Source organism: Dermacentor andersoni, chromosome 2 (assembly GCF_023375885.2).
Source record: "Dermacentor andersoni chromosome 2, qqDerAnde1_hic_scaffold, whole genome shotgun sequence".
Classification (NCBI taxonomy): Eukaryota; Metazoa; Arthropoda; class Arachnida; order Ixodida; family Ixodidae; genus Dermacentor; species Dermacentor andersoni.
Genome location: NC_092815.1, coordinates 57,237,864 through 57,493,152, shown reverse-complemented (window position 1 = coordinate 57,493,152; position 255,289 = coordinate 57,237,864). Strand labels below are relative to the sequence as shown.

General features: G+C 47.8%; 3 protein-coding genes, 1 long non-coding RNA gene and 1 pseudogene across 7 annotated transcripts in view; 3 read left to right on the top strand and 2 right to left on the bottom strand.

The window, feature by feature from the left end:
- Positions 1–13,911: 13,911 nt before the first annotated feature.
- Positions 13,912–161,361, bottom strand: LOC126542258 (uncharacterized). 3 transcript variants are annotated; one of them, XM_050189245.2, is made up of 3 exons: positions 161,194–161,361; positions 93,722–93,831; positions 13,912–18,191 (listed from the first exon to the last, which is right to left on the bottom strand). In XM_050189245.2, the coding sequence occupies exons 2-3, from the start codon at positions 93,795–93,797 to the stop codon at positions 15,898–15,900; spliced, it is 2,370 nt and encodes a 789-aa protein (XP_050045202.2). In that variant the 5' UTR covers positions 93,798–93,831; positions 161,194–161,361; the 3' UTR covers positions 13,912–15,897. The 3 variants fall into 3 exon arrangements, with proteins under 3 accessions (XP_050045202.2, XP_050045203.2, XP_050045205.2); XM_050189246.3 differs by lacking the exon at positions 161,194–161,361 and adding an exon at positions 131,102–132,049; XM_050189248.3 differs by lacking the exons at positions 93,722–93,831; positions 161,194–161,361 and adding an exon at positions 54,885–55,087.
- Positions 161,362–166,626: 5,265 nt separating this feature from the next.
- LOC140215925 (uncharacterized) lies at positions 166,627–179,424 on the top strand. The gene is made up of 2 exons (XR_011892515.1): positions 166,627–166,781; positions 176,706–179,424. It is a non-coding gene; the product is annotated as an uncharacterized lncRNA (long non-coding RNA).
- Positions 179,425–180,954: 1,530 nt separating this feature from the next.
- LOC129387783 (uncharacterized) lies at positions 180,955–188,839 on the top strand (annotated as a pseudogene).
- A 19,116-nt stretch (positions 188,840–207,955) lies between these two features.
- Positions 207,956–210,112, top strand: LOC126542260 (uncharacterized). Its single transcript, XM_050189249.3, has one exon. It carries the CDS (start codon positions 208,016–208,018, stop codon positions 209,963–209,965), a length of 1,950 nt encoding a protein of 649 aa, XP_050045206.2. The 5' UTR covers positions 207,956–208,015; the 3' UTR covers positions 209,966–210,112.
- Positions 210,113–234,121: 24,009 nt separating this feature from the next.
- bbg (PDZ domain-containing protein big bang) overlaps positions 234,122–255,289 on the bottom strand; it is a 345,047-nt gene continuing 323,879 nt past the window's right edge. For both annotated transcript variants that reach the window (XM_050189250.3, XM_050189251.3), the window contains exons 5-9: positions 253,664–253,765; positions 241,444–244,091; positions 238,598–238,913; positions 237,507–237,614; positions 234,122–235,997 (exon numbers count right to left, since the gene is read on the bottom strand). In XM_050189250.3, coding sequence (XP_050045207.1) covers positions 235,837–235,997; positions 237,507–237,614; positions 238,598–238,913; positions 241,444–244,091; positions 253,664–253,765 — 3,335 coding nt within the window. In that variant the 3' untranslated portion in view covers positions 234,122–235,836. The remainder of the gene's footprint in view (positions 235,998–237,506; positions 237,615–238,597; positions 238,914–241,443; positions 244,092–253,663; positions 253,766–255,289) is intronic.

Here is a 255,289-nt window from a genome sequence, read left to right as displayed (position 1 = left end):
CTCAAAAAGGCAGAATATATCTCTTTCATCTTTGCACTGCCGGTCAAAATGCATGACAGCTGCGCGTTGCAGCGACTGCTATGCGTTTTTAGGTTCTGAAATCGCTAAATGTAATCTACATACGCAGCTTCTTTTTCTTTAAATGTTTTCTCCCTTGCTGCTCTAACAAGGAGCGATTTTTTTTTTTTTTTTTTTGCAGCGTTCATCTGAGGAACCACCTTAATAAGTTAGCGCCGTGCCATGTGTAATCGGCGCCACTCCTTTCTGCAAAGGGTCCTTCAGAGTAACAAAAAGGGGTTTGCTGCAAAGGACTTTACTTTTGCCCGTGTGTCAAGGGTACACAAGGCTAGGAAACGCTATTAGTAGACACGAGAGCAGTTGCGGACAAACTGGACAAATTTAAATACAAGGTACACTGCGGTGCCTTTCTGAAATTTCTGAAAAATGAGCGCCGTGCAAATTGCTCAAGCGGACAACTGACGTACAGGGCACGCAGACTCAAACCCGCGATAAATCACCGCAGCTTGTAGAAGGCACTACGGAAGCATCCGCCTATAAAAGCGACACTTCGGTAGCCGCCGCGGTAGCTTAGTGGCTGTGGCGTTTCTTGAGGTCGCGGGTTCGAATCCGACCACGGAAGCCACACTTCAACGGGGGCGAAATGCAAGTAACGCTCGTGTACTCGTATATTTAGGTGCGCGCTAAGGAATCCCAGGCGGTCAAAATTAAAACGGAGTTCCCCACTGCCGCGTGCGTGCTTCTTAATTAGCTTGCGGGCTTGTCACGTAAAGCCCCATAATTTCAATAAAGCTTTAAAATTTCTGTCGCGATGCGTTGCGGCGTGTGAAGCAATGACAGTACTAACTTCTCGCAGGTTATAAAATATGGCGCACACCAACGCCTCACGCAAACACGTCTCGCTGTATGTTCTGTGTAGTATGCGTATAGACAAACACAAGTGGTGCACGCAAGAAACATTTAATATCAATTCACCACTCTAGTATTGCACTAAACGCTGATGAACTTACACATTCGCCGTGAACATCACCGCCAAGTATTGTCAATCAACACAAACATCAGAGAAAGCTTCACTTACATCGAATCCCACAGTGCGTGGGATCCGCATAATTTTATTAGCACAAAGACTTGAAAAGGCTCGGTAGCATTAAAACTAAGTGCTTTACGATAAGCAGTGCGCTATTGCCAATTATGTAAAGCACAGCTGTCGTTCTGTCATGCGGCCGCCTCACAGGCTGCAGACAATGGGTATTGGCCTCGAGCTCCACCACTGAAAAAACTGGCGCCACCGTCGGCGTGACGTGCTATTAGGGATCACGTGGACATAGCGGCCACGTCGGCTGCTTCGGGAGCGCCGAAGCGAGCTGAAAACGAGAGTTTAAATTCCCTCGTACGCTGCGGTCCTCATTTGGTGGCGAGATTTTCCCGCTTCGAGTGTCTCCTTTACAGCGCTTGAAAGCACTACATTAGGTAGTGGCTGCCTTCGAAGGCGCGCAACATGGTAGGCTACTGCTCGGTGCCGCAGTGCCGGACGTACGCAACGGAGCCCGGTGTCAGCCTTACTCACACGTAGCCGCAGGACAAGAAGCTGCGTGAAGCTTGGCTCGCGAAACATAAAACCGGCAAACAGTGATCGGCTACAACTCGGGTGTGCAGCAAGCACTGACGCGAGGAAGATTTCTGCTGCGACGCCGGGTCTGCCATGTTCCGAAAACGCGCACTGAGACGCTCGCCCGAGTCGGCTGCCCGACTGATGTCATGACGGTTTGGTCTATGAACTTGTCGATGCTATAGATACTGGCAAGTTCACTGGAGTGGAAAGGGAGCGGTAAGAAGCACATTAAAAAAAAAGCATGGCATATTGTCATGTTTGTGTTATGAATTAATACACTGGATTACAAAAAAGAAGCAGCCGGAAATCGCACGCTGAGAACACCGATAAACATACAGTGCGACGCAACTCGAGAAATAATATGGAAACGTCCAAGAATTTAGAAGAAAAAAAAAAGATTGAATCGTCGCGATGGCACATCACAGTCCCCGTAGGCGTCGAAGTCTCTACAATGAACTTATTTTTGAACAGCTCTGATAGCGCCCACGCAACAATTGTTGCTCGTATACTGTCAAATGCTCATATTCTGCGGCCTAAAGCTCATGGCACGGTGCGAAAACGCGCACGCTGCGAAAGCGAAACTGCGCGGACAAGCATGCAGACGTGCAGTCGGTCGCTGCATTGAAGCTTCATTCTATTACGCTCCATTTAGTTATACAAACACTATAAGAACATATTTCACATAGTTTGCTCTCAGCGTTTACCTACCTTTCACCCAAAAAGCCGGTTCGGGAGACTCCATCGCGGCGACCGCGTGCAGTGGCGTTCACTGTGCGTATTCGGTAAAGAGATAGCGTCTGTAAACGATTCTGTGCTTTCAGTTTGCCCAAGATTATTACTTAGACAGTAAAAAACTTCTCTCGTTTCGAAAGTACTTACAGAAATGTCCGGGAGAGCTCGCACGTGGTGTTTTCAGTGAGCGCTGACAGCAAAACCTATGAGGAGCGCGCCGCGTGATCTCTCATACTACGCCAGCGAGGCGCTTCCGATAGATGGCGACTCCGTAACTCCTCGCCGCCAATAATTTTCTGAAAACACCAATGCGATTTCCCCTTGTCATTGCCACCAAAACGTACCATTGCAATTACCGCGTTTCCGCAGTTCGCGACTAACCCCGACAATGAGGATAGCTACACTCTTAGGCAAAGTTACACCCTTTGGCTTGCCCCTTCTGCCACACAACAATAATCGTTATCGGCCTTGATGCGTTTCCTTTCTTTAACGCTGCGAGCCCGGAACTTTCCAGTAACGAACGGCACGCGCGTTATCAGAAGGGGCACTCCAAAGGGTGTAAACTGTTCTATGCTGATAACGCGCGTGCCGTTCGTTACTGGAAAGTACCGGGCTCGCAGCGTTAAAGAAAGGAAACGCATCAAGGCAGATAACGATTATTGTTGTGTGGCAGAAGGGGCAAGCCAAAGGGTGTAACTTTGCCTAAGAGTGTAATGAGGACGGCAGATAACCGATGGTCATTAAGGGTTACGGACTGGATTCCAAGGGAAGGGAAGCGTAGCAGGGGGCGGCAGAAAGTTGGGTGGGCGGATGAGATTAAGAAGTTTGCAGGTACAACATGGCCGCAATTAGTAACGTGACCGCGTTAGTTGGAGAAGTATGGGAGAGGCCTTTGCCCTGCAGTGGGCGTAACCAGGCTGATGATGATGATAGTAACTCTAGGTGCAACTAGTGTTCCTGTATATGCTCCCGCAGGGAGCAGAGTTGCGCATACCTTTTCCGGCGCCGCTCGCACCGCTATTGGCCGAGCGCGAAAAATGACGTCAAATGATCCGCGCCGCTGCGAAGCCAACTTTACGGGCGCATCGCCGACTCATGCGAACTCGTCGTTTCCGTCAGTACCATCGCCATTGCAATCAGTGGACCGTCGATCGTGCGTTCAGAGGAGCAGCTAGAAGCTCTTGCATCTTGAATCTCTTTCTATTTGCAGATTTGCTGCTACTAAATAGTAAGCACTACTAAATAGTAAGTACTACTAAATAGTAATAGTAAATAAAAGTAAGCTTTGCTTAAAATGTGCACATGTCAACATTTGAAATGCGCTTAAATCTGTGTCTGCACCGCATGTATCGAAAACGTGCAGCTGTCGTGAACGATGGTTAGTGATAAATGGCGCTCTGTTAACGGTCACTGACATAACTGCAGGCACGATAGCTCTCTTGGCGACGGTCATTAATCGGCTGGTTTCGGCAGCCAAAATGCGCTAAGTGTCCACCTTACGTGTGTGAAGTTTTAAACACTCTTTAAAACATTTCTTGCTGTCTGGCCATGATAAGACAACTTCATATGCATGCTGAAAATCATTGCACCGCTGTTTGTGGCAACGTACTGCGCGTTTGCGAGCGAACTTTGGAGCTGTTCGAGCCACGGGAGTATATTATTTTGGGGAATCGAAGGCGGTCCCACCCCATATTTGTACGTTCGTGTGTGTGTTTGTATATGCGTGTTTACATAGGTACATACAAAGTTTCGGTTGGTTGGAAGCCCACCCCCTCCGGCTGCATGAATGACTCGTTCGAGCGTAGCCTGTATTAACAAGTGCCCTTTGCTAAGCGCCTGCGAACAATTAGCGCTTGTAGCTCGCGACCACCAGAGAAAAAGGCGGAACACCGCGCGGCATTTGGCTCCTGCGCGCGCGAGTAGTGGCTTCGCTGCAGAGCTGGATCACGGCGGCGGAACTGTGCGCAACTCTGCTCCCTGCGGGAGCATATACAGGAACACTAGGTGCAACAAAACGGTGGCGCCATCTCTCACCGCTACGACGAAACACAGTTCGCGAAGACGGATATGGCGCAACCGTTTCGTTGAAGAGCAATCAACATTTTTTGAGCAGTGTCGACGGCAGACGACAACGCCACCTAGCCATTTCCTTGGATTGGCGTTGCTTCAGGCAGCATATGCCAGCACATTTGCTCTCTTCGCTCTGCATCAACGCTCGGACGCATCAAATCGGTTTTATAGATATTTCAGAACTCGATCAACGTATCCTATATGTGCGAGCGTCTTGTGGCTGAACTTCATGCTTCTGTGACAATGTGTGACAATCTTGTATGCCTTCATCAGGAGCTTTGGCTACTCCGACGGCGAAAAAATTGAACAGAGCGCTCTAGCTTGCACCGCCTGAGAAAGCGCATGGCTGATCGACAATCTTGTAGGGCCTTCCGAACTAGCAAGAAACACTAAAGCAGTGATCTGGATCAAACTATATGCATATCTGTAAGCACGCGCTAATAGAGATTTGAATATGCAATCGTATTTGGGACTACTTTAATTCATTGTTCCTATGGCACTCAGTGGCCGCAGCTTCTGCAATAATTTACTTAGGTTCACAAATCAAAGAGGTTTTTTTTTTGTAATGCAGGAAGATTTGCTTTCAGGATACGAGAAATAGTGGTGTGCTTGCAATGTAAAGTGTAGTAAAGGTTATGACGTTACTAAGAAAACTGGGAGGCCTGATCGTAAGTACCTATTTCAGGTTGGTATATCCGTAGTGACCTTACAATAGCAAGTTGAAGATAGTGTTGACTCAAGCTTCAGTGAAACGAGCTCCCCGAACTGTCGTTCCTAAGTGATACTTTGCTAACTTTATACTTGATATTGATACGGAACAGCCGCCACAGTGTGACTGCACTGAGAAGGAAGAAGACGATGTTATAGCATCGCCATTTTGGCCTCCGTTAGCTCCCCTGTAAATAAATTGCAAATAGCATTGGGCATCAGCTATACGTAACATTAATTTGGTGGAGGTCTGGAATTTTCTGGAAGGCACCGTCTACAACCTGTTATACAGCTTATTTTATACGCACTGTGCTGGAACAGTGAGTGAGCAAGGGAAGCCTCAGACAGTGTTGCTAACAAGTGAGAAAGTCACTAAATTTAGCCAATCTTTAGTCCCCTTAATAACTTTGCCTATTTGAAATCTTAGCGACATTTTTTAGTGACTTGTTTTAGGGACGTAAACAGCCAGCAAGTTGCCCTAGCAAAATTTCTCAAGGGACTTTGGCTAAGTTCAATGTCTCATTCCCATTTATTCCGAAGGGGATAAATGGGGACGATAAAATATGTGCCTTCAATTGCCGCTACTATTTATTAGTATTAGAGCATATTACTGAGTCATATGTGCACATCGAAACTGATTTTGAAGGTAGATAACAATCTTGAGGTGTGTTGTCGCTTTAGAAAATTGGGGTTGCCGTTCCTTTTCCCATTCCTACCGTTGACTAGCACCGCAGCAGATGTCCTTTAGAAAACATAAAAAGTAGGACGCCTAGGAACAGTTATATAAGATACAAAAATCAGTTTCGCCCGAATGGAGAAGCATAGATTGCGACAGCGAATTAGTGGACAGCTATACGAAGTGAGGATAGTAGTTTTATCGGCCGCATAAACTTGTAAACATAGGCATACTAACTCAATTAACAAGCATGGTGTCACGCGCGCACAAGCAAACATGAACACATCTCACTCGACGACCGCGGAAGCTCGCTGTCGAAACGCTGCAGTGAGGAAACGCGGCAGCAGCAGCGAGCAAACCGACCTTCGTGCAGCCGCTAGCAGCAACGAGAAGACGCGAAACACAGAGCAGCGCGGTCTCTGTACTCGTCACAGATGGGTTTCAAGATATAGCGGCCTGGCCGGGCGCGCGCGGTCGCCCGAAGTAGAACGCCCCCCCCCCCCTTTCCCTACACTCCCCCCGAAGCATTGCGCGCGACGGAAGGCGGCGCGCTTCCTCCCTCCTTTCCTCCGTTGTGTGCGCGAGATTGAGCTGCGATCGCCTGCTCGCCCTTGCCCGCTTTCACTCGTACACATATAGCATGCGGCGCGCGGCGCTATTATAGCCCTTGAACTGTATGTAGAACCTCACAGAAATGCGCCTGGGGTGTCCATAAAATTGCTATCGCAATAAAAAGACTAAATTGCCAGCAGGTGACCATCACGAAGTGCCGACATATCGCTAAAGATGGAGCCTTTCGAGCGGCGACCTGGGGAGTTGGTAAAAAGAAAAAATACCAGTACTGGCCTCATACCGAAGCTTCTTCAGTTTTCTGACGAAACCAAGTCCCCTTGCCGAAACCTAGGCTCGATAGGGACTGAGGCTTATCGCATTTCAACTCCATTTTCCAGTGACTTGGTCTTGTTTGGACTTTTTCCTGTGAAGAGCCGATACAAGCTGTTGTCATGCTAAAGAAGATGACTAATAATGTGATCGCCATTTGTGGTGTAGCATGCAGCGAGCGTATTAAAGACGTACAAATTATACCAGCGGAAACGCAGTACTTCTTCAAAACTTGAGAAGAGCTGGAGCAAAGCCAAACTCTGAAATTTGTGAAAGCGTTCTCCAATACTCTTAAATGCAGATATACAAGATGAAAATACGGACAAAATTAGCCCGGCTCCTGCCCGTGTTAGCATACGCCCGCATCAGCCCAATACTAGTTCGAATGCTGGTAGACGTCCAGGCCAATAAAAAAAAAACACAAATCATAATCAACACAAAGAAGCGTTCCTTCTTATTCTATTGGCATATATTACGTTACTCTGCTTGTCTGTTGTCTGCTTCCCACACTCAATCCATGACCTATATATCCCGCCTTCACCCACTTTTCATTTCCAATAGAATTAACGAATGAATGAAGGAAGGAAGGAAAAAATCGAGAAATAAAGAAATGCTTTTAAAACACTGTTATGAGTTAGAGAAGTATCGTTGTAACACCATTTGTACTATTCAATGACGTTCAGCTAAGTTAATGTCCGGCAAATTTTTATGATGAATTATTCCCCGAGATTTCTTCTTGCATGGTCAGGGGCCGCCAATATTTTTTATCTAAGGCAAATATGCAGCTACGGGCAGCTATACTATTGTACACTACAGTTTACAAGTATAGATCACTTGCAAATATTTCTACAACTGCTAGACTAGTTTTCTTCATATTGTTTTTCAAGCCATTTGAATTTACCTGTACTGGTCCGAAGTCATTTCAATGCGTTATTTTGCGGTAACGGTATCTAGCAGCGGCGCCGTCTGTGGGAGTGGAGTCATACTAGCCGATTCGCGTAACGAGCCTCATCAACTACGCTCTGCCGACTATAGAGCCGAAGAACATCTCTAAAATTGACAACCCGAAGGGCGTAAACACATGCGCATGCAATGTACAGCGAAGAAAAATGGAAGCCAGACAACCTATATAACCTTCCCCATATAAGCTTCCTCGCGAATGTAACGCGTGCCGCTTTCACGAGGCGGTGCGTTTGTCTGTTTCCTATTTTTCTTCGCTGTACACTCCATGTAGATGCGTTTGCGCCCTTCGGGCTGTCATTAAGCTACACCAACTCGCCCAGCAGCAAGTTCTGCTAGATATCTGTCAAAGGCTACCGCCGGCAGCATGTCATAGCACTGACTAAAGGACGATAACATCAGCAAACACAAACGTCATTACCAGATTAATATAGACGCGGCCTGTATTAGTTCTCTGGATACATTGAAACGCAGTGGGTCGGCCTGACCTTTTTCGTTTTGTCGCGTAACTCGGTCAGCTTTCTGCAAGTGCTGATTGAGGCACTTTATAAGTGTTGTAATCGTACCGCTGGCACGAGTTGTTGGGGTCTCGGTGCTGACGCCCGTTATTGCCAATGGGTCGCAAGCCCCAAGGGTAGCGTTGGCCTGGCGGCCTGGGGCACTGGAAGCATCCGAAGGTCCCGGCAAAGCATGAGAAGACTGGTAACAGAACAACTTGTTTATTCTAACATAGCAAAAGAGCGGCCGGTCAGGTCGACCGAAGTGGAGAGACGGGAGAGCACGTAACTCAACAGTACAAATCGGAGCCTCTCCCCTGGCGTCCGGGGGCAGCTGCTCTTATACTCTCGGCGTCGCGGTCCAAAAGGGAAGGAGGGAAGGTCACGGGATGAAGGTCACGGGACGGCGCAGCAGGGGCCCACGACGGCGCGAGCGGTTGAGCCGAGAGACCTCCAGGCCCCTCATTCGGGGAACTCCGCTCCCCGGCTGCCGCGCTTTGACAAGCGAGGGCACACACACACACACGCACACACGAAGACACGTGGCACAGAAACACGCCTGGACACGCTTGGCGGGTAGGCGTTGCGGCGTCGTCGGACGGGCCAAAATGTCCGCCGCTTTGAACAAAGCCCCGGCGTCCGTTGCATCCGCGCCGGCATTACCGCGCGTTGTAGGCGAAACGTAACAGACCGCCCCGCCGGGGGAAGGAGATCCCGATGGTCAGGGGACTGCATCCGCTGTCCGGAGGGATGTCGCTCGATGATGCTCATAACCGAAGTTGGGCGTCCTTGGGCGTTTCTTGAGCGCAGCGCACAGAGAAGGCCTCGTTCTCACGTTCAGGTGCACACAGGACACTGCAAAGTGACTTCGGGAGAGTTGACATTTTTGTTCTCGTTTCCGGCAAGCGTTAGAACCACGCCAAAAGTCAACCGCTCAGTCAGCAAGCACGGCACAACCCTCACTAAGCCCTGCCAGGCTCTTTCCCCTTTTTTACTGCTGCCTAGTTCCTTACAGTAGTTTAGCAGCACTCAGAACGCGTCCACAAATCGGAAAAATTGCACTAAAAAGCACATCATCACTTTGAAACACTACACAAAAGCAATAAGTAAAAAAAAATCCTGCCTCAGGAAAAAAAACATCAGTAACAAGCAATTTTGAGGCTGATTCCCACGTTAGGGGCTTCGACTTAAGCCATCGGCGTTACCGTTGAGACTCCCCTTTTTGTATCGCACCTCAAAGGAATATTGTTGCAAAGCGAGGCTCCAGCGCAGGAGGCGGCCATTTTTGGGAGAGATGGTCTGCAGCCATTGGAGAGGGCAGTGATCCGTTTCAATGATAAACCTCGAGCCGGCTAGGTAACATGACAATTTCTGAACGGCCCACACGATACACGCACACTCTTTCTCGGTGGCGCTATACGCCTGCTCACGACTGGTCAGCTTACGACTAGCATACAGGACGGGGTGTTCTACTTCTCCATTTTCCCGTTGGCACAGTACAACGCCCATGCCTCGCTCACTTTCATCACACTGAACAACGAACCCTTTTGTGTAGTCGGGCGATCGTAGCACAGGCTGGCTTGTTAGGGCGCTCTTTAGGGCGCTAAAAGCTCTTTCCTTCGTCTCATCCCAGACGACTGTTTGCGGCTCTGTCTTTCTTAGAGCATCCGTCAAGGGAGCCGCGATATCAGAGTACCTGGGGATGTACCTCTGATAGTAGCCGGCGACACCTAAGAACGACCGAATATCGGTCTTCGTGCGCGGTTGCGGGAAGTCTCGCACAGCGGCCACTTTTATTTCAGAGGGGCGGCGACGACCCCGACCAATCACGTGCCCGAGGTAGACAACCTCGGCCTGTGCTAACTGGCACTTGGGAGCCTTGACTGTCAAGCCCGCATCGCGCAGGCGGGTTAGCACTGCCCGCAAGTGCGCCATATGCTCAGGCCAGGATGCGGAGAATATCGCTACGTCGTCTAGATATGGTAAAGCGAATTCTTGCTGACCCCGCAACACTTTATCCATGAGGCTTGAAAAGCAGTATGGCGCGTTCTTCAAACCAAAACTCAAAACTTTAGGACGGAATGTCCCCATTGGTGAAATGAACGCCGCATACCTACTAGCCTCTTCTGTAAGTGGAACCTGCCAATAACCCCTGACAAGATCTAGGGTGGAAATAAACTGAGCGCTACTCACTCTCTCAAGGCGCTCCTCGATGTTAGGGATCGGATAAATTTGATCCTTAGTGATGGAATTAAGCCTGCGGTAGTCGACGCAAGGACGAGGTTCCTTGCCCGGTACCTCAACTAAAATCAAAGGGGAGGTATAATCACTCTCACCCGCTTCAATAACACCGAGCTGTAGCATTTTCTTTACCTCAGCCTCCATAATATCGCTCTGGCGGGGTGACACCCGGTACGCCTTGGATCGTACTGGCTCTGGGGAGGTAAGTTCTATGTCATGAGTAAGGACAGAAGTCCTACCAGGCCTCTCAGAGAACAGACCTTGAAACTCTTGTAAGAGCTGGTGTAGTTCGGTTTTCTGCTCAGGCGACAGCGATGCTTTACTTATTAAGTCACTAATGACTTGATCGGTGTCTTTCCTGTTCGTCACTGAGCCTAGTCCCGGAAGCTCGACCGGAAGCTCTTCTAACTTTCCCGCATCGGGAATTTCCTCTCCAGTATCTGGTGCCTTTAACGCTACAGGCTCAATTTTATCCCGTTCGGGCGTGCTCTGAATACTAGCTTGCTGCGCCTCTGACCCTTTTTCATTGTTCAACAACGTCGGCCCCGCAACTACCGCCTTTGCAGCGAGCTCCCGAACCTTCGATCTGGTTAAGGCCTGAACGCTAGCCTCACCAAACAAAAGCCCCTTCTCGCGCAGGAGGTGATCGGACCTGTTCGAAAATAAGTACGGGTACTGGGGGGGCAGCATAGATGACACTGCGGCCTCCGTCTCAAGTGCTCCGAAAGGTCCTTCAATAAGCACTTTTGCTACCGGCAGACACACGCTATGAGCTTCCACTGCTTGCTTGATCCATGCGCACTCGCCCGTGAACATATCGGGTTCTACGTAAGAGGGGTGAACTACATCCATTGTAGCTGCGGAATCGCGAAGCACTCGGCACTCTTTCCCGTTCACGAGGAGGTCTCGCATGTAAGGCTCGAGAAGCTTGATGTTCTCGTCAGTGCTGCCTAATGAAAAAAACACGACTTTTGGTTTTGTTTCTGGGCACTGCGCCGAAAAGTGACCCGGCTTCTGGCACGTATAACACAGGCGCGCTTGCCTCGCCTCGAACCGCTTTCTGCGTTCGGCTTCGGCTGCCGCCGTCTCCTTACGTTCGGTCGGACACTGCGCCGAAAAGTGACCCGGCTTCTGGCACGTATAACAAACGCGCGCTTGCCTCATCTCGAACCGCTTTCTGCGTTCGGCTTCGGTTGCCGCCGTCTCCGTACGTTCGGTCGGACTGCTTTCACTCGCATCCGAACTACGTGTGTCCCCCTTTGCTCTCATGGGCGTGAACTTTGGCCTCTCAAACTTGGAGCCAAATTCACCCTTTTGACCGTCCTTAGCTCCGCGAGCCCGACGCGTCACAAACTCCTCGGCTAACTCAGCGGCTCTAGCCACCGTACTAACGTCTGGCCTATCCAAGACCCAGTACCTCACGTTCTCAGGTAACCGACTATAAAACTGTTCTAGCCCGAAACACTGCAGAACTTTCTCGTGGTCACCAAACGCTTTCTCTTCTTTGAGCCACTCCTGCATGTTTGACATAAGCCTGTACGCAAACTCTGTATATGACTCACTTCTGCCTTTCTCATTTTCCCGAAACTTCCGACGGAACGCCTCCGCTGACAGCCGGTACTTTTTTAGCAGACTCGATTTCACTTTGTCGAAATCCTCTGCCTCCTCTCTCTCCAAGCGAGCGACTACGTCGGCCGCCTCGCCGGGTAGCAAAGTGAGCAAGCGCTGTGGCCACGTTTCCCGAGAGAACCCCTGCTTCTCGCACGTTCGCTCAAAGTTAACCAGGAACAAACCAATGTCCTCTCCAAGCTTAAACGGCCGCATCAGGTCAGTCATTTTGAACAATACTCGTTCTCCTGCACCGTGTGCCTGACTTCCATTACGAGCGCGTTCCATCTCTAACTCGAGACGCTTCATTTCCAAAGCGTGTTGACGGTCGCGCTCTCTTTCTTTCTCTTGTTGCTCTCGTTCTATCTGTTCTTTTCGTTCACGCTCATCTTTCTCTTTTTGCTCTTTAAGTTCGCGCTCCTGTTTCTCTTTTTGCTCTTTAAGTTCGCGCTCCTGTCTTTTTGCCGTCTCCCTCTCCTCAATGGTCTCAAGGCATTCCGACAGCTCGTCATCCTCAGCTTCTAACTCAAGAATAGCCCTTAGCAGTTCTGGTTTTCTGAGTTTGTCTGAGACATCCAGACCCAACTCTCTTGCAAGCTCCAGCAATTTCGGTTTGCGCAACGACTTCAAATCCATGGCTGCTCTGAATGCTGCTTTCTCTACTGCCTACTATTGTCTTGCCGCAAACTAACCCGGTAGCAACGACAACCACAATTACCAGCTCTGTTTCTAACACTAACAAAAGCCTGGCAAAACTCAGAAGAAGAAAGTCCCGCACTCACCAAACCTTGCAGCCAAGACTTCAGCGCAGTCGTTCCGCTGCAGGCAACCAGTCATCACACAGGGCTCGTTGCGCTGCTCCCGGATGGTCGTTGTGCTGCTCAGCATACAGTCAACCGCATCTCTTCGCTGCTGGCCTCCGTTGTCGCGATCTCACCGCTGGCAACCAGATGTTGTAATCGTACCGCTGGCACGAGTTGTTGGGGTCTCGGTGCTGACGCCCGTTATTGCCAATGGGTCGCAAGCCCCAAGGGTAGCGTTGGCCTGGCGGCCTGGGGCACTGGAAGCATCCGAAGGTCCCGGCAAAGCATGAGAAGACTGGTAACAGAACAACTTGTTTATTCTAACATAGCAAAAGAGCGGCCGGTCAGGTCGACCGAAGTGGAGAGACGGGAGAGCACGTAACTCAACAGTACAAATCGGAGCCTCTCCCCTGGCGTCCGGGGGCAGCTGCTCTTATACTCTCGGCGTCGCGGTCCAAAAGGGAAGGAGGGAAGGTCACGGGATGAAGGTCACGGGACGGCGCAGCAGGGGCCCACGACGGCGCGAGCGGTTGAGCCGAGAGACCTCCAGGCCCCTCATTCGGGGAACTCCGCTCCCCGGCTGCCGCGCTTTGACAAGCGAGGGCACACACACACACACGCACACACGAAGACACGTGGCACAGAAACACGCCTGGACACGCTTGGCGGGTAGGCGTTGCGGCGTCGTCGGACGGGCCAAAATGTCCGCCGCTTTGAACAAAGCCCCGGCGTCCGTTGCATCCGCGCCGGCATTACCGCGCGTTGTAGGCGAAACGTAACATAAGTTAACTGTAGGTTTCCGCATTCGTATTCACATATACATTTTTAGTGAAGACCTGCTCGGTTTTTCATGATTTACCCTAGAAAAGGCTCGAGGGAGCCGTGTTTTCCGACAGGCTTGACTTCAGGGAATTACCTATATATTGAAGTAAGTTATACAGAGAAACCAGGTGTACTGTAAATTAAAGTAACGATAGATAATGCCACAGGGTTGCCTGCTGAACAAAAAACGAAAGCGCCATCTCCTTAAGCACCGCGAATAACAGAAAAAAAGAAAGCAAGAAACTTCGCACTTGCAGAGTAAGATAATAGCAAAGCACTGAAAAGATGTTGCGAAAGAAACTTTATTGGAACACTAATATGAGAAGAAAAGATACTTCAGCTGCGCTAGTAAATTAGCCTTTTACAATACAAAAGAAAAAAAGCCGCTCTTATTGCACGAAGACACTTGGCAAGTGAGAAAACATGCTAAAACTAGAAACGGGTGGCGACACCGCCTTGAAATTCTCGCACCACCTCAGCCGCGAGATCATGGATTCTTATTATGCCGTTTGCCCAGGCCTAGGTAAACATTTATCGGCAGAGAGAGAGAGAGAGAGAGAGAGAGAGAGCGAGAGAGGACTACATTATATTCTAAAAGGCTGAACATATATGAAGTTTCAATAACATTTGCTGAACCACCAGCAGCCGAAATGCGCAAAATTCCTTAGCAGTTCGTGTCGTCACACTGACGTAGTAGAGCCTTGGGGGTTTCGACGCGAAATTCTAAAATAAAAGCTTTACGTCATTTTATCTTCCGATAATCAACGCGTTACCGCGAAATTAACGATTATAGAGTTTTGAAAGAAAATTTTTTTCTATCTAAACAGATTGCGTGTTTCTCTTTCGTGTCCCTTTAAATGTAGGGCTCATAATTCGTGCTTTCGAAACGCAGCGGGATAAGTTCAATAAACTTAATTTCCGCTTTCATTCCAGCTTGCAGGGCCGCCGACTCACCTTTTTCGCAGCTATACATAGAGATGCAAAGCTTCAGCTGTAGCCTCCTGCAAGTCCGTAGTTTATTCAGAGATATCACCTTAGATAGTTTTCTGTTTTATCTTTATGCGGATGCTATTGCGCTTTCCAGTCAATAAGTTTATAATGAGATCAACTCAGGAAGATGTCCAAATCATTTCAGGAGTAGCTCCGCTCCACTGACACGCAAAGCATACGAATGTGTAAGGTAAGATAATGACATTCGTACGCTGAAACACGGCGTTAGCCTGTTAGTGTGCTACAGGCACAAGAAGTTGCACATGAGTCAACAGCACTAATTTTCATTGGCACTCAGTACATACACATTTGCAGACACAAGCACACACAGTCGCTAACACGCCAAGAGTTAGGAACTAGCGTCGTACAAAGATATACCATCATGCATGACATATATCTCACACCAGCTCATAAAAAACAACTATATGTATATACAAAATATATTCCCACACCTTCCGACAACACTATCACTGGGTATCTTATATCTTTACAGAGATCTAATATAACATGTTCGCTTTTTCTGTTATCGTAATACTCTTTGTTAAGTCTTTATTTCTCTACATGCTTTGGTATGATAGCTCCTTAAGTTCCTACAATCGTGTATCGTAGAAACGCGTATAAATCATAGTATAAAAGTAGAAAAACATGAGACACTATTGCACCGACAAAAACTAAGTGTCCTCTGGCCGATCCTGCAAAAATTAGATGCGAGCTGTACAAATGACGAGCAGAGCCTCGCTCTGCTAGACTCTGTTGTTCCAACGAAAATATTTCTCGGCGAACACAACGAACGTTTGCTTAATATATGGCAGTAATCATTGACAAAAGGGGAAAATAAGAAAACCAACGCGGAAAGAACGTAATACTTCGCCGCAAACTTTAGAATTCAGTTCTGTAGACAGAAGTCACAAGCGTTATTGACCATCGTCGCTGCAACGCCGCACAACATTCACTCCGGCCGCCGATAGCACAGAAAAGCTCGTAAGTAATGCCAGGCGACGCTTGACCAGTCACAGCATCGAACGGCACAGGTCGGATCACCACCATGTCAGTGCAATGGCGCAACACGCAGCAGATCAGTACACAAGCTCATTAGGCACAAGTGGAGGCGCACGCATACACACGAACACACACACACACACACACGACCTTCCACTACACTACAGGGCAGCTCCAGGTGTGCGAGGGCGTTAAGTGGGACCAGCCGTTGTAGTATATAAGACGGCATGCGCAGTTTCCCTTTGGGTTGGTTACTCGAGTTAGACGCCGGGTGAGAAATCATGCCGGGATGCGAACTCCTGTCCTGAGTCGCCGCTCACCTGGTGTCGGTACCGGAGGAGGGGTCAGGGAAGCGAGCAAAGCGTCCAGCTGACAGTCTTCCATTGGGACAATCTTTTTACGCTGCCTGGCGGCGCTCCAGTCTGGACCGTTCGCGGCGTGGTGATTGGTTCCGGGAGCAGAGCTAGGCGCATGTGTCACGCCTTCGTCAAGGCGCTTCCATCGCTGGGACTCCTTCTGCAGCGCTTCCATTATGCTCGTCATGCTTTGGGACTTATCGTGCTGCTTATCAGAAGTCGAGGCCGCCTTGGAGCCGACGCTGACCGACAGCGCGCGCGTCGAGCGCCGTGCCGCTAGTGATACGGCGGGGTCTTTCCTCAAGTTCCTGAAGGCCATGTCGTCTCGCACCAAGTCCGGATGAACCTTTGGCCTCGTGAGAGGCCGTGGCGCGTCGGGAGGCCTTGCCCTAATGTAGTCACACGCTGTGCCTTGAGTGGGAAGCAACGGGATACCGAAAGGCGGTTGAGGCGGTGGAACGCGAAGCGCATCGGCCTGAGTATAGTTTCGATAGCACATGTCGTCCTTCTCAATATCGGGCTCGCCAGAGAGGGACACGTCCATAAAAGCAGGGTGAACATGAAGCGACGGCGTGAATGCTGCGGAACAAAGCATGTAGCTCACGTCCTTACGCGGTGGCGGTGTATGCGCTCCGTTCCTCGCTGGCGGCTGCGGCTGGGCTAGGCGGCGGTTAGCGAGGTCGTCAGCCACCTTGTCAGGAATTGCCGAGCGCCTAATGGACGGGGCTCGTTGTCGCAAACTCGATATGAAGGACATGTCGTCACTGCAGCTTCTCTTTAGTGGATAAGCCACCTCTGGTAAAACGGTGTCTGCGCCCGGGCGGTTGAGCTGAAACTTGGTCGGCAGATCTCGTCGCTCGGCGCGATACAGCAGGTCCTCGTCCTCGTTCAAGCGCAGGCTGTTGTAGATCTCTTCAAGTTCGTTCAGCGCAGTCTCGAGGTTCGCCGAGGAGCGCCTGTCTCTCTCGCGCTGAATGACGTCGTCCAGACGACGCCTTGCAGCTTCGAGGCTGCTGGTGTTTCCTGTCACGGGACGCTGCCGGGGCACAGGTGGGGGAACATCTCTCGTCTTTTCGACGACCATGGAGAGAGGTCGGGGTCGCCGGGGAGGCGTGTCCGACCTCGGCGTCAAGTCGAGAACCTCCGCAGAAATGGACGCTCGTCGATGTCCGGGCGCCAGGCCAAAGAATCTCATGTCGGTCCTCTGAGGATCGCTCATATAAGCCCCAGCCGAGTCAGGTCTGGGAGGGGCTTGATCGGTGTAAGAGTACGCTGGCCCACGAACTCGCGCTTTGATACCATGAGCGGGAGTCAGGTCCGCGTAGCTGTAGAAGCTACTATCTTTCCGCTCTGAACCAATTCCGCTGTCTTCCAGGCGCCATTGCTCAAAAGAAGCCGAATGCCTCCTGGGCTTTGCTGCTTGCAAGGAAGATTCTCTCGTGAGTGCCCTGGAAGGGGTTCGCCTCGGTGGCGGCGTAGGAGCGCGGCCGAGGCTTGGACTAGACGCAACTGACTGGGAACTCACTCCCGAGTCCTGAGGAGAAGGTTGTACTGGCGCAGCTGGTCCCTGGAACGTGGTGGTCACCGTAAGCGGTGTGACGGCCCCCGCCCTGCGAACCATGCTGTTGGGCTCCTGGTAAGCCTTGCTCTCTTGCCAAGCGGGAACCAGCGGACGCGGAGGTAAAGAGCTTTCGCGCGACCTCCTTCTGGGCCTGGTTACCTTGCCGTTCTCTCGACAAGTGACGTCTTCGTCTTCATCGGAAGACGAGCCGCCGCCGTACTGGCTTCGCTTGGCTTCGACCCTCGCTTTCACGGCGTCCAGGCGTTCACGACGAGTGAGGCTCTCTGTGGAGCCTTTGACACAGCTGACAGTCAAGCCGGAGCAGGCCGCCGCAGCGTCGAGTCTCGCAGGGCTGTTGCGATAAGATCTGGTAGCTTCGACGCCAGCGCTGTGAGGACGGTGGAACTCGAGCGACGAGCAGGATGTGTCCGAGCTGATGGAACTCTCGTCTACTGAACTGTCCCTGCGCTTGCGCCCGTCGGCTTTTCCATTCTCCTGGGATTCCTCCCGTCTCAAAGCCGCGAACAGAGATCTCGGGTCTATGGGTTGTCGGTTGGGCAGGCTCCTCGACTTCGCCTGCACAACTGACCGCGACATGGGTGTACAGCGGGACCCGTCGGCTGGCCCACCCTGCCGGCCGGCAACGCATCCTGCCCCTACGTGGAAAGGCACAAAGAGAGAGAGAGAGGCAATCAGCGAAAAGTAAACAGGAGTGTAAGGCGCTGTTAAGAAAGGTATACCCGTCTCCTCACTCGCGGGGTCGCTTTTGCACTCAGCCGCTCGTTTTCCAAAAGGTTCACTGACCGAACAGGTTCAACAGAAAGCGTACAAAAGCAACTATACACGGCCGTGCGCAAGCACCCTGCTATGGTTTTTACGTATTTTTGATCGCAAGCTCATATTCTTCACATTTTTACACTATTGCGATAGGCGCAGGCTGAAACCCATTTTGCTAGTTTGTATAACCTGTGACACATATCCAGACGAAGTAATGCTGCAGCTATAACAGCACTGCACGAAATTCCAATATGCTGCGTTTGATAGTTACCAGATAGATATGCGTCTTCTTTATACGTTCACTTTATGTGTTTTAGTCTCAGCGCAGAGCAAACCGTGCAATAGACATTGCTTTTTCATAATACAGACGTTGCAATACAAGCGTGCCCTCAAGCGTACTAATGAAATGTCACCAGCTACGAACTAAACGGCGAACAAAAGTAATAACAATAATTACGCAAGAAATCGTTCTATATGCCAGTATTTTTCAGATCTCTCTAAAGATGTTTCAGCACGCGAGTGTATTTAAAGCATAGGCGCCCACTGCGTGAATCGCCACCGGCCAGCACTTTCGCCTCTTTTAACAAGGCTCGTTTACCTTTCGTTTTGCCTGTCACGACAATGTGAGAGGAGAATAAATAAACACAAGTGCTCACTCCAGCCCTATACGAACGTAATAAGTTTAAAAGAATGAAAAATGCTCGCATGTGTTATTACTTATTACGCACTTGGTATGCATCGCTATACATACATACATACATATATATATATATATATATATATATATATATATATATATATATATATATATATATATATATATATATATATATATATATATATATATATTGCACTCTACAGGCAGCAACCGCAACTGCGTTACAATATCGTTTAAGCGTCGGTTACATCATGTCCAGTAAAGTTTCCTATTGCAGGACATTTTTCTTCGTATTCATACGCTTCTCCTCCCCCTACTTCTTCGTATAGCCCACTATTTCATCTCAATATTAATAAAGTGATACCGAAATACTGCAGTTAGTGCCCCATCATCCAACACCGAACACCCTGCGCCCGTAACAAATTTCCTGCACAACATAGAACTGCTTCTATGAGCACCGTCACAGTCTGAGAAGGCGTTACATAGATTTACACAGTGTAAGGATCGACGGTGTAAGGATCGACGGCCAATATCTCAGCAACCTTCGGTTTGCCGATGACATTGTTCTATTCAGCAACAATGCGGACGAGTTACAACAAATGATTGAAGACCTTAACAGAGAGAGTGTAAGAGTGGGGTTGAAGATTAATATGCAGAAGACAAATATAATGATGAATACCCGGGCAAGGGAACAAGAGTTCAAGATCGCCAGTCAGCCTCTAGAGTCTGTGAAAGAGTACGTTTACCGAGGTCAATTAATCACAGGGAACCCTGATCATGAGAAGGAAATTCATAGAAGAATAAAAATGGGTTGGATCGCATACGGCAGACATTGTCAGCTCCTGACTGGAAGCTTACCATTATAATTGAAAAGGAAAGTATACAATCAGTGCATTTTACCAGTGCTGACATATGGGGCCGAGACTTGGAGACTGACAAAGAAGTTTGAGGACAAGTTAAGGACCGCGCCAAGAGCGATGGAACGAAGATTCCTAGGCATAATGTTAAGAGACAGAAAGATAGCGGTTTGTATCAGAGAGCAAACGGCATTAGAGGATATTCTAAGTGACATCAAGAGAAAAAAAAATGGAGCTGGGCAGGTCATGTAATACGTCGGTTAGATAACCGTTGGAACATTTGGGTTACAGAATGGGTAACCCAAACTCGAGGACGGCAGAAGACTAGGTGGAGCGATGAAATTAGGAAATTTGCGGGCGCTAGTTGGAATCGGTTGACGCAGGACAGGGGTAATCGGAGATCGCAGGGAGAGGCCTTCGTTCTGCAGTAGACATAAAACAGGCTGATGATGATGGTGATGATGATGACGACACAGTGTGCACGTCCCACCACTACATTCTATATCACACAGTGCACAGTCACAACTTGTCACACAGTCCGGTGTCTCATAACGCAGCAGCGCCTTCACAGCGCTTCGCGCTGACGTCCGTGTGGGTTGGCTTCGAAGAATTTAGTTTTTTACGTTATTTTCTTCTTCTTTCTCTCATCTTTCGATAACCAGAGATGCCCTCTGGATAACCTCTCTGTTCTTTCCTTGCCTTCATCTCTCTCTTTTTTTCTCTCTGTCTCTCCCTCTACGCCGGAACGCTACAAAGCTTCAGCCCTTCATACGGGAATCCACGCCTCTATGCATTGTGACGCTTCCTAAGGCGCGGCGGAGGCCACGACAATAGCCCGAAGCGATAAGCAACCTTGAGCTTGAACGAGACCCACAATAACTACACAAGGCCTGCCACAGAGACCACCACTGTCAAGGGTTTCCCCCACCGGCCGACGCTATGCGCACACGCAAATCCCGATGACGCCGCCGACAAGCAGCCCAGCCGGGGAGTGAAGAAAGCCCATCCGCCGCAAGCAGGAACGGCTTTTGTGCCCGACGGTCACCCCATCTCACAAGACAAGTTTCCGAGCAAACGCCTTCAGAAGAAGAAGAAAAGAGAAGCAGGAAGAGTAAACTGTTTTCCCCGAAGGTATACGTGTTCAACCTTTCGCAAACTTCACCTGGAACTGACACTCTCGTTATGCTTTCATTTGGATCTCCGATTCTTGGGTACAGCCACAATGATGTTTCTGCCACCGTCCGGGATTTCATTATTTGATTCCAAGCAACCGACCAGCTAAATTTTCTTACTTTCATTGTATTTCACCACAGTCTTCAACTCGTGTTAAACGATTAATTCTCTTTAAATGCAACATAAAACGTATCATTTGTCGCAAATTTGTAGCGGAAATAAAATTTTTATGGTAATTTAGAAAAACAATCAACGGAAAGAACGCCATTCTCGACAGGTTAGGCAGCGCAGAAATCTGAGCTGACGCATTTTCTTTTTCATAGCGGTAGGTGTTACAGCTATGTTCAGCTCCCGACGGCGCCCGCCAGTGTTAAAAACTGTCGTGGCATGGTCATGACAATTATGACAAAAATATAATCAATTAAACACCAGCTATCCAAGTAAAGATGATGGCACTGCGTTCCTCCACAGAAATGCAGCTGGTTCAGCGGACCAAAAATAGCATCGAGAGATTACTTCAAAAACTTCAAGTTCCACAGGAGGGCTTCCAACACGAAACCAACCAATTATCACGGCATTACTTCTTAGCGCGATGCAGTATACATCGCCCATCGAGACGAAAAGTAATAGCGTCTATATTTTCAACGCGACAGCATAGGAATTGTTTTTCATCATACGCCAGCTTTCGTCTCGATAGCGCGAAACGCAACTGCGACTGCAAACAAGCGCGTCAGCGCGTCGCCAAACCGAACAACGCATAACAAAAAGTATACGAGACGAATGCGAAGGGAGGCGGACCACGTTGTGCCTAACGCGACACCACTTGTTATCGAGCAGCGTACACGGCTCGTTTCTCCGAATGGTGCACGCACTAAAATGTGAGAGCAGGGGGCAGGGGGCTGCGAAGAACGTTCTCGCACCATGCCTCGCTCAACCCTTAACAGCACGAGTTTACGACATGCACTTCCGCAAATAATAAGAACAGCAGCGGGACCGGCAGCAGCCGGCGTTTACAAACAGCCACGCGCACTATACACGGTGTCGGTGGCCGCCCGCGCGCCCGCGCCAGACGCTGGGAGCCGGGCGCGGGAATAAATAACCGGCGCGTTATTTCGGCCCCGTCGTCCGGCCCGGGGAGAACGCATTGCACGGCCGCGCGGGTCGTGATCGGGCGCCAGGTGCGCCCTCCGTCCGATCGTTACGCCCGTTACGCGTACGCCCGCCTCGGCTTGCCGGATCATTCACGCTGTGGAACAACAACAATCGGTCGCAGCCACCGCCGCGGGGCGAAGGACCCCGCGGCTTACGGCAGAGCTTCGACGCAGAACCGCCGAACACAACTCGGCGGCGTTGAAAGGACGCGAACGGTGCCTCGTACGCGGGTGAGGTGAAACCTTTTCCTTGCATTTTCCCGAGCGAACTGCGTGTACCCCGTTTGGAACAATACAACGTGACGTTCGTCTTCTTGTAATTTTTTTGTTAGGCGCAATAACAAAGCGACAAGAACATATAGAAGACGGGGCAAGCGATTATCCTGTCTTTGTTCTTCCTTTCTTAATTTTCCTGTTCTGTGGCGAAGAAAAAAAATAGGAACGTCGATGTCATTGACTGATCTGATACTGACCTCATGGAATGAGCGCAGCGAGGCATGAGGTATACGCCGTATAGTAGTGGGCTCCGGGTTTATTGTTTTCCCGCCTGGGTTTTCGGTTTCCCAAACATCCACCCAAACCTAAGCATACGGATGTTGTTGAATTCAGCTCCCATCAAAATGCGGCCGCCGCGGCCGACAAACGAACGTTCGACGAAAGCTTGAGGCATACATTGCATTAACACAATATTAAAGCTGCCATTGAGGCATTGACTGGTTCGTACCATAACTTGGGGCAAACAGTGAGCGACAAGCTTTCATTTAATTTAATCCATTTGTTCGGCACAGTGACTGATCCTTAAGAACAACTAAACGCAAAGGGCCAATTTGCACCTTTAATATTTTCTGTCCCGTACTTTTCTTTATTTGTTCATAAAATGTTTCTCATAATCTCGTTCCATTGCGTATGAAGTAAACATTGTTACCGACGATTCGGAGAAATTCATTTTAATTTCTGGGGTCTTGCGTGCCGAAACTACTACACGATTATGAGGCACGCCGTAGTGGGAGTCTCCGGACTAATCTTGAATACGTCGGGTTCGTTAACGTGCACCCAATGCACGGTACGTACACGGGCATTTCTGAATTTCGGCCCCATCGAAATGCTGCCGCCGCGCCCGGGGTTCCATCCCGCTCCCTCGGGCTTAGCAGCGCAACGCCAAAGCCATAACTAAGAGGCCGCGTAGGGCGAGCATAAAAGGAAAAAAAATGTATCCTTATGCTATAGGTATTGCAAATACACAGCTGAAGATGTGGTGGTCAATATGATTAAGAACATTACGAAAAGGCACAAAAAAAACGCGCAATTTCATTGTGACTAAGTCCGCCAGCAAGCAGTGCTCTGCAGCGCAACCACTGTCATAACCTCGTCACAGTACTGCTGCGCCTGTTGGTCAATTAAGCGCGTTCTGCGTGCAAATTTTGACAACTTCTTTAGTTGTCACTCTCTGTCACGTCCGACCTTCTTTGTGTACGGGGAGCGGATTCCTTGTCAAATCCTTTGCCTAGGCTCTTCGTTTGCGCCCCTCCGCACGTTTGTTGTGTTAAATAAAATTTAACTTGATTTGAAGCAGCGACCTCACGTCTGACTAGATTTGAAGTAGCCATCGCGAAACGCTCTCAGAATCTGAAGCGCTCTAAATGCGCGCGCACACACGCACACACACACACACACACACACACACACACGCACACACAGGGCGTGTCTGTAGATATGTTGCGTCAGCGGTTCCGACTTGCAGCATACAACCGCCGCACGCGCGGCGCCTTCACACGCCGACGCCACTCAACTCGACGCTGGCTCTCCGAAAAAGCCGACGCGTGCTCGCTTGAATGAAGACCTGGAGGCGTGCCGCACGCGCGGCGGCTCTGCCCTCAGACGCAATTTTGTAGTGTTTGTAATAAGGCGTAAGGAGAGGCGCCCAGGCAAAGTGACGCCGGCGCTAGCATTCTTTCTTTCCGTTCCCATATACCCGTCATCGCCTCTTCAGAATGCCGCAACAGTTGCGCGCAACTTCATCTTGCTGACAACTCGCTCGCGTATACAGCAAGCTGGCTAGCTAATTACACGAAGCGCACGAAAAACAGGGTCATATACTCACGTCCGCATCATTACGTCACCGTTCGAACAAACTCGTCCGTTTACATAATCGACGTCGCTTGCGCGCGCGCTGTTTGCAGTGCCTCAGAGCGCACACCCCCACACGGCCCTCGGAGAACGAGACAAACAAAGAAAAATGAAAAAAAAAAAAAGAAATGAAGAGAAAGAAACGGTGGGGAGGAGGGAATGGCGGCAACGCTGTAGCAAAGAGTCGAGCCAATGCTCACCCACAGGCGAAGGCCAAAGAAATATTTCGCCAACCGACCCAGCGTCGTGACCTGGCGATGAAATTCCGAGGACTGTACTGAAGTTTACCGCTTAGAGCCTGCTGCTATTCGAACAGATCTCGCGTAAGGAATAGTAAAAAGATGGTATAGAAGCCTGAAACGTTCTCCCATTTCCAGTAAATATAAAAACGAACCCCCTCCCCTCCACCCTGCCTCCCGGCATTTGTGCCCCCCCTCCCAGTAAGGAACGCCTCTAGCATGCATGGTTTGAGAACTTTTCTACTCCCCATGTTTTACAGTGCCGTCTTTTTGTTTGTTTGTCGGCTGGTTTGATCTATGTTGAAGAGCAGTCGGCGCCACTTTAGGGCACCAACCTGTCTTTCAATTCACATACGTATAAAAAATGTATAGTCTATAGGTGCGGTGGGCAGGTTCACCAGAATAGCTTCCAAGTTGCTACTCCACGCTGGTAGGCGAAAAACCGGGGGGGGGCTAAATGAGTAGAAAAGGTGTTAGCCGCACTCGTAAACCTTTCCCAACAAGTCGACTATTTTCCTTTCGTATGCCGATAATCCATCGACACAGTAGCACGATAGGTGTAGGGCGTTCGCGTTTGTTGCAGATGGTCGACGACCGAGGCCGTTGCTACGAAGTCATACTGCACTCAAGTCCACTCCGTCCTCACCTTTCGTTCGATTTTTGGAGCCGGCAATATACGGATGAGTACAGCATTTTCTCCAGCACGCCATCGTTATACGCGCCCACTGGCATCAGCATTGGCGCCGACGTCTGTGGTGCAAACGTGCACGAGAGAATTGAGCTTTCAACCTTTCCTCCCCCTTCGCTGACAGCTCGAGCGGCGGCGACAGATGCGGGCTGTAGCGAAAGGAAGATAAACGGAGCCGCAGCTGTGGAGGTCAAGTAAACGGCCGACCTATAGCGAAGGACCCGCCAGAAGATTCAAACGAAAAAAAAAAATCTTTCCTGGAAGCGCTAGTTGTAAAGCAACGAACAGGCGTACTAGTCAAACGGACTGCAGCCTGTTGGTCGACGTGTTTCGAAATAAACCGGAGACAAATAAGAAATACGCAAAGCTTCCTCTGACGGTCTAACGGGAAGTGCCACTTTCCGTCAAGTAGCCTCTGAAGCGATGTCGGTGAAACGCAGAAAGCCACGTGTGAATGCTTGCCGAGAGCATTCGTATGGGGTACGTGATATGCGATTAAAACGTGACCTGCATTTCCCAATTTTCCCGACGTCTATAAAGCGCGGGCGTGATGCAAATGTGCGCGACGGAATGGCAGCTAGTTATTTCTGAATGCCTCTTACGCCACCAAGCCGGTTTCATCAAAAACGCGTTAAACCCGGATTTCTCCTCATCAAACCGTACTCCAGAAAACGTTATCGTCAACCGGCGAATTCCAAATGAAGCGGCGATCCTCGTTATAAGGATGTTGGCCTATACGATGCAGGCGCTCTTGGAAGTGCATTCGTTGAAGACACCCCATTTCCACTGCAACGTCGTGATCGTACGATCAATTTTAGGCCGCAGCAAAACTATACCGCCAAGACCAGATTCTGTGATAAGCTGGACAACTCTGGAGCTTTACTACTAGAATAAATCACTTAGGTGGCCTTATGTATTTCGCGCACTTCTGAACAGAAAGGGTCAGGAGAAAGCTACTAAATAATGCCAAGAAACTATAGCGTGGTGAAGTTTTCTCAGATCCGTGCTCTAGGTGAGACGATACGATGGCATGAAATGACTGCTGGAAAAGCGAGAATAAATTGAAGTATGGAAAACTGTCTCGCTGCTATACAATTTCTTTTCGTACTTTATTTTTTACTTGAAATGTGTAACTTAGTCCGTATTGTGCGTTTTCCCTTTCTGTTCTCTTTTATGCCCCTCCCACCTGTAATGTATTTATATCACGAGGAAACTGCAAATAAATAAATAAATGAATGAATAATAAGTATGGCTCATCATTACGTACATCACATGGTCCCTCCGTCGTTCCTCGACGTCCGCTTAACGTTATCCCATCTAAGTACGTTCAAATGACCGGTCGCTACAGCGCGCACACGGAAACGCCGATGAAGGCGCGAGACGTGCCCGATAAGGAGTGCGCGGAGAGTTGAGATCACGGGCATGCAGAAAACGCACACAGCGAGCTCGACGAGAGAGAGAGAGAGAGAGAAAGAAAACAAAGAAGAAGAAAGACGACAAGAACGAAGAAATGAACGCGCAGATGCGGGAAGCATCGTGGGAAGGCACGGACGGTGCGGACTTTCCTCCGCGGATGATATCGCCTTTCGACCCCATCGCTGATTCCGGCAGCATTACGGCAGCAGACTCGGCGGCGCGCTCTAGTGGCGAACAGGCGAGTGCGCACGTGAACTTTGCGCAAGTATCACACCCTGCGGCTTTAATTATGGATACTGTTTCCACAAGCAAGATGTTCAACCACTGCTTCATCGAAGGCACCAATTCTAAGCCTTCCAATATATTTTTCTGGAAACAGTGTCGAACAAAGCCAAATTCACAAATCAAGCAATGCAACGGGGTATACCGGAAACTTACGTGACCAAAGCCACATTTTCTGCCAAAATTAAAGTCCCCTGCTTTTTTGTAATGAAATGTTCCAGCGGATGGGGGCTGAAAGGGCGGGGAAACGGTATTGCGGACTCGATCGTACGTCCTTGGCCTGCTAGCGTCGGCAGGTTACCATTTTACTATCTTACAGTGTGTGTGCGTGTGTGTGTGTGTGTGTGTGTGTGTGTGTGTGTGTGTGTGTGTGTGTGTGTGTGTGTGTGTGTGTGTGTGTGTGTGTGTGTGTGTGTGAGAGAGAGAGAGAGAGAGTAACGGCGCATATCGTAACTGACACACTCACGCACTTAAAGAGCCGCGCAGTGTCGCGCGATCGAGGCCGTTCATTACACGACTCGGGTCATGCTTGAAGTGTTCGCGTTGCGCAGGGCGGCCTTTTTTAAGCTTCGTCACGGCAACTCCTGACAGTGACCCGTTTAGAAGAGCACCCAGCGGGAGTGCAGGGGATACAGTCATGAGGAGACGCACCCGCATCGCCCCCCGCCTCCCCCCCCCCCCCCCCCCCCCCTGTACGGTCCCATAGCGGAAACTAAGCCATTGCGGACCGGTCCTTCGCGGTTATATGAAAACGGATTCGAAATCGGCACGGCCGCCTCTGCGAAGCGTCGTCTTGCGACCCGGCCGGCGTCTCCTCTCGCCCGGCGCCGGGTTGAGCGCGCGCTTCACGCTAAGATGCTTTATTCGCAGCAGTTGCCGCCTCCAGGCATGCAACGTCCGTGTCGCGCGCGCGCGTCGCTTCGGTGGGGAGCGGCAGTGAAATGTATTACCCGTCGCGGCCGCCGACGACGACGACGGTGTAGTTGCGACACGACGCGGCTGCGTGCATAATACGAAGGTTGGTGCGCGCCACTGCAGTCACAAAGCCGGGTCGGTCGGTCGCTCGCCAAGCTCGGTCGCCTTTCAGTGGCGCGTGCTCATTTTTTTGCGAAATAAAACACTGATGAAGCTGCATTACTAGTGCGCACGTGGTTTTGGCCCGTTGAAAGACGCATAGAGACAAGAGACGACCGGTGGCACTGGCTGAAGACGACGCCGAAGTCAGGTTCGAAGACGCAATCATATCGAGGCACCTGTTTGACAGGGCAGGCTTCGGGAACACCTCTACCACATATTGCTAGTGGAAGATGACACACAGCCTCGTCAGCATGATGAAGCCACGCAATTTTAGCGAGCGCTATTATGGAAAAGTTTAACGGACGCACGGGCAGTCTACTCGTGTACGAACGGCACAGTCGATAAAAGGCCGTGGACGCTTCGTGTACCAACGTTTCGGGCGCCACCGGACGGTCAAGACTCACTGGGCAAGACTGTTTAATACGAGTGAAAAAGGCGACAACAAAGATAGCTGTTCTCTTTCTTCCAAGATCTGGACTTTTCTTCAAACTCCTCAGGCCGCCACTACGACTGCTACACGTGAATAGCGCGAACAAGTCAGCCACAGTGCCCACAGACAGTTAAGCTTACCTTCATGTTTCCCCTTCACCCTTTTCCCTCACCCTTCTCCTTCAGCCTTCCACACTTATTTCCATCGCTTTAGAGCTTCCCTTCTGAGTGCGATATCATTCGTGATGCCCGAAGCCGCGCGAGCCCAAGGTAGTGGCATCCACGGCCAAGCCCTTTATCCTTACGTTTATATCCACATCTGCTTCTTTTTTGTTTGTGCGCGTAAACAAAAACCCGTTCAAAGACCCCATTCAGTGATAGCTGGAAGAGCGCAACAGACCACCATCGGACACACAATTGATCCATAAAACGCGCGCTTGCTTTCACTGCTCGAGCGTATATAGCATACTGCGGGCGTAATAGCGGGAGCAACACACGATTATGCGCATCGCCGAGGCATGCAGACGGCTGTCGCCAAACCGAAAGAGTGAGACAGGAGGCAGGCAGGCAGACACGGCTAAAAGCGGCGCCGTGGGGACAACGAGAGTGGCGCTGGTCGTGAAGCGACACAATTGCCGGAAGAGGCGCAGCGCAACCGGGCCAAGGTTTCGCTTCTAATAAAAAAAAAAAAAAGAAAGAAAGAAAAGGAGAGCAACGGGAGACGCGGCCGCGCTTTTCAGAACGAGAGACCCCCAGCGCGTCGTGCCTCTCTTCCGGCCTGCACGCGGGGGATCAGGGGGGATGCACGCGTCCGCATAATGCGCCCTGACACACAGCGTACACACTATTCGGCGAGCACCGCTCGTGTCGTATGAGGCGGCCACCGCCGTGGTTTATACACAATGGCCGCCCGTCGGACGTGGGCGCACGATTCGGGCGATCCCACTCACTCCGTCTGTGCTGCGATGAACAGCTCAAGGACGTTCCTCATCTGGCTTTTCTTTCCTTTTTTTTTTTTTTCTACGCGATATGATGCGTAGTGAAATAAAGCGCGAGGACAATGCAGTTCCGTTCTCTTTTGGAAGATAGCCTCTTCTTCGCATAACAGGCACTGCAATTCTTCCGCCGTCTTTATAGCAGCGGTTGTTCTACATCTCGGGTAGTGGAATGAGTCAGTGCGACTCGAGAATAAAAAATCCCAACGGTAAAAATAGAAAACGGTAGGTTCGCCCGAAAGTGACGCATTTTGTTCTGCATTCGCTTCGGTTTTGGTTCGACACTCTATGTACTATTCCTTCATAGTGCAAAGCTCCTAGAGTATTAAAAAAAATTATGGTCGGCTCTTCTTTTCTTGTGTGCGATCTTTGCTTGTGCGCGGAGTTTACAGATATACCACCCACAGGCTAAATGCACTCGGTGCTGCAACTTCTCCGGAAACTAAAATGGGCTGGCATGCATTGTAAAACGGCGCAATAGTTTGCATGGGATGTTTAATAAGTGCACTATACAATTATGACAAGGCTTCGATCAGAAATTTTTGATCCGGCTTAATAAGCTTCCAGAGATTACACAATCAGATGAGCGTTTATACGGCTAATTACGTTAGTTTCTACGTACGACATCCAAGGAGCAAAATCTATACCATCTCGCACTAAGTTGTTCAAGCCTACGCTTCCCTTTGGATATCCGCAGGTGTATGCACACCTGCATACCACATACTGTTCCGGCGATACGCAGGAGAAAACAAAAAGAAAGAAAGAAAGTTAATACGCTCTAATAGAGCTAGATGTCGACAACCGATGTCCTTGAGGTGGGTTGATTCGTGTACGATAGACGGCACCCCGTCAATGCAGAAAGCTTCGCGCCACCAAACGTGCGCTCCGCGTTCCTGCGGGGACGACATTCGAGGCACCGGCTGAGCTCAGCGGCGTACCGTTCGGAACTCGCCGTCTTCGCTGCAACGCACGCTTTCGTGCGTTACATCTGCAGCTGCACGGCTTTCCTGCGCGGCGCTGCAGCCGGCGGGGCGAGCGCATCTCGCCGTACCGCGGAGGATCCCAAGCGCGCAGCCGCGTGACGCGCCGCGGACGCCGGCCCTGGCGATCTGCATATCGCTCGACTCGATCGCTCGAAACCCGCTAACCTCGTCTGTGTGCACGACGGAATTACCGCTCGCAGAGTGGCCGCACGCACACAGAGCGGAGCACGTGCGCGCAGCGCAAGTGACCAAACCTGTCTGGTCTTCGCGTTACGCGAACAAACGCCACGCACGCGTATTCTTTCTCGACTCGGCGCCGGCGAGCGTTCACTTTCTCTCCACCGACTGCAGCAACGAGAGACGCGGCGTGTCAGCAGAGGTCGCCCTTCCTGAGCCTTCCCCCGCGTAGAAAAAAAAAAAAAAAAAAGAAAGGGTCCTAATCGCAGGTTTATATTAATCGCCCATACAGATAAAGCCTTTGTTCCGGGATATGGCACAGCCCGGAAGACAATGTTATTGCGCGTGCCTAATGACTCGCCATACGTGTGCGGCGGCTGTTGTAGCGCCAGAAAGAACGAGCGCGCGGTATATTGATGGCACGCCGCTTTGGTTAACCTCGCCGGGATTTTTCTTTCGTCCCGCTAACCCCGTGTGCGTGTGTGTCAGCACCCCGAGTACGAAGGGCGGCTGAACTGCCGTTGTTTAGAGCTCGTGAGTCGCTTCACCACGCGACCGTATCTCTGCGCTCGGGAACCCGGAAGAAGACCGGAGCAGATCCTTGCGTCGTCCTTCAGGGCGGCTGTTATTAATGATGCACTCACGGACGGTCCATCTCTGGTCGCCACACAGGGAAGCCCTTGGGCCAAAGGAAGCGCTACAATAATTCGCGAGCTTAATGTGCCCCAGGAAAATAAAGAAATATATATATATCATCTCCGTTTCTTTTGTTTTCTTCGGAAGCTCAGCAAAATGAAATAAGTAAGAAAGAACGAATATTACTTCCGCAAAGGCATGGCAGCGCCAACAGGAAGTGGGTGACAAGTGGAGGCAACTACGGAGTTGCGCTACTGGGTACGAGGTCGTGAGTTCGACTCTCGGCCGCGACGACGGCGTTAGGTGGGAAGGTAACCAACCTGCAAGGCTTCAGGCGATAGTAGGAAATGGTGACACGTGGTATAGCTTGTCTTCAGCGGCCTCAGTCTGCACTCTCTGCAGTGGCGTCAGAGACGGGGCAGATAAGTGGAGCATCTCCACTTCCCGTGTAACATCCATCAGCGCCCTCTACCGACGCTGCGTTCGCAAGGTGTGGAGAGTAAAATTTTATCTACCGGAATTTCTGAATACGTTAAACAAACCCAGGTGGTACAATTTAATCCACGTGTTTCTGAAGCTTGGATGTATAAGCTGGCCGACGCGTGTTGATGTAAAAAAAAGAAGAAATAAAGAGAAAGGAAGGAAGAAAACGTCGGGCGCCGTTTCAGTAGGCTCACAACCCTTTTTCCAGCTCTATCAAAACAGACGAAGCCACCCTATTCTGGAGTTCCCGTACATGCTCCCGCACTATACACTCTATACTCCACCGGATCCCCTAACAGCAGCTCACCAAGAAGCGAAGGCAAGCCTGCATGTAGATATAGGCCACCTGTATTAAAGCCCGAACAACGACAATCCTCATAACTGCGTGCGGGGGGCACAGCCGGTGCCCGCACAAGAGGAAACACCGGCGGCCGCGGTGAGTTGGGCGTATATTTACGCGCGACTTCCCTCCGCGGTGGTGCGCAATAGAAGCCGACCAGGCGAAGGCGGCGCGCGCAGTTCACGATTACGAAAGGCTGTTTTCGCGTGATCCACATGGCTCAGCGATAAAAAGGAAACCCAGAGTAGGAGGTCTCTTGAGCAACAGGGGAGAGACAAAGAAAGCTATACGTACGAGCGAAGAAAAAAAGAAAAGAAATGAAATGGACGAAGCGCCGGGCGGAGAGCTCGAGAGGAAAGCTAAATAAGGCTGGCTCGACGGCCCAAGGCACACTCGGCGTCCGCTGGCCTCCGCAAGCCGTGTGCGTGAGCCGCTCGGATTCTTGCGTAATATAGCCGTCCTACGTTTTCCTAATCCAATACGTGTGTGCGCGCCGGAGCCAACATTTTACTGCACCGAGACAGGATACTCGACCGGGCGCTCGGAGCCGCTTGACAGCAAACCGGTCTTTATTCTTTAGTCACTCCATCATAAAAAGAAATATTTAAAAATGGAGGAAGCAACCTGGAAAAGAAAGTAGAGGAAATTAAAGTAAGTATGAAGGACTTCAATGAAGTGAAAGTCACTTCTTTATCATTACTGCTATCTTCTCTCTATCACTCGCTATATTAGTTCTTGACGCCGCAATTAAAGACACACACGCGCGCGCGAGAGAGAGACAGAACGTGTAATTATTATGAATTACTGTTACCAACGTAAGGACTGACGTTGGGCTTACTGGTCTTCCATAAAGGTTGCGGAGAACCATAGAGCTGAGTGAAGACGCACACCACTACAGGGAACGAACACGAGCGCTGCTGTGAACAAACGTTACGGCGAACGTGCTAAGTAAAAAAAAAAAAAAAAAAAAAAAAACACTAATACCGAAGCACACCCTAAACACGGGGCAGCGGTACATATAGTATGCAGCCGTTACGGCGATACTCCAGCCACGATTGCTGAAATCCGACATCAAGCGTAAAACGAGCTGTCTACGGTAGAGAAATAAAAAAAGCCGGAAGATTTAGCGCGGTCACGAAACGCATTGCGCGCTAGACCTCCCCGCGGCCAGCACGCGCGCTCTTTCAGTGCGCCGTTACGAGCAAGCTGTCCGGGCTTGTGCGAATGAATGGACTTCTTTCCTCGGCAATTCGGCCGCCGCTCGATTGTCCATTGCTGGCCGGACAGAAAATGAAGCTGTTCAAACTGCGGCGAACAGGAAACGCGTTCGGAAGGAATCAAAGGAGAAGGCTGCATTATGGAGCAGAACGAGACACTGATTGAACGCTGCGACGGTTTATTGCTATAAGCCACGTTTGTGAATAAGGCAGACCGCCGAGAATGGCGCCTCGTTTCGTGCAGTCGAAACAAACGGCAGTAGTAAACTGTTATTGCTCTTTCTCGTTAAGAGCGCTGTCTGAATTTGGTTGAGTTTTTTCCCACATAGAAAAGAAAAGAAATAAGAAACATTACGGCAAGGGCAGCAGCAGCAGCGCCTGCACAGCGTTTCACGTCCCGTATTTAATAATTAATTGGGTTTCACGCGCCGAAGCTACAGTTGGGCTACGCTGCTGGAGCAGGGGCTCGGTATTAATTTTGACCAAGTGTAATTTCCAAATTTTCACGAGAACAGGGAGATTTAGAATTGAACAACTCAAAGTTCGCGGCAGCTATAGCCCCTTTGCATAAAGTATGAAGTGCTTGGGTTCTGTCAGTCTATCCATCTGTCGGGTCTCTTTTTTTTTAATCTCAATCTATGTGCGTGCGAGGTAAAGACCTAGCGGTCGCTGTTGTTTCTGCGTACAAAAGAACCTCAGCGTTGATGTGGCTTCTGCGCCTGTACATCCTTAAGACTCCCTGGGTACCTACGTTAAGCCGCTTGCGCCTGTTATTTTCAAAACTCCCCATCTTCCCTCTCGCGTTTCATACCAGCGTGATAGCATGCATGCATACCTGAAAGAAAAGGTTCATACTGCCGCATGCAGCTTCTGCACTCCCCTCGCGTTCGTCACATGACACCCGGTTGGTGGCCTATCCCCCATAGTGGGTTTGTGCCATTGTACAAGGAATAATAGTAATAATAATCATCAAAAGAGTCCGCGCATCCGCGCGACGCTGCACATCTCCTTTTTCACAAAAGCGGGAGCGGGTGCGTCATGCGCGGGAAACGGCGAGATTCTCTCACCGCCAGGTCGGGAGGGAGGAGCACAAGTACACGTGTGGGGCCCCATCTCCCTCGTTCAGTCAGAACGGCACAGCCAACGCAGCTAGCGGGTAGCTTTTCTCCTTTCTTTTCTCTTGCTTTTCTTTTCTTTCTTTTTTCCAGCAACACCAGCGGCTCCTGCGGCAACGCCAAGGGCCCACCGGGATTAAACGGTTCTCGACGGTGCGTCGGCACCAACCCGGATATTTGCCGTGTCCGACGACGACCGACTGTGCTTCCCTTCCGCTTGCGGAGCTGTACGAGCGTGACCCCGCGGTGTGGTGTCGGTTCTGCTGAAAACCGCGCTCGTATAATACGTAACGGATGGGAAGCTCGGCGGGTAAAGACGAAGCGAGGAAAGAAGCCGCGCCGGTAGGAAACGGCGCAAGCTTGCGCAACGCGCCCGTATACGCTGGCGCGCAATAGGAAAATGGGACGTGCCCGCCGCTCCGCACGTGGCCACGGCCGCGGGAACAACTGCTTCCATCACTCGCACTTCGAGGAAGAAAGAAAGAAAGAAAGAAAGAAAGAAAGAAAGAAAGAAAGAAAGAAAGAAATCTATTATCTCAATTTCTTTCTTCCTTCTTATTCAGTGAAGACCTGCAATGAGTATAGGCGGCGGGGGGCAGTAGAAGGAGCGAGATTCTTCCTATCACCCACTGCGCTGTGTTCTCTTTTTCGTACAGAGCAGACTCGGGAATCACCTCGCGACCTGCGACGACACTAGCACACACTATTTCGCTCCTTGACAAGCTAGCTGCAGCAAGGGTATGTCCAGCCCAGACCACACGCTGAAAGAACAAGGTCATGCAACTAGCTCGGCTGAATACATCACTGAAACAGCATGCGCGCGACCGTCCTGTTGAAGCTGCCGATTTTAGTGCCGTTATCTATAGGGCTCTTCAACGTGACCCAGTGGACAAAGGGCCGATTTACAGCCCGCTTATCGGGGAACAATCTGCTGTGCGCGACTGTGGTACACCTCGACGGCAGATGGTAAAACCATCGTCTCCGCCAGCTGAGCGTGTACCAGCCGGAGACCTCGAGAGGCGCTGTCTGTAACTATAGGCGCCTACTGAACAGGTAAGCAGAATTAACAAAAATTAAAGCTTCGTCATTTGTTAGGCAAAAACACTTGCCAAGACAGTAATTACGTTCGGTTCAATAAAAACAAAGAAAAGGTTACACGTCCAAACCCATATATATATATATATATATATATATCGTTCATCATGATTAATTTTCAATGGGGTTGACATCCGGGCCATTTGGTACATCGCTGAAGGAAAAACCCAGTCACAAAAGACAAGAAGAGAGGTTCACAACAGAACGAGACTGGAGTCGTGGCGTGAACCTCTCTTCTTGTCTTTTGTCTTTTGTCACTGGTTTTCTTCCTTCAATCATTTCCAAATATTTTTATCAGTGCACGGAAAGAAAAACATCACAGAAAAGCACACAGCGCTGTCCGTGTGGGCTTCTCTGTCCTATTTGTCATTGCTTGCACTGAAAAGATGATTTGAAGAACCCCTTGAAACGCTCAATGTTACCATTCGGCGCGTCCACCCATGTGCAAAAGTAACAGACTGCTCCTACAAAAACTTCGTTGTTTAAAAAGTGGGGAGGGGGACGTTGCACCACGGTTTCCCTTAGCGCCAGGCACGCAACAGAAATCTTGCAACAAGGCCCAGCGACTGATGTTGTTGAACACGAAAAAGCTTCGAAACCTGTTGACAAAAGAGCGTACCTGCTAGTGCCGCAGGAGGTGGCCACACCATACCTTGGAAAAGTTCATGGTGCGCTGCGGACAACCAAGGCATTTTGGTGCTCTTTAGGGCCAAATCGCTCATAAAGATTTTGTATATAGCCTCTTATAGTATCTGCGCATGTTTTTATCCATAGTGAGCTTACGTTCATGGAGCATATATCGCAACCCCTCTCAGTCATTTTGCTTCCGGAGTAGCCTCTTAGGCCTGACGCCACACAATCTCTCGCGCTTCAACTGAAGTCGGCAGACGACATGAAAAACCTGCAAGTGCGGTTTCTCTTCACACCTCGCTTGATCCAACCAAGATTGCGAATCTAGGGCTAGAGTAGCAATTAAAGTTTCAACATTTGTACTAGTGAGATTCCTGACAACCCCCCCCCCCCCCCTCCTCCCATTTAGGCTATCAAAACGCGTGTCTCGAACTCGGCTATCTTGGTTAGGGCAAGCGAGATGTGTGGTAAAGTCGGCTTACAAAATTTTGCATATCGGATGCTGCTAAAGAAAGAAAAAAAAAAGATTTTTAAATAATTTATTGTGGACACTCAAAAGCAATGACGCGGAAAAATAATCTCCGAACATTGGCCGATGAAGATCCTATCGATAGGGGGCGCAAGCAATGAGCTCATCGTAGCTGAACGTGCTCGAGGCTTCATCAGGTCAGCCGACCGGACCTTGGCCGCACGCTCACGTCGCCGCCACGCTGTCCAGTCGACTGCCGCGGGGAGGAAAAATAAAAATAATAATAGAAGGACAAAAAAAAAAACGGCGTGCTTTTCCGCCCGCCCGACGCAGTCAGCGGCGCGCATTGGGCCCGATAAGGGAAGGCAGTTCAGATGCCGTAAACGACTGTGCTACTTTATGGACAAATGCTATGCCCCACCGGCTGTTCGCCAATCTGCTGTATACAGGCTGCTAGCATGCTGGCCCTCCGGCATACTGCTATAAATTTGCTCCAGGGTAATCGTCTGCGCGACTAAAATGTGAACTACTAACGGTCAAGGCAAGCTACTAACGGTCAAGCCGTTTATCGAAGTAGCGAGCGGGCACGTGAGTTAGTAGCAGTCTCGTCAAGTTGCTAACGCAGTAGATTTTTTTCTCCCACCGTAGCATTAATTATTCCGCCGATTCTGTAAGGGAAATGCTGAATAAGGAAACCTGCATGTTGATCTGTTTGAAGTGAGTGCGTCGAGAGAAATGGCAGAAACGGGAACATAAATGTTTGCAATGAATCAAGGAACAAGGACGGCTCCTAAGTAGCACGTCAAACGTCAAGCCATGTGGCTTTGAATTTAAACATTAAATTTCCACAAGTTGAGGCTATCTTATCAGGCAGGCTTCTGCTGTACTGGCGTGAAGTTGGTGACCTCCAAGCAAAAGGAAGCTCGAGATGTCCGAGTGGCTAGCGAGAGAAAAAGAGGTCCAGTGCTCCACGCTGAAGTATAGGCATACGAGGAAAAGGCATACGAGGCATACGAGGCATATAGGCATACGAGGAAAAAAAAAAGAGAGAGAGAGAGAGATAAAAGTCGGTTTACGCAAAGTGCTGCGCGCTAGTCTTGGGCTATCTAAAAGCCTACTGCTGGGACACTCGCTCATATTCGACCCACGGTATATCTTTCGCAATGCGTTAAACGCTATCAGGTGAAGTGTGGGCGTAAGTGCGTCGGAACAGAACTAAACTGATTAGAGCATTAATTTCACCGCACCTGCTCCTGCGTGGATATCGTCTGTATCTCCATCTAAAACGAGGACAGGACGTGCCAGTCGTAGAAGGCGCGCACATTGAGACCTAATGCACAACCTTGAGCAGCGGCGTGGACTTATCGGGTACTTTTATACAGCTGTCGCTTTAATGTTTCCGTGACCCCGGTACCAGCGCACAACTGTGAGCCGTTCTTGGTTTGCGCGATGTAATGGCTCGGGTTTTCTCGGAAAGCGTGTGTCTAGCTTGACTTGAAGAGCAGAACATAAAAGTAAGGCGTAAATGTCACATAATTCGGAATGTAGATCACCGGTGAGAAGTTCGCATCTACGCCATTCGCCCATACATTAGACATGTCAGTTCGAAATTTAGGGCTTAGAATGACTGACGCATAAGTAACCCATCCGAATGTCTGTTAGCACACAGAACGTGAAAGAACCATACAGCCGTGTTCCCTCGAGTATATTCTGGCCCAGGATATGCAAGAGGAGCAATCAAAGCAAAAGCGACATTGTGTTTCGTCTTTTTTTTTTAATTTACCACTTCATATTATGAAGATAGCAGGATACTCATAGCCAAATAAGATAAAGTTATTCCCACACGTATGTGTGCCTTCCCTGAACTGGACGTTCTATGTTCACATATATGCACCATTTTGATGCAAGCAACGAAGACTGCAATATTCACAGAGTCATGTTTGATCATGTTTGAGAAGTCCTGCCACCACCTGCGCTACACGTAAGTGTCGTCGCGCACTTCATACAAAATCCAAATTAAGGGATTTCAACAAAGCAGATGGCCGAGTTTCGAGCGGAAGCGGAGTATACGGGCGCACGCAGCGTGAATTAACGACGCCAACAGGGCCGGTGTTTACAGTGCGTTCTGTAATCTCATAAGCCGTCCACGTGAATCCAGATCGCCGGATAAACGGCGTCTTTCACCCCCAGCCCAATACATGTGACGCAGAGTCTTGGCAGCCAAGCAAGCCGGACCGAAAATATGAACCGCGCGCAGCTTCCTGACTCGCCACAACCTTTCCTTGTCCTGCCGCTGCAGCGCTAATGAAGAGAGAGAAGCCTACGCGGAGCGCGCGACACAGTTCTCAACGAATATAAAACCTACGCGGTCGCCTCGCTTATCACAGCACGTAAGCTTCGCATTGTATGCAAACGTAGACATAAACGTAGACAAAAAGAAATAAACAAATAAAGAGCAAAAAAAAGAAAAAAGAAAACGAAGCGCTGCTCCACATCTCAAACGTTTCTCACGGGCAGGTTTGACAGCAGCCTCCGAAAAGGCTACGTTGCCGCGTCGTTGGACCAGCGTCAATTTCGTCGTTTTCCCTGTTCTCTCCTTCGCACTCTTTCCCTCGATATACAATGACCGCGACGCGTTCACACTACCGCATACGTGTCATACGTTGACCGGGCGCGGCGAGCGGACTGTAATTTGAAGTCTTTGTTACTGGGCACGCCCCTTCTAATCACCGTCGACACGAATAGGGCAACGAAAAGGCGTGCCGCTGTGCGAACGATAATAATCGCCGTGACACACCGTTCAGCGCGCGAACTCGCCTCCCCTCCACTCACCTACCCCACACGGCCCCCCTGCACACACACACACACACACACACACACACACACACACACACACACACACACACACACACACACACACACACACACACACACACACACACACACACACACACACACACACACACACACACACACACACACACACACACACACACACACACACCTTATTCCATCGGTCGCGCTCTGCTATAAATTGGCAGTGGCCTAGTTCGCACGTGGAGACGTCAGCGCCATATACGATTACCTTACAAACCGATGTTACACAGATCATAAACAAATGGCGAACGAAGAAGCCAAGAGAGATAATGCCCACGATTTAGGTGGGTGAACGTCCAATAACGTACACCCGCTATGGCTGTACGATTCTTTCTACCAGATATGCACGCTTCTTCAAATCGGCGAATTACGTCGGCTGATTTTCGTTCAGTATTATCACTACTACAATCCATTCGCTCGTATATATTGCAGCCTCCCCTGCGGCATCGCTTCTGTGCATCTTTTAACTGCATGTGCGTTGACGCATTTCGCAAGAATGATCGTGGGCACTCCCTCGCTCCACCCGCAGTTCTCGTCGCTGTCTGTTTGCTCGATAAGGCTGTTACGTCAAACGCGCGGACACGCACGGAGAAAGATGTTGCCTCGGGAGAGCGAAAGAACCTCGAAGGTGATGTCGCTGTCTTCAGAATAATGAAATAAGATGCACGCAGGAGACCAAAGAAATCCATACGAACAAGATTTTCCCTTTTCTCTCCATTTCTTTTGCAGGCGACTAACAGTTGTATGTAAATTAATGACCAGCTGCAAATGTCAGTGTGAGGAACAAATGTCAGCGGAGGGAAGGCTGACAGCTCCACAAATGAACAAGGACTACAATACTTCTACTTGTTCTACAACGCTTTCACCTCCCATCGGTGTGCAGTTATCTAAAAAAAAAAAAGAAGGAAAGCTTGTATAGTAAAATGCAGAACACATGTACCAAAGCAATAGCCGGATGAAGCCTGAAGTCACGTAGTGCAAGCATCGTCAGTCTTAAGGCGAACATTGCAAGCTAGATTGAGAATTCGAGTTCTGCCAATTCCTAGGAATTTCGCGCCCTCCACAGAAGTCAAATCTATGCTTCAACGTTGAGTATTTTTCGTGGTATCCATAATGTGTCAAAAATCCAAGTTAGAAAAGACGCCTGGAGCGCTCAAAAGGCTCGCTAAGTCACAGTACAAACGGCGTTCGACAGCAGCCGCTAAATGTGAGAGGCCATGAGTACAAGCATGAGCCCGTGGGTCTGCAGCAGCTGTACGTGTCGGACTCACGTCCACACACGCGTTCACACTAACTGATAGGTTATGACATATATAATTGCTCCAGCAGAAGCCAAATTATGCTTCCTTTGCTCTGCAAACCATGATCGATGATTTTCGACAGAAGCGTGGACACATGGAAGTCCATGGCTTCTTGGTGCGACTTGTCAAGAAAAAGCAAGCGTATGTATACATGCGCAACCAGCGACAGCTTGTACGGAGCACAGATAACCAGAAATGTTGAGGTGAGTTAAGCCTGAAGTTCGCACTTCCGGCTGTGGCCTGTGCAGTCCCTTTCTTTTCGGATCGGAACGGCCGACAACGTAGCATGTGCTGATTGTGGCTGCGAGGAGACCCTTGAACACTCTCAGTGTGACGGTTCTCGTTACAGTGTACAGATACGATAACTCGCGAGTGCGCTAGCTCGTGTTGATCGGACAGTCACCGGAATAAACTACTTTGCCATCGCACCAGAAGACGACAAAGGCACTGCTGCCCGGGGCTTTATGCTGCCTTTTCTCAGCGACAAAAGGCCTGCAAGAACTGTTTCAGCCTTAATCGGTGTTCATTGTGCTGCACGTGATACAATGCTGTAGTAATGCATCGGTAGTCGCTGTCTCTCTCTCGTTACACACACACACACACACACACACACACACACACACACACACACATATATATATATATATATATATATATATATATATATATATATATATATATATATATATATATGCCGGGTTTTCTGTTACAGCTGCTTAACCTCTCTGCCCGTCACCTTTCCTTTGTCTTTAACAGTTTTTTACTTGATTGGCAATGTCTTCAGCTGCCGTGAATGGCTACCGCACTCCGCACTGGCGCACACGCACGAGCGGCGGCGTCAGTTGGACCTTGAGTTTACGCGGCAATGACGCTAAATATGGCATGGCTAACTGTTTCAGCATCACCTAGCTAATGGTGCACCAGCAGTTCTTTGTCACTATGACGTAATTCAGTGTACGAATTAGACACTCAAATAAACGACGCTGACAAGTTTGTCGAGAGGAAAACAAGAGTTTGAAACCGGAGACGGAAGCCTGCTAATTTTGCACACGGAGGAGTCTGTGGTTTCCACGAAGAACAAAAGAAATGGTGAAAGCGCCGACCATACATGATAGGTTAGACATTTCCACGCACTCGCAAGACCGAGCGTGTAACTTTTGTTTCTCTTGCTCGGCTCTTTGTGTTTCGTATAAACGTTTTGTGGCCGACACTACTACAGTGAAAGTAACCACGAGAGGCGCCCGTCTAGTTTCAAATAACAGAAGGTCACTTACTACACCACATCGGCGTACGGTGCACGATCAGCCAGCCTGAATCGATGTTCGCAATGATGAAAACAGCACTCGGGGTCTAGCATGTAGCGAAGCTTCCACGTCAGCCGTGCTGCAGCATCCAGACGTTCGTGTCCCGACTGGCACATGTAGCGGGGCTGTCTATCGCCTGTCTCCTCCGGGCCTTCCCTATCGTATTTGTCTTTTTTTTATCTTTTAAGAGTGATCATAACAGGCCGGGCCAATGTCCTGCCACGACAGTGCGCAACCGATAATTAACGCGGAACTCGTCCTCACAGATGCCACTGATATCATCGAACGAAACAATGTAACGTTGAGCGGGACAGCGCTCCTCAGTTTAGTGCGGCTTGCTGCGTTGCTGATACTAAAGTCCTATTTAAAAACGTTTTGTTGGTTATTTCTTTTTCTTTCGTTATTTTTTTACCAAGAGTTCTCGACATGAGCTATTTAAAGCCATGTTAGTGGAGGTTGCGGAAGCTGATAAAAAAAATCAGTTTTGTCTTGCAATTTCTGTACGAACTATTAAGAAAAAAAGCAATTTGGTAACGCTACGACGTTCTGAAAAACTAACATATTGTATCAGGCTGCGTGAAAGGACGCTGGTGTGACAGACCTTTCTCTGTATTCTACACCTCGTAGCTTAATGCCGGACGCAACAATATGAGTCGTATTTTCCGTTACGAGGTTGACAGTTCTGAAGATTAACTAATTAAGGTTACATGAAAAGCTTAGTTTCTTTAGGGCTTGCAATCCCGTCACTGCCGTGCCTAGTTAACTGCCGCGTGTAGTCATCGGTCTGCTCCTGGGAGAACGACATATTAGCAAGATCAATGGCTACGATACAAATTCACGTGGTCGCGGTATCGATCCAAGGCCGCGACGACCGCATTCCAATGGGAGCTGAATCCAGAAACGCTCGTGTACCGAGCATTGGCTGCACGTTCAGGAACCCCAGGTGGCCAAAATTAATTCGGAGTCCTCAGATAAGGCGTGCCTCATAATAAGACTGTGGTTTCGGCATGTAAAACGCCAGAATTTCCATCCTTTCTTTATTTCATTTTAGAATGCAAGACTTGCCCCCAGTACGCCTGTACTGGGGGCAAGTCAGACAGTACAGACAGTACAGACAGATAGGGAGAAAGAAATGCAAGCAAAAGCAGAGTTCAACCGGACGTACGTAAAGTTTGCTATCCTGCAAGGTGAAGGAGATCAAGGGATGGAAAGAGACAAAGAAGAGAGAGAACATAAACTGTCCGCATACGCAGTGTAGCACATCCCGACTAACACTTCAACTAAACAATCAGAAACGCACGGTTGCGCAATGTAGTACGGGCACTGTGCACACCACGACTATATTCGGCTCTATCTGGTGCAAGAAAAGTACGGGATTGTGCCAAGTGCGGCAGGTGTTGTGCGCTACGCTTGCGACCCTTGAGGTTAGTGGACCGGTCCCTCAATTTATCAAAGTTCTCATGAAATAAGCGACTTCGTTCGAATTACAATGTCATTTTCGGCTGCCGAGGCGTTCTTTGCAAACGGCGCACTACCCATATCGTAGTACATATAAGGGCATTTACATATAAGATCTTTTAGGCCCGCAATGGCTATCCGGGCAATGCTCAGTTGTTGTGGGAATGCTCGAAAAGCCGCCCAGTTATAAAGCGCAGCCTGGCCTACTTCCCGAAAAAGAACGATCGACAACCCTAGAGGAGTGACTCAGCAAAGAAATAATAATAAATAAGATTAAAATAACACACACACACACACACACACACACACACACACACACACAAGCGTGCTCGAGCTCATCGCAACGGTACACCTGGCACCTGCCTGAATGAAGATACAAGCGCAGACAAGGGTACTTCCAAACAAAGTTCATTCTCTCTCTCTCTCTGCCGACCGCCCGACAACGTGAAGTTGCTCGCGCACATAGTAACGTCGATGCAAGTGAGCTGCAAAGAGCAACAGGGGACAGGGTTAAAAGGGCAGAGATTACTCGCTGCCTATCAATGGGCAGCAGCTTGTCTCCGTCTCTTCGTGCTGCAGGTATAGGGTTTGTCCATCTGAGCCCCTTTTCTGAGGGCTTGTGCCTGCAACGCTAAGCGCATCCTGCCGGCTCCGATAAGGCATGAGAAGTAGAACGAGAGATAGTGACCGATAAGGAATGTCGACGAGATTACAGACCCATGGGATAGGCGGCACGGTACTCGGCAAGGAAGAGCGGGTTTAGTGAGACAGAAATGGAACAGACGGCCTATCAGCAAATGAGGGTTGTCGCGCAGCCTTTCTTTTTCCCCCTCACTCTATTTTGCTGTCGGTTCCAGATAGATAGTAGGCTATAAGAAAACCGCTCAATGAGAACCCGAAACAATATAGATTACTTCAGACCAACCTGCACGATGACACGAGCGCTTAGACAGTACAAAAAAGTAAAGAAAAAAAAACAAAACAAGAAAAGGAGGGCGTGATAGTACAAAAACGTTGTCAGCGTTGGAAGCAAGAAGCACTGCCAAAATTTCCGAGGTACTGTTTAACTGTGGTTAACCTCCCTGCCTTTCTCTCATTTGCATCTCTCTCTTCCTCTCCCCCAGGTACTGAAGGGCTAGTTGGTTATCATAATTCAGAGCAAGGCACTCAAAGAATACGAATAGAATCAAAAATAAGTACACACACTGGGTGTTTCGCGTCATCCCTTGTTTTGTGTGCGTCCTTGCTTCTTCAAGTACGCGGCTTTAGCTATATAGGATAAATGTTAGTCGCATGCGTCCCTGTACCACCTTCAAACAGTGGTGCCCCTTTTGAGCGCTACAAGAGGCTGGCAATAAACATTCGCCCAAGAGGTGCTGTCTGGCTGCTTCTAACAAACGGCTTCCTGTTTGCGCCCATGGCGCTGCGTGGCACGCGTTGGAAAAGCCACGATGGCCGTAAACGCATGATTGCGCTAATCGTTATTCGAGGCAGCAGTGTTAGCTATTTGCAGAAGGGGTAAGGCACATTGCGTCGAGGACACAGCATCGCGCGATGAACGACATGTACCGTCAAAAAGAGAAGAAGAAGAAGAAGAAGAAGAAGAAGAAGAAGAAAACAGAAAACGTGGATGGCCAATGTTCGAGTACGTGCCACGTCTGAGGCTTGTCGTCATCACGTATGAACACGCAAGACTGCGCATATGGTCGCCAAACGCCTGGAGCATCGTATACGCATATATGAGAACGAAAGCGCAGAGGCTTCGTTCAGCCGGGTTGGTGCGTCTACGTCACAGCGTTAAATAGAAGAGCGCATATGGGACGTACGGTGGCAGAACCGGTATACGGAGTAATGGATTAGACTAGAATATCTTGAGATGCAGATGACAGACACGCTCGGTTGCCAAAGTGGCCCACGTTTACTGAAAAGAACAAAACCTCCGTGAAAGTTAAATTTGAATAAGCGATTAAACGTTTCTTTTCTTAACGTTGCAAATAAACACAAAGAAAAGAAGAAGGAAGGAAGGAAAGAAGGGGAAAAAAAAAGAAAGGCATAGGATGCTTATAGCTCCTCTTAACAATCGCGGTTGTCGTTTCTGCCAGAGATCATGCCAGGCCCTAGATTTTTACTCATGCACGTGCGCCACTCGTATATATCGTAACGACGACGCCGATTCATTGTCTTGTCATGCGACTAGATCCCTTAGCTTCCAGGTCAGATTCTACACAACAAAGCATTCTTACTGTTTACACTGCTTCGACGAACCCTTGTTTTCTCACTCGGATCGCTTAGCGTTGCACATGCCGAAAAAAAAAAAACGGAAATAAACGGACGAGGACCTCACAGCCAGACTGGCATAAGCAGAACGAGCGACCGTTTCTACACCGAAATACCGGCTGTGTATATACAGAAGGAAATGGCGCGATGCGCCGGGGGGATGAGCGCCGAAAAAAAGAAATGTCAGCAATTTGTCACTTTCCCGTATCCGGTGGGGTTTGTTTCGGAAAACAATGAGCAGTTTATCCTCGTCCAAGAGCAGACGAATACAGAGGGACCGCATCCATATACACGGGGCGGGGCAGAAAGCGGCCCCAAACATCGACCCCTTTTGCCGCGTATACTTACACCGACGACACCGACCCGAAAACTGTAAAGCCACGCAGAACACGCCGAATGCGCCCTCCCCTTATCCCACTCCCCCATGAACATTCTTTGTCTTTCGCTTTACCACACGAATTTATATGCTGCGTCATATTTCGGTTCTGCTTCGCGCATGTGGGGTGCTGTTTTTCAGTCGACCGAAAGGTTGCGAGACCTTTCTATTATATATAGCTGCAGAGACGCGGCCTTTTCGTGGTATTTTTGTTTCCTTTGTTCGGATTCCATTCTTGCTGCTCCTGTTTGTCTTCGCCTCTCTTTTCCTTTTTTGGCCACCTCGCGACACGTAGCGCTAAGGCCCGGGGTCTCGAAGACTGAGTACATTCGCGTTGGCTTCTATAAGGACCGTCGCGCTTGAAGAAAGAACGCACAGAGAGCCGCAGGGAGCTGGGACGTCAGGACGGTCGGTGCAATGAAGCCGAAAATACGACCTTGCAAAGTTGATCCCTCGGCAAGGCTACTTGGGGGGGCCGACGAAACAAGCCTTCTTTCAAGAACGCGCGGTAAACGAGGCACAAGAGAAGCGCTCTTCTTCGCCGAGTCTTTCCGCTTTCGGAGAAAACGGCACTTTCTACGCCTGCCAAGCGAAGACGCTCAGAAATCGCGGAGCGCTGGGGGAACGAACTCTGGCAAACTTTAGCGGAAGCTTTCTAGGCGTACGCAGACTGCACAGGTGCAGTGCCTTTTTGGAACTCGCCAGGAGCGCTAGATGGGGTTAACCGGGGTCCTTATAGAGAGGTTGGAAGCACAATGGCTCCGACTGCTGCGTGCGAGGTGAGGACCCCGCACAAATTATACCGTGTGTGCAAGACACGCAGCGGAAGCGTAAAGTTCCATACATCTGGGAGAACTGGACCGCTTCACCGCAAGAGGTACGCCCTACACTATGGTCCCTGGTGGCCATAATGTAGAGCGAAACACGTAAGTGGGGCTTCAGACAAATCAACGAAGCATCATGACCTGCGGGACCCACCTGGACTCTAACAGCGACGATCGGACTAAAATGCGTTAACAAATGTCTCTCTCTCTCTCTCTCTCTTGTAATCTTTGCATGTATGGATGGACTCACGGAAAGCTAATGAGGGGAATGAGAAAATGTGTAAAGGTTTATGCTGTCACGATCCGCTTAAACAACCAGAACAAAAAAATTACGTTCTCTATCCTCTCCCCCTTCCCTCTTTCTTTTTTTTTTTTGTATAATACGCATCTATTAACAACGTGCAAGTACGCTACACTGCAGTTTCACAGAACTACACATCCGTTCTAAGCTTCAGAGTGCATTAATTTCGCCTTTAGCGGACAGAACTGCCGAGGTGTGCTTCTACGGAAAAATAGGCTGGCGTTACGTCGCGACCGCACCGCTTAAACTAGATTAAAACTGCAGCGTGACATATCGTTTATTCTGTTTCTTGTCGTTTTTTTAATGCTCATTAGCCCGTCTAAAGCGTTCGTTTCCCATTAATTACCATCCAACACATCTATTTTGTTTTATTAATTGTTTCTGATCCATCTCTTCCTGCAGAAATCCTATTGCTTCGCAAGACATATGTGACACAGATAACAAAAGCTGAGACCACCTTGAGAAATCAGAATGCAAGCAACGCGAATCACTACATCCTTTGTGTGGACTTTGCGCTGCAGATCGTTGGTTATCTCTCGAAAGTGAGAGGGGGAGGAAAAGGAGGAGGAGTGATAAAATAAAGGAAGAGGGTTTGACTAGGCTGAGCCCTACTGGCTGCCCTGCGCTGGGAAAAGGGAGAAATGAGACCAAAAGATGAGTACAAGGAGAGAAGAAAAGTTCACAGTATTAAGCCACACGCATACAGAACCTGTTCAGTGAGTCAACAAGCGGTGATACAGGCTGGTAGATCTCAAGAAACGCAACAGCGCTTTCGTGGCTTTCTATATCGCCGACGTGGTGGAATCGTAGTTCTTCAAATTTAGAAAAAAAGTCCGCACGTTGCCGCATGCTGAGATTAAGCGCCTGAGCTCCAGCTTACGAGCTCGCCACCTAAAAACAACAAAAAAGAAAAGAACGCTCGGGTACTTAGATTTAAGTGCACGTTAAAGGAACGATTAATCCGCTATCCCCCACTACGGCGTACCTCATAATCAGAACGTGGTTTTTGAGACGTAAATCGCCATATTGCATTCAGTTCTGCCACCTGTAATGCGCGCGAAATGCCTTAGGCATGTCAATGATTAAAATATTTGAACGATTCCGGGCCATTCGATTCTCACGCAATTGTTCTAATGAAAACGTTTAGAACTCCGCAAACTCTTGCAAATAGTGACAAAAAGATCTGCTTTGTGAATATTATTTTTTGTCTATTTCCATTTCTTCACCCGTTGAGTTGCCCAGAATATAAACCAAAATTGGGAACCTAAAGGGTTAAGGGTATGGTCTACTCTCGCTCGAACACCACATTCCCGAACTCCGCGTCTGCCAATTAGCGAACGTGATGGCAGCCACTATATTTCGGCGCTGGGCTTCGCGCGCAGCTGTTCAGGGCTAGAGACGCATGTTGAGCCATCGTGGCAGTAACACGTACACTCAAGTCACACAGTCAACGGCATTTAACCGTTTAACCTTGAACCCAGCAGCCGCGCCTTTCAAGTAAGTCTCCCTTTTGATTGTATACAGCGTGCTCCATGTATACGCTAGTGTGTGTTCTATATGCTAGCATTTCTGCCAGTCAGCCGGCGCTGACTTTCGCGTCCGACGCGACGATTGCGGTCTCAGCAGGATGTCCCACATCCGCTGGCATTGTAGAGGCAGTCGTGCTCTGGATAACGCGGACTATGAAGGTCAGCGAGCATCAACGTGCACGTCATTGACAGCGTATATAGAGGTAAAGGCATGGTCGTCCCAGCAGCTAGTTTCGGGCTCATTTCGCTAAAGCCGCACATGTGATGTTTTTTTTTTTTGATATCCCACTGAGTCAGTTTTGTATTACCGCCGGTTACATACACGTTTTCTTTTTTTTTTATTCTTCTTCTAGCTGTTGACATTCAAGGTGCGTCCATCCTTCCAAAATCTTCAGTTTACGCCGTTTAAATGTACACTGCCTCTAAAACTGCCAGTAACAACAATTGACTTTTGGAACACACACTTTACTAATGGCTAGTCAAAGTATGTAACACTTAACACCAGTAACAGGTTGTAGCATAAGAACGTGCGTTGATTGTGAGCCAGATTCGGCTGTAGCACATGATCGCCATTTGCAGATACATTGGCGGTGGGCTGTCAGGGCGGACGCGCCGTAAGTATTATGGGGTTTTAGATTAGGGGACCCAAGAGACTTGCGTTCTGCGTACGCAAACCGCTTGGGTTCCAGCAAAACGAGGGGTGTGCGAATATTAGAAACTTCCGAATAACCAATCGAATAGTGCGCTATTCGATTCGGTCTTCCAATCGGATAGTCACTATTCTTAAATGCGAATGTAGTTAGAATATTTCAGAAAGTCAACTGCGCCCGAATAAAGACAATATTGGAGAAAAACCACGAGAAGTTTTCACCCGCGCGTGCGTAGTATAAACATAAGACACATGCGTAATGGAGCAGGCTACGTCACTTAGGTCGTCGTACTTTACAGGCAGTTCAGTCATCATTAGGTGTCGAGGAAACCACAGTACACCTACTGTGCTACTACTGCCCATCTTATGAAAATGAAAGGCAAGACCTCTGCACAGCTCTCAATCAGCTAGATGGAAAGCCGTTCACCTTGAACAAGATCTTGGGATCATGGCCTCGCATATCACAGCTACAAAAGGCCACAAAAGCACTGCTGCGATATTTGAAAGCGACCGGATTGAGTCAGCGTCTGTGATCCGGACTGAGTGACTGGCTGATATCTCCAGTGGACTTTCTCCCTGTCTTTTTTTTTAATCTTTCCGTCCCCCTTTCCCTTTCCCCAGTGTAGGGTAGCCAACCGGGCTCACTCCTAGTTAACCTCCCTACCTCTCATTTATCATTTTCTCTCTCTCTCTCTGAAGAGCCCTGTGCAGGCGAAGGAGGAGGAGTAGATCTTAATGAGGAGAAAGGAGGAGAGGTCGGCCTGGAGAGCGTGTCTCTAGCCTGCTACTCCTCACTGGGGAAAGGGGAAGTGGGAAATACAGGGAAAGGTAGGTGGCGAGTGATTATGTTATGGTACAATGAGATACTATATACACGTTGTCCAATATGCGGGTGCGCACTGAATACGCATACACGTAAGAGTAATCTTCTCCATACAAAGAGTAATCTTGTCACAAAAAGTTATTGCGCAAACACATTTCGCACTGACAGCACGTCTCACAGTTTCTAGAGGCGATCGTCTAAACCAGACTCACTTAAAAAGTTCAAAAGTGATCTTATAGCACGTTGGGCACAGTCAACGCTCCTCCACGCGCCCAAAAGCTTTTCTTCTGAAAAGAGGGGGGGGGTCCAAGCAGTCATCAGTAGATTTGAGTGTTCTTCGTTCGGGCCGTGTGCAGGCAAAGAAACTACTTGCTCGGCCCTAATGCTCTATTTGTGCTTTTAATAAACGTCTTTTCATAGCATACTATGTATATTATGTACGTACAGAAACTAGCCAAATTTAATAATACTGGGAAGTGTACATCTTATTATATTGACTGTGATAACGGCTGTTCATTGTTCGAAAACTATTCGATTCGTATTCGATTAGGTCTGAAAAAAAAACTCGCTATTCGTACACCCTTAAGCAAAACGAAAGCATACTTTGGGCTCTTGGGTACGCAAGCCACTTGCGTCCCCTAATCTCTTTTTTGAAGGTCACAGCCTCTGCATTGAAATAGCGTAAGTACGCGCAAAAAGCTGGAAGTCCTGTCATGGTACATACGTGTAGTCGGGTGCTTAGTTCTTGTACAATAAAAGTAAGCTAGCGCGAAGTATGCGAACTACACTTGTATGGAACGCACAATTACTGTACCAGCACACCGGCAGTAGTTGAAAAAAAAAAAAAAAAGGTGAAACGGCTTGCATTCTTCAGTATGTTTTTGTCAAGAATTACATCGGCCACTTTCTGTAGGAAATAGGCGAAGAACCAAAAGGTGCAAGCCAGTTTCGGCTGAATGATAATTAATTTTTCCTAATATTACAAATTAGGCGCGGTATGCGCAATATTCAGGGCGTGCGTCAACCGGAGAAATTAACGCAGTGCTTCTCAGATTGGTCACTGAGATCCCCCCAAAATAATAATAAATAACTGAAACCGCAGCAAGCATGTCACTTTCATTGCGTTCCGTGTATACGTGCGTCACGCTTTTTTGACTCCCCAGCCAATGAACCGTGTCGCCTGCTGTCAAGTGCGGATGTATGAGATATTTACACCCCCGCACCGGAATACATACGTGACCGCCGCTTTCATTTTCCTGCTATATATATATGTCTTTATGTAACCCCGCGGGTTCTCGTAGGCCAGTGTCGCGCACGGGAGCGTATACGTAGAATACCGTGAATACCGCCAAGCAAACATGCTGAACGAGGTAGCTGATCTCCAAGCGCACTGCATTCTTTAACACAACGACACTGCGACTGCCTCTACACTGAAGTTGAGAAACGGCAAAAATTTTCAGCCAAATGTCATTCTCACGAAGCGAGGAAGGGAGTGAGCGCTTGAAAGTCCAGTAAACTTGCTTTTTCGGTAACACCAATAAATAAAGCACAGAAGTTGCGTAGAAGCGACTCGACGGAAGTCACTGTCCTGCGCTGGGGCAAAAAATTAAAAGCACTCAGAGAGAAGGAAATTTATTACAATGATAACATGAAGTTGCTTCAATAACTTGCTCAATAAGAAGGAAATAACGCCACTGACAGCGCCTCGGTTGCTTGACCACTCCAGCTCTCTATGGATAGCAGGGGGCATTGGTACTTCTTTCGGTGCAATATGTGTGATGCGGGAGTGCATGAGATGCGGTGTATGTCAAGACAGAGACTCTGCGCAAGCAAAACAGGACTATACTCTATTTTGTAGATATTGCTCGCGCACTTTCTTTGTTTCCTTTTTTTTTCTTTTGAATCATTCATAGCATTCCATATGGCCTCGATTTGGGCCTGAATTTATTTAATCCTTTTTTTACGACAGATTAGCCAATGTGTGCGTTAAATAGCGTTAAAATGTGTGGTAAACAGATTTTCATAATAGCCATGCATAGTTCCACGCTAGACAACACCCCTCCTGCTGCGATATGAACGCTACTCGTACGCCAGCGGCACCACGTTGACTAAAGGCAACACAGAATCAAAGTCAAAACCAAGATGAGAACACAAACACACAATGTGATCACCAGCAAGTGCTGAGAGAGGCGAACTTTTCCACCCCACAATACGATGCTCATCAGACGCTGGAATGACGAGTAGACAGACACGGGCACCGTTACAGAAGTAGAACGTCCGGCAGGCATATGGAAAGAGAGAGATAGAGGTGCTGGAGGACTTCAATAAAAAGTACAACTGTCAGCCTTTCCATAAGCCTCGTATGCTGTTCATCGTAACGATGAAACGCGAGCGATGTAGTGGCACGTGTACCGAAGACAACACATACGCAATAAAAGCTATTCACGAAGTTTCACTGAGGTCGCAGGGTCATCGAGGTAGTAGAGCTGAAGTTTCTTTATAACGAATTCAAGCGTCCTTCATTCGTTTGCCGAAGGACCAAGGGCAAACAGTTAGTGCAATGACTAGGAACGCTTGTCGGTCTCACAGCAAGGCCAGAAAACTAGCGGTGACTTTAACATTACGAATTGTTATTGTTCTTGTTTGTTTTTTCGATGCGCTTGACAAGCACGAAGGGTGGAAGGGGAAGTGGAGGTTGGTGAAGGTTTCAATTAGAAACGGGGCGTCTTCTTTCGTCATGGAAGAAAACACGCGATCCCCCGGGGCGGCCGACGTGCGTAGGGGTATAAAAGCAACCTCGGCTGCACGCTAACAATGGCGGAGGGCATCGACGGAGGAAAGTCAAAGGCACACACACGCGCGCACGACAACGCGATCAGTCAGTGTCTCATCGTGTCGGTGGCAGCTAGCTATGCGATGCGACAACAGGACTTTTTTCTTTTTTTCACGAACAAAACGACCTTCACTGAATCATACAACCTGGGCAGGAAAGAGAGAGAGAGAGAGAGTTCCAGACTGTGCGGTACGTGTACACGTGCGTCATTTCGGGAAATTTAAAAGGGGAGAGAGTTTGGAGAACAGCTGCGTTAGAATCGTAAGGTCGGCGGTATACACACTTCATACCGTTTGCCACTGAAACGGCATGAGGCAAACCAACTTCCATATGCTTCTTGAATCACGCTGTTTTCAGCGAAATGTTGCCGACAGTCTTTTAACTAAGGCTCGGTTCTGCGTGCAATTGTTCTAATTGTAGACCACCTTTCTGTAGCTTACTTCCGATTATGTCCAAAATTAAAATTCTCTCCCTCTGAATTTATTCCAGGCATCGTGAGATGAAAACCAGCTAGAATCATTAGGAACAAACTGCCAAAATCATCTCTTTCTCTCTTGAACCTTTGAGTTCTGAGACAGCCGGCCTTAATACAAATGGCCGGTCTATCACGGTGCAATCTGTCGCCTCCATTTGTATACGCGTGCTTTTTTTTGCACAGCGGATATCTCAGTCAGAGCGAGCCCACGATGGGAATCTCGGCATTTTCCCGCAGCACAACGCAGCAAAACAAGCAAGCGCGCTGACCGATATTACGCGAGCGGAATAATAGAGATCACGCGCGGGAAGGGGGCGTGCCCAGTTTCGTGCGCGCGGAGCCATTGTACGTAAAATTAAAACGAACGCGGCACGAGTTGTTCATTACGGGGCATACGTAATGGGCGGGAGCAATTTCCCTAACTTTCTTTGTCCGACAAGACGCGGCGGAGACCAGCTGCACGAAAAGAAAACCGCTGCGCTACTGTTCCATTGTTACGCAACGGCGCCACCCAGCGATACCGTCAGCGAGCTGAGCTTGTCCGAGTCAAGGCCAGAGTCGACGAGAACATAAACGGTGGGCGGGCACATACTAATACATATTGAGTGCGTATAATTTTTCGAGCAGCGGGGAAACAGGCAACGTATAGGTGACTCTTAATAACGGCTTTTACTTGCGCTCTGAAACTACCCGGCTTCACCATAGCAGGATTTCAGAGGTGCCCATCAAAAACGAAACCTCGTAGTTTCCGAAACGCTGCAAGCAGCGAAATTGACAAAGGAAACTCGGCTCTGAGAAAGCTGTGAGCAGAATTCCATTTACACGTGGCTGTCGTACGATTTTCTGTTTCCTTTGGGAACTTGTTTCAGTAACGAAACCTAATGGTAGTTTCGGAGCGCCGTCCATGGCTTCGCTGTCTCTCAGCAGTGGACGTCGATGTGCGTAAATAAGCTCTTGCGCACTCTAAGTGACGCTCATTGTTGCATGCTCCGGATAACCGATTCTTTCAAGTAAATTTCCGCGTATGCAGAAGTAATCATGTCACAAGTATCGTGCAGCATAGCGGAAATGACAACCGATATCTATCTGGCGCGGCACGTGTATAGCAGGCTCAACAATTAGATCGCTGGAGGTACTAGTTCAAACAACCAAAAAGTAGTGCACGGAAACCTGCCAACTAGTAGAGATCGTCCGTTAATTGTTACGATTACATAATGGTGTACAATGGGCTGGAAATAAGGGACTAGAAGCTACGAAAAAAAAAAAAAACGACGAAGCAGTAGAAACATGCCGCCGTCGCAAGCTCACCCGAGAGGCAGGCATGGCGAGCGCGTATTCAGCAGGTGCTAGGAGAAGCAGGCGACCGGCGCACGGCGTGCGACCGCAGGGAAGAGCATATATCCAGGGCCGGCTGACGCGCACGTACTCGCACCGCTGCGCTTCTTTCTACGCCGCGGGGCTGGTCGTGGCGCGAAACCGCCGCCGCGCGAAACTGCGCGCGATCGCAGCGCCAGAACGGAACGCGCGCAAACTACGCGCGAGCGGAAAGAATGCTCCCCGGCTCCGCCGCCGCATCCGCGGTTTCAATGGGGATTTATATGCCTGATCGCAGGTAGCGTTGAACTCGAAGGAACGACAAACTCGCGCATTGAGTGCGCACTTACTTCGCGGCGTCACGTACGCGTTTCGGCCGCGTCTCGTGTCCTAATGACGAAATGAGAGAACAACGAAATTACACTTGCTCTCCGAGTCGGCGACGTCTCCGTTCAGCTGGACTAGATTAGAGTTTCAATTTGCCGGGGTGTCGTGGTCATACAGTGATGTGCCATTGGCCATTTCCTTATATAAGGTCCGTGAAGTAACGGTACTGCAAGGGCAATACTCGCAGTTGCCGATGTTAACGTGCAGAGAACAAGTGTTTTAATGCCAGTTTGCCCTGTTCACGTGGAGCTAAAGATGTTCTTTTTTTTTTCATAGCTCTAATAAAAATTCACTTTTCTCACCTTCTGTCTTTTCAGACGTCAGCTCTACACTTCATTTTTTCACTCGCATCATTTATGTCTAGTTATCGAGAAACAGCAAACATATCCCTATTTGCAGTGCTTTCATCATGTACTGGCTGCTGAGTTTTTAGCAGACTGTACGTATACTGTATTTCTTGTCAAGTTCTACATGAGATAAAGAAAAAAAATATAACAGTAACGATGGCGCAGTTTGCTTCCAGCAGCTGTGTGAGCTAGCTTACCCGCGAGTGAAGTTCAGTGACCAGTCCTCTCCACGTGCATAAACTTAACGAGCACGATCACAGGTACATTCTACATTACAGATGGCGTAAAATACACTGATCCACGTTCCTAGAAGGCCTTCGTACTGCAACGCATTCTCCACTATGAAAATAAGCGGACTATCATCAAATGCTGTAAGTCATGCACTGGAGACACACATTCGCTACGAAACCGGAAAATACAAACGCGATACCAGCGCAGCAGGGCGTCCTTATTTTCGAGTGATTAACGGCGACAACAAAAGACAGTAACGCACGCGAAAGAAGCAAATGTGTGCTCTATACCATCGCTTATGCGTATAATCAAACCTCGTGGTTAACCACTATCACATTAGTTACGAACACATGGCACGAACAACTGGCAAGTGGCTGCAACAGGAACCGTAGATGCTCTGACCTGCATACACACGAGGCCAGGCCACCAGAGAAGGGGCTCAAATGTCTCCCAAACTAACTCCGTGTGTGACCGCGTAATGACTCACGCGGAGAGTCTGTATCGGATGCTCATGCATTTTGCAATACGCAGCCTGGCGAGCCCGCACAGGGAGCTCGTATATTTTTTTTTCTTCTCCTGCTCGGCAGCCAATGATATCTGGCGCTTATGAGCTTGCCGACTGGCGACGGCCCGTCTTATAAGTGCTCGCCAGCGAACACGGCAATCGCATTGTACGCTGACGGTCGTATATGCACGGCGTGCCAGACGCGGCGCGTGCCGGTCGGGAGTCAGTGTGCGGGCGCCGTGATATGTATGCGTGGATTAACGTCTCAATGCTCCCCGAGTGCATTACTGGCTGTGCCATTGCTGTTGCGAGAGCGTAGTTCGGCCTGCACGTCTGAGCCCTCTGAATTGCCTAATGTTAAGGCGGCACCAGGATTTATCGTGTCAGTGTTTTGCGCTCATTACTGGCCCTCCTCTTTGCCTTACTTCAACGTGAAGGAGCTTATGGTGGGTATTTGAAGGGTCGAACTTATATGCTATTAAGGTCGAGTGAATGAACGGAAAACGCATCGAAGATGCAAGCGGAAATGCAAGCGTTCCATTTTCATCGCGATCGTCATAAGCCAATAATGATAGTAAAGATAAGAAAATTGCATCATAAAAAAGGGGGGAGGGGAGGCATAAACGCGTGAAGGCGCTAAAAATAGATCGATTCGCTATTCGCTTTGCTGTTACCACTCATCGTTGCCATGAAATTTGTGGGTGATCACTGATTAGTATACAAAGCGAGGTGCACACTATTTTACGAGAGCGTTTGAGTGCCGCCATCTTGGGCTGCCAATGCCGTTGTTTTGCTGTCTGTATAACAACAAAATATACGGTACTACAGCCGATTCCTATACGTGTGAAAATGATTGTACTGATATGTTAGGTGTTTAATGACCATGTTAATTTGATGCCACTGAGCCCGAAACTGAGAAAGTGAGATAACGGCACCTGTTAATAGAAAATAGTATCGTCATTCACCAAGATCCCCTTTGAACTTTCTCTAATGGCAAACTTCGTTTTACGCACTGCTTCACATGCAAATGCCATGCTTGCTTTTCGCGTCACCATAGACACATCGGGTCAGTAAAAGATAGCATAATATATATACGTATATCAAGGAAAGAAGCGAGTTAATGAAGGTACAAACAAAACAAAACACATGCTTCTGAAAAGTAAGCGCATCAAGTTTTCCAGTCAGACACGTACAAAAACGGATGAGAAATGTCGGAAAGCGTACGAACCGCGCTAGCGGATTTGTACGCCTGCGTGTGCATGTACGCCTGTCCGCCGTCCTCAATCTCAAGGCTCTATAAGCGATGACAAAAGAAAAGAAAGACATAAACAAACAAACAAAAAAGAAACATTTCGGCACAGACAGCGACGCGACCGCGTTTCCAGGACGGACGCTACTATACAGTACATAGGCGCGGAACAAAAAGGCGAGCCCCGTTCCAAACACCGTTCCAAACTGACCGAAAACACCATTTTCCATCGAACGTATCGGCGGCGCCAGCCGCACGCCTGGCACGCCGCCGCCTGGTCGGCCAGCTAGCTTCAGGTGTAGTGGTACATAAGCAGCGCCAGCAAAGGCCGCCGAACACTTCTTATTGTGAAAACGGAACGCGTGCACTGAAGAAAGAAAGAAGGAAAGGGAACACGCAGACATACCTCCTAAAGGCAATAGAGCAGGGTAATACGCAATGCGTAGTACCCATATAGAGGACACGCACGGCTGCTCGAAAACTTTTGTTTCTTTTTTTCTGCTGTAGTCTTCTTTCGGTTCGAACAGGGGAGACCGCGCACCGAGGCGTCTTATGTACGCCGCACGGGGACCAACCAGCTTGGGCCGCGTTACTACTCCGATCGTATTTCCTTTTCTGTGTCACCCGCGTTTATTTCCTTTTTTTTGTCTTTGTGACCGTGCCAGCAGGCGTCCTTGCGGCATGTGCATTTAAGGTTACCTCCCCAACGCGCCCGCTCTTGCGCGTCCGCTCACTGCAGGCGGCCGATGACTTCTTTTCCGTCGGTGCGCGGGGCTTTCCTGTTCTTCCGTTCGGCACGGCAGGCCGCGCTTTGAGTCCTGTAGCTCTCAGTGCCTTTGCAGGCTTTTCGCGAACGACACAGTTTATTTATTTTCTTCTTTCTTGAGTTCCAGCCAGAAGATCGCTACTAGGGCAGCGCATTCTCATTCGACATGGCGAATGATCTCAACTGATCAGTGCAGCATACTAAAAGACTAAAATTATTTGTGCCGCATTGAATTATTGCACATAAAACGGCAGCAGGATACAAGCAAGCAAGCGAGCGAGCGAGCGAGCTAGAGAGAGAGAGAGAGAGGGAGAGGAGGACAGCAAAGGCAGGGAGGTCAACCAGAGGAGCACCCAGTTTGCTACCCTACACTGGGGGTGGGGAAAATAGGAATAGAAAGGGGGAGAAAGGGAGAGAGTAAGCACTGAGTGCGGTGTGGGAGGATGCACAGGGACACTATAAACGATCTCTTAAGCCGGTGCACTTCAAGTATTGTACTAGTGCACGAATCGCTCTTCGTGCACTAGCGAAGATTTGCGACAATAATACATCCGTGCCCAAAATTCAACTGTCTCCAAACTTTCAATGGTGGTTGTGTTTGACGGACTCAAAGCTTCGCTGTTGGCTATGATGGACGTTGTCGTGGAGGGCCACAGGCTGATTTTGACCACTCGAGATTCCTAAATCTGAACTTAAATCAAAGTGCACAAGTTTTTTTTTTTTTTATTTGCGACAGCTATCGAAATACGCACGCCATGGCCGGTATTCGATCCCACGACCTCGTTTTCAGAAGCGGAACGCCACAGCGTGTACAGAGCCGTCAAGGAGACTGAAAGCCTCCTTGATTAAAGTACATAGTCGTCAGGGGGACAAATGAAGGTGCTCCTTTATTCCTTCTCGCGTCCTGTCGTCAAGCGCTACGGCCGCCATCTGTACGGGGCGAGAAGCACATTAAATAACCGGTAGCTTGCTCAATTCGCACTTCATGCTCAGAAGCGAAGCTGTCTCCAACCGCAAACAAGCACAGGAAGACACACAGGAACGCACCGATACCGCGTTCTAGATAGCTGTAACGGGGGCTGTATGCTAGCGCGGCCGTTCACTCCTGACGTAACATCACAGACCTTTCTACTGTACTGCAGTACGCGATGGAAGAAAATGCGGGCGATGAGGATCACAGACATCTTCACGTAATTTATCACGAGGCAGCCTGTCAAGACTCTGGTTAGCAGCATATGAGATATAAGCCTTCCATAAACCCGAGCAAGGTCGGTGACCTTTCGAAATTGCATTGTAAGGACCCAGGATGGCGAACGTACTGACGCGAGAAGCTTCTCGCGCGTTCTCTTTGCTTAAACAGCAGCGGTACATTAGGCAGCAAGTCACGATACATAAGTGTGTCAGTGAAACAGGTTCACGAGTTGTATACTGGCTGCCCGCTTGGAATATATGAAATGCTACGCGTGCTTTCGTCAAAGGGCCATTACTAATGCTACGAGGGGTCCCAATTGAAAACTTAGCAAAATATTACATTGTGTTAGAAATTATAGCACCCATTCCTTGCTACACTTCAGTCAAGCATCGATCTATGCTATGTTCTCACTATCCTTGGCTAAAGAAGAACAACAAAATGGCTATCATCGTTTAGCCCACGTAACTTGGGCGCGGCCACGTAGCGTCGTTTCTGTTTTATCAAACATCATAAGCAGGTAGAAAGAAAGAGCGCAACTACAAACGAGCAAGTAGGCCGCGCACACCTCAGAGGGCGAAGGTTGCGGCGGTGACGGGACAACGCTGTGCCACCGTGTCCCACGGTGACACGGCACCACGCGCTACCCGCTGCATCATTCAGCGAGGAGAGGAAAAAAGAAACACCACGTGCTACATCACGTGTTGCCTGCACTCTTAAGCGTTCGGAGGAGCCACCGAGCATCAAAGACGCCCCCGCATCTCACTCACCCTGATGACAACTGGAAGGGGGGCGTAGCCCGGCTTCTTTGCTAGGCTTCTTTCTCGCTGTACGACGAAGCTCATGAACACGCTGTATGCACATTTGTATGCACATCTGTATGCACATCACGGGCCCTGCGGTGTGTAAACAGTAGACGAAGAAGCGTAGCTACGACGGTCACACCCTCCGAGACTCTGGGCTTGGTACTTGTTGGAAAAATGCGTTCCCTCTGGAGTGTGGCAGGTCAGGTCGGACGAGCGCGTGTCACTGAGGGAGGTCGACTGTGTCAGCTCGAGGATTTTCGGGTATGTACCAACCCGTACCGTTATATTTCGCGTTATGTACACGTGGATGTTATCGAAGTGCTTCCTCAACCTTGCACAGTAACTATTGGCTCTGTTTGTCACGGAAAAAAAGTTCGGACTTCCTTGTTACGTACCGCGAAATTCGTTGCGCTGTGAAGGACACGTGACGTTAAAGGCAGAAAACAAAAAAGAATCAAAAGTAAAAGGCGAAACCTTTCTTTCTTCCTTCCTTTCTTTCTATCTTTCCTTCTTTAGCAATATCAGTGGATTAACTCCAGCATCTTTGTTTAACTGTTCACTTGCTCGGAAAAAGACAAATAATAATTTTGAAGTAGAAGGCGCAGAAGCCGCTGCTGCCTTGTCTAAATATCTTACACAGTAATATATCGCAGAATTTCAGCTACAGCGTGCAATGAATGCCCCAGATCGACTCCGTGCCCCATACTAAGTTTGGTTTCAGGTGGGAAGTAACACTTTTTCTTCCCAGTATTAAAATTATTCGATATATTATTGCCCTCATAACTCACATAGATATTGGTGTGTTAGCCAGACCGTCATCTCGGCTGTGACCGGCCTGCAAAGCTGTAGGACAACGTTTCGAGGAAATGGCATGCGGAGGATGAGTGTCGTTAGCTAAATTCTGCAAATTCTGCGGCAATTCCTGCGCCCGAGCGCCTGTCCGGTCATGTCCTCTCCACGTTTCTGTCCCATCCGTGTTCAGCGCTTTCACTGTGAACCCGCTGATGCGCAGTGGCGATAATGGACGCATTGTTTCGTGGCATGCCACACTGTTTTTCCTTCGGCACTCGTGACTTCCACAATCACCTCGCGCACGGTGTTTACAGAATACCGCTTGATTGGATTTTACGCTTTGCTCGACTGCCGTGAATGTGACTCATAAAATGTGACGCACGAACAGTCCGCGTCGATCGACTCGTCCTGCAGATTGGGAACCCATCTCTTCAATAATATACGCAAAAAGAACGCGATCAGCAAGACTTAACACAAATATTTTCCGACTTCTGGTCATTTCGCATCTCATTTGCCGGGCAGCTACGCATGTACGTGCAGTGTTCGGAGGGGTCATGTATCGTTGCCGCCAAACTCTCTTCGGGAAGAGTGTTCGTCTCAAGCACTTCACCCCGGCATTAATTGTTCGGCTTAGAGAACATAAAATGTACATAGCCGCAAGACAGTTGCATAACAATACTATCTTTAAGTTTGTACAAAAGCGGAATCTCCAGATACATCACGCAGAACACAGTTGAAACGGAACAAAAATGAAAAGGTAGAACTGCGCTTCTATATATTGAGGAGCCGAGGGTAGTACGAAAACGGCATGCATCGGCCTACGCGAGCCTTCAAGACGTCACAAAAACAAGAGGGGTAAAAAAAAAGGGGGTCACGAAGTACACGGATGCACGCGCGTATAGCGTGCGCTTAATGTGCCTTGCAAATCACCTTACGGGTGTCGGCGAACGCACTCGGGTCGTGGCAACGCAGTCACAGGCGAACCACGCCCCGCTAGCAGCGTCCTTTTCCCCCAAGGACGGCAGCGTCACGGTCAGGCTGATAAAGCCGTACGGTTTCCAGCATTGCTATTCAACTATTCTTGGCTTCCTCGTACGCAACAACGGCATCACGCGCAGGCCATGGGCTCATCTTAACTAGCAGTTAGTGACGTCGCAGATGGATGGAACATTTCTGCTGGAGGACTCGAAAAGCGGTTTTGCAAACACTGCCAGGCTTGCAGACATGTACAGTTTTCGTGGTTTTTGGAGAATTACTCATCTGCAGAGTTCTGGAATTTTTTTTTCCTTACAATTTTCGTTGTTTTTGGAGAATTACTCATCTGCAGAGTTCTGGAATTTTTTTTTCCTTGTGTGTGCGTTGCGTGCATGCGTCAGGATGACTTTTTTTTAGTATTTGACAGAAGTTCATATTTAGGTACCATATTTTCACTGATTACCTTTCGCGTGGTTCTTTTTGCGTGTGCACATTATTTATGAGCCTTTGACGTGTTCCCACGGAAATGCTTGTTTTTGCCTCATAGATAGTCCCTCTATCCTCCACCAGAAAGGCCTGATGGCGTATTTCAACCGGCACAGCATAGAGAGAGAGAGAGAGAGAGAGTGAGAGAGAAAACGCTCTTTATGGAATATATAGAGTGTTTAGCCAGCGTGTTTTCGCCTACATGCTACTCTGCAGGGAATTGAACGAAGGAGAATAAAGGCCCTAGAAGAAGGTGGGCAGAAGAAAAAATTGAGAAAAAAAAAACGCAGGTTGTGTGATGTTATAAGCAGTAGGGTAAGTATCCGATACGACGAATGTAGACGGTAAATGCGAAAGAAAATAAACTCAGTCTTGATAAGACGACGTGCGCGAGTCATAGTTTAGAGAGCAAACCAATTGACTCAATATATAAAAAGCAAGTTTAGGGCTTTGCGCTGTTTTGATGGACAAGGCCAGAACCCAGCATCCGTGTCACTGTAGAGGGACCACGGTCGAGCTTTTCCATGTTGATTCTATATAGATGCCGTAAGTCTCTGTAAACTGAGCTCTCGAGCAAGATGTGATCTAGAGATTCCACCATGCCACTGTTGTCACAACACGGATTTGTTGGTCTCGCTATTGCAAAAAAAAAAAAAAAAAAAGGATTGTTCGTGTAGGCAACGTTCAGTCGAAGCCCGTTATAGAGGGTCTCCAGATGCCGTGGTAGACATTGTGGTAGCCTTGATCGGAGTTCTGGGTCGATGCTCAACAAACGAAAAATCGTGAGCCATTCCATTCTGTGAAAGTGGCTGACCAGCGAAGCTGTTTAGCCCACGACACGGGGATGACACATAACTTTGAACGAAGGTGCAAACTCACTTATTGTCTTGATGGGTGGTCATGGTGACGAAAAGTACGCACACCCATTTATTGTCTTGATTGGTGGTCATTATTTCAGTTGCAACTGCAATCACATTCTTTGATAATGTCAAATCGACGCACGTACGCCGCTGGGTGGTCGGTTGAGCCGTATTGGTGTGGCATCGCAAGGGATATGTCTACAACACGGAACGCGTTATTCGCTCCATTTTCGGTACCGACAAATCCACATTGAAATCACCGACAACGAAACAGGGGTAGTGTCATCGCACCTTACTCACGCAAAGTGAGTAGCCGTGAACATTACGGGACTATGAGTCATTGCATTTTTTGCTTGCTTACGAAGGACGAAGAAGACGACGAGCGATAGGCTCGCTTCCGAACGCCCGTCGGTAATTTTAAGTCTTTTTTAGCAAGTGTAGAGCGCCTTTTTACTCTTTGTGCCTCTCTTTCACCGAACGCCGGCCTGGGGGTCACCGTCCTGCGAGAGAAGCACAGCAAGCGGCTACCGAAGCGCACCGGAACGAAGCAGCGCGGCGAGCCTCCGCCGTCGGCCGCCCTTCGTGATGCTCTGATGGCATCCGTCGCAAGCAATCAGCAATCAGGTCAGCACGTTGCTCCTGTAGACCACAGAGAAGATGAGCAAGCAAGGAAAAGGCTACGTGAAGATGACATCGACGCAAGGCAATCTGCAGGAGACAACGAAGAGATGGACCAGACAGCCTTCACTGTTGTCTCTTACAAAAAGAAAAGAGCCGCAGGTGTTCCTGTTATATTCAAGCCAACTCAGCCTGACAGCAGCTTATGGAAAGTAAACCCAAATCTTCTGGCTTCTGCGGTCGTGACAACAGCCCAAGAAAAGATACTCAGCCACCGTCTCAACAAGGATGGCAGCCTCATGGTGACAGTGTCTACACTTCCTGCAGCCAATCGTCTCCTCACAGTGACAGATCTATCGGGTATTCCTGTAGAAGCTCGAGTTCCATACTCCTACTCTGCCACGTACGGGAGGATACAGGACGTTCCTGTTGAGTACTCAGATGACGACCTCAAGGAGTATTTGAGCGAACAAGGAGTCATATCTGCTAAAAGGCAAGTTTTCTACGTCCCTAACGAAGATGGCGTAGTAACGGAAACCCGAAGACGCTCGGTCATCCTGGAATTCTCTAAGGACGCCCCTTTACCAAACCGAGTGTCGCTTGGATTCTGCAGTTATCCTGTGACGGAATACATGGGGTCTGCTACTCAATGTTTCAGATGTCAAAGACATGGACATATAGCGAAATATTGTAAAGGCCCCATCCGCTGCAAGATATGCGCTGGTCCACATACGCATAAGGAGTGTACGTCACGTTCCCAGCCTCGGTGTGCGAACTGTGGAGCTGAGCATGCTGCGTCATACGGAGGGTGTCCTAAGAAGAAATCAGCCACTCTTGCACGGACGATGGAGCAAATCCAAGGAAAAGTGCGGAAACGACGAGAACCACCACCGAATCCGGATGTGATGTATACATCTACAAACCAAAAGCAACACGACACGGTGCAGCGCAGCGACACGGCTTTGAAAAAGTCCTACGCCTCAGTCGTGAAAGAAAACCAGCAAAGGCCTTCAACTGCAACGAATCCATCAAAGCCCTCAAGTGATATAACCTCAAGCCCACGACAGCAACAAGTGTCCTCAAGGTCGCAGCAGAAGAACAGGAAGAATCAAGAAAAGTTGTTAGATGGTAGCACTGCAAATGAGGTACCAAGTATGCTGATTCCCATGATGTTCGCCGCAATCAAGGCTATTCTGCGTGCCAGCCCATCGTTTAAGAGCATCCCTGAAATAGAGGCCGTCCTGGCTTTGGAACCGCTAGTGTCGTCTTCTTTCACGGCGCAAAGCCGTGATTCTTCGCAGTAGCAACGATGGCTTCGCCAACAATCGTCTCACAAGCGGTGTCCACCAACAAACACTTCCGCACATGTACTATATTCCAGTGGAACGCTCGCGGCTTGCGCTCGAAGTTAGCAGACTTTAAGCATCTTACGCGAGTGTACCGATTCCCTTTTTTAGTCATTTCCGAGTCTCGCGTCGACGAGCACTTTAGGATAAAGGGGTATTATTTTCATCAATCAAGGCGACAAAATGGAATTAGCCGACTGCTCGTTGGATTTCGCAACGACATACCTGCCTCTGCGATTGACGTAGCACCACATGACAAGAACGAATATATTTGCGCAACCACAGTGATTGCATCTAAAGTGTTTACCCTGATCGGCGTCTACTTGGAACCAGGATCACCTTTCGACGTGACAAGATTGGAAAACTTGTTGACAAACACTCAGTCTCCACATATTATTTGTGGCGGTTTAAACGCACATAACGAGATCTGGGGCAGTTCACATACATGTGCTCGGGGTGCCAAGCTGGCGAAGCTTTTTGCAAAATACAATATAGAGCCCTTGAACGATGGCAGCATAACATACCTGAAAAATCCGACGACTGTTAGCTGCATTGACGTCACATTCGTATCAAGTCAAGTGGCCCCTATGTTCGGATGGTGTACAGATTTCGAGACTCGAGCTAGTGATCACTACCCGATCCTAATCTCTGCCCTGCATTTTCGGACGTCGCCCAGAAAAGTGAAACTGAAGTCGGTAGACTGGGAAGCTTACACAGCAGCCGTAGACAAAGGAATCACAGCCTCAACTACGAATACAGAAATAATACCGACAATAGCTCATTGCCTCAAACAAAGTACCCGCTCTGCCACTAAGCATTGTAATGTACCAACAAACGACGAGGAATTTGAAAGGTTATGTGCCATTCGAAGGCGTGCCGAAAGGAAGGCTCTACGTACGAAGGATATCGAATACCTCAGAACTTGTCGACGGGCACAAAGACATATACGACGTTACCTCACCAAACTGGACCGAAAAAGGTGGAGGGACTTTTGTGGGACACTGGACATACGACAACCGCTGAGCAAAATCTGGCGAGTCGTCAGAGGCATTCGCAAAGAGCCGCAACAGCTGTATCCTTTTATCGCCCTCTCATTACATGAGCGCGCATCCCTGAAAGAGGTGGCAGAGCAGTACTGCAGGCTCCTTTCCAACGGGGCACAACCTTTGCGGCAAATTGCACGTCGTCAGCCTAGTCCACCTCGAGCTACCCTTCCTGACTTAGAATTACCATTCACCATCGAAGAGCTCACGGCAGCAATCGGCGACGTAAACAAGCGATCATCACCTGGCCATGACGGCGTGAGTTATGAAGCGCTCGCAAATCTATGCCACACATCTCGCCTACGCCTTCTGGAGTACTACAACGCCTCATGGATAACTGGGGAGGTTCCTACGGAATGGAAGCTTGCGAAAGTCATTCCTATATTGAAACCAGCGAAGCAGCCAACAAATTACGCCTCCTTCAGACCCATATCTCTGCTTAGCTGCGTAGGGAAGCTATTCGAAAAGATGATCTACAAACGACTAAATTGGTTCTTGGAAACTGCAAAAGTTTACCCGGAGGAAATGAATGGCTTCCGGCAAAATAGATCCGCAATTGATAATGTCATTGCCTTGGTCTCATCAATTGAAGAGGAATTGGTCTCTGGAAACATACCTACTGCATTATTTTTAGACATTAAGGCAGCATATGATTCGGTCTATCACAAAGCAATACTTGACGCTTTGGAAACCCTTGGTCTTGGAGGACGGCTCTACGCATGGATTGAAGACTATCTTCAAGGACGCCAACTTTTCATGTGTACCCCGGATGGCCCCACGGCGCTTTATGCCGTCGAGAAGGGAGTGCCACAAGGAGCTGTGTTAAGCCCGGTATTATTTAATTTAGTCCTCATCCATCTGAAAAGAAACCTGCCCCCTGGCGTCAAAATCACACTGTATGCGGACGACATCTGCATTTGGAGTGCGGCGCGTTCCCGCAGTACCACCCAACAACGCCTCCAGAGAGCGCTAGCAAATATATCGGCCTACCTAAATCCAAGGGGTCTGAAATTGTCCCCCGACAAAAGCGTTGCCATGGCTTTCACGCGGAGGTGTATGGAAAAATACCCACTAGTGTTGGGTGGTCGTGCCCTTCCATACGTCAAGACGCAAAGGTTTCTTGGAGTGACGATCGATAGGAACCTCACATGGTCGCCCCAAGTGAAAAAACTGAGTGAGAAGATTTCCTCGGCGTCGCACGTATTCCGATTTTTAGCCGGATCACAGTGGGGCAGCAACTGTAGATCAATGGTGCTCCTCCATAAGGCCTACGTCGATGGAACACTACGATATTACCTCCCGATCCTGCACAAAATATCTCCCACAAGCAAGAGAAAACTCGAGGCAGCACGAAACAACTGCCTTCGCGTATGTCTTGGCCTTACGAAGGGGTCGTCCCGGTCAGGGACTGTAGCAGAAGCTGGATGCCTGCCTCTGGAAGTGCTATGTTCGCAGGAGACACTTCGGATACACCTCCGCCACGTCATTCATACGAAGACTCACTTTTTAAAGGATATTTCCAGAACCCGTGCTACATCTAGCTTTGGGCAGGCCGTCGGAAGCATATCTATTTCGATTCCTGCTCAGGCGTCACAAATTATGCCGCGAAACATTTCACCATGGACACTGTCCCCACTGGAAATCGTGCCATATATACCTGGAATCACTGCGAAAAAAAAAATGCCTCAGGCAGCGACTTATCAGATAGCTTTAGAATATATGCACAAAGAATACGCAGCCGCAACGCACATTTTCACAGATTGCTCTACAACTCCACATCGTTCATCATGCGGACTTTTTGTAACCTCTACAGGGCAACGGTTCTCGTTTCGTCTTGAGCGAGCGACATCATCTACTTCAGCGGAGCTATATGGCATTAAGGAGGCCCTTGTGTATGTACTTCGACAGCAGCCGCCAAAGACATGGGTGATTTTCACAGACTCAAAAGCAGCCCTACAAAGTATCTGGAACAGGCACAAGCGTTGCAATAATCAACCAGCAGCATTTGACATTGCTTATCTTCACCACAGGGCTAAGATTGCTGGGCATTGCATAAAGTTCCAGTGGATACCTGGCCATGCCGGCATTTCGGGAAATGAAAGAGTGGACGAAGCCGCCAGAAATGGACTCCAATACCGCAAGTTCAGAAGAACATATTTTACAAAAGCCGATGCTTCAAACATGGCAAAAAAATATGCCTATCAAGAAAAAGACCGCATCTTGAATCTGCCGCTTCACCAAGATAACTTCCTACGTTACATTGACCCAGAAATGAGACCGAAAATTCCACGACCACTTCCTCGACACTTAGAGACATTGTACCATCGTCTTCGACTGAACGTGGCATACACGAACAATTATCTGTACCGCATAGGACTCACCACTAACCCATACTGTGATAACTGTCGCAACTTAGAGACAATTGAGCACATATTACTAGAATGCCCCGCGTACCGCGACGAGAGACAATTTTTTTAGCACCAAATGGACATGATTTGCCACGAACCGTTAACGTTACCGAGCATCTTAGGTCCAATGCCCGGCCCTTCAAAACAGCGACGGGTTTTGGATTCATTGTTCAATTACCTGACAGAAATTGGTCAAATAGGAAAGCTTTAAAAATTGCATCCTTCCTATACAAAAGCTTAAATTTACCCGCCATGTCACCTGTAAATATTAGTATGAGGTCCACTCGGACATTTCATATTTACTTTTATCCTTTTTTTCTCCAACTCTTTTCTGGAATCTTTTAATCCCATTCCCCATCCCTATACAGAGTAGCATGTCAGCAGTTATATACGCGCCGGCAAAATTCTCTGTTTTTTCAATAAAGAGCCCTCTCTCTCTCTCTCTCTCTCTCTCGCTTGCTTACGGGGGTATGAGCCATTGATGATGACAGTTTTCGACATGCTGTTCTGTATGTTGTATGCGTGATTAGAAATAATTTAAGTACTGTTCGCTTCACTTTGCTGAGTGCTTGTAGCCTCGCCTTACGGGGATATAAGCCATTGCATTTATTGCTTGCTTACGGGAGCATCAATGCTTATGGGGGTATGAGCCATTGACGATGATAGTTTTTGTTCACGGAGAGAGAGAGAGAGAGAGAGAGAATCAACTTTTATACTGAGTCCTTAGTAACGGTTGGTGCGCGCTGGCACCAGATGGGGTGGAACCTTCTTCTCAGGTCCCATATGTGTCCAGCAGTTTCTGGCCCCTAGCCGCCAGCGCGAGCTCCATGGGTCGGTAGGTCGGGACTGGACAACAAGGTCTCCCATCGCTTGGGGGGGTTGGCGCTGGGGAGGGTGGGGGGTAGGGATGGTGCGGGGTTCTTGAGCTTACTGCACTCTGCAAGGATGTGTGCTAGAGTGCCTTTAGATCGTCTGCAAAACGGGCATGAAGTTTTATGCTCTGTTGGGAACATCTTGTGCAAGAGCACGGGATGCGCTAGCGACCCCGCTTGCGTGCGTCGCACGATGGTTTGCTGCATTCGGCTGAGTTGCGGATGCGGACGGGGAAGCCTACATCTGCCGCTTCTGTACATTTGCGTGATTTCTTTGTAACTTGTCACGGAGTGCGCTAGCTCTGGCTCGTCCTCGGCCACGGAGAACCAAGATGCACAGAACCCTAGCCATACACAGCTTCGCTGTAAAACTTGTAATTACCTGAAGGTGAAGATTATCTTCTGAGCCGTTCATTGAGTACATATCACCTCGCCAAAGCTGAAGCTTCACTTTTAGTGAAAATTACCTTTATAAATTTTATGTGATTATGTCCTTTGCAGGCTGTCTCATCCGCCTTTTCATTACCTATTATACCGCAATGTCCTGGAAGCTACTGAAATGTTATCACACGTCCAACGTGAGATGACAAGTGGTGTAGGCATTATATTTCCTGGATCAAAATGTAATTTCTTGATTTAGTGATTTTCGTGTAAAGGCTTTTGCAATGCTGCTTTCGATTCTGTGAAGATTGTCCATTTTTTGTTGAAACTGCCGCAGTACGTATTTTAGCGCCTATTTCATCGCGTACAGCTCAGACAATGTTGATGACGTTACTCAACCTAAACGCCAAGAGAATCTGGTCTGTGGAAAGAACGAAAATACTACAGGAAGAGCTATGTTGCGTAGAGGAGCGGTCAGTAAACACGTGATTCGCAGTGGAGCACTTCACGCTCATGTAGGCCAGTGCTGTTTGTAAAACAGCTGCTTGAGGCATGTTCTTCTTGGACTCTATTCCAGGAATGTACTTTCGAATGTGCGAAGCGGACAGCATTCACAGAGGGAACTGTAGTGGTATGATCCATGGTGCCTGTTTGGGGATAGTGAGTCGAATTTCGCCAACAGCTTGCCCGAATCCCGACTCGTTTTGCGTTTCTATATTACTCAAGAAATGATTCTTTTTTTGGACCACGTGCCTTGTATGTATCCGCCTACATGCTCTTCCTAGACATACAGCAAGCTTTCGATTCAATTCCGCATAAGGCGATTATTTTCGCTCTTGCAACCGCGGGAAGTTCGGGTCGTCTGCTCCAATTTGTGCATAATTTTCTATCGGAGCGCCGGATGAAAGTGCGTGTCGGAGGAGTAACTAGTGAATACCGAAATGTGAAGTGCGGTGTTCCACAGGGCAGCGTATTATCGCCGCTTTTGTTTAACACCGTACTTGCCGCGCTTCCAGTCGTTTGCCTCGGGACACTGACTTCCCTGTGAGCATAGATGTCTACGCAGATGATATTGCTCTGTGGATAAGCGGCCTTTCGCACCTTGGTCCGCGGCTTCGTGCAAGCTTGCAAAGAGCTCTCAACGCTACTTCGGAGTACTTGGGTGAAGTTGGCCTGCTCATATCACCTGTTAAGTCGGCTGCAATAGCATATCACCCTAAACAACGCGCTCGTCGAACAATGAACCGAATGTATCCTGACGAAACGCCTATAAATTGGGTGCGACAACACCGTTACTTGGAGTTAATTGTGGATGATCGCATATCTTGGCGTCCTGCCGTTAAATCTGTACCACGCAAATCGCACTCCCTCCTTAAGTATGTGGCCGCCTTGACTGCTCGAGTTGCTGGCTGCGACCAAACAACGGCTCTTCAGCTGCACCAGTCATCTGTACTCTCAGACATGCTGTACGCATTACTAATTTTGAACATACCACCTAGTTTGATGGCCTAACTGGAGCGAGATCATCGCGTTGCCCTTCGACTAATGCTCGGATTACCTCGTGAGGCGCAATCTATTGCATTACTCACTGAAGCGCATCAGTTACCCCTGAGGCTGCAAGCAGATCAGAGAGCTCTGTATCATATTGAGCGTCTGCATCGCGCATTGAATGGTCAATCGCCCCTTGATCGTCTCATTCACTGCCCGTTATCTCGCATGGAAAAAATGGCGGCATTATTTATGGATATCACTACTATTTCTGAACATGCTCCTTCAAATACGTCTCCATCTCCAAAAGGTATCACGAAACATGTATACCCCATTTACCTCACAATCCCTGACATGCACAAAAAGTCAGATATGGCTGTTTCGGCAATATTCCAATTGGCTCAGTCTCACATGTTCGAAAAGTTTCCAGATTATCTTCAAGTTTTCACAGATGCATCTGTACACAACGACGGTCAAGGCGCCTCTGCAGCTTCTTTTCTGTCCTTCAACTCAAGTACGACGTATCTTTCAAATACCTCATCTAACTTCGTCAAGAACTGCGGAACTAGCAGCGATTAATGTTGCACTGAAATACGTGCAAGAGGAGTTAACTACATCGAAGGTTGTCATCTTTACGGACTCCCGTGCTGCCCTTAGCAGGTTACAACGCAGTGAGCTTGATTGTCCACTTGTGCGCAGCATTACTGACTCTGCGAGCAAAATTACATCACGTGGGGTATCTCTCGTTGCTCAATGGATACCTTCACACGTAGGAATCGCCGGGAATGAAGAGGCTGATCGACTCGCTTCAAGTTGCGCTCACAACAACTGTGACTGCCCGGAAATGTTGTGCAAGCTTGATGACGCTCGCTTGCTGATTCGTCGCCCCCTACACAAGCAGCATCCAGATCAGCACGTCGCAAATGGAACGTTCCCGCCCCGTGTTCGCGGTCGAGGCTTGCCTCGTCGCGCTAGAGCACAACTGCTCAAGCTAAGGGTTGGTTGCGTGAACGAGCACGAACGTTTATACAGACAAGGGCGTGTGGCAAGTCCATTGTGTACGTCTTGTGGCTGCTACGAGACACTTCAGTACCTTATATTTGAGCATCCCGCTTTCAGTGCGCAGCGCATGTCGCTAGTGAGAAACTATCATCTCCTTGGCCTGCGGTGTGCGACACTCGAGGAATGTTTATACCCCAGTGGTTGTGCATCTAAACGTGATCAGACCCACCACGCTCTACTAACCTTTCTAGAGTTTACTAACTTAGGTTCACGTTTATAGCGTGAACAGTGAACATTCTGTAGTAGCGTGACCTTCAGTGACCGGACCTACTGTGTGTGATCTGTACTGTGTTCCAACGCTTCTTCCTTCGAAGATGGGAGGTGGCGGGTTCAAATCAGCGGACTCATCATATGATTGTCAAGCACTGACACAATTTTCACGTTCTCTGTTGCCCATTGGGGGTCAAATTCCCGAAGCTCTTCGTTCGTAAGTGCTGTGTGCCACTGGTTGGCCACCTCAACTAATGATATGTCCGACATCACGATGGCTGCTCGCTTACGAACAGTTCTAGCATAAGGACATTTTACAGCGATACCTGTTATAGGCTCACTCTCCTAGTTAACTATTATGTCCGCCGGGGACAGCCGCAAGAAGCACAAAATGTTTTGCGATAAGTTTGTAAAAAAGAAGAAGAAGAAGGAAAAGCCAAAAGGAATACGCAACCCCCTAAGTGTATTCAAGCTCCGCTTATGGTGCAGCAGAGAATAAAACTGTGCCTGGAGAGCACGGTCGCGTCGCTAGCTGCTACGACTGCTGAAGTCATGCTTGTACAGCTTACCTGTGAATGAGCACGGGGGTGAATTAATTTAAGTTAAGCAAGCAGTAGGTTGGTTGGTTAGACCATCTTTTCTAATATCGTCCGCCCCCTATGAAGGTTCGACCAAGATCAAAATGCGAAGGGCAGGAGAGGAAAGAGGAGAAAGAAAAAGCCACGTCTCTCCACTCCACCACCAGGAAGCGCCACCTCCTCGATGGAAGAGTGCTAAGCGCGCACCTGCTAATGTTTACTCTCCAACCGACACTGAAAAAAAAAAAAAGCCCAAATCTTACTGCGCATAATATTGCGTGTCTGTCGATACTAAAGCAAAAAAGAGTAATGCACCGCGAGAGCTAAGATTGACTGACACCACGCCTTGCCAGCTAAGCTATAATATATAAACCAACCTTGAGATGAAATAATTTAGACGAAGTCAGCGATAAGGAGCGGCAGGTAGGTTATGAACTACAAGGAAGAAGTCAGGCTCGCGATTTTTGTAGCGATGCCTTTCCGATCCCCTTTAGTGGGTATACGCCATAACTGCTAATTATTTTGTGAATACGGGCTACGTTTGAATACGCCACGTTTGAAAAGCGTTGGCGAGTGTCTACATCACGTCTCGCGGACATCGTATAACACATTTACATAATTACATTGTGAACAGCGCATTCATTTCTTGAGCATTTCTTGACGTGGGCAAATTGCTGGATGGCGCAGCTCTGATGGATTTGCAGGCCTGTCAAAGTATCGAGATGTTTACCGCGCGTGCGCCCTTCGTGCCTTCTCAATGGCATAATCTCGCACCACGATAAGTATTGTTTCAGCGAACGCGATGACCTTACTGAGAATGTATACTGATCAAGGCCTCTTTCAGAGGCACACCTACTTGCCAGGTGCACAACTCGTGAAGCAGAATTTATTAAAAGTTTAACTTAGAGTTGCAGAAGTGACCAAATTAAAGATAGTTTTGAGAGCGACGCCGAGAGAGAGATAAAGCGTCCAGTTAGCTACCCTACACACGAGAAGCGGGAGGGGACAACGAAGATTTGTAAGAGAGAGGGAGAGAGAGATTATGTTTTCAGAAAACACGGGTGTGCAAGAGAATAAGCACGTCGTCAAAGGCGAGGTTTGAGAACCAGGCTCATGAAACCCTCTTCGCAATGGCGAAGCTTAAGCCGCGTAACATGTACCTGGGATTGCGCTGCCTTTGTGCTCGTGTAATGCCGGAAGGTCGCAAGGTCTGATGCAGTGTAACAACAATGACAACACACACACGCGCGCACACGCACACACACACGCACACACAGAAAGAGAGAAAGAGACGTGCTTTCCCACAAAGCTCTGCAAAGCTGGCTTCTCCGCAAAGTGAACCTTATTGTGGCGAAGTCGGCTTTGACAAACACTTTTTAGCTACGCAAGAGCTGCGTTTTTGAGGCACGTCGCAAGTAGCAGCATCGCTTACAAAACCAGCGACGGCAAGTAAAAATTTCAAGCAGCTGATAGCCGGCGGAAGATAGAGACGGATAAAGGTGCTGGGCATAACATAATACCCATCCACACCAAGGGTGCAAGTATGCTGCAACTGGCGGTATGTTCACTGCTAATATAGTTACGACAAGCAGTGAAAAGCGTCGTACTTTTCGGGGCAATGTGCATATTAACGTCTGCAGGGTGCGCGCATGCGCGCCTATATTGGAGGAAGGCGCATGCCGATCCTAGGTCCTCCACGCGCTGGGCCACGCTTGTTTACGTAGCTCTCCAAGTGAATGGTGTCATCGAACTCACTGAGCATCTGGCGGACGTTCCAATACATAACAAGCTCGTGCTGCCGAAGCTTTTTGTATGGTAAACAAAGCAAGAAATAGAGGCGTGCTACATTGTTTAACGATTTCGTTAGTTCCCTCACGTGGCTTACATTGTTTTCGCAGCGGTCATCATGGCGCCTCTTCCTGTTTGAGTAACTAGTTCTTGTGGTTATGAATAAAAGTGTTCGCGAGAAACCCCCAGCACAGATGTCTAGTGTGCGGGAACGGTTTGCGGAATAGGGTACTTGTGCCATTTCCCGGGCATCGCTGGGCCGAGATAGTTTGATTCCGAGTGAGCAGTGCCTTATTGACAGGCCGCTGCTATAGTGTCATTGTCCTCTGTGCAGAGAAAACTACAATAGGCCATGCGATACGATAAATTACGCTATTGCTTTGGATACTGACGGCTACTGAGACTCGCCCGACATATGGCAAGCTCGTTGGGAAAAAAATATGAAACCCGATCGCCCAGCGACAAGCTCGAGTGTGGATATCAGAGAGAGAGAGAGAGAGAAAGAAAGCCAAAGGAAAGACAGGGAGGTTAACCAGACATTATCTCCGGTTGGCTACCCTGTACCGGGAGAGGGGCAAAGGGATGTGATAGGCGAGAGAAAAAGAATGAAAAAAAAGGCCATACATGCACACACATTTACACACGATACAGAACTGTTTCTGTGGGCACTATCACGCAGTCCGCGAAGGCGTTCCTAGTGTTACGCAGTGTCACCGTCCAATCCTACGTCACACAGTGTACAGTCACAATTTGTCACAAAGTCTCATGTCTTTTAAGTAACGCAGCAGCGCTTCCATAGCAGATCGCGCTGATGTTCGTGCAGGCCTGTTTCCAAGGATGTTGTTTTCCGTTATTAGCCGCTTGTCCAGTTGGTCTAGGGCGCCTGAGAGGGCTGCTCTTCGCGGGTTGAAACGAGGGAGCTCACAAACAAGGTACGCGATTGTTTCGTTGCACCCGCAGAATTCATAAAGTGGGCTGTTGGCCATTCCGATAAGAAAGGAGTACGCATTTGAAAATGCTACTCCGAGCCATAGACGGACTAGAAGGGTGCAGTTACGTCGTGGAAGGTGGGGCGGAATACGGAGCTTAAATTAGGGTCCAGGGTATGAATGCGTGCACTTGTGAATTCGGATGAATTCCATTGAGCTAATGTTAGGTCACGCGCAAGTGCGGAAAGTTTTTTCGCTGCGTCGGTTCTCGAAAGAGGAATGGCAACGCAGTTGACGCCGTCATGGGCAGATCGGGCAGCCGCGTCTGCGAGGTCATTGCCATGTATGCCACAGTGACTAGGCAACCACTGATACGTTATATCGTGTCCTTCGTCAACTATGCGATGGTGGACTTCTCTGATCTCTGCGACGAGCTGCTCATGTGATCAATGGCGCAGTGCTGAGAGTACACTCTGTAGGGCTGCCTTGGGATCACAGAAGACTGACCATGCATGGGAGTGGATCTCAGCTTACTCCCAGAGCACACGAAGCAGTAACAAGCTCTCTGTATAAAACAAGACTGCCGATGCGCGTGCCTGTTGCACATGAGCGCAGTAATTATGAAGCTATATCTCAATGTAGACGGAATATTTGTAATTAGAATCTTGCAAAATATCACTGCGGCCATTTGGTCTTGCTAGATCGAAAGAGGAAGTGCAGCAGCGATACTCCTGCAGGAACTATTACGTATTACTAGATGGCGCTTTAGTCGCATCACGATGTTCGTCCTTTCAAAACACTACGTCGACTAATGGCGTACTCCGAATGAAATGTTGGTCTGTGCCCATATGCAGGTGCTCCTAATCCCAAGCGAACTACCAGCGGGCTGGTTTGCTTCCAATTACAATTGCGCACAGTCTTACAGATGTGAGCGCGAGATATTCCGCGTTAGTAATCGAAAGATTCAGTTTCCATTTAAGCCATTGAGACAGGTAACCGTAACGCGGACGAAAACGGGGCGTCAATCGCCCGAGGCTGCATCGCGGCCAGCGTGAATAGTCTGTAGCCCTGTTATACACCCTGAATTTTCCCCGAGGCGCTACGAACGAGAGAAAGAGAGAAAATTAGGCAGCTGAGCAGGCCCGTAACCGACCGTACGCAAGCGCCAGCCGCATAGCACACGCCCCGAGCATATATATATACATATAATACCGCACAGGGCAAGCACGCGTGCGCCGCTTCGCGTTCCTTCACTTCGCGCGCCGTGGGAGCGAGCCGCGCCGGTCTAAGGGGCCAGGCGGGCACCCAGCGCGGTGAGTTATTGGGAGGGGGAGGGAGGGTGCTCGCAGCCACCGAATGTGGGACGCCGCGGTACATTTATTAGGGGCGAAACGCAATTAGAGTCGCCGTCGGCCCGCAGGGTAAGTTCGGTGTCTGTACGTACGTGGATGTGCGTGCGCGGCTGCCCGAAGGCGCAGCCTAAACGTCGCCCCCAGGGGCGATCCGTCACGAGAACCGCCCCAGATGAAAGGAGTTCTCTCGGTGTGATCTCTCTTCGGCGAACGCGTCTTCGAAGAAGAACGCGGCGTGTATAGGGATGCGCTCTTGGCCGTACCTGCGCGGGGCCTCGCCGTATAATAGTAGCATCAGCAGCTTTAGTAGCAGCAGCAGCAGCAGAGAGAATTCCCCGCCGCGTCTGGCTGGACGTCCGTTCTCGTTCCGAAAACGTGAACGATCCCATTCAATGGATGCAGCACCGGCCTCGGGCGCCCTAGAGCGTGTTACGCCGATTCGCATTAATTCGCGCGGTCAGTGCTGAGGGAAGTTTTCTGTTATCCGTCTTTCTATGCGGGGTGGGTGCTGTCCAAACAACGTCATCACTGCGAGTATCGCAACCTTTTATAGGTGGGTCTTCTTACAACCCGGGCTGTCTTCACGGGCCTTGTCGGTGGGAAAGAGAGGCGGTGAACGAAGAGTAAAGCACCAGAGGACAGCAACGCCACACAAACGCCGCGGATGAGACAGGCGACGCAAATCGGTGTCTCATTACGCGAATCACCCAAGTATAGGGCAGGTGGGGAAAAAAGAAAGAAAGAGAGAGAGAGAGAGAAATGCGTCCCAGTTTTGCAGGGCGCCCTCCCTTGGGTATATAAGCGCGTACCAGAAACAAATCATTAACTGGTGTGTTTCCCATGCGTGTACCACAAGGCTTCGCGCTACAGCATGCCTTATATAATCTAGATCACGTACTATCCCAAATATTCGTGCGTAAGCGCAGTTTATAATTTTGACTGCACCTGAATGATCAATTGGCATCATCACAGTGAACATCGCAGGGTGATCAGATGCTAAATCCACAAATATTTTCGCTCATACGAGCTGCTTTTCTTTGGCCGGCCGCCTTGTTCAACATCACGATTACCTTGCGCCTGTTCGTATACGAACAGTTCAAGCGGATGAGCACTTTCGTGAATACGGCCACTGGTGAATTCAAGCCTAGAATCGGATGACAAGCGGCACAGATTGCCCGAAAATATCCTGAAATAAATGAAATATTTGACTTGAAGAGTATGTTGAAGACCCGCCTAGTATGAATTAAAATAGTTGGCACATCATACAGGAGAATAATGACATTTACCCCCATAGTATGATAGGATTCAGACCAGGCCTATCCACACAGGATACCATGAAAATTATTAAGCATGAAATCATAGACAACGACTCTAGCGACACTCGGACCGTTTTGGGACTTGATCTTGAGAAGGCCTTCGACAGCGTTCTACATTCGCATATCCTAGCCTCGATATCTCGACTCGATCTGGGTGAGAGATTTTATAACTACGTTAGATCGTTCCTCTCGGATAGGAAGGCTACCTTCCGGGTAGCCGATCTCGAATCACAACTGCTGGAACTTGGCGAGAGGGGCACCCCACAGGGGTCAGTCATTTCCCCCTGTTTGTTAAATATAGCCATGGTCGACCTAAGCAGTAAGCTTCTCGAGATTGAAGGCTTCAAACATACTATGTATGCTGACGATATAAGTATATGGTGCACAGGAGGCAATGACGGTCAGGTTGAGGGCGCCTTACAGGAGGCCATAGACACTATCGAAACCTATCTCGAACCCACCGGTCTCAGATGCTCCCCCTTGAAGCCGGAACTTTTGCTGTATAGTCCCAAGAAACGCGGTCCAAGGCCCAAGGGGTGGACATCGTTGGAAGACAGAGACATTAACCTATATACAAGAAACAGTTGCCGTATACCCAGAGTCAATTCAATCAAAATCTTGGGCATGATCGTTGAGTAAGGGGGTACAAATGGCAAGACTATACGCAAGCTAATTGCTAAAACTGAAAGTGCTGTTCGTTTAGTTCGGAGGGTATCAAATCGGCATCACGGACTCAAGGAGGATAACCTCATTCGACTAATGCATGCCTTCGTTCTGTGCCACTTTAGATACGTGGCAGCCATGCATCGATGGAAACGGGCAGAGCGAGATAATGCACAGCTTAGGAAGATTACTAAGCGGGTTCTCGGGTTACCCGTATACACTTGTACAGAGCGCTTAATGAAGCTTGGCATTCATAATACTCTTGAAGAGATTGCAGAGGCCCAGGAGCGCGCAGCTAACTCGCCTCACAACAACGAAGGCAGGGAGATCCATCTTGCAGGAACTCGGATATCACCCCGATAGAGTAGCGGAGGAGTTTTCTGACGTTCCTCCGTCGATTCGTGAGAACATTACGGTCGCGCCAATACCTAGGAACATGCACCCCGATCATAATCGCGGTAGAAGGAGGGAAAGGGCGGCCAACCTCCTTAGGCAAATACACAGTGATCAGCGACAGGTCAGCTTTGTGGATGCCGCTTCTTGTAAGGGACGTCGGGCGTTCGCCATCGTCGCTGTTGATGGTCGGCAAGGAATCACCAATGCTGTCTCGGGTCGGATGAAGGACTCCGAAATAGCTGAACAAATGGCTATTGCACTAGCCCTGCTGGATTGCTCACGGGATGTCATCTATAGTGATTCAAGATCTGCAGTCAGAGCATTTGAAAAAGGCACCATTTCCAAACAGGCCCTCAGACTTATTGGGAGCAAGGTAATCACGCACCACTTCATTTATTGGTTTCCCGCACACCAGGGTCAGATAAAGGGTGCTCCTCCCAACCTCAACGAGTCGGCTCACGGGGCTGCGCGTGAACTTGCCCACCGCGCTACCCTCGACCCATCGGAAGCCGACTTCCCAGAGAACAGGGACACGCCCTCCACCTACAACGAGATTACTAAACACTACTATTTCAGCCATAGAACCTACTTTGTTCCTCATCCACGCCTCAATAGAGCTCAAGCATTGACGCCCCGTCTACTACAAACGAATACCTATCCCAATCCGTCGCTTTTACATAAAATCTATCCGGATATTTACACCAATGCTACCTGCCACGATTGTGGAGAAATAGCCACGTTAGACCACATGCTCTGGCGGTGTGCCCGGTCACGCTCTATCATCGCTAACAGCTCGGCCAGATGGGAGGCGGTTCTCCGCAGCCCTCTTCTGGCTGACCAACTCTGGGCTGTCCAGCAGGCCCACGATGCGGCCGAGAGGCTCGGCCTTCCGGTTCCCACGTAGGAGCGGCCCGCTTCGTGAAGACTCACGACCTGCAGGACTTCATTAAGGTTTTACCATACCATACCATACCATACCATCATACAGTTTTGGAGCAGCCTGCCTTTTTCAATAAAGTTTGAGAAGGAACTATCGGAACTTGGTTGCCATCATTGTTTACAACATGCTGCACTAGCGGTTATACACCGTGTGTCCCAGCTAACGTTAGCCGCGCTGTTCAGAGAAAGAAATATGGCTAAGGAAAACAGTGCAAAACACGATTTTAAGAATTATGTCGTTCCGGTCGTCAGAGGCACCGTAGGTCTTAAAATCGTATCTTGCACTGTGTGTATGTGTTTCTTACATAATTCTTTTCTTTGAGCAGCTTGCCTAACGTTAGCTGGGAGACCCTATATATTTTCCAGCTCAGTCGCCTGAAAATCTGAACATCTCAAAAGTATACTTTAATTCAACAGCCGCTGCATCTTCAGTCTTATTCCTGTCTGTATACAGGAATAAGAGCGAAGATGCAATGGCTGTTGAAAATGATGTCACTTAGTGCATTCTTTGCAGTTTCTTTCCCTTTCTTTTGTGCTTTGCGGATATACTATAGTGTGAATATACACTTACCTTCTCGTCGGGGATTCAGGGTTTTACATTCGAACAATTTTCTTTTTATGCCCAGCCACAGACACAAGCCTTAGACTTAGGCTTCTGGCTTTTTATATTAATGTACATGTATGTTGTATGAATTTATTATTATTATTATGATTATTGTTGTTATTATTATTACAGTGCACTCTGCTTCGCGAATATTGTATAGTACTTCCAAAAAGCGAACATACTGCTTGCTCTTAACAGAGTTCGTGAGTGACTGCAGTTATACAAGGCGGACGGCACCTGGTAAGGCTGCTACAAGGACGGACATATGTAAGGCTTATACTTGCGAGTAAATACGTTTCCACAAAGACGCACATCTGAAAGCTCCGCCGACTCGCAGCAGGTTCAACTTCCCATGAAAAAAAGTAAGTTTTTAGAGGTTAAAAAGGCGAGAGCAGTTGCTGAATTCGGCACCCTGTAGTCTTTGGGCGTTACGCAAAAGTCTCTATGAAGCAAACACTTTGAAGGTTGGACCCCGTGGCATCGTCTGCCTTTGTTTCTTTCTTTCTTTCTTTCTTTCTTTCTTTCTTTCTTTCTTTCTTTCTTTCTTTCTTTTTCTTTCTTTCTTTTTTTTTTCTTTCTTTCCTTTTCGGTAGAGCTGTTCTTTTGGAGAGAACAAATTACTACTGGCATGGGCCTGTGGCACACTTTGAGCTTCGCCCTCAGTCAATGTGTCAACGCTGTGGAAGCTTTGCGGTTCCAAAAATTCTGCGCGGGAAACAGAAACTACGGCGCCGAAAAATTGCGACCAGGATACGACCGGCAAACAACGACACAAAAATATGAAAAGCGCAATTAAAAACACAAAAAGAAGAATAAGAAGGAGAAGCGACTACACACGGCCGCGTGTGACGCGCGTAAAAATTGCGACACGTTGAACCCGATTTAGGCGCGCCGGGGACTCCCGCAGCCCCGACGCATACGAGGGCCGCGAGCGTATTTTTTTCTCGTTTTGCTGTTCCCTGGCTCAAACCACGAGAAAGTTTGCCAGCTGATTTTGCGGACCCACCACCCACGGATTTGCGCGGCACGCAACGCGCGCTTTAGACGTAAGGGGGCGAACGAATCGACTCTTTTGCGCAACCCCGAACGAAGTACCTGCACCCGCCAAACACGCGGAACGGCCACGCCGCGAGCTGCTCTCGTCAACGCGCGCAGCAGAGCGCGCGCCCCGCCAGCGCCCCTGCACGCCGTCGCGCTCCGCGTGACGTGGCTCCATCTGTCGACGAACTTGCAAAATGCGCTTGAGGAGAGCCTTCGAAAGTAGCAGGTGGTGTTGGAAGATGCTGCGCAAACAATAGACGGAAAAGAAGAACGTCGCCGTCTGCTCCGTTCCCATTGTTCGGAGAGGCGTCGCGAATCTTTCCGGTGTCTCGATGCGCCACGGAAAGCAAGGGGTTCGTTACACAGCGGCTAAGCGACGGAAATATTTGGGTTACTGTGGTCGAGCGCGTTGTTATAGGAGCAAGGAGCACACTCGCGCGCCATGGAGGCCGCCGTGTTTGGGTGATTTAGCGCGCACGGACAGCGCGCTATCGAACTTTGCAACTTTGCTCGTTCGCTATTGTCTCTCAGCTTTAAAGAGCACTGCCTTTCGCCAACGCGTAGTGCCGACTGAATGCCTATTTCTGCACAAATGTGCTTTATAACCAGCAAGTGGAATCACACACATGAGAATGATTCGATTTTATATTATTTATTTAATAATATCGAAGATATTGACCGAATGAAGGCGACTATCGCTACGTGATAGAGGCACGCCACAAAGGAAGGTAGCGATTTAAGCTTTGGATCTTCGCACGCGCACCGCGTCGTGTAAAGTTTTGATGATTTGGATCAGCCGCTTCAAGAGTTGCATCTAGGAGGTGATATGGTCAAACCAGACTCGTACACGTTACAGAAAAAAAGTAACTGATAACAATTACAATTACTTCTTTGAGAAATGTAATTGGTTACTGTTACCGATTACTACCTCAAGAATGTAATTGAGCAATTACTAAAAAGTTATACGTTACTTTAATGTTACTTTCCTCCCTATTTTATTAACATTGCGAAAATGCAATAAATTAAACGCTCGTACCATGCGTCTGTCTGCAGCACTGCACATGTTGTTCATCATCACAATAATTGTTTTTGCAATTATTCTTAGATAGTCTTCCCTCGGTGTTATTGTGATGGCAGCTGAAGCGAGACTGAAAACTAGCTCAATGGGCTGACTGACGAGAGAGAGACAAAAGGGAAGAAAAGCCAGGGAGGTTAGCCACTGTAAGTACCGGCTGTCTACCCTGTGCTGGGAAAAGAGGAAAGGGAATGAAAGGTGAGAAAAGTTCACACAATAACGCGATACTACGTGCCAGAACTCAAGAAAAACTCTCAAGAAAAATGGAATAAAAATTGAATTGAAAAAAAAAAAGAACTTTCAAAGTCGGTCGTGAGTTCACAAGCCCTTTGCCTAAACTCGTCTGGACCAGTGTCCTAAAACTTATTCTCTGTGGAGGGGTAATCGTCCAGTTTTTAGAGTGCGATCGCGAGCCTTTTTCTTGGCGCATTCTAACGAGGACAGTCACAGAGGAGGTGCTTGATCATCTCCTCGCAGCCACAGTTGTCACCAGCAGGGCTGTCGACCATTCCAATACGGAAGGAACAGGCTTTCGCGAATTCCACGCTGAGCCACAACCTACAGAACAGGTATTCGGCTTTAACTCAGGAAGAGGACCTTAGTGTTGAAACAATGAACGACAATCTTGTGGGCATCATTAAGGAGTGTGCACTAGAAGTCGGTGGCAACTCCGTTAGACAGGATACCAGTAAGCTTTCGCCGGAGACGAAAGATCTGATCAAGAAACGCCAATCTATGAAAGCCTCTAACCCTACAGCTAGAATAGAACTGGCAGAACTTTCGAAGTTAACCAACAAGCGTTAGACAGCGGACATAAGGAAGTATAATATGGATAGAATTGAACATGCTCTTAGAAACGGAGGAAGCCTAAAAGCAGTGAAGAAGAAACTAGGAATTGGCAAGAATCAGATGTATGCGTTAAGAGGCAAAGCCGGCAATATCATTACTAATATGGATGAGATTGTTCAAGTGGCTGAGGAGTTCTATAAAGATTTATACAGTACCAGTGGCACCCATGATGATAATGGAAGAAAGAGTAGTCTAGAGGAATTCGAAATCCCACAGGTAACGCCGAAAGAAGTAAAGAAAGCATTGGGAGCTATGCAAAGGGGGAAGGCAGCTGGGGAGGATCAGGTAACAGCAGATTTGTTGAAGGATGGTGGGCAGATTGTTCTAGAGAAACCGGCCACCCTGTATACGCAATGCCTCATGACTTCGAGCGTACCGAAATTTTGGAAAAACGCTAACGTAATCCTAATCCATAAGAAAGGGGACTCCAAAGACTTGAAAAATTATAGACCGATCAGCTTACTGTCCGTTGCCTACAAAGTAGTTACTAAGGTAATTGCAAATAGAATCAGGAACACCTTAGACTTCCGTCAACCAAAGGACCAGGCAGGATTCCGTAAAGGCTACTCAACAATAGACCATATTCACACTATCAATCAGGTGATAGAAAAATGTGCGGAATATAACCAATCTTTATATATAGCCTTCATTGATTACGAGAAAGCGTTTGATACAGTCGAAACCTCAGCAGTCATGGAGGCATTCCGGAATCACGGTGTAGACGAGCCGTATGTAAATATACTGAAAGAGATCTATAGCGGCTCCACAGCCACCGTAGTCCTCCATAAAGAAAGCAACAAAATCCCAATAAAGAAAGGCGTCAGGCAGGAAGATACGATCTCTCCAATGCTATTCACAGCGTGTTTACAGGAGGTATTCAGAGACCTGGATTGGGGAGAATTGGGGATAAGAGTTAATGGAGAATACCTTAGTAACTTGCGATTCGCTGATGATATTGCCTTGCTTAGTAACTCAGGGGACCAACTGCAATGCATGCTCACTGACCTGGAGAGGCAAAGCCGAAGGGTGGGTCTAAAAATTAATCTGCAGAAATCTAAAGTAATGTTTAACAGTCTCGGAAGAGAACAGCAGTTTACGATAGGTAGTAAGGCACTGGAAGTGGTAAGGGAATACATCTACTTAGGACAGGTAGTGACTGCGGATCCGGATCATGAGACTGAAATAATCAGAAGAATAAGAATGGGCTGTGGTGCGTTTGGCAGGAATTCTCAGATCATGAACAGCAAATTGCCATTATCCCTCAAAAAGAAAAGTGTATAACAGCTGTGTCTTACCAGTACTCACGTACGGGGCAGAAACCTGGAGGCTTACGAAAAGGGTTCTACTTAAATTGAGGACGGCGCAACGAGCTATGGAAAGAAGAATGATAGGTGTAACGTTAAGGGATAAGAAAAGAGCAGACTGGGTGAGGGAACAAACGCGAGTTAATGATATCTTAGTTGAAATCAAGAGTGTGAGTGAGTGAAAAACTTTATCAGCTCTAGATTCGCTGGTCTTCTGCGGTCTTCAGATGGAATCGTCCATCTTTTAGCACAAGAAAAAGAAATGGCCATGGGCAGGACACGTAATGAGGAGGGAAGATAACCGATGGTCATTAAGAGTTACAGAATGGATTCCAAGGGAAGGGAAGCGTAGCAGAGGGCGGCAGAAAGTTAGGTGGGCGGATGAGATTAAGAAGTTTGCAGGGACAACATGGCCACAATTAGTACATGACCGGGGTAGTTGGAGAAGTATGGGAGAGGCCTTTGCCCTGCAGTGGGCGTAACCAGGCTGATGATGATGAAGATAATGGCTTCAGTCACTAGATTTGGGAGAGCGCTCTCGACAGGGCAAGTGAAAAACTAAAAATTCGCCCATAGGCGATTCCCTGTCATCAACGTCTAAAGTGGTCATCGCTCTATAGAAGGGCGATTTGAATTTGACGGCCACCATATGATGGACCTGATGCAAGCAGGTTCGTGCCATGTGTCACCGGCAATTTTGAAAAATTATGGTAATGTAAAATAAAACTAACAGAGAAACATCCGTATAGACTGCACTTAGCGAAGAGGAATTGAGCAGCTTTTACCCCCCCCCCCCTCCCCCATAAAAGCTTCTAATTAAAGAGCTTCAAAGAGAGAGAGAGAGAGAGAGAGAGAGAGAGGGAGAGACAGACAGACACAGACAGACAGACAGAAATTTACTATAAGAGAAAAAACTCAGCGGTTGGACTTTGAATAGAGGTGTGGAAATCTGCAGTTCTGTCATGTTCAGGTCAGCGAGGCGTAGCTGCAGGACGCCGACTGTGGGAAGGAGGTAATCCATGCCCATGTTTTCATCCTTCTGTGCACTAATTCCTGCCAAATTTAAGTACTCACAGCTGCGTCGCCTGTTATAGCGTGTTCCGTCACAAATGTAACCAGTTACATGTAACTGATTACTGAAGAAAGGAATTGAATTACAGAGAGCGTCACCAAATAAACAAAGAAATCGTTAAATTACAACATTACCTGCATGATTGATTACAAGTAATTAATTACATGTAATTATTTACGTACAAGTCAGGGTCAAACACACGCGTGGGACGTCATTGTGAGCGTAGCGCTTGATATAATTCGCGCTCGCCAGCTGGCCATATTAAAGAGCTGTACAAAGTGATTGGAGTTGGCGAGTTTAAACACTAATACAGCGGAACTTGTTTATAATCTGAGCAGAAAGTCGACGAACTTCAATACACAGAAAGTACTGATTAAGTTCCCAAGCCTTGTAAAAACACCACCAGCCAGAACGACAGAAAACACTTCTCAATTCTCTGAGTTATATAGTATATATTACAAATGAGCATACCATATGGAATTCGCTGGACAGACAAGTTTTCCGGGCCAACCCTCATTTGCGCGAGTATTTTAGCAGAAAGGTATTGTAGCATAAGATTATTACTTATCCAAACCGCTGATCTGTACCTAATGTGGTGCAAAATGATCTTTAGCATGCAGCATAATAGCGAAAGACTCTATCTAGCCTTTGCTGCACGAAGCACTAGACATACTTGCGTACAGTCCTCAGCGTGTTGTTATTCTAAAGAGTAAATGTCGCAAGATGTTAATAGAAATACGTATAGCGAGCGTATACATGCGCTTATGAGTATTTTTAGACCCGGGACTCCTACCCACCGACCTCGAACATGTAGCGAGCGAACATACCGCAAGACCAGGCAGTTCGGCATACCGGCCAAACCAGAATGCCGTGCCGAAAAGTGCATGCGTAAGTATTACACTGCAGAATGGGAATGAACCCTAAGTGTACTATCTTCTAAATAAAAAAAAAATTGTTTGTAAAAGGCGACAGCATCATCAACAATGGCCTGCCCTACACATTAGCGTCTCCGCGCGGTGATACTCGTAACCACTGCTCCATCCAGTTATCAAAACGAAAAGTTATATTGGAACCACCCCTACTAAAAAAAAAAAACGAAAAAAAAACGCTTTCTTTTTGCTCACTGGTAAACCTGAACGCGAGCAGCCTTTATAACTTTCCTCAATATTCCTTATTAAGGTTTCCGCGCGTTTGCTTTTCCACCGTGCAGCAAAAAGAAAGAAAACGGCTTGTTAGGTAACTCTTTTGTAGCCGCCGGAAAGAAACGTTTTCTATTCAGCACAAGTCAAGCGAAGCAAACGCGTTCTCCGCTTCTGGTACGCGTACATTTGACACCCTACAAAGAGATAAAGCGAATCTGGAACGCACTCTTCCTCCCCCTTCGTTCCTATATTTCTTTATAGCCTTCTTTTTGTTTTTTATGTCTTTGCTGCTCTGCCTACTGCGCGAAGACAGGAAAGGTTGCGCGCTGTTATGCAGATGCGCGGGGTGCTAGGTGTGGGAAGCGTGGGCCCAGCTGGCGACACCATAAGTAAGCAAATATAAGCGCCGACAAAGCCAGAAGGAGAGAGAAAGAAGGCTCTACAAAAGTGCGAAGTGAAGCACCCTCACGCCGAGCACGACTGGTGATACGCCTTCTTGAGGGCTGCTTCGGCATAAGTCACATGTCCGACACGCTTATCTCGATTTGGCCGTTGCGTCATAGACGTCGACGTCTCGCGCACGCGCTCTTGTTGACGAGCCGGTCATCGAGGCGTGTCGAGTTGCGTGTCACATCCGGGGCGCGGTGACTTCAAGGCGGCTGACAAGAAGACGTCTGGCGAAATTGTTGCCGCCTCAAGACAAAGCTCGCTCGCTCGACGCTTTTGAGACGCACGTGACGAACGCACGGGGTGAGAAGATCACACCGGAATTTCATTTCTGCGAACACAACAGCGATTTTTCACGCGAATCTGAATGACTAGAAGCATTACGGGAAAGGAAGACATTATGCAGATACCACGCACTGTGGGAATCGATGTAAGCGAAGCTTTCTGTGCTGGTTATTTTGATTGACGATAATTAGCGGTGATGTTGACGGCAAATGTTTAATTTCTTCAACGTTTAGTCCAACGCGAGAGTGGTAAGTTGATGTTAAACGTTACCTTGCGTGCACCACTGGTGATTGTCTGCGTAGTACAGAGAACACACAGGGACAGGTGTTTGCTTGAGGCGTTGTTGTGGGCCATATTTCATAACCTCTGAGAGAGTCGAGGATTCTCATTGCCTCACATGGCACATCGCATCCTGGCAGAAGTGCTAAACTTGAATTGGATTATGGGGCTGTACGTGCCAAAACCACAATCGGATTATCAGGCATGCCGTAGTGGCGGACTCCGGATTAATTTTGACACCATGATGTTCCTTACCGCGTCCCTAAATCTAAGTGCACGTGCGTTTTCTATTTCGCCCCTGTCGAAATGTGGCTGCTGCGGTCAGGATCAAACCCGCAACCTGGAAATGCCATCGCCGCAAATAAGCTACCGCGGCGGGCACAGAAGTGTTGATTTCACGGTCGACCGCTTCCGTAGTGTCGGTGGACTCTGCGGTGCGCTTTAAGTAATGCTGCTCTGCTTCTGCGCGCCTTGCGTAATTTTCCGCTTGACATATCTGCATGGTGTTTATTTTTCATAAATAGCAGGAATGTACTGTACCGTACCTTGAACTCAAGATCATCCAGTTTCCACGCAACCGTTGTCGCATAGTAGTAGGGTTTCTTTGCCTTCTCACGTAACCTTCCCCCCACCCCCTTGTCTAACACAACTGCCTCTTCTCCCTCCTCTCTACAGTTCTATCTACGTCCTCTCTGTACTCGCACGTTAGTACAAAGGGAAGCGCTGCAGTTTCTGGAATGGTTTTGAGAGGGTTCACGGATAATTACAGCTGTCAAGAGGCAAATGTGACGACGCCAAGGGAGCTCCAGAGTGCACATTCGAGGCGGTGGAGTCCAAACGAGTTTCTCGCGTCGCATTTCTTCTCTGGTAAAACTCTTGCTTGGGCTAGTTGGTTCATGCTTGAATGAGTAAAGGCAAGGCGCAATAGAGAAGGACTGAAGAAGGACACAAACGACAGGACCGGCGCCTTCTTCAGCCCTGGTCTTTTGCGCCTTGCCTTTACTCATTCCTCTCTGATTCGCTCCTGTTCTGTACACGCGCGCTCTACCCGCCGTGGTTGCTCAGTGGCTATGGTGTTGGGCTGCTGAGCACGAGGTCGCGGGATCGAATCCCGGGCACGGCGGCCACATTTCGATGGGGGCGAAATGCGAAAACACCCGTGTACTTAGATTTAGGTGCACGTTAAGAACCCCAGGTGGTCGAAATTTGCGGGTCCTCCATTACGGCACAAAGTGGTTTTGGCACGTAAAACCCCATAATTTTTTTTTATATACGCACGCTCTGAACCACCCCCCGACGGGTGTGCCAGACAGCAGAAGCAGCAGCAGCAGTGGGAAAGTCGAAGGAAGAGGCAAAGAAAGCTTTGCTTTAAAAAACTAAAGGTAACGACGGTGTACACAGTCCCTACCTGCCCAGTTGTGACTACAGTCGAGGCAGCATCTTAACACGCTTATAACATTTTGTGTTGAATGATCTACGACGATTTCTTGTTGACCGTTGAAAGTCAGCAACTTTTTTGAAAGGTGTGCCTTTGCACGCTTTCTTCATCATCAGCCTGGTTACGCCCACTGCAGGGCAAAGGCCTCTCCCATACTTCTACAACTACCCCGGTCATGTACTAATTGTGGCCATGTTGTCCCTGCAAACTTCTTAATCTCATCCGCCCACCTAACTTTCTGCCGCCCCCTGCTACGTTTCCCTTCCCTTAGAATCCAGTCCGTATACCCTTAATGACCATCGGTTATCTTCCCTCCTGATTACATGTCCTGCCCATGCCCATTTCTTTTTCTTGATTTCAACTAAGGTGGCATTACCTAGCGTTTGTTCCCTCACCCAATCCGCTCTTTTCTTATCCCTTAACGTTACACCCATCATTCTTCTTTCCATAGCTCGTTGCGTCGTCCTCAATTTAAGTAGAACCCTTTTCGTAAGCCTCCAGGTTTCTGCCCCGTATGCGAGTACTGGTAAGACACAGCTGTTATACACTTTTTTTTTTTGAGGGATAATGGCAACTTGCTGTTCATGATCTGAGAACGCCTGCCAAACGCACTCCAGCCCATTCTTATTCTTCTGATTATTTCAGTCTCATGATCCGCATCAGCGGTCATTACCTGCTTTGTACGCTTGTTACGTCGTACTTTTGTCTTAGAGGTCGAATACCATGAAATACTGTAAATTCAAAGCGTAGACAAATCTGAAGCATGCATTTACATACATACATACATACATACATACATACATACATACATACATACATACATACATACATACATGCCTGCATACATACATACATACATACATACATACATACATACATACATACATACATACATACATACATACATACATACATACATACATACATACATACATACATACATACATACAAAGAAGCACAGCGAAGCGACTCTGTGACCGGAGACCATCCGCGGTATGCGTATGCGATGGAATCATAAACGGCTACAAAAACAGTAAGACAAAAGCAAACCAGATTGATAGACGTGCTCATCGTGTTGTCATCGTCCCGGTCGCATTCGTGACTGCAGCCCATGCCCACCTCGCAGCATTCGATATCGTGAGGCACGCAACAAACTGTCACCGGATGTCGTCTGTTTTAACATAACCGAACCACGCGGGAAAAAAATCGGGGACGCCGGCACTTTCAGTAAAAAAGAAGAGGGGAAGGGGAAAGTAGTTAGTCGACTCGCGCGCCCTACGTGAGGGGCGGTGAAACAATGCCGGTCAGAGGTGTCGAGGTGCGTCAAAGGGCTGAACGCGGCCGTATGGTGTCGGTGGCGGAAAGCAGCGCGACGGCTATTGTTGCCAGACCACCAGGCGCTGCGGGAGCCCACAAGGGCCGGCCGTAAAAGGAGAGGCGAAAGCGAAGCTGCAGAGACCACGTCTCTCCATTCGCGTGTTGGCCTCGATGCGTACCCTCTGGAACCGGAAGTGCGCGACGGCAGGCGTGCGGAAAGTGCGGGGAGTGCTTTAGTAGTCGTGTTCCTTGATTACTTTTTCCTATCTGAGCGCCTAGTTAACTGCACTTCGAACGTCGTCGTTGAGCGAGTTCCGGAAGCGGGAAAAGAAAACCTGTTCGCGAACTTTGAGGGGGGCGGAGGGGGGGGGGGGGGGCAACGACGATGAGAATTGCCGTAGCGTGCGAATCCGACGGAACTGCCGTTCCTTCGAGAGATAATGCCATCACTAATGCGCGTTAAAAAATACAAGAACACATAACATAACTGCATCTCCGCGGTTTCGAAGATCGACGCGGCGCCACATGTATATGAAAACCCATTTGGAATTTCGCCACTCGTTGAGGTTGGAAAAGGGGAGGTTGCGCGATAGTACAGAGGCGATGGCTTTTAAAATAGATATTGCTTGCAGCAGAAAAAAGGACTAAAATTAAATCCTAGCGTTTTACACAGCGGCGACGGTACGCCCTTGCCTACCTTTCTTCAGATAACTCTCGTGCGCTAGCATCGTGCGCTGCCATATTTGCAGATGTAGTTGTGGCAATGCCATGGGTGCAGATCATATGATATCTAAACGCGCACAAGAACTGCAAGGCAAGCGAGAGAGTCACTGGCCTGGCTCGCGTTCGTACTGTTTTCTGAGCATTTAGGTATACACACTACACTGTACATACCTGCGCCAACTCCATCAATCTTTCAGCCTTCTTTTATTTTATCGAGCAGGGTGCAGTATGCCGCGTAAACAGATGAGCAGCGAACCGTAAGAGGCGGTCGTTAATCATCCGGCTTAAGCGCTAATGGAGCTCAGTGCGACACTTCTCGGCGTTTACAAGGCGTGAAGCGCATTTTGATGGACTCTTTAACTCCACAGGCGTACGCAATCCGTCCTTGACAGGCGTGCAGCTGATACTCGCATATTTATGACGGCACGGGGATACGCCTGGGTGCAGTCGGCGGGCGCAAACACTTACGGCGCGCTCTCCTTTCGCATCCCACCAGCCGTCGGGGCTCGTGACGATCCCGAGCTCTCGACGACGGCGGCAATACACACACTGCATGTATACACTGCATGTACACGCGCCAAAGCTGTAGTAACTTAGTTTGGCGAACGATGCGAACTTCTCCGGATCTAGCTCCGGGACAGTTAGTTGACATTATAAGCACACCAAAGTGTTTCAGTTAAAAAAAAAAAAGCTACAAGCAGCAACTCGCAACAGTGTATCATTAGAATAGCACGACTTCGTAACGTGCGCCCGTTCTCCCCACATACTGTTTTCACACCGACAGGCGCACACGAACGCCACGCGTATATTGCATGCACGTTGTGCCGACACCCTCCTCGTCTGGCCAAATCGAGGTCGCGGCTAATCCACGGCCTCACTGACGACATACGGCTGAGCGGGCGAGCAAGAGCGAAGAGGAAAGAAAGCAAGAAACAAGCCAAAGCTGCGCCGATATATAGGCGGCCTCTGTACGTGCGCCCGCGACGTGCATTTTAATGAAAGCGCGCGACAGCGAGCCGTTCTCTGTGCCCACGTAACTTGGGAGCGTCGCTTTGCACACATCCGGGAGGCGCGCGAGCCTCGTCCTTTCTTTCGGAGTGCGCGCGCGTGGTGTGTGTGCGTTCGTTAGTTTGTATTTGAGCGCGCTGTCGAGTGTTTTATCCAATCGAAGCCCGCTTCAAGGCTGAAGTCGCGCGAGGCGCGCGCTGTCCGCTCTATGAATCATGCAGAGGCATAGCGCCGCGGGTCTGTTTGTACATATATGCGTACTGACCTTGCGGCGAGGGCATGGCTGGCGTGGACGGCGGCGACGGAGGGCCCGTGGTCACCGGAATGATGATGGGCCGCATGGTTGTTGTTGCGGTTGCGTCCGCGTCACATCACCTACGCACCGAGAGGAAAACGCGCACGAGGACGTTAGGAAGGAAGTATCGAACGGATGTGTACACGCATGCATGCAGTGGGTAAAATAAAAGAGGACATCGGTGCGCGCGGCACCATTACGAACGGAACAAAAAGATTATGCGAAGCTATATAACGCGTTGGAAAGGGGTCGAGGACGCTATATAGACTGTCGACGTGCACCATGTCAACACAGAGTTACTCACACGAATGAGTTTGTGGCCTTGAAGAAGTAAGAAGTAACATGTGTACGAGTTGGGTATAAAGTAAACAAAAAGCAAGACCGGAGAGCTGCTACGCGTCAACGTCTGTACACAAAAAAGACATGGACAAATACTCCGCCGACGAGAATGAACACCTCTTTGATCGTGGTACCCCGACATCATTTCGTCTTTCATTCGTTGCAGAACAATTCATTCGTTGCTAGGCACGAAAAATACCTGACCCCCCCTCTCTTCTTTTTTTTTTTTTTTACATAATCACTTCTGTCAATAACGGCCCTGAATACTATAACAACATTTAACTGTATGGACGCATCGGTTTATTTCCATGCATAAAAACGTGATCGCTATAGCCATATATGGCATGCACTTTGCCATCGGGCTTTTTCCTTATCTTGATGCGTTACTAAGTGTATCATTAGGGCTAAACCCAATAATAACGCCGCTAACAAAGTCGTAAAGCTTACAACGTAAAGGGAGGCACAAAATAATTCTGCTATGCAGCTGAGCTTTCGAAACGCCTCGGTTCACTCCACGAGTAAAGCGCGCGCTGTTTCGCCCAAGATGGCCAGCGAAAGCAGCTCGAACGCATTCAGCGGCAAAACAGCCCGGGCTTTGACCCCAAACATGCGCGTTTCCGACGGCGTTATTCCCAGTTCCGTTCCTACCCACCACCCATGTTGCCGCGAGTGGCTAAAATAATGTGCATATATAGCAAGAGCAAAAGAGGACAGGCGGGGACTGTTGCTGCATGGCGCCCCAAAACACCCGTAAGTTTCCATTTGGTTATGTATCCGCGCTGCTGATCTATACACACACACACGACGCATCGCGCCCGAACACCGCGTTCAACCCGGCCCAGGCTACGCACTGCTTCTTCTCCCTCCGAGCGGGATGCGCTGTCTCGAAATAGCGGGTCGCGCCGCACACCATGCGTGCCTCACGGAGAACCGTGCAGCACTACGAACGCTGCAACTGGCGCTATAGCTAATCGGGGAATCTGCATGGGGCCGAATCAACAAGAATTTTAGTTCGTAGGTGATCATTGCCATAACCACTGCCATTGTCTTCGCTGATAATATGGCCAGCATCAGGATTGGCTCACGCCGGCTCTTACGGACAATTCTATAACGTAAGAGCTTCTTTTCTTCTTTCTTTTTATGTGTTTGTGATTACGGGCTTTGGACCTGCATTGACGTGCGCTAAAAAGTTTTTTTTTTTTTTTTTTTTTTTTTTTTTTTTTTTTTTTTTTTACGCTACAACTTGTATAAATAACATAGCAGAAAGCTCTGACGCCATAGAGCTGTTCGTAAGAGCAGGTCCCAGCCAACCGTTGATGCTGGACATATGATCATACTGTAGGCGATCGGCGAAGGGCAAACGACGCTTACGTAGGAAAAGCTTTGAGAATTAAGCCCCAGTTCTCATATGGTCGGCGTGTGCCAATACTGCGTCGCTATATACACCAATTGGATACTGACAACGGAGCCTGCTAGTGGCAATTTGTACCTAAGCGCTAAATGCCTCGTGACTATATACGACGCGGAGGTCGAAATCGCAGAGCCCCCTTTGTTTTTCGTATAAGATCTGCTTTTCATTACGTGTCGACGCCATCACATCGTAGGCTGTCGCATTTGGTGGGCATTCGTTCTTAGTCATTGTGAACGAATTAACAGCTATGCGAATCCGTCCCCGTAATGATAGTTCTTCCATTTGCGTAACTACGTTACGGGATTAGTCGGCCTCTTAGTTGCGTCGTTGATATTACAGGGGTATAGGAACACCTCGTTCAATCACGATGTGTTCGTACTTCACGTGAGAGCAGCTTTCCGAATGTGACTTCTGTATAGGCTGACGGCAGCTCTATCGCTTCCATGGCGTTGCATAGATTTTGAGTGAGGTAAACTGGATGTGAAAGAGCCCCGCGGCGAAAATTTCACGGATTCTATATAGCCGCAGCAAGGCTATGGACCGTCCGTTCGTCTCGCTGCTTAGTTCCGTACTGGGCTCTTTTCCGTTACCGCTGCTATGCCGCCGCGCGGCAGTCCAACTCGCTGCCGCTACCTTTTCCCACGAAAGCAATCCCCGCTCGAAAGCCTATTTCTGGGACCACAACCGGCGGCGGCGGCGGCGGCAGCGCTCTGAATGCTTCGCACCAAACAAAGCAACGAGACGCCGCTCTCCTTCATTTAGCAAGCAGCGCTGTTAGCGCATGCGCGGCTGGCTCATTTGAGGACGACGTGTAAATGTGCACTGCACCAGCCGGTCTATCTGAACCGTGCTTTTAGTGCGCACTCATCGGAGCAAGAAGCGCGCTGCAGGTTTCGTTTACACCGCGAGAACCTCCACTCCGTGCTTAGCTTCCTGTCTCGCAACTAGTACTAAACGCGTCCAAACTTAGCTCTCAAATGACACACGCCGCGTACCGAAAGCGTATGGCAACTAGGGACCACAGGGTACAACACTATATAAGGCTGACTGTATAAGGCAGCCTCCGACGTTGTCTCGCTGAAAACCAGTCTTTCCTTTATCTGGAATAACAATGAGCGTGCTATAATGTCTTGCGGCAGTCTGTTTTGCAACCTCGCTTTACACCGGACAAACTGTTTGGAAATGAACACTTCGTGCATAAATGTAGAACGAGCAATACATTTCTACCGGAGATGAAAACTCAGCGATTTATTTTTTGTCATTGCTTTTACACAACTATACAGCCCTCAACTGGTCGATTAAAGTCTTCATTAAAGTGTTGCCTTTAAACCCACAGAACCTTCCACTTTCACATCTGCTATACTCTTTAATGCTTTCGTTAGCTGTCAGCTTTTTATCTTTACTCTCTCTCTCTCTCTTTCTCTCTCTCAGTTTTCCCTCACAGTAGTTAATTGAGACGAGACAAATAATTGTATCCCGCGAACTACTGCCGATACTCAAAGCGATATCGTGACGTTGAAAACCGGCTTTATACGGTAGTCGTGACTCAATGCTCATTCTATGGGAAATGACCAAAGAAATTGCGAACGCTCCTTAGGTGACAACAGCAGCTGTCAAACTATAAGGCACACAACCAAAAGAAGTACGTTCAAGACCTGCTACACTCGAGGCTTACGAACTGTTCCGCTCCTTCCGCCCTTTTCCGAACCTCCCAAGTCGAAACGAGCCAAGTCTCTCGTCCGCGATGGTTCTCACTTTGTCCTGAGAACGATGGTTCTCACTTTGTCCTTTGTCCTAGAGAACGTGCGCGATTGAAGTGAAAGCAGCGCCTGAGGAGAACCCAAGAGACTAGGACGCGGTAGAATCAAAAAGTAAAAGAGCGAACGGCGCAAGCAAAGTCTCTAGGGTGGCCGCCTCTTCGCCAACAGAACGTGGGCTGCTGACAGGATCTCAGCTTCAGCCTCACCGAAAACAATCGTGACAGTTTATTTAACTGGGACGAGAGGAGTGGGAGGGCCGGAAAAACAAGCAGCGAGCACGCACCGTTCGCCGCTGTCGATGCGGAGCGGGGAGGCACTTCCCTATGCGCGAACCTGTCCGTTGCACTTCGAATACTGCGTGCCAACTGTGTGTTCACTTGCAGCGTTCGTATGAGAAGGATGCATAATTTTTCACGTGCCACGGCTAACACGAGGTCCTGAGATGTAAGGGAACATTGCTCGTAGCAATCTGCCAATTGCATGCTCCACTGAGCTCATCGGTTTGCTGGAATAAGCTGAGATCGTGCTCCAGCTTCCTCATAGCTTTTCGTGTGCGTGCGCGTGTTTGTTATATTGCGTGTGCGAGTTCCCGGTTTGTCCCTGTTAAGATACAACTGGCTGCACCATGCAAGCCCTGCTTTGTGCGGGCACACTTGTTCGTGCGTGCTTGTGAGGGCGAATGCGTGTGTGATCGAGTGATGGAAGGAGAGTGAGTGAGTGAGGTCGTCTAAGATGTCCACGCATCCACACAACAACCACACCTGTATGTAGAGGAATGTATAACTCGGCTATCGCAGCTGCATAGTGCACATCCAGAACGCCGCTGAGTACTGCTTCCAGCATCGAACGGCTGTAGGTGCATACAAAAAGAAAAGACGAAAAGAAAGACAGTGCTGCACGCTATACAGAGAGTCGATAGAGCAGGCGCAGCTTTTACAGGCTAAGTGCATTCGCTGCAAGCCCGGCCGACCACCGGCCACATGCATAACTGACGGACACATTGCAGACAGCTGCACGCCTTTGAGGACTGTGTTGTATATACGCAGCGGGAGAACGGGGACGCGACTTGCCCTACTTGGTATTGCGTGCAACGAACGCCTGGCAAACCGTCTCGTTATGCTATACCTACGATATCTGTCGGATGACACGTGCTGTATGGTCAGTAGATGAACTATTCTGAACAATTCGAACGCCGCGAACACGGACAGAAAGCATATTGAAGCTGACGAATGCTAAATGGTGCCACAATTGCTTTGCGCGTATACAAAATGGCGCATCACTCTACGAAGTTAAAATGAACAGTACAATTATTTCGTCAGCTTCATTCGCGACTCCTTTCGCTTTCTTGTCCGCATTTTAATGCCACCGTTTTAAGTTTACTTCATCAGACCTGCTGCCCTTCTTCACGAAACTCTTCTCTAACTCTACTATATGGTGTTGTGTGTTGAGACTTAATCACGTGTTGCATATTATTTCCCCTGTGCGTGGCAGATCTGCCGTTTTCTCAAGCGGAGGACAGCTGACAGCAGTCAAGAAGCCGGTTGCGAAAGACCCGCATGATAGCCCATATAACAAAATGTAAATCTAGATACAAATTTGAAACGCCCGACAGATGGCAAAAATTAATAAACGTCTTCGCCTGTTTCTTACCAAGCACCAAGAAATAGTCAACAAACTAGAGTCAACATTTCATTAGTTGTCATGTCAATAAACAACAAAGAAAGGAGCAGAGATGCGCTGCTGTCAAAAAGGTTTTTAATAAAGAACTGGTGGTACGAGGCTTATAGCACACATGTGAATTAATGCAAAAACGGAGTCCCCGTATCTTAGGAGTGCCGGTGGCAGACGGTTGCCTGATACGCTAAGTAGAATTCCGTAATCATCGAATGAGACGGAACCCTCTGGCTTGACATTGCAAGTCGAGAAGAAACCACTAGACACGGGTAGAATAAAGGGATTCCCGCGCTGGTAGAAAAAATAAAGAACAGTCGGATAATAAATATAGCACACCTGAAACATTCAAAAAGATATTACTGCAATTTTATAAATTATTGCGAACAGGTTGCTGCCATTTAAATAATCACTAAAGAGGAACACTAAAGCAATTTAGCCCAATAAAGCATTCTTGCTGAACTCTATTCTCATTAATTTCACTGTAATAGGGAGATTATTAGAAGAGAAAGTGAGGCTCAATTTTCCATTTTTTGAATTTCCTGCCGAGAAGCCAGCGCCGTGGGACGTCAGTGTGACTTCACGCGGTTCCACATGATCTTTTCGCATTTGGGTCGTTACGGCCCAGTAAAAGGTTTTTGAAGCTTGCAAAGTTCAGTCTTTGGCTCTGTCAAATTCTTCAAAGCAATCAGTCTTTAGCACTAGAAAATTCACTAGGCCCGAGCAGACGCCATTCAAGTATGTGACGTCACGGCGAGCTGTTGCGGGAATTCCAAGGTAGCGTCGCCACAGGACTTTCATTCTTGCGTCTTTTCTAGCCTACCAAGCCGGTTCCCACGGTAAGAAAGTAGATTTGCTGATATTGTAGAAGAATTTTACTAACAAGTACACCTCAAATAATTTTTATCTTTATGGCACCTATTCAATAAACATGCATATAGAGTACTGAGCCTTGCAAGCCTATTACTGTAATACATATTGATCGTTTGAGGGCAATGTTTTTTCAGTATATAAGCAAGCGTAACTTAAAAAGTGGCATCAGATTCTTTGAACGAACTACCGATCAATGCAGAAAAAAATGTTACAGCATTGGCAAACCTAATTAAACAGGACGTACAGTTTCCACAGTGTCTCATTGGTTTGCTGGTTGAGTCGCGAAACCACAAGACAAGGCATTCATAAATGGCGTAACGTTCGTTTATCGAGTAGCCCGGCACCATTGCGCAGAATAACTCTGTAACTAGCCAAGAAGCAAATGCTTAGATACACGCAGAAAGGTGCAGTGCTTGCAATTTATCGTTTTCGGCATGGTAAAAATAAATACTATCGAGTTTAGAGCCTTTCTGCGTGTCGGTGTATGCGTTTAAAAGGGTGGGAGAGGGTATAGGCGGCGGTGCGGTGCCTACATGTAGTCTCAATTGGTTTGAAACAGAAATAAGCAAAGCTCAAGCACTAAATGGCTTACTAGCGACGTTTGCGTGGTCCGTTTACTGTAAGAGTTCTAAAGTTACGTCTGGTCGTAAGAGCAGATGAGAGTCAATCACGATGTAGGGCATATTATTCGCGAAGGCGGTCTGCCAGTAGTAAACTGCACTTACAAACCTGCTAAGTCGACGCCAGGATGAATGAAAGCGAGTAACTAGTGCGAGAAAGGATACTGCGCTCTTCTTGTACAGCCGTAGACACACGGGCGCGCGTGGCGCTGTTGTCTTCCTGCTGACGTTTAGAGTTCGGTAGAAAACAAGCAGAGGTCGTTACATGCATATATGTATTTGTACAAAATGAAGATATAGGTTTTAATGAAGAGAGAGAAGATCAAGGAAAGACAGGTAAAATTCTTTACTGTAATAGATGCGCAGTAAAACCTGATTAGCTCAAGCAGACTAGGTGACTATATGTCGTCGCCCTGTTACGCATTCCCGCGGGCAAACGAATCGTCTCTGTACAACGACTATGTGGCAAGTGCAGCTTTATTTTCGCTCTTCACGATTACCGCTGCGCGAGTGTAAAGTTAACGTAATCGTTTTAAGTTCAACTTTATATAAAGAGGCCAGACGAGGGGACCAAGCACAAAGCTATAGGTGGGAGTCGCGTAACGGTGTCTTTCTGACACGACAACGCTGGTCCAGGGTATACAAACCGCATCATAGGGGCGCGACGTTACAGATGTGGAAAAGACAAGCGCACCATGCATGGAGTTCAACATTGCACAACAAAGAAAATGGCAACAGCACAAAGGCTCGAGGAATGCTAACACGTCAGTAACCCTTGCAACGCCTTTCGCCAGTGGGGCTAACGAGCGGGAAGGTTCAAGCTATACTGAGACTCTCGAAACTTCAGCTCAAAGAAGTTAGACGCAACCGATGTAAAGAGACCGGAGAAGTATAAACAGCCTGAGCCACGCCCCCTCCCCAAACAACCACCACCGAAATAAAGAGTAGGTCCAACCAAACGACCACCTTCGTTGTCACTGGTGTCCGCTATTGTTCGACTGTATACTTTCTCCTTGCTCCATTCGTCATTAGCTTTTTGTTTTTTTCGATCGCAAAGTGTACAATGCGGGAACAGTATAGAGAACATGAGTCCTACGTTTCGCACTGGCAACTGCGACAGTCGGTGCAAAGAGAAGGGACACAAGAGACGACACGTCGCTGCCAAGGCACAAACAAGTTCGGCGGGGAATGTGCGCCGCGCGTATACACACAGGCGTCCCACACGCACATACACTTAACCGTTTTCTCTTCTTGAACAGCAAGTAGAGCGCGACGCTTCGCCCAGCTGCAACAGACCGTACGGGCGAGAAACGATGGCGCCATCCAACGCGGTAGTGTCTCGAAGTGCGTCCTAGAAAAAAAAAAATATAAGAGACAGACCACCGCGCTGCGGATGCCGAAAGGAAAAGACAACCGCGCAAGCGTGCACCGCACAATGGCGAAGAACCATCAGCGGACGCTCTCGTATACGGAGTACGATTTCTTGCGCCGATATGTTTCGCCTTTTTCGACGTGACGAGATTGTGCGACAAACTGCGGCCATGTTACGCGCTTCCACTGGTTTTTACGAGCGTTGCTGCTTCCTTCTCCGCTATTTCTTGAATATCTTTATACCATCCCCTCATTCGCTGTTCCTTGCCAGAATGCCCCGCTGAGGAGTACGAGATCGTGGGCTCGACTCCTGGCCGCGGTGGCCGCATTTCGATGGAGGCGAAATGCAAAGAAAAAGAAACGCTCGTTTGCTTAAATTTAGTAAGTAAAAGAGAGATGAAGAGGAAATTCAGGGAAGTTAACCAGATATCAGTCTCCGGTTTGCTACCCTACACTGGGGATGGGAGATAGGGGTTAGGAAGAGGACAGAGAGGAGAGTGTAAAAAAAGCACGCACACACGGAGACACACATACACACACACACACACACACACACACACACACACACACACACACACACACACACACACACACACACACACACACACACACACACACACACACGCACGCACGCACACACGCACACACGCGCACACACACACACACACACACACACACACACACACACACACACACACACACACACACACACAAAAGGCGTTCCAGTTCAAGACGTTCACAAAGGCCGGTACATCGCAAAAAGCGCAATAGTGCTTGCACGGCCTTCTTCTGTGACGTTAGGTCCTTTCGATGGTGCACAATTCTATTTTCCGATAGCGGTTGGTCGTCCAGCTGGTCAAGTTCGTGACGAAGGCATTGCCTCTGTGGACTGTACTGCGGGCAAGCGCACAAAATATGATCAATCGGTTCTTCATGGCCGCAGTGGTCACAGGTTGCGGTGTTGGTCATCCCTATGCGGAATGCATAGGCTTTGGTAAAGGCAACGCCCAACCACAGTCGATACAAAAGCGTGGCGTCTCCACGGCGAAGCTTTGATGGCGCTCAAAGACTTAGTGTCGGATCAAGGGAATACAGTCGAGTATTTCTTAAATGTGGTTCATTCCATTGCGACGTGGTGGACTGCCGAGCAAGCAGGCGGATCTTCTGTGCTGCGTCAGTTCTCGAAAGTGGAATTGGTACGTGGTGCTCCTCAATATGGGCTGAGCGGGCAGCTTGATCGGCCCGTTCATTGCCGATAATCCCGCAGTGACTTGGAAGCCATTGGAAGGTTATTTCATGGCCTGCATCACTTATATGGTGTAACGTCTCTGTAATGTGAAATATTAGCTGTTCATGCGGTCCGCGTCGTAAAGGTGACAGTAGGGACTGCAGTGCCGCCTTCGAATCGCATGCTTAAATTTAGATGCGCATTACGAACCCCAGGTGGTCGAAATTATTCCAATGTCTTCCACTGCGGCGTCCTTCGTGGAGATTGTGGACGCGAGAACCCAGAATTTTTTTTCGTCGGAATATATATGGCGATCACTTACGTGCACTTCATATTTCCCCATCTGTGCATGGCTATATACTCATCATCATCATCCCTCCTCGCCGGCTTCTTGGCTGGGCGCCACTTGTGCATTTAGAATAAAGTGCTCCGATTGAACTAAAACCCTCGCAATATTTCTTTGACTTCCTATATAGCTTCCGTACTGTTTTGGAAAGGTTACAAATCCACTTCTAGACTAAGAACTCTGTGCGCTTTTTGCTTTTTGAGGTTCGCCGTCCCATGCAGAACGCATCAGGAAATCTTCAATAGACAGGACTATGCAGCACATTCAGAGAGCGTTCAGAATTTAGTTCACGCTGAGGGATATTCGACCCAGAAGCTCTTCAACCGAGTATTGCTCCTGCAAACGAATAGGTCTGAGGCCGAACTCACAAAATTTTGTTCGTATGTGTTCTTGTGTTCTTTGCCTTTAATTTGATGGCCGCCTTCGCTAATAATATGTGCAGCATCATGACTGACTGAAAATTTATCTCAATAACAAGTCTATCGTAAGAGCGTCTTATGGTTGTCGTCCTTGGATTGACATTGACAAATCTGCATTCGCGCTTCACAACGACTCGCGAGCTTCGAGATCCGTACGACGCAGTCAGTCATCGTAACTGCCTCAGATTGTTGCTGCTTACGCTGAGAGATTTTATGGTTACTTTTCCTCCACGGTCTTTCAAGCGAGAGCTGCAATAGGCAGTGTCGTTTTTCCCGTCCAAAGTGTCTAGTTCGATCCCTTCAACGTCACCGGAGCGTTCGTATTTGACGAGTATAGAAACGTACCAGACGTAGCGCCTAAATTGTGCGTCAGTAGTGACGCAGGAGTTCATTATTTCGCGTCTGCGGCGTTGCGAAAAGGAAGTGGTGAGAACGGTTGAGACGCCGAAAAATGGTGCGCGCACTCGCTCGTATCTCTTCGACGCGCCAGCCGTGAAAACGGTCCCAGGTGACGGAATACTGAAACGAAAAGCGCTATATATAGCATCGCGAGAGCGATTGCTGCTCACACTCGGGGACGTAAATTTCAGTATGCTAACGCACGCGAATGTGTAAAGCGTTCGTTGAACCGCGACAACAGCGTTATCAAGCTTAAGTGCAAGCTCATGGGATGACACTGGTCTTATGCGTATAAAACAAACATCAGTGTTTAAAATGACGCCATGATCAAGTGTGTCAGTGGCGCGGTTTGACCCAGCTAAGAAGTTTTCATTGAGAGCAAAGGACCTCAACCGCTTTAAGTCGTCGGGGCATCGGAAACTCGAGCTAGTTAGTTGTATTAGTATATAGGGATCATATATAGTTGCTACATGCTGCATTCATATTGGCGGCGAAAAATTGAGGACAACACGCAGACAATTAAAGAAAGAAAGTAGACGAGACAAGCGCTTGAAGCCCTTGCTAATTGTTGTAAAGTTCGGTTTGCTGCCTCTGTCACTTTCGTTTCAGCAATCTCCACAAACATCTAGAGCAAATTTTGCTTATGCAATTAAATCGCTTCTCAAATTTTCAATTGTTAGCATTAAAACTTCACCTCTCTTTCTCCTCACACACACACACACACACACACACACACACACACACACACACACACACACACACACACACACACACACACACGCACACTTGATTCCGCAGGAGACCAGGCCACCGCATTTCTTTTCCTGTACAACTGCACTTTATAGTTTCTTGTGCGACTCAGCTTCAACTATATGCTGCCCCGAAATTCGGCAGCGCTCAACCGTTGTCCAAGCGCCAACTTCATTGCGACCAGGCGCGTCGGCCTCCTGAAAGGCCATTGTGGCTTCGTGTTTGCCACATCTACCGCGGGACGTTTTGTCTTGACTGCAGGAGCCCATTGTCTCTGGGCGGGGAAAGGCGAACTCGGAGAGGCTGCGCAAGCGGCCGGTGCTTCGGGGCACGTAATTTGCTTTTCTCCTCGGAGATGGCTCGTCGATACGGTGCGTCCTTAGCTCCCCCGAGAGCTGAAGCGTGCCTTTGAAATTTGCGGGCGAACTGGGACGGCAAGCTTTGCATGCGCAATAGCAATAAACTGTAAACACACGGTCGGAGACTGAGTGAAACCCCATTTCAAGTTTCTGAAGCACTAGCCTACTAAAAGTAATGTTACTAAGAATTTTAAAAGGTGCTCAGTAGAGGTCAAGCAGGCCGAATAGCTGCACATGCAACAATGCTTAATCCTGCTTCTCAGTTCCATACATGGAGTACGGGAACGCATTGCACCTCGGTAAATGAATCTTAAAAGAAAGAGAAAAATTAAGAAAACAAGCGAGCAGGAGATCAAGTGAGCAAGCTCGGAGGGCGCTCCAATTTGCTCAGTCATTGCCGTGTAATAACATTACAATGTTGTTTAACTCTGAGGGTTGAACGGAATGAATGGTTTTTACATGTGGACAAGAGATAGTTCCTTCAGAACCCATTAACAGAGGGCAGGTAAGACATAGAAGCAACAGGCCACAACAGCTAGGTCATAAGTTGTGATAGATGAGCAACGTGATCACATCGTAAAAGTGCAATGGTATATTAAGTAAGGGCATTACAGATGTGGATAATTGTTCCTTATTTTACTTAGCGATGTATTTGCCAACATGTCAGGTACGCACCCACGAACGACTTATGCACCCTAACTTTGCCCCACTGCGGCACAGTGAGGCAAAGTTTTGCAAAATTTTGTTTCGTTATTTTAACCGTTTTGTCGTTCTTTTCATTAGCTTGTTTATCCTACGTATAAACTTACTGTCACTAAAGATCACGGGCCGTGGTTATGAAAAGTTTTTACGCTACCACTTTTTTATAGGAGGAGATCTCATTCAACCCTGATATCAGACATATTGTTAGCTAAACTAGCCGGTCAGTGGCAAGCAACCCTTACGAACTAAAGTCTATGAATTCGGCTCCACGGCACGCATTTACGAAAAACTTGTACGCTAAAACTGTTCGTAATATCATTTTGCAGCCAATGCTGATGCCGGACATACTATTAGCGAAGGCAGCCAGCCAATGGCAAAATGCACTCAGGAACGAAAAGCTTGTGAAGTTGGTCCCGGGGACTTGCGAAGATCGAAATGTTTTATGCATTGACGCGGCAAACGCGTCTTGAATGTTTTGCTCACCGCGACAGTCATAACGTGGCCATTTTCTTGGCTCATCGCGTGCGCGCGTGTGATTGTGTGCACATCCGCCTATTTGGTGTTTGTGCGTTGAAGCTAAAACAGGAATTTCACTCGCCTTTTCTTTGAAATTACTGTAGTAAGCCTCGCTCATCTCGCTATACGCGACCCCTAATTTGTGACATGCAGCGTTTGCAATGCACAACGAAGTTCAAAACGAAGTCTGCCAAAATGCACATTGCAGAGTATCGCTTAAAATAATAGCTTAAGCGTGCGTTTCTTGACGAATCTTCCAGAATATGTATACGCTGCATGTTGTCGGATCAAAGACTGAACGATGAGACGAGCTTTATCTTTGGGCGGGACCAACAGTGAAGTGCTTACTGCCATTATAAATTGGCACTTCTGAAGCAACAGGCGCGCAGTCAGAGATAGAGTCGCCTGCGTTAAATCTTGCAAGAAGCCTGAAGAAATGGCTGCAGCGTAAGTTGTGCAGTGAACAAGCTCAGGCGTTTTGAGAGACGTTGTCCTTTGGCTGGGCTCTTCATATACTGTAACCGGCGTTCGGTTACAGTTCGGTTGGCAACTATTCCTCGGTTCTTTTCGAGTTAGAACAAGAGCTGTGCATTCACCTGCATCGCGCTGTATAGGGCAAGGCACAACGAATGACATTGCTTGAATAAACTGTGTGCTTAAAGATATCTCCTTCTCTCGTCCTCCTTCCCCGAAATGACTTCATAAGAAATCGCATTAACCGTACGCGTTGTGCTAGCAGAAATGCTTCAGAAGAGTTGGGTTCGTATACATTACACGGCCGTAGCATTGAAATAATTCTCTAAGCACCGAGCTAACAACCGTTCAGACAAACTCATGTGTCGAAGACCCTGGCTGCGGAGAAGACACGCGCGCCCCAGCGACTGTTTACATTCGCCAGAGAGAGGACAGAGTGTGAAAGGGGAGCGCTACACATGCATCCCTGGGGTGGGGGGGGGGGGGGGGGCTTTATTACGAGCTCCGACCACTTCGCCAAGTGGTCTTTCTCTTTGCTTGCTCCTCTTCCTCCCGTCTCCTCTTCTAGCGTGCGTCCACACGTTCTCCGTGTACGCGTGTGTGTCTGTGCGTGCGTGTGTGTATAAACCACACACCCAGGGCGAGCGAGCGTACGAGAGAGCGACTCGGGGTGGGGGGCCTACTCGGAAAGCCCACCGCTTGCTTCGGGCAACGTGGTTGCTGCAAAAACACCGAGAAAAGCGACCACGACGGCGACGACAACGACTACGAGACACGAGGGCGGTTGCGCATCTGGCCGCCAGCTGCCGCCCACGGTGGGACGAAATCCAGCTGACGCTCCCTCGCCTTCTTGCTCGCTTGCCGCCTTTGGAGAGCGCCTGCAGACTTTGCCGCACTACTACGACCACCGCGGCAAGCGAAGCTGCACGGCGGTGGGCACGTCGCCGCAAACGGCGAGGATCTAGCGCTTGCCACGCCGGTCGGTCTGTCTCGCTCTCTCTCCCCACTCCAGAAAGAACGGCCCGGCGAAACCCAGTTTCAAAGGGCGCGCCTGTTCGTCCGGACCCTCTCGTGCAAAGGGAAAGCCGCGGCGCGTGTTTATAAAGAGGCCTCGCAGGGCTGCGTGCAGAGGATTCAAGAAGAATCTCGGCGCGACAAGGCACTGCTCGGCTGCTTTTTATTATCCGACGGAGAGCCCCCATTAACGAACCACCGAATGAGAAATGGCTGTCGCGCAGCCGAGCCCGTGTTTTGTAAATGCGAACGCCTCCGAGGGAGTGTTTCAAGTCGCCGACAGTGCATTCATCATAATCCTTAAAGGTCCATCCTACCGCGAAGGTGGGGCAGATGAGCACGCCGGCATGAAACTGAGACCGGTCTCCGTATAACTCTGAGTGCCACAGGGTGCTGCTGTAAGCCGCGCAGTGTTATGGGCAGACAAGTAAGCATTCGTCAAGGGCAGCAGGGCGACTGTGGAAGAGTCCCACGTAAACCTAAGACATACATCCGCCATTTGAATGGAGTAGGCGTTGTTGGGGGCAGCTCTGGTTTATGTGTGTTGAAATTTTTGCAGTTCATGATAATTGCAAGTCGCCATGTGCCACGCCGGCGGCTACTAAAACGTACACATAGTTGACGCCGTCTGCTCAGGAGTCGTTGCCGTAGTGATAGATTGGTATGGATATCGCGCGTAGTGTGACTCGTCATAACTTTCGAAATGAGAAAGCTTGACACTAACTGCGTTCATGATTTCATTGCATGCGACAAAGCCGCTTGTCGCCCAACATGATCAAAACACAAGGACACCTCTGCAGACTGTGTTGTCATCAATTAAGTGAAATACAAACTGCAATGCTTTCATCAGATCTGAAGAAGAAGAAGAAAAAAGAAAGAAAGCTCTATATTATTTAACAGAAAACTCGTCCGCGGAATCTTATGCTACACCCATCTAAGTTACGCACATTTACGCGAAAAAAAAAAAAATGAGGGACTAAGCACAAATACGTAAAAAAGTATAGAAAGAAAAGTAAGTTGACTATATAGTCATGGACATACGGTGCACTAGTCTGTGGTATGATGAAACAAACAAGGACGGTATAAACAAGTGCTTTTTCTGAAGACGAATGAACAGTTAGGCAGATTGTGCTAGGGTCATTACCCTCGCAAATTAGTTCTTAAATATATTTTACACTGGATACACTCGTTCATTGAGATTGAATGCTGCTTAAAGAAAGACGACACTCCACAGGCAGACGCCTGTAGCATGAAGCGTTCCCGTCCCTTCAATGCCAAGCAGCGACGTTCAAACATTAAATACCTCTTCATGCCTCTCGCTCCTCCAGCCAAACAAGCTTCGAAGGCGACACTATACAAGCAAAGTAGCGAGGGGCAACGCTGACAAGGAAAGGATAATCCGCCCTTTCAAGAGCTCGCTTTGTTACTTCGTGCTCAAGGGAGATCGGAGAAGGGAGTGACAAAATGAAAAGAAAGAACTCAAAGAAAACGAAAGCAACGGAGAAGGAAAGTGGTCGACAAAAGACTCCGCGGGGCTTTATGCGCCGACTCATGACGCGTGGCAGGAGGGCAGAGCCGAGTGAATCCTTCTCCGGCCAACCTTCCACGGCGTCACTCGGCCGTCGCTTCCACTCGGCGCTTGTTTCTGTCTGTCCCCTCGCGTTCGAGGGGTCGAGGTCCCTGGTTGGGACCCCCGCCGCCAGTCTTTCCACTGCTCGGCGCAGGCAAAAAAAAAAAAAAAAATGCCCCGAAATAGACGCGCGTCCTCCTCTCGCACGCGTGCAGCGTCCCCCCCCCCCCTCTCTCTCTCTCCATCCCCGGCTCGCCTTTAGCGGACGGCCGGGCAGCCACGCTCTTATCTTTCGGTAGCGGTGTCAGTCACGCCTTGATGCTCCTGCCGCTGTACTGCGGCGAACAAACGTCGCTGGAGAGCGTATGCAGCGTGTTATAAATATAAGCACCGGGAAGGAAGCGAGGAAGACGCGCTCCCTGTAAGCGTACAGGACCAGTAGCGGACTGCGGTAGCCGGGGGACGACCGAGAAACGAGGAAGGTAAATAAAGAGTGAAACTGGGAAGGGTGCTCGCAGACGGAGACGTGTTACACACAAACGGGGACGGGCCAGCTGACGGGATGTATAGGCGACAGTGACATACGCGCTTGCGCGCTCTTTGGTGCGCTCGAATACATGATATCACGGTATGCGGGTCTTATGCAGGAGGCGTCATTCCGTGCCACCGAAAAGCTGTCAGAAGTCTGGTGTGCCTACCGCGGGTCTGTGGACGTTAGCGAGCAGATCTTGTGTATAATGAGTTAAAACTGCACATTTGGTGTCTAAACACACGAAGGGTATAACAAATACATTCGAACGATAACGAGAAAGGAAGCACGCGGTTTTGTCGAGCGCTGCTGCCCCGCTCGAACGATTCATATTGTTGCGGGGTTTAACTACTAACACTTATAGCCAAGCGTCACCTGCTGGTTGGTTAGAAGCAACCATCTATACGAAAGCCGGCTTGTCCCCCAGACTGCGTGAGACCACGCAGCTGAGTCGTGCTGCGCTAAAAGGTCCGCTTACGCGCATCCAGCCGTCGCCACGAAAGCCTCGCTGTTACTGTGCAGCGTTCGTCCTAAAACGGAGTATACGTTATCATGAAGGCCTCCGATGTGTGGTCGTCGGGTATTTCCGAGTGGCTGCGTAAATGCGCACCATCAGTTTGTTTGCTTTACAGGAGCCCCGGCGGATAACAGGGGACCGTGTCTTTACGACGTGTGCCCCATGCGCTGCCGCCATTTACGTCGAAGGAAACGCCAAACGTGCCCACTTCAGTTGGGATAAGAGAAAATGTCAGCGAAAATGCAAAAGAACGAGGGCCAGGAAAGGAGTCTATTTTGAGGAAGAGCTCGTTTTCGTCTACGGGCATGCGACATTGCATGTGGCAACGGCGTCAACAACCAAAGTGCGAAAGCCGCGGGCGAGCTCGTTCCCTCGTCGCAGGAACGGGTCATGCGAGAGTGACACAATGACAGCCGCCTGGGCGACGCCGCGCTCGTAGTATATGGTGAGTGGTGGCGCGCGTTGGCTGGGAAGGGAACGGGTTACTCACGGTCGGCGGCGCCGAGCGTCACCTGATGGTGAAGTCCATTATAACGACGTGTGAGGCAGCCTTCATTCTGGTAAGACTTGTTTCAATGGTACACTAACTGCAGATGTAACATCTGCGTGTGACATTATTTTCTTGTGTATACATTGTCATGATACACATTTTTGTGTTCAAATTAACCGTTTAAATTTCATGCTGTGATGCGATAAATAATAAAAGAAAATAATTTCCGGTTATCCTGTGCACTAAATAGTGCTCACAAAACACTTCATATTACGTAAAAATAGCTTTCAACTGTTTTGAGGAGGACTAGCTCGGCGTTTTCGCAGCCTCGCAGGCTGAAACGGAGGCGTCAATGCCATTCGTGCGACTATAGGCACAATGCTGTTACGTTTCGCCTCCGACGTGCGGTATAGCTGGCGCGGATGCAACGGACGCCGGGGCTTCGTTCACCGCGGCGGACATTTTGGCCAGTTCAGCGCTGTCCCAACGCCTCCTGCTAAGCGCGTCCAGGCATGTTTCAATGCCACGTGTCTTCGTGTGTGTGTGTGTGTGTGTGTGCATGTTGGTGCCCACGCTTGTCAAAGAGCGGCAGCCGGGGAGAGGAGCTCCCCAACTGTGAAGCGAGGAGGTCTGACCGGCGCCGGCCCGGCGGATACGTCACTTCTTGTCACAACGTGTCCGTGCGCCGCCGTCACGTGCGCCTCTTCCGAGCCGTTCCTTCTTGCCCTCGACTGCAGCTGCCCCCGGACGCCGAGAAGCTTCGATTTATTCAGTCGAGTAACGTGGTCTCCCGTTTCTCCACTTCGGTCGACCTGACCGGTTGCTCTTTTGCGATGCTAGAATAAACAAGTTGTTCTGTTAGCAGTCGATTCATCCTTTGCCAGGACCTTCGGATGCTTCCAGCTGTGCCCCAGGCCGCCAGGCCAACGCTACCCTTGGGGCTTGCGACCCATTTGCAACAATGCATTCGGTATAAAACCTTAGACTTCCTTTTTAACAAACCCATCTCGCCACGCGCACAGAGCATGCTTATGAATTCTTCCAGCACTAAAGCCATTCCATGACATTTTCTGTCGACCGAAGGTGCGTCGATCAAGGGCCTTCAGCCGGTGCAATTATGCCGTTTTGTTGGTGCCGCTAAGCTTTAATGGAGCCAACGTTGAGGCGATTGCTAAGACTAGCGATACTGGCGGTGGAAGAGCTGGAATTTCTGGTGGTATAGCTTAAAGAATTTTGGACGTAGGGAACCGTGAAGCACATCCGAGTTTTCATTTCGAAAATTGCATCGTGTTGGACGAACCTGCAAAAGGAGAAGACATCGCCGAGTCCGTCGCCAGACGACCTACAGTCCTAAGTGATTTTATTCGCACGCGTACTCACAGTCCAGTGCGCCTTTCAAGAACTACGATACCGATCGACTGCCTGCGTGACGAACGAGATGGCTCAGCCTGCTATCAGTCGGCCGCTATAGCGCCAGGCAGGATGTTATAACTCTGTGCGGTTTCAAGCTCCATCTACTCAGAAATTCAAGAATCACCTCCAAGACAAGGCTGTTGTTGAAGTTCCTTATTTGTACACAACGGTACGTCACACCATGTAACCATCCGTGTTATACGTATACCTCTTCGGTAGGGTCAGTTTCAATTGGAGAGGTGCCATTTCTAAGGAGCCTAACCGCCATAATGTTACAGGCGAGCCCGTGACGCCCCCTGTGGAGTAATTAATAGAGAAGCTGGCGCAGGCTATTTCCAAGATGCGCCACTCAAGAACATATTCGACGACGATTCCACGCCTTTCGCTTCACTTCGCCAAGGGGCCAACCTGGTCGCTGCTGAGGAAGTTGAATAGAGGAAACGCAGTGGGCGGCATCTCTATCAACCACACAGTGCCAGAAAGAACCCGTTGCTTAATGGACAAGCGGAGCATCCCAGAGGCCGTGAGAAAATGACATGGGATAAGTGTCATCGAGCCTTGAGAACGCCATGAGATCAGAGAGCGGTGCCGGCCACTTCCAGCGCTTCGCGCTTCATAACGGTTCCCGCGTTAGCGGCGTCAAGTACTATACACCTGCCCGCAAAGGTTTTCAGGACGCAGGAAGTGCGATAAAGCTCCAACGCTTCGCGGGTTACGCCTCCAGTCTGGGTTCAAAAGGTACACTGCGTATAGTCCCATCACTCAAGACCACCAAATTTTGTGCTTTCTCTCGCTGCTGCGGGTTGGATATCTCGGTAGTTATGTCATACACCAGCTATATAAGCCTTGTTGAAAATGCAGATAAGTACGTACATCGTTCTCAGAGTTCGTCTGAAGTATGGACATGACCGTACCCATGAATGATGCAACGGAAAGGTAAGAACCTGAAGGTGATAGACCTTCAACAAAGTAAACCGTTGCGCGAATTTGGGAGCAGAATTCTGTCCTGTTTTAGACAACGCTGCCCTGGGTCCTCAAGCTATCTTCCTCTCTCTTTTCCCCCTTCTTTAATGCAGGGCAGTCTACCTACATCTCTCGCACGGAGCACAATGGAGGACGTATGTCTATCGAACAGTATTTAGGGCGATGCTTGCTTCAGAGTTCTCTAATATTTCTTCAAACAATATACACTAAATACGCATCGGTGATTACACCAATATCTAGATATATAGTAAACTGAGTACCTAAAATAGTAATAAAAAGAAAGACATGCAGTAAAGTAACAAAATATACGAGTTTCCTCCTTTCTACATTACTGCCGAATGACACTATAAACGGCAGTACAATATGTGCATGCTTTGTAATCACCAAATTCCACTCGTTGTCTTACTAAGAAGTCAGTCGCGATGCGTTTACTAAAACACGGCTATAATAAATAATATAGAATGTGCGAGGCTTGCGATCAGACGCTTGTACATTCAGGCGACAGTTGACAGCAGTTGTTCAGAGTAACAGCCTCAACGATGAATTTATGCCGTGGCATGGGCGTGCGACACAATATGGGGACGTGCCCTGCGGGAGGGGGGGATGCATGCAGTCACATCGGGTGCAGAGAGCGAGGACGAGCAGTGGATAAGAAAGCGCCTTGTCCGTCCTCCTTGGCGTCGAGGAACGTCAGAAGCCACATCGTGTGACGGCCGCCATGCATCGCGAAGCCGGTCGGTATGCTCTGACCGTTACAGGTCACGAGACGGCTGAAGCGGCAGCCACTCACTACGCTCCCGGTGTGCCAGAGGCAAAGGATGGTGCACGCGGTCCCGCGAGATTTGCATACGCCCACCCAACGCGGTGCCATCTGGAGGCGGTGAGATAAAGAGGTGCGCGGGAATAGGAAAGTCACGCGATTCGTGAGTAACCGCTCTTCGAAGCACCCCTGCGCGTGTGCTGCCGATAGACGGCCCCTGTAGAGAGGTTTGCCGAGTGTTATTGGCGCGCAGCCACCTTGGGCCGTCCATGCACTGCTGGCCGCGCTCTCGCCTTGTCAGCCTCGCCCGCGGTTTAACGAAGATGCAAACAGCCGCGAGGCGGCGCCTCGTTTGCGTGAAGTGGCCGTCCACACGGTCACGACGCGTCTGTCTCGCCGAAGAGTCAATGTTTGGGCACTGGGAAGCGGCACCCCGTATATAGTGACGAGGTAGGAAACGAACGCGTGTTTGCTAAGGCAGCTTGGCAAATAAACGCGGCGAAGGCCGGCTCATGACTCGGGCACCTCGAGTGTTTTAAGGTCGCGTCGTGATACAGTGTAGTCAACTCGACTGAGATCGTAGTATAGCTGCTAGGAATGGCTGTGGAAGTGCTGTCCTCCGTTGGATTCGTTTCGTGTCTTTGAATGTGCTTGAAGAGGCTACGGCGCTATCGCATTAATTAGGCTTTCAGTGAATGGCAACCAACCAGAAAAAAAGAGAGACCACAAACAGAAATAATAAGCTTTGCAACTATACCTCCTTGGACGGTCGTTTGTACGAGATACCGGAATCCGTAAAGTAACGTGCAAAACCGGTGTGTGTCTCCCAAGCGGCGCTTGCTCTATGGCAGAAAATCACTGCCAGCATTCAGCGTTGAATATTCTCGTTACAGCCTGTTATGACATAGTGGAAGAAATAAAATTATTTTTGCTAATAAAAAATCCCGAAAACATACTTTTTTTTTTTAAGCTTAAGCTACCTTCTGTCACAGTAATGTTGCTGTAACCCGCCGTGGTTGCTCAGTGGCTATGGTGTTGGGCTGCTGAGCACGAGGTCGCGGGATCGAATCCCGGCCACGGCGGCCGCATTTCGATGGGGGCGAAATGCGAAAACACACGTGTGCTTAGATTTAGGTGCACATTAAAGAACCCCAGGTGGTCGAAATTTCCGGAGGCCTCCACTACGGCGTGCCTCATAATCAGAAAGTGGTTTTGGCACGTAAAACCCCATAATTTAATGTTGCTGTTCGTTGCATATTAATAAATAATAAGATTTATAATAATAATAAATTAATAATGGAGGAGACGCTAGAATAAATTTTGTGCGACTGTCCTGAATATAATGTTCAGCGACAGTCCCTGGCATCCGTTCTAGCGCACCTTGACGCTAGACCATTGTCACTGGAAACAATTTTCACATGTCGCCGACAGAAGACGTCGCAGCTGAAGGCGACGAAGGGACTACTTCGGGACGGGATTGGACAAGCGGCTGTGACAGTGATATCATGTACCAAGCAAAAGTGATGGACTCTAACTGACGATGCGTGTGCTGTGCTATGTGCTCTCTCTCTCTCTCTCCCTTCCCCATCTTTCATCTACCCTCATCCCGCTCCCATGTGTAGGGTAGCAAACCGGTTGAGCGAAACTGGTTAACCTCCCTGTCTTTCCTTGTCCACTTTTTCCTTCCTCCTTCCTTATACAAATGAGAGACACACGGTGAAACTCAGTTGAATTTTTTCTTATGTTGGGATGTACGGCAACTGCTTCTTAGTCAACGACAATTATTCACGGCGAAAGCGTCTTCCGAATATAAGAGAACTACAGATGAATTTGCAAGTACCAATACTGGAGACATCACGTTTTCCTTCGCGCTTCGAGTGTCGTCAAAACTAATGAGCTTTCGTGCTCAGAGGCTCTAAATCGAGTCCATCCGCAGGGCTGCGGCCAACGCGCTCTCTTCTAAGAACTGTAAGCCTATAGGCAAGGACGCATGATCCAAACAATGGCGGCATTTGCCTGTGTGCTCTGACTGCAAATGATTTCGAAAGGAACGGGACTATCCTGCTCAATGCACGATGCCGCAGCCGGCGTACTCCATTCTAAGAACTATTACCCTTTCTACACTTCGGCGCCCGCTCGTATGCACAAATTAGGTCAACGCGTACGAGAGTCAGTGAGCATGCGGGTGCGTGCGGAATCAGCGCGTGGACAGAACCGTCCGTCCTGTAAGGAGTGGTGCAATGCCTTCGCGACGCTAATGAGGCGCAGCCACTTAATTCAGGCAATAATCTCAGCAACAGCGTCTCCTCGCCACGATTGAGCCGGCATAAACAATGCCAAACGTATACTGACACGAACGACCGCCGCGGGGGTAGCGCGGTGGTCCCGCCGAGCTGTGCAACACAATGCGGGCGCCTAATTACGAGCCGCGACATCAGCGGCCGATTGTATTTCGCCACGAGTGCATGCATCTGCATTCGGGACATTCTCTCCCGCGAGAAGCGCCAAGCGTGTACAATCACACACACACAAGCACGCACGCACGCACGCACGCACGTATGATCTTATTGTGCAAGCTACAAGCCGTTGTGCTCTAAGGAGGTCTACAGTCGCCCGAACACTTAAGTAGGACACACAAGACGCGCTTCTATAGCGGCCACTCCACAAATAAACGCCATATTAAAATTCCATCACTAACAGGTTATGGAAAGAGGTTAAGCTAATTCTGCTTCTCTCACCCGAGACATCTCAAGATCGAAAAAAAAAAAAAAACCAGCTCTCAGCGAGCGCTGGCCTGTCAAATGTCTGGAACTCTACACGAGTGGGTTTGACTTTATAGGGCAGCACGCTATGCTGCCCGAAGAGTTTCTCCGGTCAGATAGCTAAAATTTCCCTTTGACCGAGGAACAAGACAAAATTTAACGCGGTAGAAAACAGTGTGCTCATTTAAAGGAGAGGAAGGAGTGACAAATATAGCTTCGCTATGAAACAGCAAAAAGAAAAAAAGAGAGAAAATAAAGAAAACGCTGCTCATGCCTTAAACACAGTACAGTATTTTTATACTGCGGCCTCTGACAAAAACATTATTTTGTAAAGCCTTACTTATAGCTGCAAAGAATAAATCCTGGAGCGTGAAGTGCGCTACCCTATTTCATGTCCACTAAATAAATTGGGCTGATATTGAGCCAGAAGTACACCGGCGCCCCCTACTGGTAAGCAAAATTACGCCCTCTCCAGCACCGGCGTCGACAAAATACCGGCAGTTCCAGCAAATAATTTCTTGGGACCGTAAGCTGGAAGGCGGCTGACCTCTTCTCCTTTCTGCCTTTAAAACTCTCTCTCGCTCTCTCTCTCTCTCTCTCTCTAGAAAGCGCCGGCTGGCCAACCAGGCCCCGCACACTCTCAAGTTCAACAAATGGCCACAGAGGGCGAAAAATCAATCGAGGCGCGTTTCAGCGTAAGCGCGCAAGTGGAGCTACTGTAATTTGGTCGAATACTTTAATTTGTGCTTTCTCTGCTAGGGGCGCTGAACATGCTGAATTCTTTAATTTACACAAACCATTGACATGAACAATCGAGGTGTCTAAGGATGCTTTTTTACTTCAGGCAAATAGGCAGTTGATTTTTTAAAAATTTGATGGTTGAAGCTGCTTTTTAGTCATAGCGTCAAGGTTTTTGTGCTCGCTTAACCACAGTCAGCCGACAGCCTATTGGTATCGATGTGTTTCCTGGCCGTTGGCGTTCGAATACTACGACGGTAAAACATTTTCGAAAGCATGCTGGTTTCGTCTGCGAGTCATTACATAGACTTGCTGTAAAAAGGTCTACTCTTGGCAAAGAATAGTGCCTCATTTTGTTTAGGCGTTGATTATCATAATGAATGCGGCGGAGGTTGAGGGAGTACGCTTGAAGGTACGTTTTTATGCCGTTGATCTCCATAACACCGCAAGTACGCAAACCGATGTCACAGAACACCCGATGCATCATTGTGTGTTCTCCGTCATCGCTTGTTTGCTGTATGCCTACTAATTCTTCATTTCTTCAAGTGTTGTATCCTCCTTTTGTCCTTGCTCTCTTGTGCTTCACTTACAGTATGTCGTTCCGTCAGCTGTAATGCACATTTGCAAAACCAATACGTTTGATAAGACGCAGTGGTTATCATAATTTCACTACACGTGTATTAGGCTGGCACATATGGTTCAGATACAGACACCTGTATGCGAACTTGCACGACGTTGATGCGGAGATTAGGATAATTATGACACCCGTAAGGAATAGGCAGCTGACGGCCGTATAAGCTGTTGCGTTCTTTCCGCCAAACTACCCGGCCTGGTAGTGCTGTAAAGATGCTGTATAAAAGTGACACGCGGTGACAGGGAAATTATTATACTTAGCAGCCGACCGTACGTTTTGTAGCTTAGGTCTTCTTTCTTATGCGTTTGTGCTACCCTTATTAATGAGCCATTTCTTGACTATGTTCTTGACTATGTAACCGCGTTTGTGTGGATGCGTAGACGTGTGCTTTTTGTTGTACTTGTAAAATGCAAATAAAATATTTTCAGGCTTACTCAATCTTTGGTGTCGTGTGCGTTTATTCCAGTCGAGGCCATCGTGCCACCTGGAAACCGCATTCTGTCAGTAGCCCTACACGAAATGCAACAGCTGGAGCGCGGCGGCACAATTTAACTCAGGGTAACGGCGGCGTAATAAACGAAAAACCGCTCGGGATGCCCTTAAAAGTCAGTTCAGAGTGTGCCTTAACTCGATATGACTTAGCGCTACATGTATTCTGCTGCGCCTCGATCGTGCTCCCGCCAGTTTGGTTGCTGTGTGGCAAACGTAGCGCCTACATGTAGGCGCTATACGTTTTACACAGCAACTAAACTGGCGGGAGCACGATCGAGGCGCAGCAGCCAGAAACCCAGTAAAGCTAGTAAAGCCACAGAACACCTGGTAAAGCGTGTGCAAAACCCCGTTTCCGTTTCCTGTTGTACAGCGCCACTGTGGTCGCATACTTTAGTTCACGACGCCACCGCTATGCTTATTTCCGTAGCACTGTGGAAGGTACAGTTTCCCTTCTCTAAGTTTGTATAGGTGTTCTGTGGGCCAACTGCCCTGGGAAAGGCGTTGCGAGATCACTGAGACTGTGCGAGATAAGCGCAAACCACTTGAGTGTAGGAGAGAGAATACACGAGAACTTGGCTGACACCGCCTGTAAGCACTTTACGCTTTCATTAATGTTGAATTCCAATGGCGGAGTCGGAGCAGCCGACAGACTCCGCGAGCGAGCACCCGACTCTGGCGTAGAGCAACGCCTCCAAATCCGCGAGTGGAATACAACCTGTGCCGCCGGAGCAAGGCGGAAGCGGTACTTCTATCGCCGAGTTACCCAGGATGCCTTACGTTTTGTCATTTCCTTCCGCTGTTTGATCCAAGCACCGCCGCACCGGTCACTTGTCTCTTCAGCGCCGTTCACCTGTTTTTTTTTTTTTTTTTTTTTTTGAAAGTGCGGAATGGATATCTCGCCAAGCGTGCAGCAGCTTTTGCTTCCTCGCGAGTCGTGACCGGTGGCGCCTCCCAGCAGACAAACGTGGTAAAGGAAATACGTCACGCAGAGTTCCGGTCCACTCCGCCGATTTTGGCGGAGCATCTTTTTCTGCTCCACGGAGTGACTCCCGCTCTGAATCCACTCCGACTCTCTCATTGGAACACCTTACTCCCGCCCTCACTCTGTCATTGGAACAAACTTGCTCCGACTCCGCCATTGGAATTCAACATAACACATGATTACGTGATTACGTGAGTACGTGATTCTCCACCGTGAAAAGGGTAGTGACTTAAACCATTATAAGTGTTAATAAAGAACGTGCCTTACAACCAGCGTGTGTGTATATATATATATATATATATATATATATATATATATAGAGAGAGAGAGAGAGAGAGAGAGAGAGAGCAGCACTGGCCTTATCGAGGTGAATAAAAGGCACAACATTTAGGAGCCCGCACCAGCGGACGCACGAACGCAGTGTTATAATAAAGGGTTATCAGCGAAGGACTCAAAACTGGGTCAAGAAAAACAAGGGAATAATAAATACCAAAAATAGGATTGGCAAGTGAGCGCGAACTTATTGAGCACGCGTGCAAGGCTCTTGATGCTCGTGACAACGTCCAAAACAAAAGCTTTCATTTTCCTCTTTTCTTTTTTTCCTGCCTGCACGCTTAGAACAGCTATTACTCAAGTTTCGGAAAGTTAAAAAAAATAAATGGTGCCATGTGCCATGACACTGGGGCACCTCTGTTATCCGTGTTGGCTTTTTTTTGACTAAAGCTGTCTGCATGAAAAGACTGGGAAAATTACCTTGGATACTGCTTGCGCTAAGCGCCTTTGAGACTCGCTGCCTTTGAATTTGAAGCGAGGCGGAAAGTGTAAGCCTGGCACAATTACAGCGTATACGCAGGGCAGTACAAGGCCACTGATGTTAATGATAGCGTCTTCAAGTGCCTGACGGCTGCATGTATATGTGGATCGCCTCGCTTCCTGGATACGAACATGCAGCCACTGTCGATTCGCCATAGCACGTCTGTGTAAAAAAAAGAAAGCGCGCGATCGCAACTTGAGCTCTCATTTGGCCCGGTTCCGTGGGAACGATAGTCAAAGTTCACCACTTGTCTGCAGCGCAGACAATATTATACGTAGCTCCTTTGAGCAACGCGATGTGACCTCAGCGCAGCGCTTTTTAAAGTTGCGAACATCACAACAGGAATACATCGGGCCGCCAATCTACTATTCTATTCGGGAGCGGGAAACCTCCAGCCCACAAGACAAACCTTCCCGTTATTGTTGCGAAACCATCAAATGGACCACTGAGCGAAAAATTCGGCGTCTGTCGTCTGTAGCAGTGAAACGGCACCTAAATTCCAATTGTCTGTGACGCCATGTCACGAGCACGCTTCGACGGAACAGAGCGGGCGAAAGGGAACATCCGCTGCTACGTTAGCGCGCCCGGTGTTGCGTTAGGGGAGAGGGCATCGCCGCGAGGCCACGTCACCGTCGCTCTCGCTCTCGGAAGCCAGAGCGCGGTTCGTGGCTCTGTTTCCCCCTGTTATGATCGACCTAAGTTTTGCAGCAAGCCATCGACTACCACACCTGGCGACGGAGGGATGCCCCACCAGCAAAACGCAGCTGTAGCGGTTGATGTTCGCGCTTCATCATTCACTTCGCTTCAAGACAGCAACGTCGCCCTCCTGAACGTCACGAAGTGGCCAATTATCGATGAAAGGGTCCTTCCCGTGGGGAAAGCATCTACGACAAGTGGTTGCCTCCTATTATGACATGCTGGAGACAGATGCACCACGTACACGAGCAGCTCATAGAGGACAGCACCTGAGCGGCGCGCTGACGACCAGTGAGGGGCGATGAAGGTGGTGAACGATTCGGCGTTTTTATTGACCAGTGGGATTTCCTCGGCGAAAGAAAGAGGGGTTATTTAAGGCCGTCCTGACCCCCGTGTTAGATCAGAACGGCTTGAGACTCGGATGAGTCACAACCATATACCAATGAAGTGAATACAATCTTTTCTATCATTTTTTTTATCATCATGGTGCCCGGCTTCGTCGTCGTTTCCCGATTCCTGCGGTGAACACCCACCTCCTCCGGTCGAGATCGTATCAACCTACTCTGGGTTTAGCTGCTGGGCGCGCGCCTGCCGGCCTTGGTGGCCGCTTCTGCTTCCTCGGTCTTTCGTCGCGCAGGACGTCAGTGGCTTGCGGCGTTCGCACCGCAGGCTGCTGCTGCTTGCTGGCTCGGGCAGCACCTACCGCTATGTTAGATTACTCGCAGCGCAAAACTCGAAGGACCGCTCAGCGGCGTTCAATTCGTCATTAACGCTTTCGCATTCACAACTCATAAGAAGTGCTTAGGTGTCCTCGGATGTTTTAGCGTCGTTTCATGCATCAACCTTGTATTTCTGTACCAAATTATTTTTATCGTATATGCAATTGCTGAATGAAAAGTATGATACAAGCCGTCACGGCATTTCACTTTCACGAAATATTTTTGATTACTGTAGCAGTTATCGCTTAATTACCCTTGTTTATTTCATTCAATATAGTGTAAAGGAGCCCGTGTAAAAACATGGCGACCGTCTCCGACACTTATTTTCTTTTCAACTGTATTGGCAACAAGAAAAAGAAAAAAGAAAATATTTTACCATAGTGAAGCTAAGAGCGCTAACTATTTAGGTGTAATAGCTTACCGCTAACAACCACTTCGACTTCAGTATGTACCAGCTAGTTCAGTGTACTTGAATTGGTTCTGAACGTGTTCCCTTGCTTTACAATATAAGATGCCGCAGCAGCCATCGCGCTAAGGTTTCCAATACTTATTTTCATTTCAACAAGAAACCAGAAAGTGCCTTTCTCACAAGATAAAGCAGTACAATTCTTTCCCGCAAGCAAACCATGCTTTCTATGCTGTGTTTGCTTGTTTGTTGCTTCTTTTTCAACTTTTTTTCTCTTGTTCTCTTCGCGGTGCGTAACCGAGTAGAAACAGTAGCAGAGGCGAGGCGGCAAGGCCGGCGCCTTGAGGCACCGTTTTAGAAAACGGCGCGCCTGCCCAAGCCGCAGGTAAACAAACAGAGCCGCAGGGATAGCCGCCGCGCCCTCATCGTCACGGTCAAGGTGCTCGCTGAGAAAAGGAACAGTCGGCGACTGCTGACGTGCGGTCAGCGAGGACGCCGCCAGGCGGCGCCCGTCGCCTCAACCCCACCCTCCCCCCGCACATTTCTCCTTTTCCGCTCATTGGTGAGAAATACCGATCAACTGACGAGCGCCGTCGACGCTTTTGAAAATGGACCAGTAAGCGCGAAGCAGTGCTGACGCCCGAGTAGGGAGGCTTAGAAAAATGCGGCAACGCTATATTCAGGGTTCTTCCATACACTATGACGTCATAAAGGTGCGGCGTCTAATGATGCCTGCGACTGTACCGGCACGTCTCCACAAACAGTTGCGGCAAAACTAAACGCCTTGAATTGTATACGGCCTTCCGCTTACCTTTATTATACGATATTATCTTAGGTATTGTCGGGCCCTTGGGCCCTCTCTGCAGCGCGCACGGGGGAAGCCTTTGAAACGCGCGCCACAACGGCACTCGTCGCATGGAGCATGCGCACCGATCGCGTATCGTGAGAACTCGCGCGGGGAACGCCGGGAAGGCGGCTGCCCGATAAGAAGGCAGCGGAGACTGCACTCGGGGCTTTTTTGCCGGGGCGCGGGCCTGGGGAGGCGCTGGTGGGGCGTGGCCCGTCTAGGTTTCTTTCCGAGCGTGCTGCAGAGCAGGGGGAAAGCGTATTTGCATTGTGTCCGCGGAAAGAGTGCTCTTGTTCGCTTTTGGAACTGTGCTTGCGCGCCTGGCTCGGTGCTTGCTTGCTTTCTGGGCTTTATGCATTGTGTTATCGACCGAAAGATTGTGTTGGTTGATGGTTTGTAACGGCCGTTCTTTCGTCGCTCTCTTTGGCTTGTATATTTTGTTGCCTCGCTCTTTTGCTGCTTGCTTCTTTGCTTTTGCTGCTTTTTGCTGATTTGCTTCTTTGCTGTTTGCTTGTTTTCTTCTTTGGCCGCGAGGCTGCGGTAATTGATCGAGTGTTTCATATTACCGTAAATTAAAGCGGTTTTTGTTCTTTGCGCCACTGGTCCTCTGTCGTGCTGGTAGCGGCTCGCGGACCCCCTGAGCGAAGGCGAGGGGCCTTCAGTATATAGGATAAGCCACCTTAGAGTACGAAATGGTGTCCTTATCGGCCTAGTACCGTATACTGCAAGGATTGTAAGTTTGGAATAAACGCCTCTCAAGCGACCAAAAGGAAAAGATCGGACATTACACAAACGCCTGCTCCTGTGCAAGCGGGGCACGCACGCGAGTGGCACGCAGACGGTTTCAACACTGCATACAAGCAGCGACATCAGCTGCTTGCCTTACTGGCGCTTTCACTTTTGTGCTTCTTGAGGGCGACAGGCTTGGGTGAACGTCTGTCACTATGAGTGCAATTACTATTAGACCACACGCGTCAGCGAACTCACCACTAATTTCCTTCTTTCCTTCCCTCCTCTCTCTCCCTGTCATCTTTGTTTCCCCTTTCCCATTCACCCGGTGTAGGGTGGCCAACCGGACGTTACTCTGGTTAACCTCCCTGCCTTCTGCTTTTCTATTTCCTCCATGCGACTCCTGTGGATGCGAGGAAACCATCGAGCACCTATTGTGTACCTGCCCTCGCCACGACGTACAATGCCTTTCTCTGCGGACAACTTTAAACCGACCGGACTCAAGACCGTTCTCCGAGTCAAAGATACACGGACCATGGCCGCACCCGTCACTGGCACGAAAAGCGATTTGTGCACTAGTACAGTACCTGGAGTGCAACGGCTTAAGACACCGTTTACAGGGTCCCTGAACATCCTCCCACACTCACTCAGTGCTTACTCTCTCCATTTCTTCCTCTTTCTATTGCCCTTTCTCCCACCCCTATGTAGGGTAGCAAACAGGGTGCTCGTCTGGTTGACCCCCCTGCTTTTCGTTTCCTTGCTCTCTCTCTCTCTCTCACGCGAGGGATTTGTAGCGTGCAAAAGTTTGCACTGAAGGAAATTGTGAATGTCAACAAAGAAAAATATGTGCCTTCATTTTATTTCCTGACGTCATGACACAATATCCTCCTGAGAAACCAAACCAAAACTTCCTGTAGAAAAGCTACTATATTACATTATTTTTGGCTCTCTAAGGCTTGTCATTATATTTTTTTCTAGTATTCAGAGACCTATATAGGACCTTCATTTAACGCAAAAAAACAAATAGTTGAAAATATCGTGGCATTACCAGTTTAAAATATGTATACTTATTAAATGGAGCCGACCTGTAACGGTTGTTTGTCGAGGAAGGTACACTTCCTTAACCTGAATACTTTTGAAGAAGCTATGGTATTGTACATCCTTGAGTAATAATATGAAGACACGCAAATTCCTTTCCAAGGGCGGTAGTAAATAAACACGTGTGCCCCACACAAAAGAGTTCAGTGCGACTAAATGTTCAACGGGAAAGCTACTTGTGACGTATTACCACGTCGTATCCAAGCCCACACATCGCGAATAATCGTTGCTCAAAAACGAGTATGATGTTTCCCTCATGTTCCTTATAGCTGTACCTCGTATGCAGCGCTTTAGACCTTAGCATTGATAAATTCGGCACGTTTTACTTGTTGATTGCTGTATTTACTTCATTATGGTCACTGCTTTATTCGATGAACACTTGGCGGCCATTTAGAGCGATTATTCTCATAAAAGGTAATCAGCACCCTATTCAATTGGCAATATCTGCGATACATGCCTTACTTAAAGCCGGTACATATGTCCTGTGTTTATAAGCGGAAAACTGATACCTTTAGAAACAGCGCGTCTAATTTTCGTGTCTCGGCCAAATGATCGCACTCCTGTAGCCGATAGTCCCGCAGAGCCGTTCAGTGTATTGAAGCTTAAACGTCAGCGCTAAAAAGCTATACACATTGAGAAAAATGTTTCACACGGAGCTAATCGGCACGTATGCACACAGTGCTCTCCGTAACTGCTGCCAAAATTTGAATACTATATATGCGAGTGCAGCGTAGCTAGAAACAATGTAACGTTGTCTGACGCCGCTTGGACCAAGTCAGACTGTTCGTTGAATTTTGACTAAGCACGTAATTAGTTATCTTCACCTAATGAACTTCTCAAGTATTATAGTAAGAGCGAAATTATCCATCAGAATATTGTATAGGCCGTCACGAAAAATTCTCGATCCATCTTTCTATCTCTCTATACGTGCTACATAAAAGTTGTTTTCTGAGCCGAAACACACACACACACGCACGCATGAGCCTTCGAAGGCACATGAGCACTTTCAGGAAGTGCAACGTTAATGTACAGGGCGCAGGCGTTCCGTGTCTCTTCATTGTGATTATACGGCCTCGGCGCAGTTCGAATGATACACTCTCGGCGATACCACTCCAGCCCGCCATTTCACTCGGCCGGCCAGCTTCGGCGGCGCGTCCTCGACGACTTCGTCTGTTTTCGGCCCGTTTCCCTTCCAAGGGCGAAAGCCGGCCGTCGTCGGGCACCAGCATAGATGGCGGGCGAAGGAAATCCTGCCGAAACCCGGCCAAGGGCCGCGCGGAACCCCTTCTCCGCCCCAACGCATGCACTGCCGCTGCCACGCGTGAGACGTGCGCACAACTCCGCGGTGATACACGTCAGGAAGCAGGAAGGAGAAAAATGTGCGGCAGCCGGGCCGAAGGAAAAGTCTCAGCCGGCCGCGGAAACGGGGCGTGTCTGTCCGTACGTGGCTTTTTTTTTTTTTTTTTTTCCGTGGGAAGGAGAAAGAGAGACCGCGAGATCACACCACTCTCTTTCGTACGTCCCGAAACATAACGCTCGCTCGTACATATGGCGGAACGCGTTGAATGGCGGCGCGGTGTTGACAGGTAAATTTGTCTATACGGTGTACGGTATACGAGAAGCCGTGAGCAGCCATTCAGAGCGTGATTGCTGTCTCGGGCTCTTGCCGCCTTTATGCGTGCTTGCCGTCTCGATGACAGCAGTGCACCAAGAAGCCTGAATACGTTCACAGCGATTGGTAAACATGTGACGAAAACGGTTGTTTCCTGTGAGTCGGCGCCAGAGGGAAACATTTACGTGTAGCCAAATATATATGCAATGAGGGAATTGGCGCTTCTGCGAGGAAGAGAGAAAGAAGAAGCAAATTGTATGGCGTTGCTAGAAAACAGACGTTGTGAAGACAGCGACTTACAGAAGAGAAATTGCTACAGCGAAGACGACGATGAACACTATACCGACATTTGCGAACTACAGTCGGTAATATAAACGATAGAATGACAAACGGGTATGTAGCACAAATGAGGAAGTGTGTACGCCGTCATAAAATCAAAACATATTATTATTATTATTATTATTATTATTATTATTATTATTATTATTATTATTATTATTATTATTATTATTATTATTATTATTATATTCTGTGCACAGTATACACGTATACTCGCTACTTTCGGGCGATGTAACCAGGCACTATATAGAGCACTGAAGAGTCAGAAAAAAAGTGTCCACGCTCACATTTTAGAAGTGGAATTCTGAAGGCCTACTAAAGGCACGAACACTGTACGCAGTCGGTACTCTTCTAGGCACACATGAGTGCCTTTTGACCGAGTCTCTACACGTGGGAAAGGCAGAAATGGCATATCAGGGGCGAGCAAAATTTGCATCACCTCTAGAACGCTAGTGATAAGAAGAACAGTCGACGCCCGCGCGCAGTGCCGGCGTGTACCCACCCCTTTCACTGAGAGAAGCCGAGATACCGCGCGTATCCTTCGCACATGAGATAGCCGCAGCAGCTCGACTTCAACAGGCGTACAACGTCGGGACGAAGGCGCGGTTTTAGCGCAAGAGGAAGCGGGGAGGCATATCCTGTGCCACGCGAGATAAAGGGTCCAAAGGAAAGACGCACCCCGCTTCATTTGCATCCGGCAGTGTGACGGAGCCACACGGAGTGCCCTGCGGCACAGCCGTGGAAGGTGTCTTTGTCGAGATCATGGTCTGTTTTTGGATAAAAGTATAAAAGCGTACAGATTTGTGAGCTAGCATCTCTTTACTCGAGCATAAACTAACGATAGCTACGTCGCTTCGAACTTATCCCTCCATTTTGGCTTCTCGCCGTAAAATTTGTGACGTCGTAAACTGCAAACCGATTCACGCCCTTAATTGTTCCGTCTATAACTCCCACCTTTGCACCTTTACGGATGTAAGGGCATCAATTATGGACCAATTGCACTCTTGAGGACCCTTAAGCGTGTAAATCAGTTACGCTGTATCCAATAGCTCTCGCACGCACGTCCAAGCTATTCTTGATAGATGTGTTCTCATTTAGTGCTTAGTTCCTCAATGTGCACTGGACGGTGCTTTTAATACACGGCGATGTGTATATGTGCATGCGAAGTTTCTTAAGAGAAGCACGGAATGGGACGAAATTATGTCCCCGTTGCTCGGCGTGAGCAGTCAGGTCAATAGAAACTGTATGAATATAAATGTGTTCAATGAGATAAGCGTCGCAGCATGTTGCACTTTGTATATCGCTATAATTTCCCACCCGATGCAGCTTGTCGTCTCATCTATCTCCCAGAGCTTGCGTCCTTGGACTTCACGAAAGCAAAAAAAAAAAAAAAAGGAAAGAAAAGAAAGAGAAGGAAGCAAGAAAAAATAACCCTCGCCACTCCCTGTCAGCAGCCAAGAATATCCCTAACTGCTTCGTAACGCGATTAGCACATCTTACCAAAATAAAATAAAAAGAAGACGAAAGAAAGCAAGGAACAGGGGATGGTCATCAAACAACTATTTCAGCTCTCTCTATCTCTCTCTCTCTCTCACACACACACACACACACACACACACACACATATATATATATATATATATATATATATATATATATATATATATATATATATATATATATATATATATATATATATATATATATATACCACCCTGCGTCTTCCAGTTGCGACCTATAACTATAAGAGGCAAATCGCACGCTGTCACTAGATTCCATTAAAGCAATTAATCAGTCAATCAATCAATGACCACCATTCACTTAGTAATCACGCGGAAAGGTGTCCGAGCCCTGAACTTGCAAGACACGCAGGTGGTGCTGGTGGTGTGTTGTTTAAATAGCTATAGTCGAAGACATCTGGAAAGACTGCGAGCGCATTAGGAATTCTTCCTCCCCTTTGTCTCCACTGCTCCAAATTCCTTGCTTTTCCCGACAGCACACATTTTACATCGCTTCCGAGCTGGGCAGTGCGCGAAGCCTGGTGCACGTGGAAGGTCGTCTTGGAGACTAACAAGAGTTAGACATCAGAAATGAAAAAAAAAAAAACATATACAAGAAATATGACTGAGGAAATTGTCGCTCGTCGCCGAACGGCAGGGTTCAATGTCACGAGGACAGATTATCATCATCCGGACCGCGTCGCCGAACGACAGGAAACAAGGAGCCGCCGGCGCGACACCTTACGCCCCACCGACACGTCCTGCGCACGTACCCAGCGCGGCTCTCGCGTTTCTCTGTCGCATTCTGAGTCGGCGTACGTGCGCCTCCGCCGGCACATGACCCAGGCGTATACTGTTTCCGAGGCATGGTGCGGGTATATATGCTAACAAGCGGAAACCATTCAGGATGTTGAGGTGCGGCGTCGCTTGGCATACGGAGACATGTCGCGCCGTCGCACCTCGTGATGATCTCTGTATTTCCCACCCGTTGCAGCTGTTATCGCGTTTCAATATGGCCGCGGCGGGTGGCCGTTGAACCCGACAACGTCTGGCCCGGATGCGTCATACCGGGCGAGTGCTAAACAAGAGCATGCGCAACGACATCCACTGTATAGTTAGATGCCTGCCTATGCTTTTGGAGGAAAAGTACTGGCGTAAGCGTTGACGACAGCGGTGGGGTTGCCAATAAAGCATGCAGAGTCTTTTCGGATTGCGAAGTTCTTCGAAGCTAAACACGCTAAAGACGCTTATGGATGTTGATCGAGTGCAGGGATGGGTAGCTGACGGGATGCTCAGCCAGTCCGAACCTATCGGCAGCTGAAAGGCATGCTATGAAGCGTAAAACTGCTCGTAATATCCTCACAAAAGGAAGCCAGCCAGAATAATATGGGCCCGTATACGCGAAAACGCTCATATGGAAGAACTATTCGTTAAGAGGAGATCCCAGGCAATCATAACGCCGGGCACATCACTAGTGAAAGCCGCCGGCCAATAGGAAACAGGGCTTACGAACGATAAGCTTTATTTTACGGCCACATGTTTTCGAAACTGGGAATGGGAATGGCTTTATTCTATCGTATAGGTTACGTATACTATACTATATATAACAAGACGCGAGAAAATGTCGCTCAGGCACGCTAAATTGCGGATGGCCTACACCGTATTTACTCGTTCAGGTGATTCTACCCGCCGTGGTTGCTCAGTGGCTATGGTGTTGGGCTGCTGAGCACGAGGTCGCGGGATTGAATCCCGGCCTCGGCGGCCACATTTCGATGGGGGCGAAATGCGAAAACACCCGTGTGCTTAGATTTAGGTGCACGTTAAAGAACCCCAGGTGGTCGAAATTTCCGGAGTCCTCCACTACGGCGTGCCTCATAATCAGAAAGTGGTTTTGGCACGTAAAACCCCATAATCTATCAGGTGATTCTAACCTGTGTCTTGTGAACAGACAAAGGTTAGGGAAGGGAAATTTTCGTCACGCATTTCTCAGCAAACTCAGTAGAAGGTTCGTATAAAAGTGTACTGTGGGGTGAAAAAATACACAACGCGCCAGCGAACAGCGCAGAACAAACACGTTATTTGTGCGCACCTCTTGCGAAACACGCTTCACTTTGTATGAACTTGTTACTATTTCCGTAATCCGAACCATTTTGCTAGGATGATCCGTACCTGGTGAGTGATCGCATCCCATGATGAAGGTGACGGTGTCTTAATAAATTGAAGAACATACTGAGCGACTTACGTTGAACGATTCATGAATACATACATACACGCTTAGCGCAACACACACGCAACGCATCTACGCGTGCGCGCGCCAGGCGCAAGCACGCGGAGGCGTTAGAAGTTTAAGCGTAACGGTAAGTTACTAAGCAAATCACCCGCGCGTTATCCCGATTAAGAGAGATCGCAGCATTGGTGATTCTCAAATTGCGCGTACTAGCACAACAAAATTTGCCGCTTCTACTCACCGCGGAACAACCTCTTTCGGGGAGCGGCGCGGCTAAACGCAGATGACGGGCGGGAGGGTCGACGACGCTGTCGCTTGTTCGCGCACGTTTAATCTCGCATCGACGGCGAGAGTCCCGTGGCCGTCAGCACGCCGATAGCGCGGCGCGCAGCCCGGGTGACACGCAAGACAGGCAGCCAAGTTCCACGGGGCGCCGCACGACGAGCGAGGAGCGGCGAGCGGCGGTGCGCGGAGGCCGCTTTCGGGCTCCACCGCCACGCACAACCCCCCCCCTGAGGCGCGCGTGCTGGCCTCATCCACTCATCGCGCTCGCCCGGTTACGCTGCGCCCGATCGCGTTGGAGTCGCTTCCTTCTCTCGTGGACTCCGGACGGAGGAGAGCGGCAGGAAAGATGGAAAGCCTGTACAACGTGCACGAGAACGGGCGGAAACTCTTGAAGACAGGCAAAATCTGTCTTCCTTTTGCTCTGGCTTGATTCGCTCGGTTACCTGCTTGTTGCGTCCTGTTCTGCTCCAAAAGGAGTTCGTTTCCTTCTCGCTTTGTTTTTCCCTTTTTTTTTTTTTTGCCCAGCCCATTATATCATGTCGTGCTTCTTATGGCGAGTATGCGCGCCGTTTCAGCTGCAGCGCTTGTGAGAAAGATCCGTGTGACTTTCGAGTCACGTACCAGCGGCCGATTGCAAACGCGAATGTCCCATCTCCACACCACGCAGTGTGGAGACGGGACAATCGCTTTCGTGCTGTATGGAGCAAAGTAAGGACGTTCGCTGCGACAAGCATCCTTATTCTTACATTAAGAAACGGATGTGCTGCCACGCATGAATGAATGAATGAATGAATGAATGAATGAATGAATGAAGCGCGAATGAGAAGAAAATAAGCGGCACACCACCCGTTTATGCGCTATACAGCATCGAGACTAAATGAACCTGTCAATGAATCACACTTGTGTCACGCAGTGGTGAAATTGGAAACGTAAATGCGCCTTCTAGTTTCTTTTGTCGAGTTGTATCTTCATTGTGCACTGATAAAACGTCGCCAAGACAACAACCAGGAGATCTGCGGTGTCTAAACGACTCCCGAGAAGTGTGTGGAGTGCCGACGCATTCTTGATTGCTCAGCAATGTGAAAGATTACTTCTTTTTGTTAGGCAACAAGGAGTTGTGTAACATTCGCCGTGCCTCGGACGATGCAAAAAGTGATTGGATGAATCTGGCTCTTCCCATTCCTTTCCTTAAAGGCACCAGAGGAAACTCGCCAGCACGTTTGACTGCCTCGCAATGCGCATTCGTTGTTTCTGAGCCTTCAGAGCTATCGGTAGCGAAAACTGGAGTTAGCGAAGCAAGTGCAGTGAGCGACGTGCACGTGTGTGCAATAATTGTGGGCGCGAAATAAGCGCACGATAGTTATCTTAAACGCATGTCAGGGAAACTCTACATTCTTCCTTCCTCCACCTCTCCTCCCCCCCCCCCCCCCACCCACCCAAATTAAACCATCTTATGGCTGGTATACTCATATTGATTCCCAGTCCAGTCAGTATCTACAGCCCACCTTGTTTCATCATTACCGCACGGCTGAATCAGGAAGGGAGATGTAAAGAAGCCTCTGCCAAAGACTACAATTACTCGGTCGCGTACCGTTGTCTCCGCCGCTGCCGCAGTGCAAGAAAAAAGTGTCACGCGTTAGTTACTTGCATATGTCTCCCACCCCCTTCCTCCCGGCTTTGCAACCCCGTTTTTGTTTTTGTTTTTTTATTTTCTTTATTTTGTATCTGTCTGCGTCGTGCCTCCAGCACCTGCTGACTTCCTCGCATTTCCCGTACCTCTACTTCTGGTGTCGCGGTGGGTATTCTTTTTTACGCTCCTGAGTCGTGTTTTCACAAACTTCCGGACGAAATCCGGAATGGGACTTACATCGCACTTGTCACGCATTTGAAGTTCGAGCCGCAGTGTTTCTGCATGGTACACTTTAATCACCTCGGCGTGTTTCGAAAACGCTCATCAGTCGTCTCGCTTCCTCGTTCACTCATTGTGATTTTGAAATAAAAGATATAGTCTCATGCTCTCTTTCAGTGGGCGACAAATAAGCAGACGAGTTTCATATTCATAAAAAAAAAAATCCCTTTTCGACTATCTTAACTAACTTCGGAAAATAAATAAATAAAATAAGTAAGTAACTAAACCCGCAGTTACTGCAGCCAACTTCGTGAATGTATTACGCGATTTCCTCCAAGCTACTACGCGTGCTCGAAGACAGGAACAAGAAATGCCAAGGCGACGATTGGACACGTTCTAAAAGCAATGAAGCGTTGACAACTAACTCCTTTACGCTGGAGTAACTGCTTGGTCCAATCCCAATAGTTAACTCCATCGCCGAGAGTGCTCGTGTTCCCCCTATGTAATACGCTTAGCCTTCTTGTATCGATTCAAAGTGAACGTACTCGCTAAAGCTCAAGAACTCTGTAAAATACGTTAAATATACCGTCTTGATGTTATCTTAGAATTATTTTTTTTTACAGCTAACCAGCAACGTTTTCGTAAACCCAGCTCCGAAACCCAGCTTGTGAAACCCAGCTGTTAGCATTTACTCATGATTTACTTGCTAGCTTGGATCGTTCACCTTTTGTAGACTGCCTGTTTGCTCAATTTGCTAAACCTTTCTCACTGTTTCTCGCGAACTACTGCTTTTCAACCTTAATAACTAAACCTAGATGTTAATATAATTAAATGGATCATGTGTTTCCTAAGCAACCAGACGCAGTACTAACGAAGAACGAGCTTGAGTCCCACTGTTGTCCAGTTAAATGAGGTGCTCCTCATGGATCTGGATATTAACGACCTTTCAAACTCGGTTAATTCTTGCATGAGGCTTTTTTGAGGACGATTCCATTATACAGAGAGAAGTTTCCACCGCCACCGATGCATCTACTTTCAGTCCGACCTTGATAACATTTCCAGCTGGTGCAATACTTGGTTAATGAAACTGAACATTACTACTGCAATGCCATGCGAATTACACGCAGGTATCAACCACTTGAACCATGTATCTACATTCTACTAATGGCAGCTCTTCAAGCCTCGTTTGCGCGTACAAGTATATTCGTGCTCATATTACTGAAAAACTTTCCTGGCAAACGCATATTGATCACATTATAAATAATGCTAACAGAACACTTGGCTTTCTCAGTCGAAGTTTTATCTCGCTCCTATGTTACTAAAACTACGGCACTGCAAGACTTCCGTGCTACCTAAACTAGAGTAAGCGTCATTTGTCTGGAACCCGTACTAACTCTCTTACGTCCTTTCTTAAAGAGTCGTTCCAGGACCGCTTTTCTAGGTGTGTCGCAGCGAATTAACGCCGGACTGCTAGCATCTCACACACACACACAAAAAAAAGAAGCGTCAATTCTTCCTGACCTGTCTTTGCGCTAACAAATTTCTCGTTTAAGTGTATTTCACACAATATAATACACCAAAGAGGACCTGAAGCAATTAGTGTTAATCACTCCTAACTAACTACGTGTCACCGCACATTGACCACAGACAGAAAGTTGGTGTTCAAGTATCAAGAACTAACCTGTGTTCTGAATCATTTATTCCCAGTACTAGCATGGACCGGAATCACCTTTCCTTTTCCATCGTATTCATGCAAGAACCACCAGTGTTCAAGTATGCAATTTGTCATCGCCTGTACTAAACAACTCGCTCTTATTGTTTAATTTTGTTATTTGCTTTTTTTTTGTAATCAGCCCCTCTGTTCTGTAACGCCTGAACGGTCCCGAAAATAAATAAAAGAAATTTAATATGAAACGATCAGTTACCTCCACCAAAAGAATCAGCGGAACTCCCTTTGTTCTTAGAGCGTGCGAGAAGAAAAAAAAGAGGAACGGAGGAAAGAACAGAGATGTAAAGCAACGAGAGAGTGTAGCTGTCGCGCAACGAAATACAAGGAGCGCGGGTCTGCAACAAGATAGCTACGCGGGTCGGCGGGTCGTGTATCGCAAAGAGCACGGGACAACCGCGTCAAATATACCTCCCGCTGCGCGAAACAAGAACCCGACCCCTAATCGAGTGGAACGATCAAAGGAGATTTAAGTCAGAGCGCAAAGGAGGACATACAATGACAAAAGAAATAAAGGGCGCGCGCGCTTTGGGCAACGACAATTAAGATGGCAGCTGAAAATGCCTCACGAGGGGCTGAAGAGATACAGAGGATGGGAGGCGAAGAGCAGAATGAATAGATCAAGAAAGGAGTTGGCGAAAGATACTGAGTGGTGAAGTAAGCAGCGAGCCAAGAAACCCGAGATATACGAGCAAACCATCAGCCCTTCGCAACTCAACGAGCCCAGATACAAGGAAACACAAAGGGAGTATAGAACAGATAGAACAGACTAGTAATAGAAGACAAAGTACAGCGACAAAGTAACGGGATGAACCGCAGCACGAAGCCAAAGATATGCGAGGAAGGCATCCGCCCTCCCAAGCAGAATGAATGCAAAGAAGTTCTCCGAGACGGTGGCCCGTTCCTTTCTGCTCGCTTTTTACTTCAGTTTTAACTAGATTGTTTACATTGTGCATGGACTTCATTGCTCTGGAATTCATGGAGAAGAAGTGCAGCGACCTACGAGCCCACTGAAGCAAGGTACGAAGCCTTCTTTGCCTTTTCCCTCCGAATGTCTCCAACCGCTATAGCGGTCGGCAGCCGAGAACGGCGGCACAAGCCCTATGACCGCCAGCGTGTTTTGAGGCACATGAGTGCATCGCAGGAACGCGTCCAAGATTCTGCCAACACACACCATGTGCATGACATCTTCAAGCCTGCACGGCTAGTCCTTGAACATCAAGGCCCGCCTCCGGTGACCATGGGGAACCCAGCGATGGTGAGAAGGAGAGAGCAAGAGACATCGTCTTGATGAGACACCCAATCAGGAGAATGACCGTACTTGAAACTACGACCAAAGCTATTATGAAGCCATTGAGTGTGATGAAGAGCCCTTCAAATTCGTGACCTACAAAAAGAAAAGAAGTGAAGGAATCCCGTGGTGTTCCGACCATCAGAAGAAGGACACAATTTTTGGCAAGTGAATCCAAATCATGCTGCATCAGAAATTTATTTATTTTTATTTATTGCCCCGGCGGCAAAGGAAAAAGTTCGAACGTTCCGAGTAAATAGAGACGGCAGTTTTTCAGTGAGTGCTACCTCAGTGGCAACTGCGAAAAACCTGCGCGAAGTCGCAGAACTAAGAGTTATGCCCTGCATACCGGCTTCGTACACTCGAAATATCAAAGATTCGTCACGTGCCACTTCAGTACACTGAAGGACAACTGCTCGAGTTTTTGAAAGATTTTGGAGTAATATCAGTTCGCCGAGAAGCAAGATACTACCGTTTGGAGGATGGTACAGTTGAATCGCGCTCTTTGCAGGGTGTAATCCTTCACTTCAGAGATGATAAGCCAATGCTTCAGAGAATCCACTTGGACTTCACCAGCCACCCGGTGGAAGAATACCTTGGTCCTGCCTTGAGGCGTTATAAGTGTCAAAGGTTTGGACACCTGGCAAAAAACTGTTGTGGGACACGTCGATGCAAAATATGCTTTGAGAACCATGAGCATGCTGAGTGCAAGTTGTGAGACAGCCTGAATGTGCAAATTGTGCGGGTAATGCGAAACGAAGATACGTGGATATAACAAATTGGCAGCTCTTTCGTCACCACTTGTCCAGTCGAGTGGACTGTGAAGCTGACGTAGAAAAACTCACATCAGCAATACTAGAAACAATGAAAATGTGTACGAAACAAGTGCTCATTCCTGACGACTACACATCAGTTGATGGATAATATGAACATTTGAAAGCTTCAAGAAGAGAAAAAAGAGCTTATCGCCGGAGTGGAAATATAGAAGCATATAGAAAATCGCCGCAAATCCACTTAGTAATGCGGATACGACTACAAAGATAAGGGAAATAAAGATGGCGTGAATTTTGCAATATGTTGTCCCCCCTGACACCAGTTCTACGAGTATGGATGACTGACTATTCGTGCATTAAACGGCCCTGTTCTTCCAACACAACCGTTTCGTGCTCTCGAAATAGCCAAGGATACTTCAGAATTAGTGATTGCTGAGGAGTTCTGCAAAATTATAACTAGAACAAGCGTATCTATTACTAGTGCTGAGTTTCAATGTTTGGTTGAAATGGCAAAACAAAACGTTCTTGCTTGTTTTCAGTCGCAGCATGTACAATTAGACTACGAATTCTCTATGATGGAGCTAAAATGTGCGCTTGCGTTTTGTAAGACAAGGACTGCTGCAGGTCCAGATTTCATTACATACGGTATGTTGCAAAACATGGGACCTAATGGTCGATTGACACTTTCTGAATTACTCAATGACTTGTGGAAAAAGGAGCATGTCCCTGACTCTTGGAAAACGCACGTCTGATACCTATATTGAAGCCTGACAAAACACCTATTTCTCTTGAATCTTTTCGTCCTGCGAGCCTGACGAGCTGTTTACGCAAGGTCATGGAGAAAATGATTGACATTGTAGGCTGACATGGTGGTGTGAGCAAACAGAAGCGCTTCCCAATCACATGACAGGATTTCGAAGGTAGCCATGCACCATGGTTGCAATTTTGATATAGTTACGTATGCTGAACAGGAACGAGCTAGGGTAAATGTCACACTAGCGGTTTTTTAGACATGAAACGAGCCTTCGACACAGTCAGCCATGCTCATATACTATGTAGCCTGCTAGAACTAGGAGTCTCTGGAAGTGTGCAACGGTGGATATCCAGCTTCTTGAACGGCAAGTCAATATTTATTCAAACAAATGAAGGAAGAAGTTCCTCTCATAATATTATTCAAGGAGTCCCACAAGGCAGTGTCTTATACCGGTGTCACACGACCACTTTCGACCGCGATCAAGCCAGATCCGGATCGAAATTTTCGACCGCGGTTGGCTCCCTCGCGCAGCTTGCGCAAATAAACAATCGCGACCGAGAAATTCGATCCGGATCGGGCTAGATCGCGATCAGAAGTGCGCCGTGTGACACCCGTATTAAGTCCATTTCTCTTTAATTGTGTGATGGCGGATTTACCGCGAAGATTTCCACCTGCACTACACTACTCTATATCTGCGTATGATGTTTGCATTTGGGCCTCTGGTTCAAGTGCCAGCCTTATTCAATCAACTTTGCAGGAAGGCCTAAACATTGTGGACAACACAGCCGTCTTACAGTAAGACGGCTGTGTTGCCTTTCACCAGAAGACATCTAAAGGATTTCTAGCTGTGCCTTCAGGGACAACCTTTAGAGAAACATAGTGAAACAACACACATTTCTGGGGTTATACTAGACAGGTAATCTTCTTGAAATTATCATATTAAAACCCTTGAAGAACAAATAAACTCATTCATAAATGTTCTTCGTCGCGTAGCAGGCACGACATGGAGAGGGTCGGTTTCATCCTTATTAAACTCCATAATGCACTTATAAAGCAAAATGTAGCATATTCTTCACCTGTTCTGCATGGAATCCCCCGTTTATCTGAAGAGAGACTCCAACGCTTATTAGCTAGGAGCCTTAGAGTATGCTTAGGCGTTTCTCGAGCAACCTCAAGTTCGTTAGTAATTGCAGAGGCACGTCATCCTCCATTTTCTATTATGAAGACGGTTGAAACCTGTCGACACTACTTTCGCGTTTCAGTGCAGCACAAAAGGCATCCACTAGCATGAGCACTAATTGAGCGAGACATGGCGAACATCAATTCGGTGATTCAGGAGCACAAAGATCTACTACCACATCACGAATTTCGGTTCTCAAATATCTCTTACCTTCCATGGCGACTCGTAGTTCTAAAAATTGAACTTTCGGTCGAGGGAATTATTCGCAAACGAGATACGTTTATGCTAGCAGCACAACAACTGGCGTTATACCAAATATACTTTCGATACCCTGGCTATATTCAAGCGAATACAGATGGTTCTTGCCAAACAAATTCTTCTACAACTGCCTTTGTCATTCCAGAATGGAACCAAATACAAACATTTAAACTGTCTCACACGACGACATCAACAACAGCAGAGCTTTTTGCAATATTTTCTTTGCTACGATACATAAATTCAATGCAAAAAGGGGAAGAATGGGCCATCCTTTGTGACTCGCAGGCAGATTCATAGTGACTTCACAGTGGCATCAGCTATTCGCAAAACATGGCATTAGTTAACGAGATACTTATGGAACCCACAAAAGCAAGTGAAGAAAATCGGACAGTAACGTTCCAGTGGATACCTGGCGACTGCAATATTTCTGGGAATGTTGCAGCAGATAAGGCAGCTGGACCAGCGCATGTTAATGACGCCACACATGGTCTCCCTCTAACACAAGGTGAATTGCGTGAATTGCGCCGCATAGTAAGATATCAGCTTGTGGTTTCAAAGTGACATGGTTTGATCAGAACTCGAAATCTTCCGATTTATTTCACATTGACCAAACACTTCAATTTAAAATTCCGTCCACATTAAATACAACCAGAGCCTTTGAAACGCTGATTCACCGTCTGCTGCTCGGTACCGCGTACACAAAACACTTTCTACATAACATTTCAGGAGCTGATAGTGCGGTATGCACTTGTGGCCACGCTGTAGAAGACGTACAGCATCTTCTGCTAGAATGTCCGCGACACGGCACACACATACAACGCTTAGCACTTGATTTAGTGGCATTAGATCGTAGGCCCTTCGGCCTCAGGACGATCTTAAGTCCTTGGCCAACATACTCATTGCAAGGACGAGCGTTACTGGCCCTTCAAATATATCTAGAAGATAGCAATATTCTCTGAAAGTATTGAATAGAGTGTTTAAATGTGATAGCGCATTATACATGTTTTTCTTTTACCCGACTGTGGTCAATGCACTGCCTTGTTTTTTGCAACTTCATAATACTTTAATCCGTGTTTTCTTATGTGCCCTTACTTTAGCTAAGTGACGGGGCATTGTGTTTACTTTAGTGCGCATATGTGACTGAACTCTGTGTTGCTGAGTTGACTTTCAGTTTTAATGTGGCATTAGTCTACTTACGTGACTGGACTTCGTGTTTTTATGATTTGGAGTTATCTTTCAGTTATAGTGTGACATTAGTGTACTTATGTTACCGGAATTTGTGTTGTTATGATTTCACTACATATATAACGATTTATTCGTGTTTTTTTTTTTTATTCCTATGTGAAAAGGAGTAGCCGGCACCAATTAAAGGCGAAAACATCTCCTAAATACCATATAATAATAATAAAAATAATGCAAAGAGAAAGAATAGGAGGTGAAGTACGAATTGGCCATAAAGAAGACTTGCTCTCAAATAAAAAATAATTTCAAGTCGCGTATCGAGCTGCCAGTGATGGGCCAGCAGAATACGAGCTCTCTCCGAATGAATAAACAAGGCGGATGAAAAAGTGGTGGATGCAGAGATAGCCTCCAGTGACAAAGTAACTTCAAAGCATAGTAAGCGGCCGTCTACATATATGCAAGCAGAGGGGACCAAGCCCTCAGTCAACTCTATGGCGCGCAGGGGAGGTTACGATCGAGTGACGCGACGCTTAAAGAATGGCCGCGAGATGAGGCATTAATCGCCGAAGACAGCGAGGGAGGGGGGGGGGGGGGTGACGACACGCGATATTCCGCCGCACAACCCTCCGGCTACGCATACACACTCACACATACGTACGGCAGGCTGCGCGAACTATGTCCATGCATCCGGTCGCCCGCGCTGCTGCCCTCTGCCGCATCTGCGGTCTCTCACACGGGCTCGCGACCGCGTGGTCTCCCGCGAGCAAAAAGGACGAGAGCGCGCGCCTCTGGTTCCCTCGTCTATAAATAGCTCCCCGTCGCATACTGCACGCCGGCGTTAAGTCAGTTCTGCCGCATGCAACAGTCTTCCCTCGCGCAGGCACGCGCAGCCTCCGCGCCGGGGGCTTCCAGAAAAACGGCCAAGAGAGGTGAAAGGCGAGCAGCCTCGTTTTAGGTAACGAACTGCGCTTCGTCGCTGTGCGAGAGCTCGGAGGCACGGAGGGAGCAATAAAGACTGAACTGCGATATATCCAGCGAGCGTGGCGAGCCGCGCAGGCAATGAAGGGATGACGGCCGGATTGGATGACAGACGAAAGCGGCGGTGGAAAAAGTACTTTCCTCCTCGGTATCTTGACTCGCGTGACAGAAGCGCGCTAGGAAGCGCGATGAAAATGGGAGGGATGCTGGAGTTCCCCGTCCCCATATACATTATTCTCTCAACACACGTGCGCTATATGCAACACGCCGGAGATCTATAAAAGGATCGGTGAGAGGCTTCGGATACGATTTCTTGTTGCTCTCTCTTTCGCCGCATTTCCTACAACGAAAAAAAAAAAAACTAGAAAACATAACGAAGCAAGTAAAACCAAATTAATTCTCTGCGCACCAAAGCGCGACGCGGCAAAAGCCCTAGTTGGTAACCACGTGTGAGGATACTGAAAAAAACATACAATGAAAGCGAGGATTAACTGCACGGCAGCGCAGAGCAGAGCAGTAGTAGTTCCTGTCGGGAGCGTTTCCTTCCTCGTCACGTGGAGCACGATCGCGGCTCGCTCGTGACCACTTTAACGTCACGTAAGAAATGATGCCGCTCTCTCCGAAATGCCGCTGGCCCGCCGTGCGTAATTGGATAACGAGACCGACGGCGTCGATTGTAGCTTCTGACGCAGATGTAGGACATGCCGATTAGAATGGACATTAAGGGCAATTTTATCCTTATGTCGTTCCAAAGATGCAACGCCCGCTGAAAGGCAGGTTCAATCCTACACTTTGTTGTTATTTTTAACGCGATATCGTTAGGGGCCCCGCGTAGCAGAAAATCCGGTGCCGGCGTCCCGCGTCCAGCGTCGACCGTTGCTCCGGTAAAAAATAATTTCGAACCACGCCTACCCGACCACTCTTTTACCACCAACGTTGCTCATACCTTGTCTTACAAAGTTACTCGGAATTACGAGAATGAGAACCCACAAACAAACGCCATGTAAAAAGAAAGAGACAGAACACACCTTTTATGTTAGATCTTATAAGACTGATATATTAAAAGTTAGAAAGTAGCAGGAGATCAGCCCACGCAAGAGGCCGCGTTCCTACCAGAAAGCTCGCCTTCGTGCGTACCGTTCGCTGGCAGCGTTTCCTGGTAAGCATTACGGTTACATAAGCTGCAGTTGCCCGGGAAGCGTGAAAAGCAGTCGGGGATCTTTGCATGCTGTCGCGTTCCAATTTTAAAGGCGGAGCTTAAGCGTCCTCCAAGCTTCTTTTTCCCTGCGTAACGTTTTCTTGTTTTATTCCTGACGAGTCAAATATTTTATGGCGGTTTCTGAAACTGTAGGTTTGAAAAGAAAGCTCAGCGGTGAAATAACATAGAACAGAAACGCAGTGGCTTGTGAATTCAGAACGAATCAAGAGATGAGATGACCTGTCAGGTCCATTCTAGTAATCCTATTTGGAAAAAGCAAACACAAAAAAAAATTTTCTCTTGTCCGTTCCAACTGTACCTGACCAGTTGTGCAATTACGGAATGAGCACTCTGCGTGCAGTTGCGCAATTGCAGGAGAGAGCAGCGCATACAGGATATATATTTCACGTGGAGGTTTGCAAATGCCATTCAAGGCGCCCATTGAAATCAGGTACTTTCGAATGAAAACCTACATAAGTTGTCACGTGGAGCCAAATTAGGGAAATTGGAACTTTCTTACCCAATAATTTTATAAAGCTTACTATACAGGTTGTCTCACATAAGTTTTAAACATGAAAGGCACTCCGAACGCGGGTTGAACCGTATGCATAATGTCATAATGTTGGCACTGGCCTAGAGTTACTCGGGCTATCCTTTATTTTCCCCTTAATTAGTTATGTTTAATTAATCAACTTTTTAAGTATTGGCTGCAGACTCCGACGCAAAGGTGATGCGCAAAGTTGTAGAGCACCTTGAGAAGCTTCTCAATAAATTGTTTCCTACACAATATATCTCACGTAGTCATTTCTTGTGCGTTTCAAAGAAAGCCTGCGTAATATGAAAAATAACACATGACGGGGCGATTGCGCACTGTTATTGTGCTGCTCTCAAGCGTGCGATGTATGAACAAGATCGGATGCAGTGAGACTGGCCCGCGACAGGGCGTTACGCCTGGTGTAGGTATCTGGGCATGCGGCTCTTATCGCATGACGGTGCAAATGCATGCTGCTGGCCGAGCGTTGCCGAAGCGATAAACCGTCTAAGGAGACGAAAAAGAACAAGAACACAACTTTATTTTTTTATGCTTGAAATGGGCAAGAGCAACCAGCCCCATGATGAATACCCTTCCGCCCCCCACCTATTTCTCTATTTTCGTCCTGCCTGTAATCTCCATTTTTCTATGAAGGCAGGGCTCCGGAATAGGAAGGGGGGCGGGTCAGTGGGGGCGACCGCTCCCCCCCCCCCTCAACCCCCTCCAATCACCCGTGGGGCTAGCGACTCCTTTGTCTAGTTAAAGGGCGCTCCATTCCTTCAACGAACGAAACAAAATTTTCTGGAAGCTTGTGACTTCTCAGACTCTCGTTATCAGTGCTTTTTCTGCGTCGAGAGCGTTGCCTGTTTTCGTCTGGTTCAACGTATCTTCCATCCTGAAGTGGTTCTCGAGGTGGGGCAGGCTGTCACTCTGCACCGCGCTTCGTCGGTTGGTCGTTGAAAAAGCTTAGCAGGGGTGTGCGCGACAAGTTCGATTTCCTTAAAATGCGCTTTCCTAAAGGAGTAGGCATGTATATGGAGAACTCAACAGACCCTGCGAATATCGCACCTGCATGGTCAGTTCTGGCCTCCTCAAAATCCGAATGAGGTGACAGTTTTGAGGTGACAGATGACATGTCTTTCATATATCGTACGTAAATTAACCCGCAATCCGCGGGTTTTCCAAACAGTGCCGGACACCGGAATTAATCGCACATTAAATAAATAACGCTTCTTTTGTTTTATTAATAAAGTCTTCTATTATAAAAACAGTTTATATATATATATATATATATATATATATATATATTTAATCTGTTTTTGATGTTGCTGTTGCACTATTGCACGAGTGCAGCCTTCTGTGCAATAAGCTGAACACACCCATGCACCGGTATAGGAAAGTACCAACAGGTCGAATGGGGCCGAATCAGACCGAAGTCCGCTTCCTTTTTACGTTCCCTGCATGCGCGCCTCGTTGTCTTCAACAGCGCATAAACTAGCCACAGTTCTCACCTCACCTTGCCCTAGCCCCCATGCAGTAAGCAAACACATCTCAAGCCCGCATCTAAACGTGTCTCACGAGACAAAAAAAAAAGAAAAATAGACTGGCTGGCTTCGCCACAGTGTATCGACTGCTATTACGACCGCGAAGAACGGCGCTGCAGCGATTCGGAGCTCCCAGCCACGAACCGCGATTAGGACGCGAAATGCCCAACGAAAAAGAGACTGGCCCCAAAACTTCTTTCTCATCGCAGCCTTTCAGTCTACAACAGCGGCGGCATCCTGCGTAGCAGGCGATGCCTATCGTCGCGCTTGCGCGTCGTAATAGGCGCTTGATAAGTGCGTTCACGCTTTCGGCCGGCGATGAGAGGCGCATCGTGACTCTGGCCCGGGCGCTCACTCAACGCCGCGGCAGAAGGCGGCCCGGCCCGCCTGCTTCGCCCTTGCGACTCCCGAGCGAGGCACGCCGCCGCCTGTGCGCTTCTGCTGCATGCGTCGCCTGCACTTCGTCGCGGATAATTAGCCTCCACGGCACACAAGGTCAGTCCTCTTCAATTACTCTGGACGCCGCCGCTGCGGCATCGGGCCTCGCGGACGGTGTTCACGCGATCTCGCGCGCGCGTGCGTACATGACACTTGGTGCCGCGAAGTGGATGCTGGAGAGAACTTGAAAACGCTGCATGCATTACGCGGCTTCTCTGGCCGTTGAAACGCCTCTCGTCACCCGTTTTCGGGTTTACGCTTGCCCTCGTCAATCAGTGCTCGCGTAACTTGATACTCGCAGGGTTGAGCTCCTCCGTTATACACGTGCGTGCGCCGCCTCGTAAGCGATCGATAACAGGTGTGCACGGAATATATATATTTTTTTTTCTTTTGCAGCGAACAGTTAATGATTCACTCTAGACCAGAGCTGTCCAGCCATGCTTCTTATACAATAACAAATGATCACAATCAGGTCGTCACGACTGCCACGAAACGGGGTGTAAACGCTCGAAGAAAAAGAATGCCGCACAGCCGACACCGAACCAGAAACGTTGCCCTCTGGAAGGTGAAAACTGACGCTCCGGTAAACTGCGCCACGAGACGAGCTCTTTTTGAATGTTTAGTAGATGTTACGCGACAAGTGCAAGGCAGCGCTCACAGCAATTAAAATCACGTCGTTTTTGCGAAAATACCTAAAAGCCCTATCAAGCATACGCGCATCTAACAACACCGACAAAAATGCCGGCTACTTTTCAGCCGCGTAGAGGCTCCCTATATGCAGGGTGCGCCCTCCCGGAACAACAGTCTAGATGTTCTCCACCTTTTAGCATGCCTGTCATATATACCCTGTCGAGATAGGATGACCTGTTATTTCGTGAACTCGTTTTTATACAATTCCGCTTCGACAATCAAATACACGCACAACATACGCACATACATTCACACACGAATATTAAAACAGAGAATGTGCAAATGTTTACGACACTATGGAGAATTCAACCGCTCTCTGCCCGACCTTTCTGCATGCTCAGATGCCCCAGAAAACGACAACTCACTGCTCTTTTCTCCCACTACCGCACCGCGTCATTCGTCGCTCAACACAGGCGGCTAAGCACTGTGGACAAGGTCACGTACACAATCTCTCGCAAGAAGAAAAGAAAGTGACCGAATAAAAATCGGACTCGATCTCGGGAAAAGGTGCAAGCATAAAAATCGGGAACGAATGAACGAAACATGTCTACGAACCCTCCGGCTCTAGCTGCTCGACACGCCCCCGACCGGGAGCCCCGTTGTAAGCAAAGTGGACCAAACCTCGTCCACAGCGGACCCGGACCCGAAGAAAGGGGGCACGCACGCACGCGACGCCGCTTCCCGCCGCCTGCACCACAATGGACTCTTTCTGAAGCCTGATCAACTGTGGTCACGGCTCCGCTTCGGCGCACTGAACGGAAGGCCGCCGTATAGCGGCGCCGGCTGGGAAATGGTGGCCGTGGTACGGGGGCTACGACGTCGTTTGTGTGCGTACACACACCAAGCGAGGCCACGGCTAGAGGAGGCACGCACAATGACAGTCATTGTCCTTGCCCCGACAGCCAGGAGCCCAAGGGGCCACACGCTCTCTCGAAGGCGCAGCGCAGAGATTGGGCTGCGGCCGATCAATGGCCGCTAAAGTCCTTTCTGCAGTGCCTATAGGACGAGACGGCGATTTGACAGGATATTGAATCAACCGGAATTTTCTTTCCCTTCCATTTTCGCCCCTGTCAAGGTTTGGGATGTGTTGAGGTCGAAGAATTTGGGACATATCTGGGTGTCATGGCAATCTGACGGTGACGGTCCAGTTCTCATTTGATGGAGCCCCTGGAAATGTTTCCGAGAATGGAGTTCCGGTAAATGTCATCCACAGAATCGGCCAACGCTCGATCGTGTTATTTCGAGCGTTCGACGTCCGTTCGCGAAGACGGATCTTGCAGACGGGCCGGTCACGCGTACGCGGAAGTTTAACGGTAAAAGTGTGAATGAAATAGGTCTAACAAGCAGTCCAACTTTACAAAAGAAGTTTAAGAATACGAAACTTACATCTCGAAGATTGGTCCACACCAAATAAACCTCTTATTACTGCTCCTCCGTAACAGCTGCCACCTTTTCTCGAATAGCTAGGACTTCCATCTATATTTTCGGTTCATTTCTGCTGTATTGAACGAAGTTTCTCATAATTATTTTTTTTTTCATCGTGTATTTCCTCCAGAGTTCAAACGTCTGGTCATCAATTTAGAAGTTAATAGGGAAAAAAATGAATGAATCAAGTATAAGTCCGCGCAAAAGCACGTTCACGGGCTTGTGAACATTGAAATTGAAATGGCGTTAGATATCTACCCGCCTTGGTGAACAGGAACTTGTCACCTAATGTATCAGCTCTGATACCAAGGACCAGAAAAACAACGAAAGGGAGCTCCTCAATCTAATCTTGAAGGAATTGGCAGATGTAATTTCAAGTACAACTACCATTGGAATCCGTAACAGGCAGCCAATAAGTACTAAGTTTGGATTGGCCGATAATCATCTACTTCATTCCTAACTTATGCAGCATATAACTGTTCTCCCCGCGGACATCTTCAAGAAGAACTGGCGCTTAAACAACATAGATAAATAAGGGACTAAGGAAATAAAAAACGAGAACTTCCGGCAGTACCCATTTCACGATTAATGTCGACATTGATCCGACTGGCAGTGTATCAAATATCGCGACACGCTGTGCTGCCACCACCGAAACGCGTCATGCATGAGGCGTGTGCTACAGCCGGGCTCCTCTCTGGACACGCCACTCCATTCAGCGGCGCATCCCCGAAGTCCGCCTGCTTTTGCGTTGCTTCCCAGATTGCACCGGTGGTGCGCCGGTGCGTGCTTAACGCTGGGAATTAATAACCCAATCACGAAATAACCCAATCGCAAATAACCCAGTAGCAGTATAACCTAATTCCCCCCCAAAAAAAATCGGCATCTAAATGCCAACCTTTTGGTCCGCGAGCGGCGTTATAGCGGCTGAACAATAAGCTCACCTGACTTTCGAAGCGCTCTCTTTGAAGCGCACAGCACGTGTAAGGTCTAGACGCATCCCGACAACAAAGAAATACGTATCAATGTAATGATATTGCGTCGCTAACTTCATCACCACTATAGATTAAAGAAACCGTGGATATCAGAAAAGAGGTGACTGAACTCGCTCTGACATCAGATATATGTGGGGGAGGACCAACACAGCCAGTTAGGCTACACATATGTTCCGCAATTGTTCACCTGAAATCTTTAGGAGGAGTGTGCAATTATTACTGCGTTGACCGTTTTCGTTAAAGTCCGTATACAGGGTGTTTCAGCGAACACTTTCAAAAATCTTTAAAAATTGCCTGTGGCAGATAACACAATTCTGGCCCATGAACTGGTCTACTCGGAGAGGCGAACATTACTTGCACGAAAAATTGAAATGCATAATCGACTAATCAACAAAAAAGTCACTAATTAAGCTTGCAACCAATGACTTTAAGGCACATATTGCAATTTACAAATTCTAGCAGGGGAGCCTGCAAGGCATATCCGCTTGAAAAGTGTGTGGATGGCACCATTTACGGGATATGTGCCGTCAAGCATGCGGTCAAAATTCGCTGTCGTTCCACTTACTTTCTTAACAATGCGTTGGTTTAGGCATTGAAGCACAAAAGGGACTAGAACGCCAATGAATTTCTCCGCGTTGTTGAGGAATTGAATATGTCGAAAGTGGTGTCATCCCGTGAATTCGTTCCAAGTGGATCCGCCGTGCGAATGCCCCAGCTAGAATTTGTATATTGCAATGTGTGTCATATGGGAATTAGTTAAGAACTTAATTAGCTATTTTTGCTAATTAGTCGAGTATGAATTTCAATTTTTTTCAAAAGTAATGTCCGCTTCTTCAAGTAGACCAGCTCATTAACTAGAATTGTGCTATCAGCCACAGGCAACGTTTAAGAATTTTTTTAAGTGTTCGCTGAAACACCCGGTATATATCTATTCGTGCACAACTACGGGCAAAATTTGAATGTGAACAGAAGATACATTTCCTGGCGTGATTAGTAGCATTTCGTAATAGCGCCTCATCCTTTGTTTCTTTGTCCTTTCTTGCTCAGTTGGCAAACCTTGCTTGATTGTTTCCTTTTATTTTTCGCGCCGCCCATCGTCTAAGGGCGTTATAATAACTTGCGTAAACCAAAAACGCTCCAGTGACTTCAACTCTGCTCAGCTGTGAAAAAAAAAATTGTGTCGTTTGCTCGACGGACACGTTCGCCTTTACGTTGTTCTCGGGTCCTTCTCGCTCAATTCACCGCTCTTCGAGCGCTATGCTCCGACACGCATGACTCTTCGTGCGACAGAAAGGTACACGCGAGACTCGCTAGAATTAAGGGAGAAAGACTAGCAGAGAAAACGCTCTCGCGTTCAGCGAAAAGCTGCCATTTCCGTGCGCGCGAGAGAACCGAGAACGTCTGGGCAGAGCACGCCTCGGAGAAAGAGAGAGACAACAAAAGGCGTCGTACCTCAACGCAACTCGTAACGTGGGAAACGCGTTGCACGGGCGTCAGAAGATTAAAAAAAAAGAACAACTAAAGAAGTTGAAGACAGAAGTGTGAGCACCTATTAAGCACTCCGGCCGGGCCTTCACTGAGATTACACTCCGTTCTCGTGTTTGCACTTTGTCAGCAGCTCCAGGCGAAGTGAAGACGGTAAGAGCGAGTGGAAAAAGAGAGAGAGAGAAGTAAATGAAGCATAGCTGTGGCCGAACGCTAGAGCAGACGCGTTCACGCTTAGTTCACGCTAGATTAAAGAGTTCTGTCACCTCCGGCGCCGCCTTGACCATTGGTCAGTCTACTAGACAGAGAGAGGCCTGGTGGTCAGCTTGTCGGAGGACCTCGAAGTCTCCTCGCCCAACTAGGAAACAAATGAGAGAGAAAGAAAAAAAAAACACCCTGTCGCGGCTATCAAGGAGTGACGTAAGAGGAGCACTTCGGTAGTTCGCGCCGAGAGCGGGCGCTTGGGGGTCGCCGACTGCGGCCGACGGCATGCGTGATCTATGACGGTTTCGCTGGAAGTGCCACGAGGCTCTCGAGAAAGGGGAGAAGCAAAAAGAAACACTCCTCCTTCCCCTTCAGAGTACTCTACGAGCCTTCTTCTTTTTCCCAGCCTCCCTCCCACCTCAGCAAACACCACTGGTTCTTCCCCGTTGCGAAGATGCTCGGAACGACGCCGACGTCGGCGACGACGAAGCCGACGCGAAAGGGTCGCTGACCCGCGGCGAGAAAAAAAGAAAAAAAAAAAGACGCTTCCGTCTGCGCGGCTCTGTGTCTCACGTGCGCCAGTCGTGGAAGCCAGAGTTGGCGTCAGTCAGGGAGTCACTTCACAAAGCAGTTCGCACGTGAAACAACGGTCCGCCGGTTGAGTAACATTCGTGCACTGGCCAGTCACGATGTAGCCTCCGACAAGATGGCCTAGTTAGGATGCGAATCGTTCTCACGGGGCGAGAAAAAGCAGTTCTGTCGTTTAAACACAAGTAAAGATTAGGCGAAATAACCTGTATTCGGGGAATCATTGCAAGCTTCCGGAGCAACATAACATTTGATGCAAAGAACAATTTAGGAAGAAAAAAAATTCTGTAGCTGACGGTTCTAACAGATATATCGCGTTATATCTATAGCTGGCCTGACAGAGACACCCCTTGTGAGGCATTCCGACTAATTTGGGCCATCTGAGATAACGCTAAGGATATTGATAATGGCCACAAATGTTTTCATTTCGGGTTCCCGCAGGTAGAAATGCTGCCGCCGCGGCTCGCAATTAAACTGGCAATGTCCTGTCTGCAGTAGAACGCCGCATATATCCCCTGGTTCATCGTGGCGGGTTACACATCCTTAGTGACGTCGTCCCATGTTCGCCTGTTTATGCCGTCTTTGTTCTTGCGGCACACCTATCCTGCACCAATTGCAGTCGGTATACTGCAGCACACTGCTACTGCGCTCCCACTAAACCACGCTGCGTATGGCAGGATCGTGTCCTCGTTTACGTAAACTCGATGCGAGCGGGTAGAGTCAGAAGTCGAGCTGACTCGGCCCGACCCTACCGCGTTTACATGCGCCCTGTCAAATGGTAGTGAATCGACACACCTCTTGCAGGCGGGTTGACGGAATTCTACTTGACGCACGCTCGGCCCAGCTCGCTAGCGTCCACAGGAACCCGACGACCGGATTTCGACCCGACCGGCCGATTCCACTCGACTTCATTTGGCTCGTGTAAGCGTAGCTCGTTGTACTTTACGTCGTCAATGACTTTGCGAATTAGGCCCGTCATACGTGCTGCCTCCCAGCAACGGCCTTCCACAGTCTTGCACCGCTCTAGCTGCTGTGTTTTTGAGCGCAGGCTGGCGTTTCCTGGCCCGCGCCGAGACCGTTGCTCTTCTCTCTTACTCTATTTTCTTTAGCCGAAGAAGAGGCAAACCCCCAAGATATCTACAAATGAGTACCGCGTCGTACAGCGTTCGTCGGCGTCAAAAGGAGGAAACGCCGACGAAAACGCCCTGGGCCCCCACCGACAGGTCCTAAAGGCAGGGAGGTGCTTCGCGCACATAAATGGCAGTTGCAAAGAAAAGGTCACGACAAGCTGTCTAGAAAAGGCAGGAGATTTGTATGCACTGGGCGCGCCTTTAAGGAACGACTGCGCTGCCTGCCCGACCACTGTTCTTTCATCCTTAGTTCTACAGGCGCGCACTCACTGAACAGGTTCGTATTTCAGGTACGTAACCGTAACCAGTCTGGGAGTCGAGATCAGTGTGGACGATCTCGCCACGTATGCCTGTTATTTCTTTTCCTTTTACTTCTTCAGCCTTCCACTGTTTGAAAGAGGAGCGCTTCGTGAATATGACTCTCAGAAACTTCCTTTCGAGCGAATGTACAGGAGCTGTATAATGTCTATCGCACATATTTCAACCAGTGAGTAAGCCATGAAGAAGGAAGAGCAGTGCACAGCATGAGTCCGAGGCCGACTGCTGCTTTGCAGCGTATATGGCGCATGCAGGTCGGCTAGCCCAAATGTTTCAGTGTTCTGTTTCAAAACGAACCCTACTTTGTCTACCTACCCGGGGCTTGGCCTGTCGTATCTCGCCGAGTAAACTGGGCCGATCCCAGAGGACGTGTAATCAAAGGCAGGCGGACCTAGACACCAGTGCTTCCCCCGCAACGGTATTTACACGCCGGGCTTTGTAACGTGAGCTGATTCTGAAGGGAGCGCAATCAAAGGCGTGAGTGGGCCCATCCAGATAATTCTATTGCATTATAGTCGCTCGCATGTAGCATGCGGATCTAACTTCCTTGCTCTGCTTTCGGCCTCTACGTCGATGTCATTTCGAGTATACATAGCTGGAATCTATCACAGAGCCTATAGGCGTAGAGAGGGACAGAACGAAGAACAGCTGCGATGTTAAAGTGGAAGAGTTTCGAGACGAAGCACTCGCATAGTGGCGATTTGTGGTTTACACATCACAAATCGCGTTCGTATCGTTCAGTACGACCTTAAAGGATATTTACCGACGTTTCGTTTGGGATGTGCAACCATTCAACGAATGTGATACTTTGACGATCATTCGTTCAAGGAACAAAAAAAATCAGTTCATTCTTGTCTATTGCTTCAACACAATCCATGTCACCACATGCACATAGCATATGTATAACGTAAAAATGGTGTCTACGTAACACAATTTGTATAATCTACATTTATGTAACTCGGCATAACGTCAAAAGATTTCTAATTATTGATGTACCGCGAGCTTTAGCCTTATTTGTATTGTGAGTTTGTTCAACCTAGCTGTTATTATTTCCTTATATTCTAGTTGGCTTCGTTTTTCAGGTTATTCAAGCGTGATCTGGATTTTGCTTGTGTATTTCGCTTTGATGATGCGTCATATTGATAAAATGTGAAACATCAATTGTTCTTCCCTTTTTGTTTAAGGTGATTATCCAGGAAGTGTTTGGGAAGTGCCAGTAAACACTAGAAGGCTCTTTTCTACGGCCTATATGTAAGACTGAGAAATATATTGTGCTTTCTGTTTTGTTCCTTTCTATTTAATTGCAAGCATGGCTCCGTACTTGGTAGCAAACTCCTATATAGTTGAAAGGCTTCGATTTACCTATGACCTTCCTTCATTGATTTAACAATTTAACGCTGCCGGCAAGCCGGCGACATAGTGTACTTACTTGTAGCTAATTTATTTAAATTAATTAATTAATTAATTAATTAATTAATTAATTACTATGGCATTAACGCATGCATTTATATACAATTAAAAAAGCTTCCCGCCCACAGATTCCCACAGTGCGCGGGATCCGCATAACTTTTTCCCCTTGTCTTGCCCCCAGCTCTGTCTGGCCCGTAGCTTGGTTTATTTGTGGCTACTACGCCTCACTGATTGTTTCTGCTGCTTCACTTACATGGTCCAGATCGGTGACTTAATTCCAACGTAGAAGCACTCCCAGCCAATCCCTGTGAGAGAACTGTACTGGGAGACTTGGCTCGACGCCGACGCACATGAAACATACACGGGCGCGCTATAACCTTCCAGTGGCTAAGTAAGCGTAACTTATTAATAGCCTATATTAATATGCTCTCTTCGACAGCACACGACAAGGTTCGACTAAACCTTTTGAGAGAGATAAGTGTTCACACAGGGGGGAAAAGCGAATATTCTAACGCTAAATTTTAAATCGTGGTACATATCGGCATTAATCAGGTGTACTGATTTGCACGCTCATAGGTGAACTTGTTTGTTTATGCATGACTGGCGCTAAATCGCAGTCTGCTAGAGTAAAAGGACACTCAGAGAAAGAACGACAGTGGGGGCCTATTGGAACCACAAGAAGCGCAAATAATTACTGACGTTTTCTTCCTACGAGCTAGCAGTCCACGAATGGACACACACCTGAGTGAACGACCGAGAAATCTTTTCCACGATGATGCACGTGCGCACAGCGATAAACGCGCCTCTTCGTACAAAAGCAACAGACATGCAACAGTTCATTGGCACTACCGAGAACGAGGCTTATCAGAATCAGGCTTTCGCGCCTTTAACATCGTGCCGCCATCCCTTAAACGGCCGGGTTAAGACAAGGCAACAACCTCGTTTCCTTGAACCCAGCGCCGCACCCTAGCTGTTAGTGCTCTATAGTTTGTTTAGACTCTGCCTTTGAAATGGATGTCGACGACACTTGAAGGGCTGGCGCCTTCCCGCGAATCAGAAACTTCCTGCCAACATTCGTTAGTCGTTTCCCTCTCCGACATCTGACAAAGGGACTACGAAGTCGTGAAAAGAGATGCAGAGAGGAGGGGGGGGGGGGGGGAGGCAAGCAAAACGGAACACCACTCGACGCAGGAGGTGTCGTCTGCTGCCCTCCCTGGCGCCGGAGAGCAAGCGGATGACGCCGATCTGACCAAGTCTCGTGACGTCACCTGCAGTGGCGTCTACGTCCGCACGTCATGCGCAACGCCCCTCCGTGCACCTTTCTTTCGTGTATCGAGCGTACACGTATACATGCGGCTGAAGCACCGGCGCCAAAGCGGAAAGGGGAAGGGCGGGGGTCGCCGAGCGTCTAGGCCTATTTCTGTGGGCGATCTTTTTTTTTTCTTCCTTTTGCCGAAGTTGCACCAGCCCGGCGAAAACCCTCCACGGCGAAAGTAGAAAGAAAGAAAGCATCGTTAGAGAGAACGCCCAAAGACACGATGAGCTTCCTTCCTCCCACATGGCACTTGGAAGGCCGCCCATCGTTTCGCGCACGCTATACGGAAGAAGCACTCGACAAAGAAAATCGCAAGGTGCACCCGTACACTGAAGATGGGAGGGCGCGGTCACTTCGTGATTGCTTAGTGTGGTGCGGGAAAACAGAATGATACGGCAGGCTCTTCGGAGCGCACGCAGCGTACTCTCAGAAATAGGTATCGAGATGGCTCGAGGTGAGGAGGCATCGGAACAGGGTTTATATGCAGTGCAAAGAAAGGCCGTCACTCAGGGCACGCAGAACCTTTTACAAAATGAGAATGAGGAAGAGGGGATTTAGGATGATGTGGGGTAAGTGTATATGTAGCGTAACTTTATGTCCTGCAAGTTTAAGTCAGCTATAATTTAATCAATGTTAATTTATGATTTCTCGTGAATTGTATCCGTGGAAACTGACCAAATCCACAAATCTCTTCGTTCGTAAGCGCTGTCTGTCGTTGGCCGGCCGCCTTCGCTAATGATATGTCCGGCGTTACGATCGGCTGACATCTTTCTGCTCTTGCGTACATTTCTAGCTTCAGAACTCTTTTATGAATACGGGCCCTGGTCACGAAGCCATGGCTGGTCCTGCGCTGTGCTGATTACGAAGATCTCCAATGCCATTGTGGCAGGCTTGAGGAGTGATATCGCAAGGAGAGCGTTGCTCTTACTTCCGACACTGATCTTGAAGTTTGCTCGTGCGATGTTTAATTTGGCAGATAAATCCGTTATATAGGTCGAGCCTGAACGAATGAGCTAAACCAGCCACGTCGAGAAGAAGCACGCTGAAACTGTTTGCACCCTTACTATTTCGTGCTTCATTCTTAGCCACTACTACATCGGGGAACACCAAACGCAGAAAAGGAAGTTAATAAAATATAAGAGAAAGAAAAAAGTTTACGTCGTTCGTTCAGACATCACGCCGGAACGCCCTGGCGCGAAAAGATTTACCTCGCTTTTCTCGGACCTTGTCAGGCTTCAAGCATAATACCGTTCCTAAGTATACCATGCAGGCGCGATGCCTGGCACGTTGCACAAAGTAAGCTCTTTCAGGCCGGAGAAAAAAAAAAGGCAGAAAAAGAAAACCCCATCGGTTTGATTTGGCAGCGCGCGCAGAAAGATTTTAGCCCGCAGCGAAAAATAAACGACGCGGAGTCGTCGAGTGCAAACGGTGTACAGCCCCTGTAGTGGGCGAGAAAATTCTGAATCGCAAAGAGAGAGAAAGATAAAAAGATAAGAGACGCACGCAATTCTAAGCAAGCTTTGGGGGAAAAAAAAAACAGACCCCAGGGCGAACGCACTGGATCTGGGACGAATGTGTGCGTCGGCTTTCCCAAGTTGCGTATACAAAAAGAAATTGACATGCAAACAAGGAAGGACCGGTAAAGCACGCTCCGTGACTGCGTTGTGCTTCAATCGCGGATATAGCCGCATTGCCACTCTTCTATTTTTCTCTTCCTCTCTTTCGGACGCGGTTAATGGTGCCGGCGGACCGGTATATATCTCCAAAGGAAGCGTGCGAAGTTCGACACCAAACGGGTCTATTTAGGACTGCACAAGTGGGAGTGAGCCGCTATAAAGAACGGGGTCCTATATATCACGCCCGTCGCGCGCGTCATCCTCCGCGTCTGAAATGGGCAGAACCAATTGAATAAACAGCGCGGTGCCTCTTTCACGGCTGACTCAGTAGGCGGCAATGGCATTGAACGCGTTTGTCATGCGACGGGCTCTATTTGCTGCAGAAGGATATCGTTCATGTGCAGCACATGGCCTGCTTAAACGTATGTCAAAAGCCAGAATCATAAAGTTAATCTCGAGTCCGTTATTTAATGCCGAATATATTCCCGCGCTTCCGTCGATGTCGAGCAAAAAAGAAGAAGAAAAAAAAAACGGGCATCAGAAAATGTAAACACACGCTCATGTGGCCCACTGACCCAGATACCCGCAACTGCTGTAAATACGAACAAGATTAGGTATGCTACAGTTCTCCAGAACCTACCTGATCACAGCGACCACCACATTCATAAATAACGTGCGGTTTCCGCGGCTCGCGACAAAATTTGCCGCCGCCATCTCAGAAGAGCGATCACCAAGATATTCACAGTTCTCTGCTTGCGCGCTTTTTTCGCCCTTGAATGCGTTCTGTCAACAAGGAGCACGTCGATGTCTCTATTTACGTCGACGCTTTCTGTTGGCGTGCGAATGAACCTTGCTCTCCTTATCGACATCAGTGTTGAAGCAGTCCCGTTGAGTGAAGCATGGCGTCAGAATAACTACGCTCATATAATAAGGCTCCCGATATAGCGAACCCTTTGCTGCCAAAGGCTCTGCGACCCGCATGTTTCGACCGTAAAGCACCCGCAACACTTTGGACCAAGCACGAGCTTATACAGCTGCACGAACGGTGATCAAGCGGGTCGCAATCAAGGGGTCATGGTCGGCCTGAGATCGCAATCTTAATTTCTGCTGGACCGATACAAGAAGCTCGCGCTTCCTTTGTGCGCCTCAGCCGCCGGCACAATGGCTTCGCTCGTTGGTCCATGTGGAACGGTTAACCAGCGTGTGACTAGGGTACGTGTCGGGAGTTCATTAACCTCCAATAATAATCGTGCACTGCGAGTCACGATGAAGACATGTGCGCGCTTTGAGTGCACGTCAAGGAAGCCTGTATCTTGGCCTATCAATGGCAACCCACGCGCCATCGCCTCTGGCGTCCTGTGAATGTATGTAGGGCTGCATTCATCTTCCAATAACTCGTTCTCAGTATCTTTGATGAAAGACATTTGCCTCTTGAGAAACATAAATCATATTTGGCACGCGGAAGCACCAAGTGGATGTCACTGCCTTGTAAGGAAGGGTCAAGAGAATAAATTGGCGGCCGATTATATGTTGCTACAGTGACGCTTCTGAACAGTGCGGTGATGGAACTAGATAAGCTGCGGCTATACTAGTATTGAATGAACATCCATTCGTAACACGTCGATCTGTAGAGCGTGTCAATGTTGATTGCAGCGAATGACATATGGTGAAGTCGTGCAACTGAAGAGGAGCTCACGATCCAGGTCATGAAAAGCTCTGAAATGGTGGGGCTATGTCGGAATCGGTGAGCTTTGTGCGTCTGATTTGTATTTGTTATGATGGAACCCTCTGAAGACGGATAATCTTTGCCGGGAACTCGAGTTTTATTGGCGGAGTATCCGGTTACACGAAGGCAATTAAATTTCTCGACTTTGAGGTTGCAATGGCTAATTGCGCATACTGCTTTCAGTAAAGATGAAGAAAAACATAAATATTTTCACCGCTTCACACAATATTTCTTCATTTCACGTTCTATAAACTTATATTAACGAATCACGTTACATGAAAAAGAAAAAGTAGAAAATAACCTTTTACTACTGCGTGGGACGACGCAAAAATCGCCTGCAATTTTTGGTACATGTAATGCTGGTATACCGCGCACAGATAATAGGCTTTCATTCTCACTTTCGCTCATACGATATTCCCTGTACAACTACAAACGCGCCTGGCTATGGCGTTGGGCTGCTAAGCACGAGGTCGTGGGATCGAATCCCGGCCACGGCGGCGGCATTTCGATGGGGACGAAATGCGAAAACAACCATGTACTTAGATTTAGGTGCACGTTAAAGAGCCCCAAGTGGTCCACATTATTCCGGAGTCTTCCACTACGGCGTGCCTCATAATGAGATCGTCGTTTTGGCACTTGAAACCCAATAATTTTTAGAACTACAAAAGCAAAGAGACCCAATTAAATACAAATGACGCTATCACTGGTTTAGATTGCAAAGTGAAATGCTGCACTTACGCTTAAGTGTTTCTTCGAGACGCATAGTCAAGCACCCCTCCATCGAATCCAAAAGACTTGAACACATTTATTCACTTTCATCGTATTCAAAATATCAATAATGTTCGTCGATTGAGTTTGCAAAACGTTTCTTTGTTAGGTGGTAGATAAAGCATGTGTTCACACGAGATGGGAGGGAAAGAAAAAAAGAAGAGAGGGAACGACGTGAATGTTAGCCAGAGTATAGAGTGGCTGGGTACCCTGTTGGACGAGACACGTAGAGCACCTGCGGTAACGATTAATTAGCGCTATATTACGAAGCTGTGCATATTGCACCTGAACACAAGTGCACTTTTAGGTGTTTACCGCTTATGCGCGTTTCTGCTCTTTTACAAATGGTTTGTTCTGTGGAGAGATCTGAGGTAGACGATACATTGGCTGCTTTTTCTCTCTGTTCAACAACAATAATAACAAAATTAAGAATGTTGAGAAAGCGAAGAAATAAAAGGATTCGCTGCAACGAAGTAGATTTCAATCAATACTCAACTGGTGTCCACGTCGCTGCCTCATCGTGGAATACGCTTCACAGTCTTTTAACTTTTATTGAAGGAGTCCTCCATGTACTAACATAGGTGTATAGGTCCAGAGACCACAGTTCTGAACATGTGCTTTTGCTTTTACCGGTGTGTGTGCCGCCTATGGGGAGAATAATTGTTTCTTATTTAGTCCTTCGTGACCAGTAAGTGCATTACGTGGATCTCAACGGTTTGTAGCAGTTTTGTTAGTACAGACACCACCACGAGTAGGCGGAGCCGTTTCAAGGTTCCAACGTCTTCTTTTATCCCACTTCCCACTAGAATCATATCCTCACTGCAATAACGGTAACAGGGCTTTTGGCAAATTACACGCGGTGAAACGACACCTCAGCCCCAAAACAAACAAGTAATGCCACATGAAAAGAAAAGAAACGGGGCTCCCTCCTACACCTATAAAGCTATAGACTTGAACTTCAAATTGGGTGTACAAAAAAGTTAAACAAGAGCAAAATCAAATAGCCATGAACGTACAATTAAGGCGCAATGTCACTGCCCATACATATACTGTAAGTATGTTAAGTCAAACAAGACGGAGGTTCGCCGGAAAATGGAAACTTGAGGCAATGTTTCGAGAAGGTGACTTGTCTTTGTTAGGTCGAAGACAACTAATGCCCCTTGTCAAAACGTTGGCACCAGAGTTCAGATGCATGTCTTGTACCCCCACTGTTAAAGAGATAATTATGTTAAAGCTCTATAGAATCGGCTCCCTGTCCTTCCTGATGAGTTTACGACTTAGTAACCCACTTCAGTAAATTAAATGCGTAAATATTTTCCCTGCCATAGTCAGCCGAGATTTTCCAAGCGCTCAACTCAGCACCGCATTTAAGCAATTAAGGGTTGTAAGAAGCGGCGGCGCTGATCGTGAGCTGTGGCAGGAGACAAACGTGCACCAATCTAACCTCGTGACAGTACGAGTGCATGTGTTCACGGACGTCATCTGCGCTTACACAGTTCGACGAAGCGAATTTGCATGTTTCGCAACGAATGATTGGCCAGACAGCTCTGGTCGACGCGACAGCGAGTCCCCATTGTGTCTTATCAGGCGTCAATACACTTGACCTGTGTTGCCACCGATACTGATTAGTGCGGAGCGCGGCAGCCAAAGGTTCGGCGTGGTAGAGGTAGCTCGCGGATGTTTAGGAAGGAAGCGGGTCCTTGTAGAGATAAAAAAGAAGGCTGCGTGAGGGTGCAGACGAAAATTCCGATGCTCAAGTGGTCGTTTCCTCAGGCTTTACTCGTTAACGGGCATCTTTCAGTTCCCAATTCCCCCTCAAAATTACAGAGCAAAACAATACTAGCTACAGAAGCACGCAGAGGAGGGATTGACTTGTGCGCTTCCAACACTCTTCCCCGTTCTTTTTTGACTAGGGCAGTATTCAACACGAATTAACGCCACCTTGACCACTTTTTTCATGTTCATTTCCTACATTTTTCGACACTCAATATTAAAACTGAATTCGTAACACTCATTTCAAGACTAAAAGTTACAATCGTAGCAACCTCATGCAGGCGTCTTCCAAGGTTTCAAATTATTACGTGCACGAAAATTACGTGATTTCTGAATTGCAATCTTACTGCGATGGTGATGCCCGCGCGTACGATCGTATATACTAATGTGCAACTCTAGCGGACATTGACTTTGCGACAGAATACATACACCCGTATTGTAACTTTTTCCCACCTTTTGATTTATTGCCTCGTTTCATGTAATAACTTAAATCCACCACAAAACTATGACAACGAATTTATCAACTATCATTTAATGTACACGAAAGAACTTCGTTTCGGAACATTGTCAAAAAGTTTAAAAACTAATAGTTAAATTGTGGTGTGACAGCGGTTTTAATTATATAGCTTCATATACCACGAAATGGAGTTCATACAAGAAGTCAGATAGCTTGAGGTGAAGGTCACGACTACCTATTCTTTCATAAAAACATTTCAACAACACCACCGTCAACACACGGTGGACATGCACAGGTAGCCAGAAATTACGAGGCTAAGAAAGTGAGATGACAGAACGTTCTCATCCTGTAGAAGGCTAGAAGTGTCAAGCGCTTTCTAGCCGGCGAGATTACCGCGCCCACGTGCTGCCAGCGCCGGTATCAGTGACAGCCGAATGAAGAGACTCACAGCGAGAGGCAGAACAAGGCGTCCGTACAGACGAAACCGAAAGGCCTGCAGCGGAGAGGTAGTCCAATCCGGGACGGCGGCAACACAAGGCGTCGGCCGACGTGCACAAGAAAATAGCCCGCTCTGACCAAAGGCGCGGCACAAACTTAGCGGTACTCGAGCGAGCGCAGACATGAACGCCTGGCCAGGTGCACTCTCTCTCCACCAAGCCTTGAGAGGAAACGGTGCACGCAAAACAGGACATGGCGCAGATGGTGCCATCTGGCGATCAGTTCGAGTGACGCTTTGTAGGCCACTGCTGGGCCTCGCTGCGAGAAGCGCCGTGGGACATCGGGCACGCGTACGGGTCGCGCCATCTTGTGAGAGAGTTACACACCGCGGTTGCGTCCTCCCTACCCATTTTGTCACGGATGGCGCTCTCTGAAGCGCACATTCAGCGTAGTTTCAAATCAAAAGTTGAAAAAGGTTGCATAAGGCAACGTTAAACGATAACCGGGAAATATCGCTCGCACGCGTGATAGCTCCTACCGCCCCCCCTTCCCCTTCCATACACCCACTGTGTCACTCACTGAGAGGGATAGTACGCCTAATATACTACGGAGACCACAGAGAAATCTAAAGTAAAAGCTTTTCCTTACAACAACAACAGCAACAACAACAACGACGATAACAACAACAACGACAACAACAACAACGACGATAACAACAACAACAATAATAGCAATAATAGTCAATTATTTTACCGTCCCCAAGAACAACCTGCTGGTCTTGGTAACGGCGTACTCGAGAATTTGTTTAATATACATACGTACATATATGCGGCGTCCGCCTCACAGTGTCTGGCTGGGTTCAAAAAATGGGCTCCTTCTGTCAAACAACTATGGCTTATTCTAGGTAGGAATAGGCAGACACTTGAAAAATACGAAGCAAAGTAGTATTCTAATAAACGTCGTGACACCAAGCATGGTAACTATTACATGGATTATAGGAAGGATATAGTTACATCAATAAACAGGAATAAAAGGTACATATTTTAAACGATTGTGGTTTACGATATCACACACACACACACACACACACACACACACACACACACACACACACACACACACACACACACACACACACACACACACACACACACACAAACACACGCGCGCGCGTGTGTGTGTGCGTGCGTGTGTGTTTGTGTGTGTGTGTGTGTGTGTGATAGCGTCTGGGATATATTTTTTGTACCCAGGCAAATACTGTGAGGCGGACGCCGCATGTATGTATATATATATATGTAGTGTTCCAACTACATGCACCAAGATTTGAAAATATGCAAATGCCACGTAGCTGGGCAGAACCAAGGTAATGTTGTTTACCGTTACTTCGAGATACTCATTATTTTTTGCATTCCGCCTAAGTACATAATTAGACTTAGTTAACTATTCAACTGCTCAGGTATTATAGTTAGACGAAAAGGGTCAATCAGAATATTGTAGAGCGACCTGAAAAACTCTCGATACAGCTTTCTGTTTCTCAATACGTGCTACATAAAAGTGTTTTTTTCGAGCATGAGAGGTGAACAGGAGGTGTATGGCAATATTGCGTGAATATGCGCAAAATTGCCACGCGACTGACTGCTCCAGGCACTTTGCGTGTATTCGCGGGCTTCTTTAACGCTCAGAAAAACACTTTTATGTAGCACGTATTGAGCAACAGAAAGCTGTAACTGGAGTTTGTGCCACTGGGCGTGCGGCAAAAGTGGGGAGGGGAGGGAACAATTCTCAGCGTTCGCTCGCACCGGCACGCCGCGCTTCTCGTCTCGGAGGCCAAGCACTGACTTCTCGGCCGCGCCGCCAGATGACGCACCGTGTATTGAGAGAAGTGCGAGAGAGTAGCCTGGCTCATCGTATGAATGGTGTAATGTATAAAATAATAAAATGGTATCATCGCATAAATGCCCTGCAGCTCACTGTAAAAATGGCCGCTGAGTCTCTTCGATTTCAGTAAATGCAATAATGCCCGCGTTGATTTCCGAGCCAGTGACGGATACGTATGAGGTCCAAGAAAGTTTGCCTCTGCAAATGGTATCCACTCCTTCAGTATGGTCTAGCTGGACGTGGTCGGAAGAAGAAAGCGCTGGACATCGCCGCGATTAGAGAAGCGCATGTCGTCGGCCCTCTTAATTAATTATGCGGTTTTACGTGCCAAAACCACTTTCTGATTATGAGGCACGCCGTAGTGGAGGACTCCGGAAATTTCGACCACCCGGGGTTCTTTAACGTGCTCCTGAATCTAAGTACACGGGTGATTTCGCATTTCGCCCCCATCGAAATGCGGCCGCCGTGGCCGGGATTCGATCCCGCGACCTCGTGCTCAGCAGCCTAACACCATAGCCACTGAGCAACCACGGCGGGTCGTCGGCCCTCTTCTCTCACCTGTATGCATTGCGCATACGTGATTGAGTCAGCTATCGAAATGATAGGAAATATAAGTGTTCCCCATTCCGCACTGGAGGAACTTAAGTGGCGCACTGTTCTTATCGAGTCAGTAATTGTTTATCAAAGAAATGGCCGACCAATAAACTGCTAAAGAAGTCACTTTTGTCACTGACTAGTTTCTGCAGGTTACAACATACTCTAATTATTTGCCGACTCCCGCATAGGGCTCACGTTTTTCTTGTGGCTGTCAATCGGCCGTTTGTCGCGCAACGTTGCCTTAAGTGAACCGTCATTGGAAGAACTCCTATTAACTCCACGCTAAAGAGGCAACACAATTTCAGCGTTCGTGCTATTATGTACAGCGCACTTATCATTCTACTGCGGAAAAGTTTTTTGTGTGGACCACATATGACCGTTGCCAGACTCGCCTTTACGTTGCGCACTTCGCGCCAACCAGCAGCTTCCGAAAATTGCACCGTTGCATTATGTTACATTCGGAATGGCGTGGCTATAGTAATGCATACATATAATACGGAACCTCGACCCTGTGATTCCTCTGCTGTAGTATATCAAATTTCCGCACTCACGAACGTACATGCTTCGATATCACCACTAAAAAATTGATTCTCCGCATGGCAGCTCTTGGGAGCTCTTGTCTTTGTCTTGGGTGCGCTGTTACAAACCTTACCATGAATCCCAACCAACTGGCCCAACTTGCCGTTCTGAGGCGCCTATTTATTGGCATCTCCTTTGAAGCAAGGTGGTGAGAAATAGTCACCTAGTCTGCTTGAGTTAATCAGGTATGTTGTACATGCTTTTTATTTTAGTATTTTTATATGCATCTCCTTGATCTATTTTCTCTTTTTCAAAGCTTCTCTACATATATTGTACCGCTTCCTATGCCTGTAACTGATCTGGTCATATGAATGTCTTCCCCCCCCCCTCTTTTTTTATTCACCAATAGTTCAAACATCTCTTGCTTATCTCGACTGCTGACCGATTGACGCTTCCGTCCACTTAAAATCCAAGGGCTTCCACGCACGAATTGATAGATGGATGGATACTATGAGCGTCCCCTTTAAAACAGGGTAGCCAAACTCATGCCACTAATTTGCGGCACCAAGTTCTTGTCCTTATTTTGCGTACTGTCTTACACATCTTTTTTTTTTTTTTAATGCACGTACAAAGAATTTCCTCCCTCAACCTTTCTGAGCCACTATTGGGAACGTCTCCGTTGTTTGTGGTCTCCCTACTTTTCTGTCAAAAAAGCTGCAGTCGTCATTAACTAATCTTTATTGCGGACATGTTTACTTCCCCCCTGCAATCCCGGAATCCAATGGCTTCAATGAGTCTAAACGGGCAGCTCGGTAGATATCTTCACATTCCAATAAAACATGTTTCATAATTTGCTTAGCTTTACCGCAGCAAGCACATGCTTCTTCTTCCTTGGTTTACCTCGCTTAATAACTACGCGTTCTTAGGCACCCTTCTCTCAATGTGGGATCAAGTGAATACAGTCGCGTATTTCTTAAATGTGGCTCATTCCATTGTGACGCGGTACACTGCCGAGTAAGTAGGCGGAGCTTCCGTGCTGCGTCAGTTCTAGAAAGAGGAATTGGGACGTGGTGCTCCTCAGTATGGGCTGAGCGGGCAGCTTGATCCGCCCGTTCATCGCCGATAATCCCGCAGTGACTTGGAAGCCACTGGAAGGTTATTTCATGGCCTGCATCACTTATATGTTGCAACGTCTCTGTAATATGAAATATTAGTTGTTCGTGCGGCTTCTGGCGGGTTTTTTAACGTTTTCCTGTCTGTCCTCTTTCTAACCCCTATCTCCCATCCCCAGTATAGGGTAGAAAACCGGAGACTGATATCTGGTTAACCTCCCTGCCTTTCCTTTTTATCTCTCTCTCTCTCTCTCTTGCTTCACTGTGAGTCAATAGTTTTCCTGCACAGATACTTGGACCCTCTCGCCGCCCATTCAGTTTCTTTCATATTCCTCAGTATTCTCCGAAATCGATATTACTTTGAGCTTCCCTCACTTCAAAACTTGTCCAGCCCATATCATCCTGTACAGCTTCATTTGTAGTCTTCGCGTGAGCGCCCAATACGAGGCTTTGGCTGCCATCGAATCCTGATTGTACCCCTGATTTCAAGCAAACAATCACATTTGCAAATCTAAGTCCTGGAACCATTACGCCTTTACACATACCCCGGAGCACCTCGTACCTATTGTATCCCCCTATAGCGCTCTGTGTTTCATTATGGCCGCATTTCTCTTGAGCTTTGCTATTATTGAGTTTTCCTGTGTTTCCATATAACGCCATATATACCGCCTTCGTTGATCTGTATGCAAAGTTACTCTTCTACCCGAGGTATTCATTGAATACCATAAAACCTGATTTTGTAACGCTAAATTGTAACGCTAAATTGTAACCCTAAATTGTCACCTTCCTGACCACACATCAAAGCCAGGCGTTGCATATCACTTTGCCTGTTACCAAGCAAGACAATTACGTCCGCATGAAACAAACCTGGAATCTGCTGCTCTATAGTATCGTGCCCGCCTGTTTTTATGAGAGATTAAACCCGATTCTTCAACTTCATTCAACTTCATTCTTCAAGCTCGATTCTTCAATTTAAAATTCAAATTTTCCGACCCTTTTGCGCGGCAGCTTCCAGAACTAGAAGCTGTTGGGTCTTCAAGATCTGCAAGGCCTGCAAGTCTTGCAGTTTTACTTTACTGGCTCATGCCACTAAAGAAGAATGGGAAAAACTGAGGAAGAAGAATCATCAGCCCGCGGGCCTCCTTAGGTATGCATGGCAGCAGGAGCCATCCTGAGACTTCTGTTACGAGAACGAAACCAGCTGCGGGCGTTCGTGTTTCGGCCATCTGAACGAAGGGGAGGGTCGTGCAGCGAACGCGATCGTGGCGCGGGGTGTTTACGCGCTCTCCGCTCACTGCCCAACCACTGCGGACAGGGAACCTTTCAAGCTACAACAGTTGGCACGAAAGATGTTTTGTTGGGACGTACCCGCGCTTGCAAGTGTAAGCGCGGGTTCCTTGCGCAGGCCCTTCCGACCGGGGAGACGCACGAAGTGCTTGCAGTTCTCAACCATGCCTGCCATGTGCACGTTAGCGCATGGGTCACCGTACGAGTAAGTCCGACTGTTTACACTGAAAATTACTAGCATATTCACTTTTTTAAATAATTAGTTCCGCCTATTTATCATACTACTTTTTGTGTCATACCTTCGAGCGCCCACTGTCGTGAACGCAATTGTTGCTTAGTTCCCGCCTAAGTCGCTCGTTGTTGCCTTCCCAAGCGGTGCGTGGCGAAGAAATTCAATTGTGAACATGGCCGCGTAACGATCTTTATAATCTTTGTTACATTTGTTTGTGTTCGTGCTTCCAAATGCTACTTAATCTTCCTGTTGAACTTGTTCGCCATATATGCTAGCATTGCCGAATGGCTTCGTATTAAAAAAAAATGTTTTTTTTTTTAACGTACTTCCCCTGGAGAGGTCGCAAGGTACTGGTGCATTAAAAAAAAGTGTTTTGGGGGGATTTTGTGATCGAATATAATGTATCTGGTCGGGCAATCATGGACAAAGAGAGAACGATATGTTTAATTCACTATCTCTTGCCATCTCCCGTATTACTGCTATGCAGTTGACTACGGCTCTGCGTCGCTTCCTTTACAGAAAGTGCAGAACATACTGACATAATTAAATGACCGAGATTTGTCGCTAAGTGTAATTACTTATTGCTTAAGTCAGCGGGAAAATGCCAGAAAATATAGCTGACATAGTGGAACTACATAGAAATAGACCAAAGGAGAGCTGGACTCTCCGGTTTTACCCCGTCGCCTAAACTTGTCTTGCGGTAATTTCATAACATATGAAAACAACTAAAGCCATTTAATAGGCTTCTGGCATTCCCAGCGCTGACTTTCTACAGTCAGTCATTGGTAATTATATAGATGACAAACATTTAAGCAATTCACTTCATTGATCGTATATATCCCACCCGATGAGAGTGGATTTCAATAAAATCAACCCCCTATTCGCCACGGTTTATTGTCGAGTGAGAAGAGCTGGCTTTCCAGTGCCCTTAGAGGGAGATAAAAGAGATGAGAAAGGCAGGGAGGTTAATCGGAAGATAGATATCCAGTTTGCTACCCAGCACTGGGGAAGGGGTAAGGGGAGACAGAAATATCTTTAAAAAAGACGCACATATGAAAAAGTGAGAGAGAAAAATAAAGAAAAACGCACACACACAGTGCTTGCTCTGAGCTTGTCATGAAGCTTCTGTCCTTGTTGCGCAAAACGTTGAGCGCACAGCAACACGAATTACATGTGTATACCATCAGCCCTCGCCGAACGTGCAAGATTAGGAATTTACTCACTGTATTGAAAAGGAAATTATTCACGCAGGCTACAACAATGAGAAAACGTTGAAACAAAGCTTCCATGCCTTAAAACGAGCACATGTACACCGATGGAAAAGGGAGAGAGAAAGAATGTTTAAATCAGCCAAGCAAATCAGTTCTGCGGAAGCCCGCAATGGTTGGGGGATGGACTGTCATGAATGGGGATAAATTGTCATCCACCTTCTTCGTAGCTTTGTGCAACTCTCGGGACGACCTAAGGGTGAAGTCATCTTATTTATTTATTTATTTGGCTGTCATAATGAAGTTACCTTTGTAACCATTAATTAGAGAGAAAAATCACATTCATGCATTAAAGATGAACTTCAATGAAATCAATTTTGTTTTCCAGTATACAAGTGGGATGATCATATTGGGCTAAAGGCTAGGTAAGTAGCTGCACGTGTACTAAAAGGCCTAACAAGGAAAGAACAGTGACAGTGACAGTGACAAGAACTTTATTAAGTGTCCTGAGGAACTCGATTGGGAGACCGAAGGCTCCCCGATCAAGTTGTTGGCTCCGCCCACGACGGGACAGGGAGGTGGTGACTCTCCGCGACGTCGCGGGCCCTCTGGACGGCCTGTAGTTGGTTTGTGAAATCCGAGCTCTTCAGCAAGGCGTCCCACTTGGACTTGTTATGAAAGTCGGAGCCCGCGTTGTACGGGCACAGCCAGAGCATGTGGTCGAAGGAGCAGCACGCGTGACCGCATTTGGAGCACGATTGCGGAAAGTTCGGGTCTATCCAACTCAGCGCTCTAGGGGTTAGGTAGGATCTCGTCTGTAAAAGTCTGAAAGTAACAGCCTGAGCCCTGTTCAGTTTCGGGCTGGGGGGAGGGAATTTTCTCCTGCTTTGTCTGTAATGTGATGTAATTTCATGAAAGGTCGTAAGATTATCTTTGAAGGGGCAATCCTGCGGGAGAGCCGGACCGTTATCTCGGGCGCGGTTCGTGAATTCACGCGCCAGGCAGTTGGCCCGCTCGTTAGGGTTGCAACCCGCTTGGTTAGTTACATCGTTTACGTGCGCCGGGAACCATGCTAATGTATGACCTCCAATGTCTTCTCGCGTAGTAATACGTAAGGATCTGTTGACGATGTCGGCTGCGTGTTTACAAACTAGAGCGGACGAGAAAGCCCTAACCGCCGTGCGCGAGTCGGAGAAAATGGTCGCCGGGCCTTTTGCGGCTTGAAGAGCCAAGGCTATCGCGGTTTCCTCCGCCTCATTCGCGTGTTTAGCGTAAATTGATGCGGCGCTGATAAGTGTCCCGCGCGCGTCAACGACCGTGATTGCAAACCTGTCTTCGCTGCCATATTTGGCAGCGTCGACGAAGAATGCGTCTGCCCCGTAAGGATCGATTCGTCGAAGGATGGTTCTAGCCCGCGCTCTTCTGCGACCTTCGTTATATATTGGGTGGATGTTCCTCGGCATGGGCTCAACCTTTATACCTTCACGGGCTAATTTAGACAGGGGGTGTCTGTCGAGCGGTGCCTGTATAGGGAGTTGACCAGCTTCATCGAGAATTTTGATTCCCGGCTTAGTTGACGAAAGCCTGGAGATCTGTGCAATAAACTGCGCTTCAATTAATTCGTCAGTGGTATTGTGAATTCCGAGTTGAAGTAGTTTTACTGTGCTAGCGGATTGTGGGATACCGAGTATTCTTTTGATGCCGGACCTGATGAGCGTGTCGAGTTTGTTCTTTTCAATTTTGCTCCATTTTAGGTACGGTGCCGTGTAAGTAATGTGACTGATGAAGAAAGCTTGGAAGACCCTGAGTAGGTTGTCCTCCTTGAGTCCCCCCCTTTTGTTTGCTATTCTAGTTATGAGTCTTAATATGTTTTTCGCCTGCGCACCCAGCTTGTTTAGAGCTTCTGCATTACAGCCTTTGGCGTTGATTAGAAGTCCTAAAATTTTGATGGAGTTCACCCTCGGAATGGGGTGCCCTTCTCGTGTTGTAATTTTGACTGGCAGCGTTTCCAGAGGCTCGAGGTTCCTAACGCCCTGCCTCGACTGTCTGTAGAGGAGGAGTTCGGATTTGGTCGGTGACAGCTTGAGGCCCGTGTTTGTAAGAAATTCTTCCGTTACATCTATGGCCGCCTGGAGAGATTGCTCTAGATCGGCCAGAGATCCCCCCGGGGACCAGATTGTAATATCGTCTGCATAAATTGCGTGTCCTATTTTTGGGAGTGCGGCCAGCCTTTCGGACAGTTTATGCATGGCGATATTAAATAGCAGCGGGGATAGGACCGAGCCCTGAGGGGTTCCGCAGTTGCCCAGTTCGTAAGGACCGCCCGAGATCGTGCCCAGTCGAAGGAACGCTTTCCTTTCCGATAGAAACGAGAGAGTGAAATTAAAGAATTTCCTCCCTAGGTTGAGATTGGAAATTTCGGTCAGGATGTGTTCATGAGCCACCCTATCAAAGGCCTTAGCGAGGTCGAGTGCAATGATACCTCGTACGTCCCGCGTCTCGTTATCGAATATAGATCTTTTCAGGAGGAGCATTGCGTCCTGTGTCGAGAGTCCCTTTCTAAAACCTATTAGATTATGCCTAAATAGTTCGTGGTTTTCTACGTGTTCGACGATTCGATTGTGCACTGCATGTTCTGCCACTTTGCAAATGCACGACGTTAGAGAGATGGGACGCAGGTTATTTATGTGCGGAGGTTTCCCCGGTTTGGGGATGAGCACCACCTTTGCGGTGCGCCATTCCGACGGGACCTGCCCCGAGCTCCACACCTCGTTTATCTCTGCCGTTAGGGTTTCGATGGCCTTGTCGTCCAGGTTCCGGAGGAGCTTGTTGGTGACCCCGTCTGGCCCCGGGGCCGATCTTCCATTTAGGTTGAAGAGTACGTCTCTGATTTCTGAAATCGTGAAAGGTTCGTCTAATTCTGGCCTGTGTAGCCCCGTGTACATCGCTCTCGCGCTTATGCCTTGCGAATCTCCTTCCTTGACGGGTAGGTAAGTTCGCGCCAGGTCGTCGACAATTACATCGTTTGTGAGGCCCGAGGTGGCCTGTTTATGTATGACCCTATCGACGGCGAGATTTAGCGCATTTCGGGACTGTTTATCGTTTAGGAGGCTTTTAAGCAGATTCCACTTACTACCTCTTCTCATGCGACCGTCCGTTTCGTTGCACGTTTCGTCCCACTGTTGCAGGGCCAGTTGCTTGGAATAGCACTCTATTTCCTTGTTTAGTGATGTTAGTTTTGCTCGCAGTCGGCGATTTAATTTCTGCATTTTCCACCTCTCTCTAAGAGCGTGTTTAGCCTCCAGGAGATGCGCTAACCGCGAGTCCATTTTGGGGACCTCCAGTTCTGTGCTAATTTCTTTGGTCGCGTTTTTGACGGCCTGTTTAAGATTGGTAATTAGTTCTTTGTAGGATTCGCTTGAGGGGGCGGTTTCGGCTCGAATTTTCCGGAAAAGATCCCAATCGACGTATTCGTATTTGACCGGAGGTTTGGGTTTGACCCGCACCGCGATATCGAGAACGTAGTGGTCACTACCCAAGTCCTCTTGGAGATTATCCCACGTGCCCTCGATATTTCGGAAGAATGTGAGGTCTGGCGTTGTGTCTCGACTGACCGAATTACCCCTTCTAGTGGGAAACCTAGGATCTGTTACAAGCGTGAGGTTAAAATAGGCTGCACATGCGGCTAAATTAGTGCCCTTCTTGCTGTTAAACCCGTATCCCCATTCCGTGTTCGGAGCGTTGAAGTCCCCCGCAATTAAGAGGGGCGCGTCTCTGGCTGTCCTGATTGCGGAATGGAATAGTGCATTAAAGTCCCTGTTCTTATCTGCAGGCGAACTGTAGACGTTAAGAATAAAGACATTCGCGTTGCTCGATCTACTGGGCACGAGCTCGATCAGCTGTGCTTCTAGTCCGCTACGATATTTTGGAACGGTGTGCTCCACAAAAGAAACGCTCTTTTTAACTAAGGCGGCGATGCCTCTCCCCGTTTCGCCTTTGTACGCTACTGCACGATACCCCGACAGAGTAATCTCCTTCTCCGCGAGCGTCTCCTGCAGTAAAATGACTTGTGGCTTGTCTGTCACCGATCTGACGAGCTGACCTAACGGAGCCTTGCGCCTCTGGAAGCTAGCGCAGTTCCACTGCCAAATTTTAACGGTATTGTTATTTGTGATAGCCATCTTGTTTACTGTGAAATTTTAGAAACCTTTGGCGCCCCCGTCGGTATTTGATCCGGTCGGGAGCGGTTCAGTAGGTATTGTTTGTCTACTTTTGGGCTAAGCCCTAGGTCTTTCTAATAGCGTTACTCTCGACTCTATGGCGGAGAGCATTTCCATAATCCTACTCAGGGTCTTTTCCAGTTTACCCTCGTTTTTGACGGGGGAAGCCGAGGCGGCGGACGGGGTCTCGTTGACCTCGGTTATGTCACCCTCTTCTTCCTCCTCTGTGTCGCTAAAGGGTTCCGGGTTGGGCGCCTTGCGTTTCGACTGCCCGGCTAACGGGCCTGGGTTACTGTTGTTAACCTCATGCCGGTTTATAAGGTTTCCTTTCATGCTGTTAAAAGATTCCTTAAGCTCTGCGAGCTCGCGTCTAAGTTCCCTATTTTCTGCTTCGAGCGCTTGGATACGGGGATCGATCCTATGCTCTGGCTGTGCCTCACCTGTCGTTTCTCTGCTTGATGCGTTCTTCTTCCCAGACGGCTGTTTCGCTCCCTTGACCTTGTCAGCCCACGTGGCCCGCTTGACGGACTGGGAGCGAGACCGGGATCTCGATCTGGAGGAGCCTTGCCTCGGTTTGGGTTCTCTTCTTCTCGAGCGTGAGCGCCCTCCGGATAGAGATCGGGTACCTAGGATGGAACCGCTCCGCGCAGCTGGTGCAGCCGACGAGATGTCGCCAATTACTTCGGTGACGTCAGATTCTTCGTCCAGTTGTGCCTTCCTTGCTCTTTGTCGGCGTCTTCGGCGTCGGCATCGTACGATGTATGGGATTTGATAGCGCTTTTTGCAGGTTCGGTCTCCGGTGACGTGGGGCCCGCCGCACGCCTCGCACTTGGGGGTGCATTGATGTTCTTCGTTGTCCGATTTTGCTTTTCCGCAACCGCGACATTTACCTCTCTCTTCCTCGCTGCTGATGCAAACGTCGGCACGGTGGCCTACGTGGCCGCAAGCATGGCAAACGTCGACTTGGCGTCGGTATAAAGAACATGGCAACAAGGCTGTGCCGCAGATCACGTGGTTGGGCACGCGCATGCCTCTGAATAAAATCACGACTACGTGCGAGTCCTTGATTCGTCTGGCTTCTAGTGCCGTGGGATTTCTTTCATTCACAATCATGTTTCTAAGCGTGCCTTCATCGTGACAGGGGTCGATGTGCCTTATTACGCCTTTGCACGTATCTTCGGGGGCGGCGACGTACGCCGAGACTTCGTAGGCGCCGTACTTGGTATGGATCTTATTTAGTCTCGCATAGGCCCTCGCATTAGAGGCGTGCGGAGTGGCGATGATTAAAATATTCTGTACCTTGTTTGGGCACACGGTGTCTTCCTTCGTTTGATGTTCAGGCAGGGCCGCCGCCATGGCCAGGGCTTGAGCGAGCAGTACTACGTCGGCTTTTGATACGTCGAGGCCTCCCTTGGGGCGCACGATAACCTTGATATGTTCCTTCGGGAGCTTCGGAAGTCGCGAAGCTACCGTTACTTGCGACAACAGACTTTTAGCCGGTCCCTTGGCAGTGCGGTAGCCAGCCGTCTTGTTCACGGTACCACGTTGGCCATCTCGTAATGGCGGCCTCTTCGTCTCCTGCTTTTTACGGTTGCTGAGGGCAGTGATCCACCCCGCACCGTTGAGATCTTCTTGGGTTACGTCCATGCCTTCCACAGTTACGACTTCGGGCATTGCGTCGCTTTCGATGAACGCACGTGTCGTCGCTTCAGTCGCGCACAGAGACGGGAAAACGCGAGCGTGGGACTGCCTCTACAGGCAGGCCTGCTTGCACCGCCGCGCCGAGAGCAGGCTGTGCCCGTTAGGGCTAGCTCCCTCGTCGGCGTGATCGTAGAGCAAGAGCCTCAGAATATGACGAAAAGTCCACCCACCGATAAAACTCTGGCATCGGTGGATTCCTTGAAACTTGGCGGTTCCGATGAGGTATATATATCCAGGCTTCTTCTTGGAAAGACGCCCAAAAATATTTAAGAACGCGGGAGCCGACGTGGATACGTCTGCACTGCTCGGCACCTCTTCTTCTTCCCCAAGGAAAGAACAATTCAAATTAATTGTGCGCACAATTCAAACAGCAGAATATAGCAACAGCTAAAAGCAAGTGCGCACCCGAAATTCCTGAAAATATGAATGCAGCTTAAAAAAGAATGAATAAGACATTTTATCATTGTTCTCAGTCAGACCAGAATATGACAACATAAAATGAAGTTGTTAATATTTGAAATACCGACCTAAGCACATCACAGTAGAACCAGGTTCGATATTATATACAGCTTGACAAAACAGGAAAGGAACATCAATGATAAGTGAAGTGAAATTCACTACTGAACATTAATTTCTACTGTTATACAATACATTTACAAAAAGATGAGCGGGGCGCGTCAGAGATTAACGAAGTATGACCGCAACTATTTCCATTGCAGTGGTCGTCCTCTCTGTGTTTAAGCGGAGCAAAGGGGAGGTTGTGTGTTGGCGACTGATAGTCTGAACATGTTCGGAAGTCCGGAATTAGCCATGTCGCAGTATTTATTGCATTCGCAATTAGTTGGCATCAGTATAAAAAAAAAACCGTATGCGTTATAAGATTTCTTACGTATGAAGAGAAAATTGTAATAGTATGCAATAAACAAAACGTATATAACCTGTCAATACGAATAATATTATATATTTCTAAACGCATCTCTTGTGCTTCAATACATGTTCTTTCAGACGTAGCGAATTACCTTCTGGCGCAAAAGAATGTTTGTTTATGTTATGACAGCAGTGCACAGCAATGCAAGTGTGAGTTAAAGAATACCTTATAAATTTGTAGTTTAGCCGCTAGCGAAAGCATAGTGTGGCAACGTGATACCAGCTCAGTCAGAGGGGAAAGCTTCCTGCAGAGGTAATTGACACGTACGTCCCAAGTCAGGGCGGAAATGAAACACAAGCCAATAAATTTATGGCTATCAAAAACCTCTTTTTCTTGGCCTCCAAACGTGAAAGTGTTGGTTAATCTGACTAATTTGTTCCTGGAACGAAATATAACCTTTGTCTTGAGCCGTTTAATGGTAATTTGATTTGCCTTAGACCATGTAGATAGTCTGGCAAGATGTTCATAGTACTCTAATGATATGCGGTTTGCATCGTCGCCAGAAAATAAGACACTGCTGTCTTCAGCATACATTATAAATTGCTCATTAGAGTTCTACATTATTAAGGTATATATAGTAAACAAAAGTGCACCTAGCCCACTACCTTGCGGTACGCCAAATCTGTTTATTAAGAAGGATGACATGTGACCACTTAAATGCTCAACCTGGAATCTGTCATTCAGATAACATTTAAGCAAAGATAAACAACCGTCACGTTTTCCATAAGACTCCAATTTATACGGTAATATAATGTGATTATGACAGTCAAATGCCTTGCTGAAATCAAGAACAGTGAATGCGTAAGTATATTCTTCTCTATGTTCTGTGCCATGTATTCTTCTATTGAAAGCAAGGCTTTCAATAGATCGTTTCTAAATCTATACTGGCCAGTTGTTCTGACATCAACGTAGTTTTGAAATATTTGAACAGATGACAGTATATAATCTTTTCAAGTCCTTATGAAAACACTGGTAATACTGAAATTGACCTGTAATTATTTGACGAAGTACGACTGCCACCCTAACGACTGCTGAAAATCTTGCGTACTTCATTGCTTGCTGTTTTGTAGCGCATTAAAACTGCTCAGTATGCATCACTTAGTATGCATCACTCAGTATGCATGTTTGTCCCTAAGCTGAAAGAAAATACTTTCTTTGATTATATTTTTACATACAGTTGTACTGGCTGTCACTTGGATAGAACAAAAAAGGATGCCTGCACTAACGAAGTGTACCATAAATTGATTTAAAGTTTATTACTGCTTAATTTATTACCATTAGGCAATATGTTATTTGGGACGCTCATTTTGTTTTGACGGCCAAAAGCGTTGTTATTTTTCATGCCATATCAGGGCGATGTCGAGTAGCGGTTGAGAAAAACTTCTCATGGAAAGTTTCTCAGACGCCCGTTTCGCACGCTTAAGTTCAGCATTAATTCCGTTTCTATAAACTCAAAATTCTTTCATGTCCAATTTAGAGCGTGTGGGTAGAAATGTGTGATACTTGTAATTTTCACGTTTGATAATGGTCAAGTACTCTCTAGTCATTCTCATTTTTTAAAGAGGAATGTAATTGGCATAAATATTAACAAACAGAGTCATCAATTCATTATATGCCTCATTCACATCACTCTTATTTAAGACAGGAGAGCAATCGTGCTGCGTTAACTCTTGTTTGAAAGCATCAAGCTTTTGTTTCTGTAATAATAAGGATAAGAGTTCTGTTTTTATCGAATTTGCCTTTTCTGTTTGCTTACCTTGCTGTCGTCCACCTTGACAAAACATTTCTTCTGGAAGTAAATGAGTTCCTTGTTAATTAAGCAAGTATCTTCTCCTTTCAGAAACAAATAATCAGCATGGAAAGGAGGATGTTGGCAAACGCCTGGACTTGGGCTCTTGGAATGCTTTTCTGCGTTTCGATAGCCTGTGCTGAAAGAACATGCCTCGTTTCTATGAGGAACTCTGTGCGGCCACAAGACGAGACAAACATCAGTGAGAAAGGATCTCGAGAACTACTTGAGTGCACTAAAGAGCCGGTGACGTGTTTCAGTGAGGTTTGCCGAGGGATCTATTCGGAGACGTGTCTATGCAGACTTAGCTGCAGCGGCATCAACAGCTCGTGTTTCAGTACCGACTCCAGCGAGGCACTGATTGAGCACAACCGAGCCTCAGCACTGCACGTGCCACGTGTGTCATGCGTGGCGGCCGATCTTCACCGCACAGGCATTTTGCGCACGTATGCTGCAGTTTCGAGCTGCAGCGATGACTGGCCGCAAGACGATGCCCGTCGCTACTGTGAAGCCGACGACGCGACAGGCAATTCGACCAGCACCGAAAATGTCCAGCTAGTCACGAGTAAGGGTTCGGACGTAACGTACAAAAACAGGCAATGTGCCGTTTGTAACCGTGACACGAAAACTTTGATCGATTGGAAACGCATGTATTCGGAGAAGAAATCACTTCAGTTTAACTCGCTTTACGCGGCTTACTCTAAATTCACACCGCCCCACTGCAGTTCGGCGAACCTTACTGACGTAAGAGCGAAGTGGAATTCAGGAACCACCAAGTTCGTGTGCCGAGTCTTCGAACAGCCGCATAATTCGACTGCAGACGAAACACGGATGGCCACAACCGAGAAGTTCTGTGACATATGCCTTTACGCCATCTTTTCGAACGTCGAATGTCGTTCGACGGAAACCACGGTCGTTGGGGAGGGTGATCGAGTGGTTACGCTTTCGATTTTCAAAAATAATTCATATGCAGCTGCATACCGGGTGCTTAGAAAATTTTCTGCGTATACTGACGGCGTCGCAGGGGCTACATCAGTTGTATTTCTTCTTCTTAAAGTATTTGTGTACGCTCTTGACAGATCACCGCGGTGTTTCATATCCCGGTGTACCCTGTGCTACGCATTAACATTACTAGCAGGCCACATCATAGGATATGCTTTGTTGTATTTATTTAACAACGTAAGCTTTATAGCCCACGAGATGTCATTTTTGCTTGTGCTGTACTTTACGCAGTCCTCTTTCCTTTGGACTTTGGTTGTATCGTTCGACTTATGGAGGGCGTTAACCGCACCGAAGCGGGCGTCGAGACGCAGTAAAACGTTGGTCATTTATGGCGCTTTCGCTTGGAGCGCACCTTTCGTGCTATTTGCCTTGTCATACCTCTCACAGTGCGGATCTGGTAACATCACCTTCTTTAAATTTATGGAGGGCCAACCGCTTCACGTGACTTCAGTTGTAACACCGATAGTAGCTTTCGTGGCAGAGCTGTGTTTTTACGCGCACGTAGTCGTACATGTCAGAAAATGCAGGGAGGCGCCGAACGAAGTCGAGGTACAACAGACAACCGGAAGCCCGTCCCGGCTTTTTTTGTTTGTCAAACTGGCGTTTGTCATGTGTGCTACTGGTATGTTCCGTGTCGTACTTTCTCTGCCGTTCTTTGCCCCAGGCATAAAAAGGAATCCGTTGGCAATGCTAGCCTACAAGTCGGCATATATATTAAGTGAATTGCTCGGAGGCCTTCCGGGTGCCTACGTGTTTTTCGGATTCAACGACCATGTAAGACTGTGGAGAATAATTTGCAGCGCGTGGAATCAATGTTCGTGTTGTTGGCACTGCAAGTCGTGTCGCTCTTCCCTGAGGGGCCGGTGCGACAAGGACATCGTAGAGTTCAAGATTGGTAGTTTTTACGAGCGGCGCGCATGATCCTGTAAATGGGATACAACCCGTGAAGATCCCTGCCTAAAGAAAACAAAACAAATCTGCATATGCAATTAGAGCCTAGGTACCGCCATGTAAAATCACAAAGTACAGACGACAGACACTGCGCTGGAGACACGTCGTCTTTACTTGGTCCTTTCTGAAGCGCTGTTCAATTACCTTCTAAGAATGCCCACCAACCATCCCAGTTCAGCACACTCTAACAGTACAGTGCATAGTTGCAGAAAGGAGAAGGTGTGGAAAGGCAGGGAGGTTATATAGACGCACGTCCTGTTTTCTACCCTACGAAGGAAAAGGGGATTGAAGACTAAAATAAAGGATAGAACACACTGAGTACAATGCGCCGCTTCGTCCGGAGATGCACATTGAAAGTAGAGTTGCTCAGTGAGCCCTGTCGACTTCAGGAACTGCAATAATAAGGCACGCGTCACTTTCTGGGTCTGTGAGGAACGTGGCCACCGACTAGGTACTTTTGTCGCCATGAATGATCTTCATTCCAGGCGATCTAACATGGTGCGGAGTCGAAGGCGCTGGTAATCATAGCGGAGACAGCTGCAGAGGAGATGTTTCGTAGACTGTTCACACCTGCAACCGTCGCTCGAAGATGTCCCTCATCTCAGTGAAAAATGAATAGTTCTTACTTTTGGTGGGGGGGGGGGGGGAAATCATGATGAGCTCATATTTTCTATGGCATCCTCTAGAGCCATTGGCAGCTACGAAAGAAAAGAAGAAATAAGCACTTAAAAAAAGAAGAAAAACGCCCATTTAATGTCATGTTTCAATATCGGAGGGAACTAAGCTGCCTCGAAGTTATAAAAAACATTGAAACCTGCGTCTATGTCTGTGTTTATGCATTTGCGTGTGCTTATCTCTGAGCTATGCGAAGGATATCTGTGCGCTTACGTGTACGCTTTTGTCATGCAAGGTCATGTGCAACGCCACGTATAGATCGTTTCATCGGGCAAGGAGAAAAGTCTGGCAACACGCGCCTTTCATCCTTTCTGGCTTGGGCGAATTGGTGTGGTTAGGGTACGGTATGCATGTGCTGCTGCCTGAATGTGAACAGGGGCGCTATAACGTAAAACTGTTCCAAACTTTTCTATTCCAATTCTGCTATCAGCCCCCAACGATTGGTCAAAAACTTTTTTCGACGACTCCCACTTCACCTGTCTGTCACGTGACGTCACGAAAACCGCGATAGCTCCCCATCTGATATGATGTGTACACACTGATTATGCATGATTTGGCAGAAAAAAGAAAAACAGTTATTTCTGATTCGACCCCTTTTCGCCATTAGCCCTCGGCTATTGGTAAAAAGTTTTCGGGCTGCACCCACTTCACCTGGCTGTCACGCCACGTCACAAAACCGCACTAACTCACCGCGTCAAAGTGACGTGCATGCGATAAAGATGCATTAATATGCCGAACAAAACTGAATTTCCTTCGGAATAGCCGCAGGCTGCCCCGTTGCAAAAGGAATAAAAGATGGCTGCCGCCGATCGCTGACACGCTGGCTACTCGCACCTGCCGGAGAGCATGGGTGTATTTGCGTATAATAAAACTTCATGCGTGGCTGTTTAAGGTTTTCGAGCACTTTCGGCACGTTTACCACCTCATTCTGCCAATTCTTCTTTGCTGAGGGTCAGTTTTAACGTCATTCTTAAGCTTCCGTTGCATGCCGCCGCGATTTTCGACAAGCCACCACAAGCTAAGTAAGGGAAAGCCCACCAATCGCAGACGCCGGCACCACCCTCTTCATGCGGTTATCAATTTTCAGTGCACTGGCTCTGCCCCAGCGAATCCCTCTCCACTTGAGCGTTCTCCTTCCCTCTTGTCAACCAATTAGATACGACAAGCCACTCAGTGTAGGCAATGTTATTTGCTTTTCAAGCAAACAAAAGTGACCTCCTATGAACGAGGAGAGCGTTCGATTGGTCTGTTCAGACAACCCTGCGGGTGACCGCCCGGTGCTTGCGTCGGTGGTTACGCAAATTTCACATCAGGAGATTGGAATAAAAACATATTGGAATAGTTTTACGTTATAGGGCCCAGTTCATTGATTTAGAGCATCCTGCGGAATATTGAAGCGATATCAGCTAACACCAGGTCATCGGGGAACCACTGCGTTATCGTCGGCTGTACGAATAACTATAGAAAGAGGAAGCTGTTGGCTGAACAAACGTGCGACGTGCGTCAACAGCCACGGCGTGTTTGTGGTTGCGAACTCTTCAAGTTTCATCGTTTTCCTGCTGACCCAGAGCATCGGCGTTTGTGGATTTCAAGCGTCAGCAGGAGGAACTTCCTACCGTCCGACAGTTCGCGGGTATGCTCGGTACGCTTCGTTTCTGGCGAACGTACCGACATGAACCCGACACTGATGAGGAGCATCGGCTATGAGAGGAAGGTATGTATGTACTACGTAACGTGCAGCTAGTCAAGCGAGAACGCTGCTTCTCGAAGAAACAGTCGCAAGTGACAGTCATATCTTGCGCAGGTCAAAGTCGGGCGATGACGCATAGTGAGAGGCGACTTCGTGCCTACGAAGAGACGAAGGGTACGTGTCAAAATTATTTTGCCGGTCTGTTTATGAGGAAGTGCTGCGCTTTGTTTTGAGCGCGATATCTTTTCAGGCGTGTACAGCGCTCACATGTAAAACAACCTTTTTTCGCCGATGCTGCTATTGCGTGAGCTCTTTTGTTTAGTACTCTTCGATGACTACACGTAAAAGAGCGTTAGAGCCGTTATTCTCTTTTTGACAGTGCGTTTTCATACTGTGTGATCTTGATGTTTGCCTTCGCCGATTTTTTTCTTTTCCTTAGCTTTCTACAAATGAAGTGGAGTCTGCACAGTTGGAGCCATGCGCACATATTGTTTATGCAAGTAATCTCATGTGCAACAGTACAAGCATGCGCGCAAGTAAGTTAATAGCACCGACCATTGTGTACGTTACATTAATTGGAACGTCGCAAAGTTATGGAGGCACATTAAAGAGCCCCAGGTGTTCAAAATTAATCTGAAGTCCCCCACTACGGCATGCCCCATAACCATATTTTTGTTTGGGTATGTAAAACTCCAGAATTTAATTTTTTGTAAATTTATACAGCTGGCACACGCCCATGCTGCAAGGAACAGCTTGTTTAGCAGCTGTAACACATTTACTCTAGAAAAGCATTTCTTTCGCTTATGCTTTGATCTAAGGCCCAAAATAAATAGTGCTAAAGTAAATTTATTTTGTGTTCTAGCATTAGTAAACAAAAAACAAATGTACCGGTTTTTACATGTTGTTGTTGTGCAGCCTTCAGTTTATGCAATCGTCTCCATTACATCACTCATCCAAGTTGCCATGCCATTTGCCACCACCACTTGCGCCACAGCAGGTGACTTAGAATAGGTACACCGTCACAGTGCAAAGCGTTATTTCATCACATTAAAAAAATGTTGTGGGTTACAACTCCTGTTTTTCATACAAACTTTCGTATGCTCAAAATCGATCCTATTGCATTCAACACAATTTGAAGAAGTCTATTAACAGCAGCGGGTAATGAATTCACAATCATTGACATGAATAAAGATATCGTTTTGAATTATCACATATTTACAGTCTTTTGAAGCGATAGAAAGTCGCTTAGCCTGAGCAATCCATTCATCGTCTTTTTCATTGATTTTCTAAGATAATGCCTGCTGTAAATTCATCTTATTGGTTGTTTATTACTGTAATTTAGTCAGTCTACATTCTTTATTTTTATTTAATCCTGCACTTAACATTTAAGACTGCTACAGAGAGCCAACGAGCAACCCTCGAAACGCAGTGGTGCATGTGTCTTTACCTCAGAACCCAGTAGGCTATGGTTCAGAAATGCATAACATAAATTTTTCCTACCTTTTAAATATAATAGGGTAACATAAAAGATATCAGCGAATTATATTTTTTACCCTTGCCTAGGTTCTTTCAACCTCAACAATGTACCATTTTTGACATTTCTGTTGCGTCTGCAGGTGCATTGAAGGTTATTCTTACTACCCAGCATGTCAGTAATTGTCTATGGTTTTCTAATACTGGTTTTGCACTGCGGTTTCCCATCATGCTGCACCACAGCATGGATGCGGATGTGTAGGATGAAGTTGGTGCTGCAAAGCCCTGTTTCGACATAAAAATAGCAGTCAAAAGTAGACTCTTCATTGCTAATGCATCTTTCTTTTTATCTGCCGCCACAATTGGATGGTGTCTCGGATGAAAGTGTGGAACCTTCACTAGGTGACAATTAGGCAAGTCAAAATGATGCAGCCTGAGTATAACACTTGAAGGAGACTAAGTGTGTCATACAAAGGAAGTGGATAAAAAGAAACACTGAGACAAAAAAGTGCAGTTTTATGGGTGCTTGCGACATTTTAAACTTGTTCTAAACATCATGTCAATGCCTTGCCCCTACCTTGCAGAGAGCCGCATCTACTTTCTGAATCTGGTCAAAGAGTTGCGCCGCAGCCGAACTTGCAGCAGTTCTGCTGGGAAAATCAAACGTGGTCCACTGAAGTCTATGTCCCAACGTTATTTTCACAGTGGTAGCAATGGTCCCTAGGTTATTTTCGCAACGGTAGCAACAGTTATTGGTTTTAAGTGTCCTGGGTGAAAAATGTGAAGGGATGGTAGTTTTGTTGAACAGCCCACATAGCCGTATAGAAATCTTGCTGTATTTTTTTCCCATTAGGCAAGAAGTAGACAGCAGCAAATGAGAAGTTCACATCGTTCATATTTGTCTTGATTAGTTGTCTCAGACATCACCAATGCAGTGTAGCATATCACTTAATTGCAGACACTTTAAACTGCTGTTGACAACACACTTCTATTTCCAAAAGCAGCCAGAGATAAGTCTATGTGAAGAGGTAGCAGTTAATTCTGCCTTGAACAACATTGTCATAACAGTATTATGTACTTGTAGGTGCCTAGAACTTTGCCTGGTGATGGTACCATGTTATCACAAACAGATGCAGATGCATCATGTGAAGAGGTAATGAATTATGTTATTAGCCGGGAAAGGGAAGAATAGTTCAGGATCGCCAGTCAGCCTCTAGAATCTGTGAAGGAGTGCGTTTACCTAGGTCAATCAATTACTCTCAGGGGACCCTAATCATGAAAAGGAAATTTACAGAAGAATAAAAATGGGTTGGAGCGCATACGGCAGACGTCAGATCTTGAGTGGAAGCTTACCATTATCATTGAAAAGAAAGGTGTACAATCAGCGCATTTTATCGCTGCTAACATATGGGGCAGAAACTTGGAGACTGACAAAGTAGCTTGAGAACAAGTTAAGAACCGTGCAAAGAGTGATAGAACAAAGAATATTAGGCATAATGTTAAGAGACAGAAAGAGAGCGGTGTGGATCAGAGAGCAAACGGAGATAGCAGATATTCTAATTGACATTAAGGGACAGAAATGGAGCTGCGCACGTCATGTAATGCGTAGGTTAGATGGACCATTATGGTTACAGAATGGATGCCAAGAGAAGAGAAGCGCAGTCGGGGGCGGCAGATCTCTAGGTGGGGCGATGAAATTAGAAAATTTGTCGGTGCTAGTTGGAATCGGTTGGCGCAGGACAGGGTTGAACGGAAATCGCAGGGAGAAGCCTTCGTCCTGCAGTGGACATAAAATAGGCTGCTGCTGCTGATGATGATTATGTGAGCAGTAGGGATAACATTCAGTTATGGAGAAAGCAAATTTGAGTCTCAAGCTCCAGCATTGTCTCTATAAATTTTCCCAATGAATCCAGCCTTACGAATGCTTTGAAACTAATTGCTTCAAACTTTAAAGGGCCCCTCTCGAGGCCCCACTGCAATTTCCGGTTATACACAAAGTTGTAGGGCACTGTCTCTCTAGGGAGCATCTTACCGAAATAATTTTTCAAATTGGTTCATTATTAGAGGAGATGCAAGAACTTGAAATAGCCCGTTACCATAATTCTATGAGACAAGTTTCACTGCCAGCGTAGACTCTTTCTGTACCTAGATTATCGTCCGCAAGTGACATTCCTGTACTGCCTTCTCTAATACCAGAGCCAAGGGGCTGCGGCATGTTTATGTCACTAGCCCTGTTTCCTTCTTTTTTCCTTTGTGGCACACTCCTGGTGTCGCATTCTGCATTGAACAACTTAGTGAAGTCACGTAGCTTAATCTGCAACGTTGCATGCAATGCATCTTACGTAGAGGCACAAGTGTGTTTCCTTGACTACTGGATGTACGCGGGGCTACCTCAAGAGGAAGGGCGTGCAGGTGTCTTTGAAGTTTCAGCTGTTTTCATGCATGCAGCTGTCTAATGCTTTGCAGGCATGATTTCCCCCACAGGATCTACATGCAGCACTTGTTAGCTTGCACGGCCCAAACCTGTTGAGGGACCTTACTGTGATGATTTTAAAGAAACGGGTGGTGCATTTCTTGCTAAGTACTTGCCTCTATTATTCATTGTGAGTCCAAATTATTTTGCTTAGTCAGTTGGTATTTCATAATGCAAACTTCCATCTTTCCTATATAGTGGTATATTTTTTTCTTGCATTCCGACTGTGTTAATCAGAACTATAACTATTTCCAGGTGTGCAAAGTGGACGCAGCCACACAGTGGGAAGATATGACAACTGTCCATCACACATATTCTGCGCCTTTAAAGTTGGTCAATATCGAAACACCACTTTCGGAAAAGGTGGCTGCAGCCGACCTATGATTTTACACAGGGATATCACCAGACATATTTAAGGAGCTCACACTGTGCATCCAGAGACACCTTTGCGGCCTTCACAACTTCACACAGAAGACCAGCTGCTTCTAACATTGATGCGCTTGAGGCTTGGCCTTCTTTACAGGGACCTAGCCTCGAGATATTGTGTTGCACCATCCTCTGTGTGCAATATATTCAAGAATGTCCTCAAATAACTTTAAGAGATCATGAAATCTGTTGTAATTTGGCTCCCGAGATCTCGTATTCAGAGCACTATGCCAAGTGCATTCACAGAAAATGGTTTTCAAACCACTACATGCATATTCGAATGCACAGAGGTTGCACTTGAAAGGCCAACCAAACAAAAGCCGCGAGCCCAAACCTACAGTACATACAAAGCTCATAATACTGTAAAATTTCTTGAGGTAATTGCTCCAAATGGCCTTATTATGTACATTTCTCGTGCATTTGGTGGCCGTGATTCGGGCAAATTTATTGTCAAAACAGAGTGGCGTCCAGGAATACCTTGTTCCTAGGGGTGTGATAATGGCCGACAGGGCTTCACTCTGGACCCCTACTTGGAAGCCCAGGAAATCAAATTGAACATGCCAGCATTCACCAAAGGGGAGAAAAGCTGCCATCATTCATTAACCTATTCTATTAAAGTAGGCAACACATGCTGTCTTTGTGCTACCCCGTGCATGATTATCAAACATGCATGGTTTGCTATTGGCTATTGTACTTGTGGTTGCCTAACTCCAATGACAGCACTCGGTGATTATTCGGATGCTACATTGGGCTGTGTGTATAAATAATGGGAGAGAATGTACAGTTATTGTTTGTCGGCCTGTTACATGAAATGAAGGGCTGACTTCCATATCACCATTGGAAATTGTCAAGGTCAAAAGTGAGATGCTCTGTAAACTGGATTAGGCTGCATGAGCAAGTGGCAAAGTGCCACATTCCAAGGCTTACAGATCCTAAATGTTGGCCGATTTGGTGCTGCATACTGATGTGCAATAGCGTGATAAGGAAGGACAAAGAAACACGACACGAGCTCAGACTAACGACTCATTTTTATTGTATATTTCATAGCACAAACTCGTATAAAAACTTACATATTCGAGTTTCCGGCAATAAACCAGAGTTGTTAATCTGCGCTCGTGTCATACTTCTTTCCCATCCTTTGTGTATCACACTATTCTACGTCGGCATTGCATGGCTTGGTGTGCTATCTGTACTATCACAGTCATCCTGGTTTGTACTAGTTGTACACACCTGGAACAGCTAAGGACTACTCATTTAGACGCAGCAGCCTTCACTGTTCTCTTATGTGAATTTCAGATATATGCATTTGCAAAGGGAAACGTTCTTGCATCAACAATTGTGAGCAAGGTTGAAAAACCCATGAATGATGCAACAATAGTAAAAGCAAGCTCCCATTTTTCTGCACCGAAAAAAAAAGTCAAATGTGGTTGTGCAATCGGAAGATGCAAACAAGGTTATCTTACAGTGAAAAAATTGGAAACTTGGGCTGGGATAATTAGAAATTCTATTCTAATGGCATTTCTTGTCGCTCTTTGCGTTGACGATTGATAATAAGAGACATACAATCTTGTGGAAGAAATTGATGAAATATACTTTCCCTGAAACTAAACCGTAAGAGTGTTCTGCCACTGAAATGTCATAAATATTTGCATTTGCGGTGCAGCTACATGCTGGGCTTAACGCTCTAGCTTCGCCAATTGAATACACAATTAGGTATGTAACTTGACATTTTTCTAGAAATTACTCCTTGGTAAGTTTGTCAACATCTTTTATTGCAAGCCAGGTGGCAGACCTATTATTCGAGTTATATTATCTATTTTAAGGCATTCTTGTAAGAGTTGTCCTCCCTATGCCGTTTCTCTTGGGCCATGCTTGCACACATTATTTTGTTCTATTTATAAGGCAGAAGAGAATACTCAATCGATGCTGTGCAGTTTCCCTGTGCGCCACAGTGCAAACGCATTGGCCTACCAGTGAAGCTCAGTTTTTGCCGATGCTGAGTAGCAAGAGAAACATTCGTGAAAATGGCCTTATGTAGAGTCCAGGATATCTGGAACCTAATGTGCTGCAATTTAGTTGTATTCGTGTATCCGCATTATTTTCCTTTCTGTGTTGAGAAATGAGGGCATTAGTACAGCACTAATATGTATACTGAATTATCATGCATTTCAGGAAAGGGCCAACTTTCTGAACAGGAAGTTACCTCAACTCGGCGCATCGCATCAGTACAAATACATGTGGAGCGAGCCATAAACAGAATGAAGACATACAAAATATTTAAGTCTGCATTGAGCATCAAATGCAAAGACACAATTCATAGTATGATCTTTGTGTGTGCAGGCCTCTGTAGTTTAAAGGCACCACTAATTGCAGAGACCAATGGTCGCACTAGCCAGGAAATATAAGCAGTTGTATGAATAAATAGTGCAACCCAGGAAATTCTTTTTACGAGTGTTCAAGCCGCAGAAGTGAACACATTGCAGAAGTTCATAATGGTGCACACATGAAAATGTTACTTTATTAACTTGCAGTGTTTATTGATGAAATAATTGAATGGGCCATATTATGTACAAGTGTAGCATAAAAACACGGGCAACACTGTAGCACATAGAACACAAAAAACAACTAATATTGGAAAAAACTATTCCACCGATGCCTCTGGTAAATATGTGGCTCTCCTGTACCAGCACAAACACAAATTTATTGAAACATCTGCACAGAAAAGGTTATAAAAGAACTGGTAAATGTACTTGAGTGTCATAGCAACGAAAACGTGTTTAAAATACATAATATGAAAATGTATTCATTTTCTTTATTGAAGTGAATGTTAGGAGAGGTTGGCGCCTTTATGGTGGTACCGGCTACTCCTTGTCACTTGGCAAACGAAACAAATTTGCGTAAAAAGGAAGAATAGCGACGCAAAATATAACACTCAGTAGAACACCGGATCAATAAAAAATATACAGTCCAACAGTACATGAGTCGTAAAGTTCTGTTCATTAGTTCAGTCAGATGTTTTGTCAGATGTTTTGTCAGTTCAGTCAGATGTTTTGTCATATAAAGTCAGATGTTTTGAACAGCCAAAACACACAACACATGTAATACACTGCGAGTACAGAACAGAATTATACATATTGCGTAAAAGTTGCGATCACCACATAAACCAATTATGAACCACGAACAACGTTTATGTAACTCATCTAGCGTATTCGGATCATCTGATACTTAATATTTTCCCAAAATGTTGGTGTCCTCTAAAAACTTTTTCAGAGCAAGAAGTGCTCTTTTCTGAAGGCCCGCAGTTGGCAATGGGCTAAGTATCTTTTTAAGAGTGAATGGTCTTCTGTCTAATATAAACAAATTAGCTTGCAGTACCGTTCTTTGTGTATCGTATTTCGTGCATTCGAGAAGAAGATGAAGCACATGTTCGTCTGGATGGCCACAAGAGCACTGCGGACTAGAGACACGTTTTATTCTGTACAAGAAGTGTTTCGTAAATGCAGTACCAAGACGCAGCCGGTGTACCAATGTTTCAAATTTTCTGTTGACTCTTAGAGTTTCCGGCATTGATAAGTTTATACATGGGTCTTTAGAGTATAACTCCGAGTTTTTAGTTTGCTGGTCAAACCAGGTAGTTTTGCTGAGGCGAGAAGAAATCTGTCTCAGGATCAGACGGACTTCACTACGCAATAGGGGAAGATTGGTTGTCTCTGCGTTATTGTGCGCTCGATTCGCAGCTGCGTCCGCTGCAGTATTACCAGAAATATTGCAGTGCCCAGGTATCCACTGAAATGCAATTACGTGGTTCAGTGCGCTTGCTTTTCAATGTTGTACAGAACGTGAGGCGTATTTACAACTGCCTCTTTGTATGTACATATATTAACTGCTTCAGCTCACAAACTAGTACAATGACAGTATTCACATCTTAGAGGCAGCAAGGAAATCATAATATAATTAGAAACAGTGAATAAAAAACTGACTAGTGTAGTAGGGCTTTGACAGTACTATGCACACGTTCAAGTATTCCAAGCAAGAGCAAATAAAGACAAATACAGCATTTATCACCACCAAAGTGCTCCCCAACAGACCGACACAAGACAAAGAGAAAAATGAGCAGTGCAATGTTTCTGCAAGACATCTAGATTAGAACATACATTCTAAAATACCAACGTTCGACTTGCTCCCCAAATGCCTACTCCAGTATGAATTAGAATGCAACAGAACGGTAGGTCAAATAATGAGAACAATATGCAAAAGCACACTAGATGTTAAAGGGACACTAAAGAAATGCACTAAATCAGTGTAGACTGGTGAACGGTCCTTCAAAACGGCTTTCATTTGTACGCATAAATGTTCATTATAAGCAAAGGAAGCTAAGACCAAACTTCCATTTCTTTAATTCCATACCCAGAGCTCAGCGCTGATACATCAGTGCCACGTCACACATTTCAGACTATTTTCTCCTATTTTAATCATTATGTCAATGCAAAAGCTACACTTGTCATTTCAGTATTTAGTTTGTTTAGAATGCAACGTCACACTTCTTTATCAATAAAAAACTTAATCGAAGAAAACATTTAAAATTCATGGTGCAGCGAAAAGCTGGTACAGGAACATCAGAACGGCATTGTGATGTGTACTCCATTGCTTGTTTATTTCTTGGTGTCCATATATCTGTTTACTTTATGAGATTCATTTGTGTTTATAGAAGTGTAATTTATTCAAAATTTAATATTGCTTTCAAGTGTCTCTTTAAGAGATGATTTAGTGAGTCTGTTTCACAAGCATATGATTCATAAAGAAAAAGAATGGCAAGAGAAACAGATTAATAAACAAGGCACGAGAGCACAGCCATAAGCAAGATACAGGAGAACTCAACAAAATGTCACTCATGCACAGTATGTTGTAGCACAGCAATCGGGAAAATTTTCTACATTCAAGAACTTCTAGCACTGCAGCTAAATCAGCTGTCCTCACATTTCTGCAATTTTCTCATATTCTCACAGGTCAAGTTTACCTTCACTTTTCATTACTTGCAAACATGGAAACATTTTACAAAAATATAACCTTTGAAGCCGTGGCATTTCATGTGTGACATAACTTGAGCCAAATGGTACCTCTATGATAATTGCCGATTTTGGTGACCATACATACAAAAAACAGAGCTGCCTCTCAGTGCACAACATAGTGAACTGTACCCAGGAATAATATCCGCTAGGGCCATTCTTATTTAAGATATGTACCCCTTCCTTTTCTATCACATCGTACTTCCCACTCCGTATGACTTGCTTGCAGTCCTGTGTAAACGGGCACTTGATGTCTAGAATAGCACAGTGAGATTCTATAATTCCATCAGGTGTTGCAGGCAGCCATGGTTTTTCTTTACACACGTATATTCCACGCTGATCAGTAACAAGTCCAGAATACTTTTGAAATTGCAGTCGTGCCACTACTTCATGGTTTATTCCATGTTGTGTGGCTGCATCACCATGGAAGTTCGGGCTCGTGATACTTTCCAAAGCTTTCTCAGCTGGCGTTGTTGCCCGCTTTGGTATCCTCCGAACGTTCGAGGCTGTTATTCGTCTTCGCCTAGAGACATGCCACAAATAATTTGCATGACTTCTTGTTGATGTCTCTAATGCAGCCATACCTGGACCTGACAGTGCTATGTACTTTACATAAACGTTGTTGTACAGCATACACCCTTGTGGCAAGTTGTTCACACTGTCGTGAAGGCTGTGCTGGATGTCAGGCGTGGTTTGTTGTCCCTGAAGTCGTCTAAATGGAGCTGCACAGTCTCCTGAAACAGAGTGCCTTGAGCGGAAGTACATAAAAACATGTAAGCATATATACATTACTGCAAATTCTGCATGCATGCGTTAGTTTTCACAAATGTGCTGTGCAAGATGCAGCAAACGTTTTTCGCGAGATATTGTCAATACACAATGAAAAGGTGCTAGCAGGGCAACTGTATTGATGATGAAGCCCTTGCATAAAATGTTCATTTGCCTGAAGTGGCAAGAATAGGGCAGTGTGGCATCCACTAGTGCAGCTACTTCAACTGAGCTGGTTCAAGACTGCCCATATGTTCTAGAAAAATGCGGCGCAAGATAAACAATATAAAAAACAGACATGCACAATGTACTAACTTCGTTTATCATTGCAATTCATGCATGTACTGTTTTCGCAAGAGCACAACGAGTTCTTTTTTCGAGATTTCCAGTATCAGAACGTGCCTCACTTTATATTAGGATTTGTTATATGAATATAACGACACGTTTATCCCTTTATTTCCACCTGCTCGCTTTATATGGTCTCCTCACTCGCTGCCACTTCGCCTCGTGCTAGAGCAGTGAGCTGGGAGTTGCCACTGTGCATTTCTTGCTCTTTCTTTCACCCAATTCAAAACGCTGTTACAGCCGCATCGATTAAGTAACATCATATTAATCACAACCTTGAGCAAGGCTATCGATGCCGCTGAGCAGGTGTGTCAAGCGTGCAGTCTTCGAAGTCGCACAGTGCATCACCGCGCAATCCATCAAATGCATGGCCTTGTTCATTTGTGTCGTAGGCATTCTTGAAGTGCTCTTAGTCCAATAATGTCAGTGGGTGTCATGGAGGATGACGCCGTTGTCATCGACAGTGACAAAGAAGTCTGCACTCGTCCTTTCACTTTATTTTGCAAAAGAAGTTCGTACTAAGGATGAATAGAGCCCCGCAGACATCTGCTTTTATGCATCGTTTCCAGTTTTTTTGCAGCTTTACTTCGCATTATGATTGCATAGATATATTCTTTTTCTTTTCCTGTTAGACCACAACTCTCCCCTCCAGTTATATTTATGGCTGCATTATTTGTGTAAATATGGCACTCGAATGAGGATAGTCAAGCTCATTACACAAGCATAGTAATGTCTATTCTCATCACGCCCTCAAGGCAGCATCTTGCAGACATACACCAAACATCTTTTCGCCGTCGAGAATTCCTATAAACATTTCTCGACTATGAGACTCATCAGAAATAAGCAGACTCTTGTGTTCTTTGTAAATCAGGATATTTTTATGTCTTCAGTGTTGTTGCGATGCTCTTGAAAACAATGATTTATACAATTATCAAGGGGGTTTAAAACTGAGCCACACAATACAATAAAAAATCAAATTAAGTTATGCAGCGTGCCATCCCAAAGCAACACACAGGCTACGAGGGGTCCCATAGTGGACAACTGATTAGTTCAACCACCTGAATTCATTTAATATGCCGTTAAGCCATATCTGCACAATGTTTTCACCAACAGGACGTGCAAATGTTAAGGTGGTTTTTTTGGTCCCCCAACTACTTGGAATATGTATGCAAAATCAGGAAGCTAGTAGCTGATAGAAGGCAAGACTGCAACAACACACATGTCATGTGCTTTCTGACTTGCAACAAGCATGTTTACCAGATGCTACTTTCGTGTCGTAAACAGTATGCGAAGTACGTATTGTTGGGCTAGTCGGTTCATAGTGAACAATTTCAGACCAGAAGATTTATGGCCGCGTAGCGCAAAATGAACATAGGAGGAGTCATGGACCTTGTCTCCTCCCCCGTTCTATTTCCATTTTGTGCTAAGTCGCCATAAATCTTATGGTTTAAAATTGTACAAACAGGGCACTAACTGATCGATGTGTTTAGGGAGCACTCTGACAGCATTAAATAGGGCCCAGTGGCTGGTCAGCCTTGCAGCAGGTGTGGTTGTATGCATTTGTTGTGCACAGGCATAACGATGCAATGACTGGTTTAATAGTTGAAGCTTTACACATCAATAAGCTTAGCCTACCATGTGTTAAGGCTCCTTTGCTCTTTTCATGAAGGAAAGAACTGCTGTCATTTCTTGCTGCGTCTTAGTTTGCACACGCCCTGTATGATGGTTTTCGGAACTTGAACCAGTGATCCGGCTTGCAATAAACCATTATTGAAAGTGAGCACTTGTGTGCCTCTTGCCTTGCTTCTTTCCCTGCCAAAATATTTGTGTGCTAAACACTAGAACACAAGCAAAGCACCTCGAATGCCTGCAGTCATGGTATTCTGAAGTTTTACTAACGGCACTACAAGGAAACTTGTGGGCTGTCGTCTTCTCACAGAACTGTTCAATACATGCAAGTGCCAAACATATTTCTCACCTCTAGCGTTGACAGTCTCTTGGAATGGGTAGTTTCTGTAGAACTCCTGGATGTCGGTATCATCACCGAGGAGTTGTGGCAAAGATGGAATCGTCTTTTTGCGGGTGTCATTATTCTTGGTTCTCATCTGTACGTTAAAATTTGTCTGTCAGAGCGGCTGGTTCAAGGTTCCTCTTTGTTCTACGGTTCCCGGTTGCTGATTCATCAGTGCAACCTTCTCCTGTCAGGCCTTGTGATACCGCCAAGTCCAGTTTCCAAAGAAGTGCACCGACATGACTGCATACTTTTCCTCTCCCGGCAATGCACGTACATCCGCTGTTTTTGACTACTCCAGTACGCTGGCAGCACACCCATGCGTTGTGGTGCATTTTAATTGATTGTGACGCCTGCACTTGACGTTTCAGGAGCACAAGTCTCTCGTTAATCTCATGAAGGAGCACGTTCCCTACCCATCCACCACTTTGTAGATAAGTGTAAGATTGCAAGCTCCTGAAGGAGTTGACTTCTCGCAAGTCACATGCCTTGTTTGTGAGCAGGTAATGAATTATGTGGTGGCATCTGTACCTGCGGCCACTTCTTCAAATCATCACACCAGCTGACAATCACACTTGGGTGCTGGTAACACTTGCCATCTGTGAAAAAAAGAAAACAGAAATAATTTTTTTTTTACATTTCGGCACAGATATGTTGAAATAATGAAATACAGCTGCTATGTAAATAACCTCACATGTGCTAAAATGCATTATTGCAATGCACACTTCTATGCCACAAACAGTGCACTGTCATGCATACATTTCAGAAGTTGCTGGCTTAACACGCTAGTAACAGGACATAAATGTGACTCACTGAGAAGTAACCCTTCTTGGGCGATCATGGCACAGTGCTGGGTCAGGAAGGATTTAGTCATGACCACTCTGTTAGTGTGCGTCTACAAAATGTTTTCGTTATACGTAGAGTAGTTTTGCGGCGTTAGCAATGACAGTTGCAATAATATCGTTATCTGGGTGTTACAAATGAAACTCTGGGATGTTAGTTGCCAAAACCACTGTTCTGTGGCAGGGACAAAAGCACAAATTATCAATACAAATGCTACGGTTAGTACTGAAGCATGTGTCCACCAAACAGAAAAAGGGGCCGGGGAAACCATATGGCAGCGAGAATTTACGGCATGCACATACGGCGGTGGATGAATAATAACATCAATTGCTCAGCAGGCCACTGTTTGTGTTGTCGCACGTTACAAATATGCAAGTGCCGCAACACCTTCAGAATAACCAGCCCTCTCGTCGATCAAACGGGCAATCAAGTATGACCGTATTGGTGAAGTATAGTAGTGCTCGCGTACTGCCAACTCAATGCAGTCTGAAGGAAAGGCCTGTCTGGAAAACTGCCAAACATCTGAGCGCCACTCGTGAGCACACCTGCGTAAACCAACGATACTGTTCTCGCTTTTCTCAAATCTACGGTGCTACGTCTATACTGGGCCGATGCCGTCTACGAGGCCAATGGCTTGGTTCAACATGGTGATCGCTGCAGTTGCTAACAGACATGTTACATAAGAATTGTGCTTCAGAAACGGTTCCGTGCCCAGTAATAAATAATATCTAATGTACACTGCATAAAAAGGATAAGGTGGATTCTTGTCAGGACGCGATTTCCGTAACACAGGTGGGCGCATCGAAGAGGACCAGCGATACGAAGGTCGAACATAAAGATAGCTTTGCAACGGCCTGTATCTTGTGTGACATCCTGTTACTACCTAATCAAAAGCGGGACCAAGAGCCGCGTCTAACTAATCGAGCAGTCGTGCAATGTGTCTACATCACAGTTAATGCTTGTCGAAGTGAACAATAAAACGGCGCACACGGTGTTACTATTGTCTAGCGTTTCTTCAACTGGTCATTTCCTGCTGAAGTTCGAGAAATACAGGGCAACTTTAGCAACAGCGCAATCTACAGACGAATTCGCAAAAAGAAACAAATAAGCAACTCACTGCTGCTCTCTGCTCAGGCACTCTCTGCTTCACCGGCAACAGAAACTCCGGCCATCTCCGGTTAAATGAATTCAGCACGTCGCACAGGATCACTTCCGATGTAGAACACAGCACGTCATGCGAAATACAGCGCACCAGTAGAAAAAAAAACGCTTGCAACTGTAGCCGCTCGTATACTTGCAATGCAAAACACCGCTTTCACCCAAGCCAGTATGGCGCTGCTCATAGGCGGCGCCACTGAGTTCACAATAGGGCGGCGCCCACGAAAAAACGGTGTATTAAATGAGCTGCCTCACGCAACATATTACTCTGGGAAGTGGAACATTGCGCACTCTTAAATGATAGAGCAGTGTTTATTTTTACCGTAGTAGTGACTTTAAGAACGAAAGTATTTTTTAGTGTCAGAAAATGGGAAGGTAGGCCTGTTTAGAGCCGCCTATCCAAAAATCTCAAGTTCGCTACTCAGGCGTGCTTCGTGATTCCCAAGGATTGTCATCATACACAATTTTAACCTGGGGCGCGATAACGTAAAGCTATTCCAAACTTTTCTATTCCAGTTCTGCAATCAGCCCTCCGCGATTGATGAAAAACTTCTTTGGACCACCCCCCACTCAATAAAGGAGCATCAGCTCCTTGACCCTCGGACAAGGGATACTAAAGTACTAATTGGACTTGATGTGGAAAAAGCTTTCGATAAAATCCAACATTCTTTCATTCTATACGGGTGCTGTCGGACTTGAATATGGGCCAGCGGCTTTTCTATTTTGTCAAGGCTTTCCTTATATATAGAAGGACATGACTCAGGTTTGGGGAGGTAAAGTTGGAAGTCTTTAAATTGGGTTGCTGTGGTATCCCGCAGGGATCCGTACTCTCGCCTATGTTATTCATTCTGGCAATGTCGAAGTTGGCTAATACACCTGACACTGTCCAGAGTATTGGCTATTTATCTACGCGGATGACCTTACTATATGGACGTTAGGATGCATAGTTGGGCGTGTTGGTTAAGCATGATCTGAAGTGAAGGCGCGACAACGACGGTCGACGAGTGTGTGTGTTTGTTCCCTCCTCGTCCACCGTCGTTGTCGCGCCTTCACTTCAGATCATACTATATGGAGCGTCGGTGGTAGGGACGAAGAGCTTGAGGCTAGGCTGCAGAAGGTGGTAACACTTACGGAAGAGTATTTGAGTCTTTTGGGGCTTAAGTTCTCCATTAAAAAGTCGGAGTTGTTGATCTTAAAATCTAAGAAGTTAGGTCCTAGGCCGAAGGATTGGGTACCGGAAGTTGAGCCTTGCATTAGAATTAATACTAGGGAAGGGTCGTTGATACCCAAAGTTGAAGTAATCAGGGTCCTGGGTTTTGCAGTGGAAGCGAATGGATCGAATATTAGAACCATTCAGCGTATTACCAAGAAGACGGAGGAGGCCATAAGACTTATCAGAAGGACCTCTAATAGGTATAGGGGTTTAGGAGAAGAAGGTGCAATGCAGTTCACGCATTTATTCTGTGTCATTTCTCGTATGAGGCAGCTATGTTAACTTGTAATAGAGGGGAGAAAGATAAATTGGAAGTTTTAATCAGAGAAGCCGTTAAGGCGGTGCTTGGTCTGCCTGTGAGTACATCAAACGATATGTTGTTGCGACGGGGTTTGCATAATACTTTAGATCAAATTGCCGAGGCTAAACGTACGGCACCGAGAGAGCGGTTGCTAGGTATACACCAGCGGGTATATTTTAGAGTCAATTGGAGAATCAGTGGCTGTGTCTCGCGATGGGGCGCGGCTACACGAATTCAACGCGAACCTTAGGGCCAATATCATGGTTCGTCCGTTTCCGCGGAATGTGCACTGTGTGCACAATATAGGGAGGCGGGTCGCCAGAGCTAGGGCTTTGCTGCAAGATGCAAAGGATCAGGAAGCGGAGCCTGCGTTTGTTGACGCGGCATGGATTAATGGGAAATATACTTATTCAGTGGTGGTGGTAGATGGTAAAGGGAGCGTTCGAAATGCCGTTTCCATTTATACAAAAGATCCGGGTGTCGCTGAGCAGGTGGCTATGTTGCTCTAGCACTAATTGATTCTAGAAGAGTTTAGGTGTTTAGTGACTCGCGATCTGCGATTAAAGTCTTCTCGAGGGGACTTGTTGCGGAACCGGCTAACAGACTGCTGCAGGGTAGGGTTATCGCTTCGCATACAGTTACTTGGTTCCCGGCGCACCCGGGGCCAGTGGAGGGAGCCCCGCGCAACCTCAACGAGGTGGCGCACAGTGAGGCACGAAGATTAGTGTGCCGTGTACTCCCTGAAGGGGCTGAATCTCCCGCTCCTGAGTTCAGGGACCGGCTGTTAAGCTATAACAAGATCACCAAACACTATTACTTAGGGCGCAGGGCATTCCCCTTGCCACATTCTAAATTAAATAGGCCACAGGCGGTTACATTACGGCTTCTGCAGACACGAACGTACCCTAACCCGGCTCTCATGAATAAAATTAATCCGGACTGCGGGATTTCAGTCTATTGTAGTAAGTGTGGGGTTTGCTCGACATAGAACACATGCTTTGGTGCTGCTTGGCGTTAGCCGGTGATGGTTCTCGAGGTAAACAGTGGTGGCAGCGGATGCTGCACAGTGAAGTGTTGGTGGACCAACTCAGGGCTGTCCATAAGGCTCATTTGACGGCAGAGGGGCTCGGCCTCTCTGTCCCAACGTGGGAACGGCCCGCATCAGTCCCAGACTGATCCCTCAGGACCTAAATAAAGTTCTTCATATCATACCATACCCCCACTGCACATGTCTGTCATGCAATAGCTACCGTGATAGCTACCAATCTGACATGATGTGTACACACTGATTATGCATGATTCGACCAAACAAAAGAAAAATAATTATTCCTGATTTGTCGCCTTTTTCGCCATAAACCCGCTGTTATTGGTCAAAAGGTTTCAGGCTGCACACACTTCACATGTCTGTCACTCGACGTTAGAAAACCGCCACAACTCATTGCGTCAAAGTGACGTGGGGCCCTATAACGTAAAACTATGCCATTATGTTTTTATTCCAATCACCTGACGTAAAATTTGGGTAACCGCCGACGCAAGCATAGGGCGGTGAACCGCAGGGTTGTCTAAACAGACCAATCATACGTTCTCCTCGTTCATACGAGGTCACTTTTGTTTGCTTGAAAAACGAATAACATTGCCTACATTGAGCGGTTTTTCGTTTGTAATTAGCTGCCAGGAGGCGAGAAGCACGCTCAAGTGGAGAGGGTTTCGAAAGGGCTAAGCCAGTGCACTGAAAATCGATAACCGGATGAAGAGGGCGGTGCCGGCGTCTGCGATTGGTCCGCTTTCCCTTACTTGGCAGAGTTGGCAGAACGAGGTCGTAAACGCGACACAAATGCTTGAAAACGTTACACTGCCACGCGAAAAGGTTTATTATATGCAAATAAACCTATGCTCTCCGGCTGCAAAGTGACTGAAATGTATGCGTACAACTGTTCATATCTTTTCGAGCAGTGGTGAACTCAAAAGAGTTTTGACGTAATAGTTCTGCGGAAGCCCGCAAGGTGGAGAGAAGTAATTAATAAAGGGAAAATCAGACATCCACCTGTCCGTAGCAATTGCTACAAAGGAAACCCATGCGGGTTCCTCGAAGGAAAAGCCTCGCAGTTCAAGAAAAATTCTTCCCGGTCCGGGACTCGAACTCGAGACCACCGCCTTTCCGGGGCCGCCACTCTACCATCTGAGCTAACCAGGCGGCTAGCAGATCGCAGGGTGAAGTCGAATCTGTCATCAACTCGAAGAAAAGGCAAGAGTTTGACGTAATAGTTCTGCGGAAACCCGCAAAGTGGAGAGAAGTAATTAATAAAGGGAAAGTCAGACATCCACCTGTCCGTAGCAATTGCTACAAAGGAAACCCATACAGGTTCCTCGAAAGAGGTGTCTGTTCCGGGTTGGAGTCCCGGACCAGGACGAATTTTTCTTCAACTGCGAGCCTTTTCTTTCGAGGTACCCGTATGTGTTTCCTTTGTAGCAATTGCTACGGACAGGTTGATGTCTGATTTTTCCTTTATTAATCAAAAGAGTTATCAAATCAGATACACAAGAACAAAAATTTGGAGGTCACTTAAGCTTCGTCTTTAACGGTGGAACACGATAGCGTTCAACGATCCCAGAGTGGTTCTCACGCCTCCCGGCAACTGCAGCTTATGTAACCGTAATGCTTTCCTGGAAACGCTGGCGGCCAACGGGCGCGCCGCTCCTACTAAGACAGACCTCGAACGGCAGCTAGAAAAGAGATTTGTGTTTGAGCTTCCGCGTAACAGAATTATGTTTTCTCGTATATTGAAATTACAATCCGACGTTATCAAATCTGTAGGTTGTGTGTAAGTCGTACTTTATGATTTTTCTGACGCACTTTGAGAAATTTAATTAGCTCATTAACGCCTACGTGCCACGCGGAAGGCCTGCGTGGATCACTGCGGTCACTGCGGCGTCATAGGAAACGAAGACGCCGATAATGCCGCTTGGGCAGCTCTTGAACACACACAGGAAGAGGCCATACCACTTTCACGGTCCGACGCAGCCAGCAGCCTTCGAGTGCTTGCACAGGAGATCACGCTCTCTCTATGGTGCACACCAAGGAGCCAGACCAACCGGAGCAATCGTCAATACGACCTGCCCTCTTTGGTGCATCTGAGTATGCCAACTGGACCCCGCCGAAGAGAGGCCACTCTGCTTTATCGCTTATGGCTAGGGGTGGCCTTCACGAAATCTTATTCATTTCGCATTGGAATGGCAGACAACGTTCTCTGCAATGCCCGTCTTTGCGAGGAGACGCAAAGACTGTCCTGGATATAATGTTCAGAGACGGTCCCTGGCGTCCGTTCTAGCGCCCCTTGACAATAGGCCATTGTCAGTTGCAACTATTTTCACATATCGCCAACAGAAGACATTGCAGCTGAAGGCAACGAAGGGACTACTTCGGTTTTTAAAAGAGACGGGCTTAAACAAGCTGCTGTGACAGTGATGTCACGTACCGCGTAACAGTCATGAACTTTCGATGTGTGTGCTGTGTTATGTGCTCTCTCTCTCTCCCCTCCCCATCTTTCATCCCCCCATCCCGCTCCCTTGTGTAGGGTAGCAAACCGGTTAAGCTAAACTGGTTAACCTCCCTGCCTTTGCTTCTCCACTTTTTTCTTCCTTCCTTCTCATAGGGACAACGTCGCCGCCGCCAACGCCGGCGTCGACACGGGCCTTAACGCTGTCGCGTTAATACCACAGTGTCTCCTTTCCATTGCACACTGTGGGCAGTTACCATTCCGCTCTATGAGCGCCACCACGATGCTTCTTTGAACACCGTTCCAAACTTTCCATTGCGTTACGAAATAATTGAAGAGGTATGCACCTTTGCTGATGTTCCTACCTCATCCGCTTTGAAAATTTAATGGTTGTGGTTGCTTGGCTTGTTTTGCTTCAGCCGCTGCATACTTTTCCACACCGTGAGCATGGCTGCACGAATATCAGGTAATATAAATGTTAATATGTTTTAAATGCCTTCAAATACGAGACTGTCCGAAATCGCTCGCAGGAAGAGCAGCACGTATCTCATTCCAACATGCCGCAGGCAGTGTGCCTGCGGCGCGTTGAAATGTGAGACGGTTACATGGTTATGAGATGAGCGAAGGGAAGGTTTTGAAAATGAGATAAGATACACGGTTTTCATGGTGCCAGTTCCAAACAGCGTCCTCGAATTAAGAGCGAAGTTGGTATCCTTAAAGAAATGGTTAGGGAAAATTTTAGCAGGCAGCAAGGTCACTAAAATTTCCCTATGTCGTGGACGCCGCCGCCACCGGTCTTCGAGGCAAACTACGGCGGCTGTGGTGGAGAGAGCTCTACATTCACCGTACCTTTTATATTTCTATTGCCGCACGCTTTCGAAGCTTAGGGGACGTCGGAGCCAGAAGCCGGCAAGCATGACTGTTCGGAGTAGTCTGTTCCTGAGCAGTCTGCTCTATCAATTGCACAGAGAGTCAAGAAGTCGCAGCGTGCTGCCTCTACTCTGACGCAGACTAGACCTTCTAATGAAGTACCAGTTGCAAATCGACAAGTCATATCCATGCAACGATTATTAATAAAAGTTATCCGTGTTCTATTAAGCAACCAGATCAGTGCGTCTGCTCATGGTGCAACGCATGCATGTACTGAGATACGCTGAGTGCAGTGCAGGAATCGCTAGAATATAGCAATGCTCTACAAGCTACTACAATTTTCGTGCCGAAAATATTCCAAAGGGGCCTGCCGATTACCATCACAGAAGATGGCGCGCTTCCTTAAAATCGCTGCCTGTGCAAATTATAAAATACGAGCGGCTACAAACTTCAGCGCGTTTTAGACTGCGCAGCTGTGCTGTTCTCACGCTGATTGTTTACTGTCTCTCTTCATTTATCTCTTAGGCTATCTTTTTCCCTTTCCCCAGTCCAGGGAAGCAAACCGGGTATTGCCATTTCGTTAGCCTCCCTGCGTTTCCCTATATTCCTCACTGGCTCTGTATTGCGCAGCTGCAGCACCAGGGAAATCTTATGCGCAGCTGCCACGAACAACAAGGTGCATAGAACTTATGTACTTAGTTTTATATGCACGTTAGTGAACCGCATATGGAACTATTGAGCTGCTCTACGGCGTCTCTCATAGTCCGTTGTGCAGCTCCGGATGCTTAAACCCCGATTAAGAATGTGAAATATCTGATTTATATGATTTTACTGTGTGCAATTTATTGCACAAACGCTGCAAATCTACTCAGATCCTGACCGTGAATCTACATACATGTTGTTTATTTGTTGCAATAAACGTAGTCTCCTTATTGCTAAAATTGCGTACAGTTATGTACTCGCTGCTATACAGCCGCTTAGAAGCTCTGCTGGCGTTGGCCCAGGGTAGTAAAGCCAACAGTAGAGCGTAATATAACGGTGCACTGAAACAATTTATTAGCTAAATGCCACAAAATCCATTTGATGAGCTCACCATCCGCACCTTTTCCTAGACATTACGTCGCTGAAGCCCTGTCCTGGTAAAAAGCCAACAGCTGTCATGTATGGATTGTGATCTTGTGAACTTAGCGCCGAATAACAAATGCCAGTAATCACGAAACTTTTCATACGTAACGCAGTTTCTCGATTGGCTGGCGTTCGGGTGACCGCTACTGATTGTAGCGACCGACATGGCAGCAGGCAGAACGTTGCGGCCATGGCCATACGCAACAGAAGTTTTTGTGTATACGGAACAAAAGATGTCAGATGTATGTTCTGAAAGAAGCAGAAGATAGCAGTCGAAGCAAATCAAAAGGTTATGTCAACCTCACATCGGCAAGGCGGGGAGCCATAAGGCCATCTTATACAAATTGAAATGGATGTAGTTCTATCAGAAGCCCATAAGAAACGCCAATATTTTATCAAGGATGTTCAGAAACCTCTTACAGACTGCAACGTATACACTATTGCGAAACTGAAATCCTGCCGAAAGCCCAGCTGCCCAATTAACTAGCGGTGTAGTGGCGGATGACACTTTAGAGCTGTGGTTTTCGAATTTATGGTTGTCACCGACTTTTTGAATGGTTGTCATTCTATTCCGCCATCACCGTGAGTGGGTTTTCTCTGTAGATTTATTTTCTAAAAAAAAAAACACAGCCTCCAAAACAAACCAGAATCAACATGGTCCACGACAAACGGTCCATATTTGGCACAGCCAGGGCGCTTTCGATGTGTTTTCGATGTGTTTTCGGCGTTTTATATATCACTCAGACCGTGATTTAAAAAAAGGCATATGCTTGCACACCAAAAGCGAAAGTCATGACGCCATTTCAAACGGATAATGGTGGAACCTTTTACGCCAGGTTGAAAGTCGACCTTACTCATTATTTTAGGTTTTATATGAATGAACAGATCATTATTCGGAGTGGTCGTGTGGAATGTTCTATTAACGTTTGCCTGGTTGTTCTTTTGATAGACGACATCATTGAGCGTCGAATGTTCAACTGCTTTGCTTCGACCATCTTCAAGCCTCTCTGGGACCGCTGGGTATCGCAGAAGAATTATAGGAATGCAGCTTTACAGGGCCGATGCAGTACAGCGCATTTCGTGTGAAATTGTGAACGTTAAGTCGTCTTTGGGGATGGGGAAACATAGATAGCAATGAAGATATAATAAAGATGCCGCAAGTGATTGCGGAATCTGCGCGACCGGGTTGCCATTCTGGGCCCTGATAAAAGGAACAAAAACCTTTAAATAGAGAGGACCGGACTCCGGGGGAAAACCTTTAGAGGATGCTCATCCACACGGAACGAGAAAGCCACTACGTGACCGGGAACGTTAAGTGACCACAGAGCCAGCGGCGGTAAACAGTGCGGGTGCGCCCCCGTCAATGAAGCGTTCGCTTTGGACTTGTTTCTCAGCTGCGGACTGAGTGGCCGTCAACGGCGTCGTCTCGTTCGTTCTGCAACCATTGCGCGTGACTACACAACCCCCTTTCGACGTCATCCTCGTGAACACGAGAGCGGTCTAGGGGTTAAGGCCAGACTGGGCGTGCAAACACGGTGGGTCACACTCTTTTTCGCCGCCGTGAAAGCATTGCGTAGCTTCCCGCGCATGCGCCTCCTCCCGAAGATGGCGCGGCGGTCGTCACAAAACCAGTTCCACGAAGCGGCCACAAAGGCCGACATCCGCTTGGCATTGGCTGTCTCGGCCGCTGTCGACGCCGACCAACCGTGAGATCAGTTGGTGCCAGCGTCCTCGCGTAACAGCGACTTGCCCACGAAGATGGCCCCGGAGGATTATCCATTGCGAGCAGGTAAGCAAGGAAATATTGGGTGATAGGGGAGTATGTGTACGTAACAGGATGCCCAGTCGAAGCGGGAAAGATCAATCCTCTGTCACTCGCAACTGTATACGCGCGATCAAAGCGATGTACCGCTTAGTTGTATAGGCCGCTCGCGCAGAGACAGCGAAACATATTCAGCCTCCGACTGGACCATACACTGTGTAAACTTTGGCCACTGACGGTACAATCAAAAACGAACGAAATACGAATAATGTTATCGCGCAGCCTTCTATCGGCATGTGAAGACACGCTGATGAGCTTTAGTTCAGGAATAGTGGAAAACGTCATTACTCCAGCAGTTTTTTTCGTTCTCCACCAGCGGGGCAGATGTTTAGGAGCACGTTATCATAATTTTCTGATTAGTCGAGGGCGAAATGAAAGCGATCATGCAGTCGGGAAGTTGACTGTCACAAATATGTCATTGTGTGATACTAAGCCGTAATTTGTTGCAAGGTATGTAACTACTCAGTTTCACGCAGAAGTTGTCGGGCTTTAAGCACGTTTTGGTATGAAGCCGCATCCTTTTACGTTATTAATGCTTACAAACGAGAAATGCTTCACCAAGGTACAAAACACATCAGTGCACGGTTACCTGCTCGAAGCATCTTGTTTCGATGCAAGCTATATATCTAACGAGGGAGTCGCCAGCTCGCCGAGTAGGCGGGTTCTTGTACGGCTCTATATGCGCATTCTTGTCAACATGTTCGGCAACGGAAACAGTCTTGGTCATAAGCAATAAGCATCCAGGATGCTGCATTACGGAGAGGGAGGGCTAAGAGAGAAGGGAGGCCCCGTTTGCTACCCCGATCACGGGAAGTGGAAAAGAACATAGAGAGAAAAAGGGAAAAGGGTAAGCAAACGTGGATCGACACGCACAAATGAGGAATGACAATGTGAAAGCCCACGTAAACAGCCCGTATTTTCATCTTCTGTCGCATAAAAGAAGCAACTGGTCCATCTCCACACCACGTGCCCACCATTTGTGACACGTAATGTCCATTCACATTCATCACCGATGCTATGAGCCGTGGCATGGCAACATTCACATAACGAGATGATATCCATTTCTTCCCCTTCTCTTGTCACTTCGCACGCACTTTATATAAACGCCACGCTTATAGAGTACATCTGCTCAGCCGGAGGGGACTGCTGACATTACCTCTGTGGCTTTGCTGAGACAGTAGCACACAATAAACGCTTGAATGGAAGCGCTTCCCAGAAGCATTACTGCCTAGGCGTGGCTATTCGCTTATAACTGCTGACTACACGCGGTAGAAGCGTCGTGAACGATCTACTGCCAGAGCAATTGTCGCGCCTCTTGTTTAACGGCAATGCGGGAATGCAATATGGATGCCTTAATCAGCTGAATGTGCTTCCACGCGAAAAGTCTGGGAGGAAAGGGCCGCCGCGTTTGTGTCGAGCACCACGTGACGTGGTGTCGTCAATGCATAATGCAAAAGCTGCCGTACAAAAGCCGGCGCTCACGTGTGTTCCTGGCACTATAGGTGTAACCGATGCGGCTAAGCGTATGCATCTTTCCGCGCCATTTGTGAGTTGGCTGTCGCGCCGTGAGGAAGCTCCGCTACTTGCCATGACACACTCAGCTACAGAGGGCCCGTACGCTGCTCGGCTGGTTCTCCATAACGCTCTCAGCACGTTTGCTGCACGGGTGAGTGCTCTTTGTTTGCGCCAAAGTTACGGTGGCGAGTCACTTTTAAAGCCAATCAGCCGATTGACATGAAACCCCCTCAACAAGCGCTCATTAAAGTAGCAAAGTTCGTGGCTGCCTCGCGCTGTCACAGGTTGAAGTACGCTCTCTTTTAGTGCCGGTGTTTTCGAAAAGTAGTTGAATTGCGGCTAATCGCAAGTTAATGTGAATTGTAATGTCTCCAATGAACGTTATTCCGTGCAAACGAAGTTAGTAGGAACTAAATCGCAAGTGTACTGAAAACCGTAGCATGAAGAAATTTGTGACATTACTCATTTTTACTGGTAAAATAATAGATACGTTAGGATTAAGAGGGATCTGTAAAACATTTCTCGGGGATATGTTTATTGCTTCATACAAAGCAACCACAATATTTGTAGTAAAAGGTAAATAACGAGGAAAAAAAAATGCGTATCCTAAGCACTGTGGGAATCGATCTAAGCGAAGCTTTCTATGCTGTTTGCTTTGATTGACGATATTTAGCGGGGATGACGGTGAATGTGTCATTTCTCCAGCATTCAGTCCAATACGAGGTTGCTGAGTTTATGTTTAACGTTACCTTGTGTGCACCACTGCTGTTTCTCTGCGTAGTACACATAACATGCAGGGAGATGTGTTTGCTTGAGGCGTTGTTGTGCGCCATTAATGTACATAATCTCTGAGAGGCTTGAGCATTATCATTGCCTCACATGGCACATCGCATCGTGGCTTAAGTGTGGACCTTTAATTGAATTATGGGGCTGTACGTGCCAAAACCACGATCGGATTATGAGGCACGCCATAGTGGCGGACTCACGATTAATTTTGTCACGCGGGTGTCCTTTAACATGCCCCTAAATCTAGGTCGACCAGCGTTTTTTTTTTTTTTTTTTGCATTTCGCTCCAATTGATATGTGGCTCCCACGGTCGGGATCGAAACCGCGACTTCGAGCAATGCCATATCCGTCAAGCTACCGCGGCGGGCACAGAAGTGTCGATTAGACGTGCAACCACTTCCGTAGTGTCGCCTAGACCCTACGGTGCTTTAATGTGGCTTTGCGACTGCATGCCCTGCGTCAGTAGTCCGCTTGACAAATTTGCATGGTGCTTATTTTTCAGAAATAACGGAAGTGTACCGTACCGTACCTTCAGTTTGCCCGTAAGCACTGTTTCCTCCTCTTCTGACGTCATCTTTTCCCTCTACCGACCTCTCCCCCTGTATGAGAACTTCAAAGTGGCAAGGCTGTTATTCACTCGTTTCGCGACTGCGTCGGTTCTAGCCCATTCTCTGCCTCCTCTCCCCCCTACTCTCTACAGTTATATCTAAGTCCCCTCTGGACTTGCACCTTAATAGAAAGGTAAGCGCTGCAGTTTTTCCAATGCTTTTGAGGAGGGTCGCGGATACTTACAGCTGTCAAGAGGCCAATTCGGCAATACCCAGGGAGCTCCAGAGGGAATTGTGCACATACGACGCGATGGAAAGGTCTAAACGAGCTTCTCGCGTCGACTTTTCGCTCTGCCACGCTCCTGCCATGTATATCCATGCTCTCAACCACCTCCCGACGCGGTGTGCAAGACAACAGGAGCAGCAGCAGCAGCAGCGCGAAAGTCGAAGGAAGAGACAAAGGAAGCTTCGCTTTGAAAGCTTTAAAAAACATGTTTCCCACCTGATTGCTATAAGTAACCCTGCGACTGTCCCTTCAGCTGTACTGATACTGCTATGTTCGAGGAAAATTTTCTACATTTAAAGGTTCTTGCGTTGTAGCAGAACATTTTGGCAATCGAAAAATTTGCTGAGTTTATAGAGATTATCTTTTCATGTTCTATTCCGCAGACATGCATGGTGTGATTGTCCTCGTCCTTGCTTCATAAGTTTATGCCATGCACTTTAATTCGTTGCAGAGGGAACAGTATCCTCGTGAGGACTACTAGAACGAGCTTCGCAAGAGACCATCAGATGTTCTGGACATGCTTTTCCTCCCACACCTCGTCATGCTGCTGCTTTCGAACGCCGCGGTATCCCAACAGCAGGAGTGCAATAGAACGTTTGCAAGACCCGCGAGACCAGAGGACCATCCGGCGTTCAGGGATCTCGAGCCCGACCGTTTCCAGTCAATCACAAATTGCCCAGGTGATATCGACTGCTGCGATGACGGAACGTTTTCCTGCTACAACTGGACTTACCTAACTTGCTCGTGTCGGGAAGATTGCGAGGAGTTTGGAGACTGTTGCTGGGGCTGTGAAAACAAGTCGGTGGATATTGACCTGGCTTCCCTGAATACCTCGAAGTGGACTTGCACTAGCTTGGCCCTCGAAGGCGGCGTCACGAAGCACGTGTTTCTGGCTTCACGATGCAACTCTTTGTGGCCTCTGCAAGACGACGTTCGCGAGCGCTGCGAAGATGCGAGCTTCAGCTCCAGCGACATGTTCTTTCGCATTCCGGTAACCAGTCGGCGTTCCACGGTAACGTACCGCAATACATTTTGCGCTTTTTGCAACTACGACCTGGATGAGGTCATTTTCTGGGAAGTAGCGGTCGTTGGCACCAGAAGGAAACAGAAGCTGCGGCCTCCTCCATTCATCTCGACAAATTTCTACAGATATATGCGTCAGTGCAGTCGATTCCCCTTAATTGGAGACTGCCCCGAAGAGACCAATTCTAGAGTTACGCGTTCCTGCTGGGCCTTTTTTGCTCCTGTTATTGATGAAATATCTGGCTCAGCCTACTACAAAAACGCCTACTGCGCTCGCTGCCACGGAGTCGATCTGACAAGCGTGTCATGCCTACCAGCTGAGAAAACAACCACGACACTCCGCGTGGAAGTGAAGGTTCACATCAGCCTTCCGGATCTCGACCTTTCCTCCATATTCCGAACGGTCGACAGGAACAGCACCTGCTTCTCTTCGTACAACGGGGTATGCTACATAGAGCAGGTGACCTACCGCTACGCGAATGCTTCGACACCAAACCCGAACACAGCTATCATGATTCGCGGCTACCTAACCATCGTCTGTATATCGGTGTCGTTGTTCTGTCTGGTTCTCAAACTAGTGGTTTACCTCATGTCTAAGGATTGTCGTACCTTCTCGTCTCGCTGCACCCTCTGCTTATCTATGACGCTATTCTTCACTCAATTGTTCTTCCTCGTCTTCAACGTAACGGACCTTGGGCGCGATGTGTGCGTCGCGTCCTCTGTGGTCGTGCACTTCGGCTTCTTGTCGACGGCCTTCTGGACTACCGTGTTGTCGTACGACATCTGGAAGACGCTGATCCTAGTTCGTCGACCCAGTGGCAACTGGAAGAGCCTCGTCCGGTACGGCTTCGCCGGATGGGGATCGCCTCTGGTGGTTGTCGGCGTGGCTTCCATATTAAACTGGACAAAGAGTGACTCACCACTATCTCCTTCGTACGGCACGTCTCGTTGCTTCATAAATAGAAAGTGGAGCCACGTCGTATTCTTTCTGACTCCGATGTTGGTTCTTCTCCTCGTCGATATCGGGTTTTACCTGCACACAGTCTTCACCATCCGAAGGACGGAGTCGCAGTCCCAAAAGTTCGACTTCAAGGCGAATGAGAAGCCTTCCAGGATCTTGCTGTTCGTGAAGCTGGCATTCATCATGGGCGTGTCATGGCTTCTGGGTCTGGTCAGCGGGCTCGTCAACTCGCTCCTCATGGACTGCGTCAGCATCGTCTTCATCGGGCTGCAAGGCGTGTTTCTGTTCTTCGGCTTCAGGGACCACAGGCACGTCTCCCAAATGGTGTCTTCCTCCTCTTCTCTAGTCACCGGACTTTTGAGCCATTCTCGATCGCGATCCTCAACCACAGCGACGACAGATCTCGCCTTGGGTAATCAGATACCTACTGTCCTTGGAAGTAGTCACGACCGCCGGACGTCGGATGACGTGGCTTCCGCTTGATCCTATGTGGACATTAGCGACAAACGCACGAGTCATGCCATCGACCGTCTTGCTTGCCAAAGAATGTGTGTGTAGACGATGTTGAATTCTTCTCAACACACGGGGCCCAGAGAGTCCAAACTGTGTGCGATACGTATGCTCGTTGTTCTACTGTATAATATATATATATATATATATATATATATATATATATATATATATATATATATATATATAGAGAGAGAGAGAGAGAGAGAGAGAGAGATAGAGAGAGAGAGAGAGAACGCTTTATTGTGAGAAAAGCAGAGACGTATAAAAGTTCCATGCACCAGGCAAAGGAAACAACGTCACTGCTTCAGATCTAAGAACGCCTTTAGAAACGGTATGCAGGCCTGCCGTCAGTCCTTGTCGGTTTTCTAAAGGAACCTGCACAATAAGTTACAGGAGTTTGTAAAAAAAGATAGCGATTGTTCCTGCAATGCCATTATTTGTAGCAATACAATGAAACTGCGTGGTGGCTAATTACTGGGAACCCGAACTGTAACAGCCCTTGGCTCAGCAGGTCGCAAAGATCTTGTCATTGTTCGGAATAGCTTCGAGTATGGTATGCGCACTACTTACTCTTCAATGTCACACTTGTACAGTTTGTCTCACGTGCCGCTGCAAACACTTGCAAAAAAAGTTTTTTTTGTGTGTGTGTGTGTGTGTGTGTGACTGTCCACGTAGCAGTACTTCAAGCAGCGTGTATATAATGGCATGCTGTTGTGTTCCTTTCAAGTCCCCTGCAGGATGCCTTCCGCGTTCGGTAAGATATATGTGACTGAAGTAAGATAATCGTCAAGCATAGTCTGGTAAGAAAAAAGAAAGCTTCAAGCCAGGCGATTTACTTGGCGCTGCGTCGAAGTATCGGGTTTACTGTGGATGATGTACACAAAGTAAACAGATGCCCTGAGAGGTCAGGAAATTTCGAACACTTTCGCTGTCCCCGACGACTGTTATTCCCTCACAAAACTCGACATTGGGACCTAAGATTATAGTTCGTTAAAGATTTCAGTCCTCGAACAAAAGTTGTCTTTAATACCCTTGTACGCTGCATCCTGGTGCTCTACTACACACAATGCATACGCGTCAGGCAGTACAGTGTCAGTGCCTCATTATATTTGTTTTCATGTCGTAAAGTAAGAGCAAATATATTTCCTGCTTAGGCATACGAAACTGAGGCGCGCAGTGTTCGACCAGTGCTGTATTTCATGTGACGTCAGTGCGGGCACAAATGGTAGTGTTATATGAACTGAATCACTGCTCCATCCAAATGACTCTGCATTTGTTCCATCGTATATACAGTATTATAGATTGCACATCTGGGGCATTTTCATTTTACTTCGATGTGCAGCTCACTTCTGTGTGGCAATACGTTCCTGAAGAAATGAGCCTGCTGCTACACCAGAAGAAATTTATGATCTCCGCGGCAAGTCGTTGGTACTATAGCGGAAGGCAGAAAAACTAGCGGCCGTATTCGCAAACCTCTCCATTCGTAAGGGCTGTTTGCCACCAGGCAGCCGCCTTCGCTAACGATGCATTTCCGAGATCAGAATAAGCTGCCGTGTGCTCTTACATACAATACTAGCGTGCTAAATTTTGAACGTGGGCCTAGCGGTAAACGCCAAGAATTGCTTCTGAATGCGTCTGCGAGCACACAATTTTCTCATAATTGCTCGTTTTTTGCCCTTCAACATATACGTGGTGCACTATTTCCCCTCGTCGTTTCCTGTCTGTTAAGGTGACGCTGGCAATTAATGACAAGGTCATTACTTCCACACATTTGCCTCCTGGGCTATGTGAACGCATCTAGTCAAAATATATTTAACGTAGTCATGGCATGCACAATGTATGAAATAGATTTTGTTTTAAGTAGTTTTTATTGTAGCATTTTTTTAAACACCCGTGTGTGTGCTGTGTATGGGAGCGCGTGTGTGGGTGAACGTTGTGTTGTGTCGGCTCTTTGATTGTGTGCGTGTGTGTGCCATGTTCGCATCTAAGCGTGGCGTGTTCCAAGAAGTCGTTCTACTCATTAACCGACACCTTCGCTGTTTCAGAAATGTGATCAAATGCGTTGTACGTTATTTTGCTCTTCTAGTAGAAATGAATAAAAATAAAACGTTTATTGACATGTTGGATGTACGCTGTCTCTGTGTGAGGGAAAGTGAAGCAAGAAGAGGAGCACCACCTACGCCCACGTTGCTTTTCGTTCGTAACACTGTTATTGACCGGCTGCCTCAGCTAATCGCATATACGCTGTCACGATCGGCCGGCCTCTGTTCTTACGTACTAACCTTTGCGTGCCTAATGTTTCGTAGTGAATGCGGGCCCCATGGGCTGAATTAAAGCTCAACGATTGCAAGGGCCCTTTGTCGTCAGCGGGCAGCCTTCGCTAATAATTTGTTCGCTACCATAATTGGCGAGTGCGAAATATTTCAAACGGCGGCGGCCCATTCACAAACGATTCTTACGACGGAAAAGCTTTGTGAATTTTCTTCCAGATTTCTTGAGAAGGCGAGCGTCAGAAGGGATTGAGCAATAGCATCGCGAAAGTGATACTTACATTGCACAGGTAACAATTAACTTACGTTTATTTGAATCCCGACTTCTCACCTATTAGCAAAATATTGAAGTACTTTAATAAAGAAATAGTGAGTATACCAAGGGTGCTGAGAGAGTTTATCGATGCTGTTAGCCATCTTGAGATCGCCGAAAAGAATCATTCGCACTCCAGAGCGTTTTACAGGTGTTCCACAGAGCTTTGCAACTCGCGGTGCATACAGTGATCAGGAAAAAAGAGAAAAGGAAGGCGCTGTCTTGCTGTGGACATTACAATTGCGATCTATTTTAACCCAAAGGTATTTCGCATAGGCCAAATTGCCAAATTTCACATAGGCGAAATTTTGATTTATTTTTTGCTTCGTTTGGGTTGCCGCGCGGCATCACGTCACAATGGAGTTAAATATAACCATGCGACGGAGCTATTACGACAAATGATTTCTGCATGGGGGCAGTGTTTTCCGTAAACACGTTTATGAGAGGAACGGTGTTGCTTTCGCAATGGCGGCGGACGTATCTGTGGTGAAATTGAGTATTGCCTCTAGAACAGAAGAACGCTGGCTGGGTGCGAAGAGTTCGATGGTTTCCGTCGCGCGCGAGAACAAGATTCCAGGTTCTGCAGCGTGAGTTCCCCAGGCGAGAAGCCATAGGCCTCCAGCAGGTGGCGTAGCACCCGCAGAGTGCCGCGGCGCAGCCGTGGTCTTCGCGTCTGGATCCAGGCCCACTCTGAAACAAGCCGCATGTATTGGTTACCTGTACTATGAACACATTGCGGCGATAGAAGTGCGCGTCACGTACAGGGAGCGATAACGTCTCTATGGGTGCTAAGGCACATCTAATAGCACACACCATTCGAACGGCACGCATGACGTTTTTGCCACCCGGATGTAGGCTGAAAAGAGCAGTGCAGACGCACACGTCACATGATATCGAAGCCGAGGTGCTACTGCTTAACGTAAAACGTTAAAGTACCGGGAGTCAGTAAGACAATTAATTAATTAATTTATTTATTTATTTTATCCAGTCAATCACTCAGTCAGCGGGTCGGTAGGTGAGTGTGCAAGTAAGTAAGTAAATAAGTAACTAAGTAATAAACTACGTTTAAAAGTGACGACATAGGGACGAAGAAAGGAAGCCGGAGGGGCTTTCCCACGGAGGAAGGAAACTAAGGAGAGGCTCTGACGTCACTCTTTGTGAAGCAAAAGTGAAGCCGGAATTTGGCGTTGCTCATGGCGATGCTCCGCCTTTTGGGCCACCCTCCTCTCTTGTTTACATCTTTCGCGAAACCACGCCGCGCTGCGCGTGGTGTCGCGCGCTCGCGCAACATCTGGCAGAGCACGGTGCAGGTAACACAGCGCAACAAGACACGGTGACTAACGCAAACCCGCCCACTCAGCGCCTTTGCCACGGCCCGAAACCTACCAGAGCAACACGTGTGAGCGCTCAAAATCATAACAACGGCGCCATTGTGGCCCAAAAGGCGTGGCCATACAACAAAAGAAATAAAAAAGCAGCAAAAAAATGAGAACCTACTACGTCATTTCCGCCACACTTTTCTCCTAGCGCGCGGAGGGGGTAGGGCCTCTCCTTAGTTTCCTTCCTCCGTGGGCTTTCCCGTCGAGCTTGCCTCCATTTCTTCTCTATTGTTTCTTTTTATCTTTATTTTCAATATAATTACTGTATATGCTGTACATGTATGTGCTCGTAGCAGATACAGTAACTCTATAAGGGCACAGCGCCGTATGGCAATGTGGATACGAAGGAATTAAAGAAATCCGCTTAATATTCGAGCGAAAACAGAACGAGGCTTTGTTCGAAACATTATGCAGATGCAGTGTTCCAAAAAATAACAGAAAGAAAATTGCACGGCGAACACGACCCCGCGTTATCGTGAGCGCATTTGCCCCCTTCATCCAGCACAGCGCGAAGATCGTAAGGACCACGGGCCGGCGCTCCCGTGACAACACTGCGTACCTCGCCCCCCCCCCCCCCCCCCCTTCTCGTTTCCTTCGCAGCTATGGGGAAAGTTGACGTAAATCAACGGGAAGAATAAATATTTCTTGGGTTGCTGCAGATGACCGTGACCTCGCCAAGCCTCCTTGCAACGGAGTGCATGTATACAGGTTCGCAGCTGCAACCCAAGTCTTAGCTCTCTGGCAGATTTGCGTTCCCCAACGCCTTTCGGTTAAAACCGAATTCAGTACCGCTCTCTGTCCCCAACTCCTTGACAGAAAAAAAGAAAAAGAAAGAAAGAAATCAGGAAAGGCAAACGGCATACCTCCTTTTTATTATTATTATTTCGGATTAAATCGGAAACGCTGCTGGACCCTCACCGTAACTAAATCTACCCCTTGACCGGAAAGGGAATCATAGAGAGCGTGTGATATAATCGTTTTAGCAAGGGCAATATGTGAATTGACCCAAATTATCGCACGCATTAAGAAGTGAGTGACGTGCCTCACAATGGCAGCGGTGGTATACATGTGCACTTCCCACAGGTTAACTCGATGTGTGCTCGAAGAGAATCTGACACTTGCGAAGCGGAATTTGTTTTCTTATCAGTTACCATTAGAAACGACAATTATGTGCCATCATCTTGAATTCTCACAGAATTTGCAGTACAACACAATGTTGCAGTGACAACAACGATGGCTAAAACTACTCCAGTCGGATGCTGCGGCAATTGAAACAATATATATATATATATATATATATATATATATATATATATATATATATATATAGTAAGGGAGTACGACGCACAGTATATCTTACTGACTGGTGGACCAGCCTTTGCCAAAGTCACTTTGTCAAGCCACTTTGACAAAGGCGCCAACGTACGTCATACTCTCTTTTTCTTCATGTTACTACTACCGGGGCCAGCGTGATTCCCTTAGCCACAACTATATATATATATATATATATATATATATATATATATATATATATATATATATATATATATAAATATGCCACAATTGCATGAACCCCCTATTCATTGGCGGGCGAATAGATGACTAATCGACATACTTCTTTCGGTTGCCTTTACTTTTGGCTCTTAAAATCCGTGATTAGCGCTAACAAAAAAATAGAGAAAAAAAAGATGAAAAGTCTACGAAACCTAATATAATTACTTTTCATTCTGCGCCTTCCATACATTAACACTACCAATCCTTCAGCCGCTTCTTACTATTCTCAGCACGTTTAATTTATCTTTCCTTGATTATCATTACAAGTACAGTAAATACGATGTCATTTACCGCTGTATGACGACGGCGCACGGAGTGCTACTGCGACATGCCGACTAAGCACGCTGAATTGTTTTTGTGCTATTTCGACGCTTCACATGAATAGTCGATCGTTGTTGGCAATTTCGCACCTCTAACACCGCGTACAACGGGGTCCTTCTCTTGCTGCTAACAGAAGTACACAGAAGTATATTAACAGAAGTATTTTTAATTATAAAAAGCTTTTCTTTATTTCGTTCTCCATCGCACCTTTTCAATGTATTTCGGTTTTACTGCGGCCTAGTGTGGCGCCATCTGCCAGCTTGTCGATTAGCTAGGTTTGGCCCAATGGCCACCTAGCGTTAGTTAAACGTACTATTTTCCTGCCTTCGAGACGGCAACCGTATTGCAGTTATTGGGGGTCTTTGAGGCCATAATAGAAGCATTTGATAGCTGCGGCGGCAGCCGATGGAGGGAAGCTGCCAAATACAAAACACAACGTGAACAGTGCGTGCTGCTACGGGAAGTGCCTACAGAACACAGCCGATGTGGAAGCTGCAATTCGGAATGCTTACACTCGAACAGAAAGACACACACAAAAAAAAAAATGTTAATGAACAACCGTACTTAGCTTTCGCGTCGCTTTAATTATAACCCCGTGAATATTTTACAATTAATCTCGTTTTTTGACAGCAGCGTAAGAAGTAGGAAGGAGGTATGACGGAGTAGCGGTGCAGTACGGCACTCTCCGACTTTAGACTAACTGCCCTGCAGAAGCAGTAAGACTTCGTAGGCTCAAAGTATCCGGTAAATATACTTTCGCATGAAACTTTTGATGGGATATGAATGAAGCCTTACAGGGGGGATATCTCGAACTTACTGATCATTGGTGCGTTGTCGAGCGTGCAGGCGACCACGACAGCGTACTGTTTGTAGTCTGTGGTGACGACAGTGTAGTAAACACCCTCGCCTGAAAGTCGGAACACAAGCACTTAGCGCATTTCTCTCTTTCCCTTCTTACTATTCCTCTTCTCTGTACCCACAGCGTATGGTACAGAGACTGTTGACTGTTTAAAATCCCTGCCTTCTTTTTTGTCTCTCTCCCTCTCTCTCTTCGAACGGAGAGGAGCAAGTCATGTGACGTGCAGTTGCACAACTCAACTTTACAGTTCGCGCATACGATGATAGTGTAAAAAGCTGAGTTGCGTGCCTTTCTTCCTTCTACTGCAGGCCGCTTTGCTTTTTTAACTGCACCAAAATTCAAAGAAATTGCCTGTGGCAGATAGCACAATCCCAAACTTGAGCTAAATTATTCGATGAGGCGGCCATTACTCCTACGAAAACTCATAATGTGTAATTGAATAATTAACCCAATCACTCCAACAAAAGTTTTAATTAATTACATGACAACACATACCTGAATTTACGAATTTATGCTGTGGAATTCACAAGGCATTCGGTTTAAGCGGAACGCTGCTATTTCTGCAGTTTCTATTTATCCAGGTTCTACTGTATAAAAATCTTACCAGACTGTTTCATTTCATGAAAAACGAGACTCACGTAGTTTTAGTATGCGATCGCATAGAAATAAAGTCGCCATAGTCAGCATTTATCAATCTAGAATCACACATTTTTCTAACGTAACGCCGGTAGGGAAGCCACCGTCAAAGTCGCTCGAAAAAATGGAAGCTACCGTTAAAAATCGAACATAATAAGTTTAAATCGTCTGCCGCTGCTTGGCGTACGCAACTCGCGCAAGGATCAACTCGGCGATTTGTCAGTTGAACCAGTCTGTATAAGTTGCCCATTTGGCGCCACTCACGATCATCTTCGGTGATGACTGTGGCACCGTTACACTTCGATGGGTCGACGAATATTGCATCGGCTTCCAAGGACATGGTATTATTGCTGAAATTTTGTAAGAACATCATTAGCTACGTGCACGCAGGACAAATTCACTTCTCATAATGTAAAAGCATTGACCCACATCCATGTGCAGACCACAGGCGACTTAAGGTGCGTCAATCGATCGCCATGAAATTGACCAAAACACTTTAAAGTTATTTTTTCCTGCGAATAGCATTTATGCCCTTGACGATCGTAACTGCGGCACGATGACGGCGATCGCAAAGTAGCGACGAAGACACGATGTATCGCAACGTCATGGTGGCGTGACGAGAACACCTTGATTGTGCTAATCGAAGGCGCAAGTCCTCTGAGGGAGGAGCCCTTAGTCCAGGGTACAGTGGCTAGTTCTAGCCACTGTATCCAGGGCACCTGCAAGCCGCGGTATATATGTCGGGATCGACGTGATGACGATGGCGGCACGACAATGGCGGCGGCAGATGGCGCTGATGGGGCTCCGACGAAATGTGTACGCAGAAGGTTGGGGCTCACAACTGCTGTTCGAAATCACTGAATTAGGATAATCACAGGATCCCCGAAGTCTGGGAATTTTCTCCTTTATTTAAGGTAATATTAATGGGGAAAACGAGGAAAATTTAAGTGTAATACTTAGGCCTGTTACGGCTCGCGTGTAGCACCCCGTGCAAAAAGGATGCTCGACCACCATGCCTCATCGAAACGAAGGGTGAATTCACAATTTGTTGTGGTTGTCTCGAGGGGTTGCCGGTCTGGCTGGAGCCCCACAGTGCTTACAGGCCCTTTTGTGTGTGTGCGACTTTAGAGGGACCCTTTCCACGAACTGTCAAGCTCTACAAGAGAACTTCCGCGAACCAACGTCGCCTAGAAGAATGGATCAATCGCCCATCCACAATCAGACGCGCTTTCCGCGAACCAAACAGGCCCCGCGGGTTGCCGCTGGAGGAAGCAAGCCCGTACCACCTCACCTGGGAGCATGAATCACCAGCGCCATCCCCGACCAGGCCTGCGGGTTGCCCCCCTACGGAAGCAAGCCCGTACCACCTCACTTGGGAGCACGGATAAGCAGACCCATCCCAAGGCACCAGGGTTGCCACCTGTGGAGGCGAGGCCGTGCAAGCTCATCGGGAAGGAGTGATAAGCTGCCCATTCACAACCAGACTCAGTGCCTGTCACGTGATGTTGACGTGGGCAAGATCCTGCCTACGACTTTAGTGGGCCAATTTAAAGGGCCCCGCAATGTACTTTTTCACTTCATTTTCTTCTTACCTTTCACCAACCATTGAATAAACCATGCAGGTTTCGCACTAGAAATCTTCTCGTCCTTGCCTGGTCGCCATGTTCTACCGAATGCCTGCAGCCCACCGACAACGCCATGCTACCCAATAGTAACGCCGGTCGGGCTCCGAAAAACAGGCGTCGCAACGACTGATCGGCAGCGGTGGGTTACGCTACCCTGGAGAACGCAACAGGCCTCATTTCTTGCAGACATGCAGCAGATTGAAGCAGATTTTTGTGGGTGCGCCCGTTCTCTCTGTCTATCATATAAATATATATATGAACTTCAGTAAAGGAAACCGAGGAGCTCGATTTTTGTTAATCATATCATAAAAAGTTAACAATGACCCCAACGACAGCATAGAAGAAATTACTTGTACTTATTAATTCAATTAAAGAAATGATAAATTATTGGAAATGAAGGTGGATGAAAAAAACAAGTATATGCCGACGGTGGGATACGAACCCACGTCTTTGCATTACACGTGCGATGATCTTATCACTTGAGCTACCGTGGTGCCGTTTCGATGTATATATACAAGAATTCACAACCGCTAGTCAGCCTCTGGAGTACGTTTATTTAGGCCAGTTACTCACAGGGGACCCTGATCATGAGAATGAAACTTACAGAAGAATAAGAATGGGTTGGAGTGTATACGGTAGACATTACCAAATCCTGGCTGGAAGCTTACCACTGTCGCTGAAAAGAAGGCTACGATCATGGCATTCTATCAGTTCTAACATACGAGGCAGAAACTTCAAGGTTAACGAAGAAGCTCGAGAACAAGTTAGCTACCGCGCAAAGAGCGATTATATATATATATATATATATATATATATATATATATATATATATATATATATATACATGTGTGTGTGTGTGTGTGTGTGTGTGTGGCAAACATCAGTCGTCCGCGCTACCGACGATCGGCAGAACGTCGCTACCGCTACCTTGTAGCAGTAACCATTCCACTGGTATGACGTTCTAGTAGATGGTGATACCAGGTCACTTGCTCTGCTAACATAAAGCCTTCACAACGACTTGTAAGTTATATTTTTAGAGCGCAGCTCTTTGGCGTCCGTTCCTGGGTTTCGCGTCGTCGTCGGCGTTGTCGTCGGCCTCGTAACCAGCTCCGCCCCCCTTTCATCCCCCCAGCGCTAGCAGCGACCGACTGATACCGCTGGATGCCGCTGACGCCGCTAGAGAGTCAAGATAACGTGACTGCATAGAACACCGTCGCCGCCATGCAGAAAGAGGAGGAAAGGGTCCCCCCCCCCCCCCCTGTTCTTGTGTGGCGGATAGGGTGCTCTTCAGTTGCCGACGCGCCGGTTATTTCACGTAGGCCCCGGCACGTCGACGAATACGTGACCACCTTCCCACTGCTAGACCTGGTTCTTAGCGCTGCGGAAGCGAGGGTATCATATTGTTTGTGTCGGCATCGGCGGCGTTGTCCCTGAAACCAACTCCGCAGCTGGGGTTGACTCACTATCGGCGTCAGCGGCATCAGTCAGTCGCTGCTATCTCTTCCCTCCTCCCTTTATCGTGTTGTCCGCTTGCTGCGCGCGCTTCTGCCCCCATCGTTTGCCGCTGGGTGTACACGCCGTCCCCCTCCCCCCTCTTCCTGCGAGTCTCCGGTTGTCAAAGCGCCGGCTCGAACTTAATTCCTTTCTTCGCTCCTCCTCCAATGCAACCCCTGTGCGGTGGCAATCAGAGAGCCAGATCGGTGGCGGCGGATCTGTACATGTGCACCGCCCGAGCCGAAATTGCCGCTGCCGTTCGCCCTGTGCGGTGGCAATCAGAGAGCCAGATCGGTGGCGGCGGATCTGTATATGTGCACCGCCCGAGCCGAAATTGCCGCTGCCGTTCGCCACTGCGAAATTATCTGCCAGTTCTTTCTGAGCCATGAGCGAGACGACCGATGGAAGTCCTCCGTCTGCTGCTGCTGCTGCTGCTGCTAAACGAGCTGCCAGAGCAGAGGCCCAGCGCCGTCGCCGTCAGAATCCAGAGGTGCGTGCCGCCGAAGCAGAAGCTTACCGTCGCCGCCGTCGAGATGATCCAGGAGTACTCACGAAAGACGTCGTGCACTTCCTGCAACTCGCATTAACCGTCCATCGATCCACACCGATGTTAGTAGTGGGGGACTTTAATGTTGACATAAAGACAAACAGCAATTTCCTAACACTTATGCGGGAGAACATCCCGTTCCTCTCGCTCGTAACGCGTCCCACGGCTGTGACAACCTCGCGAGGCACTTGTATAGATCTCGTCTTTGAGAATCAAGCATTGGTGTACCAAGTCGAACATATATCAGTCTATTTCTCCGACCACAAAGCTTCCTTCATGACTGTCAAGAACTGTTAGTGGAGTCTTTGTTAAAGGAATACGTGTGAAAAATAAAAAAAAAATTCTGTGATAGCGCATACATGTGTTGCTCGATTTCTTTGCCTCAATCTATCGAAAAGGTGAAACAGCTTATTTGCTGCGCTCAAATTTCGCATTAGGAAGTAACGTAATCGTCGGTAATTTTTTGCCTCTCATACAAAGCTGCCTACACAGAAAATTAAATGTGATATCTTTGTACATCTTTCGCATTGGCGTAAGCTCTTTCAAGAAGCTGCCTTTCTTACAGTGCACTCAGGATGTGCGTGTGTTGTTACATGGAGGACAGTGTTACAGAGAACATTTTACATTGCTAAAATGCTTTCTTTCATTCTTCTTTTCGCGCAATCGTTGATATTGTGCGTGAACTATATATGGAATTAATGCTGCACAGTAGTCACCATTTCAAGAATGTGTTCGTCGTGTGGTTGGTCATCGCTGAAAAACCAACCTGACGCTTTTCATAAACGTACATTTTTATAATTTCATGAAGTTGAGTGGCTATTTCCCTTTTTTCCTGTTGCTCAAAATCGGAATGAAAAATTTGGAGGGCGCTTAAGCTTCGCCTTCAGAGTAGAAGGCGATAGCATGCAAGGATCTCTGACTGCTTCTCACGTTTCCCGGCAACTACAGCCTATGTGACCGTAATATTTACCGGGAAACCCTGGCGGCGAACGCTGTGCACGAAGGCGAGCTTTCTCATCCCCTATCCTCTTCAACCTGGCCATGATAGTAATGTCCAGGCAACTGACTCGAATCGAGAACCTCCAACATACCATCTATGCAGATGACGTGACCATGTGGGTGGCAAAGGGGAGCGAAGGACAAATCGAGCACACTTTACAAAATGCGATCCGAACTACTGAGGAGTACCTCAAACCAACAGGTCTACGCAGCTCGGACCTTGAATCACAGCTCTGGGCTGTCCATCGGGCCCACGACGCGGCGGAAGGGCATGGCCTCTCGGTCCCGACGTGGGAGTGGCCCGCTGCGCACTAATCGCGGGCACCGACGTACCTCAAGAAAGTTATTCATCCATCCATCCATCATAGAAACACGGCATCTTGCACGAGCTGATCCCGGAGGCAGTGCATAGCCACCCCCCCCCAAAAAAAAAATATATTGCATCATTTTCAGGTTTCTGTTATTGTTTTGAAATTGTGATATTTAAGTCTGAGAAAGATTTAATATGAAAGGAGTGCACTGTCGGTGTTTTGTTTCATCATATTTGTTTTGGGGCCGTTATTCTCAAAATACCGAGGGATAACTTTGTCTAGAACGTAAGACAAGGTATGAACAACTTTAGTGATAGAATCAGGAGGGGGGGGGGGGGCAATATAACGCGCATATCATCATCATCATCAGCCTGGTTATGCCCACTGCAGGGCAAAGGCCTCTCCCATACTTCTCCAACTACCCCGGTCATGTACTAATTCTGGCCATGTTGTCCCTGCAAACTTCTTAATCTCATCCGCCCACCTAACTTTCTGCCGACACCTGCTACGCTTTCCTTCCCTTGGAATCCATTCCGTAACTCTTAATGACCATCGGTTATCTTCCCTCCTCATTACGTGTCCTGCCCATGCCCATTTCTTTTTCTTGATTTCAACTAAGATATCATTAACTCGCGTTTGTTCCCTCACCCAATCTGCTCTTTTCTTGTCCCTTAACGTTATACCAATCATTCTTCTTTCTATAGCTTGTTGCGTCGTCCTCAATTTAAGTAGAACCCTTTTCGTAAGCCTCCAGGTTTCTGCCCCGTACGTGAGTACTGGTAAGACACAGCTGTTATAAACTTTTCTCTTGAGGGATAATGGCAACCTGCTGTTCATGATCTGAGAATGCCTACCAAACGCACCCCAGCCCATTCTTACTCTTCTGATTATTTTGAGTCTCATGATCCGGATCCGCAGTCACTACCTGTCTAAGTAGATGTATTCCCTTACCACTTCCAGTGCCTCACTACCTATTGTAAACTGCTGTTCCCTTCCGAGACTGTTAAACATTACTTTAGTTGTCTGCAGATTAATTTTTAGACTCACCCTTCGGCTTTGCCTCTCCAGGTCAGTGAGCATGCATTGCAGTTGGTCCCCTGAGTTACTAAGCAAGGCAATATCATCAGCGAATCGCAAGTTACTAAGGTATTCTCCATTAACTCTTATCCTCAATTCTTCCCAATCCAGGTCTCTGAATACCTCCTGTAAACACGCTGTGAATAGCATCGGAGGGATCGTATCTCCCTGCCTGACGCCTTTCATTATTGGGAATTTGTTGCTTTCTTTATGGAGGACTACGGTGGCTGTGGAGCCGCTATAGATATCTTTCAGTATTTTTACATACAGCTCGTCTACACCCTGATTACGCAATGCCTCTATGACTGCTGAGGTTTCGACTGAATCAAACGCTTTCTCGTAATCAATGAAAGCTATATATAAAGGTTGGTTATATTCCGCACATTTTTCTATCACCTGATTGATAGTGTGAATATGGTCTATTGTTGAGTAGCCTTTACGGAATCCTGCCTGGTTCTTTGGTTGACGGAAGTCTAAGGTTTTCCTGATTCTATTTGCAATTACCTTAGTAAATACTTTGTAGGCAACGGACAGTAAACTGATCGGTCTAGAATTTTTCAAGTCTTTGGCGTCCCCTTTCTTATGGATTAGGATTATGTTAGCGTTTTTCCAAGATTCCGGTACACTCGAAGTCATGAGGCATTGCGTATACAGGGTGGCCAGTTTCTCTAGAACAATCTGCCCACCATCCTTCAACAAATCTGCTGTTACCTGATCCTCCCCAGCTGCCTTCCCCTTTTGCATAGCTCCCAAGGCTTTCTTTACTTCTTCCGGTGTTACCTGTGGGATTTCGAATTCCTCTAGACTATTCTCTCTTCCATTATCGTCGTGGGTGCCACTGGTACTGTATAAATCTCTATAGAACTCCTCAGCCACTTGAACTATCTCGTCCATATTAGTAATGATATTGCCGGCTTTGTCTCTTAACGCATACATCTGATTCTTGCCAATTCCTAGTTTCTTGTTCACTGCTTTTAGGCTTCCTCCGTTCCTGAGAGCATGTTCAATTCTATCCATATCATACTTCCTTATGTCAGCTGTCTTACGCTTGTTGATTAACTTCGAAAGTTCTGCCAGTTCTATTCTAGCTGTAGGGTTAGAGGCTTTCATACATTGGCGTTTCTTGATCAGATCTTTCGTCTCCTGCGATAGCTTACTGGTATCCTGTCTAACGGAGTTACCGCAGACTTCTATTGCACACTCCTTAATGATGCCCACAAGATTGCCGTTCATTGCTTCAACACTAAGGTCCTCTTCCTGAGTTAAAGCCGAATACCTGTTCTGTACGTAGCTTGATCTGGAATTCCTCTATTTTCCCTCTTACCGCTAACTCATTGATCGACTACTTATGTACCAGTTTCTTCCGTTCTCTCCTCAGGTCTAGGCTAATTCGAGTTCTTACCATCCTATGGTCACTGCAGCGCACCTTGCTGAGCACGTCCACATCTTGTATGATGCCAGGGTTAGCGCAGAGTATGAAGTCTATTTCATTTCTAGTCTCGCCGTTCGGGCTCCTCCACGTCCACTTTCGGCTATCTCGCTTGCGCAAGAAGGTATTCATTATCCGCATATTATTCTGTTCCGCAAACTCTACTAATAACTCTCCCCTTCTATTCCTAGTGCCTATGCCACATTCCCCCACTGCCTTGTCTCCAGCCTGCTTCTTGCCTACCTTGGCATTGATGTCGCCCATCAGTATACTGTATTTTGTTTTGACTTTACCCAACGCCGATTCCACGTCTTCATAGAAGCTTTCGACTTCCTGGCCATCATGATTGGATGTAGGGGCGTAGACCTGTACAACCTTCATTTTGTACCTCTTATTAAGTTTCACAACAGGACCTGCCACTCTCTCGTTAATGCTATAGAATTCCTGTATGTTACCAGCTATGTTCTTATTAATCAGGAATCCGACTCCTAGTTCTCGTCTCTCCGCTAAGCCCCGGTAGCACAGGACGTGCCCGCTTTTTAGCACTGTATATGCTTCTTTTGGCCTCCTAACTTCACTGAGCCCTATTATATCCCATTTACTGCCCTCTAATTCCTCCAATAGCACTGCTAGACTCGCCTCACTAGATAACGTTCTAGCGTTAACGTTGCCAGGTTCATATTCCAACGGCGGCCTGTCCGGAGCCAGGGATTCTTGCAGGGACGCGCATATACCGCACGTCATATATCAAGACGTGGCATATACATACACCTAAATATATGCGGAAATTTTCGCTCATGGACAACTCCGCCGACGTAGACACCGACACCGGATTTTCTGGGACAAGGGACCCTTAACACTTTTTCGCGTTAACATTCCCGGAAGAAGGAAGACCTCCCTGCATGCAGTGTTGCTAAAAGGCTGCCCATATTTTTCTTCAGGTGCACCACTTCAAACCACTCCAAGCCACCGCTTCATTGCAGCGTAAGACTCAATGTGCCGGAGAATATGTGCCGTTACACCTGGAATCCAGTGCGTTCTTGACGATGTGCAGGCCCGCAGAACCGAGAGATTTGTACTGCGTCGTCACACATTGCAGAGTATCCCCGTATGGGTCAGAAGTCTTGGCCAAGTCGTACCAGATCCCATTGAACTGCAAGAGGGTCAGTTGTGTAATTTACTGCCACACGCCATTCAGTAATCCTCAAGTTGATAAATTAGGACAAGAACCACTGGAATCTCAGTGAAAGGTTATCAACATCTCACCATCGTTCGGAATCTTGCGTCAGATACGCACTGTAAATAAACGCTTCTCATTGCACGTCGCTGCGCGATGTACAGAAAGGCACAGCCTCCTTTAATCCTTTCAGGTATATCACACTCGAGAAGTGAGCTCAACAGCGAAACATCCATGCACTGCATTGCTACAACTGTTCGCGAAGACAGCAAAAGCTAATGCGCCAGTCACTTTTCTTTCTTTTTTTCTTGCGAGTGCTTCTACATTGTTATGTCTTGAGAAAGAAGTACCACGTCTAACAAGTTCACCAGCTGCTTGCGAAAGTGATAGGTCAGCACTCCATCCTTCACGTTGTACCAAATTTACCTTATAGGCTAATCACTGTGTAAAAGAACGACCTCGAACTCTCGCCATCTGTGCGTTGGTAATTGTTTGTACCACAGGCTGCTGCTTCTCTCCTAAGACACTAGTGCTAGCCATGAGTTTGAGGCCGATGGTATGCACTCAGTCATGTTACCTTACGCGGCGTGCACGCCATACTAAGCTGTCTCGCCATACATTAAAGAACGTGGCGTCAAATTCTCCACAATAAACTAGACGTGTTCGTACATGCCAGCGCGTTCTCAAGCAACTCAGTTCAAAGGACCAACAAATTTGTTCAAGGGAATAGCTTATTACAATATTGATGTCGAGTTTCGTCTTCGTGGTGAAGAATAAATCACTACTTAGATGAAGGCTACACGCTTGAAATAAGAGGCATGCATACGTACCTTTGACGCTTGAAAATGCTTCATGGGCGGAATCTCGGAACAGTGCTTGTCTCCGGTAGCAAAATTGCTTTCCCATGCAAAAACTACTAAGGTAATAATAGCACTCAAACTCTCTTGCATGGTAACGGGGCAGGAGCTCTGCAATTCAGACACTAATATTATTGAAATACGTCGATACGAGACTTCTGCTTGAAGCACAGATACCGACGCAAGGGCCTCAGCTAACGCTGTTTCAGCACACCTTGACTCTACAGCCGTCAGGGGCATAGCATTACGACGAAGTGCATTAGGCGGCAATATAATTACTCCAAATAACCGCCCACCAGTGGACGTGCGCGCCCGCTAGAACCCGGCCGTGACAAAGAGCTCGATGTAATGAAGCGTGCCCGTAATGAAGCGTGCCCGTAATGAAGCGTGGCGAGTGCCGGTGGGTACGTTTCCTAGTGCATGAAAAACAGACCGTATCGGTTTGGTTGCTCTCAATCGCACCGAGGTTACCCCGGGTCACCGATGTTCACTGCCACGCGCCGAAGAACGAACCCGTGCCTACCCATGAAATGGTTGTACTCAAAGCGTGTTACCTTTAAGCACAGCTGTATCATTTCAACGAAGATATCTTGCTCTCACGATTACCACATTGTACTGGCTGAATAGGGATGGCTAGTGAATTGATGCGGATAATACGTTCACTTGGCACGTTTCATTGGAACCGAAACTGCGGAAGCAGCAGCCTAAAAGGATGCGAGCTTTCTGATTTTTGGCGTTCCCAAAGGCCCGGCGAACTTCAAACAATATGTCAGGTGTTTCTTATTATCTGGAACACTTGTTATGAAATAGGAACCGTTATATAAAACCCGTGCCGTTCTTGCAGATAGGCTACGTGGATAGGTGGACATTATTATAAACTAAAGTTTCGACAATTATTTAACTAATTAAGTAAAACATGCTAAATAATTTTTAACTGCTAACTTTAGGGCGCATGTTGTTGCGAAATTGAAGTCAATGAGCAGTGAATGATCAGTTTGTTTAGTAGAAATGCTAAAACTAGAACCACTTTTGAGTGATCTGTCCCCTAAATCTGCTAAATTATACGTCGGCGTTCCAGCTAAGATCGTCTCGGACTGTTAGAGGCACCTGGCAGAGAACTGGTAGCTGGAATACCCATTCATATTGTAGCGCAATGTGTAGTCGTATATCTCGAAAGTGGTGCTAGTTATATAATTTCTGCTACACAAAAATGACGCCACTGCTCCTCAGCTTTAATTTCACAGTTATACGTGTGCCCTAAAGTTAGTAACTGAAAGGTTAATTCATTCATTTGAGTTAATTAGCAAGTGCGTTTCTACCGAGTCCTTTTTTAGGCAATTAGTGAGTAATTACCGAGAAATATTTTTGTTGTTTACATGTCTACATGCCTCGCTACGTAGCCTATCAGTAAAAACGGCAGGAGCTTAGGTATAAATTAAGTGTTTCAAAAAATAATAATAATAATAAACGCATCATACATCACCCAGCAAACATCTAATTTCCACCTCCACGGTATTTCTTTTCTCAATTGTCTATAATTAAAATAAAGAAGCAACGCTTAAATTTAATTTTAGTGTTGCAGCCAGAGTGAACTAAGCGGACTAAAATCGTTCAGCTAAAGAAAAAGAATGACGCCTGACTTGCTTGTTGCTTACTCATTGTGCAAAAAATAAAATAAAATAAAATATGAATGAGCAACGTTCGGAAACTACTCCAATTTTCAGAGTGCAGGATTCAGACAGTGCTTTCGGGATCCACAACGTCATAGTGTCGATGCAGAGTGCGTGCGAGCCTTCTTGGCGGCCCATGGAAAAAAAAGAAAAAAAAAACCAGATACACACATTGGTGCTCGCGGTCCACAGATTGGAAAGCACTGATTTAAGTCAACCATGCCGCAACTCCTTCTGCATCCGGTTTCTTCACACAACGCTTGCAGAACTTCTTGAACGTAGAAGTCACGAATGTCGTGTTTCATTGGGGCTCGTTGTTTTTCGAATGCAATGACACAACATTGGCGATTCATCGGCAAACTCACTGTAAAATCATAGCGTAGACAAGAGTACGGTCGCCGTTCTGAGTTAGTATATTCCTTGTGCTCCCAAAACTGCCTTCCGTAATGCCGTGAGATATGCTCGAATCCGGGTTGTTTCCAAAGATGCGGTATAGAAAACGTCAATAAGCTACAATGTAGCTCCTGATAAAAGTTCACCCAACTCCTCTCTCCCGGGGTACTTGTGTGCTGCGGACACTTTCCCGACACCTCTGCGCCGTAGCTCAAAGACGAGCTGAGGCGTAAAGCTAACCGTACAAATGCTGACACAATTAAGGAACTGGGCGTGTCGCGAGTCGGTCAGCACATCCAGAAATTAAGAGAACTACGCAACCGTTTTATACAGACAATTGTAAAAAACGCTCCTCCAATCGTGGCTGCATATTTTTACTGCACGCAGGCTTACCTGTCGTGGTTTCGACCAATACGGGAACTTCTACAAAATTTACGGCCGTTCAAGTGAAGCTGGCGCTCAAAGATGATCGCCGGTATACATGGTAATCAGTGTATAGAGTTAGCTACGAGGAGAATGAGGAATGGCCACCACTGCCAAGGATAAGCCCTGTGGAAAAACCCCAACAAGGAAGGGCACCACAATGCTCCACCCCTCACCCAGATGAGCTGACAGAGCATGACCGCCGAATTGTAACAATGCTCAAGTCTTTGATAAATGCGATTCGCACGCTTGTGGGCAACTCGAATACGCCAACAGCTCGAAGCGCAGTTCAAGTGTTGGATGCCCTGAGCCCAGTGCTTGCAAATCTTGCATAAGCACATTGGCTCGTCCACTGCCTTCACTCCGTGATGAAGTGCGTAGCGCGACAATTTTCCAGTGGAATGCCAGAGGACTTAAATCACGGATTTCATGTTTCCGCCAATACGTTTTCACGAACCGATTTCCTGTAGTGGTAATATGTGAACCGAACGTGTCGAAAGCGCTAAGACTCTCTGGATACGAAGCCTTTATGGCGTCAACGTGCGGGCAATCCAGCAATGTAATTGTTTACATCCGTACAGAACTGACTTACATCCCCCACTCAGTGCAGCCTCACGATGGAAACCAATATGTGTGTCTCCGCATTACAAAGAATAAAGTGGCCTTCACCCTTATCGGCGCCTACATATCCCCATATAGTCGGTTCGACGGCGACCGATTGCGAGACATCCTGACGGCGACTACTGGACCCTGGATTATCACAGGAGATTTTAATGCTCATCACTTGGCTTGGGGAAGCTCCAGAATAGATTCCAGGGGCCGGAAACTTGTGGAATTTGCTTCCGACCATTAACTTAGCATTATGAACGATGGCAGTCCGACGTACTTGCGTGGTGCGAACTATAGCAGTTGCTTAGACTTGACCTTGGTGTCACGGCAACTTGGTCAAAATGTTCGATGGTTCTCTGACATCGAGACTCATGGTAGTGACCATATTCCCACCTACTTAAGTATCACTGGATTTGGAAGCTTCTCCTCTTGTACTTCCCGACAAGCATATATAAGGTGGTCAACGTATAAGACAAAGGTGGAAGAGGCATGCAAAGAAGGATTTACCGGCACCATTGAAAACCTTATTACAAGTGTACTGGAATTTAAAAAAAATTAAATTATGGGGTTTTACGTGCCAAAACCACTTTCTGATTATGAGGCACGCCGTAGTGGGGTACTCCGGAAATTTCGACCACCTGGGGTTCTTTAACGTGCACCTAAATCTAAGTACACGGGTGTTTTCTCATTTCGCCCCCATGGAAATGCGGCCGCCGTGGCCAGGATTCGATCCCGCGACCTCGTGCTCAGCAGCCTAACACCATAGCCACTGAGCAACCACGGCGGGTAAGTGTACTGGAATCGTCTAAGTACACATTTACATCTGCTAAAAAACGTACGGATTTTGACATGGAACTTGAGCGACTTCGAATGATTCGCAGAAGAGCCGAGAGGCGATACAGGCGCACGAAGTCAATTCATGACCTTAGAGTCGCTCGACGTATACAGAAGAAAATCCAACGTCGTATGGACAGGTTGGAGGAACAACGGTGGAAGACGTTCTGCGAATCACTTGACCCCCGCAAGCCTCTGTCTATCATATGGAGGACGGTGCGCGGCCTTGGCTCGTCTCCACAGCAACGACACCCATTCTCAGCCCTAGCCCTCCATCAAGGCCGCTCACAGGTCGATATAGCCGAAGATTTCTGTGTGAAGATTGCGGGCAGTGTGGTCACCATCAATAGTGAAATTCTGAGTGAGGTTCCTGCGACACGCTTCCCAGAATTGAATGTGTCCTTCTCACTTGAGGAATTGGACGCTGCTCTGGCCTCATGCAGGCGCTCATCGTCGCCAGGACCAGATGGCATCACCTACGCTGCTTTATGCCACCTAGGTGAAGATGGCCGAAGCAGACTGCTGGAATGTTATAACCAGTCATGGAATGATGGCGTCGTTCCTGAGCGGTGGAAGTCCAGCCGCTTGATACCACTCCTGAAGCCTGGAAAGTCGCCACTTGACCTAGCGTCCTACCGACCCATTGCGCTGTCCAGCTGTGTTGGGAAGGTCATGGAAAGAATGATTCTCACCCGCCTAGAATGGTGTCTTGAGCGCCACAACGTATACCCCGATGCCATGGCTGGTTTTAGAAGAGGCCGTTCCTCTATTGACAACGTCATCGACCTAGTCTCGTCTGTACAACAGGAAAAACACCACAAGCGTATATCGGTTGCACTATTCCTCGACGTGAAAAGCGCCTATGATAATGTAACGCATGAAGCCATCCTTGATGCCCTGGAAAATAATGGAATAGGTGGACGTATGTTTCGGTGGATTCGAAGCTATCTATTCAAAAGATCCTTCTTTGTGCACAGTGCAGATGGCCGAACTGCTGAACATTACACTTACCGTGGCGTCCCTCAGGGTGGGGTTCTTAGCCCCACTTTGTTCAACCTTGCAATCCTTGGCCTTGCCGACGTTCTACCACATACAGTAAACCTTTCCATATATGCTGACGACATATGCATATGGGCCTCGGCAGTTACACGTCTCCAGGTGCGTGCACGGCTCCAAAAAGCAGTGACCCTAACATCATCGTACCTGCGTGCGCAAGGCCTCAGCATTTCGACCGAGAAGTGCGCCTTAGTCGCCTTTACCCACAAGCCCATGACCTGGTACCCCCATTTCTATTGACCACCAACCAATTTCCTACGCAAAAACTCACCGATTCCTAGGCGTTATTATAGACAGAGACCTTTCATGGAGCCCCCACATCACATATTTGAAGAAGAGGCTTACTTCTATCTCCCATATACTAAGGTTTCTTGCCGGTAAAACGTGGGGCACATCCGTGGCATCTATGCTTCAACTATACAGGACGCTCTTCCTAGGATACTTGCGATACAGCACACCAGTGCTGTCCAATGCTAACAAAACTAACATCCATGTCCTACAGAGCATTCAAGGCCAAGCCCTTCGAACATGTCTGGGGCTACCTCGAAATGCTTCAACCGTGGCAACAATTGCCACCACGAGAGACCACCCAATAAGGACCTATATAGATATCGACGCGCTCCGGGTGCATGTTCGCCATATATCCAGAGTCCCTGACCACCATCTCGCTCGCTTGCCTGAGAAAAGACCCAGGGCAGCGTTCTCCAGATCAATTGCGGCAAACCGGCACTCTTTGTCTTTGAGGCACTCACCCGCAACAAGAACGCCATCCCCTATGTGGTGCTTGAAGAAGCCTCCTGTGTACCTTGCTGTTCCAGGAATAGTGAAGAAAGCTAGCCTGACCACCGCGGCTCTCAAGCAGATCACATTGGAACTTCTGCATTGTTCATACTCTAACCGAATTCATGTTTACACGGATGGTTCCGTCTCGGAAAATTCTACGGGCGCCGTTGTTCTACCATCTTAATCGGTCGTCATCAAGTTTAAGACATCACACGTAACGACATCTACAGGCTCTGAACTGGCCGCTCTTCGCGCTGCTGTCGAATACATTGAAAAAGAACCGCCCAACAAATGGGCAATATTTTGTGACTCGAAAGCAGCCCTCCAGAGCTTGAGAAGTTTACGACGTGGCAATTATGAACAGCTGGTGTCACAAATCCACGAAACCTGCCATTGCGCTTCTGAAAGAGGACATAATATCATATTTCAGTGGCTGCCGGGACATTGTGGCATCGTTGGTAATCACCTCGCCGATGACGCTGCCCGACGTGCCCAGGCTGGCTCACCGACACTCCTTACACCTTTATCCAGAGTCGACGCTGCAAGAGAGCTTCGCAGTCTCGCTCGTACAATCACGTTAGGTTGCTGGCATACACCTCAGAACTCTAAGTGTCGTTTACACAGCCTCGACCCATCACTGAAACTTACATTACCAGCTAACCTTCCACGACGTGACGCAACACTGCTGTGTCGGCTGTGGGTAGGATTAGCATTCACCAACTCCTACAGCTATCGTATTGGGATGGCGGATTCACCAATGTGCGCTAAGTGCAAGTGTGAAGAGACCATCAGTCACCTTCTGTGCCACTGTTCTCGCTTCGATAATGAACGCGAGACTCTCCAGTGTGCCTTAAATAGACTGGATGACAGGCCATTTACGGAAGCGAAGATCTTGGGGGCCTGGCCTCACAGTTCATTGGCCCAGAAAGCAGTTCGAGCGCTTTTTCGCTACCTGAGGGCAACAGACTTGAGTGCCAGACTGTAGACATCCTACACCTAAGTTCTCTCTCTCCCTCTTTCACTCCCCATTCCCCTTCCACGTGTAGGGTAGCAAACTGGACTCAGTCTAGTTAACCTCCCTGCCTTTCTGTCTTCCCTTCTCTCTCTCTCTCTCTCTCTCTACGAGGAGAAAGTGAAGTCAACTTTAAGTAACGTTACTATATCAGGTTGACCTGCGGTGTCAATATGTTTTTAACCACCAATGCCTCCTTTACATTCACAATTACATCTGAGAGCACCTATGCAGACAAATCTTACCTTTGTTTAGACTTTTACACTGCTAACCACTGCAGCGTCTTTTCTTCATTACTCCATCGCAAATTTCGTGTTAAATTCGCGGATACTTAATAACATATTGTATGCACAATGTAATTCGCCTTTCATTTCCAGCATACCGTGAGTACTAAAGAAATAATGTTGGCGACAAACAACAGTGGATATTCAATTACTTTGCCCATTCAAGCAAACTCGCTCTCAGCAGCGACCAAAGAAGGGAAGAAAAACAGAAGTGTCAACAGGCTTCACTGAAGTTTATTTACCACAACTGATTTACAGTCGCTCATACAAAAAGAAATGTAGGTTGTTACTGCACAATGACGTTTACCGGTTGTTCAACCGAAGCATGAAACAGAAAGCGCAGATGTGTAATAGATAAAGAAATATGATGTAAGGCGTGAATGCGATGCGCTTTGATTTAGGAGTGTCAAACACTGTCATAAAATTGCGAAGAAAACCGTTAGAAATGCGACGCTTGTGTGTGCGTTCGATCGAATGTTATAAAAGTACTTCTTACCACCGTCAAAAAGAAAAGAAGCATGTGCGATTATCAGTTGTAGCCATTGTTCTAAGGCACTAGTCGGCTTAGAAACGTAAAAGATAAGTGCGTTTTTGACGCACCTCTAGGATAAAGAAAATATATATTACAAAAATAATTCATACGACTCTCCTAGTACATATATAAATAGGCGTTTTTTTTTTTAATTGCTTCACAGCTAGATTTGTTATATTGTTTGACAAAATACTCCTTAAACTTCACCTTTCGGAATATATCATTAATGTTTGTATAAAGCAAAAACAACATTTCTACACCGGGCACTGACTCCGGCTACGTGGCCGACATAACTCACCAAGGTAGATCTTCCGTTAAGTTTCAGTAGCCATGTCAGAAAAAAAGTACGTTGTCTCTTGCATCTTGTCATATTGGCACTTTGATCGAAGCACCCTGTTGGCTTTGCGTACACGAAATATATAAGAGCATTCTGCACCACTGTCGTTTTTAGCAACATCAACCACACTAAGCCAATGACTGCCTGGCATCTGTGGCAATAATCGCGTAAAAAAAAAAATGACGCTCTTCTGTGGCTTGTCGCCTCCGAACTGCTGACGAACGAAAGCAGAAACAACGTGCCATTCGAGTTATGGCAATGGTGGTCGAGGCTAAAGCGTTAGGAATATATATTACTATCTTACAGTTGGCTGTGCCATGCAGCACAAAATACGAGGCAGAAGCTGTGTGAAGGCACAAGCGAAAGAACTACAGTGGAAAAGAAGAGATTTGACCTTCCCCAAATTCCTCTCTACTGTCCACCTCGTGACACCTTTCTGTGCAATGAACAAGGGTCAAGACCAGTCCATCACTCCTATAAACAGAGGCAACTCTCCCAGAAACAACCCATCTTGAAATGCAAAGACCGGCACAGTTCTAAAAAGTGAACCGAAAAAAAAAAACATAACCTTGTGCGTGATGGCACTTGTGGTTAGAAAATATACGTCCCCAAGAATGATACGCTGAAGGAGCGACGTCAAGATGCAGAAACATCACTGCAACGTAATCATAGCCGCAGGTAGCTTTTGCAGACTGTTCAGTGCATAGACGCTATCACGTGAAGCCATGTGTAATACCGTACGCGTTCGGCAAGCTTGCCAGCTGCGATCGCCGTGTCCGGTCGCATGTTAAGAACAAACCGAACTTTGCACGGTCCTGTACGATAGGGCGAGCAGCCTTCGCTGTGCAGTAGCCTTTGTGCAGACGTCGCAGTGGTTCTTGGACCAGACCAGGTGCTCGTCCTCGCACACTTCCAACACGGCAACCTGCTGTGTGTCGGAGCACGTCTTGCAAAGGGCGACGAAAGTCCGACGGGTCTTTGCGATGACGAGTGGCACCGCAAAAAAAAAAAAGAAAGTCACATTTGTACAAGTTGGCTGCGCGCAACATCCGCTCGTCGTTCAACAGGCCCGGCGGACGACTTGCAGGGTGAGCGGTCCGTCGGGCAGCTTCTTGAGGAAATTCCAGGCCTCGGTACGCGTCATCAGGCACACGGGTTGAGCGTTGATGGAGACAAGTTCATCGCCCACCAGGAGGCGCCCATCCCGCTCGGCAGCGCCTCCTGCAAAGAGTGAGAACGAATGAGAGATAAGGATGGGGCGCACAAACAGTGGGCGGAAGAAAAGGGAAACCAGCTTGGACAGCCCCAGATTGGGTAACCCATCAAGAGGGAAGAAGCAAAAATGCTAGGAGTCGTATAGTGATCACTTACAGGGGCACCCTCTGCAACCTCTTGGCCACCTCTGGTGGACCAGTGCGTACCGTGCAGCACGCGGGACGCACTGTCAGAATTTACAAGGTTTCGGAAGGGAAACAGTGCTCAACTCAATTCCGGCAGATCATAACGTCTTCATTCAGGCCTAAGCGCACTGGCACGCCGGAATGTATAGCCTACATCCGCAGAGAACCGTGGCTGAATTTGACCGCGGGTGCTCACTGACAAACAAGGTTTAGCTCACTACGAAGCTCGGCATTCAAGGTTTCCACAATGAGTCACGCCGAAATGTCTGACTTCGCCTTTGCAAACTGAACTCAAGTTAGCGAAATTATGGCTCTGCAGTTGAGCCTACAGCTGACATTTGCTAATCAAGAGTGCGACCACGTGAATGCACCTGCGCCACGTGTACGTACGCGGCACAGTGCCGTTGGTTTTGAGGAATAGTGTGCACTAAAACAGAGACCAGAGAAGACATGACTAGACACACGCAGGCATGAACATAGTTGCGTCTTCTTTGGTCCTTGTTCTTGTATGAACTACCAACAAGACCATCTTGCTACACAGGTTGTGAGCTCACGCTCGAGCACTATCGAGCGTTGGAGCACGCTTCTGAACTTTCATTTCACTCCATACATAGCGTCAGCTCCCAGTAATGCGGGAGTAAAAAGATTGAGTCGTTGTTTTTGCGATGGGATCCGTCGATGGGAGGAACTCTGTCGGCAGTTAACTCGTCTCAAGAACATGAAGCACACAATTAAGTTCTGGGCTTTTACGTGGGAAAGTCAATATTTGATTATGAGGCACGCCATAGTGGGGGACACGGAATAATTTTGACCACCGGCGGTTTTTTTTTTTTTTGTTTTGTTTTGTTTTAACGTGCTCCCAATGCACGGTATACGGTCGTTTTTTGCATTTGTCTCCATCCAAATGCGGCCGCCGTGGCCGGGATGTGATCCCGCCGAACACGCGCTGCACACAATATAGACAAACAATGAGAGAGAAGCTTCCTGTGCGTGGGATGAAGTGCAAGAGTGAACGTCGTGAGAAAATGTATGGCTGCTTCGCCAAAGTTTTCGAACGTTGACGGTAGGGGCTGCACCGATTTATACAACGATGGGTCCTTTATTGTCTCAGAACTATGACATTTTTGTTTTCGGCGACCATTAAGTACGAATCCTGGAGCGTGTATTCAAACTTTAAATTACAGCTTAGTATTGTGCTGCAGCATGCATGAGCCACTGCGCCACTCATGGACGTGTTTTGGAAACAGACGAGCATCATATTTTTCTAACATGCACCAGGATGAATAGTCTCGTCCTCAAAAATTTCATGCAAGAAATTCGAGGCACACACCTCTAAAGATCCTCTTGACGACTAGCGGCTTGTCCCCGAGCGGTGAATCTTTGCCACCTTCCAGGGTGAATCCCAAGCCAAGGCCGTCCTTCACTAGGACGATTTTTTCTGCAACAAGAAATCGGAGAAATTAGACATATTACAAATAAAGCGACAAGCAATGTGCGCGCGAGAGTTACAAACAACATGCGTGACTTGGGTCTAGTGACGAAGGATGCGCTGATGTGTGCAAGAAACGTGCACAAATGCAACCTTTGTCTGCGGTTCTTAACAGCCAGCTGGTGTCATTAAAGAGAACAGTATATCAGTTTACACTGATCGAGTCCTTTGTCAAAACTCTATTTCCGTTAATTTCGCCGCAGTGAGTTGATTATTAGGACATAAAAGGAAGGTCCCAATTCCATTTTTTGAATGTCGTGCCGAAATCCCAGCGTCAGAAAGTCAGTGTGACGTCACGAATTCCAAACATTTTTTTTTCTTTAGTTCGGGCAGTCGTGGCTCATGCAGTAAAAACTTTCGAAATTCAATAAATTGAGTAGTTGGCTCTTTTAGAATTAACTAAGACACCGAGCAGACGCCATCATAGCCCTTGACATCTCGGTTACAGTAGAAACTCCAGGGTGGCGTTGGCATCCCGTTTTTCGTCTTTACGACTTGCCTGGCTTACCAAGCTTCCTATCACGTTAACTTTGGCTTTCTTTAGTATCGTAGAGAGGTAATTATCTAATGCAGCTTTAATTAGTTTTATTTTTAGGGAAGGCTCAACGCTGGAAGGCTCAACGCTGCAATGCCCACTGTATGATATATGCTACGCTGTATTGAGCCTCGAAATTCTGATTTATGCATAGCCAATTGTAGCGTTTTCAATAACGCTGGAGTATGTTTTAATTTGTGAGCATTTAAGCCATGATACTGCTACTTCATTACTACACTAAGTTATCGCTAAAATAGCACTTCATTGTTGTTCTTTTGCACAAATGTGCTCTCCATGGCCAGAAATAAAAGCGAACAATTTCTAATTTTCCCTGACGCAGAACTGTGTGTGGGCATTACAGGGTTCACAAAATTGTGCTTCTTGCGGGGCAGCTCACCGTGCTTGGCAGGCGTGGGGCTCTGCTGGGCCTCGGTCACAGGCGAGGCGGAGGAGGGGACGACCTCGGGCTCGTCGACCACGTCCAGGACGGAAGACAAGCTGGAGGCCCGGCTGATGTTGGGCGTCGTCCGCACGGACTGGCGGCCATCGCGCGAGATGACCAGCACTACTTCCTGTCTTGGCGACTTGAGGATGTCGATGGCGTCCTTGTGCGTCACGTTTTTCATTGTCTTGCCGTTGATGGAGAGGATTCGGTCGGCCTTCCTGATTCGCCCGTCCCGGTCTGCCAGGCCCCCGGCGATTACCTTGTGGACCTGCATGTTTTATGTTCAGCAGCACTGTTTAGTCTACCATCCATTGATTGGAAGCACATGTTGGGCAAGTTGGTGCTTACTTAATGACATGATTTAGCGCAAGGGCACACCCACACCCACGAAAACTCTGGGACACACAGATACACCTTACAGGCGCTAACGCTTGCTTAATGTGTGCGACACACATATTTCCTACATAGGATCCAATTATTAAAGCCAAGCTTTAATTGCCAACCTTCCTGGGATTCAGCTAGGGTTTTCGGCTTCTCGCATGCTAGGCACTCTCCACGCTCCAGGACCGACAATGTAGGGTGAGTGAGCGCTCCTCCGGTTTTGCGTATTGAAACAATAAATGACGACATATAACGTCTACATATTTCTCTCCGTTTATGAAATAATTTTAAGAACAGATGAGTAATTTTGTATGTTGCAGTTTCGTGGTTAGGCTGCAGCTTTCCGCTCCACGCTTCAGCTATCTGAAAAGCGCCAGTCATCGGAGCAAAAACTACTATTGTAGCATACTTGGAGAACGCCTGGCAACCTCTGGATTTTGCCTGATGTATATACTTACTGTGAAAAAAAGAAAGTTGTGAGGCGTACTACATGATACAGTGAATACCAGAATCTGTACTTTCGAATGCATTTCACTCGAACAGCTTGCGCATATTGCAGAACTTTGCCGCAGAGGTCTAATTGGCGGTGCCTCAAGATGTATGCGGCACTTTTCAAACATCAACATCCATGAGTTCACGTTATCATCAGTTCAGACTGAGCTCCATGGGGAGGGCTATGCCAGGCGTTTTGCATAATTTGAACCGAAGGTCAAAAGAAAGCGGCAGATTTTAGGCTAATTTTAGATTTAGGCCCTGGCGAAGAGAATTCACTTAATAAGACGTTTTATACTTGTTCAACCGCTGAGACCAACCTCCCATTTTTCCACATTTGAAATTAAAAAGAAAAGAAATGTTCCGAACACGCCGACGCCGATCTTCTCCGTCGGCGTGCCGCCGCTGGAGGCGGCTCTCAAAAATTCGGAGGAGGAAGACCAGCTCTGGGCCGTCCGGCGAGTCGAGGATGCTGCCTGAGCCCAAGGACTTCGAGCCGGCACCTGAGGCCACCACAACCCAAACTGCCGGACCATTCTCTTTAATAAAGTTTATTTTCTTCTTCTTCCGAACACTGTTGATCCCTTCAAGTATCCGTCTACCTGTGAACCTCTGTCTAGTCAAATTATGCTTGTAGTGCAGTTGACTAATTAAGTTAATCATGTCTAAACGGATATCCGCAATATTATAGACAAGTGTCTACCCACTGTTGCTCGGATAAGTGGTTCAACAGCGAGAATGTGAAACAGTCATTGTTATAATAAATTGCAGCGAATCTCCAGCGACACATAGGTACATTAATTTACTTGCTTCGACTGCAAGTGGCGCAGACAAATAGTTTTCTGCACGTAATACGCCGATCCAGTTCTACCGAGTGTTACTGTAGTCATGAAAGTGAAAAAGCTTGTCATGTTTTTTCTGTTTTCAAAATAGGCTGTGGAAAGGATTAAGAACGTTAGCATAAAAAAAAAAAAACTAGCAAGTTTGGACAAGCGCCTCTTTACAACACAAAAATTGCTTGGACTGTGGCCAGTCTTTTTTTTTTATTATTGAAATCAATATTAGGAGAGGTTGGCGCCTTTATGGTGGCACCGGCTACTCCTTGTCACTTGGCAAAGGAAACAAATTTGCGTAAAAATGGAGAATAGTGACACAAAATATGACACTCAGTAGAACACTGGATGAATAAAAAAGATACAGTCCAAAAGTATATGAATCGCAAAGTTTTCTGCATGAGTTCAGTACACGTACGCATATATAAAGAGAGATATTTCTTTATTTTTGAGCCATAACTTTGTCGCTAAAAACATAACCTGCAAATTATATCCTGCTGGTATCTTTGGCCTACGACATGACAGTGACAATGATAATTATGTTTATTTTCGCATTAGTACAGTGTAATAATATGCAGGGGCGTGCAGAAAAAGCTGTCATTTGGACAGCTTGACAAAGCCGCCGGCCCCCGCCTTGGCGATTACAGCAATAACAAAGACAATCAACTTAGAACTCTTGAGACATACCTTGTTGAACGATTGGTTCAAATTACGGCACGTTATGACAAACACCCGCTAGGTACATGGCGTTACAAAAAAGATAGATGCGCTTGATTAGCGTGATTTGGTCATACAATGCTGCAATATTACGTGAAACAGGTGCTATCCGTAATTACCGAATGTCAAGGCTTCATAAATGAGTCTCAGAAGTGTTTTTTTCTCCTTTTGACAATGATGACATGAGAAATTCTGTCGCTCCTCTGACAGCATATTTTCAAAATATTTTTCGCTGCCAGCACACGCAGCCAAACGACACGAGGCTATCAGGTTAAGCGCCACAAAATCATACGAATGCGAAATTAGCCACTCTTTCTCAAACATTGCATTAACCAGAATATCACGTGCGCAACGAATTTGCTGCGAACCACTTACCGTAATTTCTTTCGTTTCGTAGTCGGAGCCACCTGCAAGGGTAACCCCAAGTCCGCTTGTTGGCGAGTCCTTGTGGAGGATGACGACGTGAATGTCATGTCCAGAGGCGCCAGCTTCGTCCAGCGATTGGTTTGCCTCGTCGATAAGTTGTTGGAGTTCCTGGGGCGAGATGAGACTGCTAGTGGAGGCCAGGGAGGTCATGGAAGAGTACTGTTCCCTCGAAGCAGTGCTGTTGCCTGAATCGTTCGAGTCGATCGAGGAGAACCGCCGGTGCTCGGGAAGGGGAAGCTGTTGTTCGGACCTCATGGCTCGGAGAGAGGCCAGGGTCCGCGGAGGCACCTTGGCCGCTTCGATTTCGAACGCCTTTTTGATGTCGTTTACGCTGAGCGAAGGCGAGCAGTTCTTGCTGCTTCTGTAAGTCGCGCTAGATGGCCTGTCCACCTTGGTTCGAAGATAAGACGAAGGATGTGACTCTGGCCAATCAGTACTCAGGCGCGGTTTGTCCCTCTCCTCGTACATCGATGCGGGTCTCGAGAGAGAATATTTCTGGGAGCGTAGTTGCACGGAGGGAGAGTACTCGGCTGACGTCGACGGGGACGCCTTTCCGTTAGCAACGATGTACTGGCTTTGCCTGTTATATTCGTGCGGCTTGGGAGCAACCGGCGGATGACTCTTGCCATTTGCAACGACTATGTCTTTTCTCGGTGCTTGCGGGACGCTCCCTTGTGCGTCCTGGGACCTCTGCTCCCACTTTTGAGCCAGAGCTTTGAAGCTCTTCGCGCTGCCTGCGCTGTCGATCGTTTTCTTGAGCACCGTTTTCTGTTGACCAAGTTGACTGGCTCTGACGCTCTTTTGCCACGCTTCACTGGGACTTTCCTTTAGGTCCAGAGACCGTGTCCTCTGGTCCGCGTTAAGGCTAGAGGCGCTGTTCACTCTTGTAGAGTACACCGGCTGCTCGCAAGAGTTTCGCCTGAACTGCGAGTTCCAGCTACGGTCGTCCATCGAACGGAACTTCGTCTTGGCGTCCTTGAGCGACGTGGCCTCCCATGTCCTCGCCGCCTTCCTGCTTTCGTCGCACTTCGTTTCAGCCGTGGTTAGCCGCTGAACTTGAGGAGGACTGCTAGATGCGCTGACCATTGGTGCTGTCGCCTCCTGAATCACAGCGTCTGCGGAGCCGAGGGAATTTTTCCGCTGAATTTCAGCCGAACTTCTCCGCTCAGAATTGTACTTTGCACTGGGCCCGTCATGACCATTTGTAATTGTCTTTGCATCACTTCGAGAATCGGTGGACGAAACGCTTTTTACGCTGTTCTGCCTCGACACTTTTGCCTCGGCGTTCTTTTCATCATAGGTGGAACTAGAGAGATACCGCTCCAGAAGCGGCGACTGCCCATAAGGTTTACCATTTGCAACCGTCGTTTCAGAAACGACAGTGGGCGTTTGCTTCTGCTCGCTATCACTCATTGCGAACGAATCGGCCCGGCTTTTCTTGGCTATTTCCAACGAACATCCGCTGCTGGAAGGATTGGAGAAGGTAGAGGAACTGCTGTTCGACCTCGACCTGCTTCCGGACGACGTGTAGCTCAGCGGAGGCGGAGACATGACGGGCGTTTCCGGCAGGACTGGCGTCACGGGCTTGCTGTGCGTTAGAGAGAATTGGAAGGCATTCTGGGAGCCGCCGCGCACGGGAGACACATCGCACGACTTTGACACCTGGAGAGATCGGCGCTTGAACGCTGGCGAGTACTTGGGAACCTCGGCCACCTCTTTCGTCTTCCACGGAGGATCGGCGAGCAAGGCAGTGTGTTTCGGCGACGGCGGAGAGTGTTTGCTGTCCCTCCTAGGCTTGCTATCCTCCAAGGTAGCAACCATTTTGTTGGACGCTGGCACAACGGAGTTGCTCACAATCACAGGCAGCGTCTTGGCCACCGTCGCAGGCGCCTTGGGCTTGTCGGGAATGACGAGCCCCTTGAGCTTGGTGCCGAACTTTGTCGTTTCAAGCATGGAGGCAAGCATGCCGGAGTATCTCTTCTGCGTGGCTTCGGCCGAGGCCCTCCTGTCCAGGATGAGAGGGGAGCTGTACTGGGCCGCCGGCGTGGGCAGGGGCGTCGACGCGAACATCGCCGGAAGGCACTTGGTGTCCTCCTTGGATGCCGCGCCAGCAGGCGGCGGCTCGGCCACGATCATCGCGGCTGGCGGTGGCGACGTCGTGGAGTCCTTGTCAACGCCGTTGGCCCAGGGCGCTTCTTCGCCGGCAACGGCGGCTCGCCCGTCACCCTGGCGATTGCAGCACTCCTTGGGCGACTTGGTCGCCGCGACCTTCGTCTTTTCTTCCCCTTCGGAAGCGGAAAGCGAGGACAGCGGGTCGTCCGAGAAGATGCCGGAGTCCTCGTAGACGTGCATGGGCTTTTTGAGGGGCAGCGCGTCTTCCTGGGAGCCGGGGGCGCTGATAGCAGCGGATGGTGGTGGCGGCGCCTTGGGCAGCGAAGGTTCGCTGTACGCGGTCGGGAACTCGTGGCCGTCGGGCGGCAGCCGCCGCAGCAGCAGGGACGGGAAGCCTCCGCCGCCGCCCTCGTCAGAGCTCATGGGGTCTTCCGAGTCCGGAGTCCGGGACTTCTCCTCCCTCTCCCTGAACGGGCTGGGTGTTTCTGAACAACGAAACGAAGAGAAACATATGAGCGACGCTCACGTAATCAATCAACAGCCTTCGCAAGAAGTAGTTATCAACGCGTCTCACATTTAGAGCGGGCATTATTAATGGAATCTCTTATTACGTAGCCCGAATGATGACATGAGGAACATTGCACGGGAACCTTCAAGGTCCTCTGGTTTCTGTCTGCGAAGTTAGTTTGTGGCTAATCGCAAGCAAAAAAGACGGAGGTCGTTGATCTTTGTCAGTTGTTCTATCCTTGTAATAAAACCCCAATGCTTGCAAGCAATTAATATCACTACATTTCCGAAATGCCACATTTGCGAGAACATCATACATGGAAAAGGCTTCTTTCAAGCATACTCCTGTACTTGAGACAACAATTTCTGCTTCTAGTATAATGTCTGTATGAAGAAGGACCGAACGGTGTGACTGACAGCGATGACGAACGCACATTTCCCCAGTATACAATATGTCTTAAATGTCTATATCGAAGCACACCCGCTATGAAAAGTCTAACTGAACGAAGACACGGCACAAATGTTACCTGACAATTATACGCAATTATGTGCACATTTACAAGTGAGAACTTTGCATATAGTTAAACCAATTCAGTCCCTTGCTTAATTACTTTCTATATATATATATATATATATATATATATATATATATATATATATATATATATTCCCAACGATAACAGTGAATTTCAGAGAGAGTATTCATTAGGAGGAACGCAGAACGGTCGGCGTGTGCTAGCACGCTCTAGTCTACCACAAATATCCAACACTGCCGCTGCACTGTTTTCACCTACAGAGACTCTCGGCAAGATTTCGGATCACGACTTATTTCGCTTTCACACGAGACAACCTCGCGGTCTAAGAGCACTCGCCGGCTCTGTAGCGAAGATATGCTGCAGCAAGCACTGTCCACTGTCGCCTCACATCTCAGTCTTCACGCGTCAGGTACTCGAAGGGGAAACAGAAACCAGATGTGTCAACAGGCCCTTCGACTGCACGCGACCACTGAGCGGAACGAAGACCACAATACGGCAATGGCGGGGGAGCGGCAGTCGTTTCTGGCGACAGAAGCGAGACATCGCCATAAGCCCGTGCTCTCCCCCCGAGTGCGAGCTTGACACACGCGGGCGCAACACACACAGACACGCACGCGGCGCTTTCGTCTCTGCTCATCGGTCACGGCTGCTCGTCGCCAAGACGCAGACGCGGCCCATCAACGCAATCGCTGAAAGATCGTGTTGCTCGCGAACACGCACTCACGCTGCTCCCACGCGTGGCAATGACCTCAGGCGCCGCCAAAGCCACGAGCCTTCCTTCTCTGGGCTGCCCTAAGGGAGAAATACGGCGCGCCCGGAAGTGCACGTCCTTCCAGGGCGGATGTCAGATGTCAGAGACGGCGGTCGCGCTCACGCTGAGACGTTCAAGGCTCGGTTGCGCGTCGCCACGGACCAAGGGCAGACAAGGGAACCCCGCTGTGTCACGAGTGACGAATGCATCAAGCTTTCGCGGCAACCAGACACAATAGTCGGTCGGCTTTGCCAAAGGAGTGAAAAGTTTCACCTTGGAAATAAAGTCTATAGATGACGCGAGGCTGTGCAACGCACTTGCTCTCGTGGGCATTGAAGAGGTACGTGAGTACATGCTTCACAATTTGACCGCCACGCCTCGTGTTCAGGAGAAGAGGCGACATTGATGAGCCAGACAATAATGGCAGGCACTCTAACCATACCTGGAGAGATTTGCAGGGTCGAACATCTAGCACGGTTCTCCACGCGGTGACCACTATCGCCGTGTCTAATTCCTAGGAACAGATATTTTTTGTTCTTTTTTCTCTTCTTCTGCAATTGTATTTCTGAGATGATTACGGTAGCGTGCGTCGAAAGACAAGCTTAGGAATTCAAGTTTCATGAAGTCGCCGACACCAGCGCGAGCTTCACAGTCTGCAGACCAATATGGGGCTCTTTTTGGAGTCAAATTTGAGCATTCACGTCATCAGCACGTTCCCATTGTTCCACACATACGTAGAAGGGCTGATGATTCTAGTTTCGTTTCTGCTTAGAAAAACGACAACCATAACTGATACCAGAGCTGAAAAACAACAGCTCCGGAAAGGCACGTATAGCGAACAGGTGCTACGGTTCGCGCATGCGTATACTAAGCCCCCTTCAGGCGTCTTGCTTTGTTTTTCCGCATTCCATCGTGGACCGCGGTTAAGACAATGACACACACAAAGATGCTGCACCTTCTAATACAAAATAACATAAGAAATGGCGTAGCAGCCCCAGCTTTCGTCCGAAGGTGCGACCGCTCCATCCTCCAGCCGGTCGAGGGGCCAGCCCACATCGCGCGCTCTCTTGACTCGACATAAAGAAAAGAGAAAAGAAGAAAAACAAAAGCAGACATATTGACGACGAAACAGGCATCGAACAAAAGAAGAACGAAGAGAAAGACGAAGAGAAAATCGGCGGCCTTTCAAGGACTCCGCAGTGCGGCGTGTCGTCGACGCCGCCACGCAGTCGATGCCACAGCTTCTGCCGTGCCGTCTCGTTCCGCCCGTGTTATTTTCTCCACTCGAAAGTCACGAATCGAAATTCCCGCGGGCCGTGACCGAAAAATAGGGACTTCCTTCTCCAATGTGAACGGCCTCGAGGCCCCCTACTCGGTAGTTCCTCTCCTTTCTTTCTTTCTTTCTTGCTTGCTTCTCTTGATCGCGCACCGCCAGCGCCACTTTCGGGGAGCAACAAACAACGGTCACGCGAGCTAGCCACGGAAAACGACGCCCCGGTCTGCGTGGTCGTCGTCGTCGTCGCCTCCGACGCGCCCGGTTCACGGCTCACGAGAGGGCCGGAAACCAACGCCGTCGCCAGCCAGCAGGCCGGCCGCCGTTCGCGTGCTGTGCACAATGTGAAACATTTAACGCCCTCGAGGCTCGCTCGCTTACTGGGGCTGGACCGAAACAGAGCAACTCCGAGTGGGGCGAAGAAGGCCTCACCGAACGTGCCGAGCGTCCCGCATCGCGCCCTTCGAATTCTGTCCCCAGTTGCGCGGAGGCGAACGCGGAAATGCTCGCCCTCGTAGATAGTGTGTGTGTGTGTGTGTGTGTGTGTGTGTGTGTGTGTGTGTGTGTGTGTGTGTGTGTGTGTGTGTGTGCGTGTGTGCGTGTGTGTGTGTGTGTGTGTGTGTGTGTGTGTGTGTGTGTGTGTGTGTGTGTGTGTGTGTGTGTGTGTGTGTGTGTGTGTGTGTGTGTGTGTGTGTGTGCGTGCGTGCGTGCGTGCGTGCGTGCGTGCGTGCGTGCGTGCGTGCGTGCGTGCGTGCGTGCGTGTGTGTGTGTGTGTGTGTGTGTGTGTGTGTGTGTGTGTGTGTGTGTGTGTGTGTGTGTGTGTGTGTGTGTGTGTGTGTGTGTGTGTGTGTGTGTGTGTGTGTGTGTGTGTGTGTGTGTGTGTGTGTGTGTGTGTGTGTGTGTGTGCAAAAATGTTGTGTACTGTACACATAGGATTCCGAGGACATTCGTATACACACAGCGTCGAGCGGAAGTGGTCCGACCAAGAATTCCGCAGATAAACGTGAAAGTTGCTTCACTGGAATGAGGCCTATTATACAGGAAGAAGACACCGCGGAGTGTTTACCGCAAGCTGCAGTAAGCCTCAAAGGCAGGTTTGTTCACAGAGAAAACAAAAGCTTTCTGATATACCAGAACGTACGAAAACGGCAAGCAAAAGCGCCATGGCTGAATCAACGCTCTGCTCGTCCAATGATGCATGCGGGCACTGCGGATGTACTGGTTAGCCATAATAAAAGAATGTTCCATTCAACGGGGCTTTACTTTAAACGCGGTTTACAGCTCTATCTTGCGTACGGCGAAACCCGGTAAGCAGACAGCGTCCAGTATTAGGTATTGTTGAAAAACAGCACGTTATCAGCGCGAAATGCCAGCAAAAAAGGAATTTCACATGACTTTCACTGGCGTTTGTTCCCCGCCCCTTAAATTTGCGGCGCCGATGATTTTGCACTTGAGTGTTGCAGATCAGTAGCTATCTGAGACGGGACGAAATATGTGTCTCTTGGAGGCGGTGCTTCCGAGACGTGTAATTTGTTTCCACTCCCTTCATAAAGTAATTAGAGAACTGCCTACGTACTATAGCGCAAATAATAGCTTTGGGACATTCGCACATCTGTAAGTATACACGAGAGCCGATCCACCTGAAACGTACGCGCAGCCGCGTAAGCACGTTGGTCTGATTACCGCACTCTCCTGTGTGACATAGCATTACGACCGACAAACAACGTGAAGTAGACAAGACAGCCACTATAATTCATGTCGCCTGTCTGCTTGTACCGCTTAACACGTCACGCACATCGATCATCCGACTATAACCTATGGCTCGCTACGTTAACTGTACTGCACCGTCATGTACTGTACCGAGAGCGTTGTGCAATCGACACACACCTTCGAGAATGACCCACGTGTTGCCGACAACTGAGACGAAAACTTATTTTCCAGCGCCCGTTTGCAGTTGACGAGTTCAAATCCATGGGACAGACAGACAGAGACACGCACTCCACCATGGGAATCGCAGAAATACGTACAGAAACAACGTTCATAGAATGCTACGCGACGAACAGGAAATGCAGGGCGATCATGTCTCATAACTCACGTTTCCACTTCATCCTCGATCCGGGGAGAATCGGCGCGTCCTCAATACCGGCGCGTTGCGAAGGCCCGCCGCATTCCCAAGGCACAGAACAGGGCGCTGTGCCAAGCGTAGCTAAGGAGATTAACTACACGCGCAATACGATATATAGTACGCATGGTGGCAAAGAGGTAAAAAAGAAAGAACGGTAGGACAAAACAGCGGGAGGCAGGAGCACACGCCGGGCACCGCTAACAGCGCGAGGAACGCAGCTCACCTGGGGCGCGCATTTCCGGAGGCGTTCTGTTACTCGGCGGGTGAGGGTGCAACCCTTATCGATGCGCACATATACACAGTGGCCCAGTTAAAAAGCCCCCGGCGAGCGCCGGACGAAAGCGAAGATATTGCTACGGGTCGAGGAATGGCACGCAGTGTATCACCACACTCCCAATAGTACCGTGCAGTACTGTGCAAGCGCTGGCTTCAGCTGACAGTGCTGGAGAATTCTCATAGCTGACCGCACGCGTGAATGGCTCACGGTTGGACGGCGTCTTCCCCATTTGAGATCTATTCAATTCTAATTTGAAAGGAAATACAATGCCAATCGGTTTCATGTTAACTGGGCGCATATTGGAGAGGAGTTCGTACGCTTGAGAAGTTTGTAAGAATGCATATACCGATAGCAAGGATATTAGCGAAGGCCATCGGTCAATTGAAAGAATACTTTTACCAACGCAACGTTCTGTAAGATAGGACGCGAGTTCCGCATTACCTGTAAGCTCCTTCTCCTGGAGGCTTTAAGTACACTTTCGCATTGCCCAAATGCGTCATTGTATTTGGTAGCTCAAAAGGTGTCGGCCATTGACGAGCTGTTTTGATACCGGCGAGCTGGTCTAAGTACGTCGACTTCTGAGAGCATTTGCAAATATTTTCGCCTGTAAAGGACTGCGCCTAATGGACCGGCCACGTTCGCCAGCAGTACGATTTCCTCTCGATTGGCCGCAGCCCCATTTTCATGTGAGCTTCTCTACAGTACGAAGCGGTTTAGCGAATACGGGCCCTGACGCACTATCTGACACCATAGCGTAGTCCCCGCAGCGTAGCATGGTTTTCCCGAGACGAAAGTGTTTGTAGCAGCTCCCCTCGGGCCAAGCACCTTGAAATCTGTCCGCAGCTCAATCCCCACGCACCCTTATTAACTGCCCTGCAATGGCTGAACCACGTTCCTGTATGTGCGACAGAGCTCCTTAGCGCAGAAGAAACGTTCGTAGGAATCCCGGCCACGTTCGCAGTCTGCGTTCAGAGTGAGCGAGTTGCCCCGTGGGCGCTTTTACACAAACAGCTGGCTGGCCGTTATTACGCCTCATTATGCCAGCGCTGGACAAACGACAGTAGCGCACTCGTATTTCCCGTTCTGCTAGTGCTTCTCGGGTCTGTCTCGTTTTTGCTCCCGGCCTTTTGCCAGCTTAAGAGCTTATCGACTCGTTAATCTCCTTGTCGGTCGCAGGTGACGAAAGCGGCTCGACAATTACGACACATTCGTATATTACCCCCCTGCCCCCGCCTCCCCCCCCCCCCCCCCGAGGGCTCGAAATTCCTTTTATTGGATCACGCAGCGCGTGAGACACATAACGACGCAGGAATTCCTGGAATGCGAGGAGCGTGTAGGCTCACGTAAGCGACAAATTTAATCAGGCTTCTGGAATGTGGGGTACTTGTTCGTTGCTCGTGCGCTCGTTATCGCCGGATAAGTCGAACACTTAGCTACCCAGGCGTAGAGAAAGCTGTCGAGTGTATAGGACGGAGAAAGAAAAAGAAAACCAGCGCCCGATAACGACGGGCAGTACGTCAGTACTACGGTGCAGTATGCAAATGCGCATGCGCTGCACTTGGCATGTGCACCAACGTCGGAGAGGTTTTCCATTGTTTTCTGTTAGGCTGTGAACGCGCATTGTGATGGTATGAAATCACGTCTTATCGGCCTAGCTGTGCAGTCGCGTGCGGGATCGTTATCTACCGTTTGGAAGTTGCGAGCAGTGCCGCCGAGGTAGAAGCGCAACTGATAACTTGATTCAGTGGCCTTGCCATCGTGCTTCCGCTGCTCATGAGCCGTGACAACAGGAACTGAAAGTTCGACACAATAACACCAAGTGTGCGTCACAGAGGTTAGTGCTTGAACCAATACGATCCTTGTTTTTAGCTCAGTCAAACTCAAACACCGAGGACTCCCTCGTACAGAAAAGCCTTTAAGATATCTACCGTGACGTGATGCAATGACCCCGCACTAGTAACTGTACCAGTGGAAGAGCGGCAGGGAGCCCCACTGGATTAATTAATAATCGGTGAATACTCGGTGTTTCAGTTCCCGTTACAACGTTTCTTTGTTGCTGTTTGCGGGATGCGCGCGAGGAAATGAGGGTTTGATCTCTTTAAGGTTGCCTCACTCACGAGAGTCTGTAAGTGTGGTTATTAGTGTGGACGTGTTTGTTTTTTGTTGTGTGTGCCTTTGTTCTTAGTGCGTCTATAGCATAATGTTGTTTCACTGTTCGCGCTTCGATAATCAACGTGAGACTCTCCAGTGTGCCTTGAATAGACTGGATGACAGGCCATTTACGGAAGCGAAGATCTTGGGAGCCTGGCCCCACAGTTCTTTAGCGCAGAAAGCAGTTCGAGCGCTTTTTCACTACCTGAGGACATTATACTTGAGTGCCCGACTATAGACATCCTACACCTAAGTTTTTTTTCTCTCTCTCTCTTTCACTCCCCATTCCCCTCCCCACGTGTAGGGTAGCAAACTGGACTCAGTCTGGTTAACCTCCCTGCCTTTCCTTCTTCCCTTCTCTCTCTCTCCCTCTCTAGAGCAGCGCGCCAGGCCAGCAGCCAGGTATACGCATTAAATTTTCACAGAATACGTTCTCTCCCTATCGATGGAGAGAGAGATAAAAAGCAAAGGGAAGGCAGTGAAATCAACCAGAGGAACGCCCGGTTTGTTACCCCAAGCAGTGGAAGGGGATCGGGGGATGAAAAGAAATAAAAGAAAGAAAGGATCGAATAAAGAAGAAACTGCACATTGCACTGGACAATTGCACCGTCTGTGAGACCTGCCCCCAACAGATGCCTAAGAAGCATGTGCTACTCACGACCCACCGAACTACACAGTCGCCTTTGCGCGCGTACTTGGCAGAATGCAAACAGACGTATATGGGAACTATACTCGCGCTTCCCGTTCAACGAACGATACCCATACACATCTCTCGTCCGAGGCGAACCCCATCCAACTTTCCCACGCACAGCGCGCACAACGCCCCGTGCCACGTTGCGCTCTAAACATATCCCGAGACTCGGCGTATACACGATTTGGAAGCACTGTTCCGCCTCGTGTGCACGCGAGCTAAAACAAAAGCAACGACGCCGCGCCTATACGCGAGAGATGCGCGCGAACAAAGAAGCGACGGCCGGCCTCGGAACGAGGTATGACCACCGCGGAATGGTGGCGGTGCTGGCCGAGAGAGGATACCGACGAGCAACTTTCTCACGCCGAAGGGAAGGAGTGATTGTCTTACGCCGTTATGACGGCGATGTACGCGTACTCGCTACACCCATGGGAGTGGCCGATTCGAGTTAGCCGAGAGTCATTCCGCTTCCTGGCAACAACGCGCCTTCTTACTTCCACTTCCGCCGCTTCTTCCGCGTTTGAACGGTTTAAATATGCGATACTCGATCTCGTGCTGCTATCTGATTCTTCGCTGAGTAGCAAAAGTAGTGCGGGGTGACTGTCTTTTCTTCGGAACAACTCTAAACAAGCAGCAGAATCTTATCTCTCCTTCTCGAAGTCTTAAGTGGGCAGGAACAATGCAGAGTGAGATTCCTCCTATTGTTTCCTTATCGAGAAGCGTACGCCTTAGAGGAAATGGGGGGGGGGGGGGGTGTACGCCACTGACGCAAATGTCGGCGTGTATCGCTTTGTCCGTTGGTACGCTTCGGTATGCATGGGGTAATTAATGCGTGGTCACTGCAGGTCCGAATTCTTACAGCGACTGTGCCTTCCAACGCTATTTCGCCACGGGCGAAACGGTAAAACACGGGTGCGGCGCGGAGCGAGAACCAGGCATTTTCAAACTGAACCAACAAGGCTGCACTTGAGGAACTAGATTCTCGGAAGGGGGCGATAGGGCTGCTATCTCGGGAGATCTCTATGCGTATATATATATATAGGCAGCGCAACTTGCCACAACGTTGCTTTCCGTGTATAGCCGCGTAAGACTGATGACACTAACAACTGGATTTTAAGAGCCACGTTTGGGAAGTCGCGTAGTTGCACGTCGTGATGGCAAGAAGGAAAAGTTTTAAATATATAAATAAAACTGGAAACTTTCCTCTTCATGGATTGATATCGCTATCCTATAGATAGCAATCCCTTGTCTTCTTAGTACTGCAGTCAGTCGTTTATATAGGAGTCGCGAGCATGTGATAAGCAAAGTAGAAGTTAATGCCATGTCCTCAAATTTAATGGCTATATTTGCGTACTTGTCAATTATGACTCTCAGCAAAATCAGCTCAGACGGTAAAGTGACCACACCGTAAGGACACCGTCCAGGACGAATTTTTGTTCCAACTGCAAAGCTTGCGTTTTCACACGCTGTGGTAGTGCTTCGGGGTATAGATTCGCAAAGAAATTCGCTTTTCCCGTTCCACTCCTGTGGCGGCATTGTAGAGGTTTTAAGCATTAATATATTGCCAAACGAAACAAACTCAGCTGTTAGTGGGCTTGAGTACCGTCAAAAGATTTCAGCCTGCTACTTGTAAGCATTATTAAATATCCAAGGTCACCAACCGACGTAACCATGCGCTTTTCGAAATAAACTACCCCTTTCCATGTTTCTTTCACGTGACTTCTGAAGTCACTTGCCGAGTCTTACCGTGTTCGATGGGGCTCAAGATTTCTTCATCACCACTAGGAGCAAGATCGTCGACCTGCCCGACAGACGATGGCAGCGCCCAGTCAGATTTGTTCTCTTCTTCTGCATAAGAAAAAGTGGAGGATTGTCCGTAAGAACTTGTGGAAAGCAATGATCGAAACAACAGAATCGTTCACCGCACTACTTCAAGGCTATAAGACATTGCCAAAACAAGACAAAGATGTCACAGCACGATGACAACTTGCATTTCTAAACATTGAGCAAACAAACAAACAAGAAAGCTTGAATACACAGCCAACGTTTTGACAGGGGGGCATGTCTCAGTCAGGGCCCTGACGAAGATATGTCCCCTTGTCGATATCTTTTTTCGATCATTGTTGATTAAATTGTCAGTCTTCCAACTACTTATGCAAAACGATCACAGTATCGAATCCTTAGATCTCATCGGCAGGAAGCAAGTTCCGGCGAAGATAGAGTTGTTAATAAAATATACATCGGAATCGGAGGTAATAACGAAAAGGAATGTTGTAGGAGACTGGCAATCACATTACATGTTTATGACAAAGGACGATTCCAGGTGAAAACGACGTTCGCCGCCGTTTATACACGTCTGATGGTCCCACTGCATGTACTTTTTCTCGCGACACTTCCGCAAAGGCCTCACGCAACTACACAGCGGCACTTTCTCTTCCTTATTTCCACGAAAGGCCTTCGGTGCTCATGAATATCGCATTAGCAGGTGCGGACAGCCGCTTCCATCTCCTTTCTTCCGTGCAGTTCGACCGCCACAAATTCCTCTGGGCACTTCCTTACGGCGCGTCAATTCGCCTTCTTTCGTCGCTCCACTTCGAGATGCCACACGCACGCGTTCCTCCGAGTTAGCGCCAACAAGGCGTTTCAAAATGAGCAACAAACGTTCCAGCTCGTGGAGGAGCTGCTACGCGAGTCACGAACGTTTTGAGAAAGCGAACGACGCGGGCATCACGAAGCACGCGCCCCGCATGGTGTAAGACAAACCTCGGGGGGCTTGAAAAGTAACAAAAGTGGAACTGCGCATCATCGACGGAAGTGCAAAGCGGCCGCGCGGCCGAAAGACTTAACGAGTGCGGTAGCCGGCAAAGAAAGACGCGCTCCCCGGTGAAAGTGAGAATGCGCCCAGACACGGACCGTAATTGAGAGCACGCGGAGCGCGTGCGTGCAGGTATGTCCGCCGCGGTTCTAACAAGCCGAGCACGTCGCGCGCACGTCGTCATCGAAATCGGAAGCGCCGACCGAGCGCGCGCTTGCATTGCAAATGACCGCGGTTCTTTCGACTGGGCACGCAAACACCAACAAAAGAAGGCGAGGCTGTCTCATACGGGATCCGTCAGGCAAGGCGCCTGCGCGCTGACGCCCCATTTACGTGCGCGACGAAGCCCTCGTTTGAGCGCGCACTTCGGAGCCTCTCGGCAGGCCAAATGAGGGACGACTAGAACAGGCCGCTCCGCTCGCGCGCGCCCGTTGACCGTTAGAACAACGACAGCGGTTATCCATCCCTGATATAAGCACAGCGCTTCCAAGCTGGGTATCTTGCAGAAAAAAAGGCGCGGCGGCGGAAGCCGCCGCCGTACCACGCTGTAAATTCCC

Coding starts and splice junctions, on each gene's coding strand:
- LOC126542258 (XM_050189245.2), bottom strand. CDS start 93,797: ATGCGGCCCATCATCATTCCGGTGACCACGGGCCCTCCGTCGCCGCCG. Junction 18,192..93,721: donor AGCCATGCCCTCGCCGCAAG/GTCAGTACGCAT, acceptor CTTTCCACGTAG/GGGCAGGATGCGTTGCCGGC.
- LOC126542260 (XM_050189249.3), top strand. CDS start 208,016: ATGCTTTTCCTCCCACACCTCGTCATGCTGCTGCTTTCGAACGCCGCG.